Here is a 283,834-nt window from a genome sequence, read left to right on the forward strand (position 1 = left end):
AACGAAAGAAAAGAGGAAAAATCCATTACCCAACCCAACCTTTTATCTGGACTAGCGATTGTCAGGAGGCCTTTAATAATTTAATTTCTATTTTAACATCAGCTCCTATTCTTAGTTATGCTGATTATGCTCTACCATTTACAGTTCGTACCGATGCTTCAGGAGTATGTCTAGGTGCAGTTCTCAGTCAGGAACAAAATGGTAATGAACGTGTTATCGCCTATGCATATTTACAGTTTATACAGATAATAACCCCATCTTATATGTAATGACAAGAACTGATTCTGATTCTACTCCGTTAAAATTACCCAACTCATCTTACCCCTGCAAAATTCTCTCCCCTCAAGTAGTACTAGCTGTTTGCGATGGACATTTAACTGACCCTACCCCGTTTCTTCCACCCGTAGATGTAAACTGTTCCTATTCAACACGAACAATAACACTCCCCTTGCAACAGGTTCCTTTAGGCTACCCCATTTGTCTAAACAGGAGCTCATTAATGCTCAAAGGGATGATCCTAACATCTATTTACATTTATTTTTCAGGTTAAAATCGGCAATTCATTTGCAACTCTTAGAAATTTACAGACAGTATCCCTCGAAGTACGCTCATACAGGGAAGAAGGTACTGTATGAGTGGCACGTATTTGGAGGATTTTCATAGATGAGGGTGAGGTATTGGGCATGTCGGGGATGGGGGTTCGCAGTCGGTTAAGGGGGATTCGCTGTAAAGGGTGGGGGGGGGGGGGGGGGGTTCGCCCGAACCATAACCCCCACCCATCCCCCAATCGACGTCATTCTCGGCCTTAAATCCGATTTCGACCCAGACCCAGTAAACCAGTTGCGAAATCGCCTCGAATTATCTTATACTACTGCAACAGATTGCCTTAAAAAAGCTCGACATAAACAAAAGCAAACGTATGATAAAGGAACAATTGAGGCTGTCTTAGAACCTGGTGACCGTGTATTAGTACAACGTAAACATATTGTAGGTACACAGAAACTAGCAAATAAATGGGAATCGGCTCCTTATATAGTAATTTCTAAACACCCAGATGTTCCAGTTTATACCGTTTCAAATACAGAAAATGACAAGCTTAGAACTGTTCACCGCAATCTGTTAACAAAATGTATGTTTCTTCCTATAAATGTTGAGGCTGATCTTATTGTCGACCCTCCACCGGTTTACGACAATTCAGAGGCCGAAGAGAAAGGGGTACCAACTGAAATTGAGAAAGAAACACCAGATACGGAAAATATAATACCTAGCAACAACATCCCTAGTACAAATCTTAGTGACACAGAAACTTTATCTGATACAACAAATGCACCACTAAGACTAGTTCGAACCCGTAAAAATATTGACAAATATGGCTTTACATCAAATCAACACATTTTAAGTGAAAGTCTAACTACACCTATAACCCATCAACCACAGTCAATGTCATTATCTCTGTTTGAGTTTTAATTATCTGTGACAAATTGTATATCGTTTTATAGTGTGTGTTTTATAATTATATCATCTATTTTTATTTCACTGTATATCTTTTATCAATAGTTTTAACCTAAGTATTATTTTCCATATTTTTGAAATTGAAACATACAGTATGTTATTAGATTACCGTAAACAATATTTCATTATAATTGTATTTCATTATGCTATATCGTGATTTCAACTATGATTTTAAGAAGTAATATATTTAAAGTTTATCTTTTATTCTATTTGATTTTTTTAATAGCATAGTGTTATGTTAAATGTGCTGTTAAATTTTGTAAAGAAATGTCAGGTGCCATTTCCTCAAAGGAGAGGTGAATGTGGCATACATTACTTTTAGCTTTTTAATTATTTTACTTTTAATTGATTTACAGCATTTTGGAATGCTATTAAGTATTTTGTTGATTTGTTTTTGACTTAAAATGTGAATAGACACCACATTTACTCCCCATAGGGTAATCTGGAAATGCCTGTGGTCCACTATTTGTTTATAGGATTAACCATTATATAATCTTTTGGTCATTGATATCTTTTTCGGCAATGAATCAATCAGCTTTAATTCCTGTTTTAGTAATTAAGTGTATTTTCTTTGTTCTGATAATGATTAAAACTTAATGCAAATGGTTTGGAAGAGCATTCGCAGTCAGAGCCTTAAGTGAGCAACATCAATAAAGAAATTTCTCACACTATATTTTGTACCTGTATTTGAGTCTTTTGTGTTTTGCACGTCGTGTAATAGTAAAGGTTACATATATATATATTTTTTAGATTCAATTTTAATGATTGTTCAATTTGATGCCTCGCAATTTTTTAATTTGTATATCTTTGTATTTTTATTGTTTACTTATATGTTCAAATGCAGTATTGGAGAGCCATCTCGATAGTGCTTTGCACTCATGGCAATCCTCAGGGTGCTGCACCACTGTCTTGTTGTCATGTATTTTTGTGCCTGAAAATTGAATAAAATAAAATAAATAAAATACCAAATACCTCCACCACCGCCAATGAGTGTCAAGGTGGCAAGTGACAGTGAGCAACAGTGGAAAACATTCCAGCAGAACTGGGACGACTATTTCATAGCAACGGGCCTAGATAAGAAAGATAAGACTGTTCAAGCTGCTACACTAAAATCCATCATGGGTGCTGAATGTAAAGAACGTTTGACAAAGCTAAATTTATCAGATGTGAAACTACTGTAAAAGATCCGAAAGAAATCCTAAACAAGTTGAAAGCACACTTCACAACGACTCGAAATGTATTATGCGATAGGTTTATTTTCCATGGCATTGAACAACAACCAAAAGAAGACATCAGTCAATATGTACATAGATTAAAACAGTTGGCAGAACCATGCAAATTTGGAGCTCTTAATGATGAAATGATTAGAGATCGTCTAGTTTTAGGTGCTTGGGACAAAAATGCTAGAGCAATGTTATTACGCAAAAAAGAATGCAACCTAGAAAGGGCAACAGAATTGCTTAAAGTCAGTGAAACGACGACACAACAGCTAACTGATGTAGCTTGGACCGAAACAAAAGAAGTGAATTTCGCAAAGACAAAAGAGTACAAAGAAAGCGGCCAAACAAACAAGAAACAATACAAGAACACCACCACAAAGACTAGCAGTCACAGCTCAAAGTCGGGTACTTGCCGATACTGTGGTAAACAACATGAATTCAAGAAGGAGAAATGCCCGGCATATGGGAAGAAGAGTGGAAAATGTGGATTGCAGAATCATTTCAAAGAGATGTGCAAAACAAAACAAACAAGAACAAATGTAAACAGAGTAGAAGATGACTTAGCTTTCAATGTTATAACAGTTGGAGCCATAAATGATGGGAAGGGAAAATTAATGGTATCCCTGCAGATTTATGAAAAACACCAGTGGAGAGGTCAAAGAGGTGAAATGTCAGGTAGGCACAGGAGCATCATGCAATGTGATGTCATATCGAGACTTGCAGACACTGGAGTGCACAGATACACATAATATGAGATATTCATCAACATCACTGAAAATGTACAATGATGAAGTGATCACAGTAAAAGGTGAAAGTACCATAAATTGCAGACACAGTCAACAGAATTCAGAAATACCTGTGTATATATTTAACATGACACAAGCACCATTGCTGTCTAGCTGTATATCAATAGAAATGGGGCTAACACAAGTGGCAAAACACATCAATCAAGTTCAGAAGAAAGATTACAGCCAAGAGCTAGAAAAGAAAATAATAACTAAATAACCAGAGGTATTTGAAGGCTTGAAAAGCTATCTGGAGACTATCACATCGAAATCGACAAAGATGTCACACCAACCAAGCATCCCGCCAGGAAAATTGAAGTAACAATAAAAGATAAAGTAAAAAAGAAACTTCAAGAATTAGAGGCGAAGAAAGTGATCGAGAGAGTCACCAAACCTACAGAATGGATAAGCAATATGGTGATTGTTAGGAAACCTGGCAAACTGAGAATTTGCTTAGATCCACGTGATTTGAACATAGCTTTAAAACGACCAGAATACCCTATGTCCACAGTGGAAGGGATCTTGCCGGAATTAACGAATGCTAAGATCTTGTCTGTTTTAGATGCCAAGGATGGGTTCTGGCAGGTGAAACTAGATGGAGAAAGCAGTGACCTAACAACATTTGCTACTCCATTTGGACGGTACAAATGGTTAAGACTTTCATTTGATATCAATACAGCTCCAGAAGAATGTCAAAGAAGACAGCATGAACAAATCGAATGATTAGAAGGAGTGCAAGTAGTGGCAGATAATTTTCTGATATACGGTTGTGGAGTAACTATGAACGAAGCTATCATAGACCATGACAACAAACTGACGATCTTTCTAGAACGAGCAAAGGAAGCAAATCTGAAGCTAAACAAGAACAAAATGAAACTAAACAGAGGTCAAATACATCGGACACATACTGAGTTCAGAAGGAGTAAAAGCAGACCCACTCAAAATCAAAGCAGTCAAAGAAATACCTGTGTCAGAGGACAAGAAGGCAGTACAGAGGTTGATAGGCTGTGTAACACATCTTGCGAAATTCTTACCAAGAATCACAAGTTGCAGAACCACTACGGAGACTTACTGATAAGGATACACATTTTGACTGGATGGAACACCACACAGAGGCATTCAACAAGATAAAGCAGATGTTGACTACAGCACCAGTCCTGAAATACTACAACATCAAAGAAGACTAAGACTAAGACAGTCTGATGCCTCAGAATCTGGGTTAGGAGCAACACTTCTACAAACGGACATCCGGTCACATTCGCATCCAGAGCCTTAACTGGAGCAGAAAGGAACTATGCTCAAGTAGAAAAGGAACTGCTGAGTATCCTGTTCGCATGTGAACGATTTGACGAGTACATCTATGCCAGGGAACTGGTCACTGTACATACAGATCATAAACCTTTGGTAGCCATACATAAGAAGCCTATATCTAAAGCATCGAAGAGATTACAACGGATGCTGCTACGGATGCAGAAATACAAATTAGACAGCCAGTATTTACAGGGCAGTAAGATGTACATAGCAGACTGGTTAAGCAGAGCATTCTTACCAGGACAAGAAAATGAAGACAACATATTCAAAGAAATAGAACAGATCAATGCAGCTGATTACATAAACGTTAGTAGGCCAACCCAAGTACCTGCTTAAGCAAGCAACAGCGAGGGACAGCCAAAGCCAAATGCTAATGGAGATGGTCAAGCAAGGCTGGCCAGACACAAGGGCAGATGTAACAATCAGCATCAGAGAACACTTCAATTATCGAGAAGAAATAACAGCACAAGATGGCGTCCTATTTAAAGGACCGAAAATCATGGTACCTATCGAGATGAGGAAAAGACTATTGCAAAAAGACTCACTCAAGCCATCTAGGTGTAGAAGCATCGATCCGTAGAGCTAAATACAGCTTGTTCTGGCCAGGGATGTCAGCAGACATCAGAGAGGTAGTTGACAAATGTCAGATATGTCAAACATACCAGGACAAACAGAAAAAAGAGCCAATGATGTCATACCCGATACCAACCAGACCATGGGAGATTATTTCTCAAGACATACTTACGTATAGGAGTAAAGATTACCTTGTAACAGTAGATCACTACATTGACGTGTGGTTCCTGGATGAATTTAAAGATCTAACATCTAACCTCATCATAGAATGCACAAAGACACATTTTGCCCTACAAGGAATTCCATCGAAACTGATCGCGGACAATGGAAGGCAGTGGGTGAGCAGAGATTTTGCAGAATTCACTAAGAAATGGGAATTCGACCATGTAACCAGTTCACCTTACCACAGCCAAGCAAATGGGAAAGCCGAGGCAGCAGTGAAAATTGCAAAGAAAATACTGAAGAAAACATCAAAAGAAGGATCGCAGAATTACAGATTGCTATTCTGGACTGGAGAAACACAAATGAGGCCGGACACAGCCCTGCCCAACGACTCTTGTCTAGAAGAACAAACACTCTCTTGCCAGTAAAATATATTCTTCTTCAACCACAGGTAGTTACTGGAGTTCCAGAACACATTAAGAGAAGAAAACAAAAATCTAATCTGCAGTACGACAAAAGTGCTACAGAACTTCCAGAACTTGTCATTCGGGAGACAGTTAGACTCTGACCGGAAAACAACAACCTAGAGTGGAGAACCGCGACGTGCAAGAAAAAAGTAGGACCTCGTTCTTACCTGGTGGAAACCATAAACGGCAAACTATACCGTCGGAGAGAAACGTTATGGAGACAACGCCAACAGTTCAACCAGAGACCATGAACAGAATCAGACAGGACAGACAAGGCCACAGACAACAAACAACCATCTACTGGAACACAAGACAAGGTTACAATACCAAACACACCAGGCCTGGCCCAAAAGAAATATAACTATGCCGGCTCGATTCAAGGACTTTGTTTAAGGAGTTTAAGAAAGGAGTTTATCTTTGTATTATTATTATTTTTAAAAAAATCAAAAAAAAATCAGCATAATGAAAAGGAAGGGAGATGCTGTGTAAAATAATCTATGAAGAATTCAACAGGATAACACATGAATCTATAGAGAATGTAATCATTTATTTCTCATAACGTAATCATCTAGATACAACTAAACAATAACTTTAACAATATAATTCTAAAAAAGAAAACAATAAAGAAAGGGAGATGTTATACGATGTAGTATATATCTGATGAGATCCCGTCGCCAGGGGCGCTATTACGTTTAGAAAATAAACAGGTTTCGATGCAGATCTCCGAGTCAATTATTGTTGAATAAGTAACAACAACAACATGTACTGCATGACGATTGGTGTGTACTGCATGATAAATGTGCTTTTAATTCTATATTTATATCTAAAGAGTTGTAAAGCATCCTGTAATTGGCGATTTTTCGCTGTTGGATGTGGTTGAAATAAAATAAAAAAATAAAATAAACTGAAGGCAGAGGAGGCGTTCCATATCAAAGTGGTATTTGCAAGTCACTATTAAAGGCCTATTGATTTTTAAGTGCAACGTCATTCTTACTATCAATTCAAAGAACTTATAATTGTTAAGGCCATTCTGCAGCGAAGCCTCTTCCAGTCGCCGTCAAATAGAAAGCATGGGTGATAATAAAAGTATAAGTTCTGAAGGAGGTACATTTGTAAGTTTTGCAACGAATGCTATTCATGCTGGACAAGAGCCTGAACGTTGGAAATCCCTAGCTGTTGTACCTCTCATCTCACTCTCCTCCACGTTCAAACAGTCTGCCCCGGGTGAATGTCCTGGGGTAAGTACGATCATTTTTCATTCTAGCCTAGAAAACTAATAGTAATAGTGAGCTTTCGCGGTGAACAAAGGACGATCGGGGCCACGGACGAGGAATCGGGACAATTCGGCGCTAGGGTAATATACGCTAGCCTAGGCCATATGAGGCCTAGCGGTCCTGTTTTGTTGGTTTACGATGAAATCGGTCGCGTCTGAAATCGGTCGCGATAAAATCAACTTCCGGTATTTTGTATGGCGCGCCGCTAGAGCTATACTTTTGATGATATCGGTCGCGTTTAAAATCGGTCGCGTTTGAAATCGGTCGCGCTATTTTGTATGGATCGAGCGGGATGCATGCTAGAGCGGGATATACATTTTTCGTTTATATAGATTTAATTGATATAGGCCTAGGCCTAGTATGATAATAGTTTTTTAGGAACTAGATTATTTATGTGGATATTTTTTACTTGGTTAATAAATATTTATTATCAATCATTAAAATAATTTATTTTTTGTATTTCACAGGTCTCGTAGAAGGACTGTGTCTTTTCAAAATGGCCATTTCTAAACACGTTTAAATATTAATGTTATATTGGGCATATAATAATTTACCTCTATTTATATGTACTGTAATTAATATATTATAATTATAGAGAATATACGTCTGTCGTGTCTTTTATTATGCAAACAATACGTAAAAGAGAACAATTTATTTAAAAACAATAATTTTTATAATATAGCCCGTAAAGCCAGCGTATCCATTTTTATACTTATGCATACTGTGGCAGATTATATCATATCCATGTCATTAACAACATACTATTCGATCACCTTATTTCTATTTTATTTATATCCGTTATGTAGGATAATATTAAGTGTATAATGATTATTGTTGAGGCAAATCACGTGTATACAGTATTTTTATTTCTAATGTTTAAAATAGTTTTTAGTAAAATGATTGATCTTTAAAAGGCGAGTTACTGAAATAAACCCCCGAATAAGCCATATTGGAGATGCGCCTTCTATGATCGTGCAGCTGTTTCCTCTAACAATACGTTATTTTGCTGACGGGGTTTCCCCTTTTTTAAAAACATGTGTGTCAAATCATGGACAAAACACGTACGATCGTTGTTCATGGCGAGGTAAAGATGACGTCTATTACTAATAACCATACATTTAAAACGTCTATAGGCCTCCTGCACGTGTTTTTGTGAAACGATCCAATGAGCTATAGATGCTCGACGCGATTATGAGATCATGTTCATTCATTCATTCTTTATTTAGCCTTTAAAATCGAAATACATTTAAAAAATAGGTAACCAAATCAAGACGTGGAAATATGAGGCAAGGATAAGCAAAAGCAAATAAAATCGCTGTAGCTCACAGGCTTGCTTATCCATAATAATTCCGAATAAAGCACCTTTTCTATAATTTGACAGTATGATTTATATATAATTTACGTATATACGTCGGCGATACTATAGATTTTAATTTGAATATCTTTTATTTCTTCATTTATAATAATCATTTAATGTAAATAATTAAGTAAGTGCAACTCAGTGTCTCACATTCATACGCCGTTCGTAAATCTAAATGTTTAAATATCAGTGCAGATTACCTCTTTGAGAATCGTGTCCACCTTTTGTACATCATAGTCCTACTGTAGGCCGGTAGATTGATTTATAACGGCATGTTATCTATATATTTTATTAATATCCTAAAACCATATGTAATTGTTTGCATAATAAAAGACACGACAGACGTATATTCTCTATATAATATATTAATTCAGTACATATAAATAGAGGTAAAATATTAATATTATATGCCTAATATAACATTATGCCTAATATAATATTTAAACGTGTTTAGAAATGGCCATTTTGAAAAGACACAGTCCTTCTCCGAGACCTGTGAAATACAAAAAAAAAATTAATTTAATTATTAATAATAAATATATTAACCAAGTAAAATATATCCACATAAATAATCTAGTTCCTAAAAAATATCAATTACCCTTTGCAAAAAAGCCGTATACGATCCGTATACGCTGAAAACGTATACGGATCGTATACGATTTCACTGTTTACATTATTTCCACTCTGTTGCTCCACAAAGAGTTGGCGTCGTATACGTTTAGCATACGTAACGTATACGTTGTTTATTCATGATAAGAATATCGTATACGAGACGTATACGAATCATATACGAACAAACTAGGCCATTTTATAAATTATAATAGTAGTAATGAGTAGAATAGAGCTAAATAAAACATTTAAATTGTCATTACAACAAATACGTACGTACGTAGGCTGGCTCTCTGGCATAGCTAGCACCAGCCACTAGTCTAGTACAGTATTATTAGTATAGCCTAGTAGTATTAGGAGCTAGGACATAAGACCATATTTATTTCAATTTATTAGATAGCCTAGGCTACCGATAAAATTCAAACAACGTTTTTCGCAAGTCAAACAGGCTAAACAGGTATACTACTACTAGGTAGGCCTAGAAAGGACAAGACAAGGGGCCATTTTCACGATGTTGTTTGCAGTTTTCCTTTATAAAATATGGCAGAGGTCAGTAAGTTCAGCCGCCGACGACGACCGAGCGTCGCTCGGTTGCCTACAATTGCAACTCGTGGTCGACTCGGTTCTCTGGTGGCCAATCATGCATATCATCGGGTACGTCGTTCAATCTTCTCAATTCGTCACACCACGTGCGAGCTTTGGGTGGTCAAATTACATCGTTTATGTTAAGCGATATTATTCCGCGACATGTGTTGTAGTACAGCATGGAGATGGAGTAACAATAATTTGGCAAATAATGCCGAAGAGGAAAACCATGATCCAAAACAGAAGTGGGATGTGTTGATATGTACATTAACATTATATAATAATAATAATAATTATCTAACAATGAATACAATCGGATTTTGAATAAGTTGATCACTTCCGTAGAAAAAAATTAAAAAACAAAATTAGTGGTTATAGTAAATACAATTATATCGAATTTCAATTTTTTCCCGGTTAAGCGAACAGATTGAATTGCTTTCATTTATCTGAGCGGTATTTCTGCTTGGTGATTAAGAAATCATAAAACATGTCTTTAAAAAATAACCACCCTCAACTGTAAATAACAAATTAAATAAGTCTACTAAACATTGTTGATTTCCCATGGACCCGACAATACCCCAACTATTTCATTCATAATTGTTTATTTGTAACAGTTTATTTGAAATCCTTGTCCTTTGTTAATTCAATTGTGTGACAATTAAATTAGATTGTACATGCTGATGCTGTATATTATGTAAAAAGATGAGTCATGTTTATCAGATTCTTGAAAAAGATCAAAACTTTGAATTCTCAAAATGTGTTCTATATCTTTATTTGGCGTTAGACTCGTACTACATTCATTAAAATGATAAACAAATATCCAGCAGCCCGCAGCCGTGTGTACAGAGGGGGCACAACAAAACTATTAGCTACTAATATTGTACACAATGTATTACTTCCTTTTTTTAAGTAACACATATTCAATATTATAGTAAAACGTCTATACGTCAATACGTAGTTACGAGGCGGTATCCTCGCAACTAGGCTCATAGTTGTTTACCACTCCAACACATATGATATGAATAAAGCCTATCTTATTAAATAGTATCTCGCGCCCGCGCATATACAACAAAAAGTTACAAAGGTTCACATATTTATATTAACGATTTTTTTAAAATTTACGAATTAAATAAATAAAAATATAATTAAATACCGCTTGGCCTGTCAATGATGGAGGCATAAAAATGGGGGCGTGGGGTACTTTTTTACCAGGGAGATGTAATTTTTATTTCACCGTTGTTGATTTACTACTAGCTAGAGTAGGTTATTATAATAATACAACCAATATAACCAAATCTAATATATGGGGGAAAGCTAGCAAGCTTATTTTCACAATGAGTGTACCACAGACTCTTTTCCTTGGCGTATTTTTCCCAGGCCTAGTTACTCTTAGTTTACTAGAGCTGCTGCAGTAGCTAGTTACTGCATGTTCGATCTATACAATTACAATATGCCTATAGCCTAGCTAGCTAGAAGTCATCGAATTTACTATCTACTTTGGCCTACTGTAACTAGGCCTACATCCCATTTTTTATTTTTTTTATGGCGAGTTAAAACCCGTAGCAAAAAAAAATCCTGTTGGACAACAGCAATGATGATTGAAAATGAATGAAATCTGATCCATGTGATGCATGCATGCAGAACACACAACACAGGCACGTTTTGGGCGAATTTATTTGGATCATTCCATATATATTATAGGGAGCCACATGTATTCTACATTTTTATTACATCGTAATTTATGTATTTTACTTACTTGTTTTAAATTTAATATACTGCGGGTCCAATTTAATATTTATTTATTTATTTCCAAGTACATTAATATTAATTAAAGCACTTTCTAAATTAATAACAGCACATTTTGTATGATTTACTTATTAATGGAACGTACCAAAGGTAAAGAAATAGCAGAGGGGATAAACAAGACGGAACAGTCTGGGTGGGTTTTTATGCTTGATAGAAAAATAACGTCTTGTAAAATACAGCACCAATTTTTTTCATTAGCGAAAACTATGAACTAAATCATCATAGGGAATTTAATGTACATATACCGACTGAAAAAAAAAACAAACAAATTGTACACTAATTATTGAAGTCAAGATGCTCCTGCCATCGTAAACGTATGCTATCGTCGTCTTGTAAAAAGAGGGACAGTCCCTTTTCGGTTTGTAATATGATGCAGTTTGTATACACGCGTACTCGTATCGTATACGGATCGTATACGGATCGTATACGGATCGTATAATTAGGAAATTGTTTATAAATGATCGTATACGGTTCGTATATGTTTATTATGCGGGCAGGAACTTCCGAATTGACGTATACGTTTCGTATACGAAATGGACTTCCTATACGAAACATATACGAAACGTATGTAAATCGTATACGTTCGTATACGGCTTTTTTGCAAAGGGTAAATCTATATAAACGAAAAATGTATATCCCGCTCTAGCATGCATCCCGCTCGATCCATACAAAATAGCGCGACCGATTTCAAACGCGACCGATATAATCAAAAGTGTAGCTCTAGCGGCGCGCCATACAAAATACCGGAAGTTGATTTTATCGCGACCGATTTCAAACGCGACCGGATGAATATAGACTACTATAAAGAATATTTGGTTGAATTCTCGTGGTAAGTAGTAGGGTCGAAGTGCAACGGTGATAAGCTCTACATCTGGTGTACATACTTGGTGTTTCACAGTTATTACACCATCTCTCATTGATGTACAGTAGATGCATACTCCGCCTCCAATAGTTTTACCAGAGTTCGCAGTCCGGTCTCAGCGTTGACACAAGTATCCATCAATGAATGATTCTTGTGGTATCCTTGAACCAGGTTTCAGAGAAGCACATTATATTGCTTTCTCTGTATTCATTTATGTGTTCAGTGCATGCCTTCAGCTCATCTAATTTATTTCTAAGAGATTGAGCATTTCCAGTTAAAATCGATGGTAAAGGAGCTATGAACTTGCGTCGTCTCAGTCTGGCCTTCAGTCCTCCTCTTCTTCCTCGTTTCCGTTTGGTTTTTTGCTTCCGGTATTCCATCTGTTGATCGAGCAAGCCCCGGGCCGAATGGCTGGGAATGAGGCCTAGGCCTAAGACGAAGCAACTCATACCGGGATAACAGATCACTCTTGGTGCGTCTCCTACGCTAGGTAAGTCAGTAGAAAACGATAGCCTAAAAACAGGATACAACAGTACTTGAGCACAACATAATTGCTTGGTGTACAATTAAATATGTTAAACAACATAAAAAATATGTAATTTAACGATAAATACTTCCACAGTTTATAACCCAGGTAGTCGCCACGGAGCTGCGCCCTCATTTCCTCACAAGTCGCCAAAACGGAAAACCCCTATTTGGTATCGGCTGCCATAAACAAGCTTATTAAATTTCTTTGGTACATTTCTATCTAACGAACATTGTATACTTGCTTTTCTGCTTGATAAATTCTTGTTCAATTGATGTTTAAAATAAGATACGATAAATTACACAAACTCTTAGCTTAATTTTCCAACACTCTACATCTCGTGTATTAGATAGATTATTTTAGAAACTATGACTTTTTAAAAAAGACATAAATTTGACGAATTTGGAACTTTTTCATCAAAAACAACACAAGAATGACGATATGTTGAGAAAGTTATGAAATGTTATGTTTGCAAGTTTTAGAGATGTACGCGAGACACAAAAATTACAAGGGGGAGAAAAGATGATGATCTTTGACAATCACAAGGGTTATCCTGCAACATTGTTGTGGATAGCCAATAAATATTTTTCTCGACACAAGTTTTTCGTAATTCAATTCAAAAGACATTTATTTTCGTCCACCAGTCAGAATCCCAAAAAGATTGCGGGATTGCCTTGACAAATTAATAATTAATAATAATTGTAAAAAACAAGTAAAAAAAACATTGAATAAATAAAAATAAAACTAAATAAAAAAAATTAAGATTATACTAGTAAATAAAAGTTGAAAAAAATAGTTAAAAAATGATGAGCAGATAAAAGTAATACATGCAGATCAATTTGTTTACAAAGTGGGTGAAGCTTGCACGTTGCATGCTGGGAATTGCCTAATTATATAAAAAGAGTGAAAAAAAGGGGTACAATTTAATTTTTATAGTTAATAGGGAGTTTTCACAATCCTACGAATACGATAACGAAAAAGGTACGTGTTGCTTGGCTGCCTAGGCCTAGCGTAACATCAAATCAAATCGAGTGAGGACTTTAAAAACTGCTATTTATCAAAATTGACCTGGTATTTTAGTAAATTACTTTAGTAAATTACTTTCAATAAATCTATAATTATATTATAATCATGAATCATTCCTGATTCAAATGCAAAATGTGCAAAATAGATCAAAAACTATACTCGTTTTGTAGTTACGAATATGACTGGTGATATTCGTCAACACGAATATGCTTTACGAATATGAAATGGGGATCAGCTCAAAAGTTTCACAAATGTGTGACGTATCCGTTTTCGTTATCGTATTCGTAAGGTTGCGAAATCTTCCTATAATCGTAGCGAAAAAAATTTGAATCCCTAAAAAAAGCAAACTCTAAATATGCAAAGAATTTTTTTTATTATAGATATATAATATAGAAAGGATAGAATAATATTATATGCTGTTTTAACCCTTTTGTTGTTAAATTTTCAATAACCTATTATTAGGTTACATAATTAATATTAATAGCAATATTTTAACTCTTTCTCAGGGTTATGACTACAGTAGAGGGGGTAACCCTACAAGAGATGTTCTTGAGCAGTGTGTTGCATCATTGGATAATGCCAAATATGGTACAGTATGTCTCAATATGTTGCCATACTTTTAAATTAAAGCATTCCATACTTAGAGGCACAATGCTAAACCTAAAGGCCAGGCATTGAATGATGTTTCTTCTGACTTTTTGTTATAGGTCAATCAAACAGTTATTTTGCAGCTAAAAATTGCTCACTATAAATGGCATTTCAATGTAATCATTGGTGTTTTTGACCATTTATTTTAGAACTTTATTAACTGATTAGAATACAAGAATATGGAGTTATTAAATTCAGTAATTTGTTTAACCTATTTCTCTCGGCAGACATACAGTATTTGAATTTATAATGAAGTTGTTTCATATTTATTTTCAATTTTACATTCCATTAAGCCTATAATTAAGTAATACCAAAATGTAGTAATTATTTATCAGCAATTGTCATCATCATCATGAAAAAACAGAAGATTAAGATAAATTGTAGGTCATCTTGTTACTGTTTGTTCTTTGTGATACTTATTACTGTATAAATGAGAATTAACCCTTATAACATGGTGGCATGAATGATACAATAGTCTTAAATTATAATCTGAGTTATTTTTGGTTAAATCAGGCTTTAAATCAGTGATTTTTTTTTTTTAATAGCATTTGCTTTCAGTTCTGGATTGTCAGCAATGATGTCAATCTGCCACTTACTCAAATCTGGCGATCATGTACTTAGCATGGACGATTTGTATGGTGGTTCAAATCGTTATTTTCAGAAGGTTCTTCGTAACATGGGTATCGAAATAGATTTTGTTGATTGCCGTGATGTTAATAATGTTAAAAAGGCTATCAAATCTAACACCAAAGTAAGTATTAACAATTTATGTAGTTATTGTAAAAATGTTGCTGAATGAGTGCAAACCCTCCAATCTACACACAGGCTGCTATAGACTAGACAATGTGATCTCTGACTGCTCATTGGTTCTCTTATTCACCAACTAAAACCATTCTACTGTGCAGAAAATATAGAAAGTTCTGCCTTTTGCATTTTTTTTTCTTTTGTGTATTATACAGTAAGTACATTGCCAGGTTTACATTACAACAGTATTTTTGTTAAATGTATTGTGTACAATTTTCATGAACTATGAGTGTTTTCAACATGTCTAGATGTACCATTCTAGAATAAACGCTAGCATTTTTAAAGCAAATCATGTTTTTCATAGCCAAATTTACAATCGATCAAATAAGAGAGATACATTGAACAATGAAAACCTCCCTAAAATAGCTGTTTTTCTCTGATTTCGCACCGTTCAGAGGAAATTGCTCGGATTATTAGGTACATAAAACAAATTGTAACTTAATTCTGGTTATTCGCGCAAACGCAACATGCACCACATACATTATACTGTATGATCGCCGACAATTATTATGCCATCCTATAACATGAATTAAATATGTTTACAGCTTGTTGAATTGTACATATTTTGTGTCATAAAGCATTTAACAGTATTTATGATACTCTGTATATGTTACATACAGTGTGGCAAAGTTGAAACAAGACCCATTTTTTAATCCCAATTTTTAACTTGATGACATCATCAAAATGTAATATAAAGATAGCAATTTTAGAAGATAATTATTTAAATAATTACATTAATGAAAATTTGAAGAATTTTAGACACGAAAAACGAGATGCGTGCTATTTTAAATGCGGTGAAAATTTACGAAAGAGATGAAAATATGACTTTTTGAATTCAACTGGCCATATGATGACATCATATAGACAAAATGTTTATAGGAAGTCATATCTTCAATTCAACAGCTTCCATAATAAGTTTAATCATGTGGGTCACTTTTCATTCTGAGAAGCTATAACAGATTGAAATATACTGTATAGGCGAAATTAAGTAGGTCACGTTAATCAAATTTGTTAAAATGATGACGTAAGAAAAATTACAAAAAAAATGGTTTAACTTAACGCATGTGAAAGAGAATTGATGGAGAAAGAACACATTAAAATCTAGGGCGAAATGGGATGAGCATAAGCGTATTATGCCCTCTATTAAATGGGAATAACTAGTACTAAAGCGAAAACAATTCTATTTTTTAAAATTGAGTGGCCATATGGCGACGTCAGAACATCCGGTAGGTACAAATTTTACATCAATTGATATCTATCAGCTTCCATAATACATTTTAAAAAATGGGGTAACCAGCCATCCTGAGGAGCTATAACTGATTAAAAATAGGTATATTTTTGCACAAATTTGCATTAAATTACCTATTTTAAGTTTAACATGCATGTGCGTCATTATTTTGCAATTAAAGTTAATCAAAATGAATGAAATCTACTACAGGTGGTATGAAAAACAAAAATCAATTGCAAAAATAATTTTTCTACGCTTTGTACGAGCTGTGCGCAGAAGCGCGTGCGCAAAACGTAAAAAAAATATCAAATTTTGAAATGCTCAAAATGACCTGAAATGTAGCAAAAATGATTAGAAATTAATTTCAAATACGCGTACTCGCGTATTTTTTGGCGTAGTACGCCATTTTTATCATGTCAGAAGTTGCTTCATATTATGAAATACAATTTCATAAAGTTTCGTTGAAAAATATTTTTTTGCTCAGAATTTATGAGAAACCATAAAATTGTATAAAATCACGCGTAACTTAAGCTGCGCGACTCTAACATCATATTACAAAATTGTCTGCACATCTAAGGTCAATCTTCTGACAAAGTTATACGATGTTATGTCCACAAAAATTAGAGATACACGTGCAACAAAATTCTGGGAAAGAAATAAGAATAAGATAGAAAAAAAAAAGGTCCTGACAATAACATGCGGTTATCCGCCAAGTGATAAGATCACACAAAATATAATGATGAAATTATATCTAGATTAAATGGTATTTTAGCTGATGAATGTCAGGGAATGTCAAATCATATTTCTGTTTTTTTTTAATATGCATAGTTGGTTTGGTTGGAGACACCTACAAATCCTTTATTGCGTCTAGTGGACATACAAGCAGTTTGTGAGGTAGTTCATGCAATTGGTGGTATTCTTGTTTGTGTTGATAACACATTCAGCTCAAGTTATTTTCAGGTGTGTATTGTAGTACATAAATTAAAATTGTTAATGAAATTGTTAATAATAATAGGTATAAATAGCTAATTTGCCTTGATGCCAGATTCATCTTATGTTAAATGAATACATGCTCAAGTTATTTTCAGGTGTGCATTCTAGTACATAAATTAAAATTGTTATTGAAATTGTTAATAATAATAATTGTTATTAATAGCTAATTTGCCTTGATGCCAGATTCATCTTATGTTAAATGAATACACAATTAGGTGTTTTAAAACTATGTTACCAAAGTTTGACAAAGTAGACAGAAAAACAGGTAAAGCTACTTCACAATTTCACTAAATGAAAGACAGCGCCGTTCAATTCTTTTATGATTTTCCATTTAACAAAACAACGCCGTAAAGGTAGTGCTTGAACCTTTCAAGTTTTCTTTGAAAATTTAGACATGAATCTACCAATATCATATTACAGTGTAATATAGTATTTTATTATTTCACTTTCAGTGCCCCATAGATCTTGGAGCTGATTTAACCATGTGCTCAGCAACTAAATACATGAATGGTCACAGTGATGTTGTCATGGGTTTAGTGTCGACAAATAACCAAGAAATTAGTGAGCGTCTAAAATTCCTACAACTTGGTAAGTTTTATGTATCATTCAAATGCTTTATTTACAGGCTTTATTTACAGGTTCTATTCCCCCAGGTTTTATTGATTTGTATTAATTTTTAAGGCAGGTCCAGCAAGAGTATTTAAACTGACAGCAAACAATTTTAACCAATTGTTTAAATGAAGCACATTTTATTTTTAAAATAAAATTTGAAAACCAATTAATGATTATTATGGATAAAATTTTCAGCAACTAAGTAGTAACACCTTTACAAATGTATTTCATATTATTTATCATGGTAATAATATTTTGCTGTTTATTCTTAACATCTGTTTCCTTGACTTAAGCTCTTGGCACAATTCCTTCTCCATTTGATTGTTTTCTTGTAAACCGGGGATTGAAGACACTTCATTTACGTATGAAGGAGCACCAAAAAAATGCTATGGTTGTTGCAAAGTTTTTGGAGACAAACAATTGTGTGTCAAAGGTCATATATCCAGGTATAGTAAACTTAAGAAAATTGGATAAATAAAAGATAGATATCAAGGACAGGATTTATCAGAAAAGTTGAAACAAGAAGACTATGAATTTTAATAGTTTAAATGTTGTGTATGTATTATAAGAATACCCAATAAAGTTAGAAACCCAGTTTGTGAAATTTGTATTTACTGTATATGTAAAATTTATTTAAATACTGTAGTTTTCACCATGTTTATTTTTTTGCAGGCCTGCCTTCACATCCACAACATGAACTTGCAAAAAGACAGATGAAAGGTTTCAGTGGAATGGTTACCTTCTTTATCAAAGGTGGAATCAATCAATCTAGATTATTCCTTCAGTCTTCCAAGCTGTTTACCCTGGCTGAGAGTCTTGGGGGCTTTGAAAGTCTTGCAGAATTGCCGTAAGTAACAACCGCTAGGTTTGCACTTGCTTTGCATCTAAAATGTTTGATCGCCCTTTATTATCGCGACTTTCGCGATTGAACAACGATCGCGAAAATAAAGTATTCTTTGAACCATTTACGAACCCCGATTATTATCTATATTGTTTGTTGAGGTGTAATTAAAACAAATTGCAACCAACCAAAAATGCTAGGCCCTACTCAACCTGCGCTGCCTTGCTCAAAACAATGATGAAATTCCTCTTCACAGAGATCGACACACATGGCGCCGTGGAGGGATTGATCGCTAAAATAATGTTCGAATTGGTATAAAAAAGCTTACGTCATTTCTTGGGTAATTTTTTATGAAATGTATAGTGTACTTGCTTGACAAATCCTTATATAAGTTGTAATGTTTCCATAAAGTAATTATTTTACGTGCGTAAACCTAGCTTGTGGTGTTTAGCAAACGGCAAAAATACCATCGTCATGCTCTTCACCACCACAGAGATCCATCCGGTCGGCGTCCTGTCCTTTCATTGTTTTTGTTGCGAAATAGTTTACAATGTAAAATCGCGAAAATTTAGGGCCGCGAAAATGTTGGGCTTTACAGTATATTATAATTATATAATAATCAGGTTTCTTAGCACTTTTTTTGTGCACTTCGTGAAAAAATGAATGCGCTGCTTGCACAGCATTTATTGTCAAATATATAAAATATTTAAAATGTGAAAAAAGATACAAAGAGAGAGAGATTCCAATAACTAATTGTCATGATGCTTACAATGCGGTAAGACACATTTATAGTAATACTAATCTTATCTAGATGTTTTACTGTTATATATAGTTATGGAGTTCGGAATAAATGACTTTCTATATCTGCCAGTTCGAGTGTAAAGAGATCTAATACGGACTAATGTTGGGAGAATTTTTTTTCGTTGAAATGTGTTTCAATTCTCTTTTTAAATCTTCGTTTGCCTTTTTTAATACTTGATTTAAATTTACGTTTAGTTTTTTCAGTTACATCATTACTAAGATAAGCCAATCTTTTATTTCTAATGGCAGCTTTTACACCCTGATCAATCCAGGGTTTGTCATTAGAAAAAAGTTTAACTTGTTTTGTTGGGATAGTTAGGCTTTCACAAAAAGTTATATATGCGGAAACAGTCACAGTTAGTTCATCAATATCACTTGCCAATCCCGTGAAAACCTCCCAATTAGTTGCGTCAAGACGGTCCTTCAACCGCTTGATATGCTCTGGATACCACAGCTTTACATGTTTAACTTGATGTTTGCAAGACTTTATTTTTTGCTTATAGAGTGGAAGTAGTTGTATAATGATCGAATTCGCCAACAGGAGGAAGTTTTATAGATTTAAAAGCGCCGGGTATTGTTCCATAACAAAGATCGAGTGTACTGTTGCCTCTAGTAGTGCATGTAACATACTGTTTGTAGTTTGGTAATATTCTGTTTAGGCGGCAATGATTAAAGTCGCCAAGTATGAAAGTAGGACCTGGTGAACGGGCTGATAAAACTTGCTCCTGTTCGGCAATGTGATTAGTTGCCCTTTCTGCGTTTCCGTTAGGAGGAATATTAAAAGAATAATTTTTAAACATCCAAATTCTCTTGGTAGAAAAAATCACCAAACTTGGCAGAAACCTTCTTTAGAACCTTAATGACAATTCTACAAGGGGTGCAAAAAAAACAATTTAATGACGTCATTTTGACCACGCCCCTTTTAAATATATTATGTAGCTATGTGAAAAGTTTGGTATCAAATTATAGCTTATGACATGTACAATACCACTAACATGATATATAATATCACAATATAATGACGTCATCAAGGCGCACCCATTATATATTACGTAACTTTGTAAAAAAAATACAGAAATACGGCAAGTTTGGTAAAATTAAAGCTTTGACATGTACAACATCACGGAAATATGTAAAATATAATTTGAACAATATAATGATGCCATTAATTAAGCTACACCCATTATATAAATATATTACATAACTTTTTGAAAAATTAAAAAAATATAAACATGTCAAGTTTGGTATCAAAGATGATTGAGAGGGCACCCGCGCAATCACATGATTTTGGTCCATTTAATTATGTTTTTAGCAAAACCAAAAAGTTTGAGTGAATATTCTATGAATTTCCACTCAACTTTATTGAAAGCCTTTTCAAAGTCAATGAAAAGGAGAAGATTCTGTAGATTCCTTTCCTCTGCTTGATCTATTATATCAAATATTGTTCGTATATTTTCACCTATACACCTATTTTTTTAAAAAACAGTTTGATCAGAATGAATTATTTCTGGAAATTTCGATTTTATTCTCATTGCAATTGTTTTTGCTAATATTTTGTAATCAACATTCAATAAAGTTAGTGGTTTCCAGTTCTCAAGGTACAATGGGTTTTTTCCTTATTTAGGTATTTAAGTGAAATAGATAGTTTGTTTTGATTGAAAGTAAAGAGGCTAAATAGGACGTCTGATATTATTATCATTCAAACAAAAAAAATTATCAAATTCAGCAAAGAATCCATCACACCCTGACGATTTATTGTTTACCATGGTACTTAAGGCCGTCTTACACTCATCTTTTGTGATTTTTAGGTAACATTCTATCTTATGTAGTGAGTGAGTGGCCGAGCGGTTAAGACAGTGGAACCGTAATTACGTAGCCATAACATCGCCAATGGTTCGAGGCTCACTCGCTCCATGGTTCTTCTCAGATAAGGACTATAAACCGGAGGTCCAGTGTACACATGTGCACTTTAAAGAACCTAGTACATCTTTCGAGATGAGTAGGGGGGCTACCCCGGTGTACTAGTCCACACAAACACAGCCACTGTCACACACGGCCACTGTGCAAGTGGGACTGGACCGTTTTTAGAGGTGTTTACCACCTGTTGGTCCTGATCCTTCACTAACAGTGTTAACATGACCGTAGACGACTAGAAGAACGTATAATTTTTCAACTTGGAACTCTCAAACCCAATGGACTTAATGTATCATTTAAATCATTTAGGAATTGAGTTCTATCTTGTCTATCTGATTGACATGAGTTATTATTAGGTGATAATTTAGAATAAAATGATCACCTATTGTTATTGTACAAAATCTTTATTATTGTTTTCCTTGTTGTTATTATTCTTTCTGTACACTTTTTGTGTAACAATTATCTCAAAAAGTTGAATTGCAATGATCACAAAAATTACACAATGTCTTTCAAATACTTTAACTTAGACATAATAAGCTTTTCAGCGTGATCACTCATCCGTCATTTATACGCCATTTTGTGAAATCACATTATCAATCATATCTCCATAATTCATTATCACATATTAATGAAATTCACTACACGTAAATTTCAGGTAAAGGTAAAAATATTAGCAAATAAAAACTCGTGCGTTTCAAGGTCATGCGTGTGAAATCGCGCATTAAAATTTTAAAAAGCTCAAAAATAAGTTTTGATCAATTTAGAGCATAAATTAGGCCATTTACGTGTTTCAAAAAATTACTGCGCAAAAATGCGTTTTGGCGCACGCGATTCTTAGAAAGCGTAAAAAATAAAATTTGATGAAAAAATCACATTCTACTCACAATCCTTAGTACATTTACCCATTTTGAGTCCATTCAGACTTAAAATGACGCTATACGAGCATGTTAAAAATGACAAAATGCGCACATTAATTTCACAAAAGTTCTGAAAATGGTGAAAAATAGGCCTTTTTTAAAATGAAAATAACTCTTCAGAATGCAAGATGACCCCCAATTTTTTTAACTTATTCAGGAAGCTATTGAGTTGTAGATATGAATTCATGTACACATTTGATGTACAAAATGTTGTGACGTCATCAAATGGCCACTTGAATTTAAAAATTAGGATTTTTTATCTTTTTGTGTAGATTATCACATTCAACAGAGCGTATCTCGGTTATTTGTGCTCGAATTTTGCACAAATTTCAGTATGTGCTTGCTTAATTATTTATCTTTCCATGAGTGGTCAGCGTTTTCATTTTGATGACGTCATCACGCGTAAAACCTTGAATAACATAGGTCGTGTAATTTCACCTACACCATACATTTGAATATCTTACAGCTCTTCAGAATTAAATGTGACCTTGAAGATTATAAATTATTATGAAAGCTGATGAAATGTAGATATGAATTCATATAAAAAATAAGCCTATCGGATGTTGCGAAGTTATCATATGGCCAGTTGAAGTTAAAAAGTAGTTTTTAAATTTCTTTAGTCAAAGTTATACAAATTTCAAAGAGCGCGCATTGCGCTTCTACGTGCCAAATTCTCTTCCAATTTTTATATTTATTTGCTCAATTCATTATCTTTCGAAATTGTCAACTTCAAGTTTATTTTGATAATTCCATCATATCAAAAAATTTGAACATTGTGTGGTTCCCGTAATTTCACCTATGTTACACTGTATATAGATATACTGTATGCTGTACTGTATAGAGTATATATTCTATGACACATAATAGGTACAACTCAGCACTATAAGCATATGCATCATGTCGTAGGATGGCGTACATCAACTTTTTACGATCGTATGTTAACGTACATGCATGTTAAAAAAATGTTAATTTCATTAAAATGATAAAAATGATCACCTATAATTCGTCAAAGTGACGAATTAAATTCTAGTTATGTAATACCTTTTGTTTGTCAATGCTTTTGTCAATTTGTTATTTGCTTGTTCATTGTTACGCCCATATAGCCCATAATAGACTCCTTTGTTTTCTAGTGTACCCTTTTTCTATATGTATTCGTCTTTTACCAATATTCTATCAGTACCTGATGATGACCTATGGTCGAAAGTACTCGTATAATAAATATTTTATTTTGAGGCAGAAGCAAGAAATTTGTCTGTTTTATTTTTATACAAATATATATATAAACACATTAGGCAAAGAACATTAATTCTAAACCGCCCGGTGATATACTGAAATTTTAATTAATTAATTTGAAACGATAAAGATGAGGAAATCTGTGAGAATGAGAAAAAGTCGCCCCAACCGAGACTCGAACTCGGACCGTCTGCTTGATATGCAGCTCTCCTAACCATTAGACCACTGGGGCTTTCATGGTATTGAGTGTATATATATATTTTTCCTGGAGAAATCTTATGTAGGAGAATTTTACAGTAGGCGGAGGTATGCACTCTCGGAGTGGCTTTCTAGTTGATAGAATGAATTTCAATTGATAAAGATGGTTTAAATAAAATTGCTACACCAGCCGATTATGTACCATTAATACAATTTTACTTCCCCATTCATTGTACCATTTTCGCTCGCATTCACGGGTACAATGTGTTTCTTGGAGTAGTATGGTGGTTGGTCTATCCCTTTAGCCAATTAAAGGGGCATTCTGGGTTTAAAATTGCTTTTAAATATCGTTTATTTATTAAATAAAAAATATTATAACAATATAGACATGTCAGAATGAAGAATTAAAAATTCATGGAAAGTCTGTTTTTCAGCAGCTTAGGGAAGCTCATTAATATTCATGAGATATTCACAAAATCACGTCATCAGTGGATTCCAAACTCGCGAAGTCTAGATGTACGTTGTGTTTGTCAACTAATTTACATCTCTCTCCCCTGTCAAACGACGACCACCCGATCATTGTGAATTATACATTTTTTGTAGATTTTCTAAGCTAGGCCTAAAATGTAATAATAAAAGTAATAGCATATATTTATTTGACATTTAATGAAATACAAAATTTAGTACAGATCATCACGTTTTACAAAATCGGCTGTAAATATTGAGGCAAAACAAGGTCCGATCGCTGTCCGCACGTATGGTGTCCCGATCGTCTAAGTAGGCCTAAAATAGTTTACTCTCCAAAAAAGCGGATACTGCATCAAGCAAGTAGACCTAGTAGTAGGAAGGAGACCTACCTAGGCCTAGCCGATCCGGCCCAGTTAAAAATTGAGCTAGCTACAGTAGTGTAGTAGACCCTATGCGAATTGATACTACCAGGCCTTTTACTATAGGCTCTAGCTACACTTGTTAAAATTATTAGCAATACTTATGTTTACAAATATTCCAACTCTCTCATTCGAGCTATATTATCTATTCCATTCCGGTAGGTTGAGTCGACCTTCAATCAAATACTGTACATCGTTCATGTTGTGATTATAGATTATAGACGGGGTATACTCGACCCGACCAGTTTGATATTGTATATTGTATCTGCTTATCACGTGACGATGCCAGGCATGGGCAGAGAGCATGTGTATCGTCATCGTCTCGCTCGATCCTCAGCAGGAATGTACAGTATATGTTACGCTTCATTGATTTTGAAGGCTTTTCCCTAAGTCAGTGCGAAAATCTGCAAACGTAAACTGAATCTCCAAATGGTTTTACACAATTGTTATGAATTTTCATAGAAAATTGACTTTATAAATGGGAAGACCGACTAAAATTACATCGGATAAGTATAATTTTACAAAAGTATATGGTTAATGATAACGAGTCATCGGAAGATTGACCATTTCACGAATTTCCTATTCTGTAACTACAGTGTGATTTTGCTGTAGCTGCACTTGTAATCTGGCCTCATTTCACAGCCTTTGTTCTGCTTCACTGGGCGCTTATATAAATTGAAACTCAAGAGACAAACAAATATATTTTATATTTTTTACTATTCATTTTAAACCCGGAACCTCCATTTAAATACAGTACGTCGTTTGAAACTATCTTTCAATCCCCTAACATCTAGGCTACATATATTTATGCTACCCATAAGTCTGGGTGCAGTACAAATTTTGCGGGAAAAAAGTATAGGAAAATTTTTATTTTTTTTTTCTGATAGAGTATACCATATATAATGTCGGAAAAAAAATTCCCATCTTGGGGGAAATTTTTTACAGCACTTTTTGCCTATAACACACACAAATGCCTATTAACACACACAAATACCTATAGGGGATAGGGAAAACCAATTCACGTTTTTTTTTACTTGGAGTTGTGTTATGATGATTAAAATAGCTGAGGCTTACTTTAATAACTACTTCTCATAGTAGTTGATAAATCGAGTCGATGATGATGATGACATCATCATGCCAGAATCCAATATGGCGTCCATTTTGGCGGGAAAAACAACAATTTCCTTTTAACGTTAAAATGTATGAATACTATCTTAAAATTAAATGTATACTATCTTAAAATTAAATGTATACTATCTTAAAATTAAATGTATACACAAATCCAAACGCGATATTTCAATGATGTATTTTATTATACCTCCCAACATTAGAAAAATAGGTTGCAGATAATGCTGACTCAAATACACACTTCAGATGGAAAGGAACATTCACGGTAGGGTGTTGTTTTTGGTATCCATGTCACACTAGCAGATTCCGATCAGGGTGTTAAGAGTATGCATCAGTGTATGAGACATCACTTTCGATAAAAGTTTACCAATTATTCTTTACACACCAGAGATTCCCAGTTCAACTCAATACGTGAAACATTATTATCATCACGGTTCCACCTGCAGTATTATTCAAAATTACTCTGGAACAGCTTCCCTAATATACAGATGGACAAACTGGTCTGGAATTATGCATTATGTATAAAAATGAGTAATAAAATTAGTGTTAATCTGTTGCAATCATTTGCCTGAATCTGGAATTAGTCTACATTGTTGTATAAGACCAAGTTGAAAAACTAAACTATCGAATATATCTGTAACATTTCTTTGATCAACTGCTCTTCATTAAGGCTGTTAAAATCAACAACTTGCAATTTTATTTGGTGGGTTCCAAGCCAATTAGTGCAATAGGAATCATAATTAAAGAAGTTTAACATTGTAAATTGTACAATGCTGCAAAAAAGAGATCTGAACAAATTAAAACCTTGCAAAATCTACGTCCTAGCAAAAAGACACTTCACATTGATCAGTGATTCCTTCTCACTCAGTGTTCAGAAACTATCAGATAGTGGGACTCATCTATTCCTAATATGAATCCTATTGCACTAACAAGTTTAAGAGTTTTGTTCTAGAGATTTTAATGAAGAGCAGTTGAACAAATAAATAACTTTAAGTCAGTAACTTGGTCTTGTACATATGACGATGAGTAAATGCCGGTTAAATCACTATAGGATTCAGGTCAATGCTTGGACATTCTCTGGTGTTGTGCAAGGAATAATTATCAAAAGTGATGTCTAATATACTGATCCTTTCCAAAAGCTTAACACCCTGGTCGGTAATTTGCTGTCTATTTTTAGGTGGATAGCAAGAAACAACACCCATGAAATGTTCCTGTTCCGTCTAAGAAATGCATATAGTTGAATCTGCATTATCCATAGGCTGATCCAGAGAGAGATCCAAAAATTAAATTCAGCACTTCAGTTTACAATTTTTAAGCCCTCGCAAACCCTTCCCCGCTCCAACCCCCGCTCCAACCCAAACCCCCGTCATCCTAATGTTGGGAAGACTGGGGGAGGGGTCAATTACTGTAAGTAGATGTACATTTGTGTGGATTCGTGTTTTGTTTTAAGATAGTAAGTCTATTGTACATTGTATGGACAAAAAATGTATTTAAAAAAAAAAGGGTTTTTTCCCGCCATATTGGATTCTGGCATGATGATGTCATCGTATCGACTCGATTCATCAACTACTATGAGAAGTAGTTATTAAAGTAAGCATCTACTAATTTTAATCATTAAAACACAACTTCAAGTAACAAAAACCGTTAATTGGTTTTCCCTATCCCCTATATATAGGTATTTGTGTGTGTTAATAGGCATTTGTGTTATATAGGCCAAAATTTAAAAGTGCCGTAAAAAATTTTCCCCAAGTACATGAATCACATCGTGATTGCTCTTTAAAATCTCATTTATTTGGTACGAATGTTTTGTACTGTCCATCGTTCATTTGTTATCTAATTGTAGGTGGTATACTGAAGGGTATATAGGCAAACTTCACATCTGATCTGTGCCTAAATTTTTCTAGGTGATTTTGTCTTAATGATTGTCTTTGTTATCTTACCTTTTGACACATCATCGCTTATGTATATCAAGTTCTTTTCTTTGAGAGTCTTAGCAGCTTTGCCGAGTACAAATTTGCGATCGGTGTAACGTAGCAGTTTGCAATGGATTCGTCTTTTGATGAATGTATGATGGTGTCCTATGTGCCCTTTCTATTTCAATGTCTTCCCTGTCTTCAAATTCAAATTCAAATTCAAAATTCTTTAATCATCCCACACGGGGCAATTCAAATAAAAAGGTCTGGATTAAAAATGATCTTACAAAATATACAAAATATCACAATACACAGTACAAAATAGAAAAAAAAAAAAAAAGAGTCAAGGTTCAAGAATTTAAGAGTCGAATAGCCACTGGCAAAAACGAATTCCTTTTCCGGTTTGTTCTACATGCCGGGCATCGAAAGCGACGCCCATGAGGCATGAGCTCGAAATCACTGAACAAGGCATGGTTAATATTTTTTAGAATAGCTCTACTTTTTTCTAGAGTTTGCATGTCACAGAAAGAAGATAAGCTACGAAGTTGACAACCTATTAATTTAAAATTTAAGTTAACAATTCTTTGTAGTGAGTTTTTCTCTTTGACCCTAAGACTAAAAAACCAGCATATAAAGGAAAAAGTTTTATGTGACTCGTAAACAGGAATGTAATGAATTCCTCACGGGTCATATGTTGTGTTCTTTTTCGAAGTTTTCGGGAACATTGTGATTTACAATATTGTTTCTTCTTCACCTGTTTTCAAGGTCTTCTACTTTGTTTTCTAAGTTTTGAACGGTGTTTACACTTCATTTACTGATTTGCATTTACTTACAGTTACACTTTCATCTAGAAGGGGGGTTAGTATTAGAGTAGTGGTTACTATTACTAATCTTAAATAGGGGCACCTGAAAATAGTAACCCACCCCCCATTTTTCCGGTCAGCAACTCATAGCAAAATAATAAAACAGTACAAATAAACAAATTTGGTTGGACTTTATTTTATAAACTCAAAAACACTCAATCCTCCCCCACTCCCGAGATCAACATGCATTATCTCCTTATTTTCAAAATACAGCTACATCATAAGTTTTTGTGACTCTAATAGTTCTATTAGAAGATTTACGGTAAACGTAGAGCCTACACTTCAAATTTTAGAACTATATATAAATAATAGTTATAACCTACATAAATCATCCTATAAATGCTACGCTCGCGCTAACCGCTCGCCAATTCGCCAATGGCGACTGGAGTCTCCATTTGGCGAAAATAATTATTGCCTCGTTCGCCAAATTGGCGAAAATACATTTCCAAGCCTAGGCCTAGCCTGGTCGGCGTGACTTCTTATGGGAGCGAGAATTCGCCACACTTCGGTACTTTCTGACTCGGGTACACTTTTTACCACCACAGCATTTTATGTGACGACGTCACGATCGCCGTGTTCATTTTTTAGTTCTGTTTAAACATGCGCAGAGCGTGCCTCGATGACGTTTTAATGACACACAGTTAATGTGATTGGTTCGTGGCCGGCCGTCGTCGACGTGATGATGAGCGAATAAAAGGGGAAGTCCCTATTCTTCGACGTAGAAAATGAACTTCGAGAAGAAAATGTAAACCGAAACATGTGGACGAATACTTCCGTAAACGAGGCTGTTCTGTTATTTAAAAAAAGGGGAATTTTAAATTTAACAAAGTAATTACCTCAATAGTATAATGTTAACATGTTTAATTTTATTTCCCTTTCGATTATTCTAACCGAAAGTTGCGCTTAAATTGAATAGCTAAGAAACAGCGTATACTACAACAGCAACCCTGGCCAAAGCGCGTTTCGGCCGCCTACATAGAATGGGTTACGGCCGCTGCATAGCAAATTCAAAGCTTCTTAAATTTCTGCGGTACATTTCTTCCTAACGTACTTGTTTTATATAATACTAGATTGATAAATATTCCACTTATTAAATAATTTAATGAATCGGTAAAATTGACGTTTCGAAGCAAATATTACATGATAAGAGGCGACATTTTTCGACATGCCTCGTGTGTGCGGCGAAGACTAGTTCAGAAAATGGAACAGTCCACTGCGGGGGTTATCCAATCCTTAATTAACGCGCTAATACATGCATACCATGCACATTGCCTGGGCGACGGTAATTTAGTAATAAGCGGAGAACTAATCCCCCGTAAGGAAAATGGTAAACACTGATATTTATGGTAGGGATTATTTTTTTCAGTGGTTGGTCTTGTTGGCTTCTTCGCACGAGGTCCACGCAAAGTCAAATAAAACGATGTGGTTTATCAAACAGAAATATAAATTAGCTTTAATTCAATACTAAATTAGCCAGATTTTGATAATGAGAAAGACTCAAAAATTTAATTTTTATCGTTAAAATTGACATATGAGGCGGATGTACATAATAATAATAACCGATTTACATATCAAAATAAAGCGTATTGAAAGCCTGATAACATGCAACAAAAATTACTCCACCGCCTATTATGGACCTCGTGCGATCGGGTGCGAAAATGGGTAGGTGTTTTCCACAGTTATTTTTAGCGCGCGGATTTCGGCTCGCCGGCTTTTGTACCTCATTTTTAACTCGCGTTTTCTATTAAAATATTTAATAAACATAGATTAAAAATATATAAAAATAATCCCTTAAACAGATCTTTCCAGGCATATCATTTTTATTCTCATGGGTACATAAGAAATAGTATATTTTTAACTTCAAAGACACGTCACTTTTTGAAATTTCACGAACGTGTTAAAATCGCGGTAACGAAAATCAGCTTCATTGGGATACCTAATAATAATATAAATGTAAAAGAAGTAAAATAACAAACAAATACATGCATTATTTATTTAATAAACATTTTTGCGAATTTTTATGGTTTTTTAAATTTGGCTAAAGGATTTTCAATTTGGCTAATGTTTTTCAAAACCTTTCGCCATTTTGGCGAACGAAAATTTGACCTTAGCGCGAGCGTAGAAATGTTTATTCTTACAAATGGAAGTGAACTGAAGTATTCCACGTCCACATGGCTTTTCTATCACTTAAAAACTGTGCCTACCCTATCGATGCACCTCTCTGAACGGTAATGCTGCGGTTTTTTTTCTTTGTTCCTGTTTTATAGTCTTAATTCCCTCTAGAAATTCCACATTTCATTGCCTTTTGATCCAGTGGTAATTTTTAAAATATTTAGTAAGTCTTAATTTAATAAATATTTGGTTTACAAACTTTTTATATAGACCATGACCATCTCTGTTGCAAGATTGATGTTGAGTGCAAAATTCACACCAATCGGAGATTGTACCGCGGCGTGCATAGAGGACAAACTTTTTGTGTTTGCCTTTTATTTAGATAGATAGCCAACAACCAGTAGAATATCTGCTGGGTCGGGCGTAGCTGGGCCTCCTTATGTAAATAAGCCTGCCTAGTTAGGCGTTTACCATATCTTGTGAAGACTAATACAGTCAACTCTCCCAATACTGGACTTTTTAGGAGGGCCCAATTTGTCCCTATTCTAAATGTACTGTAATTTATTATGAAAACTGGAATACCCAATTCCGGAATCCGGACAAATTATGAAGTCCAAAACACGAAAATTAGCTTTTGAAAACCGGACTGGCAGTTAAAACACTCCAAATAATTACGAAATAACAACGTAACATCGTTGTCGTTGACTCAGATTCAATACATTCACAATTTACAAAAGCTTTTAACCACACCCTGACCATGCATGAAGTGCGCGATGTTTCGCGGTACGATCAAATAATGTTGCCATGGAACGCTACACTGTGATTGACAGGTCAGTTCATTGTTAACCCACGAGGCGGCAATTGCTTTGTTGCGTATCAAACTGCGGTAGGCTTTTTGACATCGAAGCGCTATGTCTTAATGTCTATTGTTTTTAGCAGGGAGTTGTTAACAACTCCCTGGTTTTTAGCATATGAATTGTTTTTTAATAAAGTTCAATTTACATTTCACTTTGTGTCTTTGTTTTGTTAAAATTATTGTTAAATTCACAATTTTAATAAGACTTTAAAAAGGAATGTTTCACTAAAAATGTGCATCATTATAAATTTGGAAATCATCATGGCAAAACGTAAACGGAATAAACTTGACTTAACTACGAAAATTAGAATGATAGCAGATGTAGAAGGTGGAATGAAAGTATGGAAGCAACGAAAAAGTATGGGCTTGGAAAATCAACGATCTATGACATTATGAAAGCTAAGGATAAATATCGGAGCAAGAAGGAAGTCAGCACAGGTACAAAATTCAGAGTGATCAAAACTAAGTTTTCGGACATCGACCAGCTTATGTTAGTTTGGTTTAGAACTGATAGGGATAAACATATCCCCATTAGTGGACCCTTAATAAAGGCAAAGGCAGAGCAATTCGCAGAGGAATTAAACCTTGTGGACTTCAAAGCATCTGATGGATGGTTAACCAAATGGAAAAGGAGACATAAAACAATTAGTTATCTGCGGAGAAAGAGGGGATGTCAATCAGGAAGTTGTAACACAGTGGAAAGAACAGATTGCCAAACTTTGCGTTGGTTATGAACCAAAGGACATTTTTAACTGTGACGAAACTGGTCTGTTTTTCCGTGCATTACCGGACAGGACACATAGCTGAAAAGCATGATGACGTTAAAGGAGTGAAATCTTCTAAAGAAAGACTAACAGTGATGTTCACATGCAGTGTGACTGGTGAAAAGGTACGTTTTTCGTTTTATTTTTAATCATTTATTTTGTCTATCCGCATCACATCATGCAATCAGTCATGTGCGCATCGTTTATGCGTTGTTTTTTTTTCTTTATTGTTTTTCATGTAAATTTTGTCAGATTTTTTGTACATCATTAGATTTTGTTATTTTCGTCTGTCTTATGTCCATATGTTCCTAAGCATGAAACCTTTGAAAACAGCAGCACCATCCGTTTTTAAATATCTTAAATAAAAAGCATCAATAAAAAGATCTTGTTTCCTCTTCAAATTCAAATGTTTTTTTTTTCTATATTTTTTAATCATGTTCGTTATTTATTTTTTCAGCTTAAACCAATGATTATCGGACGTGCTGAAAACCCAAGATGCTTTAAAACCATAAAGAAAGATCGACTTCACTAGTGTGGAAAGCTAACAGAAAAGCCTGGATGACTGGTGCATTGTTTGATGATTATTTGACGGACTTAAACAATCAAATGAGGTTTCAGGGTAGAAATATTTTATTATTTCTTGATAACGTCTCCTCTCATGTTGGATTAGAGAAGAGCAACAGCAAGCTTGCGTTCCTACCACCAAACACAACGTCTGTTTTACAGCCGCTTGACCAAGGAATAATTAAAGCGTTTAAAAGTCGCTACAGAGCGAAGTTGTTGCAGAGTGTTTTAGCGAAAGTTGACGATGCACAATCAGCAAGCGACATCACAAAACAATCTAACGTTCTGGATGCAGTAAACTGGACAGCAACATCGTGGAGAGAGACATTAGAGACTACAATAATTAAATGCTTTAACCGTTGTGGATTTAACTGTTTGAACAATACCCAGATTGACGACAATAATGTTGACATGGTGGAAGGAGAGATTCGAGAATTGTTTAGAGAGATATACACCTAGGCCTTGTAAATTAACAGAAGAATTTCCATCAATAATCCTAGACTAATAATAATAATCCTGCACTAATAATAATAATCCTGCCCTAATAATAATATTAATATCAATACTAGTCCTAGCTGAGCCGAATCACCGGATGTTGCTGCGCGTACCATGTTTGTCCTGTGAGTATTGACCAATCACAATGGTCTTTTTTTCATGTCTATAGAGGGTGACTAACAAAATGCGGGCACTATGTATGCATAGTTTAATAATAATAATTGATTAGTTTACGTAGCGAATTACGTGGCATGGCGTGTAAAACGTTGTCTCGGGATGATGACTTTTATTTATTTATCGCCAAACACTAGTTTTCACATGCAATTAAACAGTCGATATCAAACTCATCGAGAATTTGCTGGATTTTATATGTTTAATAACAGGGAAACGATAATCACGCGAAAATTACTCATTTAATATCATCGTACTCGATTTACGATCCTCGAAGCAGTAGTCATGTGATGCAGTTTCAACCAAGCGCGTTCACATATTTACATAGGCTACTGTATGTAATATTAATCTATTTGTCTGTCATATAATTTTGTCGTTTGAACAAACACATTTCAAACAAAAATTAAATACCTAAAATGCCTGTCTCAATTGTTGGTGAACTAACAATTCAAACAACTACCCCCTATACATCCCTTGTTATTATTACTTAAACTTTTCTTCTTCAGTTGTGTAATGACACATGCATCTGTACCTGCTGAAGAACGTCTTAAGCTTGGAATTACAGATACACTTATTCGTCTGTCTGTTGGTCTTGAAGATTCTGGTGACCTTATTGCAGACCTTGATCAAGCTCTCAAAGTTGCTGTAAGTTTATATTGTCTTCATTTTCTCAAGGAGATTTCAATATATTTTTTTAGCTGGAACTTTTGGAATTAAATAAATAGTCCGGTGGCAGAAGGGGGAATCACCACCCGAAAGGGGACAAATTGCCATCCAACTTTTCTAGACTAGAATTTTCCGTAGATTACGAATATGGAAGGTAATCGATCAGGATAGGAAGCGTTTTCGAGATATAAGGGGTCAAAGTTCAAAATTGACCAATTACAACAATGTATTATGTATATATATTATAACAAATTTATTGAAGCACAATTTGGTCTTTTATTACATTTTTATGATTATAAGTGTCTATTCAATCACCATATGAAAAAAAAATCCTTTGTGATTAAGGGTCAAATGTCAATATTGACCAATCATAGAACGTACCTATAAAACCAAATAAAAACTAATATTTAATAAAAATTGGATGTTTTCTCATCCTGTTAATCAATCATACGCAATGTAAAAGAGCGAATACATCATTTCATCAGTTGACATAAGGTCGAAGGTCAACATTTTAATACGCGTACAAATAAATGCAAAGTTGTCCAAACTATGATATTGATGGTTTTACAAGTAATCAAATTATTTGATTAGTAAAGTTATGTTATTTCATTATAATTTTGATTAATATAATTATAATACTGTATTTAATCAAATCAGACTTCGATCAGGATAGGAACCGAATAGGAAGAGATAAGGGGTCAGAGTTCAAAATTGACCAATTACAACAATGTATTATATACATATGTATTATAACCAATTTATTAAAGTTGAATTTGGTCTTTTAATACATTTGTATGGTTTTATAGGTATTGTATGGTGTTATTCAGTCGCCTTATAAAACAAATACTTTGCAATTAAAGGTCAAATGTCAATATTGACCAATCACACAATTTGCATTTAAAACCAAATAAAAACTAACATTTAAGACAATGTTATGTTTTATCATTCTGTTAAGACATCTATCAATCATACACAATCAAAAGAGCACATTTATCATTACACAAGTTGACAAGGGCCGATCCTTCATGGACCTTTCGGGGTTCTCTATGTAGGGCTACAAGAGACCCTATATTGGAAATAATGTATGTGGGGTGAAAATGTGGGTTCATAGAGATATAATAAATATCCCTGTGCACCCTCGATCATCCATAAAGAACATTTTATGGATTTGCCCAAATTAACCCAAGGGCCGGTCGTTCTCCATGGATGAACATTAAGCTCCATAATGGAAGTATAAGGGGTGACACTGTGAGTTCATATAGACAGGCGCGGCCCATGGAATAAAGCTGCATGTGAACTCTCGATCCTTAAGGAAAATTTATGAATTTACCCAAATTAACCCAAGGGCCGGTCCTCCATTGACATTAAGCCTCATAAAGGAATTATAATGGGTGACACTGTGGGTTTATATAGACAGGCAGAACCATGGAATAAAGCTGCCTGTGCACTCTCGATCCTTAAGGAACACTTATGGATTTGCCCAAATTAACCCAAGGGCTGGTCCTCCATGGATGGACATTAAGCCCCATAATGGAAATATAAGGCGTGACACTGTGGGTTCATAATAGACAGGCGGGGCCCATGGAATAAAGCTGCCTTGCACTCTCGATCCTTAAGGAACACTTATGGATTTGCCCAAATTAACCCAAGGGCCGGTCATCCATGGACATTAAGCCACATAGTGGAAATATAAGGGGTGACAATGTGGGTTTATATAGACAGGCACATGGAATAAAGCTGCCTGTGCACTCTCGATCCTTAAGGAACCGATTTGGATTTTGCCTAAAATGAAACAACAGCAGGTCATCTGTTTAGACCCTTCTGTGGTTCTCTACTGTATGTTCAGTTCTACATTTGGCCCCTGTATCGGATCAATGCATTTGGCTACACAAGTTACTGTGTTAGAAATATATCGGGTAACTAAAACTGTAGGTTCCAATATTAAGCCATGGAAAAAGCCTGTCTGTGCACCCTCAATCCTTTTAAAAGGAACCCATATGGATTTGCCAAAATGAACCAAGGGTAACTTCTGAATTCTCTATGAGCCGTACATTCCGTTTATTGGAGATACATGGATACCTGATTGAAATTGCTCAAATATTTCTGAAAGACATTGTACTGTATAGTAATAGTATTATTCCCCTTCCACACCTCTTTGAATTAAATCCGCCCTGATAGGCTCTTATGTACAGGATTTCAAAGCAATAATCACACTTGTATTTTCAAACAGTATAATCTATTAGATTGAATAAAAATATCTATTATAAACAATTTGCCGTTAGAAATCTCTATGCCATGTCGAACAATAGTTATTTATCAAGATTAAACTTGGAACATCCTGCCTAGATTACTAGGCCTATTGTCCAGTACTTTCTTTGTTTTACTGAACAATGATGACAAAGCCAACCAGGAAGTTTGCCACCCAAGCCTACATGGCTTTTGCTGTAGGACTAATTGTTCTAGCTAATGTTTCTTCATGTCAGTTTGACTTTCAACTGATTTTAAACGACTCTGTGAACAAACATTCACTGCCTAAATTCAAGCTAAAGTTTGGAAAATCGCCTACTGCATACTACTCTAATCATACCGCTTGTCTTAACATTCTACTTCTTGCTGCTGGAGATGTTGAATACAATCCTGGACCAGATGAAACTGAACATTCTACTATTACGATTTCGGATACCAAAGCTCATTCAGGTTTGAAAATAGCTCATGTTAATGTTAACAGTCTTACTAGTAAGCATCATGAGCTTTTAAATCTACTGCAGAACAATCTTCTACATGTATTATGTCTCTCTGAGACCAAGCTATGTTCAGCCATTCATTCAACAGAAATCAGTATACCTGGCTATACAATGATCAGGCGAGACCGAACAAGACACGGTGGTGGTGTGGCAATGTATCTTCTAGATTCAATTGTTTTTGAAGAGATCAGTCAACCTGAAAATGCTAGCATCGAGTCAGTTGCTATATTAATCAAACCTCCATCTGGCAGTTCCATTCTCTTAACCACTATCTACAGACCTCCTAGTGCTCCAGTTGAGTTTTTTACGGACCTAGAGTCCTGTCTTCATCTCTGGTCAGACAAATCAAGTAATTTAATTGCAATTGGTAACTTTAACATTAACACTCAAACTCGATCAACTAACCATAACCATCTTAATGATATTATGGATATTTTTGGTCTTAAACAGTTAATTTTAACTCCTACAAGGATCACTGAAACTTCTGAATCAACAATTGATCTTATTTTAACAAACTGTGAGTATTTACATCTTCACACTTCTGTCTTTCCTTGTGGCTTTAGTGATCACGAATATGTATACACCTGCTTATCATCAAAAACACCAAAGATGAATCACTACACCAAAACGTTTAGATCTTTCAAGAACTTCAACGAAATTAATTTTTTAAATGAGCTTCAACACCAGAATTGGCAAGATCTCTACAACTTAACGAATGTCGATGCTGCACTCACGTTTTGGACCTCCAAATTCTCACATATTTGCGACAAGTTTGCCCCTTATGTCACTAGACGTTTTAAAAGGACATTGCCGAAATGGCTCAATAATAGACATGACATTTTTTATATGTTTCACCAAAGAGATGCTTTAAAAGCCAAAGCTTATAAAACCAAAAACGATATTGACTTTAAAAACTACCGTAAAATTAGAAATTCTGTAACTAAACTATGTCGAGATGCTAAAGCAATTTACTACAAGTCTTTCTTAAATAACAACAAAGGTAATACTAAAAAAATCTGGAATGGCCTGAAAGATCTTCTTCCTTCTAAATCTAATACCTTCCCTCCGTCTTTTTCAATTAATGGTTCAGACATCTCTGATCATTTAATTATTGCCGACTCTTTCAACTCTTTCTTCACTAACAATGCTGTTAAGCTTTCTTCTCTTATTGACGCCTCTAATTGTCCTGACCCGTCTTCTTATCTGTCTTTTTGCAACTCTTTCTTTTCTCTGAGCTGCATTGATGAAGACTTTGTCCAAACTGAATTAACATCCATCAATCCCAATACTTCTACCGGACCTGATTTAATTGATGGTAAATTTCTTAAAGCTGCTTCTGCTATTATTGCTCCTCATCTTACCTTTATCTTTAATCTTTCTATCAATTCTAATTGCTTTCCCTCTGCCTGGAAAACATCTAAAGTTATTCCTATCTTTAAATCAGGCAAAAGAAATGACCTTAACAACTACCGGCCTATCTCTATCCTTCCCCTTTGCTCCAAAATTATTGAAAAATCTATTTCCCAACAAATCTATTCTTACCTTGACTCTAATAACTTAATATCTACTTCTCAATCTGGATTTCGTCCCCAACATTCTACCCTTACTGCTCTTACCAACACATATGATAACTGGCTTCACAATATCAATAATAAGAAACTTACTGGCACTATCTTTATCGATCTCAAAAAAGCTTTCGACACTATTGACCATAATATTCTTCTTGCTAAATTACCCTACTATGGATTTTCTCCTTCAACTATCTCCTGGCTCCGATCTTATCTTTCTAATCGCTCTCAACAAGTTCTTTTTGAAAAAACTCTTTCTTCCTCTGGTTTTCTTTCTACTGGAGTTCCTCAAGGCTCCACTCTTGGTCCTCTTCTCTTTTCCATCTACATTAACGACCTTTCATCTTCTCTAATCTGTCATAACTCTAATCTACATGTTGACATGTATGCTGACGATACCATCATCTACTATTCTAACTCCTCTTCTAAACTTATTGAACAGAATCTTAATAATGCTCTAATTCATCTCTCTACCTGGCTAAAATCTAACAGACTAACACTCAATATCTCAAAAACTAAATCTATGCTCATTGGCTCTTCTCAAAAACTTAAATCTAACTCTATCACCCTTACTCTTAATGATTCTCCAATTCAATCTGTTACTTCTCATAAACACCTTGGAATCATAATTGACAATACTCTAACCTGGAAATCTCACATATCTTCCCTCTGTAAAAAACTCAATTCTATTATCTACTTACTCAAACGTACCTCTAAATTTACAAACAAATCTTCTCTTCATCTTCTGTACAATTCACTTTTCCTTTCTAGACTTGACTACTGCTGCTCTGTCTGGGGTTCTAAACCTTCTTCTACCACTAAACTTCAAAAAATCCAGAATAAAGCTATCCGTCTACTACTCGATCTATCTCCCACTACACATCTCTCTCCTCATCACTTTTCCAGTGCTAAGACTCTCCCCTTCCATGAACGATACCTCTTTCAGCTTGCATGTCTTTCTTTCAAAGCTCTACATCACTCTGCTCCTCTTACTATCTGTCAGCTTTTAACTAAAGTAACTTCCAACGGCCGTATGAACACCAGGCAAATTACTAAAGGAGATCTTCTTATCCCTCGTCCTTACCTTGAAATCTTTAAACTTTCTTTTAGTTTCAATGCTCCTTCTTTCTTTAATTCTCTACCTTTAAGTATTCGTAACTCTTACAATTTCTCCTCCTTTAAATCTCTTTTGAAAAAACACCTGTTTCTCTCTCTCTGATTTTATTTCCTTTTTTCCTTCTTTCATTGTTGGCTTTCTGTATATTTTTATATATATATATATATTTATTTTTTTTATCTTTGTTAATTTTGTGTTTTTGTAGTTTATTTTGTTTTTACTGTTTGTTTGAGGGTCCCTAATGATCAGCTGATGCTGGATGGACCACCCTCATAAAATATTGTTGAAATAAAAATAAATAAATAAATAAAATTTAGGTGAGAAAAACAGGTCAAAGGTTAAAATTACAGAAAAATAGGTGTTTTAGTAGCTTTTTGAAAAAAATGTTGCATTATAACAAGTATAAACATATATATTGTGAACAATTTGACACCAAAATTGGCTCCTTACGACAAATATTTATTAATTTATGTTTTTATAACCTTATTCAATTATGTCAAAGGTTAATAACCACACTTCCGGTCATTTTCAAGCAATATCATCTGTTACACTGAATATAAATGTATATCTTAGGAACAATTTGCTCCTATTTTTAATTCTCTCCGACCTGCCATTACTTAAATATAGCAAAAAGAGGTCAAAGGTCAAAATTGCTAACAATGGGGTTTCCGATCAATTTTACAAAGAAAGTTCTGTTAGAGCTAATATAAACATATACATTGTGAACAATTTGACACCAAAATTATCTCACTACGTCCAGAATTTCCAGAGATATAGCATGTTTTTATATTGGTCAATTTTGAACTTTGACCCCTTATATCTCGAAAACGCTTCCTATCCTGATCGATTACCTTCCATATTCGTAATCTACGGAAAATTCTGGTCTAGAAAAGTTGGATGGCAATTTGTCCCCTTTCGGGTGGTGATATCCCCCCTCCTGCCACCGGACTAAAAGCGAAAGAGGCAGTGTGCATTAAATGCTTAGAACCTTCCCTGGACACAGGGGAAGGACTACAGTACTTCACAACTTATTTGGAACATTCAATTCAGCAGTCAAGAAAATCCCCAGACGTTTTGTTGATAGCTCCTTGACCCCGGGTCACAGACCAAATCCCTCATTCGGTCTGATGATACGACCTGGATATGTTGTAAAACGTCACTGTTACTAAACAAGCACGTCAAGTTGACTAGATTTATTTTTCAAAACTTAATACTACCTGGATAAATGACAATATCCATACTAGTAATCAATGTATAAATTTACATAAGGGAAAAATTTGGTAAATCACGCCTTCTAGAATTTTTACTAATACTAGATGGTATATAAAGTTGGTTCATACTTTCGGTACTGATTTTAACCACCTGATGTAACCCTGTTACTAATTAAATTGAGTTAGATAAAGATGTCTATCTTTGAAATTTACCCACACACAATAATACGAGGATGCTTTGCATTTACCTATCTCCTTCTACGATAATTGTTTTTAATAGCTGAAAAACGGTTGAATAGCTAGAGTACATCCTAATGTTGAAGACAGGCCTACAGTATTTTCTTTAAAAAATAGTATTTTGATAGATTTATTATAAATTTATACAAACTAGATGGTTCTCGAATACACAGTAATTTCAGCGTAAAAAAACTGGCGATTTCAAATGTACGTACCGCAGGACTATAGTCCATTGTCGTTTACAGAAACGAATAAATAGACACGATGATTTATGTCAAATTAGCACCCTGGGAATTAGGCCTTCTGAAGGAGAAACTTGTCTTAAAAATGAGTCCAAATTTTTTGTTTGAATTCTCATTTAAACAAACTCAATTTGTGTTTTGTATATAACATTAGAGTTGAGGGATGGGAAAGAGGATGGGAAGAACAATTTTTAAATATATTCTCTATCCACTCAGTAACAAAATATTGTTTTAAATGTTTTATAGGCCTATCAATAATATACCACTAAACACAGTAAAACATTTACGATTTAATACTTTTTTAAAACTGTCTGTGTTATAGTCGATTGAAATAGTAGAGTGCATGTAACGATACACCACTACGACGTTTATATATTTTATAATTATTAATTAATACAAACGTTGAGAAGCAACTGTCAGTAATAAAGTTTTTATTTGTATATTATGTGTTTATATATCCAGCAGTAGAGCCTACCCACAGTCACAGTAATAAATGTTCTTTGTATATGTGTTTATATATCTAACAGTAACCACATTCAGAGTAAGACAATTTCGATTCAAATGGCGACAGTTGCTTCTCACTGTTTGTATTAATTATTAATTACAAAAAATATAAACGTTGTGGTGTGTCGTTTATTTGTATTTTACTATTTCATCGACTATGACAATGTTTTACTGTATTTAGTGGTATATTATTTATAGGCTTAAAAAACATGAGTGGATAAAGAATATACTGTATTTAAAATTTGTACCCATCCTCCTCACCATCCCTCAACCCTAATGTTATAAAACACAAATTGGGTTTGTTTAAATGAATCCAAATAAAAAATCTGGACTCATTTTGTGACAAGTTTCTGTAATTCCCAGGGTGCTAATTTTAGTTGACTACATAAATCATCGTGTCTATTTATTCGTTTCTGTAAATGACAATGTATTAGGCCTATAGTCCTGCGGTACGTACACAAAAAAACATTTTTTTATGCTGAAATTAAAGTGTATTCGAGAACCATCTGTGGGAACAACCTAGATGGTATGTGAGCAAGCGAGCGTACCATCTAGTGTATACAAGTAGTATTTGCATGTAATAAACTTTACAATAAGAGGTAATTTTAATAAATTTATTTTTTTCATTTTTGTAGATTCCAGATGTGGATGCACTGAAAGGATAATTCTGATGTTCCTCGCGTCTTGATAATTTAAATCAATTTTATTTTAGCTATTAGATATTAATTAGCTGTAGCACAACTTGCCATGTACATTTTTTGAGACAAAAGATTGGTGGTGATTACTGTGATTATAGGTAGCAAGTTAATTTGATATACATACTTTGTGAATTCCAGTACCTTATTCAGACGTACAGTGCATTGCAATTGATTGTAACAATTACGGCAATTGCACGCATCTTTAAAAGTACCAAACCAATTTTGTTATAGGGTTGTCATTATTCTTATTCATCTTCTATTATGTTAAAAAAATTTCATACACATTCCAATAATAATTTAATTCCAAAGGTAATAAGCATCCTTTATTGAATACAATTACAGCCTAATTTCCTCTCCTGTCTGAGATAATATAATACTGAAATAAACAACCTTCAGTGCAGCTTATTTGTCAACAAACAAGGCATTGTAATCATTTATTTATATTTAAATAAAAAATTAAAATATGAATTGGTATGTGATTTTTAGTTTTGGATGTCACTTACTGTTACTGGTCCCATTACCTGGTGTGGTCGTAGGGGGTGCTTCGCAATTGAATATTCCATTTTCACCTCCATATGTTTCTGAAAATGCTATTCAGTGATAATATCTACTCACTTTTTCTCTGTACCTTATTCTGCTTGCTTGGAGCAAGGCAATCTAACAAGATTGTTAATTCAATGGAAGTTTCGAGTCAGAAACTGCGAGTTAGTAAATGTGAGTTGCGAGTCGGAAAATGCGAGGTGCGAGTTAGTAAATGTGAGTTGCGAGTCGAAAAATTCTGGTTGCTGGTCGGAATATGCAAGTTGTGAGTCGAAAAAAGCGAGTTGTGAGTCGCAAAATGCGAGTTGTGGGTCGGAAAATGCAAGTTGCTGGTCGGAAAATGCAAGTTGCTGGTCGGAAAATGCAAGTTGCTGGTCGGAAAATGCAAGTTTGATCAGCATTTCTGCCCGCATATGCGCAACGAGGGCGAGATGATACAACCCACCAAGGTAATGCACTCTGTACATAGGATGATCACCAAATCACCTTTTAAAGCATGATATGACAATGGCAAGAAAGTTAATTATTTTCATAACTTACAATATTGTTTTATTATACACTCTAGCATTAATTGAATGTTCAACTTTTTCATAATTTAGTTAGGTTTGCAGTTCTAGATTGGCACTGGTGGTAGGCATAGGTTATAGACTCACTCCGTGAAGTGCCACTGAGATGAGTCCACCAGATGAGTACATTGTAAACATTCATTCTTATTAATTAGGCCCATTGTAAATACTCATTTACTTCTCGCAGTAGGCATAATATGTATATAGTATTACAATTGTTTTTGTTGCGAACTAACAATTAATTGAAATAAAAGGCTTATTAATGTTTAACAAATTAATAAAAAAACATTCATAGGCTTATATTTAAATGAAGATTTAAAAAAACTTGACCAAACTCACTTATTTTGTTTTTACATTTTGAATTTTTGTATAGATATTGCATATCGTTGTTTCTCAGATCGCAATACAAATTGGGGAAAACCCAATTTTTTAACTGAAAAGTTACGATTCTTCCATTTAAAATTTAAAATATCAATCCGTGCACAATGCATGTTGGGATTTATAGCGTGCCGCTTAAATTATTAAAATCGACTTAAATTTTTTACCATTTACAGACGAAAAAAGTTATTACAATAGGACCTTATCGTATTTGTTTTACATTAAACATTAAATCTACTTTGTGACCTTAAATTAAATATAAAAAACGTATAGAATGGGACTATAATTATTACTTTTGACTTATTATTGTTTGCAGAAGAGTGACCAGTTTATTTTGTACTTTTATCCATGTGATTGCCATTGATTTACATTATAACCAAGTGAACTATTAATACAAAAAAATACCCAGAATATACAGTATTATATTTTGTGGTAAACATACAGTTATGAACAGAGTGAGAAAAATTTAGTACAGTATAATACATCATGCATTTAATTAACCAGTATCTTGCCACAGGAAGGGGATATTGTAGCATGAGTGATTTAACACCATAAAGTCTACTGTAGGCCTATGCATATAATTAAACATACTCCAGTGGAATATACTGTATCTTTTCACTTATTGTGTGCCCAGATAGTAAATCTTATTTAGCAAGGAATTTTGAATTAATTTATAATCCTTGATTCTACTGTACAGGCTATATACTATAAATGTACTTGAATCTTTGCTTTTCTCATATACAGTACTTATCCAGCATTTTAATGATTATTGTCACCTAAATTCAACAATTTCTATCTATAAATAAGTAAATTTGAATTATTTTGCTAAAGTTATATTTTCTCTAAAACAAACTAGTGATTTCAACATACTGTATTTAAAGATGTATTGTCCCTTTGTCAAATTCCCAAAAAAAACAAAAAAAAACATTTAAAAAAAAAGTGGGTAATTTTGAAGTATCATAATAGTTATTAACTTTCACCAAAAATTAGTGGAAAAAAAAATCATTTAACTGAAATACAGACGTTTTTTGGTTCAAAAAATAACTTTGACTGGAACTCAAAGTTTTCGATCAAAACATAATGCAACGCGCTTATTTGGCTATTCTGTATGCATAATCATAAAACTTCCTCGCGATCTGTGTGAAAACACCTTCTCAACCGTGACGAGTTGTAAACAATCCTAATTACCGTGACGAGTTTTAAACAATCCTAATTACCATCATGCATAATGTATACTCATGGTTTGAAATCTTTGTTCACTTTTGCTCGCGACGATTTTCCAGACGAAATGTAATCAAATTAATTAACTGTTAATCTATATATAAATTATGGTTAATTCTGACATAGGCGAGCACAATGCAAAAACTTTGGTACAAATCTCCGCCTTGGATACCTACCTTATCTATCTCAGATGTACCGCGAAACGTATATTTGATAACATTAATGTGCAGTTCGACGCTATTTTTCCATATTTCTATCTTAGCAAGAGTTTTTTAACAACATTTATGATTTCAACAGTAGATTTTCTACTCAATTTCAATTCTTGGCGGTCAAGTAATTTCCGGGTTTATGATAAGTTCACCTTGCAGCAACATGGTTTCAACTTTTTTCTCTCTTATATACACAAGGGAGCAGTTAAAATAATAGATTTGACCCTAAAGGTGACTGGAAACAGGCACTTTCCATCAATCAATACAGTGTCCCTTTGGAAGACGGAAGAAAAAAACAGATACTATAGTAGGACTGGAGCTTAAGTTGGCCATTAGTCATAGCCATTTTAGTTTTTTGTTTATTTTAGGAACGGACCGCGCGTGTGAAAGGTACAGTAGTTAAACAATAAAAATTATACTGCAAATTAATAAAGATCAAATTAAATATACGCCATAAAGAATCGGAATATATTGTGGGGAATAGTATTATAAAATTACATAGGGAGATTTGATGATAAGACATTAATCGAGTGAAATCCCGATAGCTGAGTTTTATTAAGTAAGCTGGCAGGAATAACTGTAGGCTATCTGTGTCCTGTTAGGACCGAGATGTCTGCCCATGTTGCAAGTCGTAATGTCTTCTTTCTTTGAATAATAATCACCTTCCAGAATTATGAAAAGCAAACAGAATGTTAAATTGTATATTCATAGATAACATGGTTAGATTCCAGAATGTATTTTAAATGGAGAGGCACTATGTCAACAGATAATTAATTGGTCCTCTCTCCATGACTTTCTGATGGTAGTACTGTAGTTATATTATATATGGACAGTTTGTCTGAAAACAGTGAAATTAGTTTTACTAAATGACTCATGTCTGTTTCTAATCATCATTACCTTTAATTATATGGGAATGAGTTTTCCATCATCTTACCTTCTTGATGAAATACTGTAAACATTACTAACTGTACATTTTAATTTGAGTTTTTCTTACCAATTTATTATTATTAGCCTGGGTGCAGAACAGTTAATTACACATTTGCGGGAAAAAAGTATAGGAAAATTTTTGTTGGGTTTTTCTGATAGAGTATACCATATAGAATGTCAGAAAAAAAATCCCCATCCCAGGGTCTTGGGGAAAATTTTTTACGGCACTTTTAAATTTTGGCCTATATAACACACACAAATTCCTATTAACACACACAAATACCTATATATAGGGATAGAGAAAATCAATTAACGGTTTTTGTTACTTGCAGTTGTGTTTTAATGATTAAAATTTAGTAGAGGCTTACTTTAATAACTATTTCTCATAGTAGTTGATGAATCAAGTCGATACGATGACATCATCATGGCAGAATCCAATATGGCGTAAAAATTTGGCGGGAAAAACAGGGTATTGCTAAACCCTGCAAACCCCCGCAAACCCCACCGAACCAACATAAAAGTGATTGAATCATGGAGTGTACGACCCACTGGGTATATCCATGTATATAAAATATTAAATTTCTACTGTTAACTACTTATTTTTTGTTCAGTGGGGTTTGCTATATTTTTTTGGAGATTTGCAGGGTTAGCAACCATTTTTGACCAAAAAATTATGTTTTACACCAAAAATAAGTAGTTAACAGTAGAAATTTAATATTTTTTTTACATGGATATACCCAGTGGCTCGTACACTACATGAATCAATCACTTTTATTATGTTGGTTCGGTGGGGTTTGCTATATTTTTTTGGAGATTTGCAGGGTTAGCAATCATTTTTTACCAAAAAATTATGTTTTACCCCAAAAATAAGTAGTTAACAGTAGAAATGTAATATTTTTTTTACATGGATATACCCAGTGGGTTGTACACTACATGATTCAATTACTTTTATTATGTTGGTTCGGTGGGGTTTGCTATATTTTTTTGGAGGTTTGCAGGGTTTAGCAATCATTTTTTACCCCAAAAATAAGTAGTTAACAGTAGAAATTAAATTTTTTTTTTACATGGATATACCCAGTGGGTTGTACACTACATGATTCAATCACTTTTATGTTGGTTCGGTGGGGTTTGCTATGTTTTTTTGGAGGTTTGCGGGGTTTAGCAATACCCTGTTTTTCCCGCCAAATTGGACGCCATATTGGATTCTGGCATGATGATGTCATTGTTATCGACTCGATTTATCAACTACTATGAGAAGTAGTTATTAAAGTAAACCTCAGCTAATTTTAATTGGTTTTCCCTATCCCCTATATATAGGTATTTGTGTGTGTTAATAGGAATTTGTGTGTGTTATATAGGCCAAAATTTAAAAGTGCCGTAAAAAATTTTCCCCAAGACCCTGGGATGGGGATTTTTTTTCTGACATTCTATATGGTATAGTCTATCAGAAAAACCAAAAAAAAATGTTCCTATACTTTTTTCCCGCAAAATTTGTACTGCACCCAGGCTCTCATTTAACAACAATACTCAAGGCAAAAATACATGTATATTTGTATCATTATCAGTAATTGCATCATTATCAGTAATTGAAAATAAAGTTTAAATAATAACTTTAAACTACTATATTTACAATTATATTATTTCAAAATATAATTATTTTTGTGTTGAAATACAAAATATTCAGTATAAGTTCATTTCAACAACATTTATGTTAAATAAAACAACCACTAGTCTTTAAACAGGTTAATTATGGAAAAATAAATCTTTAAAAACAAAATTTAAATTGTAATTTATTTACTGATTTTTTGGTTTATATTTTTTGCGTGTATATATTTGATTTTTAGTCGTGTGCACCGCGACTCTACAGCTCACTATGTTGGTCGGTCGGTTGGTCGGTAAACACTAACTTGAGCACGCGACGGCAGCCATGTATATGGCCTTGTTAATGATACGACATCCTTGAAAAATAGTTTTCAGTGAACAAGTTTTCGCATTTTCCAACTCGCATTTGCCGACCCGCAACTCATATTTTCCGACCCGCAACTCGCATTTTCCGCCGACTCGCAACTTCGCATTTTCCGACTCGCAACTTGCATTTTCCAACTCGCAACTCACGTTTTTCGACTCGCAACTCGCATTTTCCGACTTGCATCTCGCATATTTCAACTCATAACTCGCATTTTCCGACTTGCAACTCGCAAAAAAGAAACCCTCATCTTGAGATTGATCAACAACCAATATACTATTGCAATTACATTAGGAGGATTAAAATGTATTGTCCCCTAAAAATGTAGATTAATAAAATCAGATTTTGAATAGAGCAAAAAGACTGTAAAATAAAATAAAAATATTGGCTAGTAAAATTGTTTTGCTTTAAATTAAAGTTTTTCAGGTAAATAATTTTAGTTTCGATCCAATTTGAAGTGAATAACTATTGAAAAATGGCATATAATCAACAAAAACAATTTTAAACAAGTATTTTTTTTATGGGGTTCTTGAATCAATTTTTAATATTAAACAGGCAGACCAGAGACATTTGGTTAGATGAGCTAGGTACCAATATTTGACTATTTAAGTGTGTAAATGGGAAGTCAATGTAAATGGGAGTCTGTCGGGTACCCCATGCTGCGTCTAGACCGGGGGGGACCCCAAAAGGTGCTAAAAATCGGCACCAATTAGATGAGAGAGATACCACCTAATTTCACCACCATGGGATGCCTATTGGCATCCTTATACCAATATCACCAACGACAGACATTTTGTCTGCTGCAATATGCCCGCCACACCCCTCGAGGGAGGGCCTAAAAATGGGGATAGCATAGATGAGTGAGGTACCACTCAAAATTAATGCCAAATGAACAAGTTGTGTTCATACAATACTAAATGGGTAACGACAGACTAATTGTCTGCTGCACCGCAAGTGCCAGACACCCTAAAGTTTGACTAGAGACTCCCCTTCCCCCAACTGGCCTAGATTAGATATTGTAGATACCACCATCAACTAATTGTTGATTCCATTGTAACCTGGATTTAAAGCTCGGGAATATACAGCAATAATAACACGAAACTACGGGAAATTAAAGAACAACGTGTGGTTTATTTTTCACTGAATCATCTCACGAGGTTTCACCAGAGAAGAGACCCGCGCATAGTTACAGTATGACACGTCAAAGGTGCATTACATATGAGGGGATAACTTAACACCCCCACATCACCTCATAATCTTAAACCACTACAAAAATAACAAACAAAATTCAATATAACAATAACAATTTCTGTAACATTTTAACATCAACTATTCTCCAAATAGAAATATTTTAAATTTCTCTAGTTTAACCTTGGTGGCTGGTTTAGTTAAAATATCTGCCACCATGTCTTCTGTTGGACAATACTGGATATCTATTTGTCCCTCTTTTAAGACATCCCTTATAAAATGATACCGTATATCTATATGCGTAGACCTATGTCTTTGCACTGGATTTCTGCTTAATGCTATAGCACCTTGGTTATCACATGAAATATGAGCACATTTAAACTCATTGGGACGGATATCATTTAACAACTGCAGTAGGTAAAGGGCCTCCTGTGTTGCAGCCCCAAGACCCATATATTCAGACTCACAGGTGGACAGTGCCACAGTAGGCTGTCTTCTGGTTTTCCAAGATATTGGAGCACTACATTCATTCAAACTAAAGATATACCCAGTGGTACTCTTCCTATCATCCGAACTAGCCCAATCAGAATCACAATACGAGGTTAATTTCATTGAATCAGATTTTCTGTAAACTAATTTATGATTTACAGTACCTTTTAGGTATCTTAATACATGTTTTGCTGTGGTTAAATCCTCTAACTTGGGGTCAGCTAAACTTCTGGAGAGTTTACTGACAACCCATGTGATATCTGGTCTTACATGTAGCTAGATAAATTAAACTTCCAACTATTTCCCTGTATCTGTCTAATTGTACTTTCTCATTATTTGGACCGGTGCCAGTCTGTACTTCACAGGGGGTTGACCTTGTCTTACAGTTAGACATATTAAATTTTTCAAGTACTTTCAGTGTATATCGTGTTTGGTTCATAGTTATCTTATCGGCTTCTTGTTTAAAATCAATTCCAAGGAAATAGCTGATTTCCCCAAGGTCTTTCATTTTAAACTCATTTTTCATATTTGTCTTAAAATCACTAAGTACATTCTCATTTGTGGCTGCAATTAATATATCGTCAACCCATATTACAACAATTACTAAGTCATCTTTGTTGCGTTTTGTATATACACAGTAGTCTGCTGGGTTTCTTTTAAAAGCATTACTCTTCAAGTGGTTGTGCAACAGCTGATTCCAATTTCTACCTGACTGTTTAAGCCCGTATAATGACTTGTTCAATTTTAATACTAATTTTTTGCCATTTTCTGACTTAATTTCGTAACCTTCAGGTTGGCTTAAGTATATTTCGGTATCGATATCTGCATTTAAGTATGCAGATTTTACATCCATCTGGTGGATTATAAGGTTATGTTGTACAGATATTTGCATCAATGTTCTAATTGAGGTCAAATTGGCTGTGGGCGAGAATGTCTCATGATAGTCTATGCCTTTTATTTGTTTAAAACCCTTGTACGTGTGATTACCCTCGGCCGATTCCTTTATAGCAAATACCCATTTTCCGCCAATGAGATGTTTGTCATTGGGTAATGTGACTATCTTAAAGGTGTTACTATCTTTCAATGATTGTAATTCTTCATCCATTGCCCTTTTCCAACTTTCTGAATATTGGGAATTGGTAGCTTCTGTATAGGTTAAGGGAACATTTTGACATGACATATGATAGATCGAATCATCACTGTCAAATTCAGTCTCATACTCCTGTAGGTAATTGGGATACTTTCTCTCCCTTTGAGGGTACCTTCTGTGGGCATCATCATTATCTACCCTATTGTTGTCATTTTCCTCTAAGTTATCATAATTAACATTTGGGGTATTTTCATGTTCAATAATTTGGGATTCATTTGTGTTCTCATTTTTCTCTAAGTTTACATTTGTTTCGTCACTTTCATCTGTCTGTGTTTGTTGGTTGGTGTTAGATGTTTGGTCAGATATAATTTTGATCAATCTGAATTTCTGAACTTTGCCAGTGTTTGGGTCATAGATCAAATATTCTGGACTAGATGAATCATATCCCAGAAATTTACCACGCTTACTCTTAGGTTCTAGTTTCTTTGAGTTATGTATGTATGCGTAGCAAGGTTTTCCAAAAATGTGCATTTTTCCCAAATTTGGTTTATACCCTGTCATGGTCTCAAAAGGAGTCTTATTTAGGCGTTGGTTGAAACAACGGTTTCTTATATAGGCCGCTGCTCTTACTGCATAAGTCCATAAGGACTTTGGCAGTGAAGATTCCAGCAAAAGACATCTACCCATTTCAAAAAGAGTGCGCCAATTACGTTCCGCGGTTCCATTTTGATGGGGTGAATTTGGAGATGAAAACTCATGTTTAATACCTCTATCTGTCATTAGGCTTTTGAAGTCAGAACTGACATATTCACCACCGTTATCAGTTCGCAAGCACTTAACCTTGCCTATTGGGGCACAGTCAGAAAGAAATTGTTTGGTAGCTGTTGCAGCATCACTTTTCATTCTGAGGAAGTAAACAAAAACAAAACCAGAATGGTCATCGGTAAATGATATGGCGTATTTGAATTCGTCTTTAGCCAATGGTGATATTGGCCCTGCCAGATCGGAATGTACTAAGGCTAATGGACAATTGGCCCTTTTGTCATGGTTCTCTATTTCTTACATTAACAAATTTACCTTCAGTGCATATGTTACAGGTTTCATTAACTTTACTACCTTTGATTTCCATGCCGTCCACTACCTTTTCTAATTTTAGTACATCGTCAAAGTTACAATGTCCTAAGGACTCTATGCCAATATTGTAAATCTTTAACAAGGCTTACTTTATCTACTTCTCTAGGTGCACTTGTGGTTGGTAAGTAGTATAGGTTGTCAATAATACTCATTTTGAATGTTCTTCCAGCATTAGTGATTGTGTTTTCTTCTTTACTAAGGGTTACTATTGCTCCTGTTGTTGTTGCAGCTCTTACGCTCATTTAATGTGTGGGTACGTTGGTATGTACAGGGCATTTTTTTAAGACAGTTTCTACTTTCTCGTTGTTTTCATCTATCAGGTTTATGTGTGCATGTCCTCTCTTTACTGCAACACCTTTTTGCTACGCTACCATCCGCAAGTTCAGTAGTATGATTAAGGCTTTTAAAGGTTGGATCGAAACTGCAGAATTTTTCTCGGTCATTTACTACATGTGAGGTGCAGCCAGTGTCTACTAAAATACCATCTTGACATGTTATGTTTTCTGACGCTTGAAAGAAAAAGGAATGTTCAAATCCATCCTCCGCTTTCTTTATTTTGTCCTTTGGTTTATTTCTGAAACAGTCCTTGTCAAGGTGATTGGCATTCTTGTGGTATTTACAGGTTTTTGTAGGGCAATCTTTTATCAAGTGGTTAGGTGATCCGCACTCGTAGCATTTTCTGGGGTTTTGTGGGTTTCCAACTTTCATCACTCTGTCGTTAATAGATTCTGGTGTATTTAGTTTTTCTGATTCTGCGAACTTTCTTAGGGATGTTTTAAATTCTACAAAAGATATGTCTTTTTCTTGTGTATTTATGTATTTTAAATGGAGCGTATGTTCCAGGTAAACCTTTTAATACCATGGCTGTTAGAAGTGCGTCACTAGGTGTTTCTTTTGCTCTTTGTAATGATGTGATAATCTTTTCCACTCTGATAATGAACGATGTGCAATCTTCCTCACCCATTTCAAGTGTTGTTAGTTTGGTGTAAAGTTGGACCACTTTTGGCTTTGACTTGCTAGAATATTCGGTTCTTAAAATAGATAGGGCTTTTCTTCCGTCGTCAGTTGCATCGTTAATGATCAGCGATAACGACTTGTCGTCTAGGAATTGTATCAGCTCCGAATACGCCTTTTCATTTTTATGGTTATCTTCGTCGGTGGCTGGCTTCGGCGGTGTAGACGTAATCGTGTTTTTCAGCGGTGGTTTCAGGGTGTTGAGGTACCCTAGAAATTTTACTTCCCAAAGTTCATATTTTTCTTCATCTCCGCTAAAAAGAAGTCTTTGAAAACGGCTGGGCCCATAACCTGTTGATTCCATTGTAACCTGGATTTAAAGCTCGGGAATATACAGCAATAATAACACGAAACTACGGGAAATTAAAGAACAACGTGTGGTTTATTTTTCACTGAATCATCTCACGAGGTTTCACCAGAGAAGAGACCCGCGCGCATAATTATTTAATCTCTCTGCATGCTTATATAGCGCCATCTATAATGTTCCCTATTATGTCATAATTATTCATGAATTATTCATGATTTCTGCCCACGTTCGTCCTGGAAAAAAAAATGAGTTACAGTATGACACGTCAAAGGTGCATTACATATGAGGGGATAACTTAACACTAATGTTATATGATTTAGCACATTGTAAGAAATACTAAATTACCTATTACAGACTATCTATACATTGTCTTGGCCCTGGCAGACCCCTCTAAATTTCGACTAGAGACCCCCTTCGCCCAACTAGCCTAGCTTAGATATTGTACCACCAGCAACCAATGTATATGATTTAGCACATTGTAAGGAATACCAAATGACCTATTTACAGACTATCTGTACACTGCCTTGGCCCTGGCATACCCCTCTAAAGTTCGACTAGAGACTCCCCTTCCCCCAACTAGCCTAGCTTAGATATTTTAGACACCACCAGCAACCAATGTTGTATGATTTAGCACATTGTAAGGAATACCAACCTACTACAGACTATATGTACACGTCCCAAGTCTACCGATAATACTGTAAACACATTTTGGCGAATTGAATGTGGTTCACGACAAAATCTCCTGCGAATGGACTTTCCCAAGTTGGGACCTCTGTGTACACTGCCTGTCAGTGTCAGACCCCTCTAAAGTGAGACCCCGCTTACAATAAGTATATCATACATAGGCCTAATATTAGATATTGTAGATACCACCAGCAATCAATGCCATTTGATGTGTATAATAGGCCATTTAGTATTCCTTACAATGGCCTATTATACACCACCTATAGGCTACATTGCCTTGGTCCTAACAGACACAATCTAGACATTCGCCTCTTTACCGGATTTCGGTCTCATTAAAGGTCGATAAAACTCCAAATTAGGCCTATTCATTTACATGCAATGAACTTATTAATAATTACAGTAGTTCATTACATTACGTACAAAGACGTCGTGATTAATTTTCCCCAATCACGTAGAAATTGCGCACACCGTGAAATGTTACATACATTTTCCCGCCGCATTTCGTCGTTCAAACGCTTCGCAGCTTCGGATGAAAGCAGTAAATGTAGGCCTACGTCGACGATACCTTGATTATTCACAGCGTTTATTTGTGCAAACTGTACGGTAAGTATTTAAATTGTGCAGGAGATGATGATTATATTTTGTAGGCAGGCTAGGCTGTCATCTACCTAGGCTAGCCTAGATTTAAAGCCTAAATTAAAATAATAAAATGTTTACAAAAAATATAACCGTCCATATTGTCTAGCCTAAGCGTACGTCATCGGCAAGCGCCTACCAATTAAATATCAAATTAGGTCTACTATTTGGGCTAGCCTAGGACTCGGAGTATGCCAGACTAGGCACCTACTAACTATAGTACTACATTATAGTTAGGCTATAGCCTACACATTTTGACCGTTTTTACAATTTATTTTTCAGCAAAGGTGCCTGCAGGGCCAGGTAGGGTTCTAGGACACCTACCCCCTAGACAGTTACCCCCCGGATGTTTACCACCCGGACAACTACCCCCTTAGGACAACTACCCCCCGGACAACTACTCCCCGGACAACTACCCCCTTAGGACAACTACCCCCTTAGGACAACAACCCCCGGACAACTACCCCCTTAGGATAACTACCCCCGGGTAACTACCCCCGGTCAACTACCCCCCCCGGACAACTACCCCCCCCCCCCCCCCCCCGGGCAACTACCCCCCCGGACAACTACCCCCCTCTCTTAGGACTATTATTTATGTTCAATCTTTTAATTTTGTTTGCAATAATGAATAGTAATTCGTCAAAGTATCAAATTAAAATATAGTTATTAATTCCTATTATACACTGTTGCAGAGTCAGGTTGTTAAATGGTCTGGGTGTTAGTTGTCCGTCCGGGGGGTATTTGTTCTAAAGGGATAGTTGTCTGGGTGGTAGTTGTCCAGGGGTTAGTTGTCCTACGGAGGTAGTTGTCCTAAAAGATTATTTGCCCTCGGAGTATTGTCCAGGTCCAGGAGGTAGTTGTCCTACGGGGAGTATTGTGTCAGAGGTAGTTGTCCGCGGGGTAATTGTTCATAGGGGGTAATTGTTCATAGGGGGTAATTGTCCGGGGGGTAGTTGTCCAGGGGTTAGTTGTCCTACGGAGGTAGTTGTCCTAAAAGATTATTTGCCCTTGGAGTATTGTCCAGGTTCAGGAGGTAGTTGTCCTACGGGGAGTATTGTGTCAGAGGTAGTTGTCCGCGGGGTAATTACCCGGGGGGGGGGGGGTGTAATTGTCAGGGGGTAGTTGTCCTAAAGGGGTAGTTGTCCAGGTGGTGGTTCTCCGGGGGGTAAATGTCCAGGGGGTGAATATCCGGATACGCCAGGTAGGTGAGGGAGTCGAACATGAAAGACAAAAAAACAACAGAAGAAGAAACAAGTGGTGTCAACTGTTTACAGAGTCTACAGAGACTAGAGCTGCTGCTGTCAAGATTTCGCGCCTTAATCACAAAGAGAGTGAAGGGAAATCTGTAAATATAAAATTTATATTTAAAAAAATAAAAAAATATCTAGGCTAGCATAGGTAGGCCCTAGGCCTATAGGAGGCCTATTGATTGTTTGTTTGTTGCCTATTATTATTATTATTATTATTAATAATATTATTAATTAGGATAGGCTTAGGCCTAATAAATATTAATAATAATACTTTGTCTTTACTGCATATACAATTAAAACTGGTGTATCAATTATCTTGGCATGGCAATATCGCTCGTCGTAGTCGTGAAGTTAAATAGGCCTAGTTTTCTTTTCACACTAATAGGCCTACTACAGTACTTTATTATTGATAATTTTGTAGCCTGGATAGTGAAACAAATCTAAACATATAGCCTAGGCCTATAGTATATGTATATTAGGCCTAGGTAGGCAAGGTATATTATGTCATCATTTATTTTGTTTGAAGGATTATTTAATTTAATACCTCGGCCTGGGTGCAGGTCAAGTCGGCCCCAAACCGTCTCGGCCAAAGTCAAGTCGGCCCCACGTCAAGTCGGCCCCAAGTCAACTCGGCCTCAAGTCAACTCGGCCTCAAGTCAACTCGGCCTCACGTCAACTCGGCCAAAAACTAATCGGTCAACTCGGCCACAATAAAGTATGGAACGCAAAAAGTGCTTAATATTCTTATGATTAAATTACTATCCACGCTTTAAAAAAAATGAAGAAATAAGAAAAATACTCATAAAAAATGATCTCATTGCCGATATGAATAGAAGTACCCGCGTGTTACAAAAAAACGTGCAAGTACCACATTTTAGTAAATCGAAGACGTAGGTCTACGTTCCCCCATTTGGCCATAGAAAAAATGATCGTACATATCGTTTTTGTCCATGATTTGCGTTTAAAAAAAAGGGGAATTCCCCGGTCAGCGGAAACACGTAACAGTTGTAGATATCGAAATAGCTGCCAAAGGCGCAGGGAGGCGCAGCTACGAATTGGTTTCAGATATTGTCGCCTAAACAAATGCATACACTGAGGAAATCTACGCGTGATTCAACCATGGAGTCAACATTATTTTATACCTCAAATGATTCAACCAAACAATCTTATTACACCTAATGAATGTCCTCGCATATCGGACAGGTTTATTGAATTTTGACGCACGAACGAACATACGCGCCCACGTACGTGCATCATCATTATTGGGCCTACAATTTGTTCCTATTTATTATCCAAATGTTCATTGTAATCATTAATAATAGTATGAATGCTTATCAATCAATTGTTTGTTATGCGCAATTTGAACAATTTTCGCAATTTGAAATTTTATTAAACGTAAATAAAGGAAAGTTGGTGACTTGGGGCCGAGACGGTCTAGGGCCGAGACGGTCTAGGGCCGACTTGGATCGAAATCCTAGGCCTAGGTAAGGTATCAGGGGTGCAGGTCAACTCGGCCCTAAACCGTCTCGGCCAAAGTCAACTCGGCCCCACGTCAAGTCGGCCCCAAGTCAAGTCGGCCTCAAGTCAACTCGGCCCCAAGTCAAGTCGGCCTCAAGTCAAGTCGGCCTCAAGTCAACTCGGCCTCACGTCAACTCGGCCAAAAACTAATCCGTCAACTCGGCCTCTAAAAAGTATGGAACGCAAAAAGTGCTAATATAGTAGTTAATATTATAATGGCAGGATAACATCACAGTACGGTTAGGATTAGTCCCTAACATAATAGACGAAATAAAACGGCAAAATTCAATATAAATTTAATAACACACGTTTTTCGTTGAATTGATAGGTAGTATTATTTATATTGTTGGTTGGTTAGTCTCAGTAAGAACACTCACTCAGTAATTAATTTGTTTGTTAGATCTATATTTTGATACTTGGATGTTCCCAGAAAGAATCGAAATATTCTTAGTATATAATAGATATTATTAGATTAATACAGTAAAATAAAAATGGTTTTTTTTGTATGTATTCTCTCTCAAATTATTAGCAATATGTTACGGTCAAAGTGAATAACTATTATGTGGCATTAAAATGGTATATTACAGTAACAAAATCGTTACACACATTTATTTTTTCGGGGGTACAATGACGATAATGGGGAATCCAATGAATATATTTTATGTATGGGAAATTAATCTAAAACACACTGAAGAAATCATCATGAAAAAATGGCGTATTTTTATTTTGTCTAGCAAAAACTCCTAAACAATGGAATTCCTAAACAACATACTATTGCCTTAGCATTCTCATCTGTTTTTTTAACACCCACCGCGCCCTGTATTGTTCAATAAAATTGATCACCTTAAGTCATGAGAATATACAGTAGCCAAATAACAGTTATATACAAACGTCAGTCCTCGAGTGATGCTTTGTTTGAAAGAACAATACCTTAAAATTAAGAGAAATAACAACATGGACTGTCATAAAAACAAATTTCTCTCTTCCCATGGTGTACCGTATTAATTATGAATAATATGAAGTAGAAACGAAATGAAAATAAAAATGTCATACCAAAAAAACTGTAAGGCCTATTTGAAAATAATGTACATTCATGTCTGGGTGTGTGTGCATGTAACCTATACCCAATGCTTATCTAATTTGTATTCTTGCCTTTTGATTTGTTATGATTTTAATGTTATTTTATTCTTTTTATATTGATGTATATACAGTTGTTTTAGATTTAAGTTATACAATTTAAGACGGTGTTAAAGATTCGATATCCAATATTATTTTTATGATTCATAAACCTTTAGTTTTTATCCCTTTTTTTTAGAAAAAACAAATGAAACACTAAATGTGCAATAATTGTATATTTATGTCATATGAGCTACCGTAAATCTTCTAATTGTAACTCTGAGTTATTATTCTTTGATTGTTTTTTAGGGTGGGTTACAATTAGAAGGGGGATTACTATTACTAATCTTAAATTAGGCAACTGAAAATAGTAACCAACCCTCAACTTGGTGAACTGCCAAGGGTTGTATTAAAATATCCTTATGTTAAACTAAAACTGGAACAACAATCGAGGCATACTAAGTTGGAGTACATACAAATAAGGATCATCGACACAGTCACATTGTGAAAAATGCATATTTTAAGGAATAAATCGTGTTAAAGGCAATGAAAATGTTGATTTTAGTGTAATTTCATGTTGTCAATAGTTTTTGTGACTCTATTAACCCCCATGGGCTACTGTTAGAGTAGTGGGTTATAATTATGGATTGGCTTTGGTGGGTTACTATTATAGTGTGGGTTACTATTAAAATATTTGAGCGGGGTTGGTGAAATCTGTCCATAATAGGTTACTTTTCTGTCCATAATAGGTTACTTTCTGTCCATAATAGGGACTAGAGGGCGCTGTTGTTTGTCCATAATAGGTGACTTTCATAATTGGTTGTCCAAAATAGGTGACTTTTTGTCCACAATAGGGGATTTTATTGGAGTAGTGCGCCATCCATTGGGTTGTCCATAATAGGTGATTTTTTTGGCGTACTCGTACGTTCGTAGTTTATTTCGCGAGTAGAAGTAATAGTATTAATTTGCTTTCTGTTCAGACTTCGAAGCTAGGCCTAATTAGTATAATTATTTAAGTCTCTAGGCCCTAGGCTAGTCCTGTTAGTTAGGCTACCTCTATAGGCCTACTACTAGCCTAGGCCTAGTCCATTTGTTATTGTTCACTAATAATGAAATGTGAAATTTATTCAGCAACAAATAATTTAATTTGAACTTCATTTTAGGTTTGAATGTTAGAGTGTGGACAGACATTACGCAACTTACCATACTATTGCACGTTTAAATAAATCACCCAACCCACACGTTCTTTTACCAAAATAAAAAATACTCCATAATACTCTAATATTGATAAAGTTTTATTTACAATAATAAACTATTGTAAACTAAACTGTTATTTTTATAAATACATTGGTGTTTCAATGTAATTGTTGTATTTTTTTTTCTTTGGACTTTATTTTGTTTTGTTAACAGCAATAATAAAAATCAACTTTAGCCATTTAATATTGAAAAAGACATCACAGTTCAGCACTTCATTTCGTCATTTTAGTCCTCCCCTATTTCAAAGTCCTGGATCCACATAGCTCAATGACAAATCATCCCAGTCTGAAGTGGATCAACAGCAGCACATCTCATCCATTTATTATATTGTTTAATTAAATGAATCAATTTTAATGTTTAATAATAAGAAATACGACAATAAATCAAGTTTACATACATGCAGTGTACAATCAGTTTATTCAAAATCTAAATCACATTAAAAAATACTGAATTATATTAATTTTAAAAGTGTAAAAACATGGTTAAACTACCAATTTAAAAAATAGCAAAGATAAATAAAATACACCATAATTATTATATAATAATATTTATTCGGTCATCAATGTAAAAATAACCAGGAATGAGAATAGGCTAAAGCCCAAACAGATTCTGCACTCACTCCATACAATACAAAAAGTTAAGATAAAACCATAACATGAAATATAGTGTTTTGTTAGAGCAGCCTTAAATATTGAAATTGTTTGTGAATCTTTTATGTCATTTGGTATTTGCTCCAATAGTCTAGAAAAGGAAACAAATACAGAATTATGAAAAGTATTGCCTTTCGAATTCCAACGTAAAAGCCTACCCGGACATCTTTCACTAGTTTTAATATACTCATTGAAAGAATGGGGACAGTAACCTTTCAACACCTTAAATCCTAATGAAAGTCTATGTAATTTAAACAAGTCATCAATAGATAATAATTCAAGCACTTTCAACCTATGAAAATAAGATGTGTCCCAGGAACCTTCCTTTCTAAACATTATTATCCTCGTTGCTTTTCTTTGTATACTTTCTATTCTATTAATATATGATTTCTCAAATGGTGCCCACATTGAACAACAGTAGGTAACCACTGGAAGTAATAGAGCTTTGTATAAGTTCAACATAGCTAACCAGGACATATTTTTACTACATTTTGAAATAAAACCAAGCAATCTGCTTGCTTTACAACATATATAATTAACTTGTGTATGTTTATTACAGTACTATAATTATTGATTGATGATGATATGATCAAAGCTAATATGTTGAAGTGATGTACTTTTTCATTTCAGCAGCATACTGTATATGAGCAGAATATCAAACATCTGTATGCCTATAATAAAAAAAGGAAACATTTAAATACTATAATAATGTTTAAGTATTGTATAATGCAAGTAACTTCAATCTTAGTAATGCTGAGACAAATTTTCATGTTGTATGGTGGGACACAGTTATGTTTAAATATTTTATTGCATTTAAAAAAAAAGATATGTAGGATTGTTTTACTAAATTTAAGTTTATGCCAGTTGTCAGAGTCAATTATTACCATACTCGCTATATGAAAACTGATATTAAATGTTTTAAAGACAAAGGCTTTATTGAATGAATGCTTTATTAATATAACATTTAATTAAATTTTGAAATATTTTCTGCATGAATTTGTTAGTGGATTTATCTATTTGTACGGTGATTGTAATGTTTATAACGAATGGAAATAAAAAAGAAATATCTACTTTTAATTTCTTAGCAATTCAAATGAATAGAACATTTCAAATCAGAATGTTAAAAATTAATTTTCATGTATTGTCAGCAAGTTTTTCTACTACGGTACTGATAATAATCAGTTTGTCTCTCTGAAAATGTTTGAATAAATTGTATCCTTTTTTTCGAGATTACTTTTGCAAACAAATACTTTTTCTAAATAGGCTTCTTCTTGGGATTTTACAGTATCTTGGTCATATTGAAAAATTTCCTAAAAGATGTAGGCCTAGTGGGTTATATGTTAAGTATTTTTCTTCAATTGTAGGTTGGGCCTATTTGTTACTTACCCTAGTTAATAGAAATGTCCATGCTACTGTACTATAATATAGATCAGAAGATACACTGTACACAATCTGTAATACATGCAGAAAATATGGGAAAACAATTGAGATTTAAATAGATGACACAATAACATACAGTAACAATAGCTCTGGTTCTACTATACTGCCAACCTACTAACTGTCCGAACTGTCTGGATAAGACTCATTCATTCACAAAATAATAAAAAAACAAAAGTTTTAATAGGTCAATCTAGCAATCTAGATGTCTGTGATTTGAAGACAAACTACCAATAGGTCTAGTAGACTAGGCTAGTAGTAGCTGATTTCGGTCTTCAAAGTATAGTAGTAGCGGTGGTGGCAGTGGTATTAGTAAAATACTGTATAGTGACTAGTCCGCCAGACCTGACCTGCAGTTAGGCAGTATAGTTACGAGTAGTCTGTAAAATATTCATAATAAAAAAACAAAAAAATAGATAATGAGGATAGGCCTAGGCCTAGTTGTTTGTAGTAGGAAACCTATCTACCTAATATGAGCCCATGTCATTTGTATTCCTACTGTAGCAGGGAGGTACCCCCTGCTGTAAGCTAGGCCTAGAAAAAAAAATCTCACATTTCATTAGTGAACAATAACAAATGGACTCTAGCTAGGCTAGGCCTAGGCTAGTAGTAGTAGGGGATCCAGTCAAGTCGCCCCATCGCAAAGTCGCCTCATACAAAGTCGCCCAATACAAAGTCGCCCCATCGCAAAGTCGCCCCAAAACAAAGTCGGCCCGGCACAGTCGCCCCATCGCAAAGTCGCCCCATTACAAAGTCGCCCCAACGCAAAGTCGCCCCAACGCAAAGTCGCCCCATCGCAAAGTCGCCCCATCGCAAAGTCGCCCACGGTTTTATTTCGGTATGATTATGAAGCGCTAGTAGTACGCTGTAGTCGGTTGCGTTTGATATCGATTGCGTTGTTACTTTGGTCGCGCTAAAGTAAATGTCGTATACATTATAATGTTTATCCTATTATATACATAATTTGTGTTTTAATTTTTATTTTACAGGTTTTAATGGAGTGATGTGCTTTTTAAAAATCATTAAAGAAATAGTCCCTTGTTTGAAAGTTCTAAAAAGATTATCCCTGATTTATAGTTTCGAAAATGTTAATTTAATATGATTTTAAAATTAGTTACCAGAGCCACTATTACGAATCTTTCTTCAACCTACGCGTGGATACCAGCTCATTTTTAGGATAATATAATAAATGTGTAGTAGGCCTTCGTATAGATTTACAGTAGTTAAAACAATAACAGTGTTGTAAGACAATGAGTGTTATAGGCTACTTATTGATCATTTTGCATTTATTGACAAGTTATGTGTCTTAATTTTATAATGACTTTTCAAAATGAAGAAAAAAAATAATGCAGGTATTTTAGTAAAATTTAAAACGCTACATTTTGACCATGGAAAAACCATCGTACAGTATCGTGTGCGTGTTTTTTAAAAAGGGGAATCCCCGACGGTCAGCAGAAAGACGTAGCAGCTGTGAGGAAACAGATACCAGAAGGCGCAGCTCCGATTGGTTTCAGAGAATGTTTCAGATGGCGAGTCGCCTTTTATTCAACAGCACAATGATCATTTTACTGAAGAAATTCTTTTCAACCCTTTTGGTTATAGAACATTCTAATTATCATGCCTAATAAATATCCTCATATCGGGTGTTTATTTAATTTTAAATTAAACAAGACAGTGAAGAGGCACGGAATAATACGTACACGGACGTACGACGAATACACACACGCACGTCATCATTTACGACATATAGTGGTGATATGATGCAATTTTATAATGGATATAATGATGGGATTGCCTTTCCAGGCTTAGAATCAATGTTCATTATAATACTATGTATATAATAGTAAACTGAATGTTTATAAATAAATTGTTTTACGTAATTTGTTGCATATAAAATAAAAGACACAGACACAGCCTACGTTTCCTATAAAATATTTCACATTTAAATAATTATGTACTGTTAAATGACATTATGCTGGATAATACTATAATCTTAAACTATGTTTACAAATTGTCATTTTTTAAGGCACACATCTTTCTCATCATACTGACCTGTAAAATAAAAACAAAAGTTAGCCATAACTTGTTTGTCTGAGGTAACTTGTGTAGAGTCGGGCATTTTTAGATTAGAAAGAACAATTACCTTCTAAGGCCCCCTTAATTCGTTCCAAAAATCTTTAGAACTCTGACCACGGTTCTAGGACACCTACCCCCTAGACAGTTACCCCCCGGATGTTTACCACCCGGACAACTACCCCCTTAGGACAACTACTCCCCGGACAACTACCCCCTTAGGACAACAACCCCCTTAGGATAACAACCCCACGGACAACTACCCCCCGGGGGAGTCAGGTTGTTGAATGGTCTGGGTGGTAGTTGTTCTAAAGGGATAGTTGTCTGGGTGGTAGTTGTCCAGGGGTTAGTTGTCCTAAAAGATTATTTTCCCTCGGAGTATTGTCCAGGTCCAGGAGGTAGTTGTCATACGGGGAGTATTGTGTCAGAGGTAGTTGTCCGCGGGGTAATTACCCGGGGGGGGGGGGTGTAATTGTCCGGGGGAGTAATTTTCAGGGGATAATTGTTCCTAGGGGGTATTTGTCCGGGGGTAGTTGTCCTAAAGGAGTAGTTGTCTTAAGGGGGTAATTGTCCAGGTGGTGGTTTTCCGGGGGGGGGGGGGGTAGTTTTCCGGGGGATAAATGTCCAGGGGGTGAATATCCGGATACGCTGACCACCTATTATAAATTTGACCGCAATTACCCACAGCAAAATGGAATAGCCCGTGCTATTCTTGATAGTAGATAACAGGCAATACATGCCTCACTCTCAGCGACGTGCTGCAGCAAACCGTTCAGGCAAACACAGCCATTTAAAAAAAAGTTCTTTGAAAAAAGGCAATTAACGCGAGACGATGATTTTGCAAGTTTAGTTGAAAAAAAGTAAATAGGCCTTGGGCTAGTATACTTTAGGCTAGAGAGGCTAGGGCCTAGCTAGGCTAGCTACCTAGGCTAGGCCTAGATAGGTGGTACTTTAATTAGGCTCCCTATCTATCCTAGGCCTAGGCCTAATTAATGGGACTAGGCTAGGCTAGGCCCTATCCTAATTAGACTTGCAATAACAAAAAAAGGTAGGATACTACTCTAGTAGGCTAGGCCTAGCTAGTAAGTTTGGTGTCAGATGAAATCGGTCGCGCTTGAAATCGGTCGCGATAAAATCGACTTCCGGTATTTTGTATGGCGCGCCGCTAGAGTTATACTTTTGATTATATCGGTCGCGTTTTAAATCGGTCGCGCTATTTTGTATGGATCACGCGGGCCGCGTAATTTTGTTTTCCAGGACGAACGTGGGCAGAAATCATGAATAATTCATGAATAATTATGACATAATAGGGAACATTATAGAGGGCGCTATATAAGCATGCAGAGAGATTAAATAATTAGTGTAAACAGCGTTTGCCAACCGAAATGTTTGGTCTAGTGGTAAAGGCTTTATTAACCTATTACGCTGGAGCGCTCGGTTCGAGTTCTTTCATGAATATGTTTTTTTTAATAGTTGAGAGATTATTTAGAGGGTTAGGTTTAGTATATTTAGGAAGTAGATCAGCTATCTTGCAATTCTTTATAATAGAAAATAATTAAGGTATTAAATGAATTATTCATGAATTCTGCCCACGTTCGTCCTGGAAAAAAAAAATACGCGAGCGGGATGCATGCTAGAGCGGGATATACATTTTTCGTTTATAGATTTAATTGATATTTTTTAGGAACTAGATTATTTATGTGGATATTTTTTACTTGGTTAATAAATATTTATTATTAATAATTAAATTAATTTTTTTTTTGTATTTCACAGGTCTCGGAGAAGGACTGTGTCTTTTCAAAATGGCCATTTATAAACACGTTTAAATATTATATTAGGCATAATGTTATATTAGGCATATAATAATTTACCTCTATTTATATGTATGCAAACAATTACGTATGGTTTTAGGATATTAATAAGATATATAGATAACATGCCGTTTATAAATCAATCTACCGGCCTACAGTAGGACTATGATGTACAATGATAGATGTGAGAATAATAATGTATGGATAATAAAGGTGGACACGATTCTCAAAGAGGTAATCTGCACCGATATTTAAACATTTAGATTTACGAACGGCGTATGAATGAATGTGAGACACTGAGTTGCAATTACTTAATTATTTACATTAAATGATTATTATAAATGAAGAAATAAAAGATATTCAAATTAAAATCTATAGTATCGCCGGCGTATATACGTAAATTATATATAAATCATACTGTCAAATTATAGAAAAGGTGCTTTATTCAGAATTATTATGGATAAGCAAGCCTGTGAGCTACAGCGATTTTATTTGCTTTTGCTTATCCTTGCCTCATATTTCCACGTGTCTTGATTTGGTTACCTATGTTTTAAATGTATTTCGATTTTAACGGCTAAATAAAGAATGAATGAATGAACAAAAACACGTGCAGGAGGCCTATAGACGTTTCAAATGTATGGTTATTAGTCATAGACGTCATCTTTACCTCGCCCCATGGACAACGATCGTACGTGTTTTGTCCATGATTTGACACACTAACAAGTGCGTGTTTTTTAAAATGGGAAACCCCGTCAGCAAAATAACGTATTGTTAGAGGAAACAGTTGAACGATCATAGAAGGCGCATCTCCAATATGGCTTATTCGGGGGTTTATTTCAGTAACTCGCCTTTTAAAGATCCGCATATAACGATCATTTTACTAAAAACTATTTTAAACATTAGAAATAAAAATATACACGTGATTTGCCTCAACAATAATCATTATACACTTAATATTATCCTACATAACGGATATAGATAAAATAGAAATAAAAATAAGGTGGTGATCGAATAGTATGTTGTTAACGACATGGAATCTGCCACAGTATGCAAAGTATAAAAATGGATACGCTGGCTTTACGGGCTATATTATAAAAATTATTGTTTTTAAATAAATTGTTCTCTTTTACGTAATTGTTTGCATAATAAAAGACACGACAGACGTATATTCTCTATAATTATAATATATTAATTACAGTACATATAAATAAAGGTAAATTATTATATGCCTAATATAACATTATGCCTAATATAATATTTAAACGTGTTTAGAAATGGCCATTTTGAAGACACAGTCCTTCTCCGAGACCTGTGAAATACAAAAAATAAATTAATTTAATGATTGATAATAAATATTTATTAACCAAGTAAAAAATATCCACATAAATAATCTATTAAATCTATATAAACGAAAAATGTATATCTTGCTCTGGCATCATGCATCCCGCTCGATCCATACAAAATAGCGCGACCGATTTCAAACGCGACCGATATCATCAAAAGTATAGCTCTAGCGGCGCGCCATACAAAATACCGGAAGTTGATTTTATCGCGGCCGATTTCAGACGCGACCGATTTCATCGTAAACCGTAAGTTTAGGGTCTAATCTAGGCTAGAGCCTAGAGTAGTAGTACTACTAGGCCTAGGCTGGGCTTAGCTAAGCTAGTAGGCCAAGTAGTACTAGGCCTAGGCTACTAGTAGTAGGCTTCCCTAACTTAGCCTAGCCTAGTAGGGACCTAACTATAAGGGGCATACTAGGCCTCAAAAGTACTATAATAGGAGGCCTAGTTTAGGCTCTAGGCTACTACTATTGATAATTATTGACCCGAGCCTAGGCCTACTACTATTACTAACTACTGAGTACTCTACTGTAATGGTGTCAGATGAAATCGGTCGCGCCTATTTATTAATTTTGGTTTTGTGATAAAATCAACATCCGGTATTTTGTATGGCGGCCTAGTTAAATTTACTTCGTCTGAATATAGAAATTCTAATAATATAATATTATGAGATTTTTTAAACCTCGATTGGTATTATTTTTTAAGTACAGTAAATAAATGTTACAAACGGCGGTATGTATGTGAGACACTGAGTTATACTTGCTTGATTATTTGCTTTTATTAAATTAAAAGATTATTATAAATGAAGAAATATTAAAAGATATTCAAATTAAAAACCGTGGTATCGTCAACAACTAATACCCATTTCACACCAAAACTCCGGAGTGATCTCCGGAGACACTCCGGCGGTTATGACTATTCAAAACATCGAGAAACTCTTTCACACCAACCTAGCAACACGGGGGTTTATAAAATAAAATTGTTACTGTCGCCCTCAATTTTGTTTGTTTTACATAGCGACGATCATTCAAATCATTTTATTTGATAATATTTTTAATTTAATAGTTGTTTTCAAAAGTCTCAGAAGTCATATAAAGTTTTATTGATACTACTTATTATTTTCTAGACCCGCTATATATTTTTTACAAATATTTAAAGTATTTTGAAATAATACTAAAGCAATGAGTGATCGTGTGAGGATGACATTTTGACCTAAAAACTCTGGAGTTTGATGTTGGTACCTTTCACACCAAAACACCGGGGTGTCCCCGCAGTTTGCTCTCCGGAGAATGTTCATCTGTTCAACCCCGCAGTTTTAAAATCCGGAGTTGCTTGATTTTTACCTTTCACACCAAAACACCGGGGCATCAACTCCGGAGTGTCTCCGGAGTTTTGCTTTTTTGTGTGAAAGGGATGTTATACATAATACATCGTTTCACAAAAAGACGTGCAGGTAGGCATATACGTTCAGAACGTATGATTAGTAAATAAGAAGACGTCATCCTTACCTGGCTACATGTTTTGTCCATGATTTGACACACTAATAGTGCGTGTTTTTTAAAAAAGGGAATCCCTGTCAACAAAATAACGTAGCTGTTATTAGAGGCTGTCATAGAAGACGCAGCTTCGATATGGTTTATTTCAGTAACTCGCCATTTAAGCTAAACGCATGATATGATTATTTTACTAAAAATATTAAAAACTATTTATTAAAAACATTAGAAATAAAAATATATGCGTGATTTGCCTCAACTAAAATGTGCGCAAATTGTCTAATTCAACGTGTTTGTATGGTGTTATTTAAAGTGGAAATGGGCTAATTTTTGTTAAATTACTAGGAAAAGCTGGAAAAATATAATTCATGAGAAAAAAAACATGTTTTTGTTACCCTGTGCCCATGTAAAATAATTTGCGCCCGTGGGCAGTTTTGACATGCGCAAAATGTCATGATTCGCATAGAAAATAAATTTTGCGCATTTTAACATGTATGCGTAACTTTTTGTGAAACATGACATTTAATCCACAGAAAGTTTGCCCTTGATATGATTTAAATTTTCACAAAGTTTCAATAAAAAATGATATTTGTTTTTTAATCTATGATCAATCATTTCATTTCTGATAGGAAAATTGTTTACGGCCTGGTTCACACTAGCGAGTTGTTATCCAGATCGGGAGGTAACAGTTAGCCTAACCGATCCCCAGCCTGTGTGAAAACGCCCAAACCGATAACTCGATCTGGATACTGTGATCGGGATCCAGATCGCAAAGTGTGGCTGTCAATAGGCATATTTGGAACATAATATAATAATAATCGACTGCTCGTTTGTTGTTGTGAGCTAATTGTAGCTACCTCCACAAGTTGAATGAAAGGGTTCGCTTCCGGTTCAATGAAATAAGTATCTAAGTGTCGGTAAAATTACATCACTTATTGTTAGTATCTGGATCGCAAATTTGCCTATGAACGGACACCCTTACCTTGAAATTTTTTATCTGGATTAGTTAGTGGATGTGTGTGAACATAGCCTATATGAATTTATATCTCCAATTCAACAGCTTCCAGAAAACGTTTTATTCATGACTATCACTTTTTATTCTGACGAGCTATAACATATTGAAATTTACTGTAAAGATGAAAAGAAGTGACACACGTTATTCAATTTTTTGGTTATCCGCACTATGCGGATAGCCCCTTGTTATTGTCAGGATCTGCTCTAGCCAGCTATGTCCCATGAGGACATATTCATTAAAAAGCTGTTTCATAACGCGCGATTTTATAAATTTCTGGTATTTAACATAGGTCGATAACCATGCAACAATTTAAATTGAAACTTAGCAAAGTGTAAATTTATGTCATGTGCTAACTATCTTTGAAAAAAAAAGTTAAAAAAATTATAAATACGAAAAATCAATTTCTACGCGTTCCATGTAATTTTAAGCATGTCAACAATTCCCACGAGCGCGCACCGCTAAAATCATCTTTTTTTTGCGTGATTTATGTTTTTCCAGCCTATTCTAGTAATTTTACCAATTTTGACTTAAAATCATGTCATACGAGCACGTCGAATTGGACAATTTGCGAACAAAAAAAACATGATTTTTATACTACATGCGCACTGTACACGTAAAATAGTTTTCACAATTAAAATATTTGTAACTTTTATGAAAGATAAGTATTAATTGAGCAAACAAATAATAAAATATGTGCAAAGTGATAAGCTATGACGAAAGAGAAAATCCTATATTTTATATTCGGGTGGCCATACGATGACGTCAGAACATCCGAGAGGTAAATATTTTACATGAATTCACATCAACAACTTATTCACTTCCATAATAATATAAAACAAAATGGGGGTGACGGTTAGTGTTTGATATTATAACCTTTCACCCTGACCTTTTGACCTTTTGCCACATTTTCAAAATGTGTAACCAAGCCAAAAATGATTGTATGACCATCCTAAACCAATTTCTGAAGTCAAATTCTGTGGACCTCAAAGTGCATACGAAAGTTGATCTAGCTACTAGAGTAATAAGGTTTGTCCTCTATGCACGCCGTGGTACAACCTCTGATTGGTGTGAATTTTGCACTCAACATCAATCTTGCAACGGAGATTGTCATGGTCTATTAAAAAAGTTCGTAAACCAAGTATTTATTAAATTAAACTTATTAAATATTTTGAAAATTACCACTGGATCAAAAGTCTAAGAAATGTGGAATTTCCAGAGGGCGTCATTAAGACTATAAAAGCAGGAACCGAGAAAAAAAAGTTATAGGATGATTTATGTAGGTTATAACTATTATTGTTCTAAAATTTGAAGTGTAGGCTCTACATTTATTAGTTTTCTTTCATTAATAGCGTGCAAAATTGTACATTGGCTATGTCTCCTGTATTGTAACGATGGGAATGCGAATTATTCGTTTAAATAAGGTGATTACAATAACCTGATGCTATGTTTTTAATCTAAGCATACTCTAGCTCTGACCGTCCCTACACAATCAATTGTTATACCTAAGGTTTGAACGTATTATTCTTCATTATTCTACTAATCGGCCGAATAATTAGGTGATCATTTAGAATAAAATGATCACCTATTTTTATTGTATGAAATCTTTAATATTATTGTTTCTGTACACTTTTTGTGTAACAATGATCTAAAAAAGTTGAATGGCAATGATCACAAAAATTTCACAATGTCTTTCAAATACTTTAACTTAATCCTAATAAGCTTTTCAGCGTGATCACTCATCCGTGACGTCATTTATACGCCATTTTGTGAAATCACATTATCAATCATATCTCCATAATTCATTATCACATATTACACTACAGTAAAATAAACTTGAAGATGACAATTTCGAAAGATAATGAATTGAGCAAATAAATATAAGAATTGGAGGAGAATTTGACATGTAGAAGCGCAATGCGCGCTCTTTGAAATTTGTATAACTTTGACTAAAGAAATTAACTTCAACTGGCCATATGATAACATCACAACATCGGATAGGCTTAATTATACTGTACATATTGTATATCTATATTATAAGTGAGAGAGTTTGTACGTCTGTCTGTCTGTTTGTTTGTTTGTTCGTTATACAAATTTTTGTTACTGCACGTAATCTTACATATGGGGTATCAAAATGACCCACTTTTCCCCACTTTCGATGTTTGTTCATTATACAAATTTCTGTTTCTGCATGTAACCATACATATGGGGTATCAAAATGATCGCAATTGTACCGGGAAAGTTTTAAACTATATTACAAAAATTCCCTGAGTCCTGGGGTTTTGTGGGAGGGTTGGAAGGGGAGTGGGGTGGTTTGTGATGTCATTTTTGCTTTGGCTCGGGGTTGTAGGCTATTGTAAACTATACTACAACTGTTTTACAGTATTTGAATTATCCTCAGGAAGGCGTTTGGGGAAATATAGATAGATATACATATTTTAATCATTAACCAATATGGCACCTATTCATTTACACATTTTGCAAAGTACTTTAACCATATCCAGCTATGTATCTGTCTCTTGGATTGTCTCATTACAGACATCCATTCCTGTCTGAACATATACACGTTCTTTACTGTTACTGTGTTCTACTACTATATTTGAACATCATCCGCCATCTAGGATCCAAGTTAGGGGCCACAATGCATGGTCAAAATGGCCCACTTTCGATGTTTGTTCGTTTTACAAATTTTTGTTTCTGCATGTAACCATACATATGGGGTATCAAAATGATCGCAATTGTGGTTGGAAAATGTTAAAGTATTTTAATTATCCCTGGAAAGGGGAGTTTGGGGGTGGGGATGTAGGCCTATCACCAAGACCGAAACTGTATTGGGAATGTTTTAAACTACTTTTGAAAACTGCCACTGAGGGATTATGGGTTGGGAGTGATGGCTAACATAATTTTTATTGGAACCTTCTTAAACACATCACCCAGTATCTGGGGTGTGTTTGAAGTGGGAGGAGGAGGACCGAAAATGCTACTGGCGTCGGGTGTTATGTACTGAGAAGGCTTTAAACTAATTTTAAAACCCGCCCTGGAGAGGATATAATTGCTAGTGGCATAATAGGCACAACTCAGCACTATAAGCATATAATAGGATGGAATACATCAACATTTTCCGATCGTATGTTAATGTTCGTGCATGTTAAAAAAAAAATTAATTTCAGTAAAATGATAAAAATGATCACCTATAATTCGTCAAAGTGACAAATTAAATTCTAGTGTATGATTGGATTTGTCAAGCAGTTCTTGCGAGGATGACAACTACCGTATATTTTGGTGTACAAGTCGACCCTGTGTATGAAATATTAGTATTTTTTATGTAGTCGATGTATAAGACGCACTTATTTCTAGGCCGAAATTTAAACATGTTACAATCAATCAATCAATCAATCAATCAATCAATAATTTATTTCTCAAATAAAAACAAAATACAGTTAACATTTTCTAGAAATAATAGATAATAAATGAGAAAAAGGGTACCCCACTGGAAGCTTAAGCTTTAAAATGTGGGGTCCAGGCAACATATTTAAAAATAAGGTAAGGTAAGAAATATATATAATATATGATAATGAACAAAAAAGACATTTAACTTAACAAATGCAGTTATTATTTAACTTAAGACAGATATATGATTAACTTAAACAATAATAGTAGAAACAAGGTATTCATGTAGTTTGAACTTAAATGAAGATATAAAATTAATAATTTTAAGATCATCTGGTAAAGAATTCCAAATTTTTGGTCCTTGAAAAGTTATATCATGCATGCCAACCTCCGTATTAAAACAATCATAAGCATAATCAAATTTATTTCTGGTATTATAATTATGAACTGAACTAAAAGTTTGAAAATAAGTATCAAAAATTCTGGGCAGTTGATTATGTTTGAATTTAAACATAAATAAAGCAACATTTTTTGTAAGTATGTCATAAATATTAAGTGTATTAGATAAGACAAAAAGAGGAGCAGAATGGTGGAGGTAATGTACATTATAAACTGATCTTAAAGCTCTTTTTTGCAAAATATAAATACGGTTTAAATTAATTTTTGAAGTAAAACCCCAAACGGTTATACCATAAATTAAATGTGGCAAAAAAAGTGATTTATAAATTAATAGTAAAACGGAGGAAGGCAAGGCAATCAAAACAATGGTATTTTTATAATAAAATAATGATATTTGAGACATATTTATTAGAATCAAATTATACAATTTTGTTTGATTGCCTTTATTATCGTAATCAGTCTCTACTTCAAGTGAATGTTCCATGAAAAGGGAAATCACATTTCTTCAGTTATGATGCACTGTGTGGTAGGGCTAGCCTTTGTCTATATAAAGATGTATTTTCCCTTTGACTAATTCCAAAAAAATATTTAAAAAAAAGATTTTGAAAACAAGTGGGTCATTTTAAAGTATCACAATAGTTATATTAACTTTCACCAAAAATTAGTTGAAACAAAAATCATTTAACTGAAATACAGACGTTTTTATGTTCAAAAAATAACTTTGACTTCCAGTCAAAGTTTTTGATCAAAACATATAATGCATACTGGTGGTTTGAAATCTGTGTTTACTTTCGCTCGCGACGATTTTCCAGATGAAATTTAATCAAATTAATTTACCTGTTAATTACGTAAACTTTGTCGACTTAAAGTGAATAAATTTAATATTACTTTGATATGGCCAATTTAAATTTTGAATATTTTGACCTTCATTTTTTGTGTTTCGACAATACAACTTTAATTTCATATTATTTAAATATATACCTTGTTATTGTGTGTATGACCATTATATAAAATCAATCCAATGATGTTCAGTTTTTTAGGCTGATAACGAACCAGGAATATCATGTATGGTATATGAAAATATACATGCATACAGCAGAGGCTACAGTAGTAGTCTGTATGAGGAGAGAGGAGAGAAGGACTAACCATGTGCTCCTTGCCTGGCCAGCACTGTTGGCCATATACATTATGAGATTAGAGGAAGCTACTTAACACAATAACAACACGCTCTTTTAGATTTCGTTTGACATACGAACTATTGCCTACATGATTATAAAAATATGTGATTGTTGACATAGAGATGTAATAAAATAAACCACCGTGATCAAGGGAAATAGTTATTGTGTAATTAAAATGTGACCACCGTAATAATAGACTCTTCGATATATGTGTTTTTGTTAGTACTGTGCTGGTGATGGGAATGGGATGCTGCTAGAAATACACACGCGCAAGTTCAGAGTGTAGAGAGTACTAGACCTTGGTGGGTCAATAAAAATCACAACACCGGCTGTCCACGACAAGCAGTTACCGATTTTAAAAAATTGGCAGCCATCTTTTTTACCGTCAGATTTTGAACCTTTGCGGTAGTCCGATTTGAGTAAACTTTTGATATACAGTTTTGAGACCATATTTTATTGTAATACAAAATACAAGAAACATTTCCTTTTAATTTTTTGGGGATTAGGCCCTATATTTTCATATTTTGACCCAACTATCTGACGAAATAGCTAAATCTTTATGAACCACGCCCCTTTTTTTGCGACGCTAATATCCCTGAAACTACATTATGTAGTAGGGCGATAGCCTATTGTTATTGTCAAAAATTTCATTTTTTCTGCTCAATTTTTGTGTCACGCAGATCTAAAAAACGGCGGTAGCAGTTATGTTGTAACTTGGCCAGCAGATGCACGTATATATGTAGTTGTGCAACAAACTTTGGTTTAATGAAAATATGGTCGCGTAGCATAACTACGCGCGATTTTCTGAAATTCTTAGATTGACTATAAATTGAAAACCAATAGATATTTTTAAATACCACTTGACACACGTATTCTTCATGTCAAGGGTCATCTTCCTATATCATCAGCAACATTTTAAACCTTGGTCAAAGCGCGCGTACGCGCGCTTTGAAATTTAAAAATGCTCCAAATCAATTTCTACACGTTTCAGGGCATTTTAAGCATTTCACATTTTTCAAAAAAAATGCATTTGCGCACTTAGCCCGTATGCAGCCTAGAAAGCCTGTTTTTGCGCTTGATTATTGTTCTATTAGGTATCCCAATGAAGCGGATTTTCGTTAAGGCGATTTTAACACGTTCGTGAAATTTCAAAAAGTGACATGTCTTTGAAGTTAAAAATAAACTATTTCTTATGTAGCCATGTGAATAAAATTTATATGTCTAGAAAGATCTTGTTTAAGAGTTTATTTATATATATTTTTAATCTATGTTTATTAAATATTTTAATAGAAAACGCGAGTTAAAAAGAGGTACAAAAGCCGGCGAGCCGAAATCCGCGCGCTAAAAATAACTTCGGAAAACACCTACCCATTTTCAAAACACGATCGCTCGGCGACCATAATAGGTGGTGGAGTAATTTTTGTTGCATGTTATCAGGCTTTAAATACTCTTTATTTTGATATGTAAATCGGTTATTATTATTATGTACATCCGCCTCAAATGTCAATTTTTCCGATAAAAATTAAATGTTTGAGTCTTTCTCATTATCAAAATCTGGGGAATTTAGTATTGAATTGAAGCTAATTTATATTTCTGTTTGATAAACTACATTGTTTTATTTGTCTTTGCGTGGTCGTCGTGCGAAGAGACCAACAAGACCAACCACTTAAAAAAATAATCCCTATCGAAAATAAAAGTATTTACCATTTTCCTTGCAGGGGGGTTTCAGTTCTCAGCTTATTACTAAATTACCGACGCCCAGGCAATTTGCATGGTATGCATGTATTAGCGCGTTAAATTATGATTGGATACCCCCGCAGTGGACTGTTCCATTTTCGGAACAAGTCTTTACTGCACACACGAGGCATGGCGAAGAATGTCGCTTCTCGTGGAATATTTGCTTCGAAACGTCAATTTTACCTATTTATTAAAGTATTTAATAAGTGGAGTATTTATCAAGCTACTATATAAAGCAAGTACGTTAGGAATAAATGTACCGAAGGAATTTAAGAAGCTTTAAATTTGCTATGCAGCGGCCGTAACCCATTCTATGTAGGCGGCCGAAAGGCGCTTTTGACAGGGTTGCCGTTATATGTATACGCTGTATCATGGCCTAAACTTGATTCCGTATTTCAATATAAAGTGCACCTTACGTTTAGAATATTTGAAAAGGAAATAAAATTAAACATACTAATATATACTATTGAAGTAATTACTTAGTTAAATTTGAAATTCGTCTGCTTTCCTCCCGATATTTCGTCGGCAGAATTTATATTAGTGGTGTTAGGCTTTAGGCCTATAAACTTAACTTGTAGGCGCGGCCGAGTTTACGCCCGGAATGGAATCGAACGCATAATAAGCAAGGGCTTAATTCTAATTTTTAGCGGTTCGAAAATCAATTAAAATAATATTTATGATTATAATTAAAAATTTAAATTCTAGAATTATAAAAAAATGTATACTTACGAAAAATAATATTTAAAAAAAAAGAGACAATAGCCACACAGTTTTTTAACACTATATATATTTTTTTACATTTTAACATTTTTTAACAATATTTATGTTGTATTTCAGAAATACCTACCCGTCAATATAAATAATCTTACTAAAATACATATTACATTCTATGCAATGCAAAAAAAAAGAAGTCAATTCATACACTGGTTCAAAAGTTACGAATCATTTAAAGACAGGAACTTTTTGGGCATTTTTGAGACATTTGGAAAAAATTAGCGCAAAAAGCCCTAAGACTAATTTTGGAGGCCGATATCTCAAAAAAAAATTTTGAGGACCCCCCCAAAAAAAATAGTCTTGTACAACTCTGTGGTATCTATGGGTTTAGCAAAAATTAGAACTTTCAAGTTATTAATATAAAAGTTATAACCCTTCAAAAATGGTTCCAAATATAATTGGAAAAAATGCCATTTTTCAACCAAAAATCATTGTTTTTTGGCAACTTCAACGGACGATAACTTTTGAATGGATAATCCGATTTCAATCATTTAAATTGCAAAAGTTTATGTTCAGTAAGTTCCTTTTGATTAACTGAAAGAAAAAGTACCATCATTAATTTGAAATTTTACATTGGGATACCTAGTTCTATATATTTGTGTGATACATTTCTTTCATATTTGATGAACTATGAATGTAAAATGACACACGTGCACGTCAAACTTTAAAAAACTTGCACTTGAAAATTGGTAATTTTATGCAAATGTGTGTAAAAATATGCCTATTTTGAATCTATTATAGCTCCCCGGGATGGCTGCTGACCCCCAATTTTTTTAACTTAATATGTAAGCAGATATGTTGTAGGGATATGAATTAATGCAAAATTGTTACCTCTGGGGTGTTGTGACGTCATCGTATGGCCACACAAATGTAAAATATAGGAATTTTGTCTCTTTCGACACAGTTCGTCACATTCAATAGAGCGCATACCGTGGAAACGTTATCAATTTTCTTCAAATTTTCAATATTCTATTACTAAAACAATTCCTCTTCAGACTTATGAATTTTTTTTTTAATTTGAAAAGTTCAACATAATTATTCAAACAATCAAATAAACATGCGTGGTGTAAAATCAAAACTAACCGTCAACTAAACCGTTTACAGTTCAGATACCGTCAACAGTTGACGCTTATTGAACGATTTTGATTTATTCCAGCTGTTCAATACAATCGTTGTAGTGCAGCCTACTGTAGCCTAAGCATAGTAAATAACACGTGCATGTTACGATGCGTTGCGCGATAGCCTAACTCGTCACCGTGACGAGTTCAAATCTGGTGACTTTTGTGTTTTTTTAATATCTCCTTCTTCTTTGCTGACTTGATCTACACAGAATACGAAGGAATATACAGGCCTAATTGCTACTACAGATTTTTTTATCGCATAATTTATTTTTCACAATTACCAATTAAGGCACACATTTTACTGATCGAAAAACAAGCATTGCCATTAGTTGTACAGTTGACTGTGCAGATAGGAAACAATTTGAAGCATGGTAGGCTGTGCCGACAGCTTCCACACTAATATTACATGCATGATTAACCATGTTTATAGCCTAAAACTATTAAGAGCCTCCTGTAGACAGAGTTCCTATATAATTAATAAAAAAGCTTATTGTCATTTCTTTACAGATCTACTGAACTAACAATGATTGAGCAAATCAGACAACTGAAACTTAATCCTAATGAATTTCTTGAAACAACGTTACACTCGCTTAAAAAAGGTAAATTCTTACTTAAACTTAAGTGGTGCACCAAAATAATAACCATTTTGCTATCACAGTTTCAGTGACTGCAGTGATCATACACTAAACAGGAGTAACTACAGTATACAATACTCATGGCACTACTGATACTTCTACACTCCATGAAATGTATTCCTCGACAAAAATGATGTAATTACTCTTGATGCCATGGCATCATGGATGCTCTTGATGCCATGGCATCATGGATACTCTTGATGCCATGGCATCATGGATACTCTTTATGCCATGGCATCATGGATACTCTTGATGCCATGGCATCATGGATACTCTTGATGCCATGGCATCATGGATACTCTTGATGAAATCGCATCATGGATACTCTTGATGCCATGGCATCATGGATACTCTTGATGCCATGGCATCATGGATACTCTTGATGCCATGGCATCATGGATACTCTTGATGCCATGGCATCATGGATACTCTTCATGAAATGGAATCATGGATACTCTTGATGCCATGGCATCATGGATACTCTTGATGCCATGGCATCATGGATACTCTTGATGCCATGGCATCATGGATACTCTTGATGAAATCGCATCATGGATACTCTTGATGAAATCGCATCATGGATACTCTTGATGCCATGGCATCATGGATACTCTTGATGCCATGGCATCATGGATACTCTTGATGAAATGGAATCATGGATACTCTTCATGCTACGCACAGCAAGGAGGTTTTCCTAGAGTTAAAAATTGCCTGATAACAGAGTAGTCCATGGATAAATAAGGATATTACATGCATGATACAGAAGAAACAGAAACTTTTTATCAAATCTAGTCACTCTGTAGTACAAGAACACAGGATGTTCATAAACAATAATAAAAGAATGGCTACTACGGCATGAAAAATCAGTACTATATAAGTGGTATATTTACGGTACTGTATATCCACCATTTTAAACGAAAAATTGTCATCCTCTTTACCCAGTAAGTTAATTATTCCATCAAATCCAGCATTGAGGATATTGTCAACAGGTTTTTAAACCAGATACAACTTATTTTACTTCTTTTTAAATGATATTAACAGCCTTTCTTAAGTTCCCGCCCCTGTACCAACTCGAGGGAGGGGCAGGGCACTTAAAATACCCCAAATTTGATTTAATTTGCATAATCGAGTACATAAATAAAACCAATGTTAACATGTTTATTTTAAAGGGTCTAATTGAAGATCCATCATTCTTAAGTGTCAACTCCTGTACCTAAGAAAGGCTGAAATGCAATCGCGACAAATGCGCGTCTGGGCTAATATATTGGTCTATAATTTTCCCCGCTCTTGGTACAATTATTTGTGACTGGGGGAGCCAATTCATTAAACCTTCAGGGACCCACCTGTGACCAATGATGGTATACAAGATCGTGGGATTTAAAAAAAATCTAATATCACGATATAGTGATAATTAGGCCCTATATTCTCATCCAGTTGAAATGTTACTGATTAATGTTAATTAAACAGTTGTTTTTACGAATTGTTTTGTGACAGTCAACTGAAGATTCTGTATATCATACATTTATTTAGATAAATACAAGTGGTTAACATGGTGGGCTACTTTAACAATTATCGAAAAATAGCCCTAAAACATTAAACATCTGGGTCTATACCATAGAAAAGTAATTTATTAATTAAAATGATTTACACATTTTAATCTTGAATTAAAACAACGGCGTTCATTTTAATTTTATTGCAGGCCTAATTAAGAAATGACACTCTCGGATCAGGAGTGGTAAAATGAACGGGGTGGTAATTGGCCGGGTGGAAATAGGCAGGTGACCAAAGGCCGCATGGCTATAGGCCGGGTTGCAAAAGGCCAGGTGGCAACGGAACCCATGCACTCACTATGCTAATTAAAGTTCAGGTGGGACATACACTGACCTATGATCCTTTCTTAAGGGGTCATGGTACAGGATTTGGCACTTTACGTTTTCTCAGTTGGTTAAACGTACTTATTGTACTTTCTAAGATTTCATCGATGTACAGTACTTGATCATGCTAATTAAAAGGCTAATTAGCACTATAAATAGTGGCTTTCTTAAACGGACTAGGTACAGGAGTTGACACTAAAGAATGATGGATCTTCAATTAGACTCTAAAAATAAATATTTTAGCAGTGGTTTCATTTATGTACTCGATTATGCTAGTCAATTTAAATTTTGGGGTATTTTGAACGCCCCTCCCTAGAGTTGGTACAGGGACGGTAACTTAAGAACGGCCGTTTGATGGTCCCTGGACCCCACTTGACATATCCTATGCCTCAGACCTTTTGTACTCGCAATGCTAAACAAATCTTTATGGGCTCCCGGATTAATTGTTTGTTATCTTCCTTTTTTTTAGGTTGGATTTTACATTTTGTTCTTGGATCTACTTTACAAGCAAGTAAAGTACGTGTTTTTACCAATCATCCACCTGATTCATCTAAGACTTTCAATCGCAATGAATTTTATGAGTTGAATTGGGCCAGCAATGTCAAGTCAAAATGTGACACCTCCGACAACTTCTGTCCATTGCTCATACGTCAAGCTGGTTCTTACCAATATTATTTTACGCATCAAGATGGGTAACTATTTTACTGCTGTTTCTATTTTAAGCAAGTCACAATTGTTTGCATCACAGGACTATAATAGGACTATTTAATATCCCTATTATTACTAGTAACAAAATCTGTGTCTGTGCATGTGAGGTGAATGGTGGTACATTGCATCCAATGTAAAGGCGAAATCCCCCTTATGTTAAGCTCTGTCTACACTATCAAACTAGTGTTGACAAAAAATGTGTGATGTGCCCAAATATGGTAGTCATTTTTGTATCATCATCTTGTCCATATATGGGCACATAACATTTTTTTGTCACGTAAGCGGCCAACTCCCTTAACGGCCGCACTTTCAAAATCCTGTTTATTCTTCCTGTCTAATTAGTGCATTTGGTACCTCCCGTAAGCGGCCACTGCCACTCTCTTTACTAAAAATTAAATTTTTTGTATGGTACCTCCCGTAAGTGGCCACCCGAACAATTTGTGTTGACTTTTGACAACAAAAATACAATTTTGATACTTATTGTGCTTTATATTATTATTAGCTTTATTTCAAAGTGGTTCTAAAAACATTTTTGTGTTTTTTAAATGAGATGAGAAAACTACACAGATACACCATTTTCATATGATAAAAGTTTTTAAAATTTGTTTGAAAATTATCAATACCGTAGTTCCTCGGGTATAATCCCACCTTGGGTATAGTCTGGGAGCCCAGAAGGTTTTAATTAGCAATTTGAGTACAAAAGGTTTGAGGTGTGGAGTATGTAGATATGGTCTATGGGACCCAGAAATGGCAATTCTTAAGTGACGGGTCCTGTTCAATTTTAAGGGGGAACCACCCAAATTACCCCTAAAATTGGATTTAATTAGCATTTCGAGTACATGGACCAAACCAATTCTAAAATGATCTCTGACCTATCAGGAATCAATATCCATAATTCTTAAGTGACCATTCCTGTGCTAAATTTACTTTAAGAACGCCTTTAATTAGCGCTAATTAGACATTTAATTAGCATTTTGAGTACATCAACGAAATTCACATCACATATACTTATGAACATTCTGATTAAGGATTCATCATTCTTAAGTTTAAAATCTGGGGCCAAAGCCACTTAAGAATGGGTCAAAGGTGAAAATAATTAAATTTAATTTTAATTAATATTTTAAGTACATCGACCAAACCAATTTTAAAATTTTCTCTGACCTATCAGGAATCAAAATCTGTAATTCTTAAATGACCATTCCTGTGCTAAATTAACTTAAGAACACCCTTAATTAGTGCTAATTAGACATTTAATTAGCATTTTGAGTACATCAACGAAATTCAAACCACACATACTTATGACCATACTGATTAAGGATTCATCATTCTTAAGTTTGAAATCCGGGGCCAAAACCACTTAAGAATGGGTCAAAACCGCTTAAGAGTGGGTCAAAGGTCAAAATAATAATCAGATTTAATTCACATATTGAGTAGCCTACATTGACCAAACCAATTCTAAAATGTTATCTTACCTAATCTTCTATAGGAATCAAGATCCTTAATTCTTAGAGATGACCATTCCTGTGCTAATTTAACTAAAGAAAGACTTTTTGTGCCACTAATTGTACAATGAACCCTGTACTTAATGCCAATATGTACAACTCCCGTCCTGGATTGAAAAAGATTGATTCAGTATCTGGAGAACATAAAAATCAATTATTCCAGTCATATTCCAGTAGACCTCATTGAACTAGCAATGATACAAATGCTGCTACAAAAAATAGCAAGAGATGAAATGGCGTCTGATAACCTGTACGGATCAGCGTGGCAACAAGATCTATCCATATCAATAACCCTTCTGATATAGATATTCAACACATTAACAAGTCTAATTGATACACCGGAAAAGGGAAAGCTTTCTGAATATATATAAAGTATTGGTCTGAGGAAATAATGTATATATTCATGCATCATCAGCACCAGACATCGACATGTTTTAACCCTATACTTTATAGTGGATGGAAGATGTATCTTCCATAGTAAAAGAATTCACCATCTATTATTTAGGCACTTGTAATACTGTAAGTAAAGTACACTAAACATTGAACTTTTAGACTTTTTAAATTTCCAGCTAGATTACAAAGGGAAGCGCAATTGCCGTCAGATGGTGTCCTCAATATGGTAAATCCAGGTTTGGTTGTTAATAACATTCAACCCATTAGATCCCTGCTACACTTGAGCTTACTCAATAGACTCTCCCTAATAATCTAAGAGACCCCTGTATCAGACTTAGTGGACTTGATGCTGTTTCTATCCTCACTCTATCAGAAGGGTTATGGCAGCAGGGCTATTGTAGATCCTTGCCATGCTTTATATATATCCATGCAGGTTTAATCTTATTGGAAATCTCTTGCCTAACAAATGTATTCCAGTTTTCCACAAGTCTGTCCAATACTTACTGTAGATACTAGACTGAAATACGACTGAAATAATTTATTTATTTATTAAATATGGACACTGTACATTCTCTAGAATGGGACTTTTCCACAAAGTGAGACTTTTGTAAAACCATCATTCATTCATTAGTGGCACAATAAGTCTTTCTTAAGTTAAATTAGCACAGGAATGGTCATCTAAGGATTAAGGATCTTGATTCCTGATAGAATATTAGGTCAGAGAACATTTTAGAATTGGTTTGGTCAATGTAGGCTACTTTATATACGAATTACCGTATTGTTCCTAATAAACGCCCCGCCCCTAATAAACCCCCCACCTTCATTTTTTGTTAACACATCTTAAGTGCCCAATCTATATAAACAGAGGATTCTCACGTTTAGAATTGGTTTTCAGCCCGGAAAGTCACATAACGATGTACGCTAACAGCGTGACAAACATGTAGGCCTACACCGGGCGCGTAGGGTAATTCGCTCGTGTAGGACACTGGACGTTTTTTTAAATTCGCGACAACATACATCGCTGGTCTTTAAAAACCAGGAAAACAACGGGGATCAGACAATCGCATGTTTATTCACACAACACGGAATTGATACATGGCGTCTGGTTCATGAAGACCTTTCGAGTTGTTAGAACTTTTCATCAAGTTGAGGGCGGATGTCAATAAACTACGATAAACACGCTGTTTCTGTTGTAAACATAAAGTTAAAATTACAGCTAAACGCAGGCACAGTAGCATAGCAGGGGATTTGGAGGTACCCTGTGAACTTATTTGTTGCACAAAAAAACATTGATTGACCGTCTGAAGCAACTTGTTTAGGGACCCCCCCCCCCTTTTTAAAAAATGCAACGCCCCGGGGGCGTTTATTAGGACCAATACGGTAAATCTGAATTTTTATTATTTTGACCTTTGACCCTCTTAAGCGGTTTTGACCCATTCTTAAGTGGCTTTGACCCCAGATTTCAAACTTAAGAATGATGAATCCTTTATCAGTATGTTCATAAGTATGTGTGGTGTGAATTTGGTTGATGTACTCAAAATGCTAATTAAATGTCTAATTACCATTAATTAAGGGCGTTAATTTAGCACAGGAATGGTCATTTAAGAATTACAGATTTTGATTCCTGATAGGTCAGAGAACATTTTAAAATTGGTTTGGTCGATGTACTTAAAATATTAATTAAAATTAAATTTAATTAGTTTCACCTTTGACCCATGCTTAAGTGGCTTTGGCCCCGGATTTTAAACTTAAGAATACTTAATCAGTATGTTCATAAGTATATGTGATGTGAATTTCGTTGATGTACTCAAAATGCTAATTAAATGTCTAATTAGCGCTAATTAAAGGCGTTCTTAAGTAAATTTAGCACAGGAATGGTCACTTAAGAATTATGGATATGATTCCTGATAGGTCAGAGAACATTTTAGAATTAGTTTGGTCCATGTACTCGAAATGCTAATTAAATCCAATTTTAGGGGTAATTTGAGTGGTTCCCCCTTAAAATTGAACAGTACCCGTCACTTAAGAATTGTCATTTCTGGGTCCCATAGACCATACATACTCCACACCTCAAACCTTTGTACTCAAATTGCTAATTAAAACCTTCTGGGCTCCCAGACTAGTATGATCCCACCCCCGACTTTACGATTCGCAGGCTAGCATATCCCCGGCCAAAGTCCCAGTGTATAATTTAACATTAGGACTAGCTAGCTAGCTAGGCCGACATCAATTTTTTTTTTATGAATAAAGTAATTTCTCTGAATTCGGTTTACTTAAAACTCATCAAACATTGGTCATCGTGAAGTTGAATACAACCTTAAGGCTATCATTCGCCGTGTACATTCTTCCTTGTTTACACTACTGCTGCATGCTTGATTACCATAAAAAAAACACCGCCATCTATACCGACCGAAGCTTGTGCAGCTGTGTACTGTAGTTCGTGTCACATGCAACAACATGCGATTTACACAGCAGAGCTCGAGCGTGGTGGAACTGGGAAACAGAGAACTCATATGAGTTCATGTCGATATTATTTAGGAAGCTAGGCCTAGATCACATTTTAGGGTATTTTTTAAGTAGAAGAAATCTGGGGGAAAATCTATACAGTAGGCATAGCACAGGTAAGACCAATTATATAATTGCTAGGCCTACATGGAATATAGCTTTAGATAGCATAAATCGTAGCCAGAAGAAATATCGTCATTTTCAGTTCATGCACTGGGAAATTCCCGGGTATTATAGTTCCACCTCACAAATTTCACGTAAAAGGGGGGTGGGATTATACCCGGGGAACTATGGTACTAAATAACCTGATAATAACCAATAAAATACAATTAGCTGGCCCGTGGCGTTAACGACGGAAATATCGTGCATGTTTTGGCAGAACCACCTCCCGTAAGCGGCCACTTTTCCTGGTCCCGAGGGTGGCCGCAACTGTATAATGTTTCAGTTTTGACTTTAAAATGATGTTGTTTTTCTTTCAGACTGAAAGAGATTGGGTCAGGTTATTTTGTTGTTGAACCAACATTGTATTTGAAATCTGACTCCCTGTTGTTATTGGATTGTATCACTATACAAACTGTTCTATCAAAATGTCTTGGCCCATTTTCAGAATGGGAGAGTCGTCTTTCTGTCACCAAGAACTCTTTGTACAATATGCTTCATTTTACACCAATGCAAGAACTTGGTGGGTCAAATTCCTCTTATTCAATTGCCAATCAGAATAAATTGAGTTCAAGAATAACAGCCGGTAGTGGTAAAACGTTTGATGATGTAAGTGAACTTGTAGAGAAGATGCGACAAGAATGGGGAATGCTGAGTGTAACGGATGTAGTGTGGAATCACACATCCTTTGACAGTGAGTGGTTAAAGGAACACCCTGAATGTGGATATAACCCAATCAATTCTCCTCACCTTCGGCCATCTTTTATTCTTGATCGACATCTTAACCAATTCAGTCGTGATGTGATGAAAGGCAGATGGGAAAGTAAAGGACTTCCACCAGTTATCAATGCAGATAGTCATGTTCAAGTAAGGTATTTTTCCTGATTTTTTGGCCTACTGTATGATGTTTACTTTTCAAGGAATTTTCCAATTGACTATGCCCTCAATCGGCCTGAATTATTGTCAGAGTATATATAGTCAATTATTATCTGTAAATCTGTAAATATTGATTAAGTTCGTTATCTCCGATTAATGATCCATTGCAGTTCGCGTATCAGCCACTTAAATGTGCTGATGATGCTGTTTTAAGTTTAGTCAATTTAGTTCAACATCACATTGCGTTTAACACTATGCAACCATCTATCCTAATTGAGAAACTGTATTCAGGGATGAGAATTCTCAGCGGATCTGCAGATTTCCACGTTTTTAAGTATTATTTTGAAAATGAATTAGATTTATAATTGTCCACCATAAAATAAATTAAATGTGTTCTTTTCACGAGTTTGTGATACAGATGTAATAAACTATGTAAAAGAATTATCAACATTAAAATGATTAATCCTTTTCTGTGCGTATTTTCTAAAAACTGTCAAAGACCTGTTTCTGCTAAACGGTATATTTTTTGTAGCAAAAAAGAACATAAGAATAAATAAAAGCATTTCAACCACGACTGTTACATGCTACATAGAATGCACAGTCAGTGGGTCCCACGTACGATCAACAATTAAGAAGATCAGGCCCATAAAGAAATTGGTCCGAGGCGGCCCGGTGCTACTGCACTTTCGCACCACAATCCATCAACCTTGCTCAATCTAAAAGCATTCACCTGCTGCGCGGCGATGATGGTGAGTGACTGTAAGTCTCTTTTAGGTGCGAAAATGCAATAGCGCCGACGGGAACCCCTTCCCCCAGTCTATGTGATGTGGTTGGTATTTCCTTTTTTTGATTTTCCTCACTCTCATATAAACTTAATATGAGGTTAATCTTTACTTAATTTCCTGGATTAGTATGTTTTTATATTTAAGGGAACAGCATGTTAAGGTGTCTATCTGATGTTATTACCACAAATGTTGGTTCTCCTCAAGGTTGTTGTTTATCACTTCTGTTGTAATGTATGTACTATACTAACGATTATATATCATATTGCCCGAATACCTATTTGCTTAAATACGCAGATGACACAGTAAGTGTAGGATTGATGCCCGGTGATAACGAAACTCACTATCGAGAATCCGTCGATAGTTTTGTTAAGTGGTGTGATACCAATACATGTAAATAGTAAGAAAACAAAAGAATTTATTGTATCTAGTTTGACTATTGATAACAAGCTTAACTGGTGAGAACACTGTAAAGAGCTTGTGGCTCAACGGTCTTGCACGACTGTATTTCCTTAGAAGGCTTCATTTCCATGTTGATCCAACGATCATGAAGCTTTTTTATTCTTCTGTTGTTGAAAGTGCGATCCTTTTTTGTTCTATTGTATGGTTTAGTAGTTTAATAAAATCAGATGTTGGTAAACTTCAAGTAATTATTAATAAGGCCTGTCGTTTTATTAAAGGAAAGTATCTCAATTGATGTAACATGTACCGCAAAAATCCTAGAAAAGATAAAGGGCATACTAAATGATAAACATTCATTACACCAAGATTATGTATGGTTAAGGTCAGAAAAGTGACTACATAGCAAAATATGTAGAACTAACAGATATCTTAATTCATTCATACCTTTTTCCATCCGTGCTTTCAATGATAAATACTGTTCAATTTTTAATCATCTTGTAGTTTATTTTGTGTAGTGTATCTTTTCTACAACTCTTTACTTGTTTATATTTATTTAACTTATATATATATATATTTTGTATGTTATTGTAATATTATGTGAGTGATTGTGCCTGTCACGAATTTCCGCAAGGACCAATTAAATCTGAATCTGATCGATGTACTTTTTTTGCTTTATTAGCAGTCACTGTCTCATCAGCAGTTACGCCTGTAGCTAAATTTTGGAGACACGGGTCCTGTTGAAAAGGATTTTCTATCTTGAAGAAATCCAAGTAGAATTCTACTGGTCATATCCTTGTGCTGCTCACTTGTCACAAACAAGGTATCTGTAAATTCCTGCATATCATTGTCTATTTCAGAACATGCTGGCATAGATAGGAGCCATTGTGTTCTTTGCAACTCAGCCCCCTTGTCAATCCACCAGTGGTCTTTATTATTCTCATTAGCGATTGTTCTATGATTAAGTCTGAAGAAAGCCCTGCCCAATAGCGATCACTTCTTCGGACAACATGGTGCCCGGTACTAAAAAAGATCAAATACTTTCGGCCGTTTTGTCTCCAGCTGAATCATCTGTTGATGTACACTTATTCTGCATATAAGTTACCCTGCTGCAGCAAAATTGGGAAGCATTTCTTGAAGTGTCTTTAGATGGAGGCACCAATTTCCTGTTCTTTCTGGCTTAATAAACTGACGTAGCAGATTAACCATATTCATATATTGGAGCCATAAATGAGCAGTTGACTGAGTTTTTTTTTGTTGGTCTTTTAGGTTTTTTATGAACTTTATCAATAGTTTCTTCTGCACAGACTGTATCTGCAGAGACTTCACCAATTATAATCTAATAATAGTCCTATAATTTGATGATGGGTTGAAGATCACTTGGAATATTTAGTTCCATATCCATCGGCGGCAGAATATCAGATGGCTGGATTCTGTCATCACTTAGTTCTGTCTCTGTGGCATCATCAGTTTGGTGGATTTTATTTGGTTCAATTTCCAGTGCTAGTACCGAATCTTCACTTTGGGTACTTAAGCTTGGTTGATCATTCATCTCATTTGTTGATATCTGCCCATTACTATATATCTTATGGGTGATTGATACCAAATGCTTTGTTCGTATAAGCAATGCATTCAAAGCAGAGTCAACAAGTAGATGTCCTCTAACGGCTCTAGATATAGCTTTTCCACTTAGAATGTATCCTACTGTATTTTAAGCGTAGACAAGTTCAAGCAGTTCTTGTAGACCAGCTCCTGCCATTATATTGCCAATGCATCCAGGAAAGCTCATCTCTGTGTGGAATCCACATAAACGTAACACAATATTGTGTAGGTCACTTTCGGCTGGTTCGTTGGCAATTATTATCTGGGCCTTCCACCTTAGCGGCTGGTCAAACGCAAGAATAGGATCAACATGCTGACGTTTGGCTTCAGCACATACAAATCTAAGTGTTGAATATATACAACTCATGTCACTGGTATTCATGTCTATCATGGGCAGAAAGGTCAAAGAAGATTTTCCTGGGTGAGGTCCTTGATTGACAGCCTGCATCATACCTGACCAACTAGACCTTGGTGAATGAATAGGCCATGCCACTTTCCAAAGAATATCTAGCTTCCATGTTGGGTTTTTGTAGCAGAGAACAGGTAGCTCTTGATAAATTAATGGTTCCATACCATCAAGGGATTTCTTGTAGTAGTGAATATCAATCTTTCCTACAGCAGCAATATCTTCAGCGGTTACGGATAACCTTGGTATCGTCTTATCTCTTTTCTTGGCAGTTGTTAGAGTTGCAATAATTCCTATTCCGTGGAATTTATTAAGTCCGTCTAGCGACAAATTGTACAAAGTGACCTGGGGTAACACCCGGGATATCAGTTCCTTGTGATCTAGCTGCTGACATTTCAAACTGTTTTTCTTCAGAATAAGATGAAAACCCACACCTACTTGGGGAATCAATTAGGAACTTTGATCCAAAATGATGATGCATTTGAACTGCTAGACCAATTTGAAGAGGTGCCATCACACTTTGGGCCGGGTCGCTTGAATAATGCTCTGTCCTATTGATGCAATCTTCAAGTCTGCTTTCTTTTCACTGCATAAATCATCAGATATATACGTAAAGAATCTAGAAATGAAATAAATGTTTTTATCTATAGATGCTATATCTTCAGGAGTAGGGTACATGTCTCTTGAAGTATTCATACATGTGATGTCATTCTTAATACGGTCTGTGGCTGCCTTAATAATCCTTATTTCTTCAGATTTAGTATCCATTAATTTAGGAGCATTATAAAAATCTTAAAGTATAGCAGCAGCTGTGGTTTTGAATGTCATTACATTATGCAAATTATTAGTAACAAGTTATATGAAATATGCAAATTACAGTCAATTGCCATGTCTCGAAAAACGCTAATGACCGATAGAGATATGGCAAATTTCACTTGTTTTACTACTAATTTGCATATACTTTCAAGCGAAGTAACAGAGTTGTGATTTTGAGAATTACTAAACAGTTCTATGCTGGCTATAGAAAACCAGTGTCTGAGTCATTTGAGGCCAAAAGAAAGTCTGTACAGACATTTTAGTTGCATTATATGCAAATATTGAGAAATAGGTTCGAGGGTCAAATGTCACACATTATTTTTTGGTAAAATGTTTCATTAGAGCGAATATAAATATGTACATTCTGAATAAGGCTTTGAAAAAATCAACTCTCTAGCAGTAATAGTTTGCATATTATTTGCATATTTCATGTAATTTGTAATACTAATTTGCATACTTTTGAGGTGTGTGAGAAAGATGTGATTTTGGGAATTACAAAGCGGTCCTATGCCGACTTTAAGAAACCTGTATCCGAGTCATTTGAGTCCAAAGTCTCTACAGACAGTTAGTCACATTATGTATGCAAACATTGATAAATGGGGTCAAGGGTCAATTGTTGTATTTCCGGTCATTTTTTTTGTAAAATGTTTTATTAGAGCAAATATAAATATGTACATTCTGAACAAGTTTTTGTAAAAATCAACTCTCTAGCCTTACGCCCGTATTCTTAAACCGGACTGTAGTCGTAGTTCGAGCTAAAACTTTAAAAATCAACTCTACCTAGCCTTACGCCCTTAATTCATAAACCGAACTAAATCGCCGACTAAATCAGGCCAACCTTGACTAAATCGAGACAGATTTTGATCGATTTTTTTAGTCCTCGAGGGGGCAGGCTAAATGGCGACTAAATGGTATTTAAGCAAGGTTTATAAAAAATATAACAGTCATTGAGTTGTTATATTGGCCAGATATTGAAGAATGAAATATCTATTTTTATATTAGCTAATAATTAAATATACATTGGTATATGTTATAATAATGAAAATCATCTTTATTTACAACCGTATACAAATTACATTATTTTCTTCGCGCAAGTCCGACTTGAACTACGTCACGCCATAGCGACAATGGGAGATGCGGAAATTCACCACGCGATGGAATGTTCAGGGGGCCTAGCGCTTTCTTGTCACGCTATAAAGTGCGTGGTTCGTCGCGGTCATACTTTCTTGGAGGCCTAGAAAATATGAAAGTTACCATACCGCCATGGTTCCTAAATATATTTTGAAGATTTTGTTTGTTGTTAATCAAAAGTACTTCACTGTTAAATTAATACTGATCTTGTTCTAATAATTAACGATTAAAATTATTTTTCATGTATATAGTCCTGATGCGTAAAAAGTTTTGTAAAAAAATGGAAAGTGATATCAATGCGCAAAATTTCGTCTGCTCCTCAAATACTCTCTTGTCATTGGCCAATGTATAGCCTTTGTTACCCAGACGTGTGCAACTCGACTAAAAGCTCGACTTCATTAAAGTCGAACTGCAAACTTCGACTACTTCATTTATGAATCGAATTTGAAGCTCGAACCACGACTTTTTCAAGTCGAACTTTGAACTACGACTAAAGTCCGGTTTAAGAATACAGGCGTTAGTGGTTTTCGATATATAGGAACCTTTGAATTCACCCCCTAATTTGCATATTTCATGTAACTTGTACTAATAATTTGCATACTTTGGAGGTGAGTGATGCAAGTGTGATTTTGAGATTTACTAAACAGTCCTATGTTGGCTATTAGAAACCTGTATCCGAGTCATTTGAGGGCAGAAGTCTCTACAGACATTTTAGTTTCATTATATATGAAATATTGAGAAATGTGGTCGAGGGTCAATGTCATAATTCTGGTAATTTTTTGTAAAATGTTTCATTGGAGCAAATAGAAATATGTACATTCTGAATACGGTTGTGAAAAAATCAACTCTCTAACTGTAATTTTTCCCCCCTTATTTGCATATTTTATTTAACTTGTACTACTAATTTGCATACTTTCGAGCTGTGTGACAAAGGTGTGATTTTGGGAATTACAAAGTGGTCCTATGCTGGCTATTAGGAACCTATATCTGGGTCATTTGACGGCAAAATAAAGTCTCTACAGACATTTTGTATGCAAACATTGAGAAATGAGTTCGCGGTTTACATTTTGAATAAATCAGTGAAAAAAACTCTCTTGGACTAGTAGTTTTTGAGATATGATAACCCTGTAATTTCACCCTAATTTTCATATTTAAAGATGTATTGTCCCTTGAAACACAAAAAAATGAAGGTCAAAATATTCTAAATTTAAATTAGCCTTATCAAAGTAATATTAAAGTTATTCACTGTAAGTCAAAAATTCGAGCCAAAAGCAACAAGTTTACGTAATTAACAGGTAAATTAGTTTGATTACATTTCGTCTGGAAAATCATCGCGAACGAAAGTAAACAAAGATTTCAAACCACGAGTACGCATTATGCATATGCTAATTAGGATTGTTTACAACTCATCACGGTTGAGAAGGTATTTTCACACAGATCGTGAGGAAGTTTTATGATTATGCATACAGAGTAGCCAAACAAGCGCGTTTCATTATGGGATATGTTTTGATCGAAAACTTTGACTGGAAGTCAAAGTTATTTTTTTAACAAAAAAACGTCTGTATTTCAGTTAAATGATTTTTTTTTTCGACAAATTTTTGGTGTGGTTAATAACTATTATGATACTTCAAAATGACCCACCTTTTTTCGAAATCTGTTATTTTTTATTTTTTTGGAATTAGTCAAAGGGACAATACATCTTTAAGCTAATTTGCATATCATCGGGATGAGTGACAGAGGTGTCTCCTCATCATATGTGACCATTTAAAAAAGAAAAATCTCTGTTTGCAATGTTTTCGCTTTAGGCTGTTTTTTTAGATACAGTAGATTGCCTAGCCTAACCCCATTTTAGTAAAAAATTATATTTTTGCCAAAAGTATTACTTACAAACAAAAACCATTAAATATTGTCACATACAGTACCCTAATAAACTATCATCAAGCATATTTGTAAGTAATACCATGCTTTCAATTTAACATGGCAACCCATCTTGGCAAAATGGCGTCTAAATGCTGAATTAAGAAAAGCCATACTGCGTTGAAACACAGGTTCTCGTCAGATACGTTGGGCTTGGTTGCATTCTGGATGGGAGACCGTCTATATACCAGAGAGTGATGGTGTAATGATAATATCGGACTAGCATGTGATAGGCATGGGTTCATGTTTTTCTTTACCATACTAATTGCATCCAATAGGCTACAGTAGATGCTTACTCTCATTGCCTCATATCCTTCGGATGGGAAACCCATTGGTCCCATGTAACAGTGCATGTTAAAGAACTTGGTACACTATTCGAAGCGGATCGTCTCCCAGTGTGCTTATTTGGTAGGCACTGCTGGCTGCCGGGGAGTCCGAATTTCCTCAGTTTCCAGTTAAGCTTGAGGACCAGCATAATGCATTTAACATTTATTTATTTTTTTTGTAATTTGCATAATTTCTTTATAATTTTTCAAGGCAATTTGTCAAATTTTGCAAGATCATATTCTACCAGATCTTAAGTTGTGGCAGTTTTATCAAGTTGATGTTTCTAAAATTGTTGACAACTTTGTGGCACATGTCAAAGGTCAGAAAGACATTTTAGAAGTAAATAACAAATGAAAATAGCTTAATTAATTAATTAATTATAATTAAATGTATAGTATGGATACCTAGTATTTACTTTCAACAAGTATTGTTTCTTATCTGCATTGCTTTTTTCTTTAAAAGATATTCAATATACAAATGAAGAAGATGCTATGGATACAAGCAAAGTTATCATCATACAAGATCCAACATTTAAAAGACTTGGCTCCACAGTTGATATGGACATTGTTGTCAAATCATTCCATATTAAAAGGTAACATGGCCAGATGTTTTGTGCACATTGCCTGCCTCAAATTTATCACCAAAATTATCCAGTAACAATAATTTCAAATCAACGGAGATAAATGAGTTTTTTCACTATATATCTTGTACAGTAATACCATTTGATTAATATAATGTAAAACTTTCTTTAATGTTTTTTTGTGATAGATTAGCATCTTTATTTATATGGTTATTTGAACAATATTGTTTATCTTGAACTTTAAAAGTGACTTTTTGTATATTATATTTATATTCAGATCATCAGAGAATGATATCTTGGAAAATCAATCTCAATTGAAATTGCATTTAGACGGACTAAATAGAGAGGCAGAAAACAAAGTTAAAGAGGACTTGCAATTGACTGTGAATAATGTGATGTCACAAGTATATTATCATTTTGTTGACCCTAAGGGTCCATGTGTTGGCAAGGTTACTGATGAACATATGCTAGTTCCAAAGTAAAGTTTTGTCTTTTTATTTGATACAAGCATAAATACCCGCTGTATTTTAAGCCTGTTTTCCACGAATTTGTTTGCATGAATTGAAAAATTTATATACTTATACGCATGCATATTTACCTTTCGATCTTCCAAATCCCTTTTGTTTTTTGCTTCAGCGGAATTGTAGTTCAAATTGTTTCTACTTGTTGCAAAGCAAAAAACTGCGCAACCAATCAGTGCTCAGGAAATGAAATGAAAATCGCAGCTATCGCTCTTGTACTGTAGTGAAAAGGGTAGCGCGATATTTTTTTTCTCTGCGACCCATTGGATTCACGCAAATACATTCACCTAGTGAAAACAGGGTTAAAACCTTCCCTACAATTAATGTCATTTTTTTCCAATAGGAATTATTTGTATGTAATGGACAGTAGTACAAACTCTTTTTCTGGCTGAGAAAAATTACAAATTAGTTTTACCCTCAATTACTTGTTAACAAATTTCCTATTTCACAAGGTAAATTATGCAATATTTTGCAAGATGCTTACAAACTCTTGCATATATTCTTTAAATAAAGCTGATATTAATATAGAAAAATTGCAAATGTCTAGTTATATTCTTAGTACAAATATACTCTTAGTCTAAAAACACACTGCGTGCAACCTTACAGTATATGGTGAACTGGGTTGGTTCCCAATAAATGTTGCACACGATTGTACATATGGAATCATATCGTTGGATTCAAATTATTTGCAATTGGAATAATTTTCATTTTAAATTTTTAACTTGTTTACACACTACTTTTTCTAAATATGAATTAGATAATTTGTTTAAACACGATTGATAATCCACCGTAGACCTGACCAGCTTTATGTTTTCTAGGATTAAAGAGGTGTTATCTTGAAAAGGGAAAGCAACAATGAAAATTCTTTGTTTTTAATTTATGTATATTTTGTACATAATTTAGTTTAATATTCTTTGTAAATAGGCCTATTTTTTTGCTTGAACTTTTATTTTACTTACTATGAACGCACCTCCACTGTTTCAAAAGTGTAGCTTCCAAATAAATTATTATTATTTAAATATTATTTTTATTTTTTCTGACCTTATACTGAATGACAGTTTCAGTGATATAGCAACAGTTTTTAAAAGAATGTATTTATAGTTTATTATAGTCATTTGAGAATTTGTTTCATAATTTCGTTGTGATCGGTTTACAAAAGTTCTTTTACCTTGTATACTTATACTTTGACTAATGTAGACTTTGAATAATAATCGGCTGCATGCAGTACAACATAGAAAATCATTAACTGGATAATGTAATAATAAAATTCCTTCATGCTACAACTTTGTCTCTTTGCAGATATTTTCTATATGAAGATGAACATGTTGACTTTAATGAAAGTATTCTAGAAAATGTTGGTGCTTGTAGATTTCATGTTCATCATGGCTGGATAATGGGTGACAGTTCCGGGCAAGATTTTGCATCACCTAACTCTAAGGCCTACTTTCGCCGAGAAGTTATTGTCTGGGGTGACAGTGTAAAACTACGTTATGGCAAGAAACCTACCGACTGTCCATATCTTTGGAATCATATGTTGAAATATACAGAAATGAATGCTAAGATCTTCCATGGATTCAGGATTGATAATTGCCATAGCACTCCTATACATGTTGCTGAGGTATAGTATATTATCAATTTAGGCAAAGTATTCCATCACAATTGCCCTTTCAGACTGATTCTGATTCACAACATTGAGTATTTTAATATGGAGAGATGATAATGATCCAACCTCTTCGGTAATATCTGATTTGTATGTGAATAAGAAGTATTAATAAGTTATACAGTTTTAGCAAGTAACAATGGTTGTAATTGTCAATTAATTGGTAGATATACTGTACTCATTTCTTTTTAATTGTTATCTTGGTCAATTTTGGTCTGTGATTTTAGTAGTATTATTTCTCTATTGGATATGATATATTGTAATGGATACAAATTGTTTTTTTCTATAGGCTTTTAACAATTTCTCTTGTAGTTAAATTATCTATATTTTAATGCTACTAAATTGTTCTCATAATTTTACTCCTCCGAAGCCGCTGAATGGCACATGCTCTTATTTGGCACACTGATGTGTATTGAGAGGCCGCACACAATAGGCTATATCACTTAAATGTTTTAAGGATAAACACTAAAAAATAGGCAAAAAATAACAGTAATTTGACATGTTTTGTGAGTTATGTTACGTATCAGTAACCTCCTCTGTTGTGTACCGCCATGGCCGGATCTACAAATATCATGCGGGGCCGCCAAATTAAAACAGTGTTTAGTCTCAGCAGCCAATCAACCGTATCAAATGATCACGTCGTTGAAGTTTGAATGATTTTCGTTCTAGTTCTAATCCGCGATATGTGTAAATAATAAGTATCACCTCTTCATAACTAGACCACATTGTAATTACAAAAATTAGCAAAAAAGATACGAAACCTCATGCAAAAAAATGGCAAAATATAAAAAACATTTGAAGTAAAAAAAACACATGCACACAAATAAAATGAATCCAAATGGTTTTCGTTTTTCCACAAAATATCAGATATAAACGAAAAATACACCTAAAATTTAAAAATTTGTGTCTGAGCACATCATCTAATTTCGACTTGTTTACTTTTTACGTTGATTTCAAAGTCCGTAAAGCAGCTGTAGTTTTATTATTCCAATACTTCACATCCTAATTCTATAACCTAATTCATATTTTATCATTAAAATGTTTTAATCTGCCAATTGAACGTGCATGTCCCACTCATGCACCTTGTCACTTTCTGATGCCACCCTAGATTAATATTCACACAGCGCAAAGTCCCATATCCAGTATGGCACTTTTATTATACTTAATCATCCCATGCAAATTATTATCAAGGCAGACAAGACTGTGTGGAGCACGGGTTACTGCTAGACCACAATTTAATTACAAAAGTAGCAAATCTCCCAATAAAAAAAATTGCAAAATATCAAAACCATTGAAATAAAAAAAAAATGTAAATAAATAAATTTAATGTAATGGAACATTTATATAGCGCTATTTCATGAAGATCAGTGCGTTGTGGACTTAGATATTACACCTTTTCAACAACATTCTTTCTCCCCTAATGGTCACATCGTGTCATCGGCAGCCAACTACGGCGCCATTACGTCTGTCCACGACAGTGTGTGTGTGAACTAGTACACCGTGGTAACCCCCTACTCGTCTCGAAAGATGTACTAGGTTCTTTAAAGTGCACGCGAGCAATGTGCATACACTGGACCTATGGTTTATAGTCCTTATCCAAGAAGACTTGTTCTACCACCAGAACCATGGAGCGAGTGAGCATCGAACCCTTTCCGATGTTATGGCTATGGATTACGGTTCCACTGTCTTAACCACTCGGCCACTCACTCACAAACAAACAAATAAACACAAACAAAACGATTCCAAATGGTTTGATATATTGTTGAACATGAAAACAACTTAACAATTCCTGTTTCCGCAGCAATGTGTTTTTCGTTCGATTTATGTCCACTTTTTTATTTTATCAAATAATTAATACACCACGAAAAAACACCTAATTTAATATAGTTTGGCATTTTATAATTTTGTTAGTGTTTGCCCGCATCATCTAATTCACACAGCACAATTTTTCTTTAGCGTCTTTTATTTTCGTAAAGTCTGAACAGTCAAAAGTAAAGTCTAAAGTTCCATCCAGTATTGCTTTCATTTTTTAGCTTACATATATTTCAAAGTAAAGGGATAGTGTATAACAATTTGTTGACAATTTGTTTTTTTAAAATAATTTGTCAGAGAACATTTAGTGTGTATATAACCATATAAGGCACTGCTGGTGTTATAATTATTCAGTGATGACACTCGTGTGAAATGGGTTTTGTTCTTTGTTGTTACAAAGTGATGTTTTTTACTCTTAATCAACGAGATTATAATTAAACTACATCCATTATTAACTTACACTTACAGGCTGTAAATAAAAAAAAAAATAAAAATCTCTGTTTTGTGAAGCTCTCTACTTAACCAAAATGTTTACAAAGCACTGTTTTTTTAATCAAACTATAGTACGTGGTTAGCCACAGATTGGTCCATTGATTCATTATCTTTTTGTTGCTACCAAAGGTTTTAGCAAACTAGCCAAGGTAACAGTGTCTAGAAAACTCAGATCTAGAAAACTCAGATCTCAGATATATCTGACTTTTCTAGATCTAGAAAACTCAGATATCTGAGTTTTCTAGTTCCAAAATGAAACTAGAAAACCCAGATCATCAAATGGATCGTTCCATTATTAATAGAGGGTAGCTTGTTTGAAATACTACAGTATTATACGTTTTCTTACTAATAATAATGATTATTGTAACGTTTAGTAGCAGCCTACGACTTAAATCATAAAGAAATACAGTATACACCTTTTAAAATGTAGGCTTAGCATTTAGGCCTAGCCCAGCTAAGCAAACTCAATTCAAGGCTCAACGTGTGGGCGCTATCGCGATGTATCACGAAGAGTAGGCCTGGCCCTACTAGGCTAGAAGTGGTCAGCTCGTACCCAAAATAACTACCTATTCTCAACTTGGCTAACTCGTACCTCAACCAACTCGTACCCACACCAACTCGTACATACTGTACCTAATTTTTAGGCCTACATTTTAACTGTAACATGCACTGTATTTTCTTTATGATTTAAGCCGTAGGCCACTTCTACATGTTACAATATTAGTACACAGTAATCAGTTTTAATAATACTCTAGTATTTCAAATGACCTACCTTCTGATTAATAATGGAATGATCCAAATGACCTACCAACCAATCATTTGCTGAGTTTTTTAGTTCCATTCTGGAACTAGAAAAGTCAGATATTGATATCTGAGTTTTCTAGATCTAGAAAACTCAGATATATCTGAGATCTGAGTTTTCTAGACACCCAAGGTAACAATATAAATGTGCTTGTTTGTTCATCATATATACTAATTTTAATTTATTGATCTTTTCCCCTTATTCAAACCTTCTTTTATATTGATAGTATCTGTTAGATGCAGCTCGTCGTATTCGACCTGACCTTTATGTCATTGCTGAACTATTTACAGACTCTGAACAGATGGACAATACCTATGTCAATAGACTTGGTATTAATTCACTTATTAGAGGTTGGTCAAATATTGAAAAATTAAAGATTCTGTATTTGTTTATTTTGATAAATCGATGTATCAACCAAAACAATTGATGTACTGTATAGATTGATAAAATAATAAAAACTGTACACTGTCACTGTGTGTTTTTGCTGTACACTAGACCTTCCGAAAAATATTACCATTGTGCAAGTTTATTGAGGCTAGATATGAATGTTGGCCTATCCTGATTGTTCACCTATCCTGATTGTTCATTACATATTACTGTACGTCAGAATTCGACTCGGACATTTATTTTAACATAGCATCAAATAATAATAATCATTATCATTACTTTAGAGGCATTGAATGCCCATGAATCTCATGAGGAAGGCCGTCTAGTGTACCGATACGGAGGTGACCCTGTTGGATCATTCTTACAACCTCCTATTAGACCTTTGACCCCATCAGTCACTCATGCATTAATGATGGATGTTACCCATGATAACCCATCACCCATAGAGGTAAGACAAATATATAATTTTACAAATCGTACAGAAACTTTTATTACGGTAATTTAAAGCTTAACACTTTTACCGCCAGCCACTCACTTCAGAAAGTACACTTCACAGCCAGCCACTCACTTAAGGAAGTACACTTCACCGCCAGACATGTTTGCTAAATTCATCTGTCTATACATCAAAATAAAGACATACAAATAAGCTTTCCAATAATACCGAATATTTTATTAAAATAATATTCTGAAACCACATATCTATACAAAGAACATGACCCACTTTTAGCATTTTGCACTCAAGGCTAGATAATAGGATTTTATACTCATACTTGGCTTAGGCTACCGACCATAGACCTAGAGTTTTTTTTTCAATAAACATACATAAATGTCACATAATTTATTTGTCAATCTTTTTTTCATTATTCAATTCAGAAACAAGTCACAAACAGAAAGTAAAAACATTGATAAAACTGTCCTTTTTTTCAAATAAATGTTTTGATGAGTACCGTTGTGTACATACTGTTTGTTTCCTGAAGTTTATTACTATAATATGAATGATTTATTGATTTATATAGAAAAGGTCTGTGTATGATCTGTTACCAAATTCAGGTTTGGTTGCCATGGCAAACTGTGCTAGTGGTTCAAGCAGAGGCTATGATGAACTTGTACCTCATCATGTAAGTTTGAATTTTTTTTATGGACATTTCACAGTCTAATGCTTTAATTAAAATTGGATTTTTCTTTTTTTGTATTCCTTTTAAAACTTCTTGTTTAATGTATTGAATAATTCACTACTTCTAAAAATAAGAAATAGTATACAAATATTATTTGGTTTGTTGTGACATGGTTCAAAATGGTGAACGCAACAGCTGCACGCCTCCTCCCAACCCCCTTCCCCTAATTTCTGAGTGGAAAAATATTATTAGGGCTACTGAATATTGTAGAATATATTTTATCAAACTCTATTTTTTATTATAGTAAAACATCTAATTCACAAATTCATTGTCATTGTTGTTCAAGAGTATCTGAACTGTATCAAATTGCATGGACCAAAGCGTGTATAGTAGACTGTAATACGCACTTGTCTGGTGGTGTCCCTTTGTACGAATTTATTTACATTATAACTCTATATTTAGAAGTTGGCCCAGCTCACATGCGTTGATAGTGGGTCATGCTACATCAAATGGACCAATACGTAGTTGAAAGGTTCACAAACACATTTTTTAACAAATTTACAAATACCACTTGACCTGTGCATGAAGTACGTTTTTCTGCGTTCATGTAAATTTTCTATGCTACAATTTATCCTTTTAGTTGGGGCTTGTTAGCAAATTTTTCTTAATTGCTCTTCAAAATTGCTTACCAATAGCTTTCTTCGCCAAAGTGTTCAGAAACATGTCTACTAACATAATTATATTGTTGTTCAAACTCAACTCCTAGAGCAAAATTGTTGTCAGCCATTTTTCAAAATGGCCACCTGAACAAGAAATTCTCATATATCTCGGTAACTAATATAGGTAGAGACTTATATTTGGTCTCAAAATGTTCAATAATATAGACATTTATATTTACTGTAATGGGACATTTTTTCCTAAAATGACCGGAAATATCATTTTATGACCAATTGACCCTTGACCTGACCTTATCAGTGTCTCGGTAACTACTGGTCTCAATTTGTTCAGAATATTCATTTTTATATTTACCTTAGAATTTATTTTTCAAAATTAACCTGAAATTTCATTATTGACCTTCGACCCAATCTAGGATTAGTTAGGTAACTTTGGTCGCAGACATTTCAAATCGGTCACAACTTTATCAGAATATCCATATTTGTATTTAACATAATAAAAATTTTTCCCTAAAATTAAAGGAAACTGACCTGGTATTATAATTAAGAACCTTACATTCAAGTTCTGTTACTGCATTGTCTTGCTTGATAAAGAGATAATATTCATTCATTAAAAATGAAACATATTTAGAAAATGGTCACTCAAAGTCATGCGTTTAAATCAATGGTAGGGCCGGAAATGACACTCCCATAGTGCGCTATCAGAAAAATGGTCGTAGCCTACATTTTAAGGTTGTGCGTTGAATGCGAACGTCATGGGGAAGTTCCAGTATGGTAAACGATGCGAATATCATTAAATTGTATTGTTGACTCTTTTGAATTCAAGTCAATTCAGTTAAAGACCCCTTTCCTACAATTTGTGACGTTTTGTAAAAATAATACATATTACTTTACAAACATTAAACCAGGTCATTCCTTGTCTTAAATGTACGTTTTATGGTAAATTATGATAAAAATTGAGAAACAATGCACTACCTAAAGTAGCTTGCGGCGAATGACCTCTCGTGGACGGTCTTTAGGCCTAGTCTAGCTAGGCTTAGTTTTGTAGGCCTAGCTGGTAAACATCGGTAACGTACGAACATCGTGCGCTAGCTATATACCTAGCCGGACGTTGTATAGTTGCTGCATTAATTGTTTTTCTATTTTTGCCAGACTCCGTTGATACAAATAGAGGAAAACTCGGTATTTTAGCTGAAAAGTTAGGAGTCTTCCATTTGTTTTGGCCTCACGATCGATCGAAAAGTGGATGAATTACAGAAGAAAAACAAAAATATCAATCCGCACGCAATGCATTTTGGGATTTATAGCGGGCTGCTATAATTATTAGAATCGACTTATTTTTCACATTTTTAACCGTTAAAAGACGAAAAAAGTTATCTCAATAGGACCATATAGTCTTTTTTTTACATTAAATATAGTTTGTGATCTTAAATTAGATCTAAAAAACATAGGGAAGGGGTCTTTAATTCTTGAATTTATTTTATAAAAATTAGCAATATTTCCGTTTCTCATTTGACCATTTTAAAAACCTGAAATCACTCCTACTGTATGGTAAACTTGAGAAATGTACTACAGAAAGTTACGCGGGCACACCAAAAATCAATTTACGCGTGCGGTGCGCACGTAGCGCTAAAAACATATTTTTTTCGTGTTAATTATGTTTTTCCAGCCTTTTATAGTAATTTTACCAATTTTTTAACAATTTCGACTTAAAAGCACGTCATACGAGCACTTTGAATTGGACAATTCGCGCGCATTTTTGATGAAAAGTTTTAAAAATTTGTCAAAATTATGCCTTTTTTTAAACAGTCATAGTTTCTAAACTACATAGTGAAGTTTATTGTTATTACATATTCTGGAAGTAGATGAGATGTAGATATGGAATCATGCATCAATATGGCTAACCGGACATTGTGACTTTCGTCATGGCTCATCACATTTAATAGAGCGCATCTCCACTTTGATCACTTACTGCTGGAATTGGCGCCTTACAAATTCGTACTATTATTATCCGTATTCCATTTTTCCCCATATTTTGATATTGTCAATTATCTTTCGCATGATTTACCATTTTTAAAATTTGTAATGATGTCATCATGATCAAAAGCGTGAAACACTTGGGTCACTTATTTTCATCATTACAGTAAATATCAATTAGCTCCTCAAAATAAAAAGTGATATTCATGATTAAAACATTTTCTGAAAGCTGTTGAATTGTAGATACGAATTCATTTAAAAATGTTGTGCATCGGATGTTGTGATATCATCATATGGCCAGTTGAATTATAAAAGTCGTACTTTCATATTTTGCGTCATAGTTCATGACATTTAAAAGAGCGCGCATCCATATTCTACGTATCAAAATTTCTTCAACACGTTAATATGTTGTTGCTCAGATAATTCCCTTCCAAAATTGCTATCTACGTGTTTCATTATGATGAAGTCATCATGTTAAAAATTGAAGTAAAAGGTGGGTTCCGTTATTTCCACCTATTCTACACTGTATGTAGTTATGTATAGTATAGTGTATGCTGTATAGAGGGTACACTAACATTTTATTTTCTTCAGGTCACAATGGCATAATGGTTTTTCTGTGCGAAATACTCCAACGAATGACAGACAGGTGGCGTTTGCGCGACGGATAGCCTAACTTGTCCATAGTGACTATTTCAAATCTAGTTGTTTATCTGCACTTGGCGGATAACCCCTTGTTATTGTCAGGATCTTTTTTTTTTCTATCTTATTAGTTATCCGCATTCAGCGGATAACTCCTTGTAATCGTCCTGTTTCTCTTTTATATTATTCTTCTGTCTTTCTCCCTCATCTAGGTCGATCAACTATCTTTCGCATGAGTTAAAAATATTTTAATTTTTATGACGTCATCATGTCTAAAAATGTAAATAACGTGGGTCACTTATTTTCATCTTTACAGTAAATTTCAATCTGTTATAGCTCGTCAGAATAAAAAAGTAATAATCATGATTAGAACGTTTTCTGGAAGCTATTGGATTTTATTTTTGTTTTAAATACATGTACTAATGATCAAACCAGCCGTGCATCCCTTTTTACAATAGTATTAATTCTAAAGACAGTTTACTTTATGTACCAAACCTTTTGCTGCACCGCCATGGCTACTTTGATCGTTATAGTTAATTACATTATTATTATATCATTATTTAACACCTCATCTTTAGTAATACTAACAACGAGTTGATTTCTTATCGTATTATTATCATCACACTTACCTTACTATGTTTACGTTTTACACCATACATTTATGACTAAGTTGAGTTGTTTTAATATGTTGAGGGTACTACGCTATTGGTTTCCTAGCTTATGAGTGCAATATGCACTCCTGCATAGACAATGCATGTTTCGTTTTATGCAGGAGATCCGATCAATAGTTACCTTCTATAACATTAAGGATTGAAACAGCCATTGCATTATCAACAATAAGCTATTTATTTTAAAAACATTTATGAGGTATATGCTCACGCTACCCATTCGCGTTGTCAATTTGTGAAAAATTAGTTAGGCTTCAAGTTTTATGTAAACCATGACGACTTTGCCGCCACCGTCGCCAGCCTAAAATAAGTGACAGCGATGTAGCATTACTTGCCATCAATGACGTTTTTTTCGCGTCACTCGAATAAATTAAAACAAGTTTTCCATTAGGAGGCTTATTATTGTACAGGCGCGTAGTTGTAAATCGCGTTATCTGTAAATGTACATGCGCCCGACTAAGGAGAATTTATTTTATGAATAGACATGCGCAGTAATTAATATGATAAACCAAGGTCAAAGGTCAATAATGTTAGAAATAGCACTTCCATTCATTTTTGGACAAACTTTTTCATTAAAGTGAATATAAAAACATATATTCTAACGATTTTAACACCATAATTAAGTATCTGTGACTAGCGGTTTCCAAGATACATAGTACGTTATTAAAAATAGCCGCCATTTTTAATTATGCAAATTAGGCTACTTCCCGTTGTCGAAAAATGTCCTAACGTTGATAAATGTGTTCAGAGGGTCTAAAGAACACATTTCATCAAAAAAACCTTTTCTTGCAATTTGTGTGAGTTAAAGTCTAAATCCCATTGACTACTAGCCTATTTCGGGTCTCCTGCAGCATCTGAAAATACATACTAATACTGTACATTATTATTATTTTTTATTCGCACTGGAAGTATCTAGGCTTTCCTGTTATATGTTAAAATTAAATATATTATTTATTATCCTCAGTAGTGAAAAAAATTATATTTTGTTTGATATGTCGTGATTTTAATTGTCAAAAACATGATCATCCATCGATGGCTCAGGAGTTTCGATAAATCTCGCAACGTCGTAGTTCGTTTGTGGTGTGGTACGATGTTTTCGGGAGTGAATAAGAAGCATATAAAACACAAATGAAAACTATTTATTATTTTATATTGTTTGTGATAAAAAACTTTATCCAGGCAGGCTGCATATGCTACTAATTGATAGAGGCCTGACGCCGATCATACATGACTCGGTTGTGGCATAGTCAACCGTTGAATAGGCCTCCTATATAGACTATGGCCGTGGCGACTGGTATCGCGTCAGGCCGGTGAGGCTGCAGTAGATAGGCCTAACATATTTTAATGTGGTCATGTTTTATTTGTATTTTAATCATAAATTTTGAATGAATAAAGATAAAAACAATACAAGACAACAATCTATATATTTATTTGATGTATCTACCAAAACATTTAGCCATTTTCATGGTTTTAAAAATTTGCTAAAAATTTTTCAGTTTTGCGAGAAAAAAAATTGCAGACCTTTCACAAATTTTGCAAAAGAAAATTTGACCTTAGCGTGAGTGTAGGAGGAATTTTCTGAATTGTTTCCAGCAAAGATTAATTAGTTATAAAACATGATGATGATAACTGTTCTGGGAATAAACCCAGTTTTTTTTTATACTAATTTAATTTGTTAAAAATGATGTTTAAACAAATCTTGCAATTGCTGAAAGGTTGCTGTACATTCACAGCAACCAACAGTTTCTTGCTGCAATGAATATATCGTCCAATGGCCTTGACGTAGGCCTACGTCTTGTAGTGCTTTGAACGTTTAATATTGAATATTAAACGAAGAAGATGTTGAGGTTTTCATTGACTGTTATAGCTCTATTCTAGAATGGTAATTATTATAGTGAAATATGCAGATTACACGGGTATAGAAATGAATTTGCTAACTAAAGGAGAAAACTATGAGTAGGCCTAATCTTGTATCCGTCATAATAAATGCAACAGAGCGTATTAATTTGCCAAAATGGCAAAAGGAAATGATCGGTATTTTGTATTTTTAATAAGGAATTTGTCATATGTGTATTAAATGTGTATTTTCTAGTGGAAAAAGAATTATTCGAATAAACGCCCTGCTTTGAATAGGGAACCACCCAACCCCCCTCCACCCCTCAATAGAACATCTTGTAGTAAACGCCCGCCACATACTGTACATTACACAATATTGCACATTTCTATTTTATTTGTAGTAGAATTCATTCATCTAAAATTTACCAAGCATATCTATTATACATGTACCATGTTATTACACCATTAGCCTGAAAGTGTTAACATAGAAGGAATGCTGCAGTCTCCTCGTTCAGTTCATTGACACCGTCACGTGGTCTGGCTTGTTGGACGGCTTTAATTGTCGGCATCTCTTTGTGGAGAGCAGGTACCAAGATCTATATTTAGAAACTGACTCGACTCTTTAGGCGTGGGAAGTTCTAGCGGAAAGTGGTTGTCTTGACGACCAGCTTTAAGCATTCATTGTTTTATGGAATGGGATTTCCTAAGTAAAAACCCTTAAAATTACAATTTTGTTTGTATTATTTTGACATAGGCCTACAGAGTAACAGCATCACACCAGGGAGTAATTAGTATGGCCTGTAATTAATTATCATAACAAAATAATAATTATTAATTGAACGTGCTTGTGAAAATAGCACACAGCGCGCATCTCTTTCCCGCCTTGATTTAAATTTATAACGAGACCACACAGCAATTCTGGCAGGCTAGCGATGACGTACAACGCATTCAAACCGTAGGTCTTTTTGATAAATTCATAGATTTATTCGTTGTGATTATTTATTAATTACACCTTATTGTTATACCCTATCATAGTAGCTCCTTTAGTTGAAATATAGGCCTAGAAGCTCATATTTGTGTAGCATTGCAAGTCAAAAAAGTACAGTGTTTTAGCCTGCCTCCTCTCCTTCCTCATCATCAGTCTAGCCTACCACCCCGCCCCTGTGCGTCGTAGGCCTCCTCCCTCCGCCTATTTGATACTAGGCCTTTGATACTAAGCTTTACTAGGCCTAGGCCTATATATTATTATTTTGGTCTCTCCAGACACAATGGGAAAACTATTTTGTGCATATTAAAATGTTTATCATACACCACCATACTTAATAATAATATTATGAATATTGCTTTGTGTAAAAAAGGACTTGAACTCGGACTAGGCCTAGGATCTATGATACGAGTAAACAGGCAGCTGAGAAGTACTACTAGTAGTAGGCCTATTCCTATCTATAGCCTAGGCTAGGCCTATTCGGAAAAATTGAGGGCCGATGAATGATGATGAAGAAGGAACAGGCAAGCTAGGCTAGACCTATAATGAATGGGTAAACTATAAATAACATGATCAGAATATTTATGATTGTAAATGTACAATATATTTGTATGAATGAATGAATGAATTATATGAATGATTATTGTTTAAAAAATGTAATTGTAAACGTATAAACGGTAAACAAAAAAACACATACGTACGTAACTGTATAATATATTGCGCTTCTTTTAATCATATAATCATATTTGTAGGAGTCATTGCGAAAACAACATTAAAGACCCCTTACCTGCAATTTTGGACGTTTTTTGGAAAATAATACATATATATCACTTTAAAAACATTAAACCATGTCATTCCTTGTCTTAAATGTACGTTTTATGGTAAATTATGATAAAAAGTGAGAAACAATGCACTACCTAAGTAGCTCGCGGCGATCGACCTCTCGTGGACGGTCTTAGGCCTAGCCTAGCTAGGCTTAGTTTTGTAGGCCTAGCTGGTAAACATCGGTAACGTACGAACATCATACGCTAGCTATATACCTAGCCTGACGTTGTATAGTTGCTGCATTAATTGTCTTTCTATTTTTGCCAGACTCCGTTGATACAAATTGGGGAAAACCCGGTATTTTCGCTGAAAAGTTAGGAGTCTTCCATTTGTTTTGGCCTCACGATCGATCGAATTACAGGTGAAAAACAAAAATATCAATCCGCGCGCAATGCATTTTGGGATTTATAGCGGGCCGCTATAATTATTAGAATCGACTTATTTTTCACATTTTTAACCGTTTAAAGACGAAAAAAGTTATCGCGATAGGACCATATAGTATTATTTTTACATTAAATATAGTTTGTGATCTTAAATTAGATCTAAAAAACGTAGGGAAGGGGGCTTTAAATGAAAAACACTTTGAAAATTGAAATGGGTTTATAGTCCAGTAAAGATAAGTCAAAAATAGGGTGAACCTAGAACAAATTGCAACAGAATTTTTTTTTGTTTTGTCTGGTAAATATGGTTCAAATGAATATCATATCCAAAGTTTACCAAAATCGGACACCGGGAAGTGGGTTAATTAGCATAAATTCAAAATGGCCGCCATTTGCTATTTTGAAGCCTCATATCTCTCTAACGGTTGGATTTAGACCACCTAAGTGCATTACGAGTAGATATAAATGTGATATTAAACATTCTAATTAGCATATTTAAATTCCCATATGACGTACCTATGACGTCATATGGTAGTTGTGACGTCATATATTATGTTATAACTGTTTAAATGACATTATACTATGCGAACAATTTAGGAACTGCAAGAAAACATGTTTCTTGACATTCTCCTTGTTGAAATGAACATTATTTCCAAAGTTTACCAAAATCGGACGTCAGGAAGTGGGTTAATTAGTATACATTCAAAATGGCCGCTATTTATCATACCATTTTGAAGCTCCATATCTCCTTAACGCTTGGTTTTAGACCACCTAAGTGCATTGCGAGTAGATATAAATGTGATATTAAACTTTATAATTAGCCTATTTAAATTGCCATATAACGTACCTATGATGTCATAAGACATATGACGTCATGTATTTTGTCACAATAATGCTCAATTGGCATTATTCTAGGGGGAAAATATAGAAACCGAAAGGAAAAAATGTTTTTAATCTCATGAAAATAGTAGAACATTTACCACATCCAGGTTAAGATCATGGGTATCAGAAGTTATTCGGCCACCCTTCACAACATGCAATAGAACATTCCAGTTAATTTTCTGCAACTGCAACATTTTATAACTGCATATATATCTCATATATCTCAATTATATTTAAAGAAACAGGATTCTTAATTCTGTAATGAGTCTGGGATTTAATAATTCGACCCCATCCTAAATATGGAGTTGGATCACAGTAAGTCTCCCATCCAAAGTACATACATAGAAAATGTAATGTTGGCGCCGTCAAAATACTTCCACCATACATGTAGGCACAGCAAGTCTACTTCATTGGCTTTTCTGATGTCTTTTTTAATTTTGGACCGAACAGTTCTTGCTTCGAATAGAATGCATCCCCCTGTTTCTTTGCAAGTGCAGAGCATTACAAAGATGTTGCAAATTTGCTCCTTAAGATGTTTTCTTTAAGTACCAATTATTCCACTATTTTCTGCTTCTTCTGTCTTAAAACGCAATCGCTTTTTTTAATTATGGCAAAGTAAGATATTTAATAGATCCCCATCAAAGTTTCTATTCCATTTTTCTGACATTTTCTGTCAAGGAAGTTGAATACTGTCTTGTCGAAAAATTAAATACTGTAATTAGTAGTGGCAAGTTTGAAAATTACTTTATTACCTTAACCTTTTGGATTCCGTTGATGTGTATCTTTAACTGATGGTTCTTCATCCTAGTTAACACTAGGATGAAGTGTCGTCGTTATATGCTCATTGAATCTTGGAAACATCATTCAAAAGATAAACATTATATAAAACATCATAAAAAGTTGTTGTCTCATAAATGATCGACACCAAACAGATGCAATGAAATAGCAACTTTGAAAGAGCAGAATGGAGATGCTGACTATACCGAAAACTACAGTATGACATCTATCATTTCATGTATCATCTCAATTTCCAGTTGGGGAATTGAGATGAGTTTGTGGGAATGATGGGTTTGAATAGCCTGACCCACAGACAATCGCCTCATTACAATATTTTTTTTATTCCTTTACCAATTTAAAGAGATAAAATTCTAAAAGATGTAGTTTTAGGAAACACAAAACAAGATGTGCGCTTGAGTACAAATCAGTTTCGGAAATACAGTTGATGATCACCTTTTATACGGTTCTGTAGAATAACTATTTTCATAAGATTTTGTAAATGGAAACTTAATGATAGATTTCAACGGTTTTTACATATATATCTACTCGTAATGCACATAGGCTGTCTAAACCCAACCGCTAAGGAGATACAGGGCTTCAAAATGGTATAGTAAATAGCAGCCATTTTGAATTTATGCTAATTGACCCCCTTCTTAAAGTCTGATTTTGGTGAACTTAGGATATCAAGTTCATTTCAACAGGAAATTGTTAGAAAATTGTTTTCCTGCAGTTTCTACATTTTTTAGCATGGGATAATGCCATTTAAGCAGTTATAACATAATATATGACGTCACAACTACCTTATGACGTCATATTTACGTCATATGGTAATTTAAATGTGCTAATTGGAAAGTTTAATGTCACATTTATATCTACTCGCAATGCACTTTGGTGGTCTAAAACCACCATTAAGGAGATATAGGGCTTCAAAATGATATAGTAAATAGCGGCCATTTTGAATTTATGCTAATTAACACACTTCCTGACGTCCGATTTTGGTAAACTTTGGAAATTATGTTCATTTCAACAAGGAGAATGTTAGGAAACTTGTTTTTCTGCAGTTTCTAAATTGTTCGCTTAGTATAATGTCATTTAAGCATTTATAACATAATTTATGACGTCACAACTACCATATGACGTCATCGGTACGTCATATGGAAATTTAAATATGCCAATTAGAATGTTTAATATCACATTTATATCTACTCGTAATGCACTTAGGTGGTATAAATCCAACCGTTAAGGAGATACGGGGCTTTAAAATAGCAAATGGCGGCCATTTTGAATTTATGCTAATTAACCCACTTCCCGATGTCCGATTTTGGTAAACTTTGGATATGATGTTCATGTTCACCATATCAACCAAATAAAACAAAAACAAATTCTGTTGCAATTTGTTCTAGGTTCAACCATATTTTTACTGGACTATTATCCCAGGACAGTCATATCATCACCTTCATTTAATTTGTTTAGAAAATGTTCGAAAATTACTTTTTAAAAAGTGTTATTTTACATTATAACATTTATTACTGAGAATTTATTAATTATCAAATATTTGAATTGAAAATATTATCGATGATGTTATGGCTGTTTCGATCCTTACAGTTAGGGAGGTGGTTATTGATTGGATCTCCTGCATAAAACGAAACATGCATTGTCTATGCAGGAGTGCATATTGCACTCATCAGCTAGGAAACCAATAGCGTAGTACCCTCAACATATTAAAACAACTCAACTTAGTCATAAAAATGTTAATCGAAAGGTATGGTGTAAAACGTAAACATAGTAAGGTAAGTGTGATGATAATAATACGATAAGAAATCAACTCGTTGTTAGTATTACTGAAGAGGTGTTAAATAATGATATAATAATGTGATTAACTACAACGATCAAAGTAGCCGTGGCGGCGCAGCAAAAGGTGTGGTGAATAAAGTAAGCTGTCTTTAGAATTAATACTATTGTAAAAAGGGATGCACGGCTGGTTTGATCATTAGTACATGTATTTAAAACAAAAATAACTCAATTCAAAGCAAAAACACCGTCTGTTACAAATTACTGTATTACCAATAGCTTAATACCCTCAACAAGTTAATAAAACTCAACTTGGTCAACCAATATTGGAAGGAACACATAGACAAAATGTCTTGTAAAATAGCTAAACGTATCGGTGTGGTTCGTCGTATTCAGATATATCTTCCTATGTATACTTTAAAAATGTTAGCAAATGCTTTAATTATTCCATTATTTGATTATTGTTGCTTTGTTTGGTCCAATTGATAACATAAGTTTTTCAGATTCTCTTCAGGTTTTAATCAACAGATTAGGTAGAATATTGTTATCTGTAGACATGTATACCCCTATTAATGAAATCTTAAGTATACTCTTTGATGGAGTAGACTTACAGAAAAATGGAATGAAAATATTCTTATAATGCTTTATATTTAAGAGCCATTGTCTGTAAGAATCAAAGAAATATCAAAAATAGTGGCAGACTCAAAAAAATGGATTTCTTTCAAATTTTGCACATGGCTATATATGTGTTAAGAGAAATCAAATATGAAGTATTTTTTATTTCACACATATATTTTCACGGCCAAATTTGTGTTTTTGACAAATTTTGTCCTTTTTTAAGGTTTTTTAAAATGGATATTGGTACTACTTTGATGAACGATATTTTTGTTTTGCTCATTTAATTATAAAACATAATTAGTGTATGCATAATAACAATGCATTGTGTACCTGTTTCATATTTTTTTAAATATTTTTGATTTTATACTTTGGGAGATACCATTTATTTAAAAAGGGGTGTTTTTCACTTTTTTTAAATTGTTAAATGCAACTAAACTTTACTTCACCATAACTCCCAAAGTGGTGTATTTTTTTAGCTGATTTATTAGAAATAGGTTGTTCTAAGGTTTAATAATTGATTTCTAAAATAAAATACTGGGGTAATTTAAAAATCTACAAGCAGTGTTGCGAGAAACATAGGCATTTTTATAAAAAAAAAAACATGGTATATAATAGTAAAAACATTTTATTTTCTTTGATTATTTGATTTGAAACTCTTTGGTCAGAAAAATGTTTAATGTTTTATATAGTTCTAGTTGTGTTGTAAGAAAAAAATAATGTAATTCCCAGTTTTAATGTCATTTTGTAGGTTATATCCTCTGGAAATTTGAATAAATTATCAGATCGTTGTGAATTTTAATCTTTGCAACAGATTACTCCTCTCTTATTTTGAAGCTCCTCTTTCATTTTTTTACTTCTTTTATTTGCTAACCTAAGCAGATTCCACATGCCCATCCACCACCACTTTCGACTATCACCAACCCCTTTCACAAAGTCAGACATTTTCTGGGATTCAGTAGGTAAGTAAATTTGGGAAAAAGTAGTAAAGCTATGTAATCAATTGTTTGTAGTCATGAAACCCCATATTAAAAATATTGTACTTAGTTACGTATAGAAACAGTTGCTACAGTACACCATGGAGCTATAAAATTAGAAGGAGTAACAACAAAATCAATCTCTTTGAACCATCATCTCTTCCGACAAGATAACGAGGAGTGATAATTACCGAGTGTAATTGAGCGAATAACATGATTAAGATAACGAAGCATTACGTCATTCGGGGTTTAGGCATGCGTAGACAGATTTTGTTGTATGAGCATGCGCACTATGCACCTCAACAACGGCGGTTTGTTCACATCGCGTCATCGATGATCGTCGCGGGGTAAAATAATAATTAATATGATGGAAGACTTTTACACTCTCGACGATTTTTCAGACCTCGATTTTAGTGATGTCGAAGAAGAAATAAATTGCAAATGTGGGGAAAAGAATGACGAAGAAATGATAGCATGTGAGGGGAAAGATTGTACGAATAAGTGGTACCATTTTAAATGTGTAGGCCTCACTGCTGAGGAGAGTATCCCAGATGAGCATTGGCGATGTGAGCGTTGCTGCAGCAGCACAACCATTTCAGAAGCCGCAGGTGAACAACCGCCTACAGGTACTGATGGGCCTAGCTCTACCAACAAAGAAAATGTGCTGCATAGATCCGACAAAAAAGGTATTTTGGCAATATTGTTTAGGCCTTGGCCTTCCTATATATTTTAATTTTGATAATTGTATAGGGTAAATTAGACTTTTGTTTTTTTAATTAGCCTTAACTAGGCTACTAGGCCTAGCTAGAGGCCCCTAGTAGGGCCTACCTAGCTTATTATTTACTGGTCACCTTAAAGTGAGGACTAGCCTAGTGTAGAAATACTAATAGTAAAGTAGGAAAATGGAGCAGGCTAGATATGCTAGGCCTAGCCTCAATGGGCTAGGCCTACTTACAATATTTTTATTCTCAAAAGTACTTATGCAGTAGCGTCATGATATAATAATGGATCCATAATAATATGTACTAAAAAATATAGGTGTATATATTGATATGTTTTTGTTGATTATTTATTACTATATACAGTATTCCTTACATTTTTCAATGATTATTTTGGTTTTTAACTTCCGTTTAGGAAAGAAGGAGAAGAAGAAAAAAAGACCCGTATCTACATACAAATTATGTGATGCTGAAAAAGACTTTGCAAATATCTTCACTGAGGGACTGAATGAACTGAAGAATCATCCAATTTATGGTGGTCCCTTTGAGAATTCATTAGAAATGAAGAATTTGGTCAATAGACTTTTAGAAATGAATGCAGATGAACATTTAACCAGATTTAAAGAATTGCTTCTTGGTGAAATTTGGAAAGCAATATGCTCCGCTGACAATCTAACTTTTGGTCAAGAAATGTATGAACGAATCACAAGAAACGTTCACAGCGTCATGTTTAATGTAAATTTAAAGGAGGCTTGGAATGGATTGAGCGACTCCAAAAACTTAACTGTTAGTGGCACAGCCCTTACCTTTTTAATTCGAAATGTTGCACATAAATTAATGCACAATCGCAACAATAAGACAACTACCACCACTGAATTGGCACAAAGCGTTGGTAATCTCTTGACCGACGAGGAAGAAAATGTCCTTCGTTATGTATCAGGGTACATCCCATATGTTTTGAATAAACGATACAAATCAACAAAGTCTAAACACTTGTGCAAAATAATAAGTGGATGGATAAAAGAACGGCTGGAGGAACCAGTAAATGGATTTATGTCTTATTCTGAACATTGGATTTCAGTCCAAGATAGAGGTGGTTTATTTCGCGTAAATGATGAAGTATATACGTTTTTTAAATTATTAGAGTATGTTTTTCGGAAAAATGTGAGTGCAGGTGCAATAAGAACATTTAAGGAAATATCTATGAAAGATAAGGTTTTAAAGCAAATTTTAGAGTCTGAAAAAATACTTCACAGTTGGGATAAATTAATTAAACAGTCTTTGCCGTTCAAAGAATCATCCAAATTGATGCTTACAGTTGCATCTTACTTTATCAAAATAAGGTGTAAGGCATTCATTAATGTGTACATGCAGATTAGGAAAAGGTCTGACAATTCAGTGTCTAGAAAAAAGGAAAAAAGTTTAAGAACCAAACTAGCAAATAAGTAGTTATTTATGCACGTAGTTCATACTAAGGCGCAATTTGTAAATAGAAAACATGTATGAATAAAAATGAATGAGTTTTATTTTTGTAGAAATAAAAAGTCAATGACAAACAGTAGCTTCAAAATTTCTTTTTTTCAAGTGGTGGCTCTGAAAAGAGCCTTTTGGTTTGAGAGTAATACTGAACAGTTCTAGAATTTGGTCTTCTTTCGCTTTGGTAGTGGAGTGCTGTCCAAAGAAGAATCATCATCACGGTTGTTGTTGTTGCAGTTTGAGTTGCTGGACTTCTGAAAAAATGCTGACGATGAGCCAGTTGCATGGAATGTCAGATAGTTGTTAGAAAATTCTCTGATAGTGGGATTTGAGTTGCATCCTCCAGCACCCCTCTGCTTCGAAAAGTATTCTTCAACAGGGTCCTGGCAGAATTTTTCGCTCAACACATACTTCACATTAGGTTGTTGGAGCAGGAGCTTTGTTAACTCAACAAATGACTTCACTGTGAAAGCAATAAAACCAAAAAAAAATCGCTTAAAATATCCAATGTGAACTAAGAAAAACAAAATTTAACTAATCTTGATAATTCAAGGACATGTCTACACTATCAAACTTTATGTGAAAAAAAAAAGTGATGTGCCCCATACATGGGTACATTATAAGCAACAGCTTCTCATCTAGTTAGCAATTTAGTATTAAATATTAAATAGCCTCCTAGGCCATGAAACCAGACCTAGGTTAGGTCCCTACTCGACTCCAGGCCTAGTACTAGTAGTAGTAGACTGGATTAATTTTAAGTTAGTTTTATGTACAGTATGGCTTTTGTGCCGGATCGATTCTCACAACTATTACTAGTAGCTAAGCCTAGGCCTAGCCTCTATGTATCATTACTTAAAGCTAGGCCTAGCCTTCTTAACTTGCATAAGACTAAGTCTAGAAGAATTAGTAAAGGAAGAAGACCCTTCTAAAGTGTACAACACTGTAGCTTCACAACAGTTACTAAGGTAAAATACGTCACATGCGATCGTAATAACTTGGATTCAAGTTAAAACATGCTAAAATGAAATCTATTTGGTGCATTTGTAATAAACTGTAAGATTATACGGTGCTTGTTTATCGAAAAAACATGGGCCACACTAACTAGTTACGACATGTCCTTTGTTAGGAAACATGCGGAACCATTAAAAAAAAGCATTTTAAAACAGCTATTTTACCTAATTTTTCTCAATTACTATCGACAAACAACCAAATATCTCTTACCTTTAAATGCCTGTAACTTACGAACGAAAAGTCCGATTTAAATGCGGTTTTTTTTAAAAATATTTTGATAATAATCTTTTTCCGTAGCGTTCTATAGCAAGACAAATGGGTTTAATACGCATGTCCCTTATGGCTTGTTTTGTTAACCAAGCCTGTGGCGTCATCATTTCATTTCTCCACGCACACAAAAAAATAGTCAATAGAGGGTGTCCTCTATACGGAAAAGATGATCGTGATCAAAGCCGACTGCGACAGCGGGGACTTCCTGCTATTATCTTTGATGTTCTTAATTACCGCCTATCTCTGATTGGCTAAAGGGGCATTAGATAAACAATCTAGAATTCGTTGTTACTCCTTCTAATTTTATAGCTCCATGAGTACACTATAGGTAAAAATGTCATTTGTTGTATGAAAACTCCATAATTTTATTTAAAAAAAATTATCCTTAGTTACGTAAACAGGTTTAAGATAACACTAAAGGTCAATTTTTTACCTTTATTCAGATTTGTCAAGACTTTCTTTCTGAGATTATTAGGATTCAGTATTGAAAGTAAATTTGGCAAAAAGTAGAAATGTAAAACTATGTAGAAAAAATGTTTTGTATTTATGAAAAACCCCTTATTTTTTTAATATTTTCGCATAGAAACAGTTACTATGGTAAAATATTGACCTCATTTGACTTCAAAATGAATGAATTTACAAGGTAAAGTTTGTCATCACTTTAAGATTATTAGAATGCAGTAGAAGTAAAATTGAGAAAAATTACAAATGCAATAAATTCTTTGTATTCATAAAAACGCCATTTTTTACGTTTTTTTAAAAATTACTTTCCTTAGTTACACATAGAAATGGTTGCTAAGGTAACACTATAGGTAAAAAATGAAAATTGTTGAGAATTTTTTATGAACTATCTTGTAAATTTTGATCAAACATTAATAGTTGTAGTAAAGTGGGGACCTGTCCTGTTTTGCATTCTGACCCCTTTTGACCTCAAATGACCTTTACAAGGTCAGATTTTTTGCGAGGTCTTTCTGTATCTCTTTACACAAAATAGATGTAAAAATTTATAAAAACCATTGACGCAATTATTTCAAAGTTTAACGTTATTTTCCATCAACTAAATACAGTATTTCAATGCAAAATACTGTTTTTCTGGCAATTAATTGAAATAAACCTGGCAACACATTCTCCTATTTTATCTAAACTATTCGTATGACTCTAGTAGCATTATGACAAGCCACATATACATTTTAATATTGTATTAGCCATATTTAAATTGTGTTTCATGTGTTTTGTTTGTATTTTTTTGTATTTTTCGTATTTTCCTGGCAATTAGGTGTTTTTTTTTTCTATTTTAATATTTTAATGCTAAACTTGTTGAATGTTTCTGTATTGTATTTCTTGTGTAAATTGCCTCCTTTTTTATATATAATTATCATTGGTTTTATACTTTTATACAAATTTTAATATTGAGAAAATGTAAATATCTTTGTAATTCAGCTAAGGCTGCGATGATGATAGTGAAATAAATGAAATGAAAAACACAAAACCTATGTACGAAATTTACCCCAGTGTTTTTTTCGTGATTATTGTTGATAAACCTATTGACTATCAAATTACAAAAGTTCATTGATATAAAAACACCACTTTGGAAGTTATAGGTACATTTATGAGGTATATTTTTATAAAAAAAAATTTTTTTTAAAACACCCCTTTTTAAAATAATGGTATCAACCAAACTCCATTTTGTAATTTTTTTTTTTCTGCATTAAATGGAACTCAATACATGTTGTTTACACTGCTATAAACAAAAACTGAATACTGTAAGTATTTTTGGTTAAAATAAGTATACAAGTTTGTACTTTTTCACTATAGAAAATATGTGAAAAATGGCAAAAACATCAAAATTTGGATAATTGACTGTTGTCATGAATGTCTATTCATGGTAAAAATTTGAGCGAAATCCATTTTTTTACATCTGCCACCAAATCTTTGATTTTTATAGACAATGGCTCTTAAATGTTTAAAAGAAATAGCTCCAAGATACTTAACAATATTATTTCAATTTACTGTAGATAACCATAATAAATGCACTCGCTCCCAAAGTAATAATGACTTATCTATTCCGTTATGGAATAACTCTCAGGGTAAAAGAACTTTTGTTTTAATAGATCAACAAAACTATGGAATTCTCTACCAAATAACATAAAATCAGAACTCCATAATATGTCTTTGGCAACTTTTAAATCTTTACAATAGAAAACATATATGTATTAACCTTTTTGCCTTCACAATTGTAAATAGTTTTATATCTCTTTTCTTTTTGTTTTTTTTTAAATTTTAATTTTGTTATAAATATGTTTACTGAACCACTTTGGAAATCAGTACATTTGTATTGAAAGTGTATTTCAGTTTAAAGAAAGAACAAATAAATAATATAAAAAAACTCCAAATTGTGTTGTTTTAACTCGTTATTAAATTCAATTCAATTCAATTCAAAGCAACATTTATTTTCTCCTTTCATATACAAAACAGATTTCAATGAACAATATATATGTAAACAAAATTTCGAAAGAAGAAGGTACACGCCCAGAAAGATGAAAAACACATCTTGTGGAGGACGTACCTATTACAGACACAGACAATGACAATTTAAAAAAAATATAAATAAAAAATAAAAAATAAAATTGACCGAGGAAAAGTTAATATTTGGAAATAAGGTGACTTTTAAGTTTAGATAAAAATGATTTGCTAGAAACAGAGTTTAAGATGGGGAGTGGCAGATCGTTCCAAAAAGTGGGTCCGGAATACCTAATGTTGTGTTGAAAGTGGTTGGTTTTATGGGTTGGAATATTTAATTTTGAACAAATACGGGTATGATGATAATGAATTGAAGAATTTGGAGTGAACATGGAGCAGAGATGTTTGGGAAGGTTAGAATTAATAGAAAAAAAGATGAACGAGCCTTGTTGGGTTAGATTGATATCGGAGACTTTGAGAAGATTAAGCTTTGAAAAAAGATGAGATGAATGAGACAAGGTGGGGCGCCAGATATAACCCTGATGGCCTTTTTTTGAAGAGTTTGAAGTTTTTTAATACTGGAAGGATAAGAGTTGCACCAGACAATATTGCAATAGTTAAGATAAGGCAGGATGAGGGAGCAGTAAAGAATACGAAGAATGTTAGGGGGTAAAAAAGAAGAAAGTCTAGTGATGATGCCAATAAAATTGATGTGATTTTTCCATGAAAGTCGACTGTCAAGATGAACTCCTAAAAATGTAGCAGATTGGACTGAGGGAATATCGTGATTGTTAATAGAAATGTTATAGTTTGCAGTATCAATGTTTTTAATTTTCTGAGGGGTCCCAAACAGGATGAAGTTACATTTTTTGTGGTTAAGAGAAAGTTTGTTAGCTGAAAAGTATTGAGACATGAGGGTCAGATTGGTATTAACAGTATTAAATAAGGTTTGAATATCAGAGTCAGAGTAATAAACAGTGGTGTCGTCAGCATATAGAAAAAAATTAAGAATTGAAGAAGAAAGATATATATCATTAATATATAGAATAAATAGGAGGGGGCCAAGAAGAGAGCCTTGGGGAACACCACAAGTAACAGGGTTGAAGTTGGAGACAGAATTAGAATACTTGGTACATTGGAAACGATTGGTAAGGTAACTTTTGAAAAGATCATATGCGGGCCCTCTGATTCCATAGTGGGATAGTTTAAATAAAAGTATATTGTGGTCTATTGTGTCGAATGCCTTTGACAAATCTATAAAAACGCCGATGGCTAGATGACCACTTTCAAATGCGTCAACAATTTTGTTTGTTAAGTCAATGAGAGCCATGAGTGTGTTGTGACCTTTTCTAAAGCCATATTGATTTTTGTGAAGAATGTCATGTTTTGAGATAAATGAAAATGTACGATCGTAGATTACCCTTTCTAAAGCTTTAGAGAAAATAGAGAGGACAGAGATGGGGCGATAGTTAGAGAAATCAGATTTGCTTCCAGATTTGTAGATAGGGGTAACGCGCGCAAACTTCATCCTGTCTGGGAAAACACCCTTTAATAAAGCAAGATTAAAAATATGGGTAAGTGGAAAAGAAATGAGATCGGCAATATGTTTGATGGGCTTGGTTTGGAAATTATCAATACCGGGTGATTTGTTGTTTTTAAAGGTAGAAATGATTTTAAAAACTTCGGCCTCATTGACTGGAGTAAAGAATATTGAGTTAGGGGTAGGGTTGGGTAAAAAGTCTTTAAATGATCTGTTACTATTGGGAATTTTATTAGCAAGTGAAGGGCCGATTTCAGCAAAATATTTGTTAAAGGCATTTGAAATTATATTGGAATCATTGGTCAACTCACCATAACATAACATCCCATAACAGGATTGAATCAATAAATATAATTTATATAGATAATTAATTAAACAACACAATTAGCTAAAATTATTAAAAGGTGAACACCATCCTACTATAAAAACGAGATACTATAAAGTTTTTAAGTGTCTAATCCCATCGACAATTATCCCATAAGTAAAAAAAAATAATTTTTCGCGATTCTTACTAAAAACAACCACTAACAAATCCGTTTTCGAAAGATTGTTATTTCTAAAATATTTATTAGAAAGTTATTCATTTTGAAAACTAGTAAATCTTAAAACTGAAAAAAAAACCACGATCGGGATGAATCAATGGGATCCAGAGTCCATCCCGATAAAATCCCACTGGGATTTTATTATCCCGAAGTTGTAATACAATCCCGGTATTAAATGGAACGGGATTTTAGCGGGATGATATTTCATCCCGATTGTCCCGATACGATCCAGTTATTTCGGGAAAAAATCCTGTCCATCCCGATACTGGGTAAGAAATCCCGATTTCATCCCATCGGGATCAGCTAATCCCGGTGGGATAAGCCTATCCCATCAGGATTCCACCGCATCCCGATCGGGATCCTGATGTCATTTTCTAATGGGTATATTTAGATCATGGACAAAAAGTATATTCATTAGGGACCAGTGAAATTTACAGCAAGACTAAAATGCTCTAAAATGCAAGAGACCTTCAACCCCTGGACCCCGACCAAAGTACTCCATATTTACGTTTTGATGTAATGTATTGTATTTGGTTATGATAATGATGATATGCTTTTGTTTTAGATTCATGTAGTAAATGATGATCGTTTGTATACAAGTTGGAATGATGAGGGTTGTAGTGAATCACAAGTAAACCATTCAAGTGGAATCATAGCTGCAAGGATTGCTTTGAATAACCTCCACCAAACCCTAGCATATGCTGGATTCTCACAGGTACACACAGTACAGCATCTGAAGCTCAAATCCACAAGTCAATTTTCTTCCCCTGCTACAATCATTTAGTTTATAGCTTGAAATACTACTCTATATCAGGGGTTCTCAACAGTTTTCTACTGTGGGCTAGATTGTAGTTTCAAAATCATATTATACATAATGTTTACTCTATGCATGGCTTTCATAAGGTTTATGGTCAGAGAAATGTTGTAGTTTAAATTAATGGACAAGCAACAGACTGAGAAAGTTAAATTCTGTGTGCACTGTGCAAGCTGGGAATTTATGTAGCCGGTGCAAAATTGAAATTGGGTAGTTGTATGCGCCGGCTCCTAGTTTTCAAGTTTCTAAAAGTTTAAAAATGTCCGCAATCTCTGGATAGTAGAATGATTCATAGATTATTTGATTTACAATACAATTTGCATGTGTTTCTGTGTATAGGCCTACAAAAATAATGTTCATTTATAATATATTTCAGATATATGTTGATCAAGTTGATCAGTGTATCATAGCAGTAACACGCCATTGCCCTAGCAGTCATCAGTCAGTTATCATGGTGGCTAGAACATGTTTCTCAAATCCATCTAATCCCGGCTACACTGGTTATGTCCCACCGCTGTGTATTCCAGGTAATTACATATTTTTAAAGACACTTTCCCTACATTTTTTTGTCAATTTGATGAATACTTTAAGTGATCATTGTAATAACATTATTTTCTCAAAATTTAACAAAAATTATCTATGCAAACGCAACATGCATGTACGTTAAAATATGTTGAGGGGAGACGTTGTTATTCTGAGACCATGATGTGAACTTTTTTTAAATTCTTTCAATTTTAAAGGACCCAAATATTTTAACTCACAGAAACTCAAGTACTTTTTAAAATTTAAAAGCTATAAATATACTGTATACAGTGTAGCATAAGTGAAATTACGAGGCACATATATGTTCTAATTTTTTATGTGATGATGTCATTAAAATCAATTTCTGAGCAAAAACATATTAAAAATTTTGAAACAAATTGGACACGAAGAGATGAAAAAACAAATTGTATTACTCAGCTGGCCATATGATCAAATCCAATGGACACATTTTTACATGAATTCATATCTACAATTCAACAGCTTTGCACAAAAAGTTTTAAACATGAAGGTCACCTTTAATTCTAAAGAGATTCATATATACAATGTAGGTGAAATTACAAGACCCACATTAATCAAATTAAACTGAGGACGAATGTAAAAATTGGTTGTAACCTAACAATTGGAAAGAACATATTAAACTTTGAGAGAAAACTTACACTTCGACTAATCATCTAGATGGCATAATGATGAATCTCCCTACCCCTACCAAGCCATGGTTGTGGTTTAAATCCTTCCCATTTCAATTCCGGTTATTTTTATACCCCATCATGTTTATGGATACGTTCACTGGCAAAAATGTGTATAATGGATAAACGTACAAGTTATCTGGTATAGTTGTTTTAACCATAGTAAACACCCAAAAGCCAAAATTTTATGACCTTGAAGTTAAAAGGTTTGTAGTAGGAATTAATTTTACAAGTCACTAGGCACGTTCACATAAGATTTTATCGTGGTTTCGTATCGTAATAAAGAATATCATATTAGCAGGAAAAGCGTTCACATAGAGTTCTGCGGTATGACGTCACAACGATAGATGGCGCTGCGTGGTTGCTAGCCAACCAAAAATATGCGTTCAACGCTACTATGTTGATAAACTATATAGATCTGTATTTCTATCAAATTATGTATCTTAGCTTGATTTTTTTTAACTTAAACTGTAGTTGAAGAATAGAATATTAAAAACAAATATTTAGTGATCTTTTGAAATTTTAGTTTGTTTTTATTGAAAATTATTAAGTTATTCATATAGAACATCATGATAAAGAAACTCACAATAATTTCTGAATGTGAACCTAGCTACTATTAAAGATTATAAACCAGATTTCTTTCTTTCAAACACAGGAGTAGTTGATGAGATTATTGTAGAAGCTAAACTTGTTCAGAAGAATGAATGCACATTCAAAAAGAATGACAAGTTTATAAATGGCTTGTCAAATTATGGTGTGGAGATGCAGGAGCACATATCACTATTCAGTAGCAATATGGTAGAATTGACAGATGGTGGTGACATGAACTCAGCAGTGCAAGAAGTGGATTTTATTGATTTTCCACCTGGAAGCATAATTGCGTTCAGGTATGCACATTTGTCAAAATTCACATAGCCTACATTCCCAAATACATTTCCATTTTAGTAACCCTTTTAAAAAAACAACCTATGTTTCATATATGTTCCGTATATTAGAGCTGCTCTTATATGTACATATAAGAAAGACCGTATATGGGCCGTATACGAATCGCATACGACGGCAGTGTGTATTAATACATTGATCAGCCTAGTCTAAAAACAATTTCCTAATAATATAAATGAGCATATTTGAATGATGTTGATCTTGTTTATCACGTTAATTCCGGCTAACATGCTCTCGGAAAGCCTGTTAATTATCATGATCTTACGAAGTTATCATGATATATTATACCTTTTTTACACTATCTACTGGGAGAGGAACACGAGTTGAACTCGGAGGCAATTTTCATTTACACTAGCCAAAAAACTGTGAGATGAACTCGAGTTGCGCCCATTTACACTACATCTATCACCCCGGTGCTGTCAATCAAATCAGTACTGCGAGCGCACGTCATGCGTGGAACTTAATTGACTATGGTTTAAATGTTTCGACAAATCTCATCAAAACATAATATTCCGAATTTACACACAATTTATTTAATTTTGAATGTAGTCCAGTGTTAAATTTTCTTTGTGGCTATATGGATTATCATTTATTATTTTAAACATTAACAATTATTTTTCTTTTTAAAATGACTGCATTTCCGCCTTGTAGTCTGTTCATACATTAATTAGGCCTTAAATTGTTAGGTTGGCGTAAAAATAGGGTAGGTACCGTAGGTATTTAAAAGAAAAAATGTATTTGTTAATTAGCATAACAATGTATCAATGAAGGAAAATTAATTATTGTATGGTACTTTTTCAGTTCCTATAAAAGATATCATTTTCATCCATTGAGATGTCAGTATTATATTTTTTTTTTTCCTTTTTCAATAATACATTATTTTAGGCTTTCTGGTAAGGTAGAATGCACACGAACAATTTCAATATTTTCAGCAGAAAAGAAAAATCACAAATGTTTTTGTGCCTTTAAAAGAAAATAACGAATAGCACAATATATCGTACAATTAATTATTATAAGCAAAAAAAGGTATTTTAAACAAAAAACCCATTTTGTTTGCATAATATATTGTATTTCTATGACAACATGTTACATTGTCACGTCAATGACCTTTAACAGCTCGGTGTTGAACCATAAAAACCATTTACACTTCGTGTGTACACCTGGAAAACATTCAGCTTCGTTTCACCCCAGGGAGACCACACCGGGGTGATTGGATTTTCCAATTTACACCAGTCAATAAAAACTACAACACCGGCGTTTAACGGCCCGGTGTACTAACAACTGCGGGGTTACACCGCTGTTACGGTGATAGTGTAAAAGGGGTATAAAAAGACACCGTTTATGCAGAGACGAAATTCAACCAATCAGCGCTTGGTTATTTACTGCGTCATCGGCCACCCACCGGAAGAAGTCACCATTGTTGTTGTTTTGATTACTTTGACCTCCTGCAGCTTCAACAAGTTGTTTTTGATTTTTTTTTTCACAAACTAAAACATGTATTGTACGTAAACGGTGGGGGTAGGGCCTACTTACTAACTATTCTAGACCTATATATGCATATTAAATATTGTTGTCATGAATTTCAGTAAATACATTAAAATTAAAGTACTGTAATGTAATAATAAAATATTCGATGTGTACAGTTGTGTGATTTAATAGACCAATCATGTGACGGGACACTAAAAAATATGTATAGCCTGGTGAATAAATTTGTCCACGTTCAATCCGTCGTGCAAATAGAGAGTGTACGGTGGAATGTTTGTTTGTGTAAATAAATCACTTACCAACTCCATTTTCAAACAAAATGAGATTTTTATAGTTAAAATCATGTGTTTTGAAACCTAAAGTTCTGCAAAATTAATAAATATCATCGATTTTGAACATTCTTTATTACTGCCGAAATTGTAACAACTTCGGAAAGGTAATAGGCTATGGGGCATGGCCTTCTATCGTTTCATTTCATGATTTCCTATCGGGGGGGGGGGGGGAGAATAAAATTGCTATGACAATTATAACAAAAATATAGATAACCTTTAAACTGGCCAATCCCGCTTGTAAATTTTACGCGTCAACGAAATATTTTTGTTTTTATATGTATTTTATTGCGATATAGAAGATTTTTGTAGGTCATTACAGGTCGCACAATTGACCAATCAAAAAATTTTAACTCATGGAGCTGTGAAACAGTAACTGTCCAATCAGATTCCCTTACACAGCGGGATACGGCTACTAGACGATCGTAAACAAACATGTGTTGTTCTTCTGGAGCTGAACAGGAAGATGTCATCTTCTGATGATCAAAAACGTTGTTATTGTCACAATACATCTAATTCTGGGACAATATTAACATTCACAGAAACCAAATGGAAAACTTTTTTAATGTGTACAAAAATTTGGTGCAATAAGCGGCAATCAAAAAGAGTTTTGTAGCCGCAAATCCTTGTGATGATATTGAGAGCTTACCAATAGCGACGCTGGATGTCATAAAAAGATGCTATCAATATTTTACTGATCGTAGTAAACAAAAGGCAAGCAAGAAAATATGAAATAGAGGATGTTAATTCATCCAACAATGAAGAAGGTACATTTTTTTCCTTAATTTTTTAGGCCTATTTGTTTTAGTGATAGGCCTAGGCCCCCAGTTCATATCTGCCTTGCTCGCCAAAATACTAAAAAAAAGCCTGGCAGGTAGGCCTAGGTAGGTTGGCGGTGGGTAGTCTACAAAGTTTATTTTTTAAATATATATTAAGCCTAGGCTACGTAGGCTAGGCCTGGTATATAATTTTTTTTAAATATCTGGGCCAACATAAAATGAACCCATAATTACAATATCGAATTAGGCCTAGCTAGGGGTGGCCCCAGTATTATTGTGTATTGGATCTAGTTTGATGGTACCTCCATCTTGGGAAAAAACATTTGCATTTTATTCAATGTGGTAATGCATGCAAACCTTGGCAAGTAGCCTCAGGCAAGGACAGAATGGACCAACCTGATGCTTTATGTTGTTATTTGAGACATATTATTTGAATTCTTGTACTGCAATATTAAATAGTGTATAGATGATACTGAACTGATTATATTATTATATTTATTACACAAACATTTAGAATCATAAATATTAATTAGTATTCTTTTTTTTAACAGAAGAATTTCAAGGATTAGAGTCAACAGCAGAACCTGTTACTAAACGAAGGAGAATTCTGCGATCACATGTAGCAATTACACAAACAGCATAAAAAATGCTGAACGAAGTCATTAAAATATCAAAAGCCGAACAGCAAATTCCAAAACAGTGGAAAACATTTTTATCTGATAGCTACAACAAGGAACAGCTAATCAAGTTCTTCTTTCAGATATGGAGCATGTGTGAAGCAGATCACCTCAAGGGAATAAATGTATTCATAACTCATGGTACATTATGCCATTCTATTTCAGAATCAAATGGAAAAGTTCTAATCAAGAAGAGGCAGACACCAGAATGTTTCTGCATGCGAAGTATGCTGCAGACCATGGTGGTAAAGATATTGTTATAATCAGCTCTGACACTGATGTTTTCATTATTGGATTAGCATTTTGCAAAAGTCTGCATGGCTCTCACCTATATTTCAATACTGGAAAAGATGCTAATCTCCGAACAATTCATCTGCAGGCTATTCAGGAACATATTGGAAATGATGTTTCAAATGCATTAATTGGACTACATTGCTTCAAAGGATGCGATTCAGTCAGCGCTTTTTTTGGGAACGGTAAAGTGAAGGCAATGAAACTCGTAATGGAAAACTCTAATTTATGCATTCTGTTCATTGGGCAATTCTACCAGCAAACTTTCAGATGAATTACTTTGTGATCTAGAAACATTTGTATGTAGGCTGTATGGTCACAAGAACCAATCTGTCAATGAAGTAAGGTATGCAATGTTCTCAATGAATGTAAGAGCTGAAAATATGATTCCACCCAACAAAGATGCTTTATATAAACATATTCAGCGTGCCAATTATCAAGCTAAAATGCAATGAAGGGGTTGCAAATGAAAAATGCTGTGTATCCTTAGGATTCTCTTGTACAGAATTATGCTCGTGCAAAAACTATAACAATTTTCAGAGGTTTTTTAAATTGATGGAGAGGATAGCGATGATGAGGAAGAGGGAGATGAATTTGAGAAGGAAGAACTTTTTAGTATAGTTTAAGTGTAATTTATGGTGTTTACAAATGTTCATTTTACTTGGTGTACATGGTTGTTATGTAATAGGCCTATAATTTGTAAATTTAGATTAAAGTATTTTGTAACTTAACTATTTTGTAACGGATGAACCATGAGAAAGTATAAAGTAAAGAACCCATGAGATGATAAGCAAAATTAAAACACAGGAGTATTATAAGAAACTTTGCTTTAATAATTTCATTTATTTGTTACTAATTGATTATAATTCTATGTTATGAATCCAATGAAAACAAAAAGTTGCAATAGGAGAGATAATATTAATAAATACTGTATTTTGTGACAGCATAGTCATGAATTATAAAGATTAAAAAATGCATCTTCCTTTCAGTGTGCTTAAATAAATATTAATTAAGGTTTACTAACAGATACATTTCATACTATAATATTACAATATTAATCTCAAAATTATGATAAAAATATTGCATGTTAAATGTGAAAGAAAGATATAAGTTATTCCAATGGAACGATTGTATTTTATCCAATACTAAACAGAAAATATACCAAATAGAGGGCGCTATTTCTATGTATTTCTTTATGTTGAGAAATTCGATTTTTTACACCTAAAATTACACTTATTGAGTAACTTTTGGAAGCGGGATCGGCTGAATTTGTGTTAACCTAATTATTAACTATAAACTGTGCGAATATCTACGCCTATCTATTAGTTAATATTATTTGTTATCTTAGGCCTGCTGGCTAGCTACTACATAGAGGCCTTGTAACGCCAAATGAAGTGACATTGCCAAATGAGGTGCGCAAGGCTAGGTCACTTAATTTGGCAGCACGTTTCTGGCGAGCTAATCGTATTATATCATATATATAATATTGATATTATTTATTTCCAAATAAACACAAACTGAAAATTATTAACCTGAGTATTTCTAACCTAATAATCTTTATTCATTGTATGAAATTAAACCATTATAACTGAAACATACGACGAAAATTTACGATTTTAGTGTAAAAAACGAAAGGTACTGCCATCGAAAAATATAGAAAACTCGACATGCATGATGGGAAGCCTACCGACCCCTTTCTAAGCAACTGGAAAAGAAGACTACTCGTTTTAGCGCCAAAGGGAAGTGTCTGAAGTCACGTCTGCATGTTATGCGGACATGGTCTGGGACAATTTGCCTTTAGCGCTAAAACGTTGATTGTTTGAGTTATGGGACGCCATTTCTGCATTATTTCCTAGTAATATTTTGATTTGACGTTCCTTTCGTCGGTACATAATTCCCGTTACTATTTTGTTCGTTTTTATGAATTTCTATGTTTATGTTTTCAAATTAAAATGATTATTCGTTGAATATGAATGTATCCCGTTATTCTATTGATTATATTGTATATATTTTTTTGTTTAACATTGCTTAACTATACAGTTTCCTAACCTTTTAGTTTCATTTTTAATCAATTCCGTTTTTTTTAAATGTATAATGTTATTTATGTTTTTTATTTATAAGTTCTTTAAGAATATGAGTTACATGATCACATTTATTTCACTTATTATACCTACAGTATAACACTATATTTACTTTGATGTCTGAAACATTAAAACATAAATTCGGAATAATGGCGAACCTAAGTCGCAAATTGTTAGTTAGATATTTGTTATAATTTCATCATCTCATTTGTTACACGTGTGTGTGTGTGACCTATAATAAATAAATAAGGGATGACAGGCTACAGGTAGGCCTACTTCGAGGGGAAATTCATCAAATTGTTTCATCAAAACAATAACTCATAAGGTCGGAAACATTTAGAACATAAATAGATAATGAAACCAAATTTTGAGATTGCGTTGTTCTCTTTTGTTATCAATCTTTTCATGTCACGTACCGTAATAGAAGGTAACAGTTGAACATGCATACCACAATAAATAAATAAATAATGGTAATTAACTAATTAATTCACCAATCCTAATGGCATTTTCATCAAGTTTTAACAATCTTTGATGTCGGAAACATTCCCAATAATAGAGACTAATTTTGCAATATGTTAGATATTTTATTCAGCTGGTACTTTTTACCTTGATATCGGGAACATTTGAACATAAATTCGCAATAATGGATCATAATTGTGCAATGAAGTCGTGTCATCTTGTTCATATGATGTGGGAAAAAACTTTGGATGAGATATGGGGTGAGCGAAATTCTAAGCAAGCTAAATACATGATACTTATTTTGAGGTTGGAAAAAAGCACGTGAATTCGCAAATAATTGAACCTAATTTTGCAATGAAGTCGTCATCTCATTTGTTCATATCGATGTGAGAAAATGTTTGGACGGGAATGTGGTGAGCGAAATTCTAAGCAAGCTAAATACATGAGTTATTTTAGGGTTGGGAACACAACGTGAATTCGCAAACAATTGAACGTAATTTTGCAATAAAGTCGTTTGTTCAGATCATATTACAATGTGGGAAAAAAGTTTGGATGGGAATGGGGCGTTGAGCGAAATTATTCTAAGCAAGTATTACTTCGAAGTCGGGGGAACAACCTTAAATTCGCAATAATGCAATGGAACCTAATTTTGCAATGAAGTCGGTCACCTTGTTTGATACGATGTTGGAAACACGTTTGGAGGGGTGGACGAAATTCTAGGAAGCTAAATACAGTTAGTTATAACACTAATTATTTTGAGGTCGGGAATATTAGAATTTATACTTAAATGGAACCTAATTTTGCAATGGAGATTGCATGCGTTATTTTCATCTCGGTTGTTCGTTCCATCAATTATACGTCGTACATAATGTGGAACATGCATGCACTGTTATACTTTGTGGGGTGATGAGAGTGGGATGCTACTGTAATCAAGTTAATATATTATTTATTGACATACAGTAATTCAATTAGCTATATCGATGGAATAGTAGATTAGGCCTATATTTACACATTTGCAGCCTTCACTATTTATAGAATAAATCAGCATTAAATAAGCCAGTGGGTAAATTTTTATGGAATTCATTTAAAAGCAATATGCTATATAACATTGAATCACGGTGAAACATATAACAATAAAGAAACAAGTATAGAAAAATGGGTAGCTTTAAGAAATACTATTATGCTAATATAATTTCTAATTTGCTACGATTATCAGAAAGGGAATTCACTGTGATACGAGTTACAGGTGGTACTGATCTGATTTTATTTCGTTTCATCTTGTATATAAATTACATTGTATAATCCGGGTTGTAAAATGAAAACAAACAAATGAAAATCTCACAAATTCTTTATGTGTAAAATATTTTAAAACGAGATATAGATGAAAATGATGATCATTGTCAAGTGTATAGAGAAATATGAACATTAATGAAATAGGATGTAATACGGAATTGATAAATGTAAAAATGTTACTGATGAATTGTAACGACATTGGGAATTAACAAATGTGTTAAATAATATGTTTGCGCCACAAAAGAGAGAAAAAAAGCTATCGATGGAATGGTGGGTACGAAATCCATGATAATTTAGCTACTTAGCTGAAATAAATTCGACGGGAACCTGATTTCACAAGAGGACCTCTTATATGAGTTTGTGAGGACTCCGTTTATAGAGGACATCTTAATATCTGTTCTAAAAACTCCTTAACCCTCTTAGTTCCAAATTCCCGAGAGAGAGCCATTTCCCCTCAACCGTATTCTTTTCAGAACAGCATTTTTGTAATACTCCAGGGAGTTGAAATTTTTCAAACAGTAATTTCATCATTTTATCATAAATGTATGAAAAAATGTTTCTAAAAACAAATATTCCTTATTAAATTTCCTGTAAAATGATGTATAATGTATATTTGTATGATTTATTTTTATTTATGAAATGTATGAATTAAAAAAAAATTCTAATTTTTAATTAAAATTTCCAAGAAATTGCTTTAAAAAATCGTATAAAAACGATAATAAAATGATATTTAGAAAACCCCAACAAACAAATATTTATAATACATACCTATAAATGTATATTTACTTGAACAAAAGTAATAATAGGAGAATTAGATACGAGTTATTTTATTCAAATAAACCGCCATCGTATAATCTTAGCCTAGGCCCAATCAAACCATCCTATCACCATCGTTAGTCTGAGCATGCCCACTATAAGCAAGTTACTCAGGCGAGTAAATTCTGACAACGTGCTGCATGGGCCTACAAACAATTCGTCTCGCGTTGCACATTTTTCAACAAAGGAGTCAGTATTTCCGGTTGTGTGACTAGATACGGAGAACGTGTAATCAACAAACAACATGATTTTGATTAATTAATTAGTTTTTAATTGATATTTCCAAAAGATTTTCATATAGCGAAAATTTTTTCGTTGACATTTTTTGAAAGAAAATTTTACGCTTGATCGAATAAAAGCTATCCCAGAATCCTCAGACAAGCAGAAGTTAGTGATTATCGCCCTCAAACACAGAAGGTACGTTTGGTGTGTATCGCCGACTAGGGGTTTTCAACGCATGTCCCATATGGTGTCTAACGCCGCCCGTGGCACTAAGAGGGTTAATATCAGTTCCAGAATTAACCTTAATATCAGTTCTTTTCTAATGAAGAATCTGGGCAATTTACAATCAAGCAACAACACCACATAATTCTACGTGAATTCTACTGTACGTGAACTAGCCTTAATACCGCCTGATTACGGTATATAGGCCTACAGTATTAGCTTCAGAATAAATGACGACGCATTCTACAGATATTTAAAAAAATGAAAATATTAAATTGGCTTCGTCGAAATGTTGTACCTTGATAGACAGACCCCCAAGCACAGGTAAATCCTCAGATTCTGCTTGATCACAGACAATCTGCACTGCAGCACAACTAAAAAGCAGTAAAAAGATTTTGGCACACAAGGCGTATCATATAATTTGCGGACCATGACCGAAGCACTTCCGCTTCGATCTATTCGACGAAAATAAAAAAAGGATAACTATTTTCTGCTTTATATTTAATTTAATGTAATGGTGATCTAATAACAGGCGTAACAACACATAATACATATTGTAGTTTAATACTGGCTTAAATATGATTGTTTTATATAAACTGTATTTTAAAAAATGACAATAGAACTTCATTTTGCAATAGTACCTAATTTGGCGCCTTTAGAAGCCAAATTAAGTGCGGTACCTCATTTGGCAGCGGTACCTCATTTGGCGTGACAGGCCCACACTACAAAAACAGATCATCAATCCTTTTCCATGTGTGCTCTGAACATGTGTGTTTGGCCTTTCACGCATCAGTGCACCTCATTAGCATACTTAATCAAGATGTTAAATTCTATGTGAACGTGGCTATAATAAGCCCAATTATTTTGTTGTAGGTGTTACGGACACGTGTTATAATTCAATTAATTATGTGTCGAATAAAAATTCCCACCAAATTACGATGTGCTCGGTATTCTCCAGTATTAAAAAACAATTACCAAGCTATAATTATAATTTTAATATATTTGCGTCTGACATTGTTATGTTAGGCCTACCTCCTCGATGACCTAATTTATTAATACTGATAAAGTACACATTTTACGTTTAGAGTACATTAATGTTACTCTAAAAAAAGTTACATACTGTGGCCTAACTAAATATAATTATAAACTAGACATGAAACTCGTCACTTTGACGAGTTAGTTATCCGCACCACGACAAACGCCATGTGCACGTCATACGTTGGAATATTGCACACAGATAAAGATTATGGCATTATGACAAGAACTGAAAAATATGATATGCTGTTAGTGCTGAATTCTGTCAATTTTGTGTCATATAGTATATACATGCAAACAGTATAATCTGTATACATATTACATACAGTGTAGAATAGGTGAAATTACGGGACCCGCCATTTATTCCAATTTTTAACATGGCGACGGTATCAAAATGAAACACTTAGATAGCAATTTCAGAAGAAAATTATCTCAGGAACAACATATTAACGTGTAGAAGAAATTTGAATACGTAAAATATAGATGCGCACCCTCTTAAATGTGATGAACTATTACGCAAAATATGAAAATACGACTTTTTTTATTCAACTGGCCATATGATGACGTCACAACATCCGATTGGCAAAATGTTTACATGAATTCGTATCTAAAATCCAATAGCTTCCAGAAAACGTTTTAATCGTGATTATCACATTTTATTCTTACGAGCTATTACAGATTAAAATTTACTGTAAAGATGAAATTAATGACCCACGTAATTAAAATGTTTAGGCATGATGACGTCATAAAAATTAAAATATTTTTATCTCATGCTAAAGAAAGTTGATTGACCTACACAATATATAAATGTAGGAGAAAAAGGAATACAGATAAGCGTGATGCGCTCCATTGAATGTGATGAGCAATAACGAAAGAGACAAAAATCCTATATTTTACATTTGTGTGGCCATACGATGACGTCACAATGTTTTTTTAGCCTTATCGATGCATGATCCGATATCTACAACTCATCAACTTCTAGATTTTGTAATAAAAATAAACGGTTCACGGTTTACTTTAGAAACTATGACTGTTTAAAAAAAGACATAATTTTGACGATTTTTTAAGCTTTTTCATAAAAAACGCGCACAAATTGTCTAATTCAACGTGTTCGTATGGCGTTATTTAAACTGGAAAAGGTCTAAATTGTTTTCAAAATTACTAGTAAAGGCTTGAAAAATATAATTCAAGAGAAAAAAATATGTTTTTAACGCTACGTGCGCACCGCGTGCGTAAAAAATTGCGCGCCCGTGGGAATTTTTGACATGCTCAAAATGACAAAAAACGCATAAAAAGTTGATTAGCAATTAATTTTGCGCATTTTGAAATTTTAAATGCGCGTGCGCGCGTAACTTCTTGTGAAACATTTTTAATCCGTAGTAATCCGTAGAAAGTTTGCCCCTGATATGACTTAAATTTTGTCAAAGTGTCAATACTAAATGACTTTTGGTTTTTAATCTATGATCAATCATTGAAATTCATATAATTGCGCGTAAGTCACGTTGCGCAACTATGACGTCATTCAAAAATAGGAGGTGCACAACTTCACGTAAATGCCCATATGTTGTCAAAGTTATGAAATGTTATGTTTACACATTTTAGAGAAACGCGACTCACAAAAAGGAAGGAAGGAAAGAAGAATAATACAGAAAAAAACTATTGATCCCATACAATAACAAGGAGTTATCCGCTCTACCAAGCGGATAACTAATTATCCGCTCTACCAAGCGGATAACTAATTATAAGTACAGTTTGACCTCTGCCAAGGAGGTATATGTAATCGGTAGCGAGTGTTTGTTTGTTTGTTTGTTTGTTAGTTAACAGGATTACTCAAAAAGTAATTACTTTTCCACAATGAATATACAGATAGATATGTGGTCAAGGACCATTCCATTAAATTTTGGGACCATAGTCCCAATTCTGGACCACTTTTTTAGTATACTTTTCAGACCTGCTAATGTTAAAAGATAGGACAGAATTTTTCAAAAGTTGGCGAGCAGTCTTAAAGTAACAAGTAAACTGAAATTGCATTTTCTCAAGAATTTTTGTACAAGAGGCAAGAGTTATAATTTGTGATTTGTAATTTTAAAACATAATTTGATTTAATGTGCACATTTTTTGATGCGAGTAGTTTAAAAAACTTATTTCTTTTCAAATTCACTCGTTTGATTTTCGCGTTGCTGTTCTATTGTTAGTCAACTGAAGCTATTGTTAATTGAAAGGCTTGTTACATAACCATTACACCAAACTCGCATACACATGCTTGTAGTGAAATTAGCCTAAATGACAAACAGCATTAAGACACACACAAATATATATTTTATTTTTTTTTAACCGGAGAAATCTTATGTAGGAAAATGTTTACAGTATGCGGAGGTATGCACTCTCGGAGTGGCTTTCTAGTTTTTATTGAAATCAATAATGATAGTTTTTATACTGTTTTAGTACAGTAAAGTGTATTATTAATAATATTAGGCTATAAATAATTACAATAGCCCGGTGGAAAGAACTCGGATAACATCAACCAAATCCCTCCATGGATAAACACAGGTCTAAGAGAAAGACATGTGCCTTAAAAAATGACATTTTGTATACATATAGTATAAGATTATAATATTCGCTAATGTTAACAGTACATAATTATTTAAACGTTAAATATTTTTTAGGGAATGTAGGCTCCGTCTGTGTCTTTTATTTTATATGCAAAAAACTACGTAAAACAATTTATTAATAAACTATTACTGTTTACTATTAGTATTACAATGAACATTTGATTAATAAGCCCGGAAAAGCAATACCAGCATTATCCATTATAAAATTGCATTATATTCCAAATATGTTGTTAAAAATTAGGACATATTGTAACAATGATGATGTACGTGCTGCTGCATATACATCGTATGTTTGTATACGTATTCAGTGTACTTGTCTTGTCTTGTTTAATTTAAAATTCAATAAATGGTTGATATGAGGATATTTTAGGTATAATAAGATTGTTTTATAACTGCTAGAAGGCCGAGCTGCGCCTTCTAGCAGCTGTTTCCTCACAACTGCTACATGTTTCTGCGGACCAGGGATTTTCCTTTTTAAAAAAACGCACTAAATCATGGACAAAATGTGGCGTCTTCTTATTTACCAAAATACCTGCATGTGAAACCGTGAAGTCACTTCATAATCATATTGGCGATGAGGATCGTTTTTTATTTGAGTATTTGTTATTTCTTAATTTTGAAAAGCATAGTCATAACCACAATAATATTAAATAACAATAGACATACTTGTCAATAAAAGCAATTGATCAATAAATATAACTCATTATCTTACATAATGCTTTGTTTTAACTAATCTATACGATAGGCCTAAATCTACATATCACATTTATTTTTATCCTAGAACTACTAAAGCAAATATGAACTGGTAGCCACTTTTAAACATCATAGAAAGATTCGTAATTATGTATATAATAGGAAATAAACATTATTTATAATGTATATAACATTTAACGCGACCAAAATAAAACGGAATCGATATCAACGCAACCGATATGACTCAAAAATATCATACCGAAATAAAACTGGGAATACTAGGCCTATATACTACTCTTTGTCTAGTCTAGGCTAGCTAGTCTTATAAGATATTTTCCATACTTAAAACAACAAATAAATAAAAAACGATATTTGAATTTAAAACTATTTTAACGTAATAGTGAGGTTAAAAGATGTCAAAAAATAGGGTCCTGTGTGCAATTTGTGATGAAAGTTGTCAACTTATCTAAAAATCTCTAGTGGGTACATCAAAATAAACAAGAAAAATGTTGTTGCCCAATCTGTAACCCCGTGGGGGCTCTTACTTATATGGGCCTTTACAAGATGGCGGCCAAAATATTCAAATAGCTTATATCTTCGTAATGGCTGGTGTTACAGGTTTCATTTTTGTGTCAACTAATTTACAACATATATTCAAAATTCAAAATTCAATAGACATTTATTTACAAAATCTGAATACATAGGAAAACAAGAAACAGGATTGTACAGAATTATAAAAATATGTTTCAGAAAATGAAGGCAAGAGCCCTCAAAGATGTTGGTAAACATCTTGTGTTGGGCGAGCCTTAACACAAATAAAAAAGAAAAGAAATGCATTGAAGAAAATAATAATAAATTTCGTAATCTAAAATATGAATAACAGAAGAAAAAAAAATCTGTTGGTACTGCAGATCGAGACATGACTGATTAATAAACATTTAATAGTAGAAAAGGTGTATTTTTTTAATTTTGAGGTAAGTATCTTAGGGGAAGCAGATTTTAAAATGGAGGGTGGTAGGTTGTTCCATAGGGTGGGTCCAGAGTATCGAATGTTATGTTGGAAAGAATTTGTTCTATGGGAAGGTATAGATAATTTATTTTTAGTACGTGTGTGATGGGAATGAAAGAAGGAATTGGAAGTAAATAGATAACAAAGATGGTAAGGAAGGATGTTTTTATATATATATATTTATATTCACTCTAATACAACATTATGTGTCAACATGGAAAGGAATTCAGCAGTGTCTCCTCGTTCAGTTCATTGACACAGTCACGTGGTCTGGCTTGTTGGACGGCTTTAATTGTTGGCATCTCTTTGTGTAGACTGTAGAGCAGGTACCAAGATCTATATTAGAAACTGACTCAACTCTTTGTTTTGCCCTCAAATGACTCGGATACAGGTTTCTAATAGCCAATATAGGACTGTAAATCACACCTGTATCACTCCCCTTTAAAGCATGCAAATTATTTGTACAAGTTACATGAAATATGCAAATTAAGGGGTGAAATTACAGGTTCCTATATATCGAAAACCACTAAGGCTAGAGAGTTGATTTGTTCAAAACTTGTTCAGAATGTAGATATTTATATTTGCTCTAATGAAACATTTTACGGAAAAATGACCAGAAATACAACAATTGACCCTCGACCCCATTTCATCAATGTTTGCATACATAATGTGACTAATATGTCTGTAGAGACTTTGTTTTGGACTCAAATGACTTGGATACATGTTTCCTATAGTAGGCATAGGACCGCTTTGTAATTCCCAAAATCACATCTTTGTCACACACCTCGAAGATATGCAAATTATTAGTACAAGTTATGTGTTCTTTGATTTATATAGTGCTTATACAATCAAAAGATTGTCCCAAAGCGCTGAGAGAAAAAACAGAAAGAAATTACAAAGAAAAAAGATGGGTTTTCAAGAGTGTTTTGAAAACTATAATAGAGGATGCATTTTTAATAGGATCAGGAAGATTGTTCCACAGTTTAGGAGCTGCAAAAGCGCAAACTGAAGATCTACGTATAATTAAATTGGAAATTATGATGGGGATTTGTCGTGAACAGATTTATATGTAATTAACATTAGTTTGAAAATAATTTGTTGTTTATTTGGAAGCCAGTGAAGTTTAAATAATATTGGTGTAATATACGGACACAAGTTGAGTTGCAGTATTTAAAAGAAGTTGTAGTTTATAAAGTTCTTTATTTGGTAGACCAAACAAAATGGCATATTTGCAGTAGTCTAACCGTGATGTTATGAGTGCATGGACAAATTTTATAAGCGAGGAGTGGGTTAAGGATTTGCGTATTGAACATTTACTAATGTTGTTGATATGTCTGGACATAGTCATTGCTGAGTCAAATACAACTCCGATATTTCAAACCAACGATAGTGTGATTGGGATGTTGCCAATGCTGATGTTTCTAGCAATAGGCAAATTCTTGGAGTGTTTTGAATGAAGAAATAAGACTTCTGTTTTACCAGGGTTAAAACAGAGCATGTTTTTAGTTAGCCAATCCTGAACATCAACAACACAAGCTTCGATAACCGACTTCGCCACATTAAACTCTGCTGGATTGAAGCTGGTGTACAGTTGCGTGTCATCTGCGTACACATGATATTGGACACAATGTCTCCTAATGATATCACTCAAGGGCGAGATGTAAACTAAAAACAATACTGGACCCAGTATTGATCCTTGAGGAACACCGCATTTCAGGTCGATAGAGGTGGATTTGACATTACCAATCTGGACCTGCTGCTTCCTAGAAGACAAATATGACTTGATCCAAGTCAGAGCAGATCCACGGATACCAATAGACGAGAGTCTTGCAATAAGAATAGAATGATCAATGGTATCAAAAGCTGCCGAAAGGTCGAGGTACACAGACAAAACACAATTACCTTTATCCAGAGCTAAAATAATATCATTATGCACCTTAAGAATGGCTGACTCTGTACTGTGGTGCTTTCTGTATGCTGATTGAAGAGTGTCGAACGGATTATTGTCGTCAAGAAAATGTATGAGATCTAAAGCGACGCATTTCTCAAGGATTTTGGACAAGAAAGCGACATTAGAAATAGGTCGAAAATTTTCCATGGAAGTATGATCCAATGAAGGCTTCTTTAAAATAGGTGTAACTAGACCCAACTTTAAATCATCAGGAAAAGTACCAGTTGATAAAGATTATATTAACAATAACTAGATGGTTCTCGAATACACAGTAATTTCAGCTTTTTTTTTTAATGTACGTTCTGCAGGACTATAATAGTTATTGTCGTTTACAGAAATGAATAAATAGACACGATGATTTATGTAGTCAACTAAAATTAGCACCCTGGGAATTACTTCCGAAATAGAAACATGTCACAAAACAAGTCCAAATTTTTATTGGACTCATTTAAACAATGTTTTGTCTGTAACATTAGGGTTGAGGGATGGGGAAGAGGATATGGGTCAAAGAAGAACAATTATCTACTTTATCTACTCAGTAACGAAATATGTTTTTCATGTTTTATAGGCCTATAAATAATATACCACTTGATACAGTATCACATTTTAGCGATTTAATACTTTGTTAAAACTGTCACTGTCATAGTCGTTTGAAATAGCATAGTACATGTAACTTTGATTGAAAAACATTTGGTAATGCGGTACTCTGAAAATTCCTTGATAGTGCATGTGTTGTGTACTGTGTTTTGGTGGTCTGTTAACCTCAGATATATAACCTACAGTCGAGTAAATAACTCAATGTAATTTAGTATACAATGATTGCAGTAATCACCGTGTCTATAACGCAAATCAATAAAACGCCAAATACGCCACACATTTTTTTCGCCCGTGTACATTCAAGACATTTCATGTTTATTTTATGCTTATGAAATAATAAAAGAACACCATGTTTCTTGTTTATTTTTATCGTTTATACTGCATACAATTATTATATAAAAACCTTCATAATATATCACGCTAACGCTTGCACACACGGACCAGGGCGGTATAATAAACTGAAATGAAAAATGGTGTATTTATGACGTCAGCATTCACACGAGAGGGAGGAGCGAGCATGCAGCAAGCTGGACAACGTGACGTAGGAGTGCGTGTGTTTTGAAAATAACTCAGTTGTGGGTATTTTCCGAAGATTTTAAATCACGTTTTCTTTTCTTGAATTCATAATAAATAATAATTAAACTCTTAGCTCTTTCACTATAATGCTAACCCAGCTCTAGGCCTACTCTTCTTAATCTTAATTAAAAGAGTCAGATGCGTCGAATCCACTTCTAGCGACGGTCGCAGGTAGGTTGCATTTTTTTTTTTTAAGAATTAACGGTGTTGATATTCTGCATTCTGCAGTGAATTTACAGCATTTAAGTGGTACCTTCGATAAAACTCTGATACCACCACCTCTCTTACCCAGATATTTTAACTAAAAAAAAGAAAAAATTTTACGGTATATACTAATCTGCACTGTTCTTTATTTGATTATTACTGTATTATCTGCAATATTGCACAATTATTCACTATACAGTAGTATTTACATTAAAAATCTACAAAAATATATTAAATTTTGGAAAATACAAATACAATGCTAACTAAAAAAGAATATTAAAAATGTTTACAGTATATATTAAACGTTGTCTGCAGTGCTCCTCATTTGATTGTTTTAGGCAGTAATATTGCACAACCATTCATTATTTTTTAAATTTGATTTTTCACAGGAGGAATTTAATGTGTTTATAGTATAGGGAATCGTTGAATTTTTATATCGGTTAAGTTCTTATTTTAGGTAATGTAAATCTATTGGGGTTACGTAATCTAGATATATTAGGTCTTTCAGCAGGCAGCATATTACGATGCCTCTCTGACTTAAGAATACCTTCTCCAAATTTTAATGTTAATTTTTCTCTACGTTCAGCAAGGCTGGTAATTTTAAGTTGAGTAAGGGCCGTATCATAGCTCTCATTGTCCTGGCCAAGTATAATTACGCATGCTCACCTTTGCAACCTCTCAATTTCATTAGCCTGATGTTTTGTAATGCTAGAGTGCCAAACAACACATGCATACTCAGTCAGTGGTCGAATATAGAGTTGATAAATACTTATCATGTCACCAAAGGTGCACTATAGCCTCTCAATGCATATAAAGAAGAAACATTCTTCTACTTGCTCTAGAAATAATACTTTTGATTTGGATATCCCAACCTAAGTTGTCTTTTAGCTCAAGAACTGATAATTTCATGCTACTGTATGTACAGTATCAATTTTTCCACCACTTCTAGTAAGCTGGGGGTAGTTTATTTGAGATTTCATAAAATTTATATTAACATGGCATAGATGGCTTGGGTAGCATGTCATTTTGTTTACACCAACCACCCAAGGAATCTAAAATACTATTATTTTTTATATTAATTATTTCTCCCCCAGTGTTAGATCATCCACAAATTTCCAACGATTATCAGTGGTGTTACCCGCATCATTAACCATAACGGTAATTATGCTGGGTCCCTGTTTGGTACCCTGGGGGACCCCACACGTTATAGTTCTTAGTTCAGAACAATGTCCCTTAAATTTCACACACTGGGTGCGATTCATCAAAAAACTGCTGATCGTTGAAATTATCGACGGTCTAACACCAGATTCTATCATCTTTGGGATAGCAACATTGCTATCAGGTTGTATAATAGAGATTTCAAACGCTAGTCCGCTAATTACTCATGTTTCTGTTACATTTCCCTGTTTGTTTTTCTTATTTAGTCTTGTTATTTATGTTATATTTATACTAACTCAAGTGTACTCAAGGACCCATATCTCATAGCTGTATATTTTTGCCGTTGTGACAATAAAGTTTTATCGTATTGTGTCGTACTGTATCAAACGCAGTTGTGAAATCAACTGTACATAATGTGGCATAGGTCCCTGTCAAAGGTCAATAAAATTATTTCCGTTCACTTTTGGACAAAAAAGTTCGTTAGATCAAATATAAATATATAGGCCCTGAGCAATTTGCATTAAACTTTTTCTCTCTAAGATTATTAGTTACAGAAATATAAGAAGACAAGATCAAAGGTCGAAATGCCAGAAATGGTAGTTTCAGCCATTTTTTGGACAACATGTTGTATTAGAGTGAATATAAATATATATGTTGTGAATTATTTGACACTAAAATGAAACCTGTAACACCAGCCATTACGAAGATAATATTAAATATTACACAGGGTTACAGATTGAGCAACAACATTTTCCTGGTTTATTTTGACCTACTAAAAATATTTAGACAAGTTGCCAACTTTCATCACAAATTGCACATGGAATACCTCTTTGAACCTATAAGGGGTGACATTGCGATGGAATGACTTTGTGTTGGGCGACTTAGCGATAGGACGACTTTGCGTCGGGGCGACTGTGCCGGGGACATTTTGCGATGGGGCGACTTGACTGGATTGTATAGAGCGCCGTTCCGCAACCTATGTGTCGCGACCCAATGTTTGGGTCGCGAAAAAAAAAATGTATCTGTCGCGAAATTGTTATCAATTATACCCTGATCTATATGTGAAATGTTCTCAGTTTTGTACAATCTACAACACTGATTACATTTTACATCTACAGTTTTTCCCTATGTTGACGCACGGCGAGTACCGTAGCGTACACACAATTGGGAATCGATGACGGGGCAATGGATGCTTTTGACACATAGTTCGTTGTTATACAAGTGGGGAATCCCCTTTTAGGACATGGATTTAATAACCTACCACTGGTATTTTTCTGTAGTTTGCAAAGGAGTGTGTAACTTGACTGCAAACTTTTACAATGAACATTAGAATAATAGAAGGAACATGGGTCGCGGTCAAAAAAGGTTGCAGAGCGCTGGTATAGTGTATACGAACGTATATGAAACATAGGTGTTTTTTTGTTTTTTTTTGCAACATGGTGTACAAAAAATTACCTTTAAACAATCAGTGTTTTGACTATCAATATGAATTTGTTTTGCAGAATCAGCTTGAATCCTGTTGCCCGAATGGCAGTGCAGTCTCTACGATCATGTATTTCTCAGTTTGGTTACCGTGTCAGAACTCTAAGCGGCAATTCTCCACATAGTAATTGTGATTTCATGTCGATTGCAGAAAAACTAACTCTTGGCGATATGAACCTGGTCCTGTATCGATGTGAGAATGAAGAGAAGGATGATGGAGGAGGGCTTTATAACATTCCAGAACATGGTAACATGGTGTACTGTGGAGTCCAAGGTAAGGCCTAGCGATCAGTGGTTTTTTGTAATGGTTTAGGCTCAGTTGCACAGTTACAAGCAGACATAGTAATAATTGTATATTGATCTTTAATACCCCATAACAGATTTCTAAATACCGTACTGACAATATTTCTATCTTCACTTCAAAGTTCTGTTACCCTGGCAGATGTTGTACATGTATAAAACCCCTTTCACACCAAAAATCTGCAGTGATCTCCGGAGACACCCCGGAGTTACCCCATTCACACCAATCTAGCAACACCGGAGTTTAAAAAAATGTAAATACTGCCCTCTATTTTGTTTGTTTACATAGTGATGATCATTTTAAATTGATAATATTTTAAATTTAATAATTATTTTCAAAAGTCTCAAGCCCGAATTTTTAACCAAAACTTTTTGTTGTTTTGTTCATACTTTGACTTAAAAAAGTACTAGTTCGAGCTATTCAAATTAGATTCATAAAAGAAGTTGTCGCAGTTTGCAGTTAGGTCAAAATTTGTCTCGATTTAGTCACCAATTTAGTTGAAGTTCGGTTAATGAATACGGGCGTCAGAAGTCATATAATTTATACTGTTCATTATTTTTTAGACCCGCTATATAATTGTGTACAAATATTAAAAATATTTTGAAATAAAACTAAAGCAATGATTGATATAATGTTTAATTTATACTATTCATTATTTTTTAGACCCGCTATATATTGTGTACAAATATTAAAAATATTTTGAAATAAAACTAAAGCAATGATTGATCTTGTTAGGATGACCTTTTGACCTTAAAAACTTTGATCTTTCACACCAAAACACCGGTGTGTCCCTGTGTCCAAAGAACATTCAACTGTTCAACCCTGGTGTTTTGAAATCCGGAGTGTCTCCGGAGTTTTGCTTATGGTGCGAAAGGGGTTTTAGAAAATAACTAACTAACTTCCATTTATAATTTGTATGTAGTTATAACAAAGAATAAACAAAAATGTTTCTAAGCCACTGGTAAAAACTTTGATTATTATATATTACTCAGGCATCATGAGTTTACTGTCTAACATAAATAAAAACAATGATTTGGGACATCCACTTTGTGAAAATCTCCGCCAAGGTGATTGGATGGCTGGCTACACAGCAGACCGACTAAAAAGCCATTCTTCAACCAAACAGGTATGATGTTGCTTAAGAGTAGTTTCTGGTCTTTTGTAGCTTATATTACATAGCCTGTGTAAATGATGAAAGCTTATGAGTGTAATGGTACAAATAATGGCATGAGGTGAATGATATGTTATGTTATATTTCAGCGAGGCGAAGCAATGTTGAAATTTAACCTTTCATCATTCACCAAATGCCATTATTTGTACAATTATACAAAACATTCATTATTTGTTTTAAATAACATCAAAATAAATTCCTGTCATTTGAATCAGATTGAATAAAATGTATGCCTACATTTGATTCACATTCATTGAAACAGTAACATTTGGTTTTTAATAATATATTAAATATTATATATATTTGGATTTTATAAACACACCTACTGTAGTGTTAATTATGTCAACAAACGACCAAACAATCCTAGGCCTGCAAGGCTAAATATATAATATATAAACTTTTATTTCGCAAATTCAATAAATATAATAAACTTTATGTCAGCAATTTACAAGCCATATAAAATACAAAAAAAGAAAATAAAAGCATATACAAAATCATCATAAATCATTTAAAAAGTAAATAACTAGATTTGAACTCGTCACTATGAACGAATTAGGTTATCTGCCGCGCAAACGCCACATGCACTTCATACGTTAAAATATTGTGCACATAAAAACGATTATACCATTGTGACCTGAAAAAAATAAAATGTTAGTGTGCCCTCTATTTTACATTATATACTGTATAAGTACTACATACAGTGCAGAATAGGTGAAAATAACAGGTCTCGCCTTTTTATCCAAATTTTAACATGATGACGTCATCAAAATGAAACATGTAGATATCAATTTTGGAAGGGAATTATCTGTGCAACAACATATTAACGTGTTGAAGAAATTTGGATACGTAGAATATGGATGCGCGCTCTTTTAAATGTCATGAACTATTATGCAAAATATGAAAATACGACTTTTATAATTCAACTGGCCATATGATGACGTCACAACATCCGATGCGCAAAATTTGTACATGAATTCGTACCTACAATTCAACAGCTTCCAGAAAACGTTTTAATCATGAGTATCACTTTCATTCTGAGGAGCTATAACATATTGAAATTTACTGTAATGATGAAAAAAGTGTTTCACGCTTTTGATCATGATGATGTCATCATTGATTGACCTAGACAGAATCAAAATATGAGGGAAAATGGATTAAAAAAAAAAAAATTGTTTTATGGTTTTCGATCTATGTTAAATACGCGAAATTCATAAAATCGCGTGTAACTTACGCTGCGCGACTCCAAAGTCATATAGCGAAGTTTCTTGCACATCTACAGCTACAGGTCAATCTTATGACAAAGTTACACAATCTTATGTTGGCCAGAATTAGAGATACGCTGCCAACAAAATTCGTGGAAAGAAAGAAGAATAACATAGAAAAACTAGATTTGAACTCATCACTACGGACGAGTTAGGTTATTCGCAGCACAAACGCCACGTGCACGTCATACGTTAGAATATTGCGCACAGAAAAACGATTATGCCATTGAAAAAATGTTAGTGCGCTCACTATTTTGCGTCACGTCTAAGTATATACTATATACGTACTACATACAGTGCAGAATAGGTGAAAATAAGTGACCAAAGTTATTGACGCTTTTGAACATGATGACGTCATCACAATTTAAAAAATTTTAAATCATGCGAAAGATAATTGATTGACCTAGACAATATAAAAAAAAGGTGGGGAAATGGAATACGGATAAGTAGAGATGCGCTCTATTAAATGTGATGAGCTAAGACGAAAGAGACAAAAATCCTATATTTTATATTCGAGTGGCCATACGATGACGTCACAATGTCCGGTTAGCCATATTCATGAATGATTCGGTATCAACAACTCATCTACTTCCAGAATCTGTAATTTTTAAAAAGTTCACGTAGTTTAGAATCTATGACTTTTAAAAAAAAGGCATAATTTTCACGAATTTTTAAACTTTTTCATCAAAAACTCGCGCAAATTTTTCAATTCTACGTGCTCGTATGATGTGATTTTAAGTCGAAATTGTTTGAAAGTTGGTAAATTTACTAAAAAAGACAGAAAAACAAAAATCAAGCAAAACAACGATGTTTTTGCGCTATGTGCGCACGTGCGCGTAAAAAAATGCCCACGCGTGGGAATTTTTTAAATGCTCAAAATGACATGAAACGCGTAGAAAATTGATTAGAAGTTGATTTTTCGCATTTTAAAATTTTAAACGTAACTTTTTGCGCAACCTGCCATTTTTAATCCATAGAAAGTTTGCGCTTGATATGACTTAAATTTTCACCAAGTTTCAATACAAAATGACTTTTGGTTTTTAATCTATGATCAATCATTGAAATTTATAAAATCACGCGTAACTTACGCTGCGCAACTCCGAAATTGTCGAAAAGCTTGGCTGCACATCTACAGCTATAGGTCAATCTTATGACAAAGTTATACAATCTTATGTTGGCCAGAATTAGAGATATGCGACCAACAAAATTCGTGGAAAGGAAGAAAAACTTAGGAAAAAAAAAACAAAAAAAAACTAGATTTGAACTCGTCACTACGGACGAGTTAGGTTATCCACAGCGCAAACGCCACGTGCACGTCATACGTTAGAATATTACGCGCAGAAAAACGATCATGCCATTGAAAAAATGTTAGTGCGTTCTCTATTTTGTGTCACGTCTAAGTATATACAGTATAACACTATACGTACTACATTCAGTGCAGAATAGGTGAAAATAAGTGACAATATAGAAAAATGGGGGGAAATGGATTACGGATATTAGTGGAGATGCGCTCTATTAAATGTGATGAGCTATGACGAAAGAGACAAAAATCCTCTATTTTATATTCGAGTGGCCATACGATGATGTCACAATGTCCAGTTAGCCATGTCAATGCATGATTCAATATTTACAACTCATCTACTTTCAGAATACGTAATAAAAAATAAAATTCACCATGTAGTTTAGAATCTATGACTGTTTAAAAAAAGGCATAATTTTGACAAACTTTTTCATCAAAAACGCGCGCAAATTATCCAATTCCACATGCTTGTATGACGTGATTTTAAGTCGAAATTGTTTAAAAAGTTGGTAAAATTACTAGAAAAGGTTGGAAAAATATAAATCACGCATAAAAAAATAATTTTAGTGCTACGTGCGTCTCGCTAAAAAATGCGCGCGAGCGTGGGAATTTTTGAAATGCTCAAAATGACATGAAACGCGTAGAAAGTTGATTAGAAATTGATTTTTCGCATTTTGAAATTTTAAACGCGGGTGCGCGCGTAACTTTCTGTGAAACATGCCATTTTAATCCATAGAAAGTTTGCGCTTGATATGACTTAAATTTTCACCAAGTTTCAATACAAAATGACTTTTGGTTTTTAATCTATGATCAATCATTGAAATTTATAAAATCACGCGTAACTTACGCTGCGCAACTCCGAAATTGTCGAAAAGCTTGGCTGCACATCTACAGCTATAGGTCAATCTTATGACAAAGTTATACAATCTTATGTTGGCCAGAATTAGAGATATGCGACCAACAAAATTCGTGGAAAGGAAGAAAAACATAGGAAAAAAAAAACAAAAAAAAACTAGATTTGAACTCGTCACTACGGACGAGTTAGGTTATCCGCAGCGCAAACGCCACGTGCACGTCATACGTTAGAATATTACGCGCAGAAAAACGATCATGCCATTGAAAAAATGTTAGTGCATTCTCTATTTTGTGTCACGTCTAAGTATATACAGTATAACACTATACGTACTACATTCAGTGCAGAATAGGTGAAAATAAGTGACAATATAGAAAAATGGGGGGAAATGGATTACGGATAAGTGGAGATGCGCTCTATTAAATGTGATGAGCTATGACGAAAGAGACAAAAATCCTCTATTTTATATTTGAGTGGCCATACGATGATGTCACAATGTCCAGTTAGCCATGTCAATGCATGATTCGATATTTACAACTCATCTACTTTCAGAATACGTAATAAAAAATAAAATTCACCATGTAGTTTAGAATCTATGACTGTTTAAAAAAAGGCATAATTTTGACAAACTTTTTCATCAAAAACGCGCGCAAATTATCCAATTCCACATGCTTGTATGACGTGATTTTAAGTCGAAATTGTTTAAAAAGTTGGTAAAATTACTAGAAAAGGTTGGAAAAATATAAATCACGCATAAAAAAATAATTTTAGTGCTACGTGCGCACCGCTCGCTAAAAAATGCGCGCGAGCGTGGGAATTTTTGAAATGCTCAAAATGACATGAAACGCGTAGAAAGTTGATTAGAAATTGATTTTTCGCATTTTGAAATTTTAAACGCGGGTGCGCGCGTAACTTTCTGTGAAACATGCCATTTTAATCCATAACTAGACATGAAACTCGTCACTTTGACGAGTTAGTTATCCGCACAACGACAAACGCCACGTGCACGTCATACGTTGGAATATTGCACACAGATAAAGATTATGGCATTATGACAAGAACTGAAGAATATGATATGCTGTTAGTGCTGAATTCTGTCAATTTGTGTCATATAGTATATACATGCAAAGAGTATAATCTGTATACATATTACATACAGTGTAGAATAGGTGAAATTACGGGACCCGCCATTTATTCCAATTTTTAACATGGCGACGGTATCAAAATGAAACACTTAAATAGCAATTTCTGGAGGAAATTATCTCAGGAACAACATATTAACGTGTAGAAGAAATTTGAATACGTAAAATATAGATGCGCACCCTTTTAAATGTGACTATTACGCAAAATATGAAAATACGACTTTTTTTATTCAACTGGCCATATGATGACGTCACAACATCCGATGGGCAAAATGTTTACATGAATTCGTATCTACAATCCAATAGCTTCCAGAAAACGTTTTAATCGTGATTATCACATTTTATTCTTACGAGCTATTACAGATTAAAATTTACTGTAAAGATGAAATTAATGACCCACGTAATTAAAATTTTTAGGCATGATGACGTCATAAAAATTAAAATATTTTTATCTCATGCTAAAGAAAGTTGATTGACCTACACAATATATAAATTTAGGAGAAAAAGGAATACAGATAAGCGTGATGCGCTCCATTGAATGTGATGAGCAATAACGAAAGAGACAAAAATCCTAATTTTTACATTCGTGTGGCCATACGATGACGTCACAATGTTTTTTTAGCCTTATCGATAAATGATCCGATATCTACAACTCATCAACTTCTAGATTTTGTAATAAAAATAAACGGTTCACGGTTTACTTTAGAAACTATGACTGTTTAAAAAAAGACATAATTTTGACGATTTTTTAAGCTTTTTCATAAAAAACGCGCACGAATTGTCTAATTCAACGTGTTCGTATGGCGTTATTTAAACTGGAAAAGGTCTAAATTGTTTTCAAAATTACTAGGAAAGACTTGAAAAATATAATTCAAGAGAAAAAAATATGTTTTTAACGCTACGTGCGCACCGCGTGCGTAAAAAATTGCGCGCCCGTGGGAATTTTTGACATGCTCAAAATGACAAGAAACGCATAAAAAGTTGATTAGAAATTAATTTTGCGCATTTTGAAATTTTAAATGCGCGTGCGCGCGTAACTTCTTGTGAAACATGCCATTTTTAATCCGTAGAAAGTTTGCCCCTGATATGACTTAAATTTTGTCAAAGTGTCAATACTAAATGACTTTTGGTTTTTAATCTATAATCAATCATTAAAATTCATAAAATTGCGCGTAAGTCACGTTGCGCAACTATGACGTCATTCAAAAATAGGAGGTGCACAACTTCACGTAAATGCCCATATGTTGTCAAAGTTATGAAATGTTATGTTTACACATTTTAGAGAAACGCGACTCACAAAAAGGAAGGAAGGATCCAAGAATAATACAGAAAAAAACTATTGATCCCATACAATAACAAGGAGTTATCCGCTTGGTATACCAAGCGGATAACTAAAAAGTTTGCGCATGATATGACTTAAAATTTCACCAAGTTTCAATACAAAATGACTTTTGGTATTTAATCTATGATCAATCATTGAAATTCATAAAATCGCGCGTAACTTACGCTGCGCAACTCCAAAATCGTCGAAAAGCTTGGCTGCACATCTACAGGTCAATTGTATGACAAAGTTATACAATCTTATGTTGGCCAGAATTAGAGATACGCTCCCAACAAAATTCGTGGAAAGAAAGAAGAACATAGAAAAAAAAAAAAACTAGATTTGAACTCGTCACTACGGATGAGTTAGGTTATCCGCAGCGCAAACGTTAGAATATTACGCGCAGAAAAACGATCATGCCATTGGAAAAATGTTAGTGCGCTCTCTATTTTGTGTCACGTCTAAGTATATACAGTACACTATATACTGTATACGTACTACATACAGTGCAGTATAGGTGAAAATAAGTGACCAAAGTTTTTGACGCTTTTGCACATGATGACGTCATAACAATTTTAAAAATTGTAAATCATGCGAAAAATAATTGATTGACCTAGACAATATAAAAAAATATAGGGAAATGGAATATGGATAAGTGGAGATGCGCTCTATTTAATGTGATGAGCTATGACGAAAGATACAAAAATCCTATATTTTATATTCGAGTGGCCATACGATGACGTCATAATGTCCGTTTAGCCATATTGATTCATGATTCGATATTTACAACTCATCTACTTCCAGAATATGTAATTTAAAAAAAAGTTCACCAAGTAGTTTAAAATCTATGACTGTTTAAAAAAAGGCATAATTTTGACGAATTTTTGAACATTTTCATCAAAAACGCGCGCAAATTGTCCAATTCGACGTGCTCGTATGACGTTATATTATGTCGGAATTGTTTAAAAGTTGGTAAAATTACTAGAAAAGGCTGAAAAAACAAAAATCACGCAAAAAATCTGTTTTTAACGCTACGTGCGCACCGCGCGCATAATTTTTTGCGCGCACGTGGGAATTTTTGACATGCTTAAAATGACATGAAACGCGTAGAAAGTTGATTAGAAATTGATTTTTCGCATTTTGAAATTTTAAACGCGCGTGCGCACGTAACTTTCTATAAAACATGCCATTTTTAATCCATAGAAAGTTTGCCCTTGACATGACTTAAATTTTCACCTAGTGTCAATACAAAATGACTTTTGGTTTTTAATCTATGATCAATCATTAAAATTCATAAAATCGCGCGTAAGTCACGTTGCGCAACTCTAAAATCATAAAACAAAGTGTCTTGCACATCTACAGTTAGAGGTCAATCTTCTGACAAAGTTATATAATCTTATGTTAGCAAGAGTTAGAGATATGCTGCCAACAAAATTCTGGGAAAGAAAGAAGAATATAGAAAAAAAAAAAAAAAGATCCTGACAATAACAAGGGGTTATCTGCCAAGTGCGGATAACCAAAAAGAAAAAAAAGATCCTGACAATAACAAGGGGTTATCCGCCAAGTGCGGATAACCAACTAGATTTGAACTTATCACTTTGACGAGTTCGGGTTATCCGCGCAAGCGCAACATGCACGTACGGTAAAATATATGAACGCCAACAATTATTATGCCATCCTATGACATGAATTAAATAATGTTTACAATGCTGGATTGTACCTATTTTGTGTCATACAGCATATTTACAGAATACACTGTATATTTATATACAGTGTAGCATGGACGAAATTACGAGACCCATCTTTTAAATCCAATTATTAAAACGATGATGTCATCAAATTGACATATAAAGATAACTATTTTAGAAGTTAATTATCTAAATAATTACATTAATAAAAATTTGAAGAATTTTTGACACATAAAAGTGAGATGCGCTCTCTTTTAAACGGGATGAACTTTTACGAAAGAGATGAAAATGTGACTTTTTGAATTCAACTGGCCATATGATGACGTCATGACATCAGATAGACAAAATTTGTATGAATTAATATCTACAATTCAACAACTTCCATAATAAGTTTTAATCACGTGGGTCACTTTTCATTCCGATAAGCTATAACAGATTAAAATATACTGTATAGATGAAATTAGGTAACTCACGTTATTATAATTTGTTAATATGATGATGTAATAAAAATTAACATTTTTTTTAACGCATGTGAAAGAGGATTGATTTAGCAAGAACATATTAAAATCTAGGAGAAAATGTGGAACACATTATTACTGTAAACTGTTATTATTGACAGAAATTCTTCTGTTGATCTAGTAGGCCTACATGAATATTTTATGGCCAAGGAATCATTAATTCGTAATGGTTTGCCTTTATACGGTCATTATTCAGCAAGGTAAGGTGATAACTCTATGCCTAACTAGGCTGGGTAGCTGGCTCCATTTGACATCCCTGCGTGAATGATATTTTTCTTGAGGAACTTTACATATCGTCCTGAGATATTTCACCTCTAGACATGTAATCGTTGTAGCTTATACTATTTGGCGGACCATATGGTCTGCTGTGGTAAAGTCTAATTACTTTTAAGCAGGTTGTTTGTGAAAGAGTTGCAGATGACACAGATTAAAAACTATAATAATATTGAATTTATTTTTTATCGTTAAATTTACAGCTTGGTAATTGGTTTGAGAATGCCTTTAGTCCATTGAAGGACATTCCTAGGTATTTGATTCCATGTTACTTTGATGCTATTCTTTCTGGTGCATACTCTATACTGCTGGATTTATGTGCAAAGAAGATGAGCTTGTAAGTAATATTTCTTCTTTATTTATATTATTTAATTCTTTCAAACGCCAGCCTTATAATTATGCATGGATTAGACCTAATCATAACAGGGATCCTAACCCAACCCACTATGACTGAGAGACAAAAAAAATACAATCATCAAATACAAGAATAAGTGGGTAAACAGATAAACAGAACAATACTCAAGCAAATCTCATAGTCAGTCCAAAGTCCACAATGCTGCATCCACACTGTTCAGCTCCGGCCTCCAACTCCCCAGGAATTATCAGCTGCAATACCCTGTCCCGAAGTTTTCTCCTCCCGGCGCAAAACTACAACGTACACAACAAAAACAAAACATTTTAAGAGTCAAATAACGTTGAACAAGCTTCGACACTGACACTGACGTTTTCTCCGCACACCCACGACGAGCACCGAAACGTTTTAACAAATTCTGTTGAGCCAAACAACGCACGGTATCTTCGTAATAGACAAAAAGCTGATTATTAGAGAGGGTGCGCTATGTGTAGAGTGCGCTCTCTACATTTAAAGGGCCAAAACACATTTGATTGGCGATGGGTTGTATCCACACTTTAAATGACCAATGATGTGAATGATGATGTAAATAAAATCAACTGAATATTCATGAGAAATATTATGAGGTAATCACTGAACTGCCCAGAAAATTAATTTTCCAAATCTGCTCACGATGTATGGAAGTAAACAAAGAATGAAAATCAGTCTATATTTTTTCTGTTATTTTCACCAAAATGTTTATGATTTTGTACTTCGGCAGGTAATGTAATAAAAGCGTTATTTATATACACATTCTGTTTCTACGATGTTTAACTATTATCAAACAAGTATATAACAAATTAGGGGTTCTGTATCGGTTAGTATTTTGTAATACGAGTTTGAACATGTGGGTAAAATACATGTGTATTGAAGTTGAACTCACATGGCGTAGGACTTTAGTAGCATGGAGTACAGTAGGGGTATCTTAATTAGTGGGACCGCTAGTAAACACAATTGAACGGAAAGAGAAATGGTTGTTCGTAAATCAACATTTTATTAGACCTAGGCCTGCTAGAACTTAGTTTCTAGTAGTATATCTAGGCTAGACGGCTGGCCTACTATAAATAGGCCTAAGCCTAGCTAGGTCTAGATCTGGATTAAATATACAGGTTCAGAGTATACAAATATTGAATATATATTAATACTCGGGCCAAGCTAGGTCTACTACTACTAGTCAAATGATGACTCAATATAATCAATACTAATGCTAGTAATAATAGTATATAAACAAAATAATGAGGATACATTAGCTGATTGATTTACCAACAATAAAATCAAGCATATGTCGTTTTTATTTAGGCTAGTTGATATTTCTATATACAATGACTTTTTTATACATATAAGTCCAAGAGCATTAGTTCATAAGTATAGGCAGACCCGGACATTTCTGGTAACAAGCTGATTTTTTCAGAAAAGGTCCAGAACTATGATTGGAACATCATACTAAAAGTCCTGAAAAATCCTCCTTGTGCTCTTCGAGAAATCCAAGATGGCGTCTAAAATGGCTGCCATTTTAATTAGTCTATAACTTTGTAACCGCTTGTCGTAGAGTATTGATTTTGGTGTCAAATAGTTCACAGTATATACATTCCTATTTGCTCTAACAGAAAATTTTGTCAAAAAATGGCTGCTACTACAGTTTCTGGTAGTTTGACCTTTGACCTGGTCTTATCATATCTCGGTAATGGCTTGTCATAGAGAATTGAGATTAGGCCCAAATTGTTCAGAACATGCATATTTATATTTGGTGTAATAAAATATTTTATCCCAAAATGAACGGAAGTGAGGTTATTGACCTCTTACTGACCTATTCAAATATCTTTTACCGTATCTCAAGAAATATTTATCGTATAACGTTACTGTTGGTGTCAAATTGTTTGGAACATATACATTTCTATTTAGTCTAATACAAAAGTTTGCCCTAAAATGCTCGGAAGTAAGTTAAATTATTGAAAATTTAAAAAATCAAAGAGTTGCATAGGCAGAGTATATGAATACTGTAGATAAAATCAAAAACAAAGTTTTAACTCTGCCTTAAAACATGTTTTGGGCATAGCACATCATCAGGTAAAGTGAATTGTTACAAAAAGAAAATATAAAGTGAATAAATTACAAAAAACAACTGTCAGTGGCTAATCAAAGTTGGTTAAGTAAACAAAAGACAATTGGCATATACCTATACATGGCACATATCCGGATTGTCAAAAACAAATGTCCAAGACCCTTTATCTGCAATTTTTAGATTAGATTTTTAAACGCGACTCTATATCTCACGATGTCGGTTGTTAACTAGTATTCATATTTTTTCATTATTTTGACACTGGATATTAATACTTGGAGGCAAATATAAATGTTTTTAAACATTTTTTAACATTTTCAGCAATTTCGGTTAGTCGGTCGGTCAGTAAACACTAACTCATATTCATATTTTTTCGTTATTTTGACACTCGATATTAATACTTGGAGGCAAATATAAATGTTTTAAAAATTTTATCAACATTTTCAAACATTTTCAGCAATTTCGGTCGGTCGGTAGGTCGGTCAGTCAGTAAACAATAACTCAAATTTGCACACGCGCATATAGCCTTGTTGACTTACTAAAAATAATGCATTTTGAAACATTCCTTGTTTTAAATGTTCGTTATATGGTTTATGATAAAAAGAGAATGTTCCCTAGGTATTTCGCATCAAACACCCTTTACCCAGCATGCATAGACTTTTTTTTCAGATTCAGATTTTATTTGGTACTTATGAAATCCATGAAAAATAGATTGAAAGACACGGGCAATGATCCCGGTACCTCTAACATACTAAGTGAGCGCTCTACCATTTGAGCTAGTCCCCCAGTTACATATTTAACTGTTCAAAGATGAATAAATTATCGCCATATGCCCTATAGGATTTATTATATATTGAAAATAATGCATAATAAGGGTCTTTAAATCTCTGTAACATTGATCAGCAGCATTCTGTTACAGTCATTCATGCATCTTCAACATCTTGGTGTTTGTTGCTTTTTTCACATTATTATCATCATGTTCATCTGTATGGGTGTTGTTGCATGTTTGCCCAAACAGTTATGACGTTAATTTGTTTTCATCTTTAAACAGTTAAAAAGTTAAAGTCTAGGCTTGCCAGTTAGAGAACATTCAAGGATGCATTCTCTTTTAAAACAAGGAATGACCTGGTTTCATGTTTCAAAATGCATTATTTTTACAAATAAAATGGTCTTTACATTTGTTTTTGACAATCCGGAGTATAATAATATGCCATGTACATAGTGTTTAAAATGTATATGACCTAAAAATTTCATTTTCACAGTATTTTAAAAGTCTATACATTTCCTAAATTACATGAAAGTTATACTTTTATGAACAAAAATAATTATCGTAATTTCTATAATAAAATAATAAAAATAACGACGTGATTTCAACAAAGCACTAATTCGCGTATGTAATGCGAGTTAAAGACGAATAAAGAATGTAAAATGTATTCATTGGGTGACATTTTGTAGCAATAACATTTCAACCATAACTAGTATGAGAATTTACGTTTCCCTGTTTATTTGGCCATGTCCATTTTTTGTAACAAGTGTTACCGATATTCTTTGTTCTATCGAAGTAAAATTTACCCTCAAGGTTATTGTTGAAAACAACAAAACACTATTCAACTACCCAATAAAATGTAACGCTTGTTGTGGAAAAACCCATTTTGTTGTTGTTTTTTTGTAACAATTCACTTAACCTGATGATGTGCTATGCCCAAAACATGTTCTAAGGCGTTAAAACTTTGATTTTGATTTTATCTACAGTATTCATATACTCTGCCTATGCAGCTCTTTGATTTTTTAAATTTTCAATAATTTAACTTACTTCCGAGCATTTTAGGGCAAATTGTTGTATTAGACTAAATAGAAATGTATATGTTCCAAACAGTTTGACACCAAAAGTAACGCTATACGATAAATATTTCTTAGATACCGTAAAAGATATATGAATAGGTCAGTAAGAGGTCAATAACCTCACTTCTGGTCATTTTGGGATAAAATATTTCATTACACCAAATAAAAATATGCATGTTCTGAACAATTTGGGCCTTATCACAATTCTCTATGACAAGCCATTACCGAGATATGATAAGACCAGGTCAAAGGTCAAACTGCCCAGAAACTGCAGTAGCGACCATTTTTTGACAAAATGTTCTGTTAGAGCAAATAGGAATGTATATATCGTGAACTATTTGACACCAAAATCAATACTCTACGACAAGCGGTTACAAAGTTATAGACTAATTAAAATGGCAGCCATTTTGGACGCCATCTTGGATTTCTCGGAGAGCACAAGGAGGATTTTTCAGGACTTTTAATATGATGTTCCAATCATAGTTCTGGACCTTTTCTGAAAAAATTAGCTTGTTACCAGAAATGTCCGGGTCAAACCCTAATGCTCTTGGACTAATAGTTGTAGTTGTATATGGCAATGCGCAATGATTCCATTTAACTATAATCAAATTGATATCTGGAGATTTATTTTTGTTTCATCATAATGCAATGAATTAAATTTTATAACACAGAGAAAATTAACCGTTGTCAAGTTAATATGCTAATAATCCGAACTCATTCTTCAGCTGAGTTTTTACCTGAAAATTGATATAAGTTTATCAAATAATGTACAAGCTACATATTTCAATTATTATGTTTTTGCCATTATAATTACAAATTTTAAAAATAAAGAAGCTCACAATCTTTCCTCAATCTTTTTTTAGGCTTAACAACCTTGCTATTAATTTGTGGACTAGTCAACGTAAGATGATTCCGTATAATGGAAATCATCTTCCTCATTTCGGACTGCACACCATATACGCTTCTTGCTTGTTTATTAGATGCAGCATGTATCTGTTCACCGCCTTGTTCGCTAAAGCAGCCCCAAACCAATCTGCCACCTCTTTAATGTTGGTACCACATGCTTCTCAAGCATGTGCATTTTTGGAGTGATGCTGTGGCCATACTTTCGGAACTCTCCGACAAAATCATGGATGTTGTTGTCTACAGCATGAGAAAAATAGTATGTTGTTTTTGTTTTTATTTATCGTCATTTATAAATTAGTAACGATTGTTTTTAATAAATTATATACCTACCAGTTTCTTTGATTTCCTCAGTAAGAAGTAACTGGTATGGTTAATCTTCTGCTCCACTATTGAGTATTTGCTGAACAACGGAATGTTATTTAATTCCAGTTGTAGATCCTTCACAACACCTATAGGCAAGTCCATTGACTGCTTGTCAAAAGTTGACTGGCATGCAGTGATCAAATGCAATATTATATGTTATCTGTATTTAGGAGCAAACATTTCACAGTTAGTAAACAACCGGGAAAAAAAAAACTAAAATGCATTTTATTAGTCTACTGTAATTTTATTATGGAATGTGCTCAGTTTACCTTGCAACATTTATGAACATGATTGCCGATAAAGGCTTTTCCATGATACGCTTGCCTGTCGAATTTATGCTTCTTTAACGTATTGTCCATCGCTGTAGTTAGTGGCTTAGCACCCACCTTAAACTCATCTTTTTCTATTGATTTTTCCTATGAAATTTAACAAACACTATCAAATCAAATCTTTATTCGTTCCATATATAAAAAGTGTATATGGAAAAATTGTTTTTCTCGACAGAAAAATATGGTAAAACATTCACAATTAAATCATACATAGAACAAAAAATTACAATTTAAAAACATTAATTTAAACATCCATCAACTGTAAAACTTTAAAATATATATTACATGTGCACTGATCTAAAAATCTTTGAGTAAAAATATGAGTTGAATTTGGTACAAAAGACAGTCGGTTTCTTGATTTATCAGCTCTAGGAGCCCGTAGCCGGTCTGACTTGTTCTTATAAAATCACATATGTAATTGATGTTTCTTATCTTCTAAAATTTTACTTAATTGACTTAGGACCTGTTTTTCATATTTTTCATACAATTATATTTGATGCTATCTTAGTAATTTTAATGAGACCTTCCAAGCAATAAAAGAGATAACTAGTACTGATTGCATAACTGTTTCATAGAATAATTTCAAAGTACAACAGCTAACATTAAATTTATTTAGCTTTCTGAGGAAATATAACTTTTGGTGACCTTTCTTAATTATCTCGGCCGTATTTTTTTCAAAGCTAAGTTGATCATCAATATGTGTACCAAGATAAATGTGAAACCACCAGGTCTAACAAGGTTATAATAGCATCATCGACCCTCTGTTACATTGATATGCAAATTGGTTATTATCCATAAAATCACTACATTAAGATATTAGTTGATTTCTAACAATCTTCTCAAGAATCTTCATTAGAATAGATGTTTTAATGCCACTGGTCTGAAGTCGTTAATGATTTTAGGGTTACAAATTTTCAGAACAGGTATTATCTCCGAGACCTTCCATAGATCAGGTACCACCCCCGTATTCAGTGAACACTGGAAAAGCTGGCTTATTTTTTGGGAAACTGAAAGGCACATGATCTAATCAAATGCCCTGATACACCGTCCAGACCCTTTGCTTTACTAACATTTACCCTTTCCATATATTTCTTAACATCATCTGCATCAATTTTTATTGCACTTTCATCATTCATTTCATTTTTAAACCCTTCAGCAGACACAGTCATTTCACATTTAAAATTTATTTCATCAAATCTAGAATAAAAAATATTAAAATCATTTGGTTTAAAACTGTGTTCAATTTCATTATTTTTCTTCCCCATACCCGTAATTTTCTCCTTTTCTCCATTCCAGGCCTGACGGGTGTCCCGGCACTTGAATTTGTTCTTAATTTTTTCTCCATATTCTTTTTTACATGCTTTGATTTTCTTATTTACACATTCTTTAATCTTTTTCTTTTCCATCTCGTTGCATTTGTTTTTGGATGCAATATATTTCTTAAGTAATTCCTTTCTTACATCTTTTGTGAGCCAAGGCTTATTATTATTAAATATTCTAATTTTTTTTTTAGGTAAGATCAGATTTTGACAGAATTTGATGTATTCAACAATTGCTACAGTAGCCACATTTAAAGTTTCTGAAGAGTCCATAAACATATTCCAATCAGTGGCTTTTAATTAAATTAGAATAATGCATTACAGTTAAAATGCCTTGTATCGCATAGTTTTTTTGTAATATAGTTTTATTTGAAAACTTACATGGTCAATATCAATGTTTACCATTGACTCTCGAACTACATTTCTTGATGTGTCTTTGCTAGTTTCTTCATGAGAGCCATGGGCAACAAATTCCTTGTATTCTTCCCAGAGTGACATCATGTTTCTCTCTTCCTTGCTAATGCCCCTGTTCATGTCGTCTTTGGTGGTGTGGCAAAATAAACAACTATATCGGCCTAAGAAATAAGTTTAATAAAGAAAAATCTATATTATTATATACTATTTAATTTACACCCTCAGCTGTAAAATGTATATAATATTTATTTTTACTTACCATTAGGTGAAAGAAGGCCATATATCCGCACAAGGAAATCATAATCTCCGAAAGAGTCTGATATTATAACCTCTATGATGAAGAATAAGAATTTATCAAAATTAAAAGGGTAAGAGTTTCTTCATTTGAATAAAAAATGTATTGCATAAAATAGTTCATTCTTACCTCCATACTTGCCCATGCAAGTCTCTTACTTCCTTGACTAATGGCAGAGTCCTTGCCAGATTTACTGTGTAGCATTGAACATCAAAACCACCAATGAATATGTTTTTTAGTGCATTTAATTGGCCTATCCAGGCTACAAATCTGGATTTCACACTTGGTAGAGCCGCCACCTTTGTCTCCACCAAATTTTAAGAAAATGTCTTCATTATTTGGTTTAATGTTCCCTAATCTAAAATAAACAAAGAGAGTATAAGAGAATACAAAAGATTGTATGTTCTTAATTCCTACGACTTGTGCTTCTCTTTCTTCAAACCCATTTTCCCCACTGGCAGGTACCAGGTTCACCATTTCTCCTTGTACATAATCCTGCACTATCAAATTCTGCAGTGAACGCATTTTACGCTCAGAGGAAAGTGTTCCTTGTGGAAGATACCTGTAAAAATATTGATAGTACAGTAGTAGTACAGTAATAGTAATGGAGGTTTCATATCACTGTTGGTGAGTGGAACTATATACAGTACTGCTTTTGTTTCTACAAATGAACTACTATTTGTATGGAGTCTGCTTTGTATTACAACTTTGAACTGTTTTTTTTTTTTTTAAGTCTTTTCTTTTCCATTGCTGTTGCAAAATTAGTAGTTGTATTAGTGTAGTTTTAGTTTAAAAATAAGTATTTTATGTCGTTATTTCAAATATGAAAAATGTTTTAGTTTCAGTTTTTATTTTCCATTGTTTTTGTATTAATTTTTGTAATTGGTATGGACGCACCATCTACGCATGTGTGCCACTGTTAAAAAAGTGTTGTTCCAAATAAATATTATTATTATTAATTATTTTTCGTGAATAAAATATTTATTTATATTTAATTATTGTTATTTACCTCCTCAGTTTAAGAAGCTGCTGCTAACCAAGGTCACAATCAGTCTTTAATGCGAGACCTATGGGCTGTGTTTGATGTGTTGGGCTTTGCTTAATGCCACCATGTATACTTATCTTCAACCGTTTAATTTCTGCAGACCTTCTGGTAATAGTTTTTTTAGAAATGCCTTGTGCCTTGTAATGTTGGATTTCTGTATAACACTGACTTTCAATGCCTACAAAATTAAAGAAACTTGCTGTATGATTTACTAAAAAAATGTACAAAAATAATATGCATTAGATATTAAAATAGTATTTAAATACATGCTCTATGTATTATTAATTAATAAATAGTTTGGGTTAATGTAATTTACAAGTACTTACTCTGCCCTTTGTCATCAAGTTCAGTTTTTTATTCTTTTTTAGGGATTTGTGCAAGACATGTGCTAATTTTTGAAGTTCATCTGGTATGACCTCAATAATTTCACTGTTGATTTCAGTACAGCTTTTTGTATTTTCTTTACCTTTTGTTGGCACTTGGATGTACATTTATGGTGGTACAGCAATGTGTCCGAGCATACAATAGTTAGCTCTACACACAATAGTGACTGTTTACTCAATTCAGATGCCTTTGAGAGGTCAAACACATTTACAGGGCAAGAACATTTTATACAAGGAATTGCATCACATTTAAGGGTACTAAATAATTGTGACAAACAGTGTGCACAGAATGTGTGGCCACATTTAGTTTCAGACATGGACAAGGACATAACATGTTTACAAATGGCACACATAAAACAATCTTTGGAAGCATCTTTTAGTTTAATATGATTGGGTAATGATGGCAAATTGGTATTAGTTGATGAAAATGTACCATTGTTGTTTCTTTGGAAAGTTGTGTGTTTTCTTTTCCTCTGTTTTTAATATTAGTAAATAAATAGCATGACAAACATAATGTTGTGTGCCTTTCCCTTTGCAAAAAAGCCGTATACGATCCGTATACGCTAAAAACGTATACGACGTATACGGATCGTATACGATTTCACTGTTTACATTATTTCCACTCTGTTGCTCCACAAAGAGTTGGCGTCGTATACGTTTAGCATACGTAACGTATACGTTGTTTATTCATGATAAGAATATCGTATACGGGACGTATACGAATCATATACGAACAAACTAGGCCATTTTATAAATTATAATAGTAGTAATGAGTAGAATAGAGCTAAATAAAACATTTAACCACTAGTCTAGTAGTAATATTAGTATAGCCTAGTAGTAGTATTAGGAGCTAGGACATAAGACCATATTTATTTATATTTATTAAAATTCAAACAACGTTTTTCGCAAGTCAATAAAATACGCTAAACAGGTATACTACTACTAGGTAGGCCTAGAAAGGACAAGACAAGGGGCCATTTTCACGATGTTGTTTGCAGTTTTCCTTTATAAAATATGACAGAGGTCAGTAAGTTCAGCCGCCGACGACGACCGAGCGTCGCTCGGTTGCCTACAGTTGCAACTCGTGGTCGACTCGGCTCTCTGGTGGCCAATCATGCATATCATCGGGTACGTCGCGTCGTTCGATCTTCTCAATTCGTCACACCACGTGCGAGCTTTGGGTGGTCAAATTACATTGTTTATGTTAAGCGATATTATTCCGCGACATGTGTTGTAGTATAGCATGGAGATGGAGTAACAATAATTTGGCAAATAATGCCGAAGAGGAAAACCATGATCCAAAACAGAAGTGGGATGTGTTGATATGTACATTAACATTATATAATAATAATAATAATTATTTAACGATGAATACAATCGGATTTTGAATATGAAGTTGATCACTTCCGTAGAAAAAAATTAAAAAACAAAATTAGTGGTTATAGTAAATACAATTATATCGAATTTCAATTTTTTCCCGGTTAAGCGAACAGATTGAATTGCTTTCATTTATCTCAGCGGTATTTCTGCTTGGTGATTAAGAAATCATAAAACATGTCTTTAAAAAATAACCACCCTCAACTGTAAATAACAAATTAAATAAGTCTACTAAACATTGTTGATTTCCCATGGACCCAACAATACCCCAACTATTTCATTCATAATTGTTTATTTGTAACAGTTTATTTGAAATCCTTGTCCTTTGTTAATTCAATTGTGTGACAATTAAATTAGATTGTACATGCTGATGCTGTATATTATGTAAAAAGATGAGTCATGTTTATCAGATTCTTGAAAAAGATCAAAACTTTGAATTCTCAAAATGTGTTCTATATCTTTATTTGGAGTTAGACTCGTACTACATTCATTAAAATGAATATCCAGCAGCCGTGTGTACAGAGGGGGCACAACAAAACTATTAGCTACTAATATTGTACACAATTTATTACATCCTTTTTTAAGTAACACATATTCAATATTATAGTAAAACGTCAATACGTAGTTACGAGGCGGTATCCTCGCAACTAGGCTCATAGTTGTTTACCACTCCAACACATATGATATGAATAAAGCCTATCTTATTAAATAGTATCTCGCACCCGCGCATATACAACAAAAAGTTACAAAGGTTCACATATTTATATTAACGATTTTTTAAAAATTTACGAATTAAATAAATAAAAATATGATTAAATACCGCTTGGCCTGTCAATGATGGAGGCATAAAAATGGGGGCGTGGGGTACCGTTTTACCAGGGAGATGTAAAATAAGTATTTAACATTTACCTGGTCTTACTACGTTCGCGTACAATTTACCATTTGGATTTTTTAAGTTACATGTAGGTTATGTTAAATTTTATTCATCAGTGACAACTCTAGGAAATTTACAGCAATTAGTTCTGATGCCTAAAATAGTAAAATGCTTTAAAACGTCGGAGCTTCTTTTTTGTATTTTTGGCTGTTGAATGTTTTGTTGGCACCCCCTAACTCTGCAACGATGATATCCATAATGCATCATATTTTTATTTCACCGTTGTTGATTTACTACTAGCTAGAGTAGGTTATATAATAATACAACCAATATAACCAAATCTAATATATGGGGGAAAGCTAGCTAGCTTATTTTCACAATAAGTGTAACAGACTCTTTTCTTTGGCGTATTTTTCCCAGGCCTAGTTACTCTTAGTTTACTAGAGCTGCTGCAGTAGCTAGTTACTGCATGTTCGATCTATACAATTACAATATGCCTATAGCCTAGTTAGCTAGAAGTCATCGAATTTACTATCTACTTTGGCCTACTGTAACTAGGCCTACATCCCATTTTTTATTTTTTTTTATGGCGAGTTAAAACCCGTAGCAAAAAAATCCTGTTGGACAACAACAATGATGATTGAAAATAAATGAAATCTGATCCATCCATGTGATGCATGCATGCAGCACACACAACACAGGCACGTTTTGGGGCGAATTATTTGGATCATTCCATATATATAATAGGGAGCCACATGTATTCTACATTTTTATTACATCGTAATTCATGGATTTTACTTACTCGTTTTAAATTTAATATACTGCGGGTCCAATTTAATATTTATTTATTTATTTCCAAGTACATTAATATTAATTAAAGCACTTTCAAATTAATAACAGCACATTTTGTATGATTCACTTATTAATGGAACGTACCGAAGGTAAAGAAATAGCAGAGGGGATAAACAAGACGGAACAGCCTGGGTGGGTTTTTATGCTTGATAGAAAAATAACGTCTTGTAAAATACAGCACCAATTTTTTTCATTAGCAAAAACTATGAACTAAATCATCATAGGGAATTTAATGTACATATACCGACTGAAAAAAAACAACAAACAAATTGTACACTAATTATTGAAGTCAAGATGCTCCTGCCATCGTAAACGTATGCTATCGTCGTCTTGTAAAAAGAGGGACAGTCCCTTTCGCTTGGTAATATGATGCAGTTTGTATACACGCGTACTCGTATCGTATACGTATCGTATACGGATCGTATACGGATCGTATAATTAGGAAATTGTTTATAAATGATCGTATACGGTTCGTATATGTTTATTATGCGGGCAGGAACTTCCGAATTGACGTATACGTTTCGTATACGAAATGGACTTCCTATACGAAACATATACGAAACGTATGTAAATCGTATACGTTCGTATACGGCTTTTTTGCAAAGGGTTGACTCGCATAGTGCAAATAAAATGTGGATGAATTTTATTATTATTATTGTTTCTAGTTGCATATTCATGTGCTCTTACCCACGTGTTTTCATCATTATTTCCACTGTATATAGGCCTAGATCTCAGCCCTACAATTATGACAAAATTTGCCGTAAATAAAATATACCTCAGCATTTATTTAAGAAAAATATAGTAAAGCCAAATTTCTGTTTCTATTGTTTTATTTTGTAGTAAAAAAAACATTTTCCCCAGGCTCTTGTGTTACGAAAATAAAGCAGGCCTCCTAATGATGAAGATGGAGATTATGTTAACCAGTCAGTTAAAAAACCCTTAACTTGCTAATAAAAATGACAGCTCCCCTTGTTTGTTTACTGAATTTTTTAGGAGTTAGGGGGTTTTCAGCATTAAACTTGTCCAGTCTAGTCTGTCTTGTATATATAAATGAGTGACTTGATGTCCCACCACGCTAGTTTTTAGCTTGAATGAAATGCGTGAATGACTCTTAGCTAGGCCTAAAAGGGGACGGGATCGTAGTCACTATGTTTAAATACAAGGTGCATTTATTTATTTCATTTGTTAGAAAATATAATGGTAATCAATTGATACATGTAATTTGTAGCCTAGTTTTTTTTTAACAGTTGTATTTGTATCCTAGTTAGGCCTTAAATTATTCTGGCCTTTTTGTTGTTGAAATCCATCTCTCACACATTGACGATACAAGATGTCAGCCTAGGTCAAACCTTGTTTCGCGTCATAACAGGAAACGTTCTGATTGGATACAACGTTGACTTACAGTAGCGTCGTACGCTAAAACGGTACTATCAACCGTTTTCCACTACAACGCTACAACCGTTGTACAACGCGTTGTACGCTATCCCCAACTGTTCAGACACACATTCTTTTAGCGTCGTACGCTAAAACGGTCTAACGCCATGGGTCTGAACAGGGCCTAAAACGGTACTATCAACCGTTTTCCACTACAACGCTACAACCGTTGTACGACGCATTGTACGCTAATCCCCAACTGTTCAGACACACATTCTTTTAGCGTCGTACGCTAAAACGGTCTAACGCCATGGGTCTGAACAGGGCCTTAGATTTGTAATTTTACATTTTTTGTCAGAATTTCTAAATTTATTGCCACATAAACAACAAAGCCACAGCATTGAACTAGAGTGAAGAGACAACATTTCAACAGTTTACACTAAATCAGTACTGTAAACAATGTCAGAATAGGCCTAGATGAGTCTATCTTGATTGGTATTTTATTGCCGACCGATTGCAGAAAATTGAGCCGATACGGAAATCTGATTTTTTATTAAAATACAGTATGACCTTGACCTAGATAGCTGACGAAGTCTCTGATTTTCAATACGCAATATTTTTTGTGTGGCAGACGATTTTCCATATTCATATTTAGCTCTAGCTCGATTTTGTGGTGGCGCTGTTTGTTCGGGATCGCTTAAATACTTCACAAGTAAAACAATACAAAATAATACGAAAACCAATTTTATGCGAAATTTTCTTTTAATAACCAGTTTATTAAATATAGATAAAGCGAAAAACTATTGTAACTTTGTTTAAATTAATTTGTATAAGACGTGGTAAGCAATTTGCTATTGGTATACCTCGATCTAAAAATTCTCACGACTCGCTCTTCACGCTCTATTGAACATAATGTTTATAGTAACTAGGCAGATTCGCGCCCTTTTAATAGTATGAGGCTTTTTTTCTCAAAATGATATTTACGAAGTACATTGAATGAAAATCATTACACCCCACCAATACACCTTCGGGGTCGCTACTGGATATAAGCTCTGTGGTATATACACGTGGCTCAGCTCACACTCATACCACAATCCACAGACTCCAAAACACCAATTTATTTCAGTCAGTAACCGGTTTGTGACGAACGGCAGCTTTTTTCTTTACAAACAACAACAACAACAACAATATTCATATACCACGGGGTGCCCTAGCTTTTCCCTAATGGTTGTATTTTTTATATCGACTCGACTGCCTTTTTTCCATACAACCGCCAAGTTCGCCTTCACAAACCTCACTAACAACGGTCTCCTCTTCGTCCACATTTACATATCCACCAGCACTGGTAATTTGCATAACAACTTCAATATATAAAATGATACACCCGTATCACTCTGACCCTTACTATTTAATACAAATATTTCTTTCACTATAATAACAATCCACATATTTACAGCAGATTTTTAATTTTGTTTCTTTAAATGTACGGAAAAGTTTATTTCTTTAATTCATTATATGGAAAATAGCGATAGAATGGATTACACAATTGCAGACATGGTCAACGATACTTCTTCTTCATCACATTTTGTAAAGACTCCATCACATTCAACACCACTAAGGGTAAGCGAACGTCATAATAATACTCAGGCACATTCTCAGCGGCCTACTACAAAACATTTTTTATCAATTTTATACTTTTTTTAAAATTTTTTTTCAACTCTATCAAATTTTCAACTACTTAAATTCACACATATTTTATTTTATATTCTTATAAAAATATTTTTCAGTACAAAATATTTTGGAATCATAATTCTATAGTGTACATCGGCTGAGAAAATCTGGACTGAAATTGTCTGACCCTTTTATTGCTCTGACTACAAAGCGGTATGGCTGCAAGCCAAAGCCCAGTGCATCACACTGTTATTGGACACCTTTGTCTTCATCATATAAGTTAACGACTGATGATCACTCTCTAAAATAAATTCATTACCGTATAGATATAAAATAAACTTGGAAACTGCCCAAATCATGGCCAAGCACTCGCATTCATTAATCTCATAAGTGCGTTCATGTAGCAAAAGTTTTCGGCTGGCAAAACACACTGGATGTTTCACACCTTTGTGCTCTTGCATTACTGCCCCAATCCCTACGGCCGTCCACAGCTAGAATATGGTTTATGTTGATCTGGTAATCTTACAATTGATTTTAATTCTAACCTAGATTTTAGTGTTCTAAATGCGTTCTCTTGAGATTCACCCCACACAACTTTAGCAGGCGCACCCTTACAAGTCAAGTCAGTCAACTGTACTGCTATTTTGGCAAAATTAAGAGCAAGCATTTAAAAGATCTTACCTCTTTTTTTTGTAGTTGGAGCTGAAGCCTTCATAATCCTTCATAATTTTCTCAATCTTCTCTGACCTTCGATGGGCTTTCTGAACCTACACAAAACCTTACCCAAGACATCCAGGTGCTTTTCCCACGTCTCGGTAAAAATCAAAATATCATCTATATAATTAATAACGATGCCATCTCATTAAGCAATGATCGCATCATTCTAGAAAAAACTGCCGGTGCATTTACCATGGCAATTAAAAAGGCAGCACCTGGAAATAAAAAAGCCCCTGTGATGTGACAAATGCCATTTTCTCCATATTGGATTTTGCAATAGGAATCTGCCAATAACCCTTGGTGAAATTTTGAACAAAAACTTACCCCTTCCCAGTCTAGATATCAGGTCTCTGCATTTGGAATTGGCTCCAGATCAATTACTGTCACCGCATTCAATTTCCTAAAGTCTATGCAAAATCGGTTCGACCCATCAGGCTTCCTTACTAACACTACCTTACTACACCAAATTCGGTGAACACATCCTTATAGCGGTCCAGTAAGCATTCCATCTGTTTCCTCTGCCCGTCTTCTATAACCTCACTAATGTGCACATCACTAACCACCTCTTGAGGTTGTATCGGTGGTAACACCACTTTCAAAACACCATCCTGTCCACTGTCGTCTTCTTCAATTATACCAACGCCTGCCATACCAACTTCACTTATCCCCATGTCCCCAGCACATGTCTCTGTCTATAAATACAACTTAATAGCATAAGTTTCCTCCTGACCCTTTACCACAACCCGGTACACATGTTTTGAAACCCAAATTTACAATCTTAAACGGACCACCCCATTGCATTTGAATGTACCTGCCATCTTTTTCAGTGGCCAATGTGTGAGACATTAAATAAAAATTGTATATAGCACCCTCTATGTCAGTGGTGACGCCAGGCACGATTGACCATGTTTTTCGGGGAGAAAAATATGATATTCCCTAACAAAAATAAAACAATACCCTACTGAGTGTGTCAAATCAAGAATTTTCAAATTTAAAAGCCACTAAAACATCTCGATTTTCTGGAGGCTCCACCCATGTTGCGAAATAGGCGAGGAGGCAGGGAGAATAACAAATTTGTACCAGGCTGGGTATAAAGAAGAAAAAACAAAGAGAGCGTGTGGGAAAGACAAAGAAAGGAGAAAGAATTTAGGAAATAAAAAATGGGCTGATTGTAGATCAATGCTTGTATGTATTGATAAGTACTACTTTCTAGCTAATGGTAGCATAGATTCAGTATTCCAAGTGTCCCACTTCCAATGAAATTTTGAAAGGGAAATTCCCGGAAGCTATCAGCGAAAACACACAAGTATCTGTAGCGTAGTCCGACAGCAATGTTTACTACCCTAGTTGATTTCGGTGTATCTAAAATGAGGCCTATTTTCCTTCCCAATATAGCCAGACATTTTCAAAGTATACGTGTAATTTTCGGGGAACTTTATAGCCAGACATTTTCAAAGTATACGTGTAATTTTCGGGGAACTTTTTTACCTCAGCCCCAACCATGGTGGGGCTGAGGTACAACTCACAAATTTCGTCTAATTCAAAGTATAAGTACAATTTCTTGGGACCTATGTGACCCAAGGTCTCTGTGATGCGGCTGGCTCCGTCCCCTACCACACTATCCAATGGATACTAGGTCTGCGCGCATGGCCCCCAAAAATCCTGGCGCCACCACTGCTCTATGTTATGTTATATTAAATTAAAATAATCGCCCTCTATGTTTAATTTCTTGCCGAATTGAGTTTGGCTTTCCTGCTCAAATTAATTAAATAAAGGGTAGTCCTAGGCTATTTTTCCTTCAAAATAGGCAAGTTATTTTCAAAATAATGTTTTTCTGAATATTTTTTATGGATGTGCATTATGCGTGAGAGTTGGCAGGTGTATTAGAAGAGTGCCTTCTGTTGTTCATCACGCTCCATCACTTGTTGTTTCGCCTCATGTTCTACATTCTGTTTCTTTCATTCAATACTTTCCCTCTCTTCCGAAAATGTCAACAAATCATCTCCTTCCAACCCAATTTCCAAACAGATTTTAATAATTTTCTCAAAATTCATATTACTTACCCAGCCCTTCAAACCATATATTCACATGGCACAACCAATAACATATTTATTATACAAACAAAACAGTCCAAATTCTCTCCAATCCTATAACAACTAGGACAACAATGTATAAAGCAATGCTGTTGGTAAGAAACAATACTACAACACTGTATATTACTGTATACCAAAATAACAACAAATAGAATAGATTAGTCTTAAAAATATTTTAAAATATGCTCAGATGAAACCAACCATATCGTGAGCCCACCTTTTGTCACAAATTGGGTACATATGATAATGGTGGTCGTCAGTCCTGTAACAATTGATTTAATTCTTTCAAACGCCAGCCTTATTATATGCATGGATTAGATCTAATCATAACAGGGATCCTAACCCAATGAGAGACAAAAAAAATACAATCATCAAATACAGAAATAATTAGGTATCAAAACAATACTCATAGTCAGTCCACAATGCTGCATCCATGGAAAACCTAAATTTCCGCACCCACTGTTCAGCTCCAGCCTCGACTTCCCAGGAATTATCAGCTGGAATACACTGTTCCGATGTTTTCTCCTCCCGGCGCACACCCACGACATGCACAATTCCATTGAGCCAAACAAAGTTGAACGAAAATCGTTCCATCCCACCAATCCACTTTCGGGATCACTACCAGATATAAGCTCTGTGGTATATACACGTGGCTCAGCTCACACTCGTACCACAATCCACAGACTCCAAAACACCAATTTATTTCAGTCAGGAACCAGTTTACGGCGAAAGGCAGCTTTACAATATTCATATTCCCCAGGGCCAACATTAAACAGGAACATCAACAAGTTGTGGTACCCCAGCTTTTCCCTCATGGTTGTTTTTGTTTATACCGACTCAAAAAAAACTACCGTATAATAAAACAGTACAAATTTTGCATTATTCACACACATGCTGATTCATTAGAAAAGGCATTCCTTGATCTATTTATTTTTAATCTAAGGGAAGCTTATTCCAAATGATGGTGTCTACAAATGCAATTCTAAAGTGGGAGTTGAAATCATGATTCATTCTTGTGCTCAATAATATCCAAATAATCACTTAAATCAAGTCTTTACAAAATAGATTAGAAATAAACTAGAAACAAATAATGTATAGAGCTTGTATACATATGATATTCTAAGAAAAAGAAATAAAGGTGAAGAATGGGCCCTCAAATTTGAAAAGGTCATGCACCGTACACATTTTTTTTTGGGTAAATAAGAGTGGTTTTAAAGGCCAGGTGCGGGCAAAACATTTCTATTGATCATACATTCCAATAATTATCGATCTATAGTTTCTCTTATGTTTCATAATTTTTGGGATTGTGTTACACGAGTTTGTTGAAAATAAATACATGCCTGTACATGAGCTTTAAGTAAATTTCATATGTTCTGCCCCATACCTTAATGCCATAAATTAGATTGAATGAAAGCATATATAAAGCGTAATGTCATAATTTAAATAAAATACCTACTCTTTTCTTTTGTCTAGTAAAAATAAGCCTAAAGTGATTTTGCATGGAGGTAGGGAGAAAGCACATACGTACTGCTATCCCCTAATCCCTCCAGGAAATAATCCTTCATTTTCATATAATATACTTCTCTGCTGCAGATTTGTATCTCAGGGCTCATCATTTGTTAAAACATTAGCGCTTGGTTCAGTACAGATGTGTGGAATTGTACAAACTGCACCTCTTCCAAAACTATCACCAGCCCTTCCGGATGTGCCAACCATTTCTGATGAGGATACTGGGAAGAAAAAGCAGAATATCATCACTATGGCAGCTGGTCTACCACATTTCTCAAGTGGATTTATGAGATCATGGGGTCGTGATACATTTATCGCTTTAAGAGGGCTGCTACTTCTTACAGGACGCTTTGATGAAGCTAAGTAAGTACACAGATGAAGTAAAAAAGAAACAAAGTATTTAAGCCATGGTGGGTGGCGAAGCAAACTTATTTCACTGGGACGTAAAAGTCATGATAAATGGCACCTCTAGTTGGCTGGAAATTGACACTCCTGTAGCGCACTAGGAATCAGTAAAACCATAGTATTTTGTGTTTAATGCGAACGTTAGGAAGAAATCACCGAAAATAAGGTACTTCCGGTACTGTAAACGATGAAAATATTATTAGATTAATCTTTTGTTTGTTAATCTGTTATTATCATTCAACGTTATTTTCATAGGATTCTTGAATTTATTTTATTTAAATTTCTCCACCAATCAGAAGAAATGGAAGTGGAGTTGTGTCAGGATTTTTTCTAAGGACAAAATTACAACTCCACTCCCAAAGACTTGTAATAAGACTTTGTTTATGTAGAGCATCTTGTGTATATGTTTGTCTTGTGAACCTCTGAGGGTCCCTAATGATCAGCAATTGCTGGATTGATCACCCTCAATAAATATGGTTTAAAATTCAGCGCAGCCAGGGGTTTCCCCTTGTACTGTATAAACATGTGCACACAACATTGCATGTCACTGTGTCGTGTCAGTCCACCGTATGATTTTACATTTAGTAATCACGATTGTGACTAACGCATGCCTTCTTTCATCACGGTGAGCAACCACGAAAAAATTTATTGTAATTTTGTCATGCATATACTTCTGCTAAATGTGTGACAAATATGTGGTCACGCATGTGTTTGTTCAAAATGCGTGTTTCATCAAAAATCATTTTGAAATGCATGACCATACCACACGATGCGAGGCGGTTGGTAACTATTGCTATGTATTTGGCATCTATTTAAAAACATTTTAGTTATTTAATTCAATCTAAAACTGCTATTGTTCCCACTAGCACACTACTCAAAAGTGCAATACAAGTAATTTGACCAATAATTATGCGATGGATCATCCTGCCACTTGCTTTGAGCTTTTCTTGTTCCCTTCATCTTTTAGATACATAATACTTGCATTTGCTGGCACCGTTCGACATGGCTTAATTCCCAATTTACTTGGTGGAGGCCAACATGCAAGATATAACTGTCGAGATGCAGTCTGGTGGTGGTTACAATGTATACAAGACTATTGCAGCATGGTTCCTGATGGTACACAACTTCTCAAATGTAAAGTCTCAAGGATGTACCCATCTGATTCTGATGAGGCTCAACCTGCTGGTTTTGTGGTTTGTATAAAACATTAGATATGAATTATTTTTACAGCCATATATTGTTTCACACCATGTTGAATCTTATGATGGAAAGCCAAGGTTCCTAGGACAAATGAACAGAATAGTACTGAACATGTCAATAGCCCATTTTATCAATGGTAACTAATGTTTTAACCAAGTTATTATTGAAGTTATTGAATGTTATAGAATCATGTATTTTCTAGGATCAGGAATTATCAGAAGTAATCCAGGAATGTTTACAACGACATGCACATGGAATATCATTTCGTGAAAGACATGCAGGACCAGGATTAGATATCAATATGTCAGACAAAGGTACTGAATGTTATTTGACAATAACTATACTGTAAAGGTAAAAATGTTGGCGGCCCTAAATTTTTGCGATTTTACATTTACAACTATTTTGCGACCTTTTATTTTCGTCTTCTATAATTTTGCGAACCAAATTGGCGAATGTATTTTGCCTCCGCGATGAACGTCAAACAATTGAATAGCGACAGCAAAATGACTAAATACGCAATTCTAAATTTAGGTATGTAAATAAATACGTTTTGGCTACACAGTGGGCGAGGCATGTGTTTAATAGGCACGCCCTTTATTTTCGCGATAGTTCAATTGCAAAAGTCGTGAAAATAAAGGGTGTGTGAAAATATTGGGCTTTACAGTATATGCCAATTGTAAAGCTTGTTTGTTTGTTGATTATTGATTTAAAATTATCTTTATTTTTCCTGTTTTTGAAAGAGTCACAGAAGAATGAAAATATCAATATATGCGCAATGCATGCATTGCATTTATAGCGGGCTGCTTAAATGATTATAATCAACTTTTATTTCACATTTTTACCATTTACAGATGAAAAAATTATCTCAATAGTATAGTGTCATAGTATCTAATTTTCGATAAAATGCAGTTTGTGACCTTAAAGGCTAGGTGCGGGCAAAACATTTCTATTGATTATACATTACAATAATTATCGATCTATAGTTTCCCCTATGTTTCATAGTTTTTGGGATTTTATTTGTGTTACAGGAGCTTGTTGAAAATAAGCACTTTCTTATCAGTGGGGGGATAGTTCAAATTACACAATAAAATCTCTATTCTTTTGTACACAAATTTTGTAAATAGAGAAGCATTTTAAAAAGCTATGAAAAATAAACGGTGTGGTAAAAAATGTTATCAGATGACTAAATATAGGTAATATAACTTGAATTTTACATTTCTGGTATTTTTATTCAACTTCAGATTTTTAATTTTCATGCTATAGCAAAAATTATCCACCGTATATCCACCATCTTTTTACACCTTCTAGGGAGTCACCAGACATGTTATTACATAGGTTAAACTATACCTATAACTACTGAAAAAAAGTCTTCCTGGTTTTTATGGCAGAATTTTGCCAAATTTTGTATTTGACCATATTAAGGGAAATTCATGTTTTTTCGTCTTGATTTCTGTTACAAATATTTGATTATGTACAATTAACCAAATATTATAATTAAATTTCATGCCTGTACCTGAGCTTTAAATTAGATCGAAAACACCTAGGGAACGTGTCTTTAAGTAATATAATTTCAATGTAGCAATTTAAACACCAAAAACTCTCCTATCCATAATTTTTTATTGGTTATCCGCACTTGGCTGATAACCCCTTGTTATTGTTAGGATCTGTTTTTTTTTCTATCTTATTCTTTTGAATTTTGTTCGCAGCATATCTCTAATTCTGGCCAACATAAGATTGTATAACTTTGTCATAAGATTGACCTTTAGCTGTAGATGTGCAAGAAACTTTATCATATGACTTTAGAGTCGCGCAGCGTAAGTTACGCGCGATTTTATGAATTTAGCGTATTTAAAATTTAAACATAGAATGAAAACCATATAACAATTAAAATTGGAACTTAGCAAAAGTGTCATTTATATCATGCGCTAAAAAAAAATGGCATGTTTCACACACGTTTAAAATGCAGAAAATCAAATTCTAATCATGTCATTTTAAGCATGTAAAAACTTTCATGAGCGCGCAAATTTGTATGAGCGCAGTACAAACTTTTAAACAATTTCGACTTAAAATCATGTAATACGAGCACTTCGAATTGGACAATTCGCGCATGTTTTTGGTGAAAAAACTCAATTCGTCAAAATTATCCCTTTTTTTAACAGTCATAGATTCTAAACTACATGGTGAACTTTATTTTAGAGTTGTAGATATCGGATCATGAATCAATATGGCTAACCGGACTCGAATATAAAATATAGGATTTTAGCGCATCTCCACTTATTCGTATTACATTTCCCCCCATATTTTGATATTGTCTAGATCAATCAATTATCTTTCGCATGATTTACCATTTTAAAATTTGTTATGAAGTCATCATGTGCAAAAGCGTGGTCACTTATTTTTATCATTATAATAAATTTCAATTTGTTATAGCTCCTCAGAATGAAAAGTGTTACTCATGATTAAAACGTTTTCTGGAAGCTGTTGAATTGTAGATACGAATTCATGTACAAATTATGCGCATCGGATGTTGTGACGTCATCATATGGCCAGTTCAATTATAAAAGTCGTAATTTCATATTTTGCATCATAGTTCATGACATTTAAAAGAGCGCGCTTCCATATTATACGTATCCAAATCTCGTAATTTCATCTATGCTACACTGTATATAAAACATACTGTTATAATACCGCTATGATATAGGTACAATTCAGCACTGTAAACATATTTAATTCATGTCACAGGATGGCATAATAATTGTCGACGTTCATGTAGTTTAACGTATGTGCATGTTGCATTTCCGCGGATAACCCGAACTCGTCAAAGTGACTAGTTCAAATCTAGTTTTATTCTTGTGTTTTTAACTTTTGTATTTGTATTTAATGTGATCTACTTGTGATACCAGTGCTGCAACAAAAAATAAAATAATTTTTTTTAAATAAAATTTCTTCAAACTAATTTTGTGACATTTAGTTTTTTTGGCCATGCCTTAACCTATCAATTAGAAAAGGAAATCAAACTTTAACAATGGAAACTTAAAGCCTTTGATACACTATGACTGGTTTGGTTTAACAGGATTTAATGTCTCTGCTGGTATCGATCACCAAACTGGCTTTCCATTTGGTGGAAGTGAATGGAACTGTGGAACATGGATGGATAAAGTTGGAGAATCAGATTGGGCTGGAAATCGTGGACAACCTGCCACTCCAAGGTAATTCAAAAACATCATTACCATGAAAGGATGTGAGAGCAGGAGACATGGTTTACTAAATCCAAAACCCAGTTAAGCATCATTTGCAAAATTATTTTTATTATACATGCTGATGCTTACTATCAATAGTTTAAATCCATTTGATTAACCAGCAGTTACTTTTAGAAAAGCTGCCAAGTCGCTGTCATTGATACAAATAAACACATGTTGATTTGATTTAAGTTTAGAGCAAATGATTTGCCTTTTAAAGTTTTTTTGTATTCCCAATATTTATTTGTATTGTATTTCCAATTTTTTACTAAGGGTCAAGTCATATAAAGCTATCACCACTTATTTTCTATCTATTAGGATATTTTACACATTGTACACAGGTAAATGATGTACATCTGTACATCAACAGTCCATATCCAACAAAACCATGAAGCATATTGTCATCCCCATGCAAACAGTTATAAATTATGCTACCACATAGAATCAAATAATAAACAAGTTAGTTTGAGTCATCATACATTATTATTAAACCTAGATGTAGGCCAACTACTACTTTTTAATTCAATTCAATTCAATAAACATTTATTTACAAAATCTGAATACATAGGATAACAAAGAAACAGTATGGTATAGTATTATAAATTTTCAAAAAATGAAGGCAAAAGCCCTGAAAGATGTTGCGAAACATCTTGAGTTGGGTGAGCCTCGACAGAAGAAAAAACAAGTAAAAAAGAAAAGAAATGCATTGAAGAAAATAATAATACATTTCATAAGCTAAAATATGAATAACAGAAAAAAATAAAATCTGTTGGTACTGCAGATCGAGACATGACCGACTAATATATATTTAATAAGTTGAAAAGGTTTATTTTTTTAATTTTGAGAGAAGTATCTTTGGGGAAGCAGATTTTAGGATGGAGGATGATAGGTTGTTCCAATAGGTGGGTCCAGAGTATCGAATGTTATGTTGGAAAGAATTTGTTCTATGGGAAGGTATTGATAATTTATTTTTAGTATGTGTGTGATGGGAATGAAAGAAGGAATTGGAAGTAAATAGATGGTGAGGAAGGATGTTGTTTAAGGCAGAGTAGACAAATATGGTTTGTTGAATTAAATTAATATCAAGTTTGATGAGATTAAGATTTGAAAATAAATTAGAGGAATGGGAAAGCGGCGGTGCGCCAGATATAATTCTTCTTTTTTTGGAGGATATGCAATTGTTTGTGGGGTATGTGTTGCACCAAACAATATTACAATAACTCAAATAGGGAAGAATCATAGAGCAATACAGGATGTGAAGGATATTAGGGGGTAAATAAGAAGATAATCGAAAAATAATACCAAGGCTTTTGGAAATTTGGTTTTTAATTACACTATGCGTGTTTTCCACGTCAGGCCAGAGTCAAGATGGACACCTAAGAATTTAGCTGATTGAACAGAGGGGATGTTTATATTTTCTGTGGTAATATTGTATAGTGATGGGTCAACATTATTTAACTTCTGAGGAGTCCCAAACAGGATGAAGTTACATTTTGTATGGTTAATAGAAAGTTTATTAGCAGCAAAGTATTGGGACAACATCTCAAGGTGGGAGTTGGTTGTATTAACACAGTTTGGATTTCAGGGTGAGAATAAGTGACAGTTTGTGTCCTCAGCGTATAGGTAAAAATCAAGTAATAGGGAAGAAAGATAGATATGTCCATTAGACATCCATGATTTTAATTTTTTTTTTATTTTTGGAGGGGAAAGTGTTTATTATAAAGTGATTTTAATTTTTTTTTAAATTATTATATGCAGTGTTGGGATCGTCAGTATTTATAACTTCAAGCCATTGTTGTGTAGCCACATCAATGCGAAAGTTTTCCAGGGATGTATAGTTTATTTTTCTAAACTCATGCATTTCTTTCCTATTTGAGCCAGTTGGAATATTATTAATAAAAGAAATATTGAAAACAGGAAGATGATCAGAGATATCACAATACAGTAAACCGCTTTTGTTGTGATGATCGAACTGATTTGTAAAAATGTTGTCAAGCAGAGTAGCAGTGGTTTTAGATATACGGGATGGTTTGTGAATGGTTACTCTAAACAGTGAATTTATAAAATGGCGGGCTTCGTTATTAAATTCACTGAAATCGCCAAGGATATACACAATCTTGTTTTCTTTGGATAATGTGAAAAGAACAGAATCTAGTTCATCTGAAAATGTGTTTGGGTCAAAAGAGGGGGCCTATAAACTGTTCCAATTAGAATGTTTTTTAAATTTGGTCTGGTAATTTCGATAAAAAATTGATTCGCATGTAGAGGGGTGTAGAGTCATGTCATTTCTTGTAGAATACTGAAGGCAATCACGAATATACATGGCAACACCACCACCAACTTTATGGTCTCTGTGATTTGCAGTAAAATGGTAATTTGGGAGCTGTACAAGAGGGTTATCATATTTAAGCCAAGTTTCACTTAACCAATGACATCAAATTGATGCTTGGTTGTTTCTAAGAGTTGTTTAATTTGATCAATGTTTTTAGGGATACTTCTAGAGTTAAAATGAATTGAAGAAAAGCAGTCAGAATTAGTATTCGGGAATGAGTTGGGGTAGTAGTATTGAGATAAGTTAAGGTTGTTAGTGAAAAAATGTGTATCAGGATCAATATTAGTAGTAAAATTGTCAGAATCATTTAAAAAGGGTGAAAAAATTAAGTTGGTTAGTCGGTCATGTTGCGAAGTGCTAGAGTTTATATCATTTGCATAGTACATACCAAAAAATAAAAATGTGTTACAAAACAAAAACGTCAACAGTTATACGACTTAACGTTTTTAAAAAAAAGAGAGGGAAAAAAAAAAGAATCAAAATTGTAATTTAACATTTGGTTAAAATTAAGTTAACTGATATTGATAAAAAATATGATGTGGTGAATGAAAACAACAAAATAAAAAAAATAAAAAATGATGGAACATGTATTTATTTTTAAAGTGTTATTATTATTATTTTCCTTTCAAAAAGTATATAACTTATCTTGATGCTTAGCATTGTTTCCCTGGCTGACCACTTTCACTTCTCTTCTTTCCACTTCCTCTTCTTCAAGCCTCTCATCCTTGACCCAGCCACTCTCACCAGTTTAATAATAATATCATTGTCAAACAAAAGTTAATGATGAAAATAGAAGTAACAATAATTATGATTATCAAAATAATGATTGATAAATGAAATTCAAAATTGATATAATGAATAATACTGTGCCTATATGCATTACAGGAATGGTTCTGCGGTTGAGATCGTTGGGCTATGTAAAAGTACAGTTCGATGGCTTAAGGAGTTGAATGACAAGGATCAGTATCCATATAGCTGTGTACAGATATGTATTGATGGTAACTACCAGCACTCCATTTTTAAACATTTAGACATATGCAGGATATGTTAACAATTATTTATTATGCTTTTACCAACTGTACATTTTCTTTATATATAATTCCTACTGTTTCATAATTGTTTTCAGGTTTTTTTTTCATTTCTTTAACTTTAAAATATGAATATGAAATCTGTTGTTTTATTTCTAGGTAAACAGTGCTCTATGACATTTGCAGAATGGGACAAGAAAATTCAATTAAACTTTGAAAAGAAATTTTTTATTAGTGAAAATGCAGACACTGAAGCTGACAAGTTAATAAATCAGAAGGGTATTTACAAAGACACAGTTGGAGCTACTCAGTTCTGGGCTGATTATCAGCTTCGACCTAACTATCCCATCACCATGGTTGTGGTATGATCAATCTTTTATTTCTCTATGTAGGCCTAATTAGAAAGAAGTAAATATGATTACAACTTCATCCTCCTTGTTTGTACCTCCTTTTACACCCCTTGAAAATAAATTACAAAAAACGAACAATTAAAAATAAAAAAATAAATAAAATAAAATAACAAAACATAATGTTAGCATAATGTAGTTTACAATATTTCATATCATAATTCCCACCGGGAGATAATGTAATTAGAAGCCTAGCTCTCTTGGTCAGACGTTATATCGGCCTAAAAGTGGGAAGAATCCTGCCGTCACACCTGGGTCGAATCATACCGCATTCAGCTATTGCCTATAGCAGCTTAGAAATAGTAATAGTATGAAACATAAACCTAGCCTATAGTGTTATCACTGCATTTGGTGTTTGGAAAAATTGTAAAAAGGTGCTCAATGTTTGGCGGCAGGATCGAGAAACATGATCAAGAATACAGTTTTGTACTTACCGCCTGTTTCATTTGAAATGACGCACGGCATCACTACCGCTATACTATAACTGCAGCTGTGCTGATCACATGTGCTGCTGTCTCGTCTCGATATTGCTAATTACCCGACTGACCTAATTGTGACGTAGGAAAATGGCAGAGAATTACCGAAGTTCGGCAGTTGCAAAGAAATTGGTCTAAAAAACACATTTTTTTTTACAAATTTGCAATTCTAATATAGATTAATGGAGAAAGGGAAATTAAAAGGTGCCCCAACGGCGCTAGTATCGGACTTACGGCCTAGGAAGAGATAGAGGAACAAATTTTGGTTTAGTGCTATTATATTATAGATTATATTATAAATTAATCAGATAATTGTTTGTGTACTAATTATGTTTAAAATTATTTTCTTAGTAAGAACAAATCAGTATATTTTAAAGGTAACATTATATAAATAAAAATAACAAAAAAAACTTTACAATGTAAACTGTAATGCGTTTGTCATGAATGTATGCATGATCAGCGTGTTTTAGACGCAAGGCATTGGAATTATCGTACGCCTTGCGCTTGATAACAAACTTAACGTGATGCCTTTTATTTATATTTTTGCCGAATTCTCTCTCGACTGTATTTTTTTACTATTGACATAGCCATACGTTTTATTCAATGATAGTGATTTACGAAAAGTATCACTTTCCTATGATTAAAACGGCCCGGCATGGTATTTCGACCACTGAAGTAAATAACTTAGGAGGTTGTGTAGTTGATATATGACGTAATAACTCGCGAAACATGGCTGATGAGACTCTCAATGTTTTTCAGGTTACTTACGGTTTTTTCTGTGGCTGATGCTTGTTATACTAATCCACATTTACTTTGTGATCCTGAAAAGGTTACACTTTTTCCTAAAACGGTTTTAGTATTACTAAATGCTAAATTATCCGAAGTGTTATAAATAGGATGGATATTTTCTTGCTGCGGAAACACGATCTAAATCATTATTTAAAAAAAAACACATTTTTAATGAAGTATAACAATTAAAAATAGCGTGTATAAACAGTTTTGCAGATTTGAACTTGACTGTACTGAGCATTGATATAAATTGCCACATGTTTTACTCACTGAACTACGATATACATTATGCTCCAGGGATACGTGTCATTAATTAAAACTCCAATGATGGAATCAGTCGTTATGGTTGGCTGGCCGGCACGATCCAGTCATTGCGGTACACAACAGAGGAGGTTGTGTAGTTGATACATGAGTTAACAACTCGCAAAATATGGTCGCTGAGATGCGTATTGCGTGCGGCCCATCAAGAAACATTAGTGTTCCAAATGATTCAGTGGTTTTGATGGAGATAGGTAAACTACGCGACCAATTTAGTAGCATTAATATATAGATTGACTTTAATTGGATTCAAGTAATAATATACTGTATTATTTTTTAAAAGGAAACCAAAAAAACAAACAATTTATGTTTTCTAGGCTCCTGAATTGTTTACTGCAACAAATGCATGGGCAGCTATAAAGACAGCTGAGGAAAAATTGCTTGGACCATTTGGAATGAAAACACTTGACAAAAGGTATTAATAATTCCTTTCATTACCCTGATCCCAATAATATTCAGGGAATATTTTATATAAATTATAATATACAAATAATATACTTTGACGAATTATAGGTGATCATTTTTATTATATATTATTTTATATATTATATTATATTATTTTTTTTTAAACATGCATGTACTTTAACATACGATCGGAAATGTACGCCATCCTATGACATGATGCATATACGCTTATAGTGCTGAGTTGTACCTATTATGTGTCAAATATAATAGTACAGTATACTGTATATCCATATACAGTGTACTGTAGCATAGGTGAAATTATGGGACTCACATCATGTTCTAATTTTTTAGTATGATGACATTATCAAAATAAACTTAAAGATGACAATTTTGAAAGATAATGTATTGAGCAAAAAAATATAAGGTTTGGAAGAAAATTTAACATGTAGATGCTCAATGGCGCTCTTTAAAATTGTTATAAATGTGACGAAAGAGATGAAAAAACTACTTGGCCATATCATAACGTCACAACATCTGATAGGCTTAATATTTATGTGAATTCATATCTAAATTTCATCAGCTGTCACAATGAATTAAAATCATCAAGGTCACCTTTAATTCTGAAGAGCTGTGAGATATTCAAATATACACTGAAGGTAAAATTACTTGACCCACGTTATTCAAGTTTTTACGTGTGATGACGTCATCATCATGAAAATGGTGGCAACTCGTGATAAAAATAATTAATTTAGCAAGCGCATACTGAAATTTGAACGGCAATCGGGCTCAAATAACGGAGATGCGCTCTAGTGAATGTGATACACCTACACAAAAAGATAAAAATTCCTAATTTTTAAATTCAAGTGGCCATTTGATGACGTCACAACATTTTGTATGTCAAATGTGTACATGAATTCATATCTACAACTCAATGGCTTCCCGAATAAGTTAAAAAAATTGGGGGTCGACGAAACTTTTGAAGAGTTATTTTGATTTTAAAAATGCCTTATTTTTAGCACTTTTGTGCAAATAATTTACGCAATTTGTCATATTTAATGTGCTCGTATAGCACTATTTTAAGTCGGAATGGACTCAAATTCAGTGAATGTACTAAGGATGGTGAGTACAATGCGATTTGTACAACAAATTTTATTTTTTACGCTTTCTAAGAATCGCGCGCAAAAACGTGTTTTTGCGCAGTAATTTGTTGGAACATGCAAATTCATGCTCTATATTGATCAAAACTTAATTTTGAACTTTTTAAATTTTTAACGCTATGTGCGCGTGCGCTTTATTGGCTAATATTTTACCCTTTACCTAAAGTTTACATATAGTGAATTTTATTAATATGTGATAAAGAGTTATGGATATGATTGATAATGTGATTTCACAAAATGGCGTATAAATGACCTCACAGATGAGTGATCACGCTGAAAAGCTAGGACTAAACTAATTTGTTTTAAAGATACTGTGAAATTTTTGTGATTATCGACATTTAACTTTTGCAGATAATTTACAAAATCTGTACAGAACAGGGGAATAATTTCGCCAGTGTAGCATAGCAAAAAGCTATACAAAACAACCTTATTGCTACACATTTTAAAAATTGTGTAGCAAAAAATACAATTTACAAAACTATGTTTCTCGACTCAAAAATCAGTTTGATTTGCAATTTTGCTAAACAAAATTTTAAAATGAAATTTTTCCCTGTCAGAAAGAAATAAATAATAATAATAATAATAATAATAATAATAATAATAATAATAATAATAATAACAAATAAAGATTTCATACAATAACAATAGGTGATCATTTTAAATGATCACCTACATATGTATTTCAACTCGGCTCGTGTCTCGTTGAAATATAACCTTTCATCATTCACATCATGCCATTATTTTACCATTACACTCATAAACATTCATTATTTGTATACTATTGCATGCCATGTGACCCACAATCGTCCAATCAAATGACAGGAATTTATTTAGGTGTTATATAATAGGTGTTATTAGGGGAGTAAATCCTATGCATTTCAGCTGAGAACAAGCAAAAATACACTTTAATCTGTGTTTTTAAATTGTTTCTTGAATATGAAATGCTTCAAAGTATTTCAGAAGATAATCTAGTATTCACACAATAACAGCACTTTTGCTCATAGAAACAGAACACCTGTGATAAAATGTTTTAGTTGATTTATTTTATCCTCAAACATCAAATTTTAGTTATTGCTTTCATGTAAAATTAGCTTTTGTTGAGGTTAGGTAAGATTAGGTATCTTAAATAAATTACTGTACCATTGGTTTTATGATCATCATATGCAAATAATCTGGTAATTAATAGTATATCATAAGATTATGTTGTGACCTTATATGTAGATAGTATCTTACATGGTATGCAAAAATGTTGATTTTTATGCAAAATATTTGAGTTCAAATGTACAACACAGCACCTTGCAAATAAATATAACTAAATATGTGCAATAAATTAAAAATGTCTGATACCACTTTATAGACACAAGCCTATTAAGAGTATCCTTTTGTTGGTTAATTTTGACTAAACAATCGTCAACTTACCATCATCTTTAAAAGAATTTTTTAAATCACAAAATAATTAATCTTGATAAGCTTATGTTGTTCATTTCCATATGTTAGTGACTTATAATTGCTAGAATATTGATTTAAAAAATGTCAAAAATATTTGTGAATATCACAATATTTTACAAAATCCATTGTCACAAATATCTAGTGCGAGCCTTGTCTACCTGTGCCTGCGAGTGAAACAAATGAAATATGCATAAACAGTACAAGTGTATATCCAAGTATTTATTCATCTGCAGCCCCATATCCCAATATATATTCTATTATATGTTATATGTACTACGAGTAACAACTCGTTCTGGGCATAATGAATTTCATAAATACTTGTTCTAAGCTACATTTGAACATCATCCGCCATCTAGGATCCAAGTTAGGGGCCAAAATGTGGTCAAAATGCCCCACTTTTAATGTTTGTTCGTTATAAAAATATTTCTGTTTCTGCACGTAACCATACATGGGGTATCAAAATGACCAGAATTGTAGTAGAAAATTATAAAAGTACTGTATTTTACTGTCATAATCGCGTTGGACTGCAAAGATTTAGACTATTACATGTGCTGATTCCATCCTTACTAAAGTTGAATTTATCGCAAAGTCTGTCTTTCTTGACGTTACGTCAAGTAGAATTTTTTTCATGACATGATCAATAGGAATTTATTTATTTATTCTGTCTGATCTTTATACTGAATGACACTTTCAGTGCTAAAGCATTGATTCCTAAAGTGGTTCAGTAGAGAAACATTAACAATATAATAAACTAAAAATAACACAAACATAAACACAACAAAGTCATTTACATTGATTCTCATTGGCTCTCACATTCTGTGATGGCATCTTGTGAAATGAATTAAGTCTCCTTCAAAACTGGGCGCGCAAGGGGATACATCCGCATTGCAATTGAGCAAGCAAATACCTTATTATTATTATTATTATTTATTGTCATCAATTCCCATAACAATACTTCCTGATTTGCCTCTTTGTACTGTATTTTACCGTTGAAAGCATAGGATTCTTGCCAATGTCACATAATACCCGTCAATGATCACAACATTAAAACACTACAACATGGCCATCCATAGTACAATAAATATTAATAAGCAAAAGTTTGTGGGTATACTTGCGACAGGCAGTTGGACGATAAATAACTAGACGCGTACAGCTCCGCTCATCTGTCTTTGATCTACCACTCTTTCCAATAAATGAATCACAGACTAGACACGTACATCTCTGTCATCTATCTTCTATCAATCACTTTCACTGCACCACGAACAACATTCTAGATGCGTACAGCTCCGCTCATCTTTCTACTCACAATCTTTCTACTTGACGGTACCCATCGACGACCTCAACTGGAGACAATCTTTAGTCAATGCTGATAGCCCAACGATAGTCATTCACCACCCGTCCAAAAAAACCAAACACTAACAACCAGTCAGCTTTAAAAAGAAAATAACCCAAAGTTCTAAATGGTATGCCTATTCAATTAACATCACAATACAATACACCGATTAAGGTGTTTAATGGCTAGAGTTACAATTTACTCACCGTCGCAATGGCTGACTACAGTACATACGAGAGTGGATTGTACAGAGAAGGCCACTGTTAACTATCAGCTAACTAACGAACGTATTCCACAACCGCTCTATGGATTCGCCCACAATGTGATACTTTTACTAACCCTGTAGTCCCTGATACCGGCAACAACAACGTGCTCGGCTGCCTACTCGAAGTACACTAACTAAACCTCTCCCTGTAGCTATACAATATGACTTGCCATGCATCTTTGCATATTAATTACTATACAGCTGAATTATACAATAATACATTGTATGACATGCCAATCACGCATTTTCTATAACTATTGGCTCTAGATTCAACAATTGCAGGTTTCCGTGACATCCATCATCCAAATATTTATACTAATTAGTGAAACCCTATATCATTTCAAATATAAATACTGTTTTAAGATTTAAAAGTGTAAAATTACTTGATAAGTGGATAATCAAAGTTGATAGTAATATAAAATGTTACTACTAATTATTTGTCATCAAATGAATAAGATAATATGTTGTGAACAAGAGAGCGCTAGAATTGGCAGCACTGATATGCCATGACCATTAGGGGAGGGGAATGTACCTGTAGGTGAAAAAGTGTAACATAAAGTCCATAACGCCATGAGCAATGATCGATGGCGCTATACAATTGGAAATTGTTATTATGTTCATTGTTTTTTGTTTGTTTGATCTATTTGAAAAATACTCAGTATAATTGCATGAAATGAATACAAATGTATAAAATAAAATTCCAGTTTATTTTATTCAGTTATTTATGAATCTACCCTCTTGTTATTGGCGAATTTCTTTTGCTGTTGGTTGGGTTTGGAAATCAAATAAAAATAATTTACTATTTTGCATGCGTGCCACAGTCAATCATATTATGCCCTCTCTGTTATTTCAGTTAATTCCTGTATCATAGTTACAGTTAATGCCAGCATATTTTTAATGCCAAATGTGTAGTCTTACTACTCTTAAACATTTACTGATTTGTCTTTAAACTTGATGATTTCTTTTAGCGTGTTTATGACAGGAATTCCTTGAGTTTAGTAGCTCAAATTTCCTAAAGGTATTAAATGATCCAACCATATTTATTAGACAATGCTATTAGTGCCTAAAGATTACAAAAGCTTTTATCAGGGGGTAGATCCAGGGTTTTTGCACCTAGAGTGTGTCACCCTTTTTTATATCTAAAATTAATATTAATGCTATTTTAGCGCTTTTTTGTTTGAAAAATCCTGCATCTACCCTGCTGATTGGACTGACAAAGTTTGAAATGAAATACTCATTAATGATATTCATCATTTTTTTCTTTTTCATATGATTCTCTTTTTTTTCAAAGTATTTCAGCTACACTGTGCTCCCATAACTTAAGCTCCCATAACTTTGACATATCAATGTAATCTTTTTACTTTACTTCCTTATTGTCAAGATTTCCTTGACAAAACCACATCCTAGACAACATAAAATTGCATTCATGTTGTATGTGTTGTATATTTGAAGGGGTGTTTATTTTTAACTAAAATACCATGTAGTCTAAATAGAAAATAATATCTATGATATATATAAATTTAGTCAACCCCATTATGTAGACGCCTCTATTGGGGGATGGGGACACTTTTGAATATGCCAAAGTTCAGATTTTTAATTTTTTGTACCCTAGATAGGTAGATTCAAAACTATTTAGCAGGCCTATACAATATTGTTCCATATTTCTCTCTTAGGAAGATATATTAAGGGTTTTTGTAAAAAAAATCTGATGTCAAGAGATTTTTACTGTCAGCAGTAAAGTTGGTCATCACTTTTGCGATATCCGGGTGGCAATTACAAAGTGGCTGTTAGTGGCGGTGGTCACAATATAAAAACCTCTGTATAAAACGTGCACAGCTGTCCCAATATAAACAAGCTATTCAAAGTTAATGAACAGAAGTATTTTAAATGACACTTTGCAGACCTCCCAACCCCGATAATTGCGGGAGTCTCCTGATATTTTGAGTCATATCTCCCGCTTTCCCGCTAAAATGCAATTTCCCCCATTATTTTGGATAAACTAAAAAAATCTTCTGATATGTTTAAATTTATAATTTCTGCTACTCTAGAGAGAATAGAAAAAATGTTTATAATCCATTCATGCATTGTTTAATAAGTGAAATAATGAGTTGCCAATGCATTTTTCGCACCTATTATAGATGCCAATATTTTTAGGTTTTTCATAGAGCCCACTATGGTTTGATGTATTATAGCGCCTTTAACTTTTAAAGTTTCGTAAAAACCTCCCATTATTTCATTTGTCCAAGGGTCGTCTGCACTTTGCAATTTATATAAACGGATGCCAGGTTTTTTGCGAGAAATCATTATATTGTTATTAAACCTGTCACTTTGTGCCTTCGTATTGCGAACAATATCATAATTTCATCATACATGTCATGTTTTGTGACAATTGCACTGATGTAACGTAATCTATGTGCCGCTTTACACATACCTGTAGAAAGATGCTAAAATCCACCTCATTCTAGGATATGGCCCTTGTCAGTTTTTTCCTCTTGCGCTCAACAATTCCGAGAGTTAACTACAAGATCCTTCTGAACTACATGTCATTTAATATTCTTATACATCAACTCTGTGACCTCAATATAATCACACTCACTACATTCCCCAGGATGCTATATTTTGTTTTTTGTACCCCTCATGAACGCATCACAAAATAAACATGCAGAATTCAGTAGTCATATGCATAGGAGTTGGCCGGGTCTCTGGTCTCTAGGGGGGGGGTAGGTGCCATCATGAAAACCCCTTATCACCTTTGTTTATTTTTTTTATAATCATTGGTCAATCATTATAAATATTAACTAATTATAATATTCTTATTTATTCAGAATAGATTACTGTATTTGACATTTGCTCATTATTTACAATACCTTAGTATATTGTGTAATTAACAATTTGTTGAACTGAACCAAAGTATTTTAACTGGTACCATTTATTGCCGGGTTAGATGAAAGCCTTATTGTAATCATACAATAACATCACAATTGTATTTTAATAACTTGATACATTCAGATTGATATTTAGTTGTTATTGGAAGTGATTTAGAAAGGAAACGGTTTCTGTCATAATTGTAATCATTTTCTTTATCTACTTCTCATCATTCTGATGTATATATATAGTGATTGGGTATACAATGGTGTATATGACAATGGCAGAGATGGTACAGACAAAAACTCGGCAAGGGGTTTTAATTATCATCTTGGACCTGTAAGTAGTTATTAGTACACTATTGCGGTTTTTTTTTCAGGTTACCCTTCATACTTTTATTTTTAGAGTAATATTTCTCAGGTCACATTTTTATTTCAACTGCATTTCTGCAGTTCAAATTGTAAGAGATTTTTATTGGACCGAGTTCTTATTTTAGTACGGTTAAAGTTCAGCATTTGAACATAGGTACATAGTTGTTACTCCCTGATTTCAACTATACTTGGAAAGAATTAATGATAAAATTTAATTAAACAGGAATGGATCTGGCCTATAGGTTATTTCTTACGTGCAAAGTTGCACTTCAGCAAACTACTTCTACCAGTCACAGGTCAAGCTGAGGTCATCCGCCAGGTCCAACAAACACTAATACCACATCATCAAGCATTAGAATCATCGCCATGGAGAGGATTGCCAGAATTAACCAATGAGAATGGGACTTACTGCAAAGATAGCTGTCCAACTCAGGCATGGTCTATGGGTTGTATTTTAGAGGTTTTGTATGATTTAGATAAGATTATTAAAAACAAAGACAATATAGATTAAACAAATAGATATATGCACCAGTTAATTATTTTAGGATTGAGGTGATGGTTATGAATAAAAAGAAAAGTAGAGTCTGTGATTCCTAGACCTACAATGTTAATTGGAGGTGAAGGGGATTTTAAATAAAGTGATTTTAGTGACAATATTCTTGTGTTGGAGTGTGGAACAGAGAAACGATTTATTTTTAGTCATTATACAACGTTTTTCCAATGCTGTTAAACAGATAGACTTATTCTGCAGTCGGAAAGCCGCGTTGGTAACGCATCACTGATTTCATTCATTGTGAGGGCGCGCTTCGTGGAAAATGTTGGAATTTTTGCTATTTTAGTACACTTAGAAAATGGTATAATTTTGATATTAAATGAAATCAATAAACGTATTTCAATAGTTGAACTACAAGCGTAAATAATGATAAAAACTGTGATCTAAATTCCACAGATTTTTTGTTTCAAGAAATATCATTATTTCATGTATAAACTTTTTTACTTTCATTTTTTTTTAAATGATGGTAAAAAATCATTAAATTTCATATTTTCTAGATAAGGTTTCAAAGCGAATTTAAAATCCTTTCAAGATAAACTATTAAGCTATCTATTAAAATAAAAATCTAATTTTAAGCTTTCTTGGGATGCAACTCCCACTAATCAAACCAAACCTACTACATTTCTGTTCTGTTTCGATCGAAAAATCGCCATTTTGAAACTTTGTTTACGTTTTACGAAGCTGGTACGAATCGTCCCGGACCGAATCGTGTCTGTGTTCAATACGGTTTTCATGCAGGTGTATTACGTCATAGGCCTAAGATTTCAATTTGCTCCCCGATTATTGTTCTATTTGGTTTCTGAGCTAGGAAAGGCTACCTACTATAATTACTTACTTGATTTCTAGCCTAGCTAGGCCTAAAAATAGTATTTTCTAGGCCTAGCTAGGCTGAGTAATTCTGATATAATACTATATTAGATAGGTAGGCCTACCCTAGTGAGTGTTAATAATAGTAGCTGGGTATTCTATAGTCTAGGCTGGTGGTAGGTCTATCCCAGCTCTGCTCATATACCAAGCAAGAAGAAGCCTGAAGGAGAAACTAGGCCCAGAACAAATAAAAAACTGTTAAAAAAACAATAAATGGAAAAACAAAAAAAATTTTCAATTTATATATGGGGAATGTTTTATAAAATTGGGCATGTTTGTTTCAGAGACTCAAACGTGTATTTTTATATGGTCATGTTTTTAAAAAAGATAATTATGGGCCCAGCTGAAACCAAGATATAAAAATATAAGTCCATCATTTACTTGAGTATTTTTACAGTGATTGGTTGGTACTCAGTATTTCAGTATCTGGCAGTAAATGTCACACTTGTATATAAATATTACTTTATTAGATACAACTTGCATTTCACACACCAATTTTTTGTTTACGTATACAGAATGTGAAAAAGCAGTTTTTAATACAAATATCTTTCAAACAATACTGATATAAATAGTAAATACTACTACTGTATATAAAAACTTGCTTTTATTTAAATAGCACCTTGTTCATCAAACATAACAAACTAGCTAGGCCTATATCATATTAACTTACGTGCATCTTACGGTTGTACTGATTTTATGATTGTTTTATATGTTTATATTGTATGTATCTGTGTGACTCTGGTTAATAAAGTAAATCAATCAATCAATTGCAACTTAATTTATATCTTATCATTGACTGATCTGAAACGCTTCTAAAACTTGAATGCGTATGAATGTATATGTTATATTATTATTAGCGAATAAAATGAAAAACTATCAGCTGCAGCAATGATATTGAAATCGAGAAAACCATTACAGCTTCCACCGTCCAACCTCATATTGAAGAACGAGACAGAAAATCGTCGAGTCTTGATACCAACAAAAAACCTAAAATGAAAATGAATAGCTGAAATGTAATGAATGAAACTATTTAAATAATTGTCACTATGATATGAACAAAACATTGCATCGTTATACAGTATAATTATTCAACAACCTGAAAACATTTTCAGATATAGGCCTACCATGAAAAAGCAGCAAATACAAAATTTCCTTATGTCTGTTTATTGTAATAATTATTAATATTATAAATAAATTGTACCCCTCAGTTGTCAATAATTTTACTATAAATAAATATTTAACTATAGAATAGGTAGGCCTATACCTGTTTCAGGCTGCGATTTGCTTAATTATCTTTTTAAAACTTCCCAATGCATCTTCAATATAGAGTAGGATTGTAACGATACTTTAATAATACTAAATTGTAACTAAAGTATTTAAATTATTAACAGAACATGTTACTAGGCCTAGGCCGATATAATACGACAACGATCCACCAGGTCGTGCATATACTCACCTACAACAACCACAATCAACACACCATGCACCACACACGACGGAACTAGTGCCGCGAGACGTAACAATATATGACATGAGGACCTTTTTTAAAATGTTCGCTATAGGAAGCTTAAATAGGGTTTCAAGCCAATTTTAACGTAAAACAGACTATTGATACTTACTCTATCCATATACGTCGGTTTTTTGGTAATTCACTGTATGGGATGCAAATCCCACTAATGGAAAATTTGTAAACAAACACCTGTTAGAAAACTTCAGTTTTGACGGACGCACACGAACTTTGGAAAGAAATTGTCGCTGACAACAAATCCAACAAATTATTCAGAAAATTAGGTGACCTGCGACATCTTAAACATATAAGGAACTGATCTTACCATATATGGTTAATTTTTCGCCTACTAATGTTTATTAAACAGCTATTAAATGACATATACTTTATGCTAATGTTTTCGCGCGAAACGTTGATGCTTCTGTGCCGAGAGAGGGCTTCTAAAATTTATGACGTCATGCGAAGTCGAAAATTCAGCGATAACGGTCATATTTCCCAACGCGGCTCTCCGACTGTCTGGGTACTGTTCACAAGTCATAAAACCACATATTAAAATAGTTATCTTTAGCTTATAAAACATATAATATGATTGAAGTTGTGATTATTGGTAGAATAGCATGTAAAATTAATTAGCAAATGACATCCTTGATGAGATTCTATGTAGTTTATAAGATTTGAGGTGAAAGAAACATTGTAGTAATTTTTAATTTTTTTTCATTTCATACGCATCCAAACAGCGAGTAACTCGCCAATTACAGGATGGATATATTTTTTGAATTTCTTTGATAAACTATTTTATAAATTATGGTGCTTATAAACGAAGTCTCATTTGAGGCTTAGGGAGTGGAGTTGAAAGAGTCATGAGTTACTTACAACCCTTGTACTAGGTCAGGATTGAACCCCGGACCTTTGGATTGGAAGGCAAGCATGTTAACCACCAAGCTTCAGCTACAAAGCTACAAATTTGTTAACAGTGTATACAAGTATCAATTCACAAATTCACATTTGTTGTTTACTTTAAATATTTAAATACTACAGTAGCTACCCACAGAATGTATGTAACTGTTGACAGTAAGGTTGTGTTGAATAAAGAGTATCTAAAGTGTAAATTGATGGTTAAAATGCTTGCTTACAAACCCCATTCCCGTCTGGCTTTGTTGGCTTTTAACACTGGTTAAACCAATACAAATTTAATCTATGAAAATCACTATAATTCTATTCTATATGTCTAGTAAAACTATTCAAGAATATTTTAGAAATATAAATTAGTGAAACATTTAGATGTGCAATGATAGGTTTGCAATTAAGGAAGATTTACTGATTATACATTTGTCTATATAATTACTCTATGATATTATTTATGTTGCTGTTCTCTTAAATTAACCAATTAATAATCACTGCAATGGACTGAAAACTAAAAATAGTTTCCTTTGTGTTATGAATTAAATGTTTATATGCTTGTTTTTAATCATAGAGATATCTCTATGGTTTAATTGACTTCTATATCGTACTTGAACTTAAAACCTACCAACCATCGAAAAACCTCTTATCTATTCTTCAGTATCTAATATGTTGGATTGAAAATACTTCCTCAAGCAAATAAGCTCTTGTGAAATACCCAAATTTAACCCTAATCTATATATAAATTTACGTAAGGGCAAAATTGGGTAAATCACGCGTTACTTCTAGAATGTTTACTCGATGGTATATAAAGTTGGTTCGTACTTTCGGTACTGATTTTAACCACTTGATGTAACCCTGATTACTAATTAAATTGAGTTAGATAATTAGTTATTGACAATTAAAACGAATTTAGGTTCAACGATTTGCCCCAAATAGGGGTGTTTTCCGATCGTGGTACACACTGTCTAATGGATGTCCATCTTGAAAAATATCCGCACACAATAATACGAGGATGCGCATTTACCTATCTCATTCTACGATAATTGTTTTTAATAGCTGAAAACGCGGTTGATCAGCTCGAGTAAAGAGGGACTACAGCGACAGGCCCATTGGGCCTTTTGTAGTCTCTCGACTATATATATTATATGCCACCCATTGGTATGATATAATATTTTTGGTCAATAAATGTTTCTTGAATTGAATTGAGTACAGCATCATAATGTTGAAGACAGGCCGATTTTCTTTAAAAAATACTATTTTGATAGATTTAATATCTTCTACGTCGTCGTATTATCGAACTCAATTTAATTAGTAAACAGGGTTACTTCAGGTGGTTAAAATCAGTACCGAGAGTACGAACCAACTTTATTTACCATCGAGAACACATTCTAGAAATAACGCGCGATTTACCGAAGTTTGCCCTTACGTAAATTTATATATAGATGACGTCATTTGATTGGAATTTTAAAAAAATATATTTTTATCAAAGACAGCGTAAAAGACTATCCTATAGTTCTAGAACGAAAACCTTTCTAATTTCTTTTGTTTTATGTAAAAAAATATGCATGCTTATATATTTATCGCCGATCGTTAACGTCCTAGTGTAAATGGGCCTTAACAGTGGAATTCACAGACAATGCGGTACATAGACATTTTGAGTACCCGTACATTAAAATCATTGAAAGCTATATTTATTGCTAGATAAAGCTTGAATACGTGAATAAGTATTGGCTATGGTACTGGTTCTATTAAACCAATCCAAATCACGAAATATTGTGACTTCGTCATAGATGTTTTTAAATTTCTATTTGATAAATAAAAATGATAAAACTAAATGTTTAAGAATGTGATTTTCCATGTAAAGGCAATGGGATCTTCTTCTTAAATCGTTGAACCTAAATTTGTTTTAATTGTCAATAACTAATGATCTAACTCAATTAGTAAACAGGGTTACATCAGGTGGTTAAAATCAGTACCGAAAGTACGAACCAACCTACCATCGAGTAAACATTATAGAAGTAACGCGTGATTTACCGAATTTTTGCCATTACGTAAATTTATATATAAATTCAGTACGTTCTCATTTCACAAAACATACAAACGCCAATAAACATCACAAGTTAAAACATTAAAGGTAATCGAAAGAGTATAACTAAAAGAAATTACTGAATAAGAAATAAATACAGTATTAATAAAATATAAAAATGTTTGCATGGAAGCAAAGCCCTAAAAGAAATTAGCCTAGATCTGTATTTAAGCTCTATATTTTGGTCTATTTCATTCTTCTTCATATTTGTCCTAATATAAACATTTAGTTATTTTGTTTACTTACAGTATTTGTTTTTAAAAAAACATAACACTGATGTCATTTTAACATTCATAACAAGTTTTAAACGTTGGGTCTTACACAAATGTTTCCCACGTAGAATACGTATCTATCCTACTCGGTTGTCCAGTCAGTTTGTGTAAATGGTTATAAGAAATAACAAGATCATAATTTACCGCTTACCTTTACTGCTCGTCTGTGTAAATATCACTATTGTTTTGTATTCCTTGTTTTGTTTATTCCTAATAATTTGTTTTAGTATCCCAAGTACTTAACGCTCTGTTTTACAAGCTTTGTTGCGTTTGTTTCACATCCAGACGTATGATTATTCTGGGTTTTTTTTTAGTATGATTCAAAGCAATGCAATTCCTAATAATCAACAATTAAATTAAATTAGATTGACATGTTACTCAAATTATTGTTTAGGAAGTTAGACGACCTTAACAACAGAAAACAAAAATAAATAGAAAATATATATCGTATGTTGATTACAGACGCATGGTGAAGCGCATTTAAAACAAATTAATATCCAAATGTTTAAAGACAATTGTTTTCTTGACACACGAAAATAAATTTGTGCCGTACCTAATTTGTATGAACCACAATTGTGAGGAACTTTGTGCAGTCTTAATTGCAGTATCATAAATAATATAATGTATACATACTGTCTAGGTAGGGGATCTAGTTTAAGTTGGCATAATACATGCGAAGATATACCGTGTGGGTCTAATAGTTAAATAAATAATAATAGTCTTGCCCACATCAATATCGTTTTCAATTTACTGGCTGGCAGCCAGTTTCACCCTCAACTCTATTCCTACCTGTTTTTTGTGTTGTGCATTATTATTGTATTAAGCCTGTTTTTTAGACAGGTCACATTGGCCAACGGAATTATAACCTATACACATCCAGAGAGGGTGCTTAAATATCGTTGTTAAAACTCGCGCACAGCATACATATTTTTTTTTTATAATTTTATAATAGAGGTTCGTACTTACTAAACCCATCACTGAAGAAATGAAAGAACTTTAAATGATTTATGAATTTATATTATTATTATTATTATTATTATTATTATTATTATTATTATTATTATTATTATTATTATTATTATTATTATTATTATTATTATAATTATTATTATTATTATTATTATTATTATTATTATTATTATTGGCGTAACTCATTAAAAAGATTCATTCGGTTGGTATTACAAATAAAATATAATAATATATATATAATCGTTATTTACTACTACTATTACGGTTGAGATATAATTAACTATTATATTTTATTATTGGGTTTTTAAAATATTTACCTACTTGGATTCACAATGTCATATTTTGATTTCAATGTTTCAATCAAATTTGATTTCAATTTATATAATATAATGTCGTGATATTCCTATTTTTTCAAGGCCATCTTTGTTCTGAATTGTTTTTTTTAAATGAATAATTATTCTATTATTCATTTTGTTACATTGAATATTTATCCCTGGCTATCTTAATAATTTACACAGCAATCAATACCAGTTAAACACAATTAATAATTAAATGTGAATAGATAACGCATTGTTTTAATATTCCAAGGTAAACTGTCTTATCGAAGTAAAATTATACCACAAACATCTTTTTATTAAAATCTTATTTGCAACTATAACACAATCGCTGTTTTTTCCATCTGCTAAGTTTACCATAATATGATAATTTTAATACAATAGTGTTGAAGGTTAGGACCTAATCTTGATTCATTGATTCGATATGAAATTCAAATTTCTATTTTTTTATTTCTAAGAGTGCGTTATTTTGTTTAATCATGGATGGTTTAATGAATATTGATACAGCGCTTTAAAGTGCTTTTTTGTTTGTAAACAAACAAAGCAGTCTTTCACAAGGAGTTAGAATTAGTGTTACGACTATTTGTTCTTTAAATTATGATTTTTCATATAAATTTCCAGTCCAATTTTTGGTCAAAATGAATAACTATTATGTGACATTAAAAATAATATTAAGGGGGTACAATATATCTTGAATCTATGAGAATTGCATAGATATTAAATAGTACCATAGTTGCCATTCATGTTAAACATTTTATTTGTACGTTCATTGTTATTAATATCGTTTTACAAACTATATATACTCCTAGGTTTAGAAAAGGTCAACCCGGTTAAATAGACAATCCATTTTCTCAATGTATAACTTACCAGCAAAAGTATGCAAAATGTTTAATTATGGGTCACAATCAAGAATAAATGAATCTTAAATAAAACTATGTAGGTCTACATTATTGTGTTTGTACGACAGTTGTTTTGGAAATCAAACTTAGCCGGTGATCACTTTAGCAGGAGGAGGCGTTCATTGGTTAAACTCTTCGAACTATATTTCACTTCCTGCTGCTGGCACACCTAGCAGTCAGCTTTCTACAGTTAAAAATATACCTTCTAAGTGTAAACAAGAGCAGTTACGGAAATATGGAACTCTGGACTACGCTGATATATGGCTTTGCAATTCTACAATCAATTTCTGGTATGTTATAATCTTTTTTGATAAGCTAGTAAATTATTCTTACACCATTTCGGTCTGTACTTTTTAATTAAGATGAAAATGTCAAAATGTATTATTTATTTATTCTGTCTTTATACTGAATGACACTTTCAGTGCTAAAGCATTGATTTCGAAAGTGGTTCAGTAGAGAACATCAACAAATAATAATAAAATATAAAAAAAAATAAAAATAAAAGACATTTAGTTTAGTAATTTACATTAGTAGGCCTACACACAAATTTCCAATAAGCTAACTATCGAAAAAAATATATTGTATAGACCCATATAAATGATGGAAGAAATATTCAAGATAAAATATATAGGCCTATACTGTTATGTTAATCAAAGGTATTTTGGATTGAATGTTTACAAGTTTTAAAGTGTCATAAATGTTTGTTTTTGTTTCATACACATCTGATCTCAATCGCAAATAAATAAATCATTATTATTATAATTAGTTTACCGATAAACAGTTTCTTCTTATTAATTACAAATTTAAGTTATGACGCGATGCCAATAATCTAGATTTTGTATTAATATTTTGTAGTAAAACCTTCAACAAACGATTACTGAATAAACACTAGTTATGCGAATAAAATGTGCAATACTAACAAAGATAGTTCTTTAATAATTCCGCTGTATAGTGCGTCCCACATCCTATTATTTACTGATAGTCCTCATTGTAAAACAATTTAAAATCCTGTCATCATTTATTTGTTGTAAGATGCAACATTCTACATACTTATCAAACAAATCATTTCACAAACAAATGTATTTCAAAATCGATTTGACAGCTTCCTCCCTAAAGCTCAAATTTTTCGCAGAGATCTATCATGGAGTTTTTTAAATTAATACATTGGTATTTTTTTTTTTTTTCTAAATTGGTTTATTTATTATCACATTACAAATTTACGCTTATTTATCTGTAAGTGTTATTTCCAATTTAGCCAATTCTTTTTTAAAGTTTCAATTTTTTTTTAATTATGTAATTGTTAAGATATGTTTTTTTCAAAGCAACGTGTCCACAGTAAGCTATACCAGCACACAGTACAGTAGTCTGTATAAAAAAGCACTCTTTATTATTACGAAATCAAATACGCATTATACTGTTGACCCTGCCGGATATCATCACCACAATGAACCATGAATAATATATACACAAAATGATCGCCAAACTAGTCTACAATTTTTCTATTGTGAGCTTCATTGAGTTTTAAGGAACCACACAAAATAAAGAAACTAGGCCTATACAATAAACACTCAGGTCATTGCTATTGGCCATATGGAATCTTAATAAAGTATTTTAATAAAAGAATTTAGAATCTTTATTTTAATAATTGGAAGTGGTTACCACAAAGAAAAAAGACAATAAGGAAGTAAATCAACATCTTAATTGCAGTTATTGTTATTATACTTAGCACAATATTCTAAGCGTTAGTTTAGCAATTAGAAAAAGTATGGCACTTATGGTATTTTATTTATATGTTTACACTGCCCTCGATGACATGTAGACTATGGAGAAATAAGTGTAGACCTACGCCAGCCGAATAAATGTATGTGGTAAAATATTGAATATTGAATGAAGCATTGTCTTGGCGAATAATCAGTCAAAATTTATACTGGTAGTAGAGCAGTTAATGACATGAGCTGTGCATTTTATTACCAAAGCATGAAACTTGGCACAAAGTTTCTATAATGTATATAGATTCAAAATATCGGAGGGTGCCAAGTGTCCAACGTCCGGTATGGCGGCCATCTTGATTTCAAAATGGCCACCAGAAAAACAAAAAATGTTCATATCTTGGCAACTATACACATTAGAGACTTAATTCTGGTCTCAAATTGTTCACAAACTATATATTCTATTTGCTCTAATGAAAATTTTCGTCCAAAAATGACCGGAAATGACGTTTCTTTCAGTTTGACCTTTGACCTCGTATTTGTATATCTCTGTAACTACTGGTCATTTTCAATCGATTTTGGTGTCATTTTGTTCAGAATAAATACATTTATATTTGTAGTAATGAAACATTTTCACATAAAATGACCGGAAATACAATTTATGACCTTTGACATTTAATTATTGATTTTTAATTATGTGAATATACTGTATGTGGTTTTTGGTGGTCTTAAATGCACCTAATTTTGAACTTTGACCTGATAGGCGTAATTATATTAAATGATTAATGGACTTAAATTGTATATAGTACATAAAATTGGTAAACATTGTGCTTGGTGGTACCATTAGTTCAATGATGTTGGCACCTTCTGATTCGCTAAAAGTTTTTTAATAGTTTGACAGAGGAAATAACATACATGTTATGGAATACCGTAAAACCTCGAAAAGGTGATAGTATGAGCTTCTTTTCGAGATAGACTGTATTTGAATGTCAAATGAATAGTATGATGATCGTGTTTATATCAATATATTATTAATGACCTTACAAAGAACCCTTTATATTTCAACAATCAAGCCTCAGTTATTCTACAATTTATTGTTTTCCAAGTGGTAGGCCTATTTTGATTGCATCTTCTTTTTGTAGGCCTATGCTTCCTCGGTAATATGGTCCTACCCCTCCTTCTTTGTCTGTAGATGGTCTTATACCCCATTCTTTGTTTGTGGATGGTCTTATACCCACCTTCCTTGTCTGTGGATAGTCTTATACCCGCTTCTTTGTCTGTGGATGGTCTTATACCCGCTTCTTTGTATGTGGATGGTCTTATACCCCCCTTCTTTGTCTGTGGATGGTCTTATACCCGCTTCTTTGTTTGTGGATGGTCTTACACCCCTTTCTTTGTATGTAGATGGTCTTACACCCCTTCTTTGTCTGTGGATGGTCCTACACTCCCTTCTTTGTATGTGGATGGTCCTACATCCCCTTCTTTGTCTGTGGATAGTCCTACACCCCCTTCTTTGTCTGTGGATGGTCTTATACCCCCTTCTTTGTCTGTGGATGGTCTTGAACCCCTTTCTTTGTCTGTGGACGGTCTTATACCCCCTTTTTTGTCTGTTGATGGTATTAAACCCCTTTCTTTGTCTGTTGATGGTATTACACCCCTTTCTTTGTGTGTGAATGGTCTTACACCCCTTCTTTGTCTGTGGATGGTCTTACACCTCCTTCTTTCTCTGTGGATGGTCTTATACCCCTTCTTTGTCTGTGGATGGTCTTATACCCCCTTCTTTGTCTGTAGATGGTCTTATAATCCTTCTTTGTGTGTGGATGGTCTTACACCCCCTTCTTTGTCTGTGGGTGGTCTTACATCCCCTTCTTTGTCTGTGGATTGTCCGACACCCCCTTCTTTGTCTATGGATGGTCCTACATCACTTTCTTTGTCTGTGGATGGTCTTATACCCCCTTCTTTGTCTGTAAGTGGTCCTATACCCTTTCTTTGTCAGTGGGTGGTCTTACACCCCCTTCTTTGTCTGTGGACGGTCCTACACCCCCTTCTTTATCTGTGGACGGTCTTACACCCCTTTCTTTGTCTGTGGACGGTCTTACACCCCTTCTGTGCCCGTGGACGGTCTTATATCCCCTTCCTTGTCTGTTGATGGTATTACACCCCTTTCTTTGTCTGTTGATGGTATTACACCCCTTTTTTTGTGTGTGGATGGTCTTACACTCCTTTCTTTGTGTGTGGATGGTCTTACACCCCTTCTTTGTCTGTGGATGGTCTTACACCCCCTTCTTTCTCTGTGGATGGCCTTACACCCCTTTCTTTGTCTGTGGACGGTCCTACACCCCTTTCTTTGTCTGTGGATGGTCTTAGACCCCCTTCTTTGTCTATGGATGGTCCTACACCCCCTTCTTTGTCTGTAGATGGCCTTACACCCCTTTCTTTGTGTGTGGATGGTCTTATACCCCCTTCTTTGTCTGTGAATGGTCTTACACCCCCTTCTTTGTCTGTGGATGGTCTTACACCCCTTCTTTGTCTGTGGATAGTCTTATACCCCCTTCTTTGTCTGTGGATGGTCTTATACCCCTTCTTTGTCTGTGGATGGTCTTATACCCCCTTCTTTGTCTGTGGATGGTCTTATACCCCCTTCTTTGTCTGTGGATGGTCTTATACCCCCTTCTTTGTCTGTGGATGGTCTTACATCCCCTTCTTTGTCTGGACCCACTACTTTGATTGATTAAATCAGACATTGTTTCTTGTATGATTAGGAGACCAAGACCTTCAAAGTGAAAGTCCACAAGTGGATGCCTAAAATGGTCTTGTACAGAACAGTATATTGTAGGTCCATGTCACTAATTTGAGAATTACTTGAATAATTATATTGAGATGTCTTTTACGAATTGATTTGGTTCGGATTTTGCTAAAAAATCAATGAGTAGAGAAAATCGAGGAAAAGGATTCAGATGGTTTACAGCAAAGGCCCATTACCATAAAAATGGAGTACATTTTTTTAGATGCAACGAAAATGAACAAGAATTATCTGAGTTTCTGACTAATGAAAGTAGGTCTACTGCACAAATGCAGGATAAGTTTGTAGTAAGTACTTTGAAAGACGGTATTCTCTTAACTCATGAAAATGAAAACTTTCCGAACTTGTCTCATATGCAACATCAAAGAGCCCAACGAAAGAATGCTACTTTACATCAAAAATATTTCCAAATGGCATCTAACAATTCAATTCAACTTATTTCAGACAATTGTCCATATGGTATAATACATTGCAAAAAAAAAAAGATGATGGAGAGAGGACCAAAACTTTTATCTAACGATTGACACATCACAGTTTAGCAAACAAGTCGGCATAGATGAGCTCAGTGATTGCTGTTTCTCAGTGATCTGTCATACTTTACGCCTATCCTATCACATCAAAAGTCAAAAATTCAGAATAATAATTCCTGGTCATTTTTGCAGTGTCATTTATTTCGTTAAAAAAAATTAGGTGCATTTATACCAATGTAAACCACATACAGTATGTTCACATAATTATTATATATGTCAAAGGTTATAAATTGTATTTCCAGTCATTTTATGTGAAAATGTTTCATTACTACAAATATAAATGTCTCTATTCTGAACAAAATGACACCAAAATCGATTGAAAATGATAAGTAGTTACTGAGATATACAGATAAGAGGTCAAAGGTCAAACTGGGAGAAACGTTATTTCCGGTCATTTTTTGACGAAACTTTTCATTAGAGCAAATAGAAATATGTGGTTTGTGAACAATTTAACACCAGAATCAAGTCTCTACTGTTTATAGTTGCCAAGATATGAACACTTTTTGTTTTTATGGTGGCCATTTTGAAATCAAGATGGCCGCCATACCGGACGTTGGACACTTGGCACCCCCAGATATTTTTAATCTATATACATCAAAGAAACTTTGTGGCAAGTTTCATGCTTTGGTAATAAAGTGCACAACTTGGCTATTTTTATGGCACTAACTGCTCTACTATGGTGCCTCCAGCTACATCATTGATACTTTTTATATAGAATAGAATGCCAAATAATTTGTTTTTCCTATAATGGTATGGATACTAATGATAAACTGCATTCAAGATAATTGAATTACTTAAAGCACCATTATTAATTTTGTTCATTTTTAGGGCAAGTTGATTATAAATGGATACTTGCAGGTGACTCTGTTAGTTTGTTCGTTGACACTGACGTGGATATAGATGGACTTTTGTGGGAGAAAAATGATGTAGCAAATGATGAATGGGTGCGTCAAAGTACATTAAACCTGACCAACGTTACTGTGTCAGATTCAGGATCATACGATTGTTACTACTCTAACCCCGCATCAAGTGAGGCAGATCTAATACCAATAAAAGCTTTTGAACTATTCATAATTGGTAAGAAAACAACACAATCGTAAATACCTTTCTTTCATCCAACGTATCCATCAACCTCGAAATCGTACAAAACGTTATAATAAGTCATTCGTTTCGCAATCTATTGTCACTTATAACAAATGTGCAGATAATTACTCATAATGAACAATACATTATAATAATTATACATTTTCTATTATGTTTAAATGTTTAACCATCTTTTTATGAACATTTTATCGATCTGGAGTGCATAGACAAAGATTTTCTAATTGTGAATTCAGTACCAACAAAGAAGAATTTGAATATGATTTAAATGATTCAGTAACACTGAGACATTTCAATTTATACAAAACAATCTAGAATCTACTATATAAAACTTATTAATTTAGCAAATAGTTTAATCTGAATGAAAGAAAAAAAATATCAATCCCTGTATTTGTACTTCGTTAAATATTAAAATATTTAAGCTATCTATTGTTTTTTTTATTAATTGATTACAATATAATTTTAACCACTGTATGAATTTAGAACCTGAACCAAACATCATAGTGTTCGAAGGCCTGGCAGTAAATGAAAATCAAGACGGACAAGCAAGCTGTGTGATACAGGGAGATCCACTACCCACAATTGATGAGGTCACGTTGTATTTACCTGATGGCCGTCCAATATTGCCAAAAGAGGCTGTAGTACACAACGATAACTTTACCATTGAGATGGATTTTGTAGGAATAACAGTATGGAATACTAAGCCGTATACATGTAGTGTGATAACCGCAATTGGAAGTTTGAATAAAACCATTGAAGGACAAGTGTACAGTAAGCTTACATTATTATGTATATCAAGAATCACATTTTTCTGTTATACACATTCATATTGTACTGTAGACCTACTACACTTTTGATCTAAGCATCCCACTAATAAGCCTAATGTTTCGATGTTCACTGTTACCCCTAGTGAAGCAGGCCCATTTTCTACACTATTGAAACTGAACAAATTTATAATTTATTTCTAAAGTAAACTAAGTCAATTTAAAAGAAATTACTTTGAAAAACGATATTTCTATGTTTTATGATGTATCTTTTTTATATTATACAGTACTTGAATTTGCATCTTTTAATTTTAAATTGTTTTTCTTTTTTATAAATTCTGTTCATTCATTAATCCTTTTTACTTTTAAATAAAATTATTATTACTTGCTTGAATGTATTGTGTACTAGCTTACAGTTGTTTTTATGTGTTTATCATGGGAACATTTTCTCTATGGTTTTATACCACACTGTATATACCTTTGTTGTTCATTTTAAGAATATATTAAGGCCTTGCACGGCCTTGACGAAAAACACCTTTTGATCAAGTTCTCCGTGTTGAAATAAAGCATTTATTATTATTATTATTAGGCCCCTATTATTTGATAAACAAAAATAGCCATTTATGATCAAATTGTGGTACGGTTCCTTCTATAGGCCTATGTTTTGTTTTTATTGTAGGCCTATTGTTTTTAACAGTGTCGAAAAGCTGGCTTTCAACTGACAGCAATTCCGTTTCAATATTAATTTTACATTATCTTCTTTCACCCTTTATTTTATTAGAAACTCCACGTCTCCACAATCAACCAAACGTGAATATAAAGGACAATGATGTGACAATTATTTGGAAGGCATGGCCTGATTCTAAAATAATGGAGCCTGGTGACGGTCCGGTTATCAAATACAGTGTACTTTACAACTGCACTAATTCTACATCTAAATACATTGGAAATGGGGTCGACGGATCCACAACGTCATTACAATCGTCGATTGGAGAATTATCCATTAAAAGAGGATTTCTGTGTACTTTCTTTGCGATTCCATCACGACCTGGATTTGGAGGAGAAGGACCATTCATTACTAGTGCTGGACGTACTATATACATACCGTGTCTAAGTACGTTACTATTAGTTTATATAATAATTAAAATAATAATTGATAATTGTCATTGTCAATCTAATGTTCATTAATATGAAGGTAATCAACAACGCTCTTTATGAGAATGACTGGAACAAAAATGTATGAATAATAGGAACTACGAAAAATGTGAATAAACTAGCGAAAGAATCAAATAACGAAGGAATTATTAACGTAAACGGGCGAAGACTTAATCAATTATCAATTAATTAATAAACGGTTATGCCTATTAGAATAATGTATGCCTGACTATTAATCTGTTATATTTTTTACACATTATATAATACATAGAGCCGAAGAGTTCGCCAACCGTTGAGAGTGTGTCTCTAATCGGAAGTGATATGATCCAAGTTAAATGGAAGGTAAAACAATCACTTCCTTCAAGACATGACTTAGATATTTTAAATAATAGTAGTCATTATGGACTTGTTGAATCAAGTGAAAACAATAGAACTGAAGTTAAGTTATGTAGGACTACGTCTTTTTATCTAACTGATATTCATTTAATATTCAACAATTCACTCAAGACCTACATTGTTCATAACAGCTATGCCTGTTTATTTACTTTTGTTTTTAAAATGTGTATATGGATAAATTAAGAGCAATATTGAAACGGTATGAACAGTTTAAATGTAAAATGGAAAGTATATCAGGATATTATTGATTCTTTTAGGTCTATAAAATAAAAATCGAATTATATTGATAACATATCAAATCTTCGTATAAACCATGTTCTTAGGGTAGGAAGCTATCTCAGGAAATACGGTGGTTAGAAACCAAGGTCGACGATTTATGAACCTCCGCAACGAAATGCAATGTTAACGGATGAAAGTATAGAAAATAATAGTAGGCCTATTTTTTATATGTATTTATGTTATTTGTATAATCATAGAACATTAAGAACGAAGATTGGAATTGTGAAGGGGTGAATTCATACATTGTGCGATACAATATGGTTTCATACCCATCGAAAATCTTTGAGGTCGAGGTTGAAAAAGTCAAGTCTGCAGTGCTGCTAAAAGTTGATCATCTTTGTGCTACATACGACATCAGCGTTACGGCTTCAAATCAGGATATGGAGAGTTTAAGTTCAACAGCCGTAAATGTCTCAACAACTGATTCATGTAAGCAAACGTAACAATTTTGGGACTAATGACGTTTAGTGACGTATAGGCCTACCATAATTATCTGCCAGTACGCACGTTAGGCCTATACGTAATGTGCCTAATTGCTTGTACTGGGCAATATATAATTTGGTCTATAGTGAACATAGTTGCTAAAGTAGAAATAAGACACATTTCGAGATTTATCAATATACTGTAAATGTATAATATATATTTATTGATGATATTGATTGATGAATACAGAACACTACGAATAGATAACATCGATCATATGCATGCTTAGGCCTACTCAATCGATTTTTTGTGTAAACCGGTCTTACAGCCACAGAAAAACATTTTGCGCTGAATAAATGTAAACTTATATTGAATTCAATTGTGATAAGAAGTAGGTTCAATTTCTACATTCCGTTCACCTCTGATTGTAACTCGTATGGGGTACAGTCCTAGTTGTTTACAAATACTACAAGAAATACTAGTTCAATTCTGCGTTTTAAACTAACTATATAGGCCTAATAGTTTGAATTTATATCTTGTCAGTGTGATATGCAAAACAAATCATAGGCCTATAGTATACTCTTTCAAATAGTACAGTAACATTAATAAATGCTATCTGTTTTGATACTTGATGTTGTACTTGCAGGTCTTCGTTTGTTGAAAACATCTGCAACTGATGAGTACGTTACAATTGTTCTGAAGACGCCGAATACAACATTAGATCTGGCTAACTACTACGACGTATGCCTAACATATTTTACATTATTACGTATAAACTTAGAATATTAGAAGGAATATTATATAAACATTAAAAAGTAAAAAAAGAAAAAGAACACCTACCTTAACTTTAAAATATATATATATAGTACATGCCAATAACGAAAGGGATTAAAAACATGGTCTGTTCCTGGTACAGTTCTTAATTTTACTACGATTAACTATTTAGTAGATTTTCACCAGTCTTTCATATTGTACGTGACAAACACAAACTTGTTAATAATATGCCCAAAAAATCATGATGATTTATGTGATGATTATTATATATTTGAGCATTTACTCTTTTATTTTTTTAACGTAGTATTTATATCATGAATTGTTTCAGATTACATATCAGTGTTTATACAGGCTGTACGATTTGCTACCAGAAGCAAACTCAACAACACGCAACCAAACCTTTCTAGCGGCCTCAACGACCTTTCATATCGTCGATCTTCAGTCTGCTTGTCGCTACAACTTCACTGTCAAACGGATCTCAAAATCGTTACTTGTGACATCAGAAAATTATCTCGTGGACACGTTGTCTCCGTCAGGTGAGCATAAAATGCTGCAATTTTGCGTGCTAAATCAACAATATTCGCAAAATGCATTATTTAACGCGGCCAAACCGATTATTATTTAGGCCTAATGGTATTTATACGCAAAACACGCTACTGATGAATTATTTTTTCTTGTATTAGCATCTGGAAAGCCTGAATTGATGGTTGTAGAGAGACAACTAACAAAGATGGAAGTGAAGTTTAAACCACTCGAAAATTACCCGTACATAAAGTAAGCGTTTTTGTACGGTTTAACGTGTTTATTTGTATCGAGTGGAATTAAATAAATTATTATTACTAATCAAATGAATTCCGGTATTATAACTGTGATTTGTGTGTGTTCAAAAGAAATATTTCGTCCATGTTCTGCTATAAACTATGCTATAACATTTCCACAGAAATTACTCAGTTCTTATAATGGAGAGTAAATATTCGATAAATGAAGCGCGAAATCTGAAGTTTATGAAGATGTCGGAATCAGGACCAAAGCACTATATGGCAGCTCAATTCCCGCCTGATGTCAGTGACATTACATTTGTAATTGGCAATCAACAGCTAGATGACGGGTTTTATAACGCACCTCTAGACCCAGCAAAATCGTATTATGTGGCTTTAGCTCCAATCGACTATAAAGATGAGGTGAGTGGTACTTTCGATTCGGGAAAATATTCCAATGCTGTATAATGTTGCTCATCGCTATGCCCTACAATGCATTAAGCATTTTTAAATTATTTTATTTAATAGTATAAACATGCCCAATTTAGTAAATCTGTTTTTTGTGTGTTTCTGAACACAAAAATACAAATATATAAATAGCAATGAACTTTTGAAATAATACTCGTTTTTAGGTTATATTCGATCTAGTTGTTTGGAAAAATGGAACAGATTTACCAACTCCGTCAGAGATGGCTATTGAAAATGGTGAGTTAAAAGCTATACGACACTTAAACATAATCATAAACTCAATCATTAACAGACTTCTACGAGTCTTAAGTTTGCTCCTAACACCTCTGCATCCCCTGTCATAGAAGAGGCTGAGGCGTTTGTCCTCCATACTAAGTTACCAGATGTTTTGGCCTTTGTGTTCAATACCTGTATTAAATTTGGGATTATTCCCAACATTTTCAGAGAAGAAATTCTTGTGCCTATTCTAAAGAAACCCAATATAGACATCCTGTCAAAAATATTTGGACTAGGTTTTAACGAATCATGTATGGGTGACCCGCTACAATAATATTACAGGTTTGCCAGTCGTCGTTGTACAGTCAATGATGTAACTCTGTACAAATAGAGGTTCAGTGGCTTATACTTGTTCCTTGGATGCTGAGGGTGCATTTGATAGCTGGTAGAGGTGCATGCATGACTTGTATACCAACATACATAATATGTTTTACCAAGATCTAATTGAAAAGTTAAATAATCTTAATTGTGGTATAGCAATCAGCAACTGTTCTTATAATGCATTTTGCTATGCGGATGATATTTTTGTAACAAGTCTATCTGTTGTGGGTCTTCAGAAATTGATTGATGTTGCTAATAGTTACATTTGCTTCTATGCATTGCAAGGAACTGGCATGTGTAAATATCGTTCGTCTACAGATGTAAAACTACATGTCTGGAAAACAGTCCTGATACCAACTCTAACGTATGGCCTACAATGTATAAATCTGAGCAAGAAGGATGTTCTTGACTTAGAAAAAACACAAATAGTAAATTAATTAAAGCAGCGTTGGGTTTACCTAAATTCTGTAAAAATAGCTCTCCTTCACTCTATAAATTTACCCAAGTTGTCCAACATTATTACACGTAACTATGAATTTACTTCGCCAGATATTTATTGGTGATTCCAAATCTAGGTATTTTTACTGGCATCTAGGCCTATTAAATAGCAATTTAGAACATGTAAACAACACCCTAATTGATAACATACAAAGCAATGACTTTTCTATTTGTAATATTGTCTTTCATAGTACCAATTTGAAAATGGTATTATAAAAACATTCAGATGAAAGTTGTTAAGAGCCATTGTCTGTAAGAATCAAAGAAATATCAAAAATAGTGGCAGACTAAAAAAAATGGATTTCTTTCAAATTTTGCACATGGTTATATATGTGTTGAGAGAAATCAAATATGAAGTATTTTTTATTTCACACACATATTTCCATGGCAACGGCCAAATTTGTGTTTTTGACAAATTTTGTCCTTTTTTAAAGTTTTTTAAAATGGATATTGGTAGTACTTTGATTTAATTATAAAAAATAATTAGTGTATGGATAATAACAATGCATTGTGTACCTGTTTCATATATTTTTTAATTTTTTTTATTTCATACTTTGGGAGATACCATTTATTTAAAAAGGGGTGTTTTTCAGTTTCAATTAAAACAACTAAACTTTACTTCACCATAACGCCCAAAGTGGTGTATTTTTTAAGCTGATTTATTACAAATAGGTAGTTCTAATGTTTAATAAGTGATTTCTAAAATAATATACTGAGGAAATTTAAAAATCTACAAGCAGTGTTGCCAGAAACATTATTTTTTTAAAAACATGGTATATTAGTAAAAACATTTTATTTTCTTTGATTATCTGATTTTAAATCCATTGGTCAGAAAAATGTTTAATGTTTCTAGTTCTACTTGTGTTGTGGGGAAAAAAACAATATTTTTAATTATAGATTCTGTAATTCCCAGTTTTAATGTCATTTTATAGGTTATATACTCTGGAAATTTGAATAAATTATCAGATCTTTGTGAATTTTAATCTTTGCAACAGATTATTCATTTTTTTACTTCTTCTATTTGCTAACCTAAGTAGATCACTCCACCCCCCCCCCCCCCCCCCACTCACAATATCCACAAAAATATAAACTACAAAACTTGTGTCGATCATCCACTATAGAGAAATTCATGCAGTCAAGCACTGTCACACAGCCGCAATTACGGCTCTTTCGGACATGTAATTGCTGGTAACCAACGGTGAACAACGGTAAATAGCCACAACTGTACACATATAAATGTAAAAAGTAAAATTTAATAATAATCTTTGACAACCAATTCTTTCTTTTATAATTCAAACCCCCAAAAAAAAAACCCACAAAAAAAACCCAACCAATTCTCAAACAATGATACCGTATTCCTATTCCCCACACACTTTATGCAATTCCCCAAATTTCCCAATCCTTTCAAACAAAATATCAACAATCTTTTTATTTTTAAATAAATCCCCGAAACCCCCCTTTCAAATACAATAATATCACAAGATGAATAGTTAAACAATAATAAATGTCCACAATATCGTTCCTTCTTGCCTTCTCTCCTACGCTGACACAAAACACAAATCAGAAAGATAAAAGTTACAACGATTCTGCAAATAAACAACTCCCACGCCTCTGCTCCCGTTCTGCTTGTATTATCAATTATAATTCTTCCTATTTTCTGACATATAAATAAATCAAATATAAAGTTAAAATGTTTCTTGATGTCGTTCTGCACTGCAATCCGCTCCCCGACCAATTATTCCTTTCTCCTTCCCACGTAAAATAATATCAGTATCAATCCAGTTACTCTTCAATATATCCAAACAATTCTTTACATGCAACAACTTCTGCTGTTTCCAACAGTTATTTCTTCCGTCAATTTACATTCACAATTTAAATTAATCCTCAGTAATCTCAACAATTAACAGTTCTACATTTAAGTACAGCCTTATAGTATTACTTCCAACTCACAATTTATTAACTTCATGTATATCACGTTATTTCCTTTCTGCTTCAGCTCTATATCACCATAATTATCTCCAACTCACAATTTATTAACTTCATGTATATCTCTTTATTTCCTTTCTGCTTCAGCTCTATATCACCATAATTCAATTACTTCTTCTCCTGTACGTCTTAGTTTCTCATATCAATATTCACCTATCCCTTTCTGGCTTAACATAACATAGCCCTCCTTCTCTGTCTCCTCTCAATTTCCATCTACCTCAAAATTCCCTCAATTATCCACATATCACCACCTTATCCTTCTCCACCAATCAGCAACTCACACATTAACTTAACTCTTATACCTCTCCTCCAATCAGCAAACACCACACAATCCTTCTCTGCAACACAAAAACTCTGCTCCACTGGCTTCACACAATAGCTTCCTAAAACAAAAGAAAGGTTCAAATAGTGAAAACAAAAGGAAAAGTAAGAATGACTTGCAAAATATATACACAACTTTATGTCACTTGTGACAAGCACCACCCACACTGCCGCTACAATCGCCCCAACCAATAGACAGATTCAAACTCCTCCGATTCCCATCCCCCTTCCTCCAAACCTCCACCTACCCCAAGTTAAAAATTGCAATGCAAAAGATAGAACATAAAGTTAAGTTCTTAGACACTCGCCTCCAATCCCCTTACTATTTCAAAATCCTAGATCCACCACTTTCCCCTTCTTAAAATTGAACCAATCAAAAGTCAATGATATACTCAGGTATGTTAATGCTACATAACAAATATTGAAGCCCTGATGTGAAATTTTATTTCATTTAAGGTCAGCATGTAAAATATCACATTTTATATTAAATATTGGTTTTGGTTATTTTTTTTACTGTGATTGTTGGATTCATTAGTAATTATTAATTAATAATTATCTGATAAGTATTTATTTTCCCTTAGTTATGCATAGTAACAGTTACTATGGTAACTAAAATTGAGATATTCTGTAGATTTTTCATACTTATCTTACACAAATTTAAATTTGTAGATTATTAGTAGGCATGCCTTATTTGCATTTTCAAATTACCATTTCACAAGGTCATATTCGTAAGGACTTTCTTTTGTGATTATTTTTATTCATGAAAACTCCATTTTATTATCTAATTAGTGCATTTGGTACCTACCGTAAGCGGCCACCTCTCGTAAGCGGCTGCGGCCACCTTTTTTACTAAAAATTAGATTTTTTGTATGGTAAATTACCTCCCGTAAGCGGCCACCCGAAAAATGTGATACTTATTGCATGGACCTATGAATTAGAGGTCCATGTTCATTGTATTTCTTTATATATTAGCTTTATTTCGAATCGGTTTTAAAAACATTTCTTTGAAGAGATGAGAAAACTACACATATTTTGACCGACCATTTTTCATATGATAAAAGCTTTTAAAATTTGTCTGAAAATGATCATTAATACTAACCACCTGATTTATAAACAATAATACAATTAGCTGGAAAATTGAGAGGCTCGTTGCGTTAAGAACACTGAAAAATATCGTGCATAGCCATAACACGTGATTTTGGCCCTTTATCGGCCCGTAAGCGGCTACGTTTCCAGGTCCCGAGGGTGGCCGCTTACAGGAGGTTCAACTGTATTTTAAAAAACAATTATCTTTAGTGACCCATAGAAACAGGTTCTAAGATAACATATATAATACATTTTGACATAATTTGACCCACAAATGACCCTTTCACAAGATCAGACTTTTTCTGTGATTTTTGGGATTCAGTAGATAAGTAAATTTGGGAAAAAGTAGTAAAGCTATGTAATCATTTTTTTGTAGTCATGAAAACCCGTATTAAAAGCATTGTACTTAGTTACGCATAGAAACAGTTGCTACAATACACTATATGTAAAATGTAATCATTTTTTTTTTCATGAAAACCCCATATTTTATTTTTTTTTAAATTATCCTTAGTTACAGTATGTATAGAAACAGGTTTAAGATAACACTAAAGGTCATTTTTTTACCTTTATTCAGATTTGTCAAGACTTTTTTCTGGAATTATTAGGATTCAGTATTTAAAGTAAATTTGGGAAAAAGTAGAAATGTAAAACTATGTAGAAAAAATGTTTTATAAATTTATAAAAACTTGGACGCAATTATTTCAAAGTTTAACATTATTTTCCATCAACTAAATATTTCAATGCAAAATACTGTTTTTCTGGCAATTAATTGAAATAAACCTGGCATCTAAACTATTCGTATGACTCTAGTAGCATTATGACAAGCCAAATACACATTTTATTATTGGAGTAGCCATATGTAAATAGTGTTTCTTGTGTTTTATTTGTTGATATTATCAAACTACCCTTTTTAAAATAATGGTATCAACCAAACTCCATTTTGTAATTTTTTTTTCTACATTAAATGGAACTCAATATTTTGTTGTTTACACTGCTATAAACAAAAAATGTATACTGTAAGTATTACGTATACAAATTTGTACTTTTTCACTATAGAAAATTTGTGAAAAATGGCAAAAACATAAAGCTTTGGATAATTGACCGTTGTCATGGCAACGAAGGCTAAAAATTAAAATGAATGTTGTAGATATGCTTTTTATTGAAGTGAGAGAGAAATACATTTTTCTGCCGCCAAATCTTTGATTTTTACAGACAATTGCTCTTAAGTCGTATACTTGGGAGTAGCTTTAATTCAAATGGCCAATGGAGTAACACAATCGAAAAGAAAACAAGGCACCACTCATTAATAGCAATATTATTAGCAAACCTGTTTTTAAGTAGACACTTCCTATAGTTGTGGTCATGGTAATCACCATACATCTTTATATTATTCTCATTATGCAGTATTATTAGATGTGATTCTTTCTAAATGCATTATATTTTCAGATGAAAAAATTGGAATTATTGGTATTATTGGAATGATTGGTATATCAATTCTACTCCTTGTTATTGTGGTTCTAGTTGCCTATTACAAACGCAATGGTGGATCACACAAGTTCCTGGAGCAACTGAGTTCTCATCGCCATCATCATCATACACCACAGGAATACATTGATATGGTAATATTATACATTAGGGTCTAAATTTACGTAAGGGCAAAATTCGGTAAATCGCGCGTCACTTCTAGAATTTTTACTCGATGGTATATAAAGTGGGTTCGTACGTTCGGTACTTATTTTAACCACCTAACATCACCCTGTTTACTCATTAAGTTGAGTTAGATAATTAGTTATTGACAATTAAAACGAATTTAGGTTCAACGATTTGCCCCAAATAAAGGTGGTTTACACTGTCTAATGGATGTCCATCTTGAAAAATACCCGCACACAATAATACGAGGATGCTTCGCATTTACTCCTTCTAAGATACTTGTTTTAATAGCTGAAAACCGGTTGAACAGCTCGAGTACAGCATCTTACTGTTGAAGACAGGCTGGTGATTTTCTTTAAGAAATTACTATTTTGAAGATTTAATATACGTTTATACAAATGGAACATTCCAATCTCTCAGTTTCAGTATTATTTGGTTTAACATAAGTAGGTAAATCTATGGGTCCTTGCGGATAAACTTAATATAGTATTGCAATACTTTTATTAACCATTTTTGGTCGCCATTTAAATCGCAAATTTCTTACTGTGAGTGTGGGTACTGTTTGATATATAAACACATAATACTGTATACCAATAAAATTTATTACTGACAGTTGCTTCTCAACGTTTACAAAATATATAAACGTCGTAGTGGTGTATTGTTACATGTACTTTACTATTTCAATCGACTATGAAAGTGAAAGTTTTAACGAAGTATTAAATCGCAAATGTTTAGTATTTGGTGGTATATTATTTATAGGCCTATAAAACATGAAAACATATTTCGTTACTGAGTGGATAAATAATATTGTTCCTCTTTGTACCCATCCCTCAACTCTAATGTTATATACAAAACACAAATTGGTTTTGTTTATTTGGACTCATTTTGTGACAAGTTTCTCTTTCGAAAGTAATTCCCCAGGGTGCTAATTTTAGTTGACTACATAAATCATCATGTCTATTTATTCGTTTCTGTAAACGACAATGTATTATAGTCCTGCGGTACGTAAATTAAAAAAAACAGGTTTTTTACGCTGAAATTCGAGAACTAACTAGTTATTAATAAATTAGGTCTACAGTTATAAGTATCTAAATCCAAGCTGTGTGTAGAAATTTGATCACAAAGTCTGAAATAACATAAAAATGAATTATACGTTTAAAATACAGGAGACAATACAATTGACAGCAAACAGAGGGTCAGAGTTTTATGAAGATATATGCGATTACAAAAAGATTTGCTGGGAAGATTTAATGATCGATGCTAAAGTTATTGGTAGAGGAAATTTCGGCGAAGTTCGCCTTGGCCTTCTGAAAGAAGCTGGACAAAATAAACAAGTGGCTATTAAAACTTTACCTGGTAGGATATTGATCCAGTATTGTTATTATATCATCATCATCAACAACAAAAATAACAGATAAATCCGTAACTATGACAACATAATAAAAATGGATTTAAATGGTGTTGAAATAAAGTTGATTAATGTCAACAATACATTATTTGAAATGTAGTCAACCAACCAACCAATCAATATTATTCCACTGAGATAATATAAGCTGATTTCCCAACAGAGGATGCGGTTAACAAGGCTAAAACAGACTTCTTGACAGAGCTTAACATCATGGCAATGATTGGTGATCATGAAAATGTTATACATCTTATAGGAGCATGTATCAATGAAGGTATTTGCTAAGACTGAGACAACATTCTATTACCAGCAATAGTCATAATTATACCAGAGAAGAGTTAAATTACTATTGTTGTAATTGTAATTTAACTCTTCCCTGATTATACTAATGATATCGATACATATTATTATATATCAATTTCTTGAAATAATCTTTCTTATTTTAGGTACGCTCTATGTCGCTATGGAATATGCAAAACATGGAAATCTGCTGACATTTTTAAAACTAAGTCGAGAAGAACATTTGTATTCAAACAGTTCAGCAATGAGAGCTAAAGACGATCATTTTGTATCCTCAATTAATCAAGAACAACTTTTGAAATTCTCCTGGGATATTGCTAAGGGAATGAACCATCTGACTAGTAGAGGGGTAAGATGAGTTTTTTGTTTGTTAGGATAATTAGAAAATTTGAATAACATAATGCATGTGATAGCTGTACAAAAACGATAATTATTGTATTATATCTGTTATATATATCGAGTATTTCGTAAGTAAGAAAGTACTTTCGATTTTTATAATTCACAAGATGGCTTCATCATCATCATATACAAATCCCACATTTTTTCAGGTAATTCATCGTGATTTAGCAGCAAGGAACGTACTACTTGATCATAATTTGACAGCTAAAGTTTCAGATTTTGGTCTTTCCAGAGATGAAAATATGTACGTCATGACAACAACGGTATGTATAATTTCTTCAAATCATCATCATCGGAGTACCGTGCCTGCATTGACGACTATGCGCTGCTCTATTTATTTTTCGAGAGTTTTTGTGTTGCGTAATATTTTATGTTGTCTTTTTGTTTTTCCTGTTAAATGTATAGGTCCATGGTTAAACACAACCGTTCACTTCTCTTAATAATACTTTCATATTCGGCGCGCCAATATTGAAAAAAAAACAGATACCTTGGGGTTTAATACGCTTTTGTAACGTTACTATCAATTTTTTTTCTAAAACCTATTGTATAATAATTACATTCCTTTTATAGTTTGTTAATGAATAATTGTATATTTTACAGGGACGCGTTCCAGTGAAATGGATGGCTCCAGAATCAATAATGTACCAAACATATACGTCAAAAAGTGATGTGTAAGTATATTGAACCTTTTTCTAGTAATAAACCAATGCCAAATTACAATAGAATTATACATTCTTAATCATGAGATAGTCGGATACTATAAACGGTATTTAGCACTTAACTACGGTACAAAATGAATTTTTGATCACAATCTTTAAACTTTTACCTGATAATAAAATACATTTCCAGTTTCCTGAGTTCGGGCGGCGTATTGCTTAGAATCGGTTTTTAAAAATATATTTGTTATTACATTTAATAATTTCATATTCATAGATGGTCATATGGTGTTCTTGTGTGGGAAATAACTAGTTACGGTATGTAAAGAAACAAGTAAAGTATCAACAATTCTTATTTTCTTTCAAAAAAGAAAGATTGTAGAGTGGTTTGTCTCAAATCTGCCTCTGTTCATAAAAAAGTTCATTTCATTTTCTTCAATTCATTTTTATTGGTTATACTGTAGAGATATTATATAATGATTACAAATAATACAGACATAAATAATAGAAAAGAATACTTAATTTGGTGGTGGTGGTACGTTACGTGGTAACCATTAAAAAGTTGATTATTAAAATATTTTTAATCAATACGATTTCCTTTATGAATTCAATTTTTATTTAAAGTAAATAGTCGATGTATTGCTCTCCCAAATAATTATACTATTAAAAAATATAGGCGGAGGTTATCACATCTCATCAATGTGTCTAGAAAAAGTAAGATTTTTAGAAAAAGGTTTTTTTTTTAATAGGAGACATACCTTACGCAGACGCAGATGGAAAATCATTAATACATTTTCTTGGTGAACATAAACGACTAGAAAGACCAAAGTATTGCAACCAACGAGTGTAAGTTTTATTATTATGCCGGCGTATGTGTCAGTTCCATTTTAATGAAAAACCCATTTAATATTAACAATACGTATCATGAGGTTTCTTAAAGTTTTTTAGACTTAGAATTGTTTAGTATACTTTTTCCTGGGCAGCATTATCTTTGGGATGCCTCTGTCTTGGTTGTTGTCTCTGAGCACCTGGTCGTCTGTGGCAAGGCAAATGTGTATCCTGCTCCTTTGTTTAGTCACCTAGGTAGGGGTCCGGGACCGCGACAGAACGGATGGGGACCCTCCAAAGAAATTGCACTTTATTTGTCAGGAATTTGTATGATTTGTTTTTTATTTTTTAAATGCGCCTTGAGCACTCTTGAGTGGTATGTGCGCTATAAAAATCTTATTATTATTATTATTATTATTATTACGTATAATTGATTATATTTATTTTAGATATGATATCATGCGTTCCTGTTGGCAGATGGAGCCCAAGGAAAGGCCATCCTTTATAGAATTGTCTCAGAAATTTGATGAATTATACCACGAGCAAGTTAGAAAATACTTCACAAAAGCTCCTCAGACGAGTGTTGATGTCGATACGTATACTGAAATGAAACCTAACACCGATATCAAAATACATTTAGGAATGACTCCCTCTGAAATGACCGTTTGAATAAATCTGATTTGAAACCTTCCATTGCAATATAGACCCACACCAACTGACCGATTTGTATCACGAGGTGAAATCGAAGCTTGTCCTATTATGGTAACTCACGAATGAAGAAGAAAACAAAAAGTAATGGTGAATTAAGAATAATAATAAATAATGTATATTATTGTATATAAAATATGTTTGTGTAAACATTAAAGGCTGGACTTTGCAATTGTGTGTAAAAAGGTTACTTGAAAAATATATATTAGTTGTAGATTGTATATAATATTTCCTTTTAATTGTCTGTTAATTATTAAATAACAGTAAACAAATACGCTAAATAGATAAAATCTCTGGACAGGTACACCCAACATCCACTTCTCCCGACCCCTTAGGGGTATAGCGTTGGGCTTAGTTGGTGAAGTGTCCTATTGGAAGTTTTGGGTGATCAGGGGTTTATGGGGTGTTAGCTGATGAAGCCATATTGGGTGGAACGGTTTTAGAGATGTGATTTGTTGTATACATAACAATGTGCTTATGGTAGGATCACAGACTTATTTCCTGACCTCTGGTTGGTTGTTGCGCAATTTACTGTTTGGGCGCAACAAGTAGTAAATGTATTCGAAATTCTATACTGACGCTTTCTATTCGAGCCAATACATTCGCCTTAATTAATTGTCCTGGCATTCCAGGACTTGGTTAGTTTATTTATCATAATTCGAAATTACATTCCAATAAGCATGTACCGTTAGGCACACTGATATAGAGTAAGAATTATCCAAAGCTCAATAATATAAAATGTAATTGTTTGCTTTATCCTGATGGTCTAAAAAGAGAATGACGAGTAGGTTGTTGTTTTTTACATAATAGTGGGGTAATATAGTAGGCCTAGTTTATTCCGGAATTAATAAATGTGATGGGTTTTTTTTGGTAACTGACGTATAGTATTCTATAGTATTCAAAATTGAAAAATAAGATCTCAACCTAGGGAAATAATAATAGAATATTCCTGTGTGTAATTTTAAGACGAAAAAATAGGCCTATATGCTGATTTCTATATTGTGGCCTGATCATACTATATGTTAAGCTTCCCATCCATCAATATCATTTAAATGTATTTAGTATCTCTATGGAAATTAGAAATATATAGACAAACATAATACAACTATATTTTTACCTATATTTCCAATAATAACGTGTGATTGTGTAATCTAATTATACGTACATTATTAGATACAGTGCTATATTTAAAAATTGACATTTTCAGGCTAATAAAGTTGAAAACCAGGGTTTATGATTGACATTTTAGGGGGACTTCAGACAACTTTTATTCATTCAAATATTATTATGTTATGTATCCAACAGCGAACAACCCGCCAATTACAAGATGAATAAATTATGTTATAATTATAATTAGTTAGGCCTATAATCCCTATTCATAGAAAACATTACATTATTAAAGAAGTTGCAAACTGTAAAACCTGCAGATTGATACTGGTCCTTTGTTATTCCATAAGTACAATATAAATTTACATTCTTTTTGTATATATCGAATATGGAGTATGAATTTACTATTAGGACCAACGGAGATTGATGTTACTTTGTAACGACTTCATTTTGCTTCGAAACACGTTTAGATTAATTAAATAGGTTGATATTTGCTATTATATTAGATTGAAAAGAATTACAACAACTTTAAAGACAAGCCTATCAGTCTGAATTAATCAGGCACTGCAGAATCTATACGTTCACACTGTCTCACACCAACACCTGTTTTGAGAATTAAGTCCCTCTTTACATTTTGGTTCAATCTAACTTATGTTATTAAAACAAGAAACTGTTCTAAAAAATGTATATAACCTGTATTCAAAATGCGTATTAAATGTTCTTTCCCCACTCTTATATAATATGTCATCCTCAGCATGTATATTTTAATTTTGAATGTCACTTCAAATCCAAGATGGCCACCATTATTTTAAATGGCAGGCTGCTAAATTGACTTTTGACATTTAATTTTGCCTATTAAATTTTAAATTTCTAAACTGTTTAGATGGGTATGTCATCCTCAGGCATGTATCTTAAAAGAATCCAAATCTAAGATCTTAATAAAGGTAGGCCTATTTATTTTTTAGGTTTGTGTTGACCACCCTCTATAGAACATATATATTGAGAAATGTTAGTGGGGCCTCTTAGAACATAAATATTGATATGAGACATTGTAGTGGCGTCTAGTCTTTTCAAGAAACCTTGACAACATGACCACCCTATTATAGTTAAATATTGATAAGTTTAATTTCGAAAATATGAGGCTCCACCTAGCTAAAAACAGAAACTTGAGAATTGTTAATAGTTGGGGTCTTTATTTTCAAGATTTCTAAAAAAAACAAAAGCCACCATCTAGAACACAATATTGTAATGTTTGTGTAGAGCTTTTGCAATTTATCGCCTCCCTATTATAACACACTTGAAAAATGTTAATGGCATCTTTGCTTTCAAGAAATCTTGATAAACAGAGACTATCCTACTGTAGGTTCTAGGCTGGTTGCCCCCTGGATATTTAACCATTTAGGAAAATGTCTTGGAGGAAAACTGGTAGTGTACTGGTTGCTGTTTGCGGGTAGCCAAGTCGAGTTGTATAGCGTCAGTGTGGCCAGCGATCGAAATCAAATTATGCTAGATGGCAGAACAAATTTATGCCAGATTATGCCTGACACAATTAAGGCCAAAATAGCACAAAATCAATGTATTAAAAGGAGGTGTATGGTTATGTTTTATGTACCACAAGGTTGGAAGCAAAAAATAAAAAAAAAGGTCTTCATGTTTTTGGCTAAATTATGCCAGATTTGTACAAAATTATGCAAGATTTTTTCGAAAATATGCCAGATAATATGCCAATTCGCTGTAAACATGCGTTTTTCAAATTATGCCAGATTATGCCAGATTTTCTAAAATTATGCCTAGCATAAATGCTAGATACCAGATGGGTCAACATTATGCCAGACGGCATAATTATGCCAGATCAGCGGTAACACAATTTTCACCAGTCAGTTCAACTCTTTGAAACAAAATAAAGGCCAAAGGTCTGAGCGATGGTTCCCAAACTTTATTCCAACGTGTAAACTATAAAAGAATACAATAAACATTCTTAACAATAAAATGCAAAAAATCTAGAAATATCATCAATAAATCATTCGATCAACGTTATCATTATTAGTTGAAATGCCTAATTGAATATACTTTACTTTAAACCTTATAATAGCCTCAAAGATTAGGTGAGGTTTTAATCAATACACTGTATAATAAAATCTCTAATCTACAATTATAATACTGAAACTACAAGTAACTAAAGTTAAATTATTCACTTGACTGTGGATTCTATATAATTCTGTTGTTTCTAAAACCTTTAAACATTGTTTCAATCATGTAAATTCCGTATAATAAAAAATGGGTGTCACGAAACCTAAGACCACGAAAGCTAAGACCCCCTAAGACCTAAGATCACGAAAGCTAAGACCCAAGACCTAAGATTAAAAATTCTAAGATATACTACAGCTTAAAAACAATACTTGTTTATCCATACATAATTTTAAACATAGTAGGTTTCATTTATTACCATAAATATAATTAAATACTACCGCAAAACATAGATAAATTTTCGCCCGTTGAGTAAATGTATATTTTTTCTTTACAACAAACAAACTTGACGGGTTGTTTGTTGGTATATATTTACTCCGTTGTGTTGGTTCGGAGGATGTTTTTCTTTCGCACCTGCCTTGTATTTTGACTCCAATTTGTTAACTAATTTTATCCTGAATACCATACTTTAAAATTAGGACATTAAGAAGGAGAAACACATAAAAACAAATAATAAATCCTTCAAATTGATGATTTTACAGACGTGTTTCTTTGTATACTGTAACTTCTCCCCATGCTTAATATTTTTGTTTCTATGGAGCGCCAAAAGAGCAACAATAATAGTACAAGTATAAAAACAGAAAGGAAACTAAACAAAAAACTTATTATCATGATTTTTAAATTAAAATTTATTTACGAGTATTTATTCCTTCGTACTGATTTTCACTAAAAAATGCGTTAAAATAGATAGACTCCACAGAGTTTTCAGCCCTCTATATAATTTTTGCTCTTTTGACGTTCCATAAAAACAAAAATATTGAACATGGGGTAGGCCTATTATAGGCCTACCCATGTCGCTAGTCATGCGAAATTTGCAAACAGTATGTGTGCGAGAAAAACGTCTGTAAAATTTAATTTTTTTATCAATTTAAAAATGTATTTGTTACTTTTTATGTGATTCTTTTTCATAAAAGTGCTGATTCTAAGGTGTGGTATTCAGAATAAATGTTGGAGTTAAAATACAAGGCAGGTGCGAAAGATAAATATTTGTAATCTTAGGTCTTGAATCTTAGCCTTTCGTGATCTTAGGTCTTAGGGGGTCTTAGCTTTCGTGGTCTTAGGTTTCGTGACACCCAATAAAAATAGGTGTTCTTCCTTTATCACAGTAAGGTAAAGTGTGGTTTCTTTAGCTAATTATCATATGCTAATCTTCTAAGAGAGAAGGGAGGTTTCCATGGTAATAATCTATAAGGTCTCAGTTTTGGGTTCTTAGGAATGTTGGCCTGTCTTACTTAAAGTGAGGTATAAAATAAAAGGCTAGGCTATACTTAGTATACAGTCCACAACAGGTAGTAAATGTAAATGTCCGGTGTAAAAGTCCAAGGGGGAAACCAGCCTGCTCTCCCTACATGACACAATATTGAACGTTTAGTGGGGTCTATATTTTAAAGTAATCTTGAAATCATAAGGCTCCATCTAAAACACAGTATTGAGAATTTATAGTAGGAGTCCCTGTTTTCATAATTTCACAGAAACAGAGAAATACCACCCTCTTTCCAAAAACCCGAAAACAGAGACCCAGTTTAAAATAGAATATTGAGAAGATTTTGGAGTGGAGATCTTTGTTTTGTAAATATCTTGAAAACAGAGACCACAATAACACTTCTCAATATTTGTGTTAGGTTGATCTCTGTTTTTAAGGTTTCCCTACTGTGTTTTACAAAAAAAACATCATATAACATAATATTGAAAACTTTTAGTGGCAGTTGGGAAAACAGAGACCCAGTATATAGAATACAATATTGAAAATATTTTTACTGGGGTCTTGGTTTTCAAGAAGCCTTGACAATCCTATATAACACAACATTGAGAATTTCTAGTAGTGAGGCCTCTGTATTTTTAAAGATTTCTCGTAAAGACCACAATATATTGAGAGGTTTTAATGGAGATCTGAAGATTGAGATTTCTTGAAGACAGAGACCACCTTACCGTAGGCCTACTCACACTAAACATTTCTATGTTGTATTTCATAAATTCCTTAGAACACAATTAGAAGCATATTTTATGGGCTTTCATTTGATAGTTCTTCCAAACACTTTTTATTTAATATATACATTTTATATACAAACAAATTTTGAGTAATTAAATTATGCACATTTTCCTTTTATATAAATAGGCTTTAATTTGATACGATACAGTTTGTCTATTTGACATTTTAAAGAATAATTTAACCCGAAAATGTATTTTAAAATATTGTTGGGGTCAAAGGTCAGTAAAAGCATTTCTGGTAATTGTTTGGCTAAACGTTGTGTTATATCAAATATAAATATGTATATTCTGAACAATTTGACATCAAAAGGAAATCTCTATGACATGTGGTTGTCAAGATAGAACGATATATTGTTTGAAGGTTTGCATGGTAAAATCAAATGTTGATATAAATTTTGCGGTACACCACGTATATTAGTTCTAAAAAGAACTGTTGAGTTTCTCGACGTTTCGATCAATATGCTTTGATCGTCTTCAAGATTTATATCAATAAGATAGAACCACACATTTTTAACCTCTGACTCCGATTTTAGTCATTTTCTCCCCGGATAGCAAATGTTGCACCCATGTTGTTCTTGGGGTCAAATTATCCTATAACCGTTGAGATATCCCTCCTAAAATAATATCATAGGCCTACAAATCTTTTATTCAGGTCCTTAACTAAGAAGGAAATAAAAAAGTGTTAAAAATACAGTTTTTACTGCAAAAACATACGTCTTCAATCACATGTAAATGTGAAATATTTTATCATTGCGTATATAATAGATAATTGAAGTAGCTACCATGTGGTACCAAACATGATAATAGATAATCTTAGTTTATATTATATATAATATATAAATATTTATATATATATCTGGTCATTCCAACAAATATTAACCACTCATAAAATGTTTACAATACAAATAGCGCCCTCATCAGATATATAAGCGCCAACGCGGTACTTTCAATGGTCTTGTATTCATAATCGTATGTGCAAATCTTATTAGCAACAATTCATGAACAATTGTTCTAACATGTAATAGTTATTACAATACATGTATCTGTGTTTTATCAAAATGTAATGGTTACCTATACATTATGACTAGACGGCTGTCAGGTTGTGTTCTTCTTTACATTGCATTTTTTTGTTTTTCTAATATAATATGAGTATAGGCTATACTGTAGATATTAAGACCAAATTTTACATTATATAATTCCTGTACGATGTTTTCTAATTTAATTATACAAAAAAAAAACAAGTTTAAACAAAATGTCTATATTTCAAAGGCGAAAATAAATTGTTAAATGTAATTGCAAACTCCAGTCGATAATAAATAAACGATTGTGATTAGAAATATGCTGTTTACTTCTTTTTATTTTAAACAGTACGTCTATAATGTAACATTTTATTTTATATATGCCATAAGTAATATTACAAAAATAAACACACAAAATGTATAAAGCACAGATTTATTAATAACGAAACATAATACGATTAAACACAATTTCTTTATTTCAAAATACATTTTATTTTCTACATGTTTTCAATTTTAAAGAGAGTGAAGAACACAATGAAGACCAATCACAATAATACGAATGGCAAACTAAATGTGAAAATATTCTAACCCTACCCATTTTCAAATGATCATATAGTTACTTTAGTAGGGTTAGAATATTTTCACATAATGTATTTAGTACATATTACACTAATTAAACTAAATAATTTGTTTTTTCTCTTTTGTGGCGTTAACCACTACATTTATTCATTTTATTTTTTCGAATGATCAATACAATGCTTTTATACATCTTCCTAATTTATATATTCAACTGTTATTCTGATTTTTTTCCCAAAAATAATTCGATCAGTATGTTCGTAACAATTCTATACTTTTATATTTCTCGCATTATCCATCTTTTTTTATAATTTTCATTTATTTTGCTACTTTGCTCTACATCTAAAACTTAAATATTTTTAAATATTTAAGTTTTAGATGTAAAATTTAAAAATGTACTAAAAAAGACATTTTACACATGTATCGTAATTATTTTTCACATTTTCCTTGTTTTATATTTATCGCTTAACAATAGGCATATGTTCCTGTACATGTACATACACACACACAAGTGCATATATTCCGCATACATTCATAATTTTATACATGCATCATTATATACCGACGACAAAGGCATATATACATACATATTTACAATTTATAAAATGCGTTACAATACACATCACATATTTGTATTTCTTTCTTTTAGTACATACCATATATTTTGATATTATACAATTTTATTAAAAAAAGAAGAAACCAAAATTATAATAATTATAAAATGCTTTACAAATTCTTTTCTTACTCTTGTGTCCCATGGTTGTATTCGTTGCTTATCTTCTCGTGCGTTAATCTTATGTTACGTTTCGTTTTGTTTTAATTTTTATTTATTTTATTTTTCAAAAATTATTATTTCTATATAACATTATAGTGTTTTTAAAATCATAACTTTAACAAATTGTGTGGCATGTATCAAGCATTTTTTTTAAAGAGTGAATTTTTTCAGATCAAACACTTTCACTTTGCATAATCACCTGTAAAATAGTCAATCTCTTCCTCACATTGTTAGTCCTCAGCTGATCTTTTATCAAGAAGTTGAATGTAATCACAATCTAAACTTTCTCTCGATGTTTTGTGTACTGTTGATCTGATTTGATTAGTTTCCGAGTGAAATCTATTTCATTACTTTCACTTGTCTGTTGGTTCGTTTGTGTAGTCATCCTTTACCTTTTCAGAAGGTGCGTTGCATTTTGTGGGGTTTCTCTTGGAATGGGTGAAATCAATCATTCGTGCATTCTGGTAGAGATCTACTGAAATTTCTGTTTTAACTAAAAACTTATACACATAATATTGTATGCGTAACGTCAGTAGCAGTTAGTAGTAGTATGATTTGCGTTTATTTTGTTTTTGTCGGACGTATCCACTTTGCATTTATTTTACTATAAATTAACCTTACATTTATACACCCAAAATAATTTATGCATGTCAATAGCATCTCTCTTTACATTCAAACCGTTCTAACCATAATATATCACAATACACTCGCATACATAGAAAGCCTCTATTTTCTTTATTTCTGTTTCTCTTCTTTTGTTTTACTTAATAGGTTTTTAATTAAAAGTTTTAATCTAACCATAACACATCATTACGCACTCGCATACAATTAGATTTCCTATATATCAATTCTCACTAGTCATTCATATCCTTTTATTTTATTTTTGTCATTGTTGTAATGTCCGAACTATTATATGTCGGCATAGTTAAGAAATCTTTTACAACTGTATTATTTAATTTTAATTAACCCAATACTGCACGTAGTGCATACTTATTTTACACCTCTATTGTTATATATCCGCAACACAACACCAATTGTTTTATACTTTCTTAGTCCGTTAATTTTCATTATTATTTAAAACTTACTGATGTTTCATACATCTTATTTATTTCATTATTTTGAAAAATTGACTGACTATGAAGCGTCTCACATACACACAGAGCCAAAATCACATCTTGGACTTGCACAGTGTATGGACTCTAACCTTACGGTTTTCATTAAATATACCATTTCATGCTATCATTCTAAATAACTAACTTTCAATCTATTGCATTCCTCTTTTTTCATTCCATCCATCTTATCTTTGTGAAAAGGGAGGATACTACATTTTCCTCCCCTGAGTTTATAGCCTCTCTACTCGAACACAAATAAGAACACAAATAAGATAGTTTAACAAGAAAATTTTAATCATGTATTTTACCGCCATTTTTTTTTCTACATTTTAATTAACATCGTATCTAAAATTTTAAATGAGAAAAAATATGGTTAATACTGAATTCTGGCATCTTATTATGTAAATATACCTGTATTTTAACTACTTTAAACACTTACTTTTAATTATCACAAATGTATTTATATGTATATAATATATTCATCAATGAGAATTTAAATAAACGTGAGAAGAACTCACACAAGACAAAAAAAAAATTGACTGACTAAAAATACCATTTAAATTATACTGCACATTGTGCATACTTAATTAAACCTTTTAAAATACCGACACTACATAATGTCATGTAACTAATTCGAATTATATAACCCCTCTATATATCCGAAACACAACACCTATTGTTTCATACTTTTTAATTTATTTTTTAAAATTTATTCAACTTCTCACTAACTCTGTTAGTGAAGGATCGGGACCAACAGGTGGTAAACACCTCTAAAACGGTCCAGTCCCAATTGCAGTGGCTGTGTGTGACAGTGGCTGTGTTTGTGTGGACAAGTAAACCGGGGTAACCCCCTACTCGTTTCGAAAGATGTACTAGGTTTTTTAAAGTGAACATGAGCTATGTGTACACTGGACCTAGTCATTTGTTTTTTTTCAGTATCCATGAACCATGGAGTAAGTAGCATTACTCCAGGCATGAACTGACTGATGTTTGATACCTCTTATTTATTTCATTATTTTGAAAAACTGACTAAAAAATACCATTTAAATTATACTGCACATGGTGCATACTTAATTAACCCTTTTAAAATTACCGACACCACGTGATGTCATGTAACTAATTTTATATAAAACATCTATTGTTATATATCCGAAACACAACACCTATTGCTTTATGCTTTATTTGTCATTCTTTCTATTGTGACTATAAAAGCATATCCTCTACTGTTTCCACGTTGATTTGTGACCAAAAACAAGACAGTACTGATGTTTGGCTGAATATAGTATATACAGTAAGTAATCGAAAATATAGTTACAGTATTTTATTAATATGTCAGTAGTTATTATAAAGTGCACGTCATTTTCAACATTCGAAGTAAAAGTTAACATTATTTTTTTTAAACTAGGAATTTATTATGTTATTAGGTGGACGTATATTTAACGTGTTGATTATTAGAAGTCATTGTCTTTGTTGGTTGGTCAGGTTATACTGTGTTTTACTCTAATTTATTTTTACTACTTGTTTTCTTTTCTTGTATTTTCATTAATTTGTATCAAATGAAGAATGAATGGACGAACGAACGAATGCATAAATATTGCAAATACATCATTGCAATAGAGAAACAAGGAAATTCACAAAGGACCATCTCTCGCACAGATTGACACTTACAATCAGTCAGTGTATATAAATTAATTGAAATGTTAGCATTTGCCTACAGCTGAAAATTAAGATACGCTTATTCGTGTAGACAGAAAAATGTCTAAACGCATTGCATTTTTATTTAATAAAACAAAGGATTTTTCCCCTTGTGGTGACGACCCTGGATGATTTGAAATATGGTACATGATCTAAGCAATGCATTGTCTTTAGTTTTATCTGATCGCCATAATGTACTAGCTGGGCCTTATTGATATGACAGTGCAGGAGAGTTGAAGTAGCCGTTTTAACTATGTGATTGGCTAAACTTCAGGAAGTCGGTTAAGACAACAGTAAGTACTTCCATCATGGGATAAAGCATTAGGTTGGCTATTGTTTGTTTTAACCAAGGCTAAAAAAAGTCAACTTGATCATTTTAGCACTATTATAGTAGAAATGTCAGACAAAATAACTTTAACGCCTGACGTACCCGAAATATGATTATTGGTTATCCGCTTCAAGCGGATAAGCCCTTAGAATTGTAGTGTTTCTTTTTTTTTTTTTTTATTATTCTTCTTTCTTTCCGCCACTTTTGTTCGCGCCGTTTCTCTGCAACGTGTTAACATAACATGTTGTAACTTGGTAAACCTTTAGACATTTAACTGAAGATGTGCAGCCAAGCTTTTGGACGCTGGCAGAACCGCGTAGCGTAAGTTACGCGCGATTTTCTGAAAATCTTAAATTGATCATAACTTCGAAATCGATAAATATTTTTTAACGTAACTTTCAGCCACGTTTTCTTCACATCAATGGCTAACTTTTTCGATCTTTAAAACATTTTTGGAGACTAGAAAATTTGCGCGTAAATTGCGTTTGAAATTTTAAAATGCTCCAAATTTGTTCACGCTGTTTCTCTGCAACGCGTTAACATAACATGTTGTTACTTGGTCAACATATAGACATTTAACTGAAATTGTGCAGCCAAGCTTTTGGACGCCGTCAGAGGCGCGTATCGTAAGTTACGCGCGATTTTCTGAAAATCTTAAATTGGTCATAACTTTGAAACAGATAAATACTTTTTAACGTAATTTTCAGCCACGTTTGCTTCACATCAATTGTTAACTTTTTTATCCCTACCGAATTTTAATACATTAGAAAGTGCACGCGTAAACGGCGTTTGAAATTTTAAAATGCTTCAAATCAATTTCTGATTAAATTAGAGCACGTTTCAGGTCATTTTAAGCGTTTAAAAAATTGCCACTGGTGCGCACATTTTTACGCGCGCATGGCGCAGGGAACGCGTATAAGCTTTTCTTTTACATAAATTGTGTTTTTCAAACTTCGGTTAACAATTTTACGTTGTTTTATTCATTCTGAAAACTTAAATTGGCGTTCTACGAGCACGTTAAACATGACAGGTTGCGCACGAAAACGTCAACAAATTGTGAAATTGTTGCAAAATATGTCTAATTTTAAAAATGAAACAGTTCATCAGAATGCAAGGTTACCCCCATTTTTTATTTTATTTTCTTGCAGTGTATGAATCATAGGGCTGATTTATTATAGTCTTGAATGTTAAAAAGTGTTTGATGGCTACATTATTTGCATATTAAATGTAATTTTTGAAATAATTATCATCAAACAAACATAAACATATTCAAAGAGCAAAACAATAAACATAACGTTTATCTTTTTTCTTTACATGTTAATATATACAACTTGAAAGTATGCACTTTCATAATATGTAACTGTTTAAAATTTGTGAAGATTTCATCATAGTAAAAATTATGATTTAACTTCGATATGTAATAATCAACTTGCATCGAGGGGGTTCACGACATACCGAATGAACGAGGACTCTTTCTTCGGATTTTCTTCAGCAGGTGCTCATATGACTCGATGTGTAGTGCAACCGACTTTGGTATCAGAGGTACCGGGTTCAAATCCCATCACGGGAAAACAATTAATTAAAAGGATTTTTTTGGTTATTACACTGAAAGGGCAGTTTTAATTTTGAATAGGCTACTTTTTTGGAAAAGTCATAACTGAGAAGTACTTTAATACGCAAGATACGTTTTGTTGCGGGCGGATAACCAAACTCGTCCTCAAGTGACGAGTTCAGATCTAGTTTAAAATGGTATATATTATATTTATTTTTGTATCGACCGAATTTAGCACTAGTAGGCCTATACTAAAGAAAAGAAGGTTCAAAATGTGTATCTTTGACATTAAAAACAAATTACATTCTGATTTACTATTGTGTTCATACGGTTTCAACTTTTCTGTATGTACATTTTCATGTTGTAGCTTGGTGGTTATGATGCTTGGCTACCACTCCAATGGTCCTGGGTTCAAGACCCGTCACATGTCAGGATTTTTTCTAAGGACAAAATTACAACTCCACTCCCAAAGACTTGTAATAAGACTTTGTTTATGTAGAGCATCTTGTGCATGTTTATGTTATGTTTGTCTTGTGAACCTCTCTCTGAGGGTCCCTAATGATCAGTAATTGTTGGATGGATCACCCTCATTAAATATGGTAAAACAAAAATGTGCCGTTGCAGAGAGTAAACTGAAGCGAAACTAGAGATATAAAATGAAGAAACACTCGTGATGCGCATTTATAGTTTTTATCTATATAAAGTCCCATTCCCTACGTTTTTAGATCCAATTTAAGGTCACAAACTACATTTAATATAAAAATAAATACTCTATGGTCCTATTGCGATAACTTTTTTCGTCTTTGAACGGTTAGAAGTGTGAAGAAGTCGATTTTAATAATAGCGGCCCGCTATAAATCGCAACATGCATTGCGCGCGGATTGTTATTTCTGTTTTTCTTTTGTGATTCACCTACTTTCGATCGATCGTGAAGGAGAAAATAAATGGAAGAATCGTAACTTTTCAGCGAAAATACCGGGTTTCCCCCAATTTGTATTACGGATTCTGGCAAAAACAGAAAGACATTTAATGTAGCAACTAGACGACTTCAGACTAGGCCTATAGCTAGCGTACGATTTTCATACGTTACTGTTCTTTGCCAGCTAGGCCTACAAAACTAAGCCTAGCTAGGCTCTCCATGAGAGGACATTCACCGCGAGCTACTTAGGTAGTGCATCGCGTACATCTAAGACAAGGAGACCTGGTTTAATGTTTTTAAAGTAATATATAATATGCATTATTTTTACAAAACGTCACAATTGTAAGACATCCTAGCTATATCAAACTAGTCTGAACAACTATTACATCCTGTGACCTCAATGTTTGTATTAAAGGAAATGATGATAGTAATACAATGAAATAGTCAGTGTAAATACTCCAGGTTATATTAATAATGACACCGCATAATTAAGCCTACTCAAATTCAAGTAATGTTTTTTATATTTCTTATATTTTTGTGTGTGGATGTTGGCCGAGTATGTCATAGATGTATTTCTTGAAACTAATTTGCGTATGGGTAAACATGTTAAAAACTGAGTTAGGTAGAAGTATGAGTATTATTGTAGTGGTATAAGAAGTGCATCGATCTCAATAGCGATTTATATACAAACCTTGCCAGATGTATGCCGATACGATAATAATATTTTGTCTCTGTATACAGTATATCATTGAAAACAATCATAAATAACACAAATTATTTGAAGGATTTCTAAAATCAATTAGGCCTACGTAATTTTTAAAATCACTTTTAAATAGTTGTATATTTATCTTGTAAATTGTTTGGTATTTTGTATGTCAATCAATCAATCATTTAGGTTATTACTTTAATATTGTCAACAGTCATTTGGAAATCTTCAATATTGCACAATTGAACATTGTTTTAAATACCGGTCTCCTTAAGCTTTTCCTGAATAATTATACTTAATATTTAAAATTAATAAAAAAAAAACATCTGTGTCTTTTTTCTCTATGTTTCCTTAATTTTCCTTAACGATATAGGAAGAGGTTATAGCTGCTTGCACCATGATAAGGAAACACAACATAACAAGTTGGTCAGGTAAACTGATTGGTACGACGGAATTACAGCAACTATTGCCTACTAACTCCGGAAACTGGCTCGTCGTTCCTCCAATGCCTTTGTAGCTTGTCATTAGTCTATAGAACAGAGGACTGTGTGGTACTAGTTGTTCATCACTCTCGTTATTTTTTATGTTTTAAGGATACATTATGAAGAGGTTTCGAAAGTTCACCATCTTATTTTTTGGGATATTATTACTCATTTTCACTATTGAAAAAGGTAGGTTTAACAATATAAGATAACGTTTGGTAATTGAAAACTGAAGGCTGATTGGGCGTTTCCTTATTATACAATTAAATATTTCTTCTAATTGCATCTTTTATATGAACTTTTAATAAAATCATACATTATTTGTAATATTTTATATGTTAAATTTATATGTTTTGATGAATAATTAAAATACTTAGGTTTTGTAGTCTATGTTTAATGCAACGGATTTGAGAACAAAGTAATCTTTTGTTGTTAATACATCAATTAACATAGGTTCTGTTCGTGTATCAAAATGGCAGATGTTCCTTTCATTGATTCGATGTTATTACTGAAATTTCACTGTTCTTGAAAATTCCATTATCAATGTATCTGGAAATTAGATATATTGACTGATTAGATAGATTGTGTACTCATCGGTGATAATACGAGCAACTTGTTGCTGCCCTGCTCCATATTGTAATACGTGACGGACAGAGATACAGATGCCTTTGTTTCCCTGTTTTTTGCGTTAAGGTAGGCCTACATGTAGGCCAATGTGCTTAAAATATCCGTCAATCTATTCTGTATACTATATTCTAAATACTAATGTTGTAGTAGTTCATCTTTATAACAAAGAGATTAAAATTATTGTTAGGATTCGATATCATGATGGCTTTTACTTTGACCGACATGCCGTCAATATGATTTTGATGCCAATAAAATTGTATCAAAAACAAAATTATATGTAATACATTTTTTCATGCCTCACAATCGTTATTTTAACTCGAAATTTCGGTGGAATCATTCATGATTTATTTAACAATGTATGTTAAAAACTTCTAAGGCTATATCATAACTGTTATTACTCTTATTATTGTACATTTATTTACTGTTGTTTTGTTATCAGCGTTGTCGTCATTGTCCATGTTATTATTAAATACATTATATTCAATTGTTATAATATGTTGTGATTACTATCACCTTCAGAATATCACCAACTGGCAATTATACCCGCCCCAGGGCGGGTTTCAAATGTAGTTTAAAACCTTCTCAGTACAATTCCGATCAATTTGTAACCTTATTACCCACAGACGCCAGTATCTCCCTATACTCACCAACGTTCAACCCCCACCCCGATTCAATCACACCATGCACGGTGATTTAAACAAGAAATATTTCTTACAAAAAACGCCGCTCGACATTTTAAAATTAATCATTGTTCTTTTGATTAATTTATGATTAATTATTAAAAAGATTTCCTTTAATCACAAAGATACATACAAATCACAGATAGTTCTTTAATTATGAATCACATGCCCATTTTTTGACTAGTTAATTGTATACACAGCATTTGAAGAAGACATGTGTACCTTTCCAACAATGTATTATTTGCCAACAAATATTAATCTACTAATTCAAAAATGGCATTTAAAAATGATCAATTTTGAACGTTAATGTGCTGTAGCCTGTTTGTCTGTGACCTCAACCTGAACTGTAGGCATGCAACTGAATACCCTCTAGAGACAACGTGACTTCTCAAGTGAAAATTCTTCCATAATCTGTTGATTCGCGTCAACCAATCAAAGGGCAAGAATCCAAAATCGTTCAACCGTGAACCCTCATAGACTCTTTTCCCAGACGTTTTTTGGGTCCAGCAGCTGAGACCTATAAATTATAGTCGAGTTTCCATTTTCGCAAAACTGTCGGCCTTAGATACTAAAGCTACCGCTATGAAACAGCTTATAAATGAAATTGTCCTCATGGGACATAACTGGCTAGAGCAGCGGCGCGAAAAAATAAATCCATCCCAATACAACTTCCGGTTATGTTGATATTCCATTACTCCGAATTTACAACCCCTCCAGACAGTTTTCGAATGTAGTTTAAAACATTCCCACTGCAATTCCAGTGCAATTTCAAGATCAATTACTTGAAATGATCAACTAAATGCCAGTATCTCCGCCCATTCAGTCCTCGGTGATGTGTTTAGAACCTTTTTCAAATGTTATAACATTCCCAGTACAGTTTCGGTCATGTTGATAGGCCTACACCCCACCCCAACCCCATTTTTCCTATTAGGTTAAGAAAGAAACCATAGAGGGCCTGAATCCATACATGGATATTCATGATGTGACCAAAGAATATAAATTATATTCTTTGATGTGTAAACCCTGGAATTAGTTTTCACGCGGTCGCGGTAACCGAAACTACTCATCGCGTTGCTAGGGTAGCTGCTGCAAAAACAATTACCAACCACGTAGCCGCCCCTACGTACGTATAGTATTACAAATTGAGTGTAAGTGAAATTGATTAAAAATTTGACACTAAAATGATGTTAGTCTAACATATACCCCCTATATATACATGGGAAAATCTTTGGAACTGCTGCTAATACAAAATAAATAAAAAAGTTATAATATACTGTTGCTATGTTTCTGAAATATTTATTTTTCACAACTCACACATAACCGTAGAATCAATTTTGATTATACAGGTTTAATTTTACCATAGCTATGCCTACATATCAACGGATTCTGCCAAAAAAGGAAAGACAATTAATTCAGCAACGCCACAACGCCAGGCTAGGTCTTTAATAGCTAGCATAAGATGTTCGTACGCTACTGCTCTTTACCAGTTAGGCCTACAGAACTAAGCCCAACTGAGGCTAGGCATAGAAACGTCTACGAGCGAACTTTCGACGCGAGCTACTTACGTAGTGCATTATTTTTCTCTTTTTATCATAATTAGAACGTGCATCAGACAGTGTGCTTTGCAGTATGACGTCATTGGCTCGGACATGCCTCATGAATATTCATGAAATATGCACGCCCTCTATAGCCTCTGCCTTAACCTAATAGGAAAAAATCATGCTTCCTGGGGTGATTTAAAAAAAAAAGAATTTTACAGCAATTTTTCAGCTTGGTTCTCCAATGGAAATTCTATTTCACTATCATCTTAGAAAATTTTAAAAGTTGTTCGTTATTTTTGTTTTTTTATTTGTGCTTTTTTTTTGTCTGAATAAAGTAGGCCTATGACTAAATATTTAACGTACCGTAGTTTTAGTGTATTTAATTGAGTTAAGAAAATGTAAGAACAAGGTAATATCAATGCGATGGCTTGAATATTACCGTGTATTATGATGTTATTAATTTTTCTTATAATACAAGAAGAGAATGTCACTGAATAGTTATTAAAGATTAGATTATTTTGAATACAATAAACTGACCTATGACATATGACCCTGTATCACAGCTCTATGATCACAGACAATCCACTCAATTGTTACATGTTCTGTTATTCAATTATTCATATTTTTTTTGCTTGTATTTTTTATTCACAATTTGTAATTGTTATAGTATCATTACAATAACATTAATCAAGTACAATAACAAAAATTGTGATATTAATAATTATATTCATTCATTTTTTTTATTGATGCAAATTGTATTTGCATAACTACTAATTGGGGTTTTAACTAGATTTATTTCACCAGACCTACAAATCAAAATACAGAATACCATTGTGATATATCTACTATCTTCGGTATTTTAGGGTTTTGTGAGACTGTAACTCTAATTAATTCTACGCCGCGGTTTGGTACTGGTGAAACACATTTGAGATGTTTGGACACTAGTGACGAACTTGAAAGCTCCAAGCTCAGGATCAGCCGTGCATATAACAATGGTAATGGACTGGACTTACCAGCTCCCTCAACGGTCGATAACACAGAAGGGCTTGGAAGCGTAGTGGTACGTTGGGGTGGTGATATCGGAGACAGGGGGGCTGGTGTTTATGAATGTTCATCTGTTGGTAGTAGTGATCGTGTACAGACAATCAAGATAGCTGCAAATGGTAAATTACAATTTCAAATAAAATACCACTGTAGGCCTACATAATGACAAATAACGTATGAAATAGAAACAAACATTATTGAACCAGTTAGTAACTTTCTTTTAGTAAATCTTATATAACGTAAGCAATATTTTTATTTTTTCATCAGAACAATAGAATCGTCAAGTTAAGCCGCGATGTTTTATGTACAGATATAATTGTTTATTCAAAGTATTTTAAAAACTAACGGATAATGTACATGATTAACAAGATAGGATTTGTATTCTCTTATCAATTACTTTCCAGGGTGTATCGGATGCTCAAAAGTAAACACTTTTCGAAAGTATCTAAAAACCAATTGAGGCCTACCGGTTTAGTACTGTAGTATTTCCAAGAGTTTGAGATTCATATCTTAATTTTTATGTAGATAGACCTATTTGAAAAGGAAAAACCATACTGTCATGGTCATTTTTAAGAAAACAGACAGTTACAATTTATCATAATCTTATAGGCCCTACTGTTTGTATGCCTCTATCATTATCAAACTAATAATCAACCTATTAATTGATTACAAAAGTAATAGTACATAATATTTATATAGGAATTCTAATAATATAATAACATAATAAATAATAATAATAAAATAACAAACGATTTTTTTTTTTAAATAAAAAAAACAACTAAACAATTGTTTTAGTTGAGCTACTGTTAGCAGTTCGAACTTCCGGTACATTGGCAATTGAAATTGAATGTCTGTGACACGGCGACCTTTAACGGTCTTGTGTATTGTCACAGGTCAACATTTACTTACTTACAGTTATTTAAAAATAGTGATATATATTTCAAATTGATTTCTCAAACAATTAGGTACAACCCAATATTTTTAAAAGTGATTCATCAAATGATGCTTATAATGCTAATTTAAAAAATTAGTAAAATCATTATTTTAGTTCGTTTTTTTGGAAGTGAATTACTTTATTATTGAAACTGCAAAATGACCTATTCAAAGTCTGATTTTATTAATCTTCTTTTTTTCATGTTTTAGAGCAATACATCTCTAATAATAAGTACTAACTACTTGCCAATTTTTGGATTTGGTTATTCATCATGACGTAATTTAATTCTAAAGTACATGATTTAGTACATCAATGTATATATTTCTTGAAATTAGGATATATATTATATCAAGATCCCTAATTGCCCTCTCAAACAATAATCCTATGCTGGTGTACTACTAGTACACTTCCCTTTGTGGTTAAACTAATATTCCCTAGTGAAACAAGCTACTGTAAACGGTAGCGGCATTACGAGTTTGTGGTCTCTTTAAACACACCATCTGTATCCGGTAGATATCTGTACCGTGGTATTAAGATTCATTGACCTTCGTCTGTAACGCACATCGCTGCCAAATATTGTCCAATGGTGTATTGATACCAACTATATCAGGAAACTACAATATCAATTGGCACATTATATTTAGTTCAATGTGTAAACAAACTTGTGAAAACAATATGCTCTATATTAATCACAAAATGATATACAAATTAATAATAGTATGACAAAAAAAGTATTTCAAAGTGAAGAATTGGAAGGGACTGGTGCTATATCTACACTTAGTCAACTCTTTCCATTCTAAACTAGATTATAATAATCTATCAATCGTAAATAAAGCTCTAGGTATAATTATACTTTAAAAAAATATATTTGGATATACACTTCTAAATTTTCTTATACGTATCAATACATAAAATACAAATTAATAGTATGATAAACAAGAAATATTTCTTACAAAAAACGCCGCTCGACTTTTTGACTTTTAATTATTGTTCTTTCTTCAGATATAATGATTTTATTATATCAATTATTTTTGTTTAACAATCAGTAGTAAACATTTTGTGTAAATATAGTCTGGCCTACTGTACAGAACAAAAATATGATCATAAACTAAACTACAGTATATGTAGGCCTACATATTCCAGGGTAGGAGCATGGACCTATCTAATTTATAGGTCCATGGTAGGAGCATTAATTACTCCCTAATTTGACCCGGCCCACATGTACTGCTAGGGATAACGATGCAACATTAAAAGTTAATAGCATACATTGCCTGTTGATATTTTGTATCAATATTAAAATAAAGACAGAATTATGAAAATCTGACTTTCGAAAACTGACTAGTTTTCGAGATATAGGGTCCAAAACTAATAAAAAAAATAATCGTTTTTAGCCACGAACGAAGTAAATAAATTGCGCCCTTAGTAGCCAATTGTATGAACTTTAAGAATTACGGTTTTTAGTCTACAGCTCACTATGTCGGTCGGGTGGTCGGTCGGGTGGTCGGTCGGTCGGTCGGTAAACACTAACTTGTATATGGCCTTATCTTGATATCAGTTTCATCTAGCTAAGTCAATTTTTCACAGTATATTCCTTGGGTCCAGAGGAATCGATGTGGTTATGTTTTCACGGTGCGCAATCAAAAATTACGCGGTCTACGCACGATTTAACGAAATCACGTTTGTAATCATATCTTCACAAGCATGAATCACAATTAAATAAAATTTGGTACTCATAAATTTCAGGGCATAAATCATCATATGGCAAAACAATTACGTTATACGAGCACGTAAAATATGACAGGCTACGCACGTGTAAATTAAAAATATATACATTTTTTTAAACATTTTCAACAAATTCTGTTGGTTGGTCGGTCGGTCGGTAAACGCTAACTTGAGCACGCGACTGCAGCCATCTATATGGCCTTTTTAGTAATATATTTTGTATATCAACATTGTAAAATTCAATAAAATATGATATCACTATGTCGGTCGGGTGGTCGGTAAACACTAACTTGTATATGGCCTTATCTTGATATCAGTTTCATCTAGCTAAGTCAATTTTTCACAGTATATTCCTTATGGCCAGAGGAATCGATGTGGTTATGTTTTCACGGTGCGCAATCAAAAATTACGCGGTATACGCACGATTTAACGAAATCACGTTTGTAATCATATCTTCACAAGCATAAGAATTAAATAAAATTTGGTACTCATAAATTTCAGGGCATAAATCATCATATGACAAAACAATTACGTGCGTAGCGCATGTAACGCATGCGTACGCGCGCTTGTAATCATATCTTCACAAGCATGAATCACAATTAAATAAAATTTAGTACTCATAAATTTCAGGGCATAAATCATCATATGGCAAAACAATTACGTGCGTACGCATGTAGCGCATGCGTACGCGCGCTTAAAATGTTTTAAATTGTCAACAATTATTTTCGATGAAATAAGAGTACGTTTTGGGCAATTTTAACCATATTATACAAAATTGCCATAAGTGCGCAGATTTTGATATGGCCTCTTTTTGCCCGATTTATGTTTTACAACCTTTCTTTAATAATATCATCATATTTGATTCACTTTTCAACTCGAAATTACGTTATACGAGCACGTAAAATATGACAGGCTACGCACGTGTAACTTATTAAAAATATATAAATGTTTTTAAACATTTTCAACAAATTCGGTTGGTTGGTCGGTCGCTAACTTGAGCACGCGACTGCAGCCATCTATATGGCCTTGTTAGTAATATATTTTGTATATCAACATTGTAAAATTCAATAAAATATGATATTACATGTTTATTAAATAAAAAAGAGTGTTTATTAAACCTAATTCAAGGAATTTCAATATATTATTTTCCCGTGTGTTGAATATACAGTCCTCAGTACATCGTGACTTCACTTTGTGTTGATTCACGTCAATTCAACCAATCAAAGGGCGAGAATCCTATGGACCTATCAATTAGTCAAAATACCGAAATATGCCGTAGATAATAAGCGTTCCGCTTGATATTAGCTTCTGAATGAGTAGTCCTCTGGGGATATAGCTGGCTAAAGCCGCGGCGCGAAAAGTTTCGAATTTAAAAAAGTGAACAATTGAAAGTGACTAACATTAACATTTTCCATTGTAAACTAAATTATAATAATTTATCAATCTTAAATAAAGCTCTACTGCCTATATATACTTTAACAAAAAAAATCTATTTAGATATACACTTCTTTTTTTAAACGAATCAAATATTAAGGTAACACTAAATCTTTAAAAAATAAGTAATACTAATAATAAGTAATTAAGAACAGACAGATTAGGAAAAAAACAATTTCAATATAGGCTAATACTAGTACTGTTTAACCACAGGCCTAGTAGGCTAGACCTAGTACTAGCTCAGTTGGCTGAAAGGCAAAACTTCGAAAGACAATTTGAACTTATCTAGGCTAAATATGGCTTTTCCAACGATTCCACGTCTTGTAGAGATGTTCCCATTAATTAATCAAAATCTTACACACGATCGAAAGCTAATTTAAATGCCTTTTTGATCTAAATTAGTACATATATCTCTCCAGAAATGTACTTTCATCGCGAAAAACCAGTCATCATAAAATTCAAATCGCCGTGAAAGAACAAAATAGGTGGCGCTGTTGTATTTCAAAAGTAATAGTATAAAACAAACCCAATTTCTTTATATTCTGGTTGCTCATATTTTACATGCGTAATATCAGGAAAGAGTTAAAAAATTAACTCTTCCCTGGTAATATGGGACATTTAAATTATGTCATCAATAATGTTTTTATCGGTGTAGGTTTGATTTTTTATTTTCGTCGTTTTTTATAGGAATTATTTCACCATCAAAATTATCGATGACAGTCAACAAGGGTGATCGTGTCGACATTGTAATGAAGAGGACAGGTCAAACATCTGATTCGATCGTCTGGGCACACAATAATGTGCAAATCAGCAGTGATATTAACGTTAGTGGAACAATGCACACATATTCGATTTTGTCAGCAGATGTTGCAGACTCGGGGATTTATGAGGCATACCCAAACACTAGCCGATCACGAGGCGCATCCACGAGACTTATTGTCAGAGGTAGGTTTACAAGTTTAGACCATAAATCATTTGTTTGTTTTTGATAGTAGTTACTATAGTGTATGTTCATCAATTGTCATGTTAAACCATTTATATATCATACGAGACAAACTGTTTTTGTAGACGAAGTTTGACCATGATTAGATAGATAAATTACGAATTTCAATCTTCCCTGATAGGCCTATGCGCCATGCTTATGTTACTGTTTTCCTAGACGTTAAAACTCGACGCAAATTAAAACACTGAGCTCTGTGAACGATCAAACAATCGGGGGTTCCCACACCGGCGAAAAATGTATGATTATTTTGCTGATTGCTAGCGTGCTAATCGTAATATCATTTCTGGCCAATCTAGGTGCCATTTATCATAATTTAATTTATCATTAAGTGCGAGAGTAACATTTCCGACCGTCACGTGCTCAAATTTGAGTTAGCGTTTACCGACTGACCAACCAACCGACCAACATTTATGTTTATCTGTTTCTAACTCCTATTCACCTAACAGGATGTGCATATGGAAAATGGAATCCACCGCTTTGTGATCAAATATGTGATAAATGTGCTTATGGTGGCGTCTGTGATTACGTGACAGGGAAATGTATTTGCCCACCTGGATTTCAAGGTGATATGTGCGAGATTGGTGAGTAATTTTAATTTTTAGCAGTATAATTCAGTGTTGTCACTAGAATAGTTGAAATATGATATAGTGACTTCATTTATTAAAAGTATTGATAATATGAAGAATTGTAAATGATTATACAAATAATGAATATTAATGAGACTTAAAAAGACTGTTCCATTTTAACGAATGAAAATAATCTCTCTAATGTTCTATATTACGAAACATTCATTACTTATAACACGTCTGATAAAGTACAGCTGTTATCTAATTAGCCTTCTTAAAACAAAATCCATTGATTAAATCTTGAATCTGATTCACTCAGATTCTGGACGCGAAGGAGAGTCACTAGTAAAGGCTTTATATGTTGATTTTTTTTTTCGAATTATTTACTCGTGACAAAATAATCTTTAAATTAATAATAAATTACACAAATCTGGTCGTTCATTGGCACTTTATCGATTATCGCTTTATTCGTTGAATGGAAAAAACAACCACCGGAAAATAACCAATGCAAAATTACAATGATATACGAAGGTGTGTTAAACTGTGATGTAGGCGTGTAAGTAAAAATTAGGTGTATTTGCAAAATATACATTGATAGTATACTTCGTGTTGACAGAATATCAATTTAGAATCCAAAGGCCAAAATGTGTAGAGTGCTACATTAAGACAATTGATATTAGGATACTTTCAAACAACCAGTTTTGTAATAAATAACTTCATTTTCAGCTTGCAAAACCAATTTTTTCGGAGCCAACTGCAACTACGAATGTCCATCGGACGGGTGTCAAAATCGACAGTTTTGTCTTCATGATCCCTACGGTTGTTCGTGTGCCAGTGGATGGAAAGGACTGGATTGCGATCAGCGTAAGTAATAATGGAATGAGTCAAAAACAGTCAAGATTTATAAAAAAAACACCAGTAGGCCTACAGATGTATTACATAAAACTACATTTGTTTAATTCTGTGAATCATCAATTGACGAAATCTGAATTAATAATGTTGTTTCCGATCCTTCAGCATGCGATGACGGTAGATTTGGACCAGACTGCAACCAAAGCTGTTTAATGTGTTTAAATGGAGCTCAATGTGACAAGCAAAAGGGTTGTATTTGTACTGATCAATGGACAGGACCATGGTGTGACTCTCCAAGTAAGTACAGTACTGGTACACAAACAAAAACTCAATTTGATTACTGCTTTTTTTTGCCCGATTCGTTTGCTTAATTTGGTTCACTCACAGTTATTGCGTTCTTTCCGTAGAAATTTCGTTTACTTCTGACGCTGAGATCGTAAATTTTCAAGACAATAGAAGAATAGTCCTTAGGTGTTCCTGCCACCTACAATCATCCCAATGCCCACAACTGACAATTAAAGTAAGTCCTTCATTAACTTATCTTTTGTAAAACCCTGTTAGCCTGTATCATTTAATTTCGCATGTATTTTCAGAAATTTTTTTTATTCGGTATATAAAAATATATTACAAAACGACAGTCAAGGACTGAAATGAATTGTATTACAAAATAATTAAAAATTAGTTAAAATTGCTATAAAAATAGAAACATCTTATTAAAATTAGATATCGTACCATAAAATCATAAAACAAATGCTCATAACCTACAAAGTGATGCATAGTCCTTCTTTTTGAAAAGCAGACTAGAATATGAATTAATCAGTAAATATTGTTTTACTTTTCTTAGCCACTTAGTACGAAACTTCATTTTCGTTCTAACCCAACAAATCGTATCTCCGATAACTATATTGAATATGAGTTTACACCTTATGGTATCAATGGAATAATAGAATTTGCCTGCGTAGCATCCAACGTGTATGTCAATACAACACTCACGCTTAGAATTAACGTCATTGGTAAGTCACATTAAAAAAAAAAAAGTAACTAAAAATCAAAAACACTTTAACACAACATGGTGGAAAAAGTGTTTTCCTCAGTCCGTGCACCATGCGACATCTGGATGTGGCTAGTTTACAGCGGCACTTTTTTAGCGTTATCTTTTTATAATAAAATCTATAAAGCAAAGAAAATATAGTATGCAACGAATAGGTAGTATTCATATTATTAGTAATTATTGAATAGTAGGCCTTTTTATTTACGATTTAACAGAAGTTATTTTAGATGTGTTAATCCCCTCATTGACTTTTTAGAGACATATTTGTATTTAAATCAACCGTTTGATTTAACGATAATTCGTCAACCAGGTTTACAGAATCTTTAGTTCATTTTCAGGTAAAGATCCTGTAATATCGGAATTCCAAGACAAGGAAAGTAATATTGGACAGGATGCAAGTTTCACTTGTAAAGGTTCAATTGGCGATATGGATTCAGTTGATAATGTTGTGTTAATTTCACCAAATGGTGTTGAAATTGAATCAGTGCTTGTATACAGTCATGTATATATGTTTGACATATTTGAAGTAGACAATAGCAAGGCAGGCAACTACACATGTAGGATGACCTCATCCGGTGGTATCACTGAAGATATTGCAGAACTTCAATGTAAAAGTATGTCAAAAATCATCTATTTTCCTGTAAATTCCCTAACTAATTGAATTTGTTGTCACCATATAATCATCATGATATTGTAGTCAGTAGAATTAAAATCTTATAAATCATTAAAAACTTTTAAAAAAACAACAAACGTAAAAAAATAAATTAGACCAAGAACATGGATTCAAAATGGCAAAATTCAAAGTTGAATTACAGTTGAATCGTCACTGGATTCATCCTTCAGAATGACATTTACATAATTACATAAAAATGAAACTAGACTTAAATAATCTATCTCTAAAAATAATCTGGCCTGTATACAGTAATTGTTTCCACTTGTAACAACAACAAAATCTGTAAATAAACCCTCGGCTATCAGTAGCACGCTTTAAAGGAGGTTAAAGGGATTGAACTTGACAAGTGTACTGTAATCTTATTGTTTCTTGGCAATAAATGTGAATGGAATGACATGAATGAAATTACGTCATTTTCGTGGTTACGTCACCCATATGTATATTAGGCCTAACGAATATCGTTTTAAGAGCTAGAAATTAGTAATGGTACTTACTTTAATTTACCGAATGTATATTAATAACCATGTTTTTTGTTCATCAGATCCGCCTACTCCTCTGAAACCACCGATTGTAATCAGAAATGCACAGGGGGTAATGCGCATAAACCTTAACTTTAAAGAACATTCAGGGGATGGACCAATCAGAGCTGTTATACTTAACTACAAAAGAACTGCATCTTCTACTGCTCAATGGCAAGACGAAGTAATCGACAGTGGATTGCAAAACAGCAGTGTTATAGAAATGACAAATGAGTTGCTGGAATATGATACTGAGTATGAGTTTTTTGTTTCTCTAAAAAGACCTGGCCCTGGAGGACAAGGGGTGGCAGGACCATCGATAAGAATTCGGTTAAGCTGTAAAGGTAACATCAACTATTTTTATGATTACTACCGTATTTATTTGCGAAAAAAAATACAAACCTCCAGTTTCTTTCTCATCCTTTCTTCGGCAACTTTCTAATATAGAATAACCACCGTAGTTTTCCTTTGAATTTGCATGAATTTATTAATTTAACGGTGCGGTACTTTTTGAGAAACAATTATACAATGAATCGGTATTTATACCATACCGGTAGTGTATCTATAGTTATGTAATTTTATTCAGATCGTCAAAAATAATTTCAATGACGTTAACACCACGCCACTTCGAAATTATAATGATTAAACACTTAAATCATATTTAACTTCAACATTTTTTGATCAAGTGTATTCGATATTTAAATTCAATCTTGAATCCTTACTGAAACGGTTAAAAATATAATATGAAGTTCTCGTTTTTATTACATCGCTAAAGCAATCACAAGCGATTGAGGGCTTTTTTACATTTTGTGCAAGTCACGAATTGCACGTTATTGCAGCTACACGAAATGGATATTGCTAGCATGTGTATTAGTTATGCGGCGAGACACAGCTTATTCCCACACATTTACATTAATTTGCTTTATTTTTTTGTTTTTAGAGCCACATGAATCCCCTAATTTTGAATTAAAAGCAACAAGCGAAGATACTATCCGTGTAACATGGACAGTAAGTGTCAATTTAACTTTTGTTACATTGTATTCATATAAATTATCTCAATGGAGATACATAAAAAAAGCGAAAAGCTAAATCAAAAACGTAAAACAGCCAGAAAAGTTAGCAGAGCTTTCGGGCAACACTAGCCCTTCATCAGTGCAAGTATATATATATATATATATATTAGAATTAATGTTCTTTGCCTACTGTGTTTATATATATATATTATATATATATATATTTAAGCTGTTTTTTAAAGTTCTATTCCAAAATTGTTTATATCTACTAAGCTATCTTCTTCTTGTTTTCTACCGTTACTTTCTCTACCCTCTATTCACCAGCCTTGTGCCTCTTTTGTTTTATTTCTTTTATTCCTGTCCACTCAGGCAGCGATTGCCTGATATATCTTTCTATCTTTGCCCGATTACCAGCCCTTCACTTGCACTGATGAAGGGCTAGTGTTGACCGAAAGCTCTGCTAACTTTTCTGGCTGTTTTAAGTAATGATTTAGCTTTTCGCTTTTTTTGTATCTCCATTGAGATCCAGCCACTGATACCCACAGCATTGTCACTTTTTCTCATTCTCACAGATTTCCTTATCTTATCCTTTCAAATTAATTAATTAAATTTCAGTATATCAAATTAAATAATTAAATTTCAGTATATCACCGGGCGGTTTAGAATTAATGTTCTATGCCTAATGTGTTATATGTATATTTGAACAATTGTCTTTCAGTACTACTACGTCTCCAATACTTATGTTCCTCCTTCATGCCGTTCTTGTAACACTGTTAAATTTTAAGTTTCCAACGCCTCCAAAACAAACTTGTATGGTATTGAAGTTGTCGCCAACGTTTACCTTTGTCTGATTTGTCAAACACTTCTGGTGCATGACCTACTACATTTGCTCCAAATAACAAATTATTGGGCATTATTGGTTCCAAATCATCCGGCGAATTCTGATTGGTAGTAAGTGGACGACTGTTCAAAATATGTTCTGCTTCGCAAAACAGAGTACAGATTTAGTGGTTGTTCCTTCAGTACACCGTATAATACCGTTCGTGATGATCTAATTAAACGTTCCCATATACCTAAAAAATGCGATGCCACTGGAGGGTTAAACTTCCAATCAATGTTGTTTGCTAACATCTTCTCCTGAACTTTATGATGCTCAACACGGTTAAGTGCCTGTTTCGATTCTGTCCCTGCGCCGACCAAATTTGTTCCGTTATCTGAAGTAAAGTCTTGAAGCCATAACCACGTCTAGCCAGAAATCTTCTCAATGAATTTATGCACGAATCTGTGGTCAAAGAGTAGGCTACCTCTAAGTGTACGGCTCTGGTTGTGAAACATGTGAACAATACTCCATATCACTTCAATACTCCATATCGCTTCAATACTGAACTTCCTCGTTTATCTCAAACTGACCAAAATAGTCGATGCCTGTATGGAAGATGGTCTACTCCCTATGGGAGGGAAGGAAGATCGGCCATCTGCTGTTCTTCGGGTCTTCTTTGGTATCTTCTGCAAGTGACACATATTTTCACACATGTTTTCGCAGCTGAAGGAAGCATGACAATTAAAAATTTCTTTCGCACCTCATTGATTAGCTGATTCCTTCCGCAGTGGCATGTGGACTTGCGCACCTCCTTTATAATCATCTCTGAGAGTATTTGATGCCTCGGCAAAACAATAGGATGCTTGGCATCATCGTCTAACTCCGAATTCTTCTCAACTGATTTTCCTTAGAGAAAGCTGTTGGAATTGTCACCTCATTCTCCATACCAGATAAAGCCTGTGTGCGCATTCCTTTCACCAATCTCGCCGCGGCCGTATATGGTAATCCCATGGTTTTAAACGAAATGGAACCTTTGGTACCGCCAACACCCAACTGAAACATCAACTTCTCAGAAATGAAAGATATATTGCTTTCTGGGTCAAGGAATGCGTAAGTCCACCACTTGACGACCGTTTAACTTAACCAAAACTGGCAGCTAAAGCACAATCTGTATTATCATCTGCACAATATGCTGATACATTTGCTGTTACGAATGTCTTAGACGAATGCCTACTCCTTTCAGTTTTTCAAATATTGAACATTCCCCCAACCAACACCCTGATTTCTTCCAGTATGGGCAAGAATTCACATTGTGAGATGTTTCTTCTAAGCTTGCGAATGCACCACTCATCGTATCCTTTCTTGTATATTTGGATTGATTTCCTTATTTTATTTTAAACGTTGGATTATAAAGAATCCTGGCCTGTGTAGACACACATTCTACTAGGTCTCCAAACGCAACTCGGCGGTTTTGCTGGATACAGTCGGTTTTGGTGCGCCACCTTTCCCGCATTTTGACAATCATTTGAAGGTTTGTGGTGGCATTAAGTTCGTCCATATATCCCAAATCTACCATAACATTTTGGCACTCCAAAAGATGTAATGAAAACCTTAAAAACCCTCTTCTGCCTTGATATCTGAGAAGTTATTGACTCTTTGAAGGTATGATTCTGCCAATTAAAAACGTATTTCCATACCGCTTTATAATGGCTTGTTTGGCTTTAGTGTAGCCTTTCTCTGGTTCCATGTGCAATCACAAGTTGATTTACCTCCCGGCCGTGAATTGTTCCAATTCACGGTCGGGGAGAGTGTTTAATACTTTCCTTTCAATCTCATGCTGAAATGCTTGCATAAACCTGTAGTAGTCAGTCAGGCTCCCCACTGAATGGAGTGAGCTCCCTCTTGGCAAACTAGTGGTCTTCATAAACTGCATGAATGCGTCATGGACTGGGTCTTTGGTGTATGTAGTGGGAGGTTGTATTAAAGTTAAATATACATATATTATATTTTATATAACCCCTAAATAAATTCCTGTCATTTGATTGGACGATTGTGGGTCACATGGCGTGCAATAGTACGCACTATTAAACGATCGTTTAATAGTACTTTTTGAAACATTTTTGTGTACGAAAAAAAAAACGTTTCGCGGATGAAAAAAAATCTAGTATACAAATTACCCTATAATATGGCTCTGTACTGTGAAATACAACAGCGCCACCTGTCGTCTGGCCTCAGTTTCGTTTCTCTTTTTAAATTTTGTGTACGAAAAAAAAAACGTTTCGCGGATGAAAAAAAACCTAGTATACAAATTACTGTGAAATACAACAGCGCCACTTGTCGTCTGGTCTCAGTTTCATTTGTAAACACCACCGCGAGATATGCAACAGCAGCAGATATTTGTGTACGATTTGGACATATATAATTATGTAATACTTTCATTCAGAAAGGCATTTAAATTAGCCTTAGATCGTTTTTAGGATTTTGATTCATTAATGGGGACATCCCTACAAGACGTGGAATTGCTGGAAAACCATAATTAGCCTAGATAAGTTCCAATTGTCTGTCGAAGTTTTGCCTTTCAGCCAAGCTACTGTAGTACTAGGCTACATGGTCTAGCCTAGGCCATGCTAGTATATTAGGCTAGTCCTAGTTTAGGGGTTTTAGCCTTGCTAGGCCTAAGATTGTTTGGTCGTTTGTTGACATAATTAACACTAAAGTAGGTGTGTTTATAAAATCCATATAAATATAACATTTAATATAATATTAAAAACCAAATGTTACTGTTTTCAATCAATGTGAATGAAATGTGGGCCTTTGGCTAGGGCCACCTTACCTTATTTGATTCAAATGACAGGAATCTATTTAGATGTTATATAAAACAAATAATGAATGTTTTATATTCGTGTAATGGTACAAATAATGGCATTTGGTGAATGATGAAAGGTTAATATCAACTCGGCGTTGCCTCGTTGATATATAACCTTTCATCATTCACCTCATGCCATTACTTGTACCATTACACTCATAAACATTCATTATTTGTATATTTTATATTGCGCTTTAGACTTTCTAGGCCTAGGATTGCTTGGTGGTTTGTTGACATAATTAAACACTACAATTGGTGTGTTTATAAATCCAAAATATAATATTTAATATATAATATTTAATATAAATATATATAATATTTAATAAATACTAAAAAAATGTTACTGTTTCAATCAATGTGAATCAAATGTAGGCCTAGGTCTACCTTTTATTCCATCTGATTCAAATGACAGGAATCTATTTAGATGTTACATAAAACAAATAATGAATGTTTTATATTCGTGTAATGGTACAAATAATGGCATTTGGTGGCAGCTGGGTATATATATAACCTTTCATCACTCACCTCATGCCATTATTTATACCATTACACTCATAAACATTCATTAATTGTATACTATAACAATTGGATAATTGGATAAAAAAAAACTCTGTTTTATAATGAGCTAAGTGAAGAATTAGCACCAGCTTCGTTTTAAAATTTCCCATTAGAAAATATGTTCACTAATTTAATGGCTTCCAGTATTACTTAAATCTTTTATTTTGATTAAAGGTCTGGACCTGTTATGTTTGTGCATTGCCGCGACTGAACGACTCTTTTTTCAGAATGATTCCTCGCTAACCAATTCCTCTATTGGTCTTACTGACAATGCCTCTTATGTGTCGGCAGTATTGTCCAGGAATCACTGGACTATGCATAAATGCGAAGCTTGAGGAAAACATTTGCCTGCTTGGAAAATCTTCCTTCAAGAAAAAAAGTTTGATTGGAATCACAGAAAGTTGGCTGTACACGATGGAATGGTAATGTGGTATATAACAGGCCACCTAGTGACTACAACTCTGCAATCCAACTTGAAGAAGTACTTTTTCATTTGAATATCCAACAATACAAAGGAGTAGTCCTTATGGGTTATTTTAACATCAATTGGTTGGATATTGACCATAAAACCAGCAACCAACTACCAACTTACTCGTGTTCTGAAACGGACTTCATCTTTAGGGTTCCATCAGATGGTTGAAGAGCTAACCAGATCTGCCACTACACTAAATGATAAAAGCACACTCATTGATTTGAGAATTACAGGCCTGTTGCACTAACTTCGCTTTCTTGTAACGTGCTTGAAAGCATAAGTGCAGATGCACTTCGCAACCACCTGAATGGGTTTGGTCTCATGTACGATGCACAACACGGTTTTACTCTTGGAAAATCATGCTCGACCTTGCTTGCTGAAGCCACAACTTCTTGAATTAACTCACTTGATATGAGTGTTCCTCGAATTGACATTGTAGCACTGAATTGTAGTCGTGCATTTGATTCAATTTCGCATTCAACATTGATAGCTAGTTCCTTCTATTCCATCATATTTACTTGATGGAAATTTCCTTTAAATGTTAAGGATGTTACTTTACTTGGCGTTGTAATATCTCATGATTTGTCTTGGTCACATCAAGTGAACACAGTTACATTAAAATGCAATACGATGCTGGGTATTATTCGATCCATTGCAACCGGATGTTCTACTTCAGTCCTGCTGAATCTTTATAAATCTCTTGTTTTGCCTCATGTCCAATACTGTTCTCCAATCTGGTATCCTTACCGACAATTTCACATAGATAGGATAGAAAAGATTCAAAGAGGAGCCAGCCGACTTATGCAGACAGATTATTTAAATTAAACACTATTGTATCTAAAAGCATTATATCACTTTTTTTTGTCTTAAATATTTTATACAGGCTACAGAATTGTTTGATTTTAAATACGCTGATTATTAACAGCAGGCATTTTTTAACTTTTAAACATCTAAAACCGATAGCAAACAAGACAATATACATGGCTGCAGTCGCGTGCTCAATTTAGTGTTTACCGACCGACCAACCGACCGACATAGTGAGCTGTAGAGTCTAAAACTAAAAACATTGTAATCCATTTCGATTTATTCGTTTGTGGAATGGGCTACCGGCTGACATCAGAAATTCATTTTTATGCAAAAGTTGGACACATTTTAAAGATATTTTAAAAAATAATTGTAGAACCATATACTTTTATTATAATTATATTTATGTTGATTTCTGTACGTTTTAGCGTTTTTGTTTTGAGTGGCACGCCTAATCGGCGACAGAAGCTTTTGGCCTCTGTTGCCACTCCTTGGCGCAATCTAGCTATTGTTTGTATTGTTATGTTTGTATAAATGTGTTTGCCGAAATTAATAAAAAAAAATTAAAAAAATAAAATAGAACAAATGGGTAAATTTATTTTTTGTGCATATTATATCAAAAGCAATAATTCATTTTGCATCTAATTTGTGTATATTTAATCTTTATATCATGTGGTTAAATGTGCTTATAACAATTGTGTCATAAAAGCAAGTATCAATGTGCAATACGTTTTATTTACTTATAGTTGACAGCATCCGTCAGCATAACGGAGTTCGTCATATCATGCCGAATGAAGGGAACATTAAATTGGAAAGAAACTTCAGTCACCACACCAGATGCACACCAATGTGACATAACAGGACTGCAAATGGCAATGCTTTACTATTGCAGAATGTTGGCTAAAAGCTGTGGAGGCCGGGGACCTTTCAGTGTACAGAAAAGTGTCCAAACACAAGATGGAGGTAGAGCGATTTATGTCTTATATTAAAAAACTAGAATTCTTGATTGAATCCTATCATGTTGAGCAACCAATCAACATTTAATTTAAAAAATTAAACTTGCGTACCGCCAAATCGTGCATCGAGTCTCAGTGCTGTAACTCGAACCATAGCCATAACGTACATTTATGACAAGAATGACAATAACGTTTTTAAAGTAATATAAATTCATTATTTTTATAAAACGTCAAAAATTACAGGAATATTGTTATTAATTATATCAATCTGTCTTTAATGTGTTGTATTTTACGGTAGGGAAAGAAATTCTGAGCTTTATCTATGCACTATTATTTTTATTGGTAAACAGCTCCGGGACCTGTACAAATGATGATCGTAACTGTTCAGGCCAGTGACATTATATTGGTAACATGGAAGGACCCGAGTGTCACAAATGGCGACATCAAATCATTTAATATAACGTACATTGAACGAAGAACCGGTGTAGTTAAGACACTTAATGCACCTGGTTACCAACACTTTTTCTACATTCAAAACCTGAAGCCATACACTAACTATATTATTATGGTCAGTGCCAAGACAACGAAGCTTGGAAAAGTTTCTACCATGAACGCTACCACACAACAGTCTGGTATGTAGCTATTGTTGTTGTTGCTGTTACTGTTGTTATTATCGTTACTGTTGTTATTATCGTTACTGTTATTGTTATTTTATATAATTATTTTTCATATTTATTGTTTTATAATCATTTTTGTAATTCTGTTTCCTTTCTTCCTTTCTTGTCCTCTTCATTTCTGTCTTTCTTTCTATCTGACATATCACAACTGTATAACCAATACTATATAGAGGAACTCTAACTGATGAAATTCGAGTATTCACAGTGGAACCATAGGCGTATAAACAGGGTTTAAATCAGTATATATAGCTAAAGGTGCACCCACTGGCTGTGGTGGTAAATCAATTATTCTTATTAACTTTATAAGATGGGAAACCGTGCTTTCACATACATGTAGGCCTAATTTGAAGAACAAAACATATGTTTATAACACCATCTTGTTCCACAGTACCTACTGGTCCACCAATGAATACCACATACGAGTTTTCGAAGAACAACCTAATTTTTAAATGGAAAGAACCGAGTGAGAATAAAAGAAATGGAATAATAACTCACTATGAATACGAATTGTATGAAGGAAAAACATCACGTGATACCTACATGATTAAAACAGCTACTGTCAATATTCCTAGAGTTATTTTTGAAACATTGGAGGAAAATCAACAATATACATTTCTTGTACGGGCGTTTACTGTCATGGGCTTTGGTCCATGGAGTGATGATTTCATAGCGTCAACAATACCGACCCCCTGTAAGTTACCCAATTTTGTAAATCATACATTATTATTACCTCCGTCAAGGAGGGAGGTTATATAGTCGATAGCGTGTGTCTGTTTGTAATCAGGATTACTTAAAAAGTTATCAGATAGGTGATAATCCCTCTGATACAGGACTATTTTGTGAACCAGTTCACCGGTTAACCCCCTGTCTCGAATGATGGGTTCTTTAAAGTGCACACGGGTTATACCTGTGTACACTAACCTTCGGGTAATTCATCATCATTAATCATAATTCGTCATGTTCATTAGTGAATCTTGTAAGAGGCTTAGCTCACAATTTGCAGTAATTTTTACTTTATAATTAGTCCAGTGTATTTTTTAATGCTGAATAATTTATTTTTTAGCCACGAAAAGTATACCTACAAAGTTACCAGAGCTGACATTACATGAAAAAAATGTTGAGCTTCAAACCCCTATCACTTCTGAAACTAAACATCTAGCCTATTCATCACAAATGGGAGTTATAGTTGCGGCAGTTATAGGAGTTGTTGTGCTTGTTCTAATTCTATTCGGGATTATGTATTGGTCAACGAACATGCGTAAAACACGTGACAGGAGCATGGGTCGACTTGACAGTATACAAAGCGTCAATTTCCAGCAGGTAAAATAAAGATACATTCAATACTCTTCCACAAGTAACCAACATCTTTAACAGTTGCTGAAAACACATCTCTTTTGTATAGCATATTACATGACGTAATTTCTACCTAGTTCGCAGTTCGTACTGTTTTAACGTTTTGCGCACGTACACTTTCACAATATACTACTTTTTGCCATCATAGTAAACATTATGATTTAGTTTGGTATGTAATAATCTATTTGCCCCGAGGGGTTCACCACATACCGAATGCACGAGGAATCTTTCTTCGGATTTTATTTCAGGTGTTCAGATGGCTCAATGTGTAGTGCAACCGACTTTCCTATCAGAGGTACCGGAATCAAATCCCATCATGGGAAAACTATTAAATAAAAGGATTTATTTGGTTATTATACTGAAAGGACAGTTCAATTTTGAATGGGCTACTTTTTTTTTTAATCATAACTCAAAAGTACTTGAATGCGCAAGTTACGTTTTGTTGCGGGTGGATAACCAAACTCGTCCTAAGTGACGATCGAGTTTAAATCTTTTTTTTTTAATTTCATTTATATGGCGCTTTTTATAAAGCGCCTGACAAAACAAACATAAAAAATCTTAAATAAAAAATGCAAGAAGAAAAGGTAATCAGGCCTGCCATGGATACTGACGTCATCGGGCGAGTCACTTAATCATCCCACACTGTAAATGGAGCTTAAGTTTACTTTTAAAAAGTGAAAGTGGGGTGACTTACGAATTTCAAAAGGAAGTTCGTTCCAATAGTGAGGTCCGAGGTCCGAAAACGAACTGTTACCAGTTTTAGTTGCACCACAAGTATGCGAGTGTCCATGGCAGACCTGAGTCCACGTCTGTTAGATTGAAAATTAACAGCGCATTTGCTAACGCAGTTATACACCTGAACTAGGATCTTGTATCTAACGCTGTCTTCTATACATAGCCAATTTAGTTGACGTAACAAAGGAAAAGCACTCTTCGTCAAGATACCTGAAAAACTAATCGGTAGTGTTTGTTTTTGTGTTTGTAAGGCATTAAAATTATTTTGCGACATCCCACCAAAAAGCGAATTGCAATAGTCTATGCGACTTAAGACTAAGGACTAAACAGAATCAGTACATACATTATTATCAATAGACTTACGAATACGATATAAATTTTCTTAAATAGAAATTAGCGACTTGTTTAACCTTAGATACGTGCTCAATCATTTTTAGGTGTTCATCAAGGAATAAACCAATATTTGTAACAACTGCTTCGCCAATTTGGAGCTCAATGTTAAGTGCATTACAATTACATCATGGGGTGAAAACACTATCATCTCCGTTTTGGAGTCATTTAATTTTAGTTTGTTGTCACGCATCCAATCTTTTAATCTATTGTGCCTAAGTCCCGTCTTAAGACAAGTCATTGTTTGCCTATCACCATGACCGAAACTGTACTGGGAATGTTTTTAACTTCATTTTAAAACTGCCACTGAGGGATTAAGGGTTTGAAGTAATGGCTAACATAATTTGTACTGGAAACGTCTTAAACACATCACCCAGTTTGTGGGTGTGTTGGGGGCTACAGTATCTAAATCAGATATTTTAATTATCAGCCAATATGACACCTATTTATTTACACAGTTTACAACGTACTTAAAACATAGGCCTGTCATAGCTATGTATACAACTCTCATTTTGAAGCTAAACTTGAAGCTGGGAAGTATTTGTTTATAGTCTAACTAATATAACTAATTTAAACTAATATTAGTTTAGTTTAAAATTTATTTTCGATAAAATAAGAGTACGTTTCAGGCAATTTTAAGCGTTTACAAAATTGCCTTGAGTGCGCAGATTTGTGCGCGCGCACTGCGCGTTAAATGTTATTACGCACTCTCTTTGCCCGATTTCTGTTTTCTTGACTTACTTTTCAACTCGAAATTACGTTATACGAGCACGTCAAAAGTGACAGGCTACGCACGTGTAAATTAAAAAAATATAAATGTTTTTAAACATTTCAACATTTTTAAACATGTTTAGCAATTTCGGTCAGTTGGTAGGTTGGTCGGTCGGTTCGTCGGTCGGTCGGTAAACACTAATGAGCACGCGACTGCAGCCATCTATATGGCCTTGTTAAAAAAGAGTGTGGCGTGTTATTGAAGAGGGGTGGAGGTTGGTGAATATATGGAGATACTGGGGCCGGGTGTTATGTACTGAGAAGGCTTTAAACTAATTTTGAAACCCACCATAATTGCTAGTGATTTATAAAAGGAATTTTTTTTCCATATTTAATGAGGGTGATCCATCCAGCAGTTGCTGATCATTAGGGACCCTCCGAGGTTCACAAGACAAACATATACACAAGATGTTTTTTAGATGTTTTTATTTGAATGGTTTTATGCTATATTTGTTTTATAGTGTTTTCTTCCAAATTAAGTTTTGATCAATTTAGAGCATGAATTAAGCCATTTACGTGTTTCTAAAAAAATTACTAATACGAATGTTTTTTATAAATCGCATTCTACTCACAATCCTTAGTACATTCACTGAATTTGAGTCCATTCCGACTTAAAATAACGCTATACGAGCACATTAGAAATGACAAAATGCACATTAATTGCACAAAAGTGTTGAAAATGGTAAAACAATCAGGCATTATTAAAATGAAAATAATTCTTCAGGATGCACAATGAACCCCAATTGTTTTAACTTATTCAGAAAGCCATTGAGGGGTAGATATAAGTTCATGTAAACATTTGACGTAAACAATGTTGGGACGTCATTAAATGGCCACTTGAATTTAAAAATTATTTTTTTTTCTCTTTCGTCATAGATTATCACATTCAACAGAGCGCATCTCAGTTATTTTGTTCCCAATTTTCGCTTAAATTTTAGTATGTGATTGCTCAATTAATTAACTTTCTCATGAGTTGCCACCATTTTAATTTTGATGACGTCATCACGCGTAAAAACTTGAATAACATAGGTCGTGTAATTTCACCTTTGCTGTATATTTGAATGTATTACAGCTCTTCATAATTGAAAGTTACCTTGATGATTATAATTTATTATGAAAGCTGATGAAAGTTAGATATGAATTCATATAAAAATTAAGTATTGTAATATTGTGACGTTATAATATGGCCAGTTCAAGATAAAAAGTAGTTTTTAAATTTCTTTAGTCGAAGTTATACACATTTCAAAGAGCGTGCACCGCGCTTCTAGGTGCCATATTTTCTTCCAAATCTTATATTTATTTGCTAAATGCATTACCTTACCGAAATTGTCATCTTCAATTTGTGATTTTTTTTAAAGTAAATGTCAGTAAAATTATAAAAATGATCACCTATAATTCGTCAAAGTGACGAATTAAATTCTAGTTAGTATTATAGTATTCCACTAAATAATGAAAGATGAAGAGATATCCAAACGGAATTAAAGAGTTTAATTTTAAAGTATATGCTCGTGAAGCAGACTTGAGTTTCAACTGGCGACTTTTGGCAACATTTTAAATGTTAGGTTCTAAGCCCTAAGTAATAAAACACAATAGAATATCAATTGATGATATTTTGTTTTTCTATATTTGTAGTTACTAAGAGAACGATCATTATCAAACGAATACAACGAAACGGGTGTAGCAATACAACGCTCCCCGGGGATTGCTTCTCCTGGTATGTTCTCATTTTCCGGGACGGGCTCTCCGCCGCTATCCCCAGGACCCATGTCTCCAACTTGCAAGAGTCCAATGCCACCGTTGTCACCTCAGGCAGAATACTACAGGATTCCATGGGAAAATATGATACTAGAAAACTTTTTAATTGCTGAAGGAAACTTTGGACAAGTCATGAAAGGAGTGGTTAAGAAGGAAGGAGCCGCAATACAGGCAGCGGTGAAAATGTTAAAAGGTATGAAAGATGATGAATAATAAATAAAATAACGGCAAATGAAAAACTAGGTATTGCAATTTTCATAATCAACATTCTATAGATGTGGTAATGTTCTCCTAGAAATAGCAAATATGAAGGCACATGATGTTCGGTATTTCATATTTTGTAATACTAGTATCGTAAATATAACGTCGGACTAATAATATGGATGAATTTGAAATACATAATTACTTTTTAAAATGTATTTCTCTTCTATAGAGGGTGCGAATGATAATGACCGACGTGATTTTTTTGGTGAATTGATGATAATGGCTAAAGTCGGCTACCACCCAAATATTGTAAATCTCATTGGTGCATCAGAATATCAAGGTAAACAAAAACACAAAATAAAAAACATCCCATGAAATACATCAACGATCTAAGCTTGATGAACCGAAATCAGGCCTAATTTGAAGTAGGCCTATTCTGTATCTAATTATCCGGTATCATAGGATGATGGTGTTTCTCATTTTTAAGCTTGTGCTAAACAGGCACCACATGGGATACACATGCGATACTGGACTAATTAAAAATTCCAAGTTGGTATGAGTATTCCTATTAGGAACTAGGAACCCATATTGTTTATAATTATTCCATATTATACACAAGTCAGTGTTTGCTTAAATTAGTTGTCTGGGTTCATCTTTTCAAAATACTACTAGTTGTAGAGGATTTGACTAGTACCACCTTCCATTTATTTGGTGTTCTTGTAGTCAAAGGGGTCAGTAAGATGAAAATTCCGAAAAAAATTACACACGGTATTTTGTTATGATACGGGTCTTGGGTGTTCATAAATTGAGAATCAAAGGTCAGTGAGGTGTGTAAATTTCACAAACTACAGTTTTGTTCTTCTCACATATATTGTTATGATATAGGGTAGGGTGTTCATAGATTTAGGATCATGCATAATAAGCCTTAAAGGACACAATAATTGTAGAATTTCTATATAATAATAATTATTATATTAAATTGGTAAAATCCATACCAAAAGCTTTATTTTGGTATTAATATGACTGTCGTTTGATAATATTTTAATTAGTTAAATGTTTGCTTATAGGAGTACTGTATGTAGCAACCGAATTTGCAGAATATGGCAACTTGCTTAACTATTTACGACGAAGTCGCTGTTTAGAAACAGACCCAACATATGCCAATAAAACAAATTTAGCATCGACACTTTCATCTGAAAACCTACTGCAGATTGCTGCAGATGTTAGTCTCGGAATGAAACATCTCTCAGAGAAGGGGGTACGTAACTACGATGCGTTAATCTTGTAATGAAACATCTATCAAATAATGATTGTAGACCTACACAAATCCATGTGTCTGTATGACAAATTCTATTCTAACTTTTCTATATCATGCATATTTGGTTTGTATTACTTCTGTTTATTTGTTCATGTAATGTGTACAACTATTTATAACTATTTCTATATTATTTAAGTGTGTCCACCGTGATTTAGCTGCCAGGAATATTCTACTTTGTGCAGACGGCGGAAATATTGTTGCTAAAGTTACAGATTTTGGACTGTCAAGAAGCGAAGAAGTTTACGTTAAAACGACAGCAGTGAGTAGTACATTTTTTAGTTCATCGATTACATTTGTGACATAAAACAACCTATCCGGTAATTGGTGTATTGCCATGAGTAGAGTAGAGCCCCAAATTTGTACAAGAAACATTTGTTCTAAATACTTGCATCAGTGTGACAAATATACCATTTATCGCCTTTAATTTAATTAAATTTATTCACGACTTGACCTCACAGAAACAAACAAATATTACCGGTAGCATTGGTGACCTACCGTAGGGAAAATAAGTTCATCCATTTTCATATTTTTAAGACACAAGGTCAGGAAACATAAGGAAAAATATTGCCTTTATTTATAACGTTATACACAACGGTTATTCCAGATAACTGTAAACAGAATAATTTATGAACACTTTGGCGCCGAATGGCACTACATTTTTATTTTTTCATTTCATTTATTTATTTGACTTAAAGCAGATTTCAACTGTCCCGATTTCGGCGGGATTGTCCGGCTGCTGGTGTCCCGCTCCAGTCCGAATTCCAAAATATGTTATCATTAAAAAAAAAAATAGCACCTAAACAACTTTTCATGTCACAATATTTGTTCGTATGTAATGCGATGATGCGTGTGTTTAGAGGGAATTAGTCAGCAAAAACACGTAACTGAAGTGTGTGCAAGATCGATGTAAATAATTTTGACTGTACTGTACATTGATTTCCTGAGGTATATTCAAATTAGGAATATTTTTCTCCTCAGTATACTAGATGGTACTGATATGTTAAAAGTTAAAAGTGCAATTGTCGGGAACAATCTAACTGTTGGCGAGGCTAAGGTTTTGGAGACTTACTTGCACCTCCAAATCTGTCCAGATTAGCTTCACATATTCATCAAGGACTGGGGTTATCATTTGAATGAACTAGTCCCTGTGCAATGAAATATAATAGCTAAATTAATAATTAGTAAGTTTTTAACACTACAGCACAGGGCAGCATTTTAGCTTTTTTTCTTTGCGATGGAGGCTCTACAGGGCTGATCTAAGACAATTTTGAAAGTTATAGCTGCTAGTTCCTTGGAAATGGCACTTACCTCAGCCAAATTTTGAAAAATAGAGCTGCTAATTCCCCGGAAATTGCGCTTACACATTAATATATGAAACGAAATTATAAGTCTACAGGACCAGCCCATCCTAGTTGGGGTGGAGCTAAGAACATTTTTAAAACAATGTTGCTAGGTCTTCATAAATTGCACTTATATACTTTAAAAATGTCAAATCTTGAAAGTCAGATGGGTCACATCTATATCCCGATATGCGATCAATTTTTATTTATCCTGTTACTGCAAGCATGGAGCTATAATAGGATATTTAGGTATATGTCTAATAAATGAATACATTTGAGTGTAGGATGATTGATACATTTATCAATTCATCGCGAATGGGAATGTATGTAACAAATTTATGTTTTATTTGTTTAGGGTCGATTACCTGTTCGTTGGATGGCAATTGAGTCTATAAATTATAGTGTATATACCACAAAAAGCGATGTGTAAGTTAGACTTCGTCATCTTCGTATGTATGACAACATTAATGAGTAATTATTAATTAAATGTTTATGTAGGCCTAAGCCAATTTGTTTGTGAAAAACAATGACGAATAAAACCCTAAATTAAGAAGGCCTAACAACTAATAAAATGCTGTTGTTATTTCAGGTGGTCATTCGGAATTTTATTGTGGGAGATTGTTACGTTGGGTGAGTGTGGATTTTTTATTTAAATTTCTGCCAAAGTGCAATGAAAACAAATTTAAAAAGCAATGAAATACCAAACGGGGCTAAACTCTATGCTTGTTGGTCATCAACAATTAATCATATACAATAAATTGACCAACTGAAAATATTTTCGACATTTTAAACATTCTAAAAAATAAGTATTGAAATAATATACAAATTTAAAATAAGAATTTCAGCGGACAATTTCTTCCAAATGCGAGTAAAGATCCTAAATGCTTTAGTTGTGTAACAAAAATCTACTATTACTATTTGTGTGTTATTAAAGTATATTTGTGGTAGACCTAATTTACAGTGCTTCGCCTTTTCAACAGGAGGCACGCCGTACCCAGGTATGACGTGCGCAGAACTTTATGAAAAGCTACCAATGGGCTACAGGATGGAAAAACCATTGAACTGTGACAATGAAGTGTAAGCATGACAAATTGATAAATAATAAAGCGAATTTATAAATTTGAGAAGTTTGCTATACTACTACTGTACTACTACTGTTTGCATTTGATCTTAGTGCATGCTACCGAATGCTACAAATAACTGAACATACAATAAAGGAAGATCGACAATTAATTGAATATTAATATTACAAGACGACTTTCGTTAAAGATGTATTGTCCCTTTGACTAATTCCAAAAAAATAAAAAATAAAAGATTTCGAAAAAAAGTGGGTCATTTTAAAGTATCATAATAGTAATTAACTTTCACCAAAAATTAGTCGAAAAAAAAATCATTTTAGCTAAAATATTGACGCTTTTCTGTTCAAAAAAAACTTCGATCAAAACATATCTTATAATGCAACGCGCTTGTTTGGCTACTCTGTATGCATAATCATAAAACTTCCTCACGATCTGTGTGAAAACACCTTCTCAACCGTGACGAGTTGTAAACAATCCTAATTAGCATCATGCATAATGCATACTCGTTTGAAATCTTTGTTTACTTTCGCTCGCGACGATTTTCCAGACGAAATGTAATCAAATTAATTTACCTGTTAATTACGTAAACTTATTGTTTTTGGCTCGAATTTTCGACTTAAAGTGAATAACTTTAATATTACTTTGATATGGCCAATTTAAATTTAGAATATTTTGACCTTCATTTTTGTGTGTTTCAAGGGACAATACATCTTTAAGAACGCCTAAGTAATTTTATTATAGTATGCCTAAATTTGGTTTCTGTGCAATGTGAATGTAGTACCGTATTTTAATGCCACTCCTTGCAACCAAGTAAATGGTGTTTTTTTACGTACAGCCCTGACTTGTTGTACATAGAGAACAAATATTTTCGCCTTGAAGCATAATAGTAGGCCTAGGCCTAGTCTATCTGAGATATACTGTTGTGTTGCCCTGCTGAAGTAATTTGTACATGCGATAACTATTTATAGGTATGACATTATGCGACATTGCTGGAGGGATAGACCACATGAACGACCCACCTTCGCACAGTTATATATTGCAATAAACAGATTGGTTCAAGCCACAAAGGTAAAAATGTGCATTATCTTTTACTATTTTTTACGGCCTTACCACGTTGAAACATCGGTTCTCGTCAGATCACCAAAGATAAGCAGTACGTTGAGCCCGGTTTAAGCTTGGATGGGAGACTATCTGGGAATAACGGATGCTGTATATGGAGCTGGGTCCAATTAGGCATTTGAAATCAGCACTTCTGATTCTTGTGGCAGCCCCTGTTGAACCCACAAATGTGAAAACGCCCACAAATGTGAAAACGACCACAAAATGTGAAAACAACCACAAATGTGAAAACGCATCACCTACAAATGTAATAAACAGCGCCCACAAATGTGAAAACAACCATCGCCCACAAATGTAAATACGCCCACAAATGTAAAAAAAAATCTAATTTAGTGCTAGACTCAAACAATTTTGATCGACTTAATACATTATATCATGATTATATTGAGTTGTTTCAATAATTGTGTATTCACGATACGTCTGTTAGGGTCGTCGTTATTATTACTATTTTGCTGCTCGTGCGCGCGATATTCGCATTGGTAACTCGTTGGTTTAATGTACGTAATAGTTCAAGACGATATTTGTTAATTGCTGCGCGGGTGCACGATACTTCGAGGTCAAGGCCTTGTTATATCATTGTTGCTTGGCTTACTATTATGTACGTATAGTTCCAAGTCAATGTTCGATGTTTTTTGCGCGCGCACAGGATACTACAAGGTCAAGGTTAAATTGCTACTTATACGATGTTCGATGTTTTTTGCTCGCGCACATGATACTACAAGGTCAAGGTCATATATACCATTGCTACTTGTAGTGTTTGGTTGTCAACTCGTTTGCTTACTGTTATGTACGTATAGTTCCAAGTCGATGTTCGATATTTTTTGCACACGATACTACAAGGCCAAGGTCATTATACTATTGCTACTTGTAGTGTTTGGTTGTTAACTCGTTGGCTTACTATTATTCGATGTTTGTGTACACGATACTACAAAGTCAATGTTATATAGTGTCGGCGGCTATATAACGAAAGTTCTGGGAAATTAGACATTTTGTTGGGGTTTGTGGGTCCATTAAGGAGTAACGCCCCTACACCGAAATATACAAAGTACTATAGTTTAGTCTAAAATTATACTTTTTTTCTATACATCAGTAAGCCATGGACTTTGTTCTGAAATAAAAGTAGATTGTTTGATTCAAATAATTGATTGATAAGCTAATTTTTATTATTTCTTAAATTATCAAATAGAATATCAATTAAAAAAACATCATTAATGACGAAAAAACAATAATTAAAACTATTAAATAAATTCATCTGGTTCCGAATGTTTAAACAAGAAATATTTCTTACAAAAAACGCCGCTCGACTTTTTTGACGTAACAGTTTTAATTATTAACGGGAAAATTTTTTATTTTATGTTGAACCAAATAAATACATACACAATTGGTATAAATACCTTTAGTTGTGTATGTATTTACATAAAAGTAATAATTTCCAGTTAATTACCTAAACTTCAGCAAAAGTATGGTGTTTAATAACATAAATTAACAACAATTTTAATTTTAGTGATTACCGACGAACCTGTAAGTAGGTAGTCCATTTACTAAGATATCTCTATTTAAAACTAGGATATCTCTATTTAAAACTAAGATATTTCTATTTAAAACTAAGATATCTCTATTTAAAACTAAAATATCTCTATTTAAAACTAAGATGTCTCTATTGAAAACTAAGATATCTCTATTGAAAACTAAGATATCTTGTTAATATTTAAATGACAGTTTGGCCCGCCATATGACGCGCATCGAAAAAAAACAACCAAACACTACAAGTAGCAATGGTATATATGACCATGACCTTGTAGTATCGTGTGCGCGCGCAAAAAAATATCGAACATCAACTTCGAACTATACGTACAGTAAGTCAACGAGTTAACAACAAAACACTACAAGTAGCAATATACATGACCTTGACCTTGTAGTATCGTGCGCATACAATTTCGAATCAAACATTGACTTGGAACTATACTTACATAACAGGAAGCCAACGAGTTAACAACCAACCACAAGTAGCAATTGTATATATAGCCTTGACCTTGTAGTATCGTGTGCGCGTGCAAAAAAAATAAAAAAATATCGAACATCGACTTGGAATTATACGTAGGCCTACATAACATTAAGCAAACGAGTTAACAACAACCAAACACTACATACAAGTAGCAATTTAACCTTGACCTTGTAGTATCGTGTGCACGCGCAAATAAACATCGAACATCGACTTGGAACTATACGTACATAATAGTAAGCCAACGAGTTGACAACCAAACACTACAAGTACAAGCAACAATGATATAATATGGCCTTGACCTTGAAGTATGCACGCGCGCAGCAAATAACAATACAACTATTAGGTACATTAAACCAACGAGTTAACATGCAAATATAGCGCGCACGAGCAGCAAATGGTAATAATCCAACGCGTTAACGACGACCCTAACATACGTATCGTGAATACACAATTATTGAAACAACTTAATACAATGTATCTAAATATATGAACATTAACCCGATCAAAATTGTTTGGGCCTAGCAATAAATTTGATTTGAATTTTTTTTTACATTTGAGGTTGTTTTCACATTTGTGGGTGATACGTTTTCACATTTGTGGTTGTTTTCACATTTGTGGGCGTTTTCACATTTGTGGGATCAACAGCCCCTGCATCTAGTATCTGCCTCAAACGTATTGACTTATGCCTCTCCTCTGGTTAAGGTGGGCACTGGACGAGAGAAGCCCTTGGTCAATGTTGGGACCAGCCAAAGGTGCTTTTAACAGTTTTATTAATCATCATTCATATGAATGTAAGACTAATTGACATATTATCGTTTACGACCGAAGTCGGTCATATAAATTTTACAATTGAATTTCGTCTACAATTATACTAGTGTAATTAAAACGATTTTTATATAAATTATGGTTAATTCTGACATAGGCGAGCACAATGGAAAAACTTCGGGACAAATCTCTGCCTTGGATACCTACCTGATCTATTTCAGATGTATCGTGAAATGTAAATTTGATAACATCAGTTTTCACTATTACGATATTGTTCCATATTTCTATCTTAGGAAGAGGGTTTTATAATAACATTTTTCAATTAAATTTCAAAGTAATTTCCGGGTTCACGATAAGTTCACATGTTCACCTTCCAACTTCCTGGTTTCAACTAAGTTTGCCGTTAGTGGCTGTGGCTATACTATAGCAATTTCAGTTTTTGTTTATTTTCGGATCGGCCCACGCGTGTGAAGAAGAAGTTAAAAAATAAAAATTATACTTCAAATTAATAAAGATCAAATTAAATATACGCCATAAAGCATCGGAATATATTGTGGGGTATAGTATTATAACATTACATATGGAGATCTGATAATAGGACATTTTGTTTAAAATCGAGTGAAATCCCGATAGTCGAGTTTTATTGAGTAAGCTGGCAGGAATAAATGTAGGCCATCTGTGTATTGTTAGGACCGGGATGTCTACCCATGTTGCAAGCCGTCTAAAACGTCTTCCTTCTTGGGCCGAAACGGCCCACTCTGTCGCGGAAGTTAGTTTCAAAAGATGTTTAAATTAAATAATTTATTAATTATTAGGATGATCACTTTGAATAATAACACCCCCCCCCCCCCACTCCCAAAACCCAACTATCTAATAAACGCCCATCCACATTTATACACACAATATTGTATTATATTTATAGTAACACAATGATACTATTTGTAGTAGAATTCATCGCACTGTTATCTACAATTTACCAAGCATTTGTTATTCTTTTTTACCACTTTTCATATATCTATTAGAGGATTTTATTTGATTATAAATGTTACCATATAATTAAAACCAAAAAATTAAACATATCCCTTGAATAAGCACCTCCCTCAAATGAACTCCGCCTCCCCACCTCAGCCCTATAAGGGCCATACACACTATAGGCCTACTTTAAAATGTTATTAATCATCTAAGACACCGTGAAACAGAGTAGGTTTAGTTTTACGAATGTCAAGCATTTTCAATAATGATAACCGACAGAAAACTTACAAGGAGAACGTCCTTTTTACCCGAGTCATTATCATTCCGAGAACCATCGTCTAAACTTCCTAGAGGGGGAGCGAGCGAAGCGATCTCACCCTCTAGTATTATAAATTATTACTCTAGTAGCCAGATCAGTTATTGTATAACATCACTGTCTCAGGATAAGTTGTGTAGAGACTGTTTTTTGTTTGAAACATTAGTAATTAGTATTCTTGGTCATCTTTTAACCAAATTTTCTGTTAGCATGAATGTAAATATTTGTATTTCTAACAATTTGATACCAAATTTAAGTTTCTACGACCAGTAATTATAGAGATATGAAGATGCCCTGATATGTGGGTCAAAGGTCAGAAATGGCATTTCTGATAATTAACTAAAATATACCATTAGCCTGAATATGAATGAACATTTTGAGACTAAAATTGACTTGCTGCGATCAGTGGTTGCCGAGATGCAATTACCTATTTGTGTTTTTTCATATAACCCTTGACCCTTTGACCTTTGTAACATTTTTCAAAATGTGTAACAAATAACAAAATGTATATTTCTTTCAATTTAAGACCAAATTCAAGTGTCTACGACCAGTAGTTACGGAGATACATGCATGCCCTGGGGTGTGGGTCAAAGGTCATAAATGGCATTTCCGGTCATTTTTGACTGAATATAAATGTATACCTTCTGATCAATTTGAGACCAAAATTACCTCGCTGTGACTAGTGGTTGTCGAGATTTAAGGACTTATTGGTGTTTAGTCTTATAACCTTTCACCCTGACCTTTTGACCTTTCGCCACATTTTCAAAATGTGTAACCAAGCCAAAAATGATTGTTTGACCATCCTAAACCAATTTCTGAAGTCAAATTCTCTAGACCTCAAAGTGCATACGAAAGTTGATCTAGCTACTAGAGTATTGGAAGTATCATTAATTTTAAAATATTTGTGTATTTTCAAGCTATTTTTCCATTTCATGGCGAGTCACCCGATAAGTTGTAATCTGGCTGTTATAGCAGAAAGTCCGTCTGGTTGTTATTCAAATTCAAATTTATTCACCTCCATTAGGAGAAACACATAAAAACTGTATAGCAAAATAAAGCATATCAAAATGAAGATTCACACGAATCAGATTAAAATGGTTTTAATAAGTTAAATAAATTGTCAAAATCATTGTGAAAAAGGGCAGACTTAACGCTATCAGAGATACCATGATTGACACAAATCCACAAATTTACACATTTTTGAAAGATTATGGCGGTATGTACTATCAAACACAATATTACAAATAGAAAAGATTTAAAGAGTGAAGGAGAGCAGTGTTTCTACAGAATTTAGGTAAACCCAACGCTGCTTTAATTAATTTACTTTGTGTTTTTTCTTTGTGTCAAGAATATCCTTCTTCCTCAGATTTACACATTGTAGGCCATACGTTAGAGTTGGTATCAGGACTGTTTTCCAGACATGTAGTTTTACACCTGTAGACGAACCATTTTACACATGCCAGTTCCTTGCAATGCATAGACAGCTCTCTGATATCATGTGGGATCTTCAATAAAAGAGTCGCTATCCAATCGAGTTTGAACAATACCATGAAAGCCCAAGTGGTCTAATGGTTAGGACAGCTTTCGACCGGGTTGGAGTCTCGGTTGGGGCGACTTTTTCTCGTTCTCACTGATTTTCTCATCTTATCGTTTCAAATTAATTAATTAAATTTCAGTATATCACCGGGCGGTTTAGAATTAATGTTCTTTTCTTGTTGTGTTTATATATATAAAAGTATCTCTTCGGAGATCCTGCTTCGTGAATACAATACTGAAGAAAGTCTGTCTGGTAGAGCAGAAAGTATGTCTGTTGTTATAGCAGAAAGTATGCCTGGTTGTTATAGCAGAAGGAAATATATCTGTGGCCGTATTCACCATTCACACTTAGGCTTAGGGAATCACTTACCCTTAAAATTAAAACAAGTGAATATAATTTAAGGGAAATAATTAAATATTTATTGAGTTAAGTGAAATACTTAATGTTTAAGGGAAATATCTCACTTAAGTGTGATTGGTGAATACGGCCACTGGTTTTTAGCAGAAAGTCTGTCAGGTTTATAGCAGAAAGTATGTCTAGTTTTCAGAAAGTCTGTCTGGTTTTTATGGCAGAAAGTCTGTCTGATCGTTATAGCACAAAGTTTGTCTGTTTTTTATAGCAGAATTCTGACCATTTTAAGAGAAATTCATTGGTTTTTTCATTGTGATTTCTGTAACACATTTTTATTGTATACAAAATCTGAAATACATGCATGTATATAAGCTTATGTGATAACAAACCTTTTAATCGTCAAAATCATACTTTGCACAGACATACTTAACTGTATATTTAACAATCGTATTTTAAATATTTGCAGACGTATGTGAATGTTGAAAATAATGAAGGATTTACCTATGTAGATATCAACACAGATGATGATATCAACCCACCAGGAAATAGTGCGGCATCATTCTTACTTAACACATCAAAGTGTTGAAAATAAATGACAAATGAAGAATAAAAGACTTGTAAATATTTATTTTGGTGAAATATAACATTCCCATCATTGCGTTGCAACTGTAAATAAGTTATTACATTCCTAAGACGAAAGACAAATATTGCCAGTCACTCTGGTTGTGTCACATAAAATGGTAAAAGGAAGCCAATTGTGGGTGTCCTGTCGACCTATTGGAAACAAGTCATTTCAACCAATGCTGATAACAATGGAATTACTTTTAACATTCATTACTGTACGTAATAAATATGAATAGGCCTATACAAAAGTGATTTAAAAAAAACCAATAGGCCTATTTGTAAAGAAATATTGAAACATTAAAAATAAAAATTGAATTAAAAAACTAAAACGTAGACATAATTACCAATGCAGCGTTTTTTAGAAAGTGTATGCTAGTCTAATGTTTAGATCATTTTTGGGATGTGTGCGTGTGGGGCAGTCGTGGGGGTTATATTTGTTGATTTTGAATATTATTGTGTAGGCCTATATAAAGTCTCACACATTTTTTCTCCAAAACTTAAAGACTAAAAAGAGCACTTCACTTCACTGTGAAAATGTATTTAAACTTGTTAATTTAATTATGTTAGAAACAGATATTTTGTTTATGTTTCTAGAACCGTACCATCGGTACGGATAGTTATTATAGTCAGCATATCATTAGAGTAAATGTAAGTTACGCAATTCAATAGTTTTATATCCATTATTTCTTTTGTTATTATTTTGTACAAAAATCAAAATTTTAATAATATATATATATACTTTTCTATATTTTACATATATGTTTATCAAATAAATGTGACAATGTCAGTTGGGCATGGTTGGTGATTTTATTAATTTGAAATAACATACAGTTTGAGTTTATAATTTTAATAATTCACATCTTTCGCCATAAATCCCAGAAAAAGAACTTAATGCACTATATAGTTTGTTGGTTTGAGATTATTACCAATTTGGGACTCGCCATCATGTAGACAGCAATAGTCTGTGACGTGATCCTTGTGTGTATCTCATTACAATCTGATATTATTTCCCTCCCCTAAAAAGTGTCACATTCTGTATATGATCTGAACTCAACATTATACTGGGAAAATTATAAACCAGCCCTCCAGTTAATGGTATGTTGCTTTTGGGCAAATTTCGGTAAATCGCGCGTTACTTACTTAATTTTTACTCGATAGTATATAAAGTTGGTTCACACTTTCTGTCCTGATTTTAACTACCTAATATAACCCTGTTTACTATTTAAGTTGAGTTAGATAAGATTAACTCAGTTTGCTACAAATTGCGCCCTCATGGGATCATAACGATTATTTTCGGTGATGTGTTAAAGTGGGACTCCTTAGACCCAAAATACTTCAAATTTAGTTAGAAGCATAAAACTTGTACCAAAAAGTCGCAACTTTTAAGATTTGAGACCATTAAAAACCATACATCCTAGAAACATGAAAATAATGGCAAATGATGCAGAAGTACTACTTTCTATTCATGTTTAATACAAACATATGCATTTAACTCAATACTTTAAGAGTTATTGAAAAATAATAGATCTGGACCTACTGTACAGTATATGACATTTTACCGCGTTGACATTTAGTGTTGTTAAAGAATAAGAGGGAACTGCTTTTATCTGAACTCAACATTATACTGGGAAAATTATAAACCAGCCCTCCAGTTAATGGTATGTTGCTTTTTGGTGAAAAGGTTAAATCTAGCATCATATACACAACATATGAAATATTCAATCTGGTCTAAGTCCATCGCAATACCGTGTTGCTCTTTCTCAGTCTGAGAGAAATCAGCGATCATATGAAAACATACCACCAACGAAGTCCTGAACATGTTAAACCTTATTTACTTTTCCTTGGTTAAATGGACTGCCTATCATCAAGCTGGTTGTGTTTGGGCCAATGTTCTAATCAATTGCGTAAACATTTATCTGTTATGGGTCATACATTGTTCTGATTATTCAGTCATACAGTAGCTCCTCCCACCCCCACACATATATTTTAGGGGGATGGTCCTCCTTATTTTCAATGCAAAACACTATAATGTTTTATACAGTATGTATTTGCTGTAATATTGATTACGAGTGTAATTTCTAGCAATCTGGAGGCGTGGTTTTCTCAAATTTTTAAAAACAAATATTATTATTAGATGAATTTACCAAGGCCGGCGTTGTAATGACCTCGATTATACAAAACAGTTTTTTTTAATCTTCTTTTTTTAGGAACCATTATTCCTATAGATAGTGTGGAGTCCAACATTGTAGGAGTGTAATTGTTATCTTTGCACATAACTTTGTAGGCTACACTATAGGCTACATTGTGTGTAACAAAAGGGAACCCCGGCCTATTTGACAAGGAGCTAATTTTAATCCTCTGAAAAACATTATACCAGTATCATTAAATGAATGAATTTTCCAGGTCTATATTCCAAAAGTTTGTCGAAAAAGAAACTTTAAACACAATAACACCATTAGTTAACACGCATCCTTACAGTACGTTCTTCGCCGTAGTCTTATTTCAAACCTTCTGAATTAGGTAGTCTGGTACAGAGATTTTTAGTAACTAAAAGAGATTTTTTACTCAAGTCCCAACCATGGTGAGGCTGAGGTAGTAATGTCTCTTCCACCCAGTCCATCAATCCCAAAACACAGAACTAAGTACTAGTAATTCCAAAGTAACTGAAGTTATTTGTTCGTATCAGTCGTTTTCTGATAAACTGTGTGACACGTACAATATAGTTTATAATTATTTACTCTCCTATCAATTAAGTTCTTTGACATGATTATATGGATGTGTAAACCGATTAAAACAACCTACAATTGCTGAGCAAGCCGGGCTTCCACCGGGAGTGCTTGGCAGCCATCTCACTCCCTGCCAAAAATTGCTTGATCTTCCCCACCCACATCTTTTGAAACAGATCTATGTCAATGGTAATACTGAGTGTCATGGTCGGTGCAACTGTTTTTTAAATTACCATGTTGTAATTTGTGCAGTTTATCCATGGTCTAGAGTATGACCAGCTACCAAAAAAAATATTTAAAACAATTTTTTTTAAATTTAATTAAAATTGTGATATCTAGAATGGTTTGAGCAATTAGCTTGTACAATGCAACACTGCATGGAAAAAATGTTATACTGTAGTATAAAACATTTTGATTATGGATTGTTAACAGTAGCTTCTCTGATCAAAATATGTATGGATCTCACTCAACACTCAACGCGAAAAACATAAGAGGGTGGCACGTTTGGAAATGATATATGCCTATGGCATTGGTTTTTTATTTTCTAAATCGAGCACAGCCTTTAGATTTTTTAGCTTCGACTGCTTTTGCATTTTAAGTAAATCTTTATGAGAGGGATTGTATTACAGTTATTGTTTAATTTAAGATACAAACAGAATAATAATGAAATGAATGTTTTCCTTTTTTACATAAATACTAAAGGTCAACACAGTAAATATCATATTAATGCATCTTTTCCAGAAGGTTCGCCCAATAAGCACAGATCTATTATTTTAAATAACTCCTATAGTATTGAGTTAAATGCATAAGTGCCTATTAAACATGAATAGAAAGTAGTACTTCTGCATCATTTGCCATTGTTTTCGTGTTTCTAGGATGTATGAGTTTTGAGGAATCAGACATTATCTGAGGTCAAAGGTCAATTTTTATTTTATTATAATATTTATACAAAATACTAACTTCTAAGTTTGCATCTGTATCCTAGTAGGCCTATGTGGCTCGGGTCACTAGGACCCTAGGAAATAACGCCCCTACCCTGGAAATACAGTATTATAAAGTGAAACGCGTAATAAACATTCATAAAAGTTGTAAAATAATCAATTTAAACAGCCTATTACAAAGTGCGACAACAGTTATTACAAAGTGCGACAACAGTTATTACAAAGTGTGACAGTTTTGTACAAAGTGCGACGGGTATTACAAAGTGCGACGATTATTACAGAGTGCGACAGCAGTTATTGCAAAGTGTGACAGCTTTCGTTATTAACAAAGTGCGACAGGCAGTTATTACAGTGCGACAACAGTTATTACAAAGAGCGACAACTTTCGTTATTACAAAGTGCAACCGGCAGTTACAAAGTGCGGCAGGCAGTTATTACAAAGTGCGACAGATTATTACAAAAGTGTGACAGTTTTGTTACAAAGAGTGACATCTTTCATTATTACAAAGTGCGACAGGCAGTTATTACAAAGTGCGACAACAGTTATTACAAAGAGCGACAACTTTCGTTATTACAAAGTGCGACAGGCAGTTATTACAAAGTGCGACAGCAGATATTATAAAGTGCGACAGGTTATTACAAAGTGTGACAGGTTATTACAAAAGTGTGACAGTTTTGTGTGGCTCGGGTCACTAGGACCTTAGGAAATAACGTCCCTACCCTGGAAATACAGTACTATAGTCGCATTTTGTAATACATGTCGCATTGTAACAAAACTGTCGCAATTTGTAATAACCTGTCGCAAACCCCGAAAGAACTATTGTTACAAATACGCAAACATTAACCCCATGGAGCGTATTTAGCTCGTAGTATCATGCAGGTACACATATAGCGCAGCAAAAATAGTGAAACGCGTAATAAACATTCATAAAGGTTATAAAATAATCAATTTAAACAGTCTATTACAAAGTGCGACAGCAGTTATTACAAAGTGCGACAGCAGTTATTACAAAGTGTGACAGTTTTGTTACAAAGTGCGACAGGTATTACAAAGTGCGACGATTATTACAGAGTGCGACAGTAGTTATTACAGAGTGCGACAGCTTTCGTTATCAACAAAGTGCGACAGGCAGTTATTAAAAAGTGCGACAGCAGGTATTACAAAGTGCGACAGCAGTTATTACAAAGTGCGACAGGTTATTACAAAAGTGTGACAGTTTTGTTACAAATTGCGATAGGCAGTTATTACAAATTGCGACGATTATTACAAATTGCTAGTACAAACGTGTATAAAAATCAGAATTTACCGTGTATTTTACACGGTAAATTCTTAAAAGAACCAACTAGTTCAATTCAATTGTTTAAAACTGTTTATATTTTGATATTCTTTTAGTCGTGGTAGACTCACAGGACATTCTTTTAATAAAATAGGTAAATAGGCCTATACACCAATAATAATCTAATCCACTGTTAAAAAAATATAATATGTTAAACAGGTCTATACTTAATCATTCTGCAGGATGTCTAAGTGAACAAAGGTAATTCACTGTCATTGTGAAATAATGGACGAGCATAAACATTTCTAATCGGAGAAATCCAATCAGAAAAACATAATTAATTAAGAAGTATTTATCAATTTGTAGATAATATCATGATATAAATAACACACAGGAATTAAGCTGTGAAAACAAAAATTTGTCATTATAATGAATGCAGTAATGTCCTCTATAGCAGTATACATTCAGGTTTTTCACTTGATATGCCAAGCAAAGTAAACATTCTTTAAGTCATTTTAGCCAACCAGGTGACAGCTCATGTAATTGACCGTGACGTGAATTATAGAAGCTCTCTGGCTTACACTGCGGCTCGACTCGCACAGATCTTCATCGTGTTAAATTCGACTAAACGTGAAGAACGTTCGTTATGTAAAACTATGCTTTGTCTTTGTAATATTTCAGTTGATCGTATACTTAACCAGGTAGGCCTACATTATTAAGGTAACAATATCCATTAAAAATATCGTGCAAGATGGAGCCATTAGCAGTATATAGTCTCGAGCAGATAAATATAACTCGGCAAAACAGAGATGACTTTGTTTATTCGTCTGCTGAGCGAGTTATACTTATTGGAATAATACCATTTATTGTTTGTTTTGGTGTCATCAGTAATATTGGAGTTATAACCATGTTCTTAAAATTAAAATCAATGAGAACAATTCCAAATGTCTATCTACTTTGTCTAGCAGTAGCTGACATGATGTTTTTGCTGAACGCACCGCTACTATATTGGATAGAATATGCAAATAGCCCAATACAAGGCGATAGTTCATCAATAACTATAAGTTTCTGCACATTAAACACATTTATAGTAGATACTGCGTATGCAGTTTCATGTTTAACTATAGCTATGGCAACCGTTTGGTGTTATATTGCTATTTGTCATCCATTCTTCTTTATGACGTTTTCTCGTAATAAGGCGACTGGACATTGTCTTATCCTTTGGTTTGTTGTTGCGGCATTCAACACGAGTCGTATATTCTATATGAGAATGTTCGAATATCAGCTTATCTGGAATGAAACAGATGAATTCGAAAACGTAACTGAAACTGTTGTAACTGAAATTACAAGTTGTAAATACTGTGAAAGTTGTTCAATTATGACTGTCTACATAATAGAGCAATTTATTTTACTTTCTGTCGCGTTAATTCTTATTATTCTATATACACGTGTCATAATTCATATGCGAAACTTAAGCGTTCGAAGAAACGAAATAATATCTTGTGATGTGTCTCATTTTACTTCTGCTAAAAAGAAATTAGTACGAATGGTGTTAATAACCGTGTTTACATACATATTATGCATCTGGCCATTTCGACTCTTAAGTCTTATTTCAGATATTTCCGACGTTCAAATCGGTCACAATTCAGTAATTGTCGGAATTGCCAGAGTCTTCATGTATATTAATTCATCTATTAACCCGTTGATATACAGCGTAACGCACGAAAAGTACCGGAGGGCCATGTTGATGGTTATACGATGTGAAAATGAAGCTGCTCGCCCATTGAGACGTCATAGTACGCGACAAACAGCCATCTAATTATTTCAAAGAATATTATTGTTTTATTTGAAATAATAACGGACAACTTGACAATTTTAAAAAATCCTTTCTAATTGGAAAATTATTGTTTTACGTCAACAAACTTCCAGTGGTGGAGCCGCCAAATGTATATTCCATAATATTCTGCAGCTGTTACAAACATCTATTATTTGTGCAAAAAGAAAAAAAAACACATACGTGATGATAGGCCATTTGTATGTTTCAAGATAGTAACAATAAAAGCAAATATTGAAAAATGCCAGCCGAGCGACGATATAATAGAACAACGACGATAAACTGCTGCATACGTCTCACATTGCATTCACATTTTTACAAGTTGATATTTTTATTTGTTTATTAAATAAATCATCCTGAATTTTGGTGCTCATAGATTTTTGTGGATGCACACAATGTTGTTATTTTAGTGTTTTAAAGTACGGTACAGTATGTAACAGGAAAAAATATACTTTGTTCTGTAATTTTCTATCAGTTTCTCTATTTGCCAGAAATTATGCAGCATAGACTAACCATTCTAATTTCAATTTGACTTCTGGCTACTGTTGCCAACTATTCCCATAGAGACTGCTATGTTTACATTACCTGCATATTTACACTATAATGAGCAACTTAATTTCCTGAAACGAATCGATTAAACATGTTAATGTATATCATCTTGTTACTGGTATCCGATAAATGACCAAACAATGATTTTGTTTTATTATGAAAGAGTTAAAAAACACATACCGTATTTATTCGAATAAACCCCTTCCCCTTTAAAACCTAATAAAAGCCCCGGGGCGTTTTTCGAATTAATACAATAATGTTTAGGCCTATATTATTAAATGCAGTAAATGTTTGATAATTGAATGCCAAGAAATTGCAATTGCTTGCATGTAAACAGAAATGCAATGGTTTTCGGTTGCACCCTTACGTTTTTGGGGTTTAATATTAGCACTGGTCCACCGGCCAATTTCAAGTAAAAATCTGCGAAGCCTGGAGTTTCCATTTTTTATGCTAAACACACACACCGCATCGTGTGTAGTTTTTTAAAGTGCAAAGTAAAGTACACACACAATGATGCCATAACACTCGATAGCTTTACAAACGTAACTATGTCTATAATGGATAGGTTAAGGTCTA

The 283,834-nt window shown here is 33.6% G+C and overlaps 6 protein-coding genes and 1 long non-coding RNA gene across 9 annotated transcripts; all 7 read left to right on the plus strand.

The window, feature by feature from the left end:
• Positions 1–6,978: 6,978 nt before the first annotated feature.
• Positions 6,979–43,469, plus strand: LOC144845458 (cystathionine gamma-lyase-like). Of its 2 annotated transcripts, XM_078702817.1 has the most exons (9): positions 6,980–7,268; positions 14,585–14,666; positions 15,272–15,477; positions 17,587–17,718; positions 18,204–18,339; positions 18,657–18,809; positions 19,036–19,210; positions 34,527–34,665; positions 42,945–43,469. In XM_078702817.1, the coding sequence occupies exons 1-9, from the start codon at positions 7,101–7,103 to the stop codon at positions 42,972–42,974; spliced, it is 1,221 nt and encodes a 406-aa protein (XP_078558943.1). In that variant the 5' UTR covers positions 6,980–7,100; the 3' UTR covers positions 42,975–43,469. The 2 variants fall into 2 exon arrangements, with proteins under 2 accessions (XP_078558942.1, XP_078558943.1); XM_078702816.1 differs by lacking the exon at positions 42,945–43,469 and having other exon boundaries at positions 6,979–7,268; positions 34,527–34,749.
• Positions 43,470–65,418: 21,949 nt separating this feature from the next.
• LOC144845413 (glycogen debranching enzyme-like) lies at positions 65,419–196,099 on the plus strand. Its single transcript, XM_078702722.1, has 26 exons — positions 65,419–65,517; positions 79,420–79,511; positions 81,891–82,113; positions 87,009–87,555; positions 95,155–95,263; positions 95,407–95,536; positions 95,802–96,002; positions 97,345–97,663; positions 101,038–101,161; positions 101,483–101,646; positions 102,215–102,316; positions 123,923–124,072; positions 124,548–124,698; positions 126,056–126,287; positions 146,334–146,587; positions 147,607–147,740; positions 156,346–156,479; positions 176,040–176,318; positions 177,328–177,553; positions 177,763–177,874; positions 180,634–180,769; positions 184,017–184,129; positions 184,319–184,521; positions 186,467–186,564; positions 193,875–193,962; positions 194,218–196,099. The coding sequence occupies exons 2-26, from the start codon at positions 79,436–79,438 to the stop codon at positions 194,503–194,505; spliced, it is 4,593 nt and encodes a 1,530-aa protein (XP_078558848.1). The 5' UTR covers positions 65,419–65,517; positions 79,420–79,435; the 3' UTR covers positions 194,506–196,099.
• Positions 115,661–117,610, plus strand: LOC144844995 (uncharacterized). The gene is made up of 2 exons (XM_078702111.1): positions 115,661–116,025; positions 116,474–117,610. The coding sequence occupies exons 1-2, from the start codon at positions 115,704–115,706 to the stop codon at positions 117,505–117,507; spliced, it is 1,356 nt and encodes a 451-aa protein (XP_078558237.1). The 5' UTR covers positions 115,661–115,703; the 3' UTR covers positions 117,508–117,610.
• LOC144845503 (uncharacterized) lies at positions 161,235–165,899 on the plus strand. Its single transcript, XR_013612554.1, has 4 exons — positions 161,235–161,596; positions 164,031–164,133; positions 165,078–165,213; positions 165,474–165,899. It is a non-coding gene; the product is annotated as an uncharacterized LOC144845503 (long non-coding RNA).
• A 6,501-nt stretch (positions 196,100–202,600) lies between the features above and the next one.
• LOC144845421 (uncharacterized) lies at positions 202,601–226,071 on the plus strand. Its single transcript, XM_078702743.1, has 20 exons — positions 202,601–202,675; positions 208,256–208,504; positions 209,012–209,299; positions 210,074–210,406; positions 210,719–210,789; positions 211,320–211,551; positions 212,192–212,286; positions 212,648–212,855; positions 213,003–213,093; positions 213,260–213,500; positions 213,710–213,782; positions 219,480–219,652; positions 220,850–221,039; positions 221,252–221,362; positions 221,535–221,737; positions 221,937–222,050; positions 222,388–222,458; positions 222,721–222,761; positions 223,193–223,289; positions 223,721–226,071. Exons 1-20 carry the CDS (start codon positions 202,621–202,623, stop codon positions 223,938–223,940), a joined length of 3,156 nt encoding a protein of 1,051 aa, XP_078558869.1. The 5' UTR covers positions 202,601–202,620; the 3' UTR covers positions 223,941–226,071.
• Positions 226,072–238,542: 12,471 nt separating this feature from the next.
• On the plus strand, positions 238,543–276,724 carry LOC144845416 (tyrosine-protein kinase receptor Tie-1-like). Of its 2 annotated transcripts, XM_078702730.1 has the most exons (24): positions 238,543–238,675; positions 242,198–242,497; positions 247,156–247,413; positions 247,918–248,052; positions 248,764–248,901; positions 249,055–249,186; positions 249,297–249,409; positions 249,734–249,902; positions 250,279–250,554; positions 251,155–251,475; positions 252,072–252,139; positions 258,411–258,627; positions 258,971–259,252; positions 259,686–259,988; positions 260,361–260,617; positions 264,179–264,494; positions 264,735–264,845; positions 265,573–265,763; positions 265,960–266,082; positions 267,519–267,589; positions 267,753–267,793; positions 268,144–268,240; positions 269,211–269,310; positions 275,774–276,724. In XM_078702730.1, exons 1-24 carry the CDS (start codon positions 238,606–238,608, stop codon positions 275,891–275,893), a joined length of 4,209 nt encoding a protein of 1,402 aa, XP_078558856.1. In that variant the 5' UTR covers positions 238,543–238,605; the 3' UTR covers positions 275,894–276,724. The 2 variants fall into 2 exon arrangements, with proteins under 2 accessions (XP_078558856.1, XP_078558857.1); XM_078702731.1 differs by lacking the exons at positions 247,156–247,413; positions 247,918–248,052; positions 248,764–248,901.
• Positions 276,725–281,469: 4,745 nt separating this feature from the next.
• Positions 281,470–283,388, plus strand: LOC144844831 (neuropeptides capa receptor-like). The gene has a single exon (XM_078701918.1). It carries the CDS (start codon positions 281,627–281,629, stop codon positions 282,692–282,694), a length of 1,068 nt encoding a protein of 355 aa, XP_078558044.1. The 5' UTR covers positions 281,470–281,626; the 3' UTR covers positions 282,695–283,388.
• The last annotated feature ends 446 nt before the right edge of the window (positions 283,389–283,834 follow it).

The sequence above is a fragment of the Antedon bifida genome, chromosome 6, assembly GCF_963402885.1.
Source record: "Antedon bifida chromosome 6, ecAntBifi1.1, whole genome shotgun sequence".
NCBI classification, from domain to species: domain Eukaryota; kingdom Metazoa; phylum Echinodermata; class Crinoidea; order Comatulida; family Antedonidae; genus Antedon; species Antedon bifida.

Bases quoted from the DNA above. Each gene is read 5' to 3' on its own strand.
- LOC144845421 (XM_078702743.1), top strand. From the start codon at position 202,621: ATGGAACTCTGGACTACGCTGATATATGGCTTTGCAATTCTACAATCA. The intron at 213,501-213,709 runs GTGAGTGGTACT...ACTCGTTTTTAG, and splicing joins CAATCGACTATAAAGATGAG to GTTATATTCGATCTAGTTGT. The intron at 223,290-223,720 runs GTAAGTTTTATT...TATTTATTTTAG, and splicing joins AAGTATTGCAACCAACGAGT to ATATGATATCATGCGTTCCT.
- LOC144844995 (XM_078702111.1), top strand. From the start codon at position 115,704: ATGATGGAAGACTTTTACACTCTCGACGATTTTTCAGACCTCGATTTT. The intron at 116,026-116,473 runs GTATTTTGGCAA...ACTTCCGTTTAG, and splicing joins GCATAGATCCGACAAAAAAG to GAAAGAAGGAGAAGAAGAAA.
- LOC144845413 (XM_078702722.1), top strand. From the start codon at position 79,436: ATGATTGAGCAAATCAGACAACTGAAACTTAATCCTAATGAATTTCTT. The intron at 101,647-102,214 runs GTAAGACAAATA...TGATTTATATAG, and splicing joins ATAACCCATCACCCATAGAG to AAAAGGTCTGTGTATGATCT. The intron at 146,588-147,606 runs GTAAGGCCTAGC...TATATTACTCAG, and splicing joins GGTGTACTGTGGAGTCCAAG to GCATCATGAGTTTACTGTCT.
- LOC144844831 (XM_078701918.1), top strand. From the start codon at position 281,627: ATGGAGCCATTAGCAGTATATAGTCTCGAGCAGATAAATATAACTCGG.
- LOC144845458 (XM_078702816.1), top strand. From the start codon at position 7,101: ATGGGTGATAATAAAAGTATAAGTTCTGAAGGAGGTACATTTGTAAGT. The intron at 15,478-17,586 runs GTAAGTATTAAC...TAATATGCATAG, and splicing joins CTATCAAATCTAACACCAAA to TTGGTTTGGTTGGAGACACC. The intron at 19,211-34,526 runs GTAAGTAACAAC...TTTCTTCTTCAG, and splicing joins GAAAGTCTTGCAGAATTGCC to TTGTGTAATGACACATGCAT.
- LOC144845416 (XM_078702730.1), top strand. From the start codon at position 238,606: ATGAAGAGGTTTCGAAAGTTCACCATCTTATTTTTTGGGATATTATTA. The intron at 249,903-250,278 runs GTAAGTCACATT...GTTCATTTTCAG, and splicing joins GCTTAGAATTAACGTCATTG to GTAAAGATCCTGTAATATCG. The intron at 268,241-269,210 runs GTAAGCATGACA...AACTATTTATAG, and splicing joins TTGAACTGTGACAATGAAGT to GTATGACATTATGCGACATT.